The sequence below is a fragment of the Homo sapiens genome, chromosome 4 (assembly GCF_000001405.40).
Source record: "Homo sapiens chromosome 4, GRCh38.p14 Primary Assembly".
NCBI lineage: Eukaryota > Metazoa > Chordata > Mammalia > Primates > Hominidae > Homo > Homo sapiens.
In genome coordinates this window covers 25,306,937-25,595,294 of record NC_000004.12, presented here as the reverse complement: position 1 = coordinate 25,595,294, position 288,358 = coordinate 25,306,937, and the positions used below count along the sequence as shown (strand labels likewise).

Below are 288,358 nucleotides of genomic sequence, written 5' to 3'. Positions count from 1 at the left end.
GCTCTCTACCACCCTCCTTTCTGTCTAAAAGCAGGGCATACATTTCCTATTGTGAAGGTTTCTCCCTCCCCTCTCTAATCCAGGAAGAGAAAACAACTTTTTTTTGGTTTTTTGAGACAGAGTCTCGCTCTGTCACCCAGGCTGGAGTGCAGTGGCAGGATTTTGGCCCGCTGCAACCTCCGCCCTCCAGGTTCAAGCAATTCTCCTGCCTCAGCCTCCTGAGTAGCTGGGATTATAGGCGAGTACCACCACGCCCAGCTAATTTTTGTATTTTCAGTTGAGACAGGGTTTTATCATGTTGGCCATGCTGGTCTCAAACTCCTGACCTCAACTGATCCGCCCACCTTGGCCTCCCAAAGAGCTGGGACTACAGGCGTGAGCCACCTCACCCGGACTTCTTTCCCCCATATATTTACCTTCCCAGAATTACCTTCCCTAGAAGGCCACACCCTTTTCCTTCGTCTTTTCACTTCTCTATAAATGTAACGCTCTTTGTTACTATATAAGCTCTCAGACCTAACTGCTTCTTTAGAGTTTTACTTCTTTTTCTATGAGATCCCTATGTACATGTAAAAATTAAAATATTAACATCAAATAAAATGAACATGGCTTTTTTCTGTTAATCTGTCATTTGTTTAATTTGCAGAGCCCTTGTCACTGACCTAAGAGGGTAAAACAAAATTTTTTAAATTTTTTTTATTTAAAAAAAAAAAGTAACGATGAGGTTTCACTATGTTGCCCAGGCTAGTCTCAAATTCCTGAGCTCAGACAATCTGCCTGCCTCAGCCTCCCACAGTACTGGGATTACAGGCATGAGCCACCGTACCCAGCCAAGGGTAGAAGAAAAAGTTTTTTCCTCCCCTGTAGCCACATCCAATTGGAAAAGCCTATTAGCTGTCTGTGAGGATGGAGAAGAGGTAAATTGGGTCTTCAAGCCTGGAGCTCAGGTGCCAGCTTGGGCCACATCTCCTAACCTGGTCGTCTACATTGCCAAATCCGTCTCCTACCCTGGGAGCCATCTAGACACTAACCTTCCCTCGCTCCTCACATTCTATGAATGCTCCAAGTCCTGCAGACCCCACCTCCACAATGCCTCTTCAGCGTATGCACTTCTCTCCATCCCTTTGTCACTACCTACGCAGGTCTATCATCATCTCTCCCATGGATGCCTAGACCAGCCTTCAACTTGTCTTTCTGACTTTAGGCTTGCCCCTTGCAATTCATCCTCCATACTCTAGCCAGGACAAATCTGATTCATACTCTTCTGCTTAAACACCTTCCATGAGACTTTCCTTTGCTTCAAACTGCAGGCTCACCAATGTCCTCGTTGGTCCCTGCTCAGCTCCCCAATCGCTTACCCTCCAGCTGCACCCCACAACTTGCAGCATCCTGAGAGTGTCATGTTCTTTCTCTTCCCCCTGCCTTGCTATGTGCTATTTCCTCTGCTTGGAGTTCTCTCCGTTCCTCCCACTTGCTTCAGTGCACTAGTTTGCACTCATGCTTCAGGTCTTCCTCTAGAGACACCTTCCTGACCTTCACTCCTGGGTAAATGCCCTCCAAGGGTCCCCATAGCACCTTGTAGTTACCCTCATCAAAGCACTCATCATTTTGCATTATAATTGCCTTCACTCATCTGTCTCTCCTAAGGAGATTGAATGGAACAATTTGAGTGCAGGGGTGCATCTTTTTTGCCCAATGCCTGTCACATAATAGGTGGACAAGAAATCACTTATTTATTTATTTATTTATTCATTTATTTTGAGATGGAGTTTCGCTCTGTCGCCCAGGCTGGAGTGCAGTGGCACAGTTTCAGCTCACTGCAACCTCCACCTCCCGGGTTCAAGTGATTCTCCCACCTCAGCCTCCCAAGTAGCTGGGATTACAGATACGTGCCACCACGCCAGGCTAATTTTTGTATTTTTCTAGAGACAGGGTTTCACCATTTTGGCCAGGTTGGTCTCGAACTCTAGACCTCAAGTGATCTGCCCACCCCGGCCTCCCAAAGTGCTGGGATTACATGCGTGAGCCACCGCACCTGGCCAGAAATCACTTTTGAATGAATTAGTGAGTGAACAGCAACTTATACTAATGTATGACCCTGCATTTTAGATTGCCATCACGCTGACCTCACTCAGCAGCTACTATTTTTATTATCAATAGATCGCATTTGTTGCGTGCATTCAGTGTGAACACCAGCTGTGTCTCTAAGTCAAAATCACCTACCACCAACCTTCTCAGAATGTGCTAGCAGTAACATTTCTACCAAATGTTATGTATAGCTTTTTGGCTCATGTTATGTGGCTCCAGGAAAAAAAATCTTTCCATGTTCAAATTCTAGGCTCCCAGATTCTAGCTGGGCTACGTTATTGGTGTACACTGTCTGGTGCCAGGAAGAGGAGAAACCGGTTTGCTCATTCCCATGAGATGTATTCATGGAAAATCGACTCTGTAGCCAAGGAGACAAGGAGGGTGTTGTGTCTGTCCATCTGGGGGAGTTTTAACAAAGGAACCTGAAAACCAATTCCTCTTGGCAGCTGCACCTAATGAAGCTGGGTGACCTACACTACGTCCAGATACCCTCACGCCAGATACCCTGGTCGCTCGCTGGGAATGAGAATTTGGGTTAATGGATAAAAATATAGTACAACCAGTTAAATTTGAATTTCAGATAAACCACAGATTTTAAGTATGAAAATGCCACATGTATTGCAATGGATCATACTTATACCAAAATAATTACTTGTCATTGTTCATCTGCAATTCAAATTTAAATTGGATGTCCTTTTCTTCTTCTTCTTTTATTTTTTTGGCTGTATGTGGCAACCCTAAATGAAGTTGAAGATTGGGAACCCAGCAGGCATTCCCAGTGCAAGCCTACCCAGGGATTATAGGCCAATCCCAGGGAATTCCAGGGCTTGGAGGATGGATTTTAGCAGCCAGAAGGCTGTCTCCTGGCCAGACAAGGTGGCTCACACCTGTAATTCCAGCACTTTGGGAGGCCAAGGTGGGCAGATCACTTGAGGTCAGGATTTCAAGACCAGAATGGCCAACATGGCAAAACCCCATCTCTACCTGGGATTACAGGTGTGTGGTGGCACACACTTGTAATACCAGCTACTTGGGAGACTGAGGCAGAAGAATCACTTGAAGCTGGGAGGTGGAGGTTGCAGTGAGTCAAGATGACACCACTGCACTCCAGCCTGGGCGACAGAACAAGATTCTGTCTCAAAAAAAAAAAAAATCGGCCAGGTGCATTGGCTCACACCTGTAATCCTAGTACTTTGGGAGGGCCTAGGTGGACAGATTGCCTGAGTTCAGGAGTTTGAGACCAGCCTGGGCAACATGATAAAACCCCATCTCTACTAAAATACAAAAAATTAGCTGGGCATGGTGGTGCACGCCTGTAGTCCCAGCTACTTGGGAGGCTGAGGCAGGAGAATCGCTTGAACCCTGGAGACAGAGGTTGCAGTGAGCCGAGATCATGCCATTGCACTCCAGGCTGGGTGGGTGACAGAGTGAGACTCTGTCTCAAAAAAAAAAAAGAAAAAAAAAAGGGAAGGCTGTCTCCACTCAGAGGACTGTGTCATTTGGGGCAGGAGAAAGGAAGAGGTTGCTTGCTTCTGCTGCACATGAGAATCACCTGCATGACTTTTACAAAGTCTCAAAGCGGTCGGGCACGGTGGCTCATACCTCTAATCCCAGCACTTTGGGAGGCCAAGGTGGGTGGATCACCTGAGGTCAGGAGTTCGAAAGCAGCCTGACCAACAAGGTGAAACCCAGTCTCTACTAAAAATACAAAAATTAGCCGGGCATGGTGGCAGGCACCCATAGTCCCAGCTACTTGGGAGGCTGAGGCAGAAGAATTGCTTGAACCCGGGCGGAGGAGGTTACAGTGAGCCAAGATCGTGCCACTGCACTCCAGCCTGAGTGACAGAGCAAGACTGTCTCAAAAAAAAAAAAAAAAAAGCCTCTCAAAGCACAGGCCACATCTATTTCAGTTAAAACCAAATCTTTAGGGCTGGAACACAGCCTTCAGTACTTTTTTAAAGATCCCTAGAAGATTCCATCGTGTAGCCAAGGTTGAGATTTACTGATCCAGGACCACTTTCCTCCCCTCTCACAAGTCACATGCTAATCATTTTTCCCCTTCACAGAGTGTGGTAAGCTGTCATTCAACTAGCAAATACTTATGGGAGGCTGGTGACCCTGATTATTGTGGTCTGGTATCTGGTGCCAGAGAGTTGGAGTTGCAAGGCCTGAGTGGACCCCATATTGTTACTAGTAGAAGATGTCCAGGTTCTCGGCATCTCGAACAAAGAATTGGGCAACGGCTGGGTGTGGTGGCTCACACCTGTAATCTCAGCACTCTGGGAGTCCGAGATGGGTGGATCACCTGAGTCAGGAGTTTGAGACCAGCTTGGCCAACATGGCGAAACCCCGTCTCTACTAAAAATACAAAAATTAGCTGGGCGTGGTGGTGTGCGCCTGTAATCCCAGCTACTCGGGAGGCTGAGGCAGGAGAATTACTCGAACCTGGGAGGCGGGGGTTGCAGTGAGCCAAGATCGCGCCACTGTACTCCAGCCCTCCAGCCTGGGCGACAGAGCAAGACTCCACCATCTCAAACAAAACAAAACAAAACAAAACAAAAAAAGGACAAAATGCACAAACAAAGCAAGAAGCGAGGAAAGCAAAAGCAGGGATTCATTGAGAATGAAAGTACCCATCACAGTGTGGGAGCAGGCCTGAGCATAGGGGCTCAAGAGCCCCGGTTACAGAATTTTCTGGGGTTTCAATACTCTAGAGGTTTCCCATTGGTTACTTGGTGTATGCTCTGTGTAAATGAAGAGAATGAAGTGAAGTTATGCAGTCATTTGCTAGGAATGCGCCCTGTGGAAATGGAGAGGATGTTACCTTTGTGTGATCTATGTAACAGAGAAGATGAATGTGAAGTTACAAAGTATAAACGGTGTAAATGGAGAGGATGAAGAGAGGTTACAAAGCCGTTCGCATTTCTATCATTACTGAAGTGCTTTCATTTGATTAAGCCAGAGTGGATCAGCCTTATGTTCCCTGCCTGCAGGCCCTATTCTCCTGCCACAATACTAGATATGGGTCTTCAGAAAAGAGGCCGCTTTGAGAGCCTCGGTCTCCACTTTGTCAAATAAAACCATGAATGTGGTGCTATGATGCCTGGCCAGTCCGCTTTGCAGAGCAGGATGAGGTTTAGGGTTAGGGAAAATGCAATTAGGCCACTTCAAATGTCTGGCAAGCTCTGAATCACTGTAGAAATATCCATTATTAGCATGCTGACCTTCTAGTGGGCCCACGGACAGATCTCAGACTTAGGGTTTAAGAGGAGCTAAATCTAAATCTGAATCCATATGTTAACATGATTCCATGTAAGATGCAGGCACATTGTTTGAGAAGTTAGGATGCAAATTTGGACTCAGTGGGTCTTGAGTGGGGCTGAGAATCTGCACTTCTAAAGAGTTTTTAGATGATGCCAATGCATGGGCCACACCTTGAATCAACAGGGTTTAGAATGGCGATTCTCAGCCCCAGCTGTCCCCTAGGGTCACATAAGAGGCCACATCTAACCCCATTCCAGGTCGATTGAATCAGAATCCGAGGTGTTCCTGAGCACAAGCATTTGCACAAATCTCCCTGTGCCAGGCGTGGTGGCTCATGCCTGTAACTCCAGCACTTTGGGAGGCTGAGGCATGAGGATTGCTTGAGCTCAGGAGGTCAAGACTGCAGTGAGCTGTGATCACACCACTGAACTCCAGAGCCTGGGTGACAGAATCAGACCTTGTCTCAAAAAAATAAAAAATAAAACCAAAAATCTTCCCAAGTTCAGCTACAACATGGATAATGGAGGAACGCCCTCTTCCAGATTCCTGGAAAACTGGGCTCAAAATCTTGAAGGCAAATTCAGCTCCTCTCTTATGCACGCTCCCTGGGTCTAACTGCTGTGGGGTCCCATCGATTGTCACACCACCATCTTCCTTCCATGGCTGGTGTACCATGGATACACTATCTTCCTTCCATGGCTGCTGCCCAGTCCTAAAATCGATCCCATCTGGGTGGCATCAGGCCTATAGCAGGATTTGGACAATGGCCTCGGCCTCTTGTGCTGGGAAGTGCTCCACAGTTGCCCCCCACCCCTGTCATTAGCCAGGAACTGTGCAAATCTTGCAGGCAGCATCCACTCACAGCAGCTCTTGCTATTATTACTATTACAAGGAATAGTTGGCCGGGCGTGATGGATCACGCCTGTAATCCCAGCACTTTGGGAGGCTGAGGCGGGTGGATCACGAGGTCAGGAGATCAAGACCAGCCTGACCAACATGGTGAAACCCCGTCTCTACTAAAAATAAAAAAAATAGCTGGGCATGGTGGCATGTGCCTGTAATCCCAGCTACTCAGGAGGCTGAGGCAGGAGAATCACTTGAACCCAGGAGGTGGAGGTTGGGGTGAGCCAAGATCACGCTATTGCACTCCAGCCTGGGCAAGAAGAGCAAAACTCTGTCAAAACAAACAAACAAACAAAACTACAAGGAATAGTCTACAGGCTGCTTCTCCCTTCCTAAGGCCCTTCCCAGCTGCCTAACCGTCCAGTTGCAATGCACACGCTCGCCCCCCAAGCTAGCCAGGCTGAGGAATGGGCTATGTCCGCATTTCTAATGTCCTGATCCTGAGCCTCCTTCCTGCGCCTCCTCCTTCCAGAACTGCAACAAGGCAAAACCAGGGGGAGTCCTGCTCTGTGACTTCTAATTAGTGTGTGGAAAGAGTCCTTTGTGATCCACAGATGAAAGGCCACTCTCAGCATCATTACCGTGATGAGTTTCCCCATCTGTAAAATGGACTTTAATGAGGCCGCTTGTTTACGGAGCTCCTGAGATGAAAAGGGTGTGATGGACAGGATGCTGATGAGTCTTGGCTTGGGGGTCAGCCTGAGGTTCCATGAGGGGAAGTCTCCTTCCTTCGCTCACTCTGGTCCCAACGGGCCAGAAAAGAGCATTGGCCAGCTCTATGGGGACAGAGCGAGGGTGAGAATGGACAGAAGGGAGGGGGTAGGGATAAGAAAAGGAGGTGATTGGTGGCCCACAAAGCTACATCTGAAAGAGAGGGAAGCCCAAGGGGGAAAGCAGAGGATTAGGCAGGTGTGTGTGTGTGTGTGTGTGTGTGTGTGTGTTTCTGTGTGTGTGTGTGTCTGCTTGTGTGTCTCTGTGTGTGTCTGTGTGTGTATCTGTGTGTGTGCCTCTGTGTGTTTCTGCATGTGTGTCTGTGTGTGTGTCTGTGTCTCTGTGTGTGTTTCTGTGTGTATGTCTCTGTGTATGTCTGTGTGTGTATGTCTGTGTGTCTCTGTGTGTGTTTCTGTGTGTGTGTCTCTGTGCATGTCTGTGTATGTGTCTCTGTGTGTGTGTCCCTATGTGTGTGTCTCTGTGTGTGTGTCTGTATGTGTGTGTGTGTGTGCCTGTGTGCATTCAACACCAAGGTGGACAAATAAGGTCCCAGTCTTGAGGTCAGGAAGAAACCATGTGTTTCTACCCCAAATTCCAAGAATTCATTAAGCCGAAGCTGAAATTAGTTATGGCTCAGATGATGTGACTGTTCCACTTTTCAGCCAGCACCCTGTGGAGCCCCTCCAGGTTTCAGATGCTGGACTAGGGAAGAGGAGGGGGAGGGATGAGGCTGGGGCACACAGCACCCCTCCCCCTTCAACCTAAACGCCACCTGTGGACCTGTTTTCACCTTAGACTTCCTTACAAGATTTCATTGGAAGAGAAGATTTCAGTGGCTTACAAATGCTTGCAAAACACAGTCTGGGGGCAGGAAAAAAATAAAGGAAATGAAAAGGGCTCTCCCCAGTGTCAGAATAGCATACTGGTAAGGAACACAATCCTTAGGAACAGATGGCCTGGCTCTTAGCTTTGTGATCTTGGGCAAGCTGCCTCACATCTCTGTGCTGGTTCCTGAACAGTAAAGTGTGGATAAAAATAGTAGCTCCTGGCCAGGCGCAGTGGCTCACGCCTGTAATCCCAGCACTTTGGGAGGCCAAGATGGGCAGATCACAAGGTCAGGAGTTTGAGACCAGCCTGGCCAATACGGTGAAACTCCGTCCCTACTAAAAAATACAAAAAACCAGCTGGGCGTGGTGGCAAGTGCCTGTAGTCCCAGCTACTCAGGAGGCTGAGGCAGGAGAATTGCTAGAACCCGGGAGGTGGAGGTTGCAGTGAGCCAAGATTGTGCCACTGCACTCCAGCCTGGGCAACAGAGTGAGACTCCATCTCAAAAAAAAATAGTAGCTGTGTTTTGGGGTTGCTGTGGTTGCTGTGAGAATTGCATGAGTTCATCCGTGTAAAGTGCAGGGTGCTGTGCCTGAAGCACCCATCATTGTTACCGGGAACCTCTATCTCCCCCTGTCAAATGTGTCGGGTACAGTGCCTGACACTTGCTTCCACAGATGCTTCTTTTTGTTTTATTTATTTATTTATTTTTTGAGATGGAGTCTCGCTCTGTCGCCCAGGCTGGAGTGCAGCGGCACCATCTCGGCTCACTGCAAGCTCCGCCTCCCAGGTTCACTCCATTCTCCTGCCTCAGCCTCCAGAGTAGCTGGGACTGCAGGCGCCCGGCTAATTTTTTTCGTAGAGACGTATTTAGTAGAGAGTATTTTTTTAGTAGAGACGGGGTTTCACCGTGTTAGCCAGGATGGTCTCGATCTCCTGACCTCGTGATCCGCCCGCCTCAGCCTCCCAAAGTGCTGGGATTACAGGCATGAGCCACTGAGCCCGGCCTCTTTTTATTAAAAAAAAAAATTTTTTTTATAGAGACTGGATCTCACTATGTTTCCCAGGCTGGCCTCTAACTCCTGGGCTCAAGCGATTCTCCTACCTTGGCCTCCCAAAGTGTGGGGATTGCAGGTGTGAGCCACCATGCCCAACCCACAGACACTTCTTTGTGGAATCCTCTACAAATATATGCTGACCCATTGCACAGATAAGGACATCAAGGCTTGGGGAGGGAAATGGAAGAATCACAGCTGGAGCCCCAGCTTAGGTCTGCAAGCCAGGGCTTCCTGCTGCTACTCTCAGGACTAGAAGGGACGGGCTGTTTCTCAGGCAGCTGCTGTCCCAGTACCGAGGTCGGCCCTTCACACTCTGGCCTTCTCCCCCTTGCTCTGTCCATCTGGGCAAGCAACCAGCTCACGATATGAGCTCATCAACCCCCAAACAACAGGAGCAGGAGGTCCCCGCAGTGACCAACAAAGGCTGTGACTGACCCATTGTTTAGGGGCCCTGGTAGGCACGGACGGGATTAAAGTTTCTTTAAGCTGTGCCCATTCACTCTAGGTTAGTGTTTCTCCAAAGGTAATCTGTGGATCTTCCATTTCAGAACCTTCAGGGGCTCTCATTAAAACATAGATTTCAACCCTACACAGTGGCTCACACCTGCAATCCCACTTTGGGGGCTGAGGCAAGCAGATCACTTGAGGCCAGGAGTTTGAGACCAGCTCAGCCAACATGGCCAAACCCTGTCTCTACTAAAAATACAAAAATTAGCCAGGTGTGGTGGCACACGCCTGTAATTCCAGCTACTTGGCAGGCTGAGGCACAAGAATCACTTGAACTCTGGAGGTAGAGGTTGCAGGGAGCCGAGATCGCATGCCACTGCATTCCAGCCTGGGCAACAGAGTGAGACTCTGTCTCAAAAAATTAAATAAATAAATAAATAAATAAATAAATAAATAAATAAATAAAATACAGATTTCTTGGCCTCAAAAGGATTAAATTCCAACCTCTAGAGAAGAGGCCCATCTCATGGTAAATTGCTTTTGGGAAAAAAAAAAAGAAAGAAAAGGAAAGAGGCTGGGCATGGTGGCTCATGTCTGTAATCCCAGCACTTTGGGAGACCGAGATGGGTGGATCACGAGGTCAAGAGATTGAGACCATCCTGGCCAACATGGTGAAACCCCATCTCTACTAAAAATACAAAAATTAGCTGGGCATGGTGGTGCGTGCCTGTAGTCCCAGCTACTTGGGAGGCTGAGGCAGGAGAATCACTTGAACCCGGGAGGTGGAGGTTGCAGTGAGCCAAGATTGCACCACTGCACTCCAGCCTGGCAACAGAGTGAGACTCCGTCTCAAAAAAATAAGGAAAAAGAAAAAGAAGAAGCTGAGTGCGGTGGCTCCCGCCTGTAATCCCAGCTCTTTGGGAGGCCGAGGTGGGTGGATCACCTGAGGTCAGAAATTTGAGACCAACTTGGCCAACATGGTGAAACCCCATCTCTACTAATAATACAAAAATGAGCTGGGCATGGTGGCAGGCGCCTGTAATCCCAGCTACTCAGGAGGCTGAGGCAGGAGAATTGCTTGAACCCAGGAGGCGGAGGTTGCAGTGAGCTAAGATCACACCACTGCACTCCAGCCTAGGCAACAGAGTGAGACTCTATCTCAAAAAAAAAAAAAAAGGAAAAGTAAAAATAGAGAAGAAGCCCTACTGTCTAAATGTAGCAAGCACCCAGGAGATTCTGGTCTTCCCAGGGTAGAGATCCCTGGGTTCATGTCCTGTGTGGGGTGTGTGAGGGATGGGCTTGTTCATCTGACCTTCTCCTTGCCTCTAGGCCCAGGGTTGAGCCCCCCCCTCCTAGAACCCTGGCTCCAGAGTAGTGAGGCCTTTTCTGGCTGAGGCCCAAACCCACCTCACATAGCAAAATCCTGCCTGGCACTAGTGGATACTCAAGCCCCAGGAAGCTGTACTGAACCGAGCTGCATTTGTCTATCCCGGGTGTGGGTCTTGCCTCCACATCTCCTGTGTGTAATTTTGCCTCTTTCTTCTATTCCCTTCTGCCATGACCTCTTCTCCAACCCTTCCTGCCCTTAGTTGCCCTTTTCCCATCTGAAAAATGCAGGGGCTGCTCTTGTACTTCTCCTAGATCCTTTCTTACAAAATATTTAAGGAGCTAAGTAACCAGTAACTGCTGTCCCTTTTGGAGATGCAGCAACCTCTCCCTGCCACACACACAGTTTCAAAGTGATTTATGGAGGGGGATGCGGGTGGCTACTGGAAGGAGTTGTGTGCACCAAGGAGGGTTTCTATGTCTGAGCAAGAACAGCCAGAAATTGCCTTGCCATGGACTAGACTGTGGCTCTCTTCCCTAGCAGAGGGTGCCATGACCTGGCCAAAAAAGGAATGCTAAGGTGGGCCAGTTGAGAAGATAACTCCCAAGAAAGTGAGAAGAGTGTAAGATCTAAGAGGAGGGCCTAGTGGTGTGCTCCTGTAGCCTAGTTACTCAGGATCTGAGGCGGGAGGATCACTTGAGCCCAAGAGTTCGAGTCCAGCCAGGGCAACATAGCAAGATCCCATCTTAAAAAAAAAAAGATCTGAGAGGAATTTGTTGAGAGATGTTTTATAAAAAGAAAACATGCAGAAGTGAGCTTCATCTGTTAATTTGTTGTAAATGTTCTGATGTAAAATGAAGGTGGAATGGGATCTAATGATACAAGTCCAACTTAGTGCAGGTATAAGCCTGTATTGAGGTATAAGCCTGTGAGATCTCATTCCTCAAGAATTGCCCCCTTAATACAGGTATAAAGGATTATACCTCTCCCAGAACCCTGGCTCCAGAGTAGTGAGACCTTTTCTGGCTGGGGCCCAAACCTACCTCATGTCACAAAACTCAGCCTGGCAAGAGTGGATTATACCTGTATTAAGGGCGTGGGGTTTTTTTGTTTTTTTGTTTTTCAAGATAGAGTCCAGCTCTGTCACCCAGGCTGGAGTGCAGTGGCGCAATCTCGGCTCACTGCAACACCTGCCTCCCGGGTTCAAGCAATTCTCCTGCCTCAGCCTCCCAAGGAGCTGGGATTACAGGGGTGCACCACCATGCCCAGCTAATTTTTTTTTTTTTTTTTTTTGAGACGGAGTCTCGCTCTGTTGCCCAGGCTGGAGTGCAGTGGCTCGATCTCAGCTCACTCATGCTCCACCTCCCGGGCTCACGCCATTCTCCTGCCTCAGCCTCCAGAGTAGCTGGGACTACAGGCGCCTGCCACCACGCCCAGAGAATTTTTTGTATTTTTAGCGGAGACGGGGTTTCACCGTGTTAGCCAGGATGGTCTCGATCTTCTGACCTCATGATCCACCTGCCTCGGCCTCCCAAAGTGCTGGGATTACAAGCGTGAGCCACCGTGCCCGGCCTGCTAATTTTTGTATTTTTAGTAGAGATGGGGTTTTGCCATGTTGGCCAGGCTGGTCTCGAACTCCTGACCTCAGGTGATAAGGGGTGCCTTTTGAGGAATGAGCAGGAAGCAGTGGAATGGAGTGAGGGCCTGGGCTTTGCTGTTGGATTCACCTGGGGATCAGTATAGGCCCATCACAAGCTGTGTGGCCTTAGGAAAGTTACTTCATCTCTCTGAGCCTCCATGACCCTATTAATAAAATGGTGACAATCACAACACCACATGGGTTTGTGGTGAAGACCTAATGAAGTCATAATGTAGTATGCTTGGCACAGTTGAGTAATGTAGTATGCTTGGCATAGTTGAGTGTTCCATAGTCCATGATTCCCTGTCCTTCTGGACAGCTGAAAACTGATGGTACAAGGGGGTACAGGACTTCTAGGCAAAGTCATTGACAAAAGACAAATGCAGGTTCCAGTCTTCAGGTATGAAGAAGGAAAAGAAGACGGGTGATTATGAACAATGATGAGGCACTAAACACCTTATTAAAATACATAATAATAAACAGCTCCAGCCTGGGCCTAGACATTTTTCCAACCAGCAGCAGCTTTGAGTCTGTTCAAATGTTCAAATTCATCCTCATTAGCGGCCTGTTTAGGAAGCTAACTTTCTCTCTACCTGCTAATCTTTTTAAATCTTTTTCTTTTTTCTTCTTTTTTTTGGTTTTGAGATGGAGTCTTGCTCTGTTGCCCAGGCTGGAGTGCAGTGGCACAATCTTGGCTCACTGCAACCTCTGCCTCCTGGGTTCAAGTGATTCTCCTGCCTCAGCCTCCTGAGTAGCTGTGATTACAGGTGCGTGCCACCACGCCTAATTTTTGTATTTTTAATAGAGTCGGGGTTTCACCATGTTGGTCAGGCTAGTCTCAAACTCTTGACCTTGTGATCCACCTGTCTCAGCCTTCCAAAGTGCTGGGATTACAGGCGTTGAGCCACTGTGCCTGGCCTTTTTTTTTTTTTTTAATAGTGATGGGAGTCTCTCTGTGTTGACAAGGCTGGTCTCGAACTCCTGGCCTCAAGTGATCCTCCCATCTTGGCCTCCCAAAGTGCTGTGATAACAGGCATGAGCAACCATGCCCAGTCCCTTTTTTTTTTTTTTTTGAGACAGGGTCTTGCTCTGTTGCCCAGGTTGGAGTGTAGTGGCAAGATCACCACAGCCTCAAACTCCCACACTCAAGTGTTCCTCCCACAGTAGCCTCCTAAGGAGCCAGGACTACAGGTGCATACCACCATGCCCTGCTAATTTTTGTTTTTTGTAGAGACAGAGTCTCACTATGTTGCTCAACCTGTTTTCAAACTGCTGGGCTCAAAGAATCCTCCTGCCCTGGCCTCCCAAAGTGTTGGGATTACAGTAGTAAGCCACTGCACCTAGCCTCTACTTGCTAATTTTCTGCAGGAAAGTTCAATAATTTCACCAACGATAATATCAACCACATAGACAGCAATGATGATGGTGCCAGGACCTGGGCTGTGTGATGGATGACCACGGTTTCACTGAATCCTCTCGACCTTCTGAAGTGGTGGTGTGACTCCCAATCTCCATCTTCAGATGCCAGTGCTTGGAGGTCACCTTGCCTAAAGTCACGCAGCAGCAACGTGGCACCACCAGGACTCGGATCCAGGCCTAATGGGGGTGGGGAGGGCTGGAGAGCACTCTCTCATGCAAACATGCCAATTTCAGAGAAATCGTCAGCAGGACAAACGTGCAGGGAAAGGGGGAGCAGGAGAGGAAGAAAGAGTCTGGAAAACTCTAAGGACTGCGTAATAAACATCCGCCTCTGAATCATCCACTCTGTCTCTGAAATTAAGAAAGGAACAACCAGCAACCAGAAAGCGGATGAGGAAGCTTTGGATTGGGGTTTGGATGGTGGTTTAATCTCTCACTGACATCCTGCTTTTTCACATGATCCTTGTGATCTCCAAACACTTTGCAATCGGATTAAAAGCAAAACCAAACCTTGCAGGCTGGGAGAAGGTGGAGCTGGCAAGGTCAGAGGATTAAACCCGAACGCCCAGAGCAAAGTTTGACCGTGAGAGCCTGTTTGTGCAGGGTGGCTGGTGTGTGCCCGCCTGGCGGCGGCGCAAGGGCTGAAAGGGCAACGCGCCTTCGCAGACAGCATCCTCAGGTGTTAGACCCGCTGCCACAGGCCCCCAGAGTGGGAAGACGTGAGGGACAGACAGGCTGATATCAAACCTGACCACCAGGGGTGACAGCATTGACCCTGCAGTGAGCAGAAGACTCAAGTTGTCTGGAAGGAAGGGGAAGGAGTTTCTCGGGATGAAGGTGCAGGGATTAAAGAAGCCCGACTGAGCTTTCTGCAGAGGGACTCACTGCAGGGATCAGCAGTGGAGTTGGGAGGCCAGGACAGAGCCTCTCCTGATGGCTGTAGCCCAGCCGCTTGGTGCCTACACAGGCAGTCCCTCTCACCTCTCAGGTATCATAATGCCTCTTCCTCTCAGGCCACACTAAATAGGATTTATCTGCAGGGTGTCATGGCCCATGCCCTATAATCCCAATACTTTGGGTGGCCTAGGTGGGAGGATCTCTTAGCCCAGGAGTTTGAGACCAGCCCAGGCAATACGGTGAGACCTCATCTCTATGAAAAAAATACAATAAAATGTTAGCTGGGCGTGGTGGTGCAAGGCTGAGGTGGGAGGCTCACTTGAGCCCAGGAGGTTGAGGCTGCAATGAGCCATGTTTATGCCACTACACTCTAGTCTGGGCAACACAGCAAGATCCTGTTTCAAAAATAAAATAAAGAGGCTTTTTCTTTTTTTTTCTTTGAGATAGAGTCTCGCTCTGTTGCCAGGCTAGAGTACAATGGCGCCATCTCGGCTCACTGCAACCTCCGCCTCCCGCCTCCCGGGTTCAAGCAATTCTCCTGCCTCAGCCTCCCCAGTAGCTGGGACTACAGACGTGCGCCACCATGCCCAGCCTTTTTTTTTTCTTTTTTCTTTTTTTTTTTTTTTTGTATTTTTAGTAGAGACGGGGTTTCACCATATTGGCCAGGATGGTCTCGATCTCTTGACCTCATGATCCGCCCATCTTGGCTCTCAAAGTGCCGAGATTACAGCTGTGAGCCACCGCACCTGGCCTTTAAAGAGGCTTTTTCTACTATCATGTAGAAACTGGGAGGAAAAAAATGCTGCAAGACAAGATCTCCTGCAGTTCTGGAAGCCAGAGTAGGAAGGAAGAAAGAAAAGAAAGAAGGAAGGAGGAAGGCCTTAAATTTAGAAAGAAAATCAATTAACAATTGTTTTCTACAAAGAAATGGTTCAGGCCGGGCATGGTGGCTCACGCCTATAATCCCAGCACTTTGGGAGGCCAAGGTGGGCGAATCACGAGGTCACGAGTTAGAGACCAGCCTGGCCAATATGGTGAAACCCCGTCTCTACTAAAAATACAAAAAATTAACTGGGCATGGTGGCAGGCACCTGTAATCCCAGTTACTGAGGAGGCTGAGGCAGGAGAATGGCTTGAACCTGTGAGGCAGAGGTTGCAGTGAACTGGGATCGCGCTGCTGCACTCCCAGGCCACAGTGCAAGACTCTGCCTCAAAAAAAAAAAAAAAAGTTCGAATTTACCACAGTTTTTTTAAACTAGAAACTGCAATGGCCCTCCATATCTGTAGGTTCATCCTCAGATTCAACCAACAACATCTGGAAAATATTTGGGAGAAAAAAATATATAACAATTTAAAATAATACAAATTAAATATGCAGTATAACAACTATTTACATTAGGCTGGGTGCAGTGGCTCACACCTATAATCCCAGCACTTTGGGAGGCCAAGGCGGGTGGATCGCTTGAGGTCAGGAGTTGGAGATCAGCCTGGGTAACAGGAAGAAACCCCGTCTCCACTAAAATTACAAAAAATTAGCCAGGCGTGGTGGCACGTGCCTATAGTCCAGCTACTCAGGAGGCTGAGGGCTGAGGCATGAGAATTGCTTGAACCCTGGGGGGTGGAGGTTGCAGTGCCATTGCACTCCAGCCTGGGTGATAGAACAATACTTGGTCTCAAAAAAAAAAAAAACTACTTACATTGTATTAGGTATTATAGGTAATCTAGTGATGATTTAAAGTATATCAGAGTAGCTGGGCATGGTAGCTCATGCCTATAATCTCAGCATCTCAGGAAGCAGGAGGATGGCTTGGACCTAGGAGTTCAAAGCTGTGGTGAGCTGTAATCGTGCCACTGCACTCACTCAGCCTGGGCGACAGAACAGACCCTATCTCTAAAAGAAAGAAAGTATACAGGAGAAAGTGCATGGGTTATATGCAAATACTATGCCATTTATACCAGAGAACCGAGCAGGATTTTGGTATCTTCAGGGGGTCCTGGAACCAATTCTGCTCCATTTAAGCATTTGTTTGGAGATCCTTAGCTACACTGCAGCAGTGCAAATGGGCACAGAAACTTAAAATTCAAGGCATTTGGTCATCCACAAAAGACTGCTGAATTCCCAGACCAGCATAACAATAGTGTAGGTCACTGGGGAGGGGAAACAGCTCATGATTATGTAAACCATGGAAATTTTGTTTCAGGAAAAATCAAAGAGAGTTCTACTTAATATACTGGAAGACGAACTTGGAGAACTCACACACACACACACACACACACACACACACACACACACACGCATATCCCAAACTCCCAGGGTGGATGGAGCAAGAATATAAAGGTGACAGAAAAACAGAGATCCACGATGAGTTGTCTATGCATCCTAAAAATCCTTTCCCCCTTGGGAACAACTGCCTTTCTGCAAAACAACCCTCAGAGCCACTGACAGAGGCTGAGAGCAACATATAATTGCAGAATGAGCACTGAATTTGGAGTCAGACAGCCCTCAGGTATAAACTCCAAATTCCACGTCAGCCTCACTCCCACCCTAATTTGATCTCGTGCAAGTGCCCTAACCTAAGTTGGTGTTTTTTTTGTTTGTTTTTGTTTTTTTGAGACAGATTCTCCTCGCTCCGTCACCTAGGCTAAGTGCAATGGCACCATCTCAGCTCACTGTAACCTCTGCCTCCTGGATCCAAGCAGTTCTCCTGCCTCAACCTCCCAAGTAGCTGAGACTACAGGTGTGCACCACCACCCTGGCTAATTTTTGTACTTTTTGTAGAGATAGGGTTTCACCATGTTTCCCAGGCTGGTCTCGAACTCCTGGCCTCATGTGATCCACCCACCTCAGCCTCCTACGGTGTTGGAATTACAGGCATGAGCCACTGCACCCAGCCACAGATTCACGTCCTTAACTTAAACGCAGAGTTCACAGAATTGTAAGGGGGAAAAGATATTTAAATATTTACTGAGAGCACAATGGTGCACACCTGTAGTCTCAACTACTTAGGATTTGAAGCGGGAGGATCACTTGAACCCAGGTGTTCGAGGCCGGCTTGGGCAGGCAACATAGTGAGACCCTGTCTCTAAAAAACAAAACAAAGTATTTCCTGAGTACCAAGCCCTGTTTTAAGCAACGGGGACATGCAGTAAACAAAACAAAAGTCTGCCTTCATGGAGTTTATAACTGAGAGGGCAAGATGAACACTCAACACACACAGAAGTCAAAGCAGAGTGTATCAGATGGTGGTGAGAAGGGAGTGGGGAGAGTCGGGGAGGCCGCTGTTTTATTTAGGGCGGTCCGGGGAGGCTCATGTTAAGAAGACGTGAGGCAGGGCTGGGCGCAGTGGTTCACGCCTGTAATCCCAGCACTTCGGGAGGCCAAGGCGGGCAGATCACAAGGTCAAGAAATCGAAACCATCCTGGCCAACATGGTGAAACCCCGTCTCTACTAAAATACAAAAATTAGCTGGGCGTGGTGACACAGGCCTGTAGTCCCAGCTACTCAGGAGGCTGAGGCAGGAGAATCGCTTGAACCCAGGAGGCGGAGGTTGCAGTGAGCCAAGATCATACCGCTGCACTCCAGCCTGGGTGACAGAACAAGACTCTTGTCTCAAAAAAAAAAAAAAAAAAAAAAAAAAAAAAACACACCAGCTGTAGTGGCTCATGCCTGTAATCCCAGCACTTTGGGAGGCCAAGGCAGGCAGATCACCTGAGGTCAGGAGTTCGAGCCCAGCCTGGCCAGCATGGTAAAACTCTGTCTGTACTAAAAAATAAAAAAGACATGAGGCAGTCATGCAAATATCTAGGGGAAAAGGATTCCTGGCAGAAGGAACAGCAAAAGCAGAGCCCCTGAGGCAGGGACTTTTTGTGGATTTCACGTCACGAGGAGACCAGTGTAGCAAGCAGGGGTGAAGAGGTGTTCAAATAGGAGGATGCAGGAAATATCTGGTTTTCACCCGGAGTGAGCTGGAAAGCCATGGAAACGCTATGGTTGGCTTCTATTTGAAAGGTTTGCTTAGTCTGCTGTGAGAGAGGTTGGAAGGATCAACGGCCTGAAAAGAGAGACCAATTAGAGGCTACTGAAATAGTCCAGGCAGGAGATAATGGCTGTTTCAGTGTGACAATGGGGCGGAAGGACTGAGATGTGAATGGGAGAGGGGCACGTTTTGAAGGTAGGTTCAGCAGGATTTGTTGGAGTCTTAGCTGTTGGTATGAGAGAAAAGGGTCATTGATAACTGCAGTGTATTTGGCCCGAGCACCTAGAAGGATGGAGCTGCCACTAACTGAAATGAGCAAAACCACAGGAAGACTAGGATGGCAGAGAAGAAAACAAGAGTTCAGTTTGGGCTAAGTTTGAGAAGTCTATTGGATATACTGGTCTATTGGTTTGGATGTGCTCACCCAGGGACTAGGTACAGAGGGAGAAGAGAAGAGTTCAAGGACTCTGGGCTTAGACATCAAGGAGACGAGGAGAAGCAAAGAAGACCAGAAGGAGTGGTCAGTGGGGTAGGAGACAACACCAGGTACCCAATGAGTCTGTGCCACGGGTTGGCAAGTTGGCCCATTAAGGGGCACATAGTAAATATTTTTGGCTTTGTGGACTATGTGGTCTCTGTTGCCACCTCTCAACGCTGCCATTATAGTGCAAAAGCAGCCAAAGACAATATGGAAGTGAATGGACACGGTTGTTCCAGTAAAGCTTTACTGGATTTGGCCTGCAGGCTGTAGTTTGTCAAACCTTGGTGAATCTACATGGCGCCCATGAGCTGTGCAATGAGGAGAAAGAATGGTAGCCATGGTGTTCTGGAAGCCAAGTGGACAAAGTGTTGCAAAGGGGAGTAATCAGTGGTATCAAATGTGGCTGACAGTTTGAGTCAGATGAAGAAAGAGAAGCAGCCATTGACTATGGGAACACAGAGATCACAGATGGCCTCAGCAGGAGCACTTTTCCTGGAGTGGTAAGAACAAAAGCCTGATGAGAGTGAGCTCTAAATTGTAAGCATGGGCATGAGCAGAAACAACTCTTTCGAAGAGTTTTTTAGGACTCATTCAGTGGTGGAAACTGAGCATTTTTCCATTGTTTCAAGTAACTTGTGCTATTTGTACTTGTAAGAAAAAACAGCCCTTAGGATCTAGAGTTAAGTTAGAAGCCATCAAAATATGGTTAAGAGGCTGGGCACGGTGGCTCACGCCTGTAATCCTAGCACTTTGGGAGCCCAAGGCAGGCGGATAACTTGAGGTCAGCACTTCAAGACCAGCCTGGCCAACATGGTGAAACCCCTCGTCTCTACCAAAATTACAAAAATTAGCCAGGCGTGGTGGCGGGTGCCTGTAATCTCAGCTACTTGGGAGGCTGAGACAGGAGAATCTTTTGAACCCAGGAGGAGGAGGTTGCAGTGAGCGGAGATCGTACCACTGCACTCCAGCCTGGGTGACAGAGTGAGATTCCTTCTCTTTTTGTTTTTTAATTTTTTTTTTTTTCAGACAGAGTCTTGCTCTGTCGCCTAGGCTGGTGTGCAGCGGCATGATCTTGGCTCACTGCAGCCTTGAGTTTCCTTCTCAAAAATAAAATAAAATAAATAAATAAATATAAGGTTAAGATTTGATGGTGTGGTCCCAGGCATTATTTAGATGGGCCACTGTATTGCAGATCCCAAACACCCAATGCCTATTTATTTGTATGTTGCCCTGTGATAAAAAGTCTTTTTTTTTTTTTTGAGACAGGGTCTCACTCTGTCACCCAGGCTGGAGTACAGTGGCACGATCTTCACTTACTGCAACCTCCACCTCCCAGGTTCAAGCGATCCTGCCACCTCAGCCTCCCAAATAGCTGGGATTTACAGGCACGCACCACATCTGGCTAATTTTTGTATTTTTAGTAAACATGGAGTTTCACCATGTTGTCCAGGCTGGTCTCAAACTCCTGACCTCAAAGTGACCCGCCCGCTTCGGCCTCCCCAACCGCTGGCATTATAGGTGTGAACCACTGTGCCCAGCCTGAAAAAATCGTAAGACAAGTGTCTGCATCATGGTTAGAGGAAGTCCCTGCCGGGCCAAAATATTCCATTCTGAACTCGGATAGTAGCCTGCACATTCCTGCTGTCTACACAGCCAAGCAAGTTTTTCATTAACTGGGGTGAGTTATTGGCATGAGGATCCATCCACTGAAAAAGCCAAAATTTATGCCATACTTTGTTTCCCAGAGAGCCCAAACTATTTCATGTAAATTACCTCATTGATCTCCAAAGCCCTTGTGTGAGATTTAGAATTATTACTTTTTTTTCACCTTGACACCCAGTCTGTAGGGGGGCAATAAATATTACATTCTGCTGTTCATGATGCAGGACTGAGGACCATGCCAGTGAACTTCGAATTGTGGCTTTCGCATCTGAGCAGAGCCCTGGCGCGGGGAGCTGAGTAGGAGAGGACTGGTCTCACAGACCGCCCTGGGCATGTGTCCTGGGCACACTCAACCTCAGATCTTGCCTGCTTGTGGGATCACATGTGGCATCCTATGACCCTGCTTTCTTCTGTACACCCCTTGCCAACCACAAGTGGATTGGGAATGGGGCCCGTCCCCAGTAGCCCGTGTCTATGTCTGGCATAGCATCATGAGCTGGGGCCAATCCTCTGCCTCTCTCGGGAAAAAGTCCCCCATCAGACACAAGGAGATGAGAGGAGCAGACACACAGAGAGCCCCCATCACATTGATGGTGCAACCCTAAGGTGAAAATCCATGAATTTCTGAATGCAAGAGGTCCCTGGTGCTAGCTTGGATGCAGATGCCCTATAACTATGCTTCCAGGGAGTCTACGTCCTCTTGCACTTCCTGCTCCTAGCTTTCCATGAGATTCTGTCCTTATGATCATCACACACACACAGCCCTGGGACCAGCATTCTTTCTTTTTGAGGGAATTCCAGGAGAACTTTATTCCTTGTAACCAAGCACTTAGCTCCAACTCAGATGAAGCTGACCCACATCTACCAAGGCTTGGGAGCACCAAACAGCAAACTATTCAAGCAGCCTCTTGCTCTTGAAGTTCTGTCTGATTAAAAACAGGCAGTAGTTGGAAGGGGTGAAAGAGCGCCACAGCAAGGTGGGTATTTTGGTGAGCAGGCACCCTGGGGACTTCCTCTCTGGTTTGTTTTTCTTTCTTTTTTTTTTTTAAGAGACAGGGTTGGCAGGTGCTGTGGCTCACACCTATAATCCCAACATTTTGGGAGGCCAAGGTAGGAGGATTGCTTGAGCTCAGGAGTTCGAGGCCAAGCACGGGTGGCTCACGCCTATAATCCCAGCACTTTGGGAGTTTGAGGTGGGAGGATCAGTTAAGGTCAGGAGCTCGAGACCAGCCTGGCCAACGTGATGAAACCCTATTTCTACTAAAAATATATAAAAAAAAAATTAGCTGGGTGTGGTTGTGGGCACCTGTAATCCCAGCTATTTGTGAGACTGAGGCAGGAGAATCACTTGAACCCGGGAGGCGGAGGTTGCGGTAAGCCGAGATCCCACCACTACGCTCCAGCCTGGGTGACAGAGTGAGATTCCATCTTAAAAACAGACAAGGGCCGGATGTAGTGGCTCACGCCTGTAATCCCAGCACTTCGGGAGGCTGAAGCAGGCGGATCACCTGAGGTCAGGAGTTCGAGACTAGCCTGGCCAACATGGCAAAAACCCGTCTCTACTAAAAACACACGAAAATTTAGCCAGGCATAGTGGGGCGCGCCTGTAATCCCAACTACTCGGGAGGCTGAGGCAGGAGAATCTCTCGAACCTGGGAGGCAGAGGTTGCAGTGAGCCGAGATTGCGACATTGTACCTCAGCCTGGGCGACAAGAGCAAAACTCCGTCTCAAAAAACCAAAAACAAACAAATAAAACCTCTGATGAAAGGAGTTTGAGACCAGCCTGGACAACACAGTGAGACCCCAACTCTACAAAAAAATAAAATTAGCTGGATGTAGCGGTGCACGCCTGCAGGCCCAGTGACTCGAGAGGCTGAGGTGGGAGGATCTCTTGAGCCCAGGAGGTTGAGGCTGCAGTGAGCAATGATTGTGCCACTATACTCCAGCCTGGGTGGCAAACCGAGATGTTGTCCAGGCTGGAGTGCAGTGGTACCATCATGGCTCACTGTAACCTCAAACTCCTGGGCTTAAGCAATCCTCACACGTCCCAAGTAACTTGGACCACAGGCACATGCCACCATGCCTTGCTCCTGGTTTGTTTTTCTTCTTCCAAAAGTTCTGTATTATTCTAGGTCATCTCTGTTGTGTAGACCCAGAGACCCACCCTGCCCTAGCTCATCATTTGTTCATTTATTCAACATTCACTGGACACCTACTATGAGCCCAACACCCTAGGCACTGAGGCTACAAGAGTGAATAAGTCAGACCCAATCTCTGACCTTCAGGGCTACAGTGTAAAAAGAGAAACAGACGATTAAACAAGCAAGTGCATTATGATGTCCTGTGGCCTCAGAGAGGAAACTGGGTAGAGGAAACCCCAGGGCAGGCAAAGCAACTTCTTGTCTTGAGGAAGTCATGGGGGCTTCCTGGAGAAAGTGGCCCCTAAGCTGAGGCTTGACAGGGAGTTGGGGTTACTCAAGGAGGAGGCAGAAGGGTGTTGGAGGCAATGGAAGCCACACAACTGAGCAAAGGCCAGGCCAGGTCAAGGTCCCTGGAGCAATCGGATTAAAATGAGACACAATCCAGGGTCCCAAAATGCCCCAGTGGGAGAGGGGACAGCACATGCTCCCAAGTTCCTGTCTTACTCATAACATTTTTTATTCTAAATGAAGCTTAGGATCCAGTCAGTCCACCTCGGAGCAGACCTACATTTCCATCCTGAGCCCAGAGAATCTTTTGGCTGGAAACCAAAGCAAACCGAGAGCAGCTCATTCATAGGACCCCAGTTGACCACATCCACAGCAGAGAAAGGGGGGCTGCAGCCCATAGACTCGGGGCTATGCCTGCTGCCAGCACAGGAGAAAACACACCAGGGGCTGGAGACCCCAGGGGTCCCCCAGAAGAGGGGTGATGGTGTATTTCCCTAAGAGTTTTTTCTCCACCATATTTCCTGGATGTATCTCTGGGGTTGATTCCACACATCTCGCCAGCCCAGAATGGGGAGATCTGGCCTTTATGTGTCAAAGGATCTATGTAGCAATGGGGTTCAGCTTCTGCTCTGCATGGCTTTAGGGATTGCCAGCACGTGCTCCCCTTTTTCATCCCATCACAGTGAGCTACGATTATGTTTGGAGCAAGCCAAAAAAATTGCATTCCAGCCTGAGCCACAGAGTGAGACCCTGTCTTCAAAACAAACAACCAAACAAAAAATAGAGAGAGAGAGACAGGGTCTTACTATGTTGGCCAGGCTGGTCTGGAAGTCCTAAGTTCGTGCCTTGGCCTCCCGAAGTGTTGGGATTACAGGCATGAGCCACTATGCCTGGCCCCATCTCTATTTAAAAAAAAAAAAAAAAAAAAAAGAAGAGTGAAGCAGGCTGGGTCTGCATTAGAAACATCTGAAGTTCATACCATAGGTTAGTGAGGTGAAGACAGACCAGGTTCCATCCTAGGCTATAGGCCACAGAACTCAACTTACGTCCAATAAATGATCACTGTGTGCCAGGTAGTTACTATCATTATTATTCCCTTTTACAGATGAGGAAACAAAGGCCCAGAGAGGTCAAGTGACTTGCCCAAAGTCTCACAGCTAGGAAATGTAGAAGCTGAGATATGGATTCTGGTAATCTGCTACTAGAAGTCAAGGGTTAGAGGTCAGAACTGCATCGGTTTAAGTCCAGCTGGGAAATCTGATACACACACCTGGTAAGTGGGTTTTAAGGATGACATGCATCTTAAATAGCTCTTCATGGCTGCTCTTCAGGCAGCTGAGGCTCTGAAGAAAACTTAGCAGCTGGAATTGCAAATGTTTGTTGAATGAATTAATGACTGAACCAGGGTTATTTGGGGCCTCATCTTCCTTTCCACCTTCTTCCCTTGGCTTCTCTCTTAAAGGATTTTATCCTCCAAGACACTTCTTACCTCACTTGTCCACTCTGATAGCCAGTTCTTCCCCTCTCTGACCTCTCCCGTAATTCCCAGCCTCACTGGGACTCTGGGTTAAAGTTGTGGCTCTGCCACTCACTAGTTCTGTGACTTGGTGCAGTTTCTTTTCCTTTTTTTTTTTTTTTTCAGATGGAGTTTTGCTTTTGTTGCCCAGGCTAGAGTGCAATGGCACAATCTCGGCTCACTACAACCTCCGCCTCCCAGGTACAAGCAATTTTCCTGACTCAGCCTCCCATGTAGATGGGATTAGAGGTGTGTGCCACAACGCCTGGCTAATTTTTTTTTTTTTTTTTTTTTGAGACGGAGTCTCGCTCTGTCACCCAGGCTGGAGTGCAGTGGCACGATCTTGGCTCACTGCAACCTCTGCCTCCTGGATTCAAGTGATTCTCCTGCCGCAGCTTCCTGAGTAGCTGGGATTACAGGTGCCCGCCACCATGCCCAGCTAATTTTTGTATTTTTAGCAGAGACAGGGTTTCACCATGTTGATCAGGATGGTCTCGAACCCTTGACCTCAGGTGATCCACCTGCCTTGGCCTCCCAAATGCTGGGATTATAGGCATGAGCCACCATGCCCATCCAGAGTTGGTGCAGTTTCTTAACTCCTCTGAGTCTCTACTTTCTGGACTGCTAAAAAGAAGTCGATGGCCCTATCCTCTTAGACCAGTGGATCAAATAGAATAACGCAGAGCATTGCTTGACAGCATGACTGTGCCCAGCTCATAGGAGGTATTTGCTCCCCTCCTCTTTAGCTTTCAAGCATAATAAACCTTTGGACTTTCCCTCTATCAATCCATCCATTCAAAGATAATTTCTTGTTTCAATATATCCTGAAGGCATATGTTTCTTTGGTCTCGGCTGAGAACCAATTTTTTTTTGTTTTTTTGAGACAGGGTCTCGCTCTGTCGCCCAGGCTGGAGTTTAGTGGTGCGATCTTGACTCACTGCAACCTCTGCCTCCCGGGTTCAAGCAATTCTCCTGCCTCAGCCTCCTGAGTAGCTGGGATTACAGGCGAGTGCCACCACACCCAGCTAATTTTTGTATTTTTAGTAGAGATGGGGTTTCACTATGTTGGCTAGGCTGGTCTTGAACTCCTACCTCATGATCCACCCACCTCAGCTTCCCAAAGTGCTGGGATTACAGGCATGAGCCACTGCTCCCAGCCTGGCTGAGAAGCAATTCTAAGCCACCACACAGAGTTGCAAAACCATAAAACAATTAGCAATAACTCTGCCATCAAACAGTTAATTACCAGGGAGTGTAAATATGTGCTCAAGGCTCCAACTTACAGACTAATAGGAGTTTTGAAGCTTGCCGTTTTTTGAAGGCTTATACAAAATAGTTTCCTGCAAACTCAAGTGGCTGGGAAGCCCAGCTGAAGGTTACTTCTACCCCAAGGCCATGTCAGCAGAAAGTGGCCAACAGGACTTGGGCCTGAAAAAGCTCAGACTGAATTTTAGGAGTGACATCTGAAACTGCTGGTTTCTCACAAGGAATAAAAGCTGTCTGGGAAGCTGGAGAGGCAGTGTGCTGTCTGGAGCAGGGACTTGCAAATGGGTAAGTAGATATCTGAGGAGATTAAGAGCCCAGTGTCAGCCGGGTGTGGTGGGTCACTCCTGTAATCCCAGCACTTTGGAGGCCAAGGTAGGCAGATCACTTGAGGTCAGGAATTCAAGACTAGCCTGGCCAACCTGGTGAAACCCTGTCTCTACTAAAAACATAAAAAGATTAGCTGGGTGTGGTTGGTGGCACGTGACTATAGTCCCAGCTTTTTGAGAGGCTCAGGCAGGAGAATTGCTTGAACCCAGGAGGGGGATGCAATGAGCCAAGATTGTGTCACCGCACTCCAGCCTGGGCGACAGAGTGATACTCTGTCTCAAAAAAAAAAAAAAAAAAAAAAAAAGTGAGTACAATATTGATTGGGATGGTCTTCAGGCATGGAGCTCAGATGTTCTGTTTTTCAAACTGTGGCCCAACACATGACCACGGTAGAAGTCAACAAGTCTGAGTTCTTGGAACTGTCTTAAGATGCTGACTGGTTGGATTGCAGGGCCTTTGGTTCTTCATTTCTCTGCCAACTAAGATTTTCCAGATCAGCAGTAGTAATACTGGAAGCACCCTCTTTCCTGCTTTGACTGAGATAAGTCACCAAGGAATCTTTGGATTTCCCCAACATGAAACATTTTAATCAAACCTGAAGAGAAATTGAGATGTTTGAGAGATTAAAAGAGGACTTAAGATGTCTTGGTTCCGTTCAATTTCTCTTAAGGGTCAACTCTTAATCATAAAGCAAATATGTTGGTATTTTGTAATATATTAGTCTTACGTAATTTCTCCAGACTTCCAACCTTTAAGAAGGCGGATTGAATATAAATTAAATGGTTTCTATTTACTCTAACTCAATAATACAGAGTTTGACTAGAAAGTAATCAAAGTGACTTTTAGAATAAACACTCCAGGCTGGGCGCGGTGGCTCACACCTGTAATCCCAGCACTTTGGGAGGCTGAGGCAGGCAGATCACCTGAGGTCAGGAGTTTGAGACCAGCCTGGCCAAAATGGTGAGACCTAGTCTCTACTAAAAATACAAAAATTAGCCAGGTGTGGTGGCACTTGCCTGTAATCCCAGCTACTCAGGAGGCTGAGGCAGGGGAATCGCTTGAACCCAGGAGGCGGAGGTTGCAGTGAGCCAAGATGGTGCCACACTCCAACCTGGGTGACAGAGCAAGACTGCATCTCCAAAAAAAAAAAAAAAAAAAAGAATAAACACTTCAAAACTCTCATAATAGAGCAAGTAATGGCTTTGGAGTAGATACCTTCAGAGCATATGTACCAATCTGGAAAGTTGTTATAGCTCAAAACACATTCTGCAGCCCCCTCCATCAAGATTGCCTTCAAGGCTAATTTACAACACACAAGTGAAAATCTACTTTTGAGTCCACATACAGTTATGTGGCTTGTCTACTCTATATTAATCCCCAGATTTGGCCACAGATGGTTTGTGTCTATTTCTAAAAATCAAATCTACCTCCAAAGGATGAAGATTTATCATTCCCCCAAAGACATACGGAAATTTAAAAATGCAATGCAGGCTCTGAAGGTAATTCTCAAGCACCGTTGCTAAAGTGTGAATAATAGAAGCATTGTTTGAAAGTCAAGCTTTCCCAGGTGGTGACTTTGAAGACTGCATACCTCATTTGTATGCACTGGGTCACAACATACCAGACCTAGAAGAGGCCTTGAAGACAGGAGCAGGGACAAGGGGGACAGGATCCTTAGACTTTGTGTCCCAGGTCCCTCACTCTCCTCATCCTCATCCCAGTCTTACATCAACATTTTCTAGCACACATTTAAGCTGCCTCCCTCCACCCCATCCCATTCATGGCTTTGTTAAGAGCATCAATCATGTTATTTTACATCACATCTCATGAATGTGGTTCTAAACAATGATAATAGGAGTTGAAAGAGAAAACCAGCTTGAGGCCGGGCACGGTGGCTCACGCCTGTAATCCCAGCACTTTGGGAGGCCGAGGCAGGCGGATCACGAGGTCAGGAAATCGAGACCATCCTGGCTAACACGGTGAAACCCCGTCTCTAGTAAAAATACAGAACATTAGCCGAGCAAGGTGGCAGGCGCCTGTAGTCCCAGCTACTCGGGAGGCTGAGGCAGGGGAATGGCGTGAACCCCAGGGGGCGGAGCCTGCAGTGAGCCGAGATCGTGCCACTGCACTTCAACCTGGGCGGCAGCGAGACTCCGTCTCAAAAGAAAAAAAAAGAAAACCAGCTTGAGGCTTATGTTGGATTTAGTGCCTTCCACAGCCTAGTAAGATGCTCAATAATGTTGATAAAATGAACTGGACTTGAGATGTGATACTAGGAAATATATTTTAGCTATGGAATATATCATCACTGTTCTCAGTGCCAGTGTTCACCACTGCATTGCAGACTGTGGTGGGAATTACAAATGCCATGCTATTAAACCACCTCAGATAGATGTCTGTTGAATTTTTTTAAAGCTTCAACTATTTCTGGTATTGATTTTCCCGAATAAGGGGCTATTATCAAGAACTGTAAAGTACTCTGTTCAGTAGATAACCATTAAAATCCAATCCCTGCCAAGTCACAGAGAGAAGAGATGGGAAAATGTGCTTTGTCAGAGGCTGGCGGAAGTCGGCTGCAGGAAGAATTTGGGGGCAAACCTTAGGAAGAGCTCAAGTTATCAAAAGCAAAATCGCCAGCCTCATGCAACAGTGAATTGGCCATCCTAGAAGTATTCCAATAGAGGTCAGATGACCCCTTTTTGGGAGATGGTGTCTATAGAGGGGCTTCTACAATAAGCTACAGAGCTCCTTGGTCCCCCTCGGAGGTTGAGTTTTTAGGATTCTTTAACACGGATTGCAAGATAAGAATCTATATAATACAGACATCAACAGATTCCTTGACTAAATCATTATCCTCTTTTATTCTGTTTTGATAGAACAATTTTTCTTTAGCTTCTTTCTTTCCTTCCTTCCTTCTTTTTTTTTTTTTGAGACAGGGTCTTGCTCTGTTGTCCAGGCTGGAGTGCAGTGGCACAATCTTGGTTCACTGCAACCTCTGCCTCCCAGGTTCAAGCAATTCTCATGCCTCAGCCCCCCAAGTAGCTAAACTGCAGGCACATGCCACCATGCCCAGCTAATTTTTGAATATTTTGTAGAGATGGGGTTTCACCAATTGGCCAGGCTGGTCTCGAACTCCTGACCTCAGGTGATCTGCCTGCCTTGGCCTCCCAGAGTGTTGGGATTACAGGCATGAGCCACTGCACCCGGTAGCTTTTTTTTCAATCAAAACTCTAATCCCGTTCACTGAAAGGAATCTTTCTGATTAGCCAAGTGAGGTATTGACTTCATACCCACTTCCCAAGTCAATCAGAACGGTCTTTGCCTTTTCATCAGGATTTCTAAACAGCAATAGACATTCATAGGGAAGGAAATGAGCATCTTGTTAAATCTTCACAAATACTCTGATAAGCAAAAATTCAGGTCCATGTTATGCAAACAAGGAAACTGTGGGTGAGGGAGGTCTCAAGATCTCACAGCTAGCAAAAGCTAGAGTGGGCACTCCTGCACAGGTCAGCATGGTTCCAGAACACATGCTCTTTCCATTATACCAGGATGTCCCCTGTGTCCACATGTGTGTATAAATACTGCACTGAGTCACCCAATCCACGTATTGTTATTTCAGTTTTTATCGATGCATCGACACTCTTCACAATATGATTCTTTTTTATTTTTTATTTTTTGAGACAGAATTTCGCCCCTGTTGCCCAGGCTGGAGTGCAATGGTGTAATCTCAGCTCACTGCAACCTCCTCTTCTCAGGTTCGATTGATTCTCCTGCCTCAGCCTCCCGAGTAGCTGGGATTACAGGCATGCGCCACCATGCCCAGTTCATTTTTGTGTTTTTAGTAGAGGCGGGGTTTCACCTTGTTGATCAGGCTGGTCTGAAACTGCTGACCTCATGTGATCCACCCGTCTCAGTCTCCCAAAGTGGTGGGATTACAGGCATGAGCCACTGAGCCGGGCACACGATACGATTCTATGTTAGCCATGAAAGGTCATCTAGTGGTAGCATTGTGCCGAGCACGGCCCTGGTAGCTTACTGTAACAAACTCGTGGTTCCCCAGCAGTAGGTACTGTTGTCATCTCCATTTCTGAGATTAAAAACAGGCTGGGCCAGGCGCGGTGGCTCACGCCTGTAATCCTAGCACTTTGGGAGACCAAGGCAGGTGGATTGACTGAGCTCAGGAGTTTGAGACCAGCCTGGGCAACACGGTGAAACCCCATCTCTACTAAAATACGAAAAATTTGCCAGGCGTGCCAGCATGTGCCTGTAATCCCAGCTGCTTGGGAGGCTGAGACAGGAGAATTGCTTGAACCTGGGAGGCGGAGGTTGCTGTGAGCCGAGATCTTGCCACCGCACTCCAGCCTGGGTGACAGAGCGAGATTCCATCTAAAAAAACAAAAACAACAACAACAAAAAAACCTGAGGCTTAGGGAGTTTAGGTGACTTGTACAAGTCACATGGCTAGTAAGTAGTAAAAAGAGGGTTTGAGCCAGGTGCAATGGCTCACACCAGTAATCGCAACACTTTGGGAGGCCAAGGGGGGAGACTGCTTGAACCCAGGCTGTGTTAGTGCCACTGCACTCCAGGCTGGGTGACAGGGCAAGAGCCTGTCTCAAACAAAACAAAACAAAAAGAGGGTTTGAACCCAGACTTTCAGTCAATCAGTATCCTTATCCGCCTTAACCACTAAACTATACTGCCTCTACCCTACTTGAGGAGGAAGAGTCATTTTACATTTTAATAAAGCATCGGCAGATAGTGTCATATTCATAGCAGGAAATTAATAAATATGGTATTAATTGGTAACGGGGGGGAGACAATCAAGGAAGGGAGGAAATAACAAATTACTAGGTGGGCAGGTAGTCAGAATGGTCTGGTGGATTGTCAGAGATCAAAGATGTTTGGCCGGGCATGGTAGCTCACACCTGTAATCCCAGCACTTTGGGAGGCCGAGGCAGGCAGATCACCTGAGGTCAGGAGTTCAAGACCAGCCTGGCCAACATAGTGAAACCCTGTCCTACTAAAAATATAAAAATTAACCGGGCGTGGTGGCACACACCTGTAATCCCAGCTACTGGGGAGGCTGAGGCAAGAGAATTGCTTGAACCTGGAAGGCCAAGGTTGCAGTGAGCCGACATCACGCCCTTGTACTCCAGCCTGGTGATAAGAGCCAAATGCCGTTTCAGAACAAACAAACAAACAAACAAAAAACCAACTGCAGGGTCAAAAGCCTTTGAGAAAAAGCTGTGATTATCCAAATGTAGTGTTGCCTTCTTGTTCCAGAAAACTGAACTGAGGGGCTGGAAAGAGGGAAGAGCTCCTGGACACCCTTTCAGATCTGAAAAACTGGCCCTGCCTGTTTGATCTAATGCCTTTGAAGGGTTAAATCAGCTCCTTTGGCTCTCCAAGCATTCATTCAACAACAATAAAAAAATTTTTTTGAGATGAGGTCTTGCTCTGTTGTTCAGGCTGGAGTTTAGTGGCGTCGTCACGGCTCACCGCAGCCTCAACCTACTGGGCTCAAGTGATCCTCCCACCTCAGCCTCCCAAAGTGCTGGAATTACAGGCATGCACCACCACGTCCAGACATTCAACAAATATTTACTTAGAGATAACTCCATGCCAGGCACTGGGAACAAGCAAAGGCCCAAATACAGCCCCTGCCTCATGGAGCTTACATCAGAGGAGTCATGAGTAGAATATGATACTTCGGGTGAGGCTAATTGCTATGAAGGTAAACAAAACCATAGCAAGAGTAACAGGAGAGGAGTGCATTTTAAATAGAGTACTCAGGCCAGGTGCTGTGGATTATGCCTGTAATCCTAGCACTTTGGGAGCTCAAGGCAGAGAGATCACTTGAGGTCACGAGACCAGCCTGGGCAACATGGCGAAATCATGCTGGCACGTGCCTGTTGTTCCAGCTACTAAAGAGGCTGAGGCAAGACAATCGCTTGAGGCCAGGAACAGTGGCTCATGCTTGTAATCCCAGCACTCTGGGAGGCCAAGGCAGGCAAATCACGAGATCAGAAGTTTGAGACCAGCCTGGCCAACATGGTGAAACCCCTCTCTACTAAAAATACAAAAATTAGCTGGGTGTGATGGTGCATGCCTGTAATCCCAGCTATTCAGGAGACTGAGGCAGGAGAATCACTTGAACCCAGGAGGTGGAGGATGCAGTGAGCCGAGATCGCGCCACTGCACCACTGCACTCCAGCCCAGGTGACAGAGTGAGACTCCATCTCAAAAAAAAAAAAAAAGAGAGAGAGAGAAACACATCATTAGGCAATTTCATCATTGTGTGATCATCCTAGAGTGTACTTTCACAAACCTAGATGGCGTAGCCTGCTACACACCTAGGATATATGGTACAGCTACAAACCTGTACAGCATGTGACTGTACTGAATACTGTAGGCAACTGTAACACAATAAGAAGTATTTATGAATCTAAACATAGGAAATTGTAACACAATGGGAAGTATTTGTGTATCTAAACATAGAAAAGGTACCATGAAAATACAGTATTATAATCTTATGGCACCACAATCATATATGCAGTCCATTGTTGACTGAGATGTTGTTATGTAGCACATGACTGTATATATTTCACTTACTTGGAAAATTGTAATATATGTATTTTTTCACTTAACTTAAAACATATATATTTTATATATACTTTTATTTGAAAAATATGTGTCTATTTCACTTACTTGAAAAGACATCAAATGAAGCAATTAAGAACTTAAGGCCAGGTGTGGTGGCTCATGCCTGTAATCCCAGCACTTGGGAGGCCGAGGCAGGTGGATCACCTGAGGTCAGAAGTTCAAGACCAGCCTAGCCAACATAGTGAAATCCTGTTACTACTAAAAATACAAAAATTAGCCTGGCATGGTGGTGCACACATGTAGTCTCAGCTACTTGGGAGGCTGAGGCAGGAGAATTGCTTGAACCCAGAAGGTGGAGGTTGCAGTGAGCCACGATCATGCCACTGCACTCCAGCCTGGGCGACAGAGCGAGACTCAGTCTCAAAAAACAAATTAAAAAAAGAAAAGAATTTAGGCTGGGCACAATGGCTCACACCTGTAATCCCAGCACTTTGGGAGGCCAAGGCGGGTGGATCACGAGGTCAGGAGATCAAGACCATCCTGGCTAACGCTGTGAAACCCCGTCTCTACTAAAAATACAAAAAAAATTTAGCCGGGCATGGTGGCAGGTGCCTGTAGTCCCGGCTACTCGGGAGGCTGAGGGAGGAGAATGGAGTGAGTGAACCCAGGAGGTGGAGCTTGCAGTGAGCTGAGATCGCGCCACTGCACTCCAGCCGGGGTGACAGAGCGAGACTCCGTCTCAGTAAGTAAGTAAATAAATAAATAAATAAATAAATAAAATAAAATTTAAAAATAAAATAAATTTAAAAATAAAATTAAAAAATAAAAGAATTTAACAACTGGGTTCTTGAGTCAGGCATCCAACCTTTGGCCTGAATCCTTTCTACTCTCTCTCTGTATGGCTTGGGTAGAAACATATTCCTTTATTTTTATTTTATCTTTTTTTTTTACCTGCCACCTATTCTTTGCAGAAACATATTTCTTTAACACTCCATTTTTGAGTTTGTAAAATAGAACTAACAAGAGTGCTGGTCGGGTGCGGTGGCTCATGCCTGTAATCCTAGCACTTTGGGAGGCTGAGGCGGGAGGATCACTTGAGGTCAACAGTTGGAGACCAGCCTGGCCAACATGGCAAAACCCTGTCTCTACTAAAAATACAAAAATTAGCCGGGTGTGGTGGCAGGCACCTGTAATCTCAGCTACTCAGGAGGCTGAGGCAGAATAATCACTTGAATATGGGAGGTGGAGGCTGCAGTGAGCTGAAATCATGCCACTGTACTCCAGCCTGGGTGACAGAGCCAGACTCTGTCTTAAAAAAAAAAAAAAGTGCCTATGGAATGAGGTTATAAGGTTGCTTGAGCATGCACAGAATAGCTGCTCAATAAATGGTAGCTACTACATTATTATCACTATTATTAATATTAAATACCTACTCTCTGTCCAACATTTTGCACGTATTACCTCTATTCATTACCAAGAACCATAGAAGGTAAATATTATTATCCTCAAATACAGATGGAAAAAAATCCCTCAGCTGGAAAGGTTGAGGAACTTGCCCAAGGGGAAGGGACAGCTCTCAGGAAAATCTTTCAACAGTCCTAGGTTCCCATGACCACACCCACCGTGACTTTGCCTTCTCCAGTGAGCATATGTAACAACCCGTGACGTCCATGGTCTTTTCTTGCCCGCACACACGCTACGTTAAGACTCTCTCTTTGTTTAGAAATCACTCTCCTTGATTTGCACTCCGTATCAGGGTTCTTTCTCTGTTTAGAAATCACTCTGCTTTGATTTGTTTGTTTCTATTAAAGAACTGGAAAACCCTTGTCCTTGATGTCTGAATGGCATAAGAGTTGTGACTGCATGGCCCCACGGCATCACAATTTCTGCCCCATGATCATAATAAAAGGAGTTGGGACCTCTGCCCTGTCAGAGCAGTAACCCATTGGGTCTTGGCAGGAGGGCCGGGTCCCACTGTGTCCTCATCCCAGACATTGAGAGTAATGGAGGTGGAAGGTGCCTCAATAGGAAGGATGAAAGCAGCAGAACTGCTACTTGGGTACGAGAACGAATAAAAAATAAGGGAAACCCCTTTTTTTTGTTTTTTGAGACAGCATCTTGCTCTGCCGCCTAGGCTGGAGTGCAGTGGCGTGATCTTGGCTTACTGCAGCCTCCACCTCCTGGGTTCAAGCGATTCTCCTGGCTCCACCTCTGGAGTAGCTTGGATTACAGGCTCAGCCACCACTCCTGGCTAATTTTTGTATTTTTAGTAGAGACAACGTTTCACCATGTTGGCCAGGCTGGTGTTGAACTCCTGACCTCAAGCGATCCGCCCGCCTCAGCCTCCCAAAGTGTTGGGATTACAGGGGTGAGCCACCACGCCTGGCGGGAAACCCTTTCTCTATCCTTTGGGGCCATCTCCTTGAAATGAAAGGAATTAAAGGGTGTGGCCCCAAGGGGAGAGAACCCCGGTTTGACAGAGCCTGGAGTGTCAAGGCTCTACCACTATGACACATGGAGTCAGGACACCAGGTCCGGGTTCTTGGGCCTCTTAGCACCACACTTCACTGCCACTTAATCTTGAAATTCTGGAATAGTCTCCTGCAAAAGATGAGCCACGTTCAAACAACAATTTGAACCCAACCCAAGCTCTTGTATACTCTTAACTACTACGAGATCAATAACTTTCACAATTCTCTCATTCTAAACATGAAACAATTTGCTCACTGGACAAAGAGCCATTCATCTGTTCCTTCATTCACTCAGTAAATATGCATAAGATCGTATGATGTGCCAGGCACAGTTCTCAGTGCGGGGACTATAGCAGTGGACACCACAGACAGAAATCCCTGCCCCATAGGGCCCATGTGCTGTCAGGACTAGACCAACAATAATAAATACACAAATAAGTAAGTTATATTGGATATTGGAGATAACAAGAGATAAGAATTGAAAAGGAGAGAGAGAGAAAATAGGTGGAGTGAAGCCAGGCATGGCAGCACATGCCTGTTGTCCCAGCTACTACTACAAAGGCTGAGGTGGGAGAATTGCTGGAGGCCAGGAGTTCAAGACAAGCCTGGGCAAGTAGCAAGATCCCATCTCTATTTTTTTTTTCTTTTTTTTGGAGTAAGAGTCTTGCTCTATAGCCCAGGCTGTTGTAAAGTGGTGTGATCTCGGCTCACTGCAACCTCCGCCCCCTGGGTTCAAGTGATTCTCCTGCCTCAGCCTCCTGAGTAGCTGGGATTACAGGTGTGCACCACCGCGCCCAGCTAATTTTTGTATTTTTAGTAGAGATGGGGTTTCAGCATGTTGGCCAGGCTGGTCTTGAACTCCTAACCTCAGGTGATCCACCCACCTCGGCCTCCCAAAGTGCTAGGATTATAGGCGTGAGCCACCACGCCCGGTCACCTGTCTCTATTTTTTAGAATATGGGGGATGAAAGGGATTGAGGATACAGGTAGGGAGTGGTAGTTGATGTTTTCAGGAGGGAAGTCGGGATTGGCCACTTGGAGAGGGAATATTTAGATCTGGAGACTGTAAGGGAGTTAGCGTGTGCACACCAGGCAAAAGAACTCAAGTAGGCTTACAAAAAATGGGCGTGTGACTCACGTTTTGTAAGTCTGATCCTACTTTTCCACCATGTTACATAATAACTGAAGATATATATTCCCAAAGAGGGAGAAATGATTCAAAGAGTAATAAAATAGAAATCATCATTGATGCAGGGAATATGGGAACATATGTTTTAAAGCTAAGTGACAGCATTTAACTAAAATCTAAACCACCATTCTTAATCAGTCCCTCCTGGAAATGCCTTGCTAAAGAGATTTGCACACAGTAGCAGCTGAGGAGGCATTCAAGGCTAAATGCTCTTCTTGCAGGAAGAACTTGGGGCTTGCTTTTCTTTTGCAAAAGGAACTTTTCAGAAGTGTCTTGCAGCTGCCTCCCTCTGCCAAACACTGAAAAGGACACAACCTCTCACCCGTGGTTCCCCTGGCTGAGTCTAAACCATGGGCATACAGTCAGGCAAATCCAAACTGAGGAACACTGTGAAAAACAATTGGCCTGAACTCTTCAAAAATGTTAATGTCATAAAAGATGTAGATAGACAGACAGATAGATAGATAGATAGATAGATAGATAGATAGATAGATAGATAGGCTGGGAGAGCTGTTCAAGAATAAAGGAAGCTAAAATGACATAACAACAAAATACAAGGCCTGATCCTTCATTGGATATGCTGAATTAATGTTTTTCTTAAAAAACCTAAACAGCTATAAAAGACATCATTGGGACAACTGGAGAAAAGTGATTATGGGGCCGGACACGGTGGCTCACGTCTGTAATCCCAGCACTTTGGGAGGCCGAGGCGGGTGGATCACGAGGTCAGGAGATCGAGACCATCCTGGCTAACACAGTGAAACCTTGTCTCTACTAAAAATACAAAAAATTAGCTGAGCGTGGTGGCGGGCGCCTGTAGTCCCAATTACTCGGGAGGCTGAGGCAGGAGAATGGCATGAACCCGGGAGGCGGAGCTTGCAGTGAGCCGAGATCGCACCACTGCACTCCAGCCTGGGTGACAGAGTGAGACTCCGTCTCAAAAAAAAAAAAAAGAAAGAAAGAAAAGAAAAGTGATTATGGATTATATGTTATTTTTATTTATTTATTTATTTATTTATTGAGACAGAGTCTCGCTCTGCGCTCTGTCTCCAGGCTGGAGTGCAGAGGCATGATCTCAGCTCACTGCAGTCGCCACCTCCCAGGTTTAAGTGATCTCAAGCCCCAGCCTCCCAAGTAGTTGGAATTACAGGAGCTCGCCACCATGCCCGGCTAAATTTTGTTTTTTTAGTAGAGACATTTCGCCATGTTGGCCAGGCTGACTTGAACTCCTGGCCTCAAGGGATCCGCCCACCTTGGCTTCCCAAAGTGCCACTATATGTTAAATAATAGCATCTAATGATTACTAAATTTACTGAGTAATAATTTTATTGTGTTTCTGAGGGAGAATGCCTCTGTTGTTAGGAGATGTGTGCTGAAGTGTTTAGGGAGATAGTCTTATGATTTCTGCAAGTAACTCTCAAAAGATTCAGCAAAATCAAACAAACATAAATAAACAAGAGTGTATACAAATACAAAGAGAGAGAGAAGAAATGTGGCAAAAATGTTAACAGTTGGTAAATTTAGGAGAAGAGTATATAGAGGCATTCATTGTCCTATTCTTGCAATTTATTTGAAGATGTAAACTTCTCATTTAAATTTTTTGAGACAGGATCTCTCTCTGTTGTCTATGGCTGAAGTGCAGTGGCACTATCATAACTCACTGCAGCCTCAAACTCCTGGGCTCAAGCCATCCTCCTGCCTCAGCCTCCTGAGTAGCTGGGACCAAAGGCTTATGCCATTTTTCTTTTAAAGTTGGGGAGAAAGAATCCTTCAACCAGTCTTCACTCTGTCTAGACATCCTTGCAGTGGTTTTTCTCACTGTATGACTTTATTGCTGCCTTATATCCAATTTTTTTTCCTTTTTGAGATGGAGTTTCGCTGTGTCACCCAGGCTGGAGTGCAATGGCATAATCTTGGCTCACTACAACTTCTGCCTCCCAGGTTCTAGTGATTCTCCCACCTCAGCCTCCTGAGTAGCTGGGATCACAGGCACACACCACCATACTTGGCTAATTTTTGTATTTTTTATTAGAGATGGGGTTTCACCATGTTGGCCAGGCTGGTCTTGAACTCCTGACCTCAAGTGAACCACTTGTCTCGGCCTTCCAAAGTGCTGGGATTACAGGTGTGAGTCACTGCACCTGGACTGCTTTATATCCTTTTTGCAATAAGGAGTGTGGGGTGTAAATGATTTAAAAACAGCAGCTTCTTTCCAGACACTTTAATTTTATTTATTCTATTTTGTTTTATTTTATTTTATTTGGTATTGCCAGACATTTTTAGCAGGGAACATGTGATTAAAAAAATATATAGCCACCTTGCCATTTAAAAGTAAAAATACCTGCTATAAAAAAGACACAGCTACAGGACAGGCACAGTGGCTCACGCCTGTAATCCCAGCACTTTGGGAGGCTGAGGCGGGGGGATCACTTGAAGTCAGGAGTTCAAGACCAGCCTGGCCAACATGGCGAAACCCAGTCTCTACTACAAATATAAAATTAGCTGGGCATGGTGGCACATGCCTGTAATCCCAGCTACTCAGGAGGCTGAGGCAGGAGAATCGCTTGAACCCGGGAGGTGGAGGCTGCAGTGAGCCAAGATCATGCCACTTCATCCAGCCTGGGCAACAGACTGAGACTCTGCCAAAAAAAAAAAAAGATACAACTACAGAGGCAAAAATCAGGACAGGGGCTGCCAAGGATTGGGATGGGGAAGAGATTGACTACAAAGGGGCATGAGGGAACTTTAGGGGGAATGATGAAATATTATCTATGTAGTATCTATCGTAATTGTGGTGATAGTGGTACAGCTTACATTTGTTAAAACTTTAGATGTGTATACCTAAGAAATGCAAATTTTACTGTGGCAAGTTATATCTCAGTAAACCCGACTTAAACACACACACACACACACACACACACACACACACACACACACAATAACAACAACAACAACTGTTTTTCAACAAGTTGAGATGAGTCTGTATTAGAAACTTGTTCTACGCCAGGTACAGTGGCTCACACTCGTAATCCCAGAACTTTGGGAGATGGAGGTGGGAGCATTGCTTGAGGCTAGGAGTTGGAGACCAGCCTGGGAAACATAGTGAGACCCCATCTCTAAAAAAATTAAGAAATTAGCCAGGCATGGTTCTAGCTACTCAGGAGGCTGGGATCGCTTGAACCCAAGGAGTCTAAGGCTTCAGTGAGCTGTGATTGTGCCACTGCACTCCAGCCTGGGTAACAGAGTGAGATTCCGTTGCTTAAGGAAAAAACAGAAACAAAAACAAACAAAAAAACATGTTCTAAACAAAGCCTTAGAATTGGTACTTCCTTAAAAGGCAGAGGAGAGAAGATAGAAGTTTCTAACGGCAAAAGCATTTTCTGAATGTTTGAAAAATGCACACAGCATAAGCTGTTCATTGTCTGGGGTTGTTTGGAAGTCTAAATTAATAGATTAAATCTCAACTCTCTGCAGCAGGCAGGAGGCACTTTCAGGTCCCTATCGTAACTTCAACTGGACTCCATTGGTCAGGTTAAGACCCTTTAGGGATCTGCTGTATGGAAGAAAAGGAACAGTTTTATTTACCAAATCAATATGTTGGTGTGCAAATGAGGGCCACTGGGGTGGTGAAAAACAGATTACTCTCAGAAAGATCAAAAATTTCATCTGCAACATCTTTTGGACCATTAGGCATTGCACACTTATAGAACAGGCTGGATTCAAGTCCACCCCTCCTCCCCCAGGGCTAGGCATGTAGAATACTCAAGCCAGTAACTTATGGTCAATGCCTTTGTTCAAAGCCGGAACGTTTGGTTCTGCATTGCAGGAACAGTGAAGAGAGACAGCATCTCCTTCCTCTGAAGATTCTGTTCAGAATGGATAAAGGTTCAGCATCCTCCCTGGATGGGGCAGCTTAGCAGGTGAGTTCCTGACATTTCTGAGTAGACACGGGACTCCTCCATCCTCCAGTCCTCTACAGAAACTGCACACCAACTTCACTGGTCAGAGAGGCAGGCACCACACCCCAGCCCTTTGCATCCAGGTGACAAACAGCCAGCACTTCTTCTAGGTGGGTTGAAGTGTTTCCAATAGTGTGGAAGGTGAACAGCACCAAGGATTAGTGTCTAGGCTCCGGACTCAGTGTCTGGATTTGATTCCACCATCTTGGGCCCTTAAGCAAGCCAGTATCCCTACACTTGCCTGCATTTTGCCATCTGTAAAATGGCAATGATAATACTAACAGCAAATGCTTGCATGTATCTTCTTCCTATCAGACACGGTTCTGAGCACTTTCCACATACCAGCCAGAGAATCCTCACACAGCAGTAGTTGAAGTCAGTAGCATTATTCTCCTCCTCCTCCCCTCCTCTCAGTGAGGAATAAATAAATTCATACCATGAAGGGCTTGGAAATAGTTCAGGGCCCAAAACACTCAATAAGTTTAAGCTATTATTGAGATGGTTTCAAAGGTCACATGGATAAGCATTTTTAGGTCCAGAGATGTGCATTTACAAAAATAAATGCAGGCCACGCGTGGTGGCTCATGCCTATAATCCCAGCATTTTGGGAGGCCGAGGTGGGCAGATCACCTGAGGTAGGTCAGGAGTTCAAGACCAGCCTGGCCAATGCTGCAAAACCCCATCTCTGCTAAAAATACAAAAAATTAGCCAGGTGTGGTGGGCACACCTGTAATTCCAGCTACTTGGGAGGCTGAGGCATGAGAATCGCTTGAACCTGGGAGACCAAGGTTGCAGTGAGCCGAGATCGTGCAACTGTGTTCCAGCCTGGGCGACAGAGCAAGATGCCGTCTCAAAAAAGAAAAATTAAAATAAAATAAAGAGACTCAGCAAAAATTACAAAGGTGGAATGCAAATGCCCAAACATGGAAAATACTGCTCTAGACCCAGAACAGCCAAAATAGTGCCTGCTTTTATTTACGTATTTATCATTTATTTATTTATTTATTTTAGAGACAGGGTCTCTCTCTGTTACCCAGGCTGGAGTGCAGTGGTGCCAATGATAGTTCACTGCAGCCTCAATTCCTGGGCTCAAGTGATCCTCCCACCTCGGCCTCCCAAAATACTGGAATTACAAGTGTGAGCAGCCACCCTGCCCAGCCAGTGCCTGCTTTTAGTGGCTGTCTTCCCTCCTCTCCTCCCTTACAAATGTCCACCTCTCTGTGGTCCAGCAGGCAAGAAAGAAGTCAACTGAGTTTCTTCTAGAGAAATTATAGAAAGAAAGAAAAAGAAAGAAAGAAAGAAAGAAAGAAAGAAAGAAAGAAAGAAAGAAAGAAAGAGGAAGGAAGGAAAGAAAGAAAGAAGAAAGAAAAAGAAAGAAAGAAAGAAAGAAAGAAAGAAAGAAAGAAAGAAAGAAAGAAAGAAAGAAAGAAAGAAAGAAAGAAAGGGAAAGAAAGAAAAGTTGACTGAGACATGGCCCATTCCCTCCCTGGGACCAGCCTCTTCTTTCCAGCTCAAGGGTCAAGACAGTGTCCCCAGGAAGAAGCAAAGGCTGTGTTTTCCACACTCTTATCTAGAGGTGAGCTGGCAGAAGCTCCTCCCAGACTGCATCTATCAGACAGGGAGACAATAACTGCTTGGGTGAGGAACAAAGGGAGGAGACACCAACTGTCCCCACTAATGACAGAAGATGTGGCAGCCTGAAGCCCTAATATTGGCTGTGGCCCTTTAAGATCCCTCCCCACTTAACTGTAACACCCCCCTTCTCCAGGAAACTGGCAAGGACCCTTGGCACTGTTGGCCAGCGCTCTTGGAGACAGCCAGGACGGGGTTGGCAGGACTGCCTACACTGCTTTGAAAATATTTAACAATAGGTAACTTTGGCATTTCGAGAAGGTCTTGGATCACAGGAGTTGTGGAGGCCCTGGGAGATGTAGAAAAGACATAGTGAAAGCTTTTGTTTTGCCCGGAAGGAAAACATGTGGATGTCTCAGTCAGCTCAGACTTCTATTTGGCTGATGGGGAAGTCAGGGAGAGCTTGAGTGTTCACAGAATGCCACCTCTACCTTGTAGCTGCCACGCGGAATCGTTCAATCTCTCATCTGACATCACCTTCACAGATTCAGTTTCATTCGCAAGGAAGACACTGACCAAAAAAAAAAAAAAAAAAAAAAAAAACAGAAGTAACTTTCCTTTAAAGGGCTCCAAACCTCCTGCTACCAAAAACTAGAATTCTTGGTCTCTCTGGTTTACTGTCCCCCCAACCCAAGTTTGTCCCCCCCTCCCAGACATCCACATGCTTTCCTTGAGGTCAGGAGTGATCCTCCCACCTCAGCCCCCTGAGTAGCTGGGACTACAGGCGATGCCACCATGCCTGACTAATTTTTAAAAATTTTTTATAGAGATGGGGTTTCATCATATAGCCCAGGCTGGTCTTGAACTCCTGAGCTCAAGTGACCTGCCTACTTCTGACTCCCAAAGGCTTGAGATTACAGGCGTGAGCCACCACACATGGCCTAGTTTTATTATTTAATTTTTTTTTTAAGAATAGGGATTTGCTGTGTTGCCCAACCTGGTCTCTAATTCCTGGCTTCAAGTGATTTTTCTGCCTTGGCCTTCCAAAGTGCTAGGATTATAAGCATGAGCCACCACACCTGGCCCCAGTTAAATTTGAATTTCACATACACAGGAAATGATATTTTATTTTATTTTATTTTTAATTTGTTTTATTTTGAGACAGTCTCACTCTATCACCCAAGCTGGAGTGCAATGGTGCAGTCTCGGCTCACTGACTGCAACCTCCGCCTCCTGGGTTCAAGCAATTCACCTGCCTCAGTCTCCAGAGTACCTGGGACTACAGGCATGCTCCAACAACCCCGGCTAATTTTTGTATTTTTTGTAGAGACAGGGTTTTACCACGTTGGCCAGGCTGGTCTTGAATTCCTGACCTCAAGTGATCCACCCACCTCAGTCTGCCAAAGTGCTGGGAGTACAGGTGTGAGCTACCGCTCCCAGCCAAGGAATGATAGTTTAGTGTAAATATGTACATCCATTCAAGGGAATAAAAGTCAAGTTAGCAAAGATGAGTCATAAAATAATGTTATTACAGTTTTGTGATCGCTCAGGAAACAAGTAATATAAGCATAAAACATTATGAATTTACTATACTATTATTATTTTATTTTTATTGATATTAATTGAATCTTAGTAGACTAAAATGATACAGGTATTAACCAAAGACATGAACAAACATAGAGTGTGAGATGTTAGAGACCGCAACACACATAGGTTATGTTGCAGTGCAGCACTAAGAATGAATGTCTGTGTGTAGTATATATTAATTCTTTTCCCCATATGATTTTCTAGAGCTGGAGGGATTAAAAATAGGTCTATGAGGCCGGGCATGGTGGCTCACGCCTGTAATCCCAGCACTTTGGGAGCCCAAGGCGGGGAGATCACTTGAGGTCAGGAGTTCGAGACCAGCCTGGCTAACATGGTGAAACCCCATCTCTATTAACAATACAAAAAATTAGCAGGATGTGGTGGCACCAGCCTGTAGTCCCAGCTACTCAGGAGGCTGAGGCAGGAGAATCATTTAAACCTGGGAGACGGAGGTTGCAATGAGCTAAGATTGCACCACTGCACTCCAGCCTGGGCAACAGAGCGAGACTCCATCTCAAAAAGAAAAAAAAAAAATTTGCCTTTTCTCTCTGAGCACTTTCAGAATTTTCTTTTTCAACAACAACAACAACAAAAATAGCATACCAAGGATAGGAATAATTGAAGAAATGTGCAAGATGTATGCAAAGAACATTGTAAAATCTTACCGAAGTTCACCAAAGACTTGAACTTGTATTTTCTCTCAATCCTCATCACAGTGCTTCAAGGTGGATATCATTTTATCTTTCTGCACTCAGAAAGATTAAATAAATTGCTCAAGTCCACAGAGCAGCAAAGCTGCAATTTAAACCAGATTCTCACATTTGTGCTCCGTATGGTAACTCCTGCTAGCCCCAAGGAACTGATATAAGTTAATGAAGTAACCAAATGTGACTTTATTACTTTATTACTTTATTATTTACTTAATTATTATTACTTTATGTCAAGATTATTCCTACACGCACATGCTGGCTCACAAATTATAGGTTTCTCCTTGGTTGTAAAAATCGCATGAGTCATATTTGTGGCAAGAATCATGTAACAGTGCAAGGAAATTTTGAGATTTTTGGAGTAGATGTTCCTCAGATTCTGAAATGCTCAGGTGAGATAAGGATGTGCCTCCGGGCCCTTGCACTTGCTGTTCCCTCTATCTGGAAAGCACTTCCCCAGATACTGGCATAACTACCTTCCTCATTTCTTCAAATCTTTGCTTAGATATTGCCATCACAAAGAGTTCTTTCCTGGCCACCCTACTTATAATTACAACCTCTTCTGGCTTTATTTTTTCTCACAGTACTTATCACTATCTAGTGTATGTATAATTTACATTTTTATTTTGTTTACTGTCTCCTCCTCATCCTCTACCCACCCCTCTGCCCCCCAAAAAAATGTTAGCTCCAGGATAGAAGCAGAATTTTGTCTTTTTGTTTTGCCATCAGCTCTAAGAACAGTGCCCTATACAGAGTTGGTACTCAGTACTTGTTGAATGAATGTATGAGCAAATGAAACCAGAGGAACACAGCATATACACCACTCAAAGGAAGCCCTGCACTAGCAAATTATGAACTTGACTCCAAGGTCATCTCAAGATGGCAGGAGAGAGGAACAGAAACAGAGAGGAACACAGAACTGACTGGCTGTGAATATACGTTCATTCTACTGTATCTGTTTTTGCATTTTCTATAGAGAATTCATGATTTAGATGTCCCTTTGTGACTTGCTTCTGTTATTTATATTCTGATTGCAGGATTTATCCATGTTTTCATGTGCAGCTGTAAAATTTTGTTATTACTCTAGCTGTATGGGAACCATTGCAGGAATAATATACAATTTATTTATCCATTCTACTATTTTGGACATTTGGGTTGATTCTTCTTTGGGGCTATTTTGATCCATGCTGGTGTGACCACTTTGTCAAGTTTCAGGTGCACATGAGTAAGAATTTCTCTAGAAGGACAGGCATTTCTTCTATTTTGCCAAATAATATCAAACTGTTACCTAAAGTGGTTGTGCTAATTAACACTCCCACCAGCAGTGTATGGGAGTCACCATTGCTCCACATCTTAGCCAACACTTGTTATTATCAGACTTTTTTTTTTTTTTTGAGATAGAGTCTTGCTCTGTGGCTCAGGCTGGAGTGCAGTGATACAATCTTGTCTCACTGAAACCTCCACCTCCCAGGTTCAAGCAGTTCTCCTTCAGCCTCCCAAGTAGTTGGGATTACAGGTATGCACCACCATGCCTGGTTAATTTTTGTATTTTTAGTAGAGATGGGGTTTCACCATGTTGGCCAGGCTGGTCTTGAACTCCTGACCTCAAGTGATCTGCCCACCTCAGCCTCCCAAAGTGCTGAGATTACAGGTGTGAGCCACTGTACCTGGCCTATCAGATTCTTTAATTTTGCCCTGCTGGTGAGAGTAAAATGGTGTCTCCCTGTGGTTTTATTTTTATTTTCCCTGATTATAAATGAGATTGACAATCTCTTTATAAGATCAATTTGTGCTTTTTACATTTATTTATTTATTTATTTATTTATTTAGAGACGGAGTTTCACTCTTGTTGCTCAGACTGGAGTGCAGTGGTGCAATCTTGGCTCACTGCAAACTCCGCCTCCCCAGTTCAAGCGATTCTCCTACCTCAGCCTCCCGAGTAGCTGGGATTACAGGCACCCACTGCCACGCCAGGTTAATTTTTGTATTTTTACAAAATACAAAATATATAATACATAATACAGAAGGGGTTTCACCATGTTGGCCAGGCTGGTCTCAAACTCCAGACCTCAGGTGATCTGCCCACCTTGGCCTCCCAAAGTGCTGGGATTATAGGCGTGAGCCACAGTACCCAGACTACTTTCTTTTTTTTTTTTTTTGAGACAGAGCCTTGCTCTGTTGCCCAGGCTGGAGTGCAATGGCATGATCTCGGCTCACTGCAACCTCCTCCTCCAGAATTCAAGTGATTCTCCTGCCTCAGCTTCCCAAGTAGCTGGGATTACAGGCATGCGCCACCACGCTCGACTAATTTTTGTATTTTTAGTAGAGACGAGGTTTCACCATGCTGGCCAGGCTGGTCTCAAACTCCCGACCTCAGGCAATCTGCCCGCCTCGGCCTCCCAAAGTGCTGGGATTACAGGCGTGAGCCACCATGCCCAGCCTACTTTCTTTTTTTTAATTTAATATTATCGTACACTGTTTGCACGCAGCCATCTGTATTTTCTTTATTCATATGCATTAGTAAAGGAATAAGAATGTAAGTAAATACAAAATAATTTAAATTCTAGCCGGGCATGGTAGTCTATATTAATAATACAAAAAATTAGCCAGCCGTGGTGACACATGTTTGTAATCCCAGCTACTCAAGAGGCTGAGGCAGGAGAATCGCTTGAACCTGGGAGGCAGAGGTTGCAGTGAGCTGAGATCGCGCCACTGTACACCAGCCTGGGTAACAGAGTGAGACTCCGTCTCAAAAAATAATAATAATAATTTTAATTCAACTTTGGGATAGTCACTGTTTTGCCTCCATACTTCCCTTTTGAAATCAGTTCTGCTTAATCAGTCATTAAATCTAATTTAGAATCAAAGACTTGGCCAGGCATGGTGGCTCATGCCTATAATTCCAGCACTTTGAGAGGCCAAGGTGGGCGGATCGCTTGAGCCCAGGAGTTCGAGACCAGCCTGGGCAACATGGTAAAACCCCATCTCTACAAAAAATACAAAAATTAGCTGGGCATGGTGACACATGCCTGTGGTCCCAGCTACTTGAGAGGCTGAGGTAGGAGGATGGCTTGAACCCGGCAGGCAGAGGTTACAGTGAGCGAAAGTCATGCCACTGCACTCCAGCCTGGGTGACAGAGCAAGACTCTGTCTCAAAAAAAAAAAAAAAAAAAAAAGAAAGAAAAAAAGAAAAAAAGAATCACAGTCTTTAAAAGTGGAAATTGTGATATCGTAATAGCTAATATTTGTTGAGTGTTTATTATGTGCTAGTTATTGTGCTTTACGTACAAAGGAATGAAAAACTTGCTATTTAAAATGACAACTTCCTTCTAAGGACAGGGAGTCTCTTATCTGGAAAGTTCACTGAGCACCTTGGCTCAATTACGAAAAGTGAGTGCAGAAGGAAATTTGGTGCTCAAAGCTAGAGAAAGCCGAACCACTCTGCCTCATGAAATGAGAAGAATGTGGAGTTCTAGGGTAAACAGAGAGAGAAGGAATGAGGAGGAGAGAGGAGAGGAAACATGGGAGGTAGGGTGGGGGGTTTCAGTCAATATGGTGATGGATGGATCTCAAGGTGCTGAAATGATCAAGGGATCCTTCAATTTTCAGTACAACGTCTTGCATTCTATCTGTAACACAATGCACAGAGCCCTATGAGGGTGGCTTATGTTTCGGTGATTTTTTTTTTTTTTTTTTTTTTTTGTAAAATTTTTCCACATGGGCTGGGTGCAGTGGCTCATGCCTGTAATCATAGCACTTTGAGAGGCCGAGGCAGGTGGATCACCTGAGGTCAGGAGTTCGAGATTAGCCTGGCCAATATGGCGAAACCCTGTCTCTACTGAAAATACAAAAATTAGTCGGGTGTGGTGGTTCATGCCTATAATCTCAGCTACTGAACCGAGATTGCGCCACTGAACTCCAGCTTGGGTGACAGAGTGAGACTCCGTCTCAAAAAAAAAAAAAAAAGAAAAAAATTCCCACATGGGGAAACACATTATGGGAGAGGACCAGCATGTTGTTATGTGTGTTTTGTTTTTATTTTTTCTTATTTGTTTTTGAGACAGAGTTTCGCTCTAGTCTCCCAGGCTGGAGTGCAATGGTGTGATCTCGGCCCACTGCAACCTCCGCCTCCTGGGTTCAAGTGATTCTCCTGCCTCAGGCTCCAACGTTGCTGGGATTACAGGCGGGCACCACCATACCCAGCTAATTTTTTTGGTGTTTTTAGTAGAAACGGGGTTTCACCATGTTGGCCAGGCTGGTCTCCAATTCCTGACATCAGGTGATCGCTGGCCTCAGCCTCCCTAAGTGCTGGGATTACAGGCGTGAGCCACCATGCCCAGCCCAGCATGTTTAAGACATAGAGGCAATACTTAAACAGAATTAATTCACCACATGCAGAAACTCAAACCCAAGATGAGCAGAAGGTAAGCCCTACCACCTCCCCACTCACTGCATGAAGGCTGGGGTTGAAGAACATTTTATCTAAAATTAAGGGAGTAGCAAGACCCCAGCTGATCTCTAAGTAACATTTCCATTATCTGCTTTCTTTAATCTTCACAACAATCCTATTAGGTACATATTAACATTACTCCTAAACACAGTTAAGGATCTCAAGGCTCAAAAGGGGCAAGTAATGTCCTATACAAAAAAATGGAATCACTGATTACTGAACTTCTAATTAATTTTGCAGATGGGGAGACTCTTCCATTTTCATCACATAGAAATGCTAGATAAAATTTAAACCCTTTGTCCCAGTTTTTAAATACCTGGCCAATTCTGAAAATAAGAAAAGAATATCCCCCAGACTTCAGGGCAGGGAGCAGGAGCTAAAAAGAAATAGTCCATGAGGGTATTAGAGCTAGATAAATACTGCAGAGACTGATGATTAACAAATGCTCAGAACCTCTCAGCCTATGAGAGGTGGGGAGTTGGAACTGACCACCCCCTCACCCCAGCATAAATCTGAGCACCAAGAAACAGCCAACAGAAGTCCTTTTATTAGCCAGAAACACAGCAAGAAAGTTGACCATCTTCCAGGGCCATAGAAAGTACGAGAATCAAGCTGGGCATGGTGGCCCATGCCTGTAATCCCAACACTTCGGGAGGCCGAGGCAGGATTGCTTAAGTCCAGTTGTTCAAGACCAGCCTGGGCAATATAGTAAGACCACATCTCCACTAAAAATTTAAAAAGTGAACCTAGCGTGGTAGTTCATGCTGGTTGTCCCAGCTACTCAGGAGGCTGAGGCAGGAGGATCACTTAAGTCTGGGAGGTTGAGACTGCAGTGAGCTATGATCACACCACTGCACTCCAGCCTGGGTGACACAGTGAAACCCTGTCTCAAGAAAAAAAAAAAGAGAATCACTTGAAAGAACGCAGAACATCCACCTGCATCATACACAAACCTGTGGTCTTAATCCATGCTACCAATCAGTCAAAAGAACCCATTCCGAGAAACAAACATAAAGCTGGTCAGGCGGGTGGCTCCCACTTGTAACCCCAGCACTTTGGGAGGCAGAGGCAGGAAGATCGCTTGAGCCCAGAGGTCCAGGCTGCAGTGAGCCGTGACAGCACCACTGCATTCCAGCTGGGGCAAAAGAGTGAGACTCTGTCTCAAAAACAAAAAACAAAACAAAACAAAACAAAAACCCAACAAAACAAAACAAAAAAACTGGTCTGGATCTATAAGGTCTGGAACAAGCACACGCATTTCACAGAAAATCACTGCCCGCAAAGATAAACTCATGGTAAAAAAAAAATTACTAAGTTCATGAAGTAAATAACTGCTGTAAGAGAAAATTAGTATGCACAGCAAATGCAACAGAATTTAGAACCAAGAACTTACATATAAAGCCATCTCAAAGAGACCTTAAAATCATATATTCAAGCAGGCAATAATACACAGGAATAAAATGCATGAAAGAAAGAAACAAAAGAAAATAAAAGAATAAAACACAAAACTAGGATTGGGGGGGACTGTGAAATTTTTAAAAAATTCAACTGAGCTAGAAATAAAATGAGAGTCATTAAAAATAAAACTTCAACGAACACATTATACAATACACTAAAGAAGTAACTCATAAACTAAAAGGTAGATTTGAGGAAATCACACAAAATGCAGCTCATAAAGAGGTGAAAAGTATGAAAGCAGTCAGGAAACAGTTCATACAGAAGGAACAGATTCAGCATATATTTACTAGGAGTCCTACAGGGCCGATAGAGACAAGAGGAGGGAGGTAGTATCAGGCATACATGCCAAATCATTATGCAGGAGTGAGCAGAAAGAGATATTTCAGACACAAAAGGTTAGGGAATTTTACTGCAAACAATTCCTTATTAAGAGAAATAACAAAGATGATATCTCAGCAAGTAAGAAACCAAACCTATAAGGAAGGTGTATAACGCAAAAAGCCAATGATGAGTCAGGAATGGATTAAAAAGTTGATAAATCTAAACAATATTCACTGTAAAATTATGATAACTAACAACAATGAAGAGCAACTGGGAGTATTTATTTTTATTTTGTAAGTGAAACTAAAATATTGCCCAACAATATTACGGAAGATGGGAGGAGGTTTTAGGAGTAAAAGCATGCAAAGTTCCTTGTATTGTTTGAGGAAATAATAGAGATTTTCATTAGCTCTAAACCTGCAATCATGCATGCTAATAATTAACCACCAATGAAAATAAATCAAATGTTTAACTTCTAAACAAGGGAAGAGGAAAGAGTGGATGAAGAAGCAAAGAAAAAGCATGGTACACATTATAGGCAGTGGCTCACGCCTGTAATCCCAACACTTTGGGAGGCCCAGGCAGGCAGATGACATGAGGCTAGGAGTTTGAGACCAGCCTGGCCAACATGGTGAAACCCTGACTCTACTGAAAATACAAAAATTAGCCGGTCATGGTGGCACATGCCTGTAATCCCAGCTACTCAGGAGGCTGAGGCAGGAGAATTGCTTGAACCCGAAGGGGAGGTTGCAGTGAGCCAAGATCACACCACTGCACTCCAGCCTGGGCAACAGAGTGAGACCCTGTTTCAAAAAAAAAAAAAAAACTATAAAAAAAAAGCTAAATAAGTAAAAACAAGCCCAAACATACCAGGAATCATAAGAAATATGAATGACTATAGAGAAATTCTCACGCATATTCCCCCCAAAAAATATGCCAAGATGTGCATTACAGCATTGTTTTTAATGGGAAAAAATTAGAAACAGTCCAAATTTATCAGCCTTAGGGCACTAGATAAATGCATCATGGCATATTTATAATTTGAAACTGTCTAGAGGGGTTAAAAGTGAATAAAATTTATTTATATATGAAATTTGGGGGTTTTGTTTGTTTGTTTGAGACAAGGTGTCACTCTGTGACCCAGGATGGGAATAATTATGGGATCATGGCTCACTGCCTCCTGGACCTCCTGGGCTCAAGGGATGCTCCTGCCTCAGTCTCCTGAGTAGCTGGAACCACGGGTGTGCACCACCACACCCAGCTAATGTTTTATTTACTGTAGAGACAGGGCTTCATTATGTTGCCCAGGCTAGTATTGAACTCCTGGGCTCAAGCAATCCTCCTGCCTCAGCCTCCCAAAGTGCTGAGATTACAGGTGCGAGCCACTGTGTCAGCCTGACATTTGTTCTTATATATCAAACCTGGGAGGTTTGATAAATATATATATATAGGGCCCGAAATTATAACAACTGAAAAAAAGCCAAGTTGCAGAGTTTTGTATATATATGTAGTATTTTATATATATAACATATGCTATATATTATATAATTAAGAATATAATATATATTATTATGTTATGTACTTGTATTACATATAATATAGCATAATATTATAATATAGTATATATTCTATATTTATATTTTATAATAAAAATTATAAGCTACATTATATATTATATTTTACATATTATAATATATTATATATTCATGTTTTTATAGTTTATTATGAGCAATATATAGCTTTTTTGAATACGTAAACAAATGGCATTATATTATATATAATATAGGATATATTTATATTAATAGTATATTAGTATAGTATATTAATAATATATTAATATCTATAGTATGTGGCATTATACTATATGTAATATATTATTCTATTGGTAATTATATTACTAATATGTTATATTAGTATAATAATATATTTTGTTATTATACTAATAATAGCATAATTATATATTATAGGCTGGGCATGGTGACTGAGGTCTGTAATCCCAGCAGTTTGGGAGGCTGAGGCAGGCAGATCACCTGAGGTCAGCAGTTTGAGACCAGCCTGGCCACCATTGCGAAACCCCATCTCTACTGAAAATACAAAAAAATTAGCCGGGCATGGTGGTGTGCTCCTGTAATCCCAGCTACTTGGGAGGCTGCAGCAGGACAATCCCTTGAACCCAGGAGAGGGAGGTTGCGGTCAGCTGAGAGAGCGCCACTGCACTCCAACCTGGGGGACAGGGCGAGACTCCATCTAAAAAAAAAAAAAATTTTATATTATAATATAATTATATTAGTACTATTATATTCGTAATATATTCTAATATATTACTATATTATATATAGTATAATGCCATATACTATAGATAATAATATATTAATAATTATATATAGTATAATGCAATTTGTTTAAATATTCAAAGAATGTTATATGTTGTTCATAAATAAACTATAAAGACATGGATGAGAAGGATACAGAAGCTTCTGGAATGGGGAAAGAGAGGTTCAGTTGTATCTTTTTTTTTCTTTTTTGAGACGGAGTCTCGCTCTTTCACCCAGGCTGGAGTGCAATAGTGCGATCTTGGCTCACTGCAACCTCTGCCTCCCAGGTTCAAACAATTCTCCTGCCTCACCCTCCTGAGTAGCTGGGATTACAGGCACCTACCACCATGCCCAGCTAATTTTTGTATTTTTAGTAGAGATGGGGTTTCACCATGTTGCGCCAGGCTGGTCTTGAACTTCTGACCCCAGTTGATCCCCCTGCCTTAGCCTCCCAAGGTGCTGGGATTACAGGCGTGATCCACAGTGCCTAGCCATTCAATTTTATCTTTAACGCATTACTTCTTTAAAAATGTCTGAAACAAAGACATCAAAAAATTAACAATGTGTTCATTTCTGTTGGTACTTTATCATACTCTGTACTTTTCTGGATGTTTATGTCATAATAAAAATGCATTCATGACTCAAAATATTATAGAGCTGGAATGTTTAATAAATTAAATTTACATTAACATTTGAATTAAATTAAAATTTTAGTTTCAAAGTGGCTCTAGCCACTTTTCTTTCTTTCTCTTTCTTTCTTTCTTTCATCCTTTCTTTTTCTTCTTCTTTTTTTTTTTTTTTAATAGATACAGGGTCTCGCCATGAGCCACAGCACCTGGCCACTTCTCATTTTTAATACTGTAGGTAGGTATTAGTGATAGCAATATGCAAAGTGTAGACCAAATGAGTCCTGAGCATGCAGCATAGATATAGACCCCTACGGGAACTTGGTTAAATGATATTATTCTGTCGTTTTATGTTTTATCAAATTACTTGCAGTTCCTAGAAGGCTCATGTCCAATTAATTGAGATTTTCCTACAGCATTTCAGCTGATAACAGCCACAGTAATTTAAAACTGGTAATAATGATAGGGTTGTTCCAGTTACTATATATTTGATTCCCAAACTGTTCCAATTCCACCCAGTGACTTGCCAAGGTATAAATCTGGTAAAATTAACACAAAGGAGGACATTTTTCAGATTTTCTCATTTACTAAAGTAAGGGCTATAAACAGTTGTCTGGCCATTATTTCACTAGGAATTTCAACATTAACAACAACAACAACAAACATGCATTACAAAAGCATTGAGAAGGTTGGAAAACCCAGCACTGGCTTTAGGTAGGGAGAGATTTGAGACTTTGCCCTCAGACCACAGAATTACTGCAGGCCATTAATTTCTTTCCATTTGGGCTTTAATTGGCTTTCTCCCTGGCACAAAATCTCCTGAATCTCCTCTAACTGTCTAATCAAGGCCGAGCTGTGAAGTACAGCAAAGCAAAGTGAACTTTGTTCTATATGTAGACAACTCCCAAAACATAGAAGTTTTATCAGCCATCATCAGGTTAGCACATGGAAAATTCCTGGGGCTACGGAAAGCTTTGGGGGATATAAAACTATTGATCATATCCTCCTAAGTAGCAAGTCAGTTTCAATACTATGATTCCATGAATGGGTGAGATATATTTATTCATTCATTTGGCAGTTATATTTCTGAGCACCTACTAGGTATCAGGCACAGTCCTAAGAGATACAGTGATGTAGACAGACACAGCCCCTGGCCTTATGTTGCTGATAATCCACATGGAAGAGCTGTCATCCTGGCCTGTGGTACAAGGTAATATATAAGTGAATCCTAGCCAACCAAAAATGCTAAGTGCTTTGCAGCTTGATGAATGGTGGAGTCAGGTTCTCTTTGTAAATAGAACTGGGGTCTTTGTAAAAGGTGAAGCTGAATTTTTTCCAAAATTCCAGTCACTGGAAGTGTTAGCGAAGAAAATCTCACTCTTTGAGCCATACCTATGTTTTCTTTTTTAATTTTTAAAGTATTCTTTTTTTTTTTTTTTCTTGAGACAGGGTCTCCTCTGTCACCTAGGCTGGAGTGCAGTGGTGCCATCACAGCTCACTGCAGCCTCATCCTTCCCGGCACAAGCAATCCTCCCACCTCAGCCTCTCGAGTAGTTGAGACTACAGGGGCACACCACCACACCTGGTTAATTTTTTATTTTTTTGTAGAAACAGGGGTCTGCGCTATGTTGCCCAGGTTGGTCTCAAACTCATGGATGCAAGCGACCCTCCCACCTTGGCCTCCCAAAGTGCTGGGGTTACAGGTATGAGCGACCATGCCCGGCCATCCATGGTTTTTATTAAACACTCAAATCTCCCTAATTCTACCAGAATAAATATGCAGTCACCACCTTACAGACTTTCTGAGGAAGACCCAAATTGTAACAGAGGGATTGAATTAAAAGAAGAAATGAGATGTTCCCGTGTGGTTTAAGGCCAAAGATAATGCATAAGGAGTAGAAGAGAGGAAAGCACAGTGATTGTGCATCCCTTTGGAGCAGAAGCTAACCTTCATTGAGCATTTTCTTGGTTTCACGGGCCATTTATCCATCATTCATTCAATTCTCCCAACAACCCTGCAAAGTAGACACTCTCATCCCTATTTTACCACTGAAGTAAATGAAGTTCAGGTTGGGAGCAGTGGCTCACACTTGTAATCCCAACAATTCAGGAGGCTGGGGCCGGAGAATTCCTCCAGCTCAGGAGTTTGAGACCAGGGCAACATAGGGAGACCCTGCTTCTGTTAAATTTAAAAAAAAGAAAGAAAGAAAAGGAAGTTCTGAGAGGGGGTGCCTCTCCAAGGCCACAAACTAAGGAGTCAAGAGCAGAACCCATGCATGCAGCTTCACCTTGGTGACTTTGAACTCACCTGGTCTGACTTATAGATACGGATAACCTCTATGACCCCTGCCAGTGTCTCTGAGTCAATGAGTGCACCCTGTCGCTCAGCCTGAAGTCAGATGGAAATCAGGAGAGACAGTTAAGCTGCTGATAATTAAGGGGTTAGAAGTGTAAATCAAAATGAGCATTGTTTTATGAGTCTCTTTTTATTACTTTCAAGTTTTATTCACCTGATAAGGTAAAAAGAGAATAAAAACAATCAAGAAGGCGAGTCCTTCAATACCCAGGTTACTGCAGCATTTTTTTCTCATTGTGTTTTGTGGACAGATTAAGTATTAAATTATAAAACTAATCTGTTCAGATATCAGGAATAGTGTCAACTTTGATAAAGATTCACTCACTCTGAAGATTACTTTCAAAATGACCTGATCTGACTCAATGAATAATTTAACAATTGATTTTCTGGCAGAAACACTAAAGAATGAAAGACAAGGCCTCCTAAGATCATCTTGGGAGGAAAAATTTCCTTTTTGCTGAGACCTTTATTTCACCTTTAGTTTGCCTGCGATTGACTTTGATGGGAAGATTCCACCATTAGTTCCTGATGGACCAGAGATTTATAGCTTTTCAAATAGATGCTATTTATCTTGATGCGAAGATATATATCGAGGGAAGGGTTGCTTATCGTGTGCCTGAACCTGGGTCAGGCACTAGGGATGCAGAAGCCAGCAGTGTGCATGGGTCCTTACCCTGGCAGAACTTAAGGTCTGGTGGCAGAGGCAGCAGACAGACAGAGACTCAGATGCAGAGTGAGCAACACTCTGGAAACCTAGAGGAGGTACTCTTCCTTCATACTCAGGGACACTCCTCAGATAAGTGCAGGAAGCACAGGAAGTGCAAAGGCCAGGGGGAAAGAGAACCATGGCGCCTGCAGGGATCTGCATGCATCTGAGCAATATTTGGGTGGAAGTTTACCGGAAGCCACAAAGGAGCAGTCAGATGTTCTCACTGTAAGTGCAACAGCCACGGATACCAACCAATACAGGAATGTGTTATTGCATTAATGGTGAAAATACTACAGGAGCCGTTGTCATCAGAAAATTTCATAATTTTCTAAATTATTGAACAACCCTCAGGTAAGTTCTCAATCTATGAAAGTATAATCAGCGTTCAATTTGTGTAGTATTTGCTTTTCTAGAAAATTCAGTATATAGTGCGTATAAAAACTGTAAAAGGCAGGGCACGGTCGCTCATGCCTGTAATCCCAGCATTCTGGGAGGCCGAGGCAGGTGGATCGCGTGAAGTCAGGAGTTTGAGACCAGCCTGGCCAACATGGCCAAACCCCATCTCTACTAAAAATACAAAAATTAGCCAGGCCTGGTGACTCGCACCTGTGATCCCAGCTACTCAGGAGGCTGAGGTGCCAGAATCACTTGAACTCGAGAGGCAGAGGTTGCAGTGTGAGCTAAGATTGCGCCACTGCACTCCAGCCCGGGAGACAGAGTAACATTCTGTCTCAAAAAGAAAAAAGAGAAAAGAAAAGAAAAAAAACTGTGCAAAAAGTACTTTCAGTATGTAAAAATAGATTAATGTTCTAGAAACAGATTTTATATATACATATATATATTTACTTATTTATTTATTTTTTGGACGGAGTCTCAATCTGTCGCCCAGGCTGGAGTGCAGTGGCACGATTTCAGCTCATTGCAACCTCCGCCTCCCAGGCTCAAGTGATTCTCCTGCCTCAGCCTCCTGAGTAGCTGGGATTACAGACGTGCACCACCACACCCAGCTAATTTTTATTTTTAGTAAAGACGGAGTTTCACCATGTTGGCCCGGCTGGTCTTGAACTGCTGACCTCAGGTGATCCCCCTGCCTCATCCTCCCAAGGTGCTGGGATTACAGGCATAAGCCATGGCATCCAGCCTAGATACAGATAATTATATCCTCATTCACCTATGTATGGAATGTCCGATCAGATGTTCAAAGGTCATGCAAGATTCAGGAGAATTTTTTTTTTTTTTTTTTTTTAGACAGAGTCTCACTCTGTAGTCCAGGCTGCAGTGCAATGGTGCGATCTCAACTCAAACCTCTGCCTCCCCGGTTCAAGTGATTCTCCTGCCTCAGCCTCCTGAGTAGCTGGGATTACAGACACCCGCCATCCTGCCTGGCTAATTTTCATACTTTTGTAGAGATGGGGTTTCACTATGTTGGCCAGGCTGCTCTTGAACTCCTGACCTCAGGTGATCCACCTGCCTCGACCTCCCAAAGTGCTGGGATTACAGGTGTGAGCCACTGCACCTGGACAATTCTTTCATGTGTTGAGTTGTTCTGTGTGTTTGAGGATGCCTGGTATCACAGTTCCCCGTACACTAAATGCCTCAGTGCCTCACAAACCACAAGACACCCCCAGGGAGTGGAGCCATCGTTGTTGGCTGAGGTTAGTGTTCCTGGTCTCTGTGCCCACTCTTCCCCATGGGAGAAGGAGTGACTTTTGATTGGTGAGTTTGGGAGAACCTCATCTCTTCTGTATAAATGCCTGGGAATTCCAGTTCTGCCCAGGACTGATGGGAGAGTTAACTCTAGGAAAGATAGCAAACCCATTAGGCTAATTATGTAAAGACATTCTCTACGCAGCTTTGTCAGCAATAAAGCTGACATTTTTCGCTCTCCATCTGCCTCCTCTCATTTTTCAAATGCTTGAAAGAAGCATTGAAGAAAGAAAAGAGCATTTGTTTATTGCCCCTCCACACACAGCACATTTGGAGAAAAGGATAGTCATTGTTACGCCAGGAGGGTTGGGGCCATCCAGGATGCATGAGTGGAGTGAGGCGTAAAGACCCACATAGAACCTCATCACATAGGCTGTGGCTTCTCAGAGGCCCAGGATTCTGGAGAGGAGCTCTTGGGGATTCTGGGAGAGGAGATAAGAGGAGGGAAAGTGCCACCCATGATTTCAACCATAGCAACTGTGGTTTTCTGTGTTTTATATTGGGTTCGAATATACATAAAATCTCATTTGTTTAAAAAAAAAAAAAGGTTCCACTGCAAAAAGAAAAAAAGAAAATGTTCGGCAACATCTGAGCTGAAGAGTTGGCAGAGAAAAGAAGAGCCCAGGAAGAGTGATAAGGAAGTGCCAAAAATGCAAGAGGAAAGAGGAATATTTGCAGACCAGGAAGCTGAGGAATGGAACTTTTCAAGAGGCAGAAAGTGGCTGAAGGTTGGGTAACACCATAGGGAGGTCAGGGAAGAGGAGGGCAGAAGAGTGACCACAGCGTTTATTGACATTGTGATCTTGGCAGGAACAGGCTCAGGGCAGTGTCAAGGGCCAACCCTAAATGGCAGGGGATTAAGAGGTAAGTAAAGAAGTGAGGAAGTTGAGACCATTTGGACTTCACTGTAAAGAAGATGATGGAGTCCTGGCACAGTGGCTCATGCTTGTAATCCCAGCACTATAGGAGGCCGAGGTGGGCGGATCACCTGAGGTCAGGAGTTGGAGACCAGCCTGACCAACATGGAGAAACCCTGTCTCTACTAAAAATATGAAAATTAGCTAGGCACGGTGGTGGGCACCTGTAATCCCAGGAGGCTGAGGCAGGAGAATCGCTGAACCGGGGCGGGTGGGGGTGACAGAGTTTGCAGTGAGCTGAGATTGCACCACTTCACTCCAGCCTGGGTGAAAGAGCAAAACTTCATCTCGAAAAAGGAAAAAAAGAGGAAGAAGATGATGGACCCTGGATGGTATTAGTTTCTCCAGTGCCTACTGGTTGTCAAAAAGGTCCATGCACAAAGGAAATTAAGTCGCTGCAATGTGCTGGACAATAGAGTATTATTCATGGTTGAAACAGAGAAATCCTTTTTCAAATGTGGTCGAAATAGGAGAAGCAAGGGGTCTGGGAGGAGTAAAACAGCACATCTTTGCCTGCTTTTCTGAAAGGACTGGTTGTAACCATTTTGTTGTTGTTGTTGTTTCATATTGAAGATAGCATTAATCTTTCTAGGAAGTCTGTAGTTCAGATGGGAGCTGCAGTTAACAATGCCCCCTCTGTTGCTAACACGTTAATGAATGTTGAATCAGCAGGAGAGAAATGACTTCTCCTCCCCCATATTCCATGTCCTGCTGATAGCAAGGACATACATGCTGCTGACTGGCTGCCTAATGGCCCATGGAATTCACTGAGGTGACATGGTTAGTGCTGGAGACCTCAAAAGGGCTTCTTCCTTCATTCTTAGACCCAGAGGAAAGCACTGGGAGGAATGAGAAAGTAGCGACTAGACAAAAATGAAAACTCTTTAAGAAGCATTGCTGAAGTTACAGGGGAAAAAGGTAAGAGTCTTAATGGTCATTTTTCTAAGTGCAGCTCTGAAATTGAAATGATGTTTGACCACTCCCACACAAAAACATGGTGAAGAGTGAGATGTGCTTGCATGGCTTTCTGAACTCCACTGGGCAGAAGACCTAACGAGACATGTTAGACCACTGGAAGGAACAAAGGCCCGTGTTCTTCTTCTGGCTCCAGTTCTGAGCTCGTAAGCCACTCTGTTTTCCACCAGTTGCATTCTCTGTGTCTTCATCCACTCATCAACAAAGCCAAATTACAGGCCACTGTGTGGATAATTCAGTCAAGCCTGCCATGTTGCTCAACCAACAGAAGAGAGGAGATTCAAAGGTCAGATGGGAAAGGTGCTTCATGCACTTAAGTTTAATCTCTTAACAACCCGGACAGGCATTATTACCCATTTTACAGATGGTAAAACAGGCCAAGAGAAACAAGTCACTGGCATAAAGTCCCTCAGCTGGTAAGTGACAGAGCTGAGTCAAAAGCCCAGATATGTCTAGCTGTAAATAGTATAAAATGAATGAGTGATAATTGAGTGAATGATAAAAATAAGGAATTAAACTTATGTTTTAGAGATTTTAAGTCTTATTAGGGACTTTTTTTTTTGTTTTCTTTTTTGAGACGGAATCTCACACTGTCGCCAGGCTGGAGTGCAGTGGTGTGGTACCTCTATTCACTGCAATCTCCACCTCCTGGGTTTAAGCGATTCTCCTGCCACAGCCTCTGGAGTAGCTGGGATTACAGGCTCAGGCCACCATTCCCAGCTAATTCTTTTTTTTTTTTTTTTTTTTTGAGACGGGATCTTGTTTTGTTGCCCAGGCTGGAGTGCAGTGGTGCAATGGTGGCTCTCTGCAACCTCTGCCTCCCTGCTTCAGCCTCCCGAGTAGCTGGGACTACAGGTGTGTGCCACCATGCCCGGCTAATTTTTTGTATTTTTAGTAGAGATGGGGTTTCGCCATGTTGGCCAGGCTGGTCTTGAACCCCTGGCCTCAAGTGATCCACTTGCCTCGGCCACCCAAAGTGCTGGGATTATAGGCGTGAGCCACCGCTCCTGGCCTAATCAGGGACTTTTGTTTCTTTCCCTGTTTACTTTCAGAATCACTTCTTTGCCCATAAACAACTGTGAGCCAGACAGTCCTGTCAATGGTCAGAGATTCAGTGCTCAACAAGTGATAAGTAGGCAAGCTCTGGCATCTCCTTCCTGCGGCACAAAAATCTGTGCAAGATTTATGAATCTTAAATGTCCACAAACCATGGAAAATATTAAGTGGAAAGCAGATTACACTATTTCGTTGTTAAACACATTTTGATATATCCACAAAATGGAATGCAACCATTAAAAAACATGATGTTAAAGAGTTACGAATGGTTTATTATAATGTAAAGTGGGAAAAAATGTGTGTGGACATTATTAATAATAATTGACATTGGGAGATGAGATCGTGGAGAATTTTTTTCTTCTTTTCTGTACTTTCTTGTGTTTCCAAAATTTTCTTTAATTAGTATTCAGGGTTTTTATGATTGAAAATATGGGCTGGACGTGGTGGCTCATGCCTATAATCCAAGCACTTTGAGAGGCCAAGAAGGGCGGATCACTTGAGTCCAAACCTAATGACAACTCAACTTTTCAGGGAAATGCAAATTAAAATTGTTCTGAGATGATCACTACACATTCACCAGAATGGCTAAAATTTTAGAGCCTGACAGTCGCAAGTAGGAGCAAGGAAGTGGAACCAGGGAACAGTCAAGCACTGCAGATGGCAAGGGTCCAGTGGGTGATTGGTAAAACCATTTGGCATTATCTACTGAAAACAAATGCCTGTCCAACACCTGGCAAATCCACTTCTAGGTATAAATTCAAGAGATATAAACACATATATCTACAAAAATATGTGTACATGAATGATTATAAGCAGCTTTAAAATTGAAAGTAATTAGTAGCCAAAACCAGGAAGCAGCCCAATGGCCATCAAGAGGAGAATGAATATTGTGGTCTGTCCATACAATAGAACACCACACAACAACAACAAGAACAACAAAAGAACAAATGACTGTTACACAGAATGACAAGAATGGGCCGGGCAGTGGCTCATGCCTGTAATTTCAGCACCTTGGGAGGCTGAGGCCAGAGGATTGATTAAGGCCAGGAGTTCGAGACCAGCCTGGGCAACATGGTGAAACCCCATCTCTACAAAAAATATAAAAATTAGCCCAACATGATGGCAGGCAACTGCGGTCCCTGCTAGTTGGGAGGCTGAGGTGTGAGGTTCACCTGAGCCCAGGAAGTTGAGGCTGTAGCGAGCCTCGATTATGCTACTGCACTCCAGCCTGGGCAACCGAGCAAGATTCTGACTCAAAAAAAGAATGACAGGAATGAATCACACAGAGTGTTGAGTGAAATAAGCCCACACAAGAGAATAATACACAGTGTGCATGATTCAGGAGTGTGATAAAGACAGCTCATACTAGCTCATGAGAACAAATTATTACATACATTTTTAGGAATTTTGCAATCCAATCATTAAATACATGCTTTATTTAAAATTAAATTATAAACTTACAACTAAATAAATTGCATATAAAGGTAGTAAACTCAAACCTCTTCACTTCCTAATAATTTTACCACATTTTTACTCTTGTCTATGCAATTGAGATTATTTGCATCTATTCTATTTGGTGGAAAAATATATATAATTGTGTTGTACTGTACATATATTTCCAATACCATGTTCAATAATCACACCTTGATTGCTTCAAATCAGCAGTGGCAATTGCTAGAAAAATTGACAAAGGAGGGCCGGGCGCTGTGGCTCACGCCTGTAATCCCAGCACTTTGGGACGCCAAGGTGGGGGGATCATGAGGTCAGGAGATCGAGGCCATCCTGGCTAACACGGTGAAACCCGGTCTCTACTAAAAATACAAAAAATTAGCTGGGCATGGTGGCGGGCGCCTGTGGGCCCAGCTACTCAGGAGGCTGAGGCAGGAGAATGGCGTGAACCCGGGAGGCGGAGTTTGCAGTGAGCCGAGATCGTGCCACTGCACTCCAGCCTGGGCGACAGAGCAAGACTCCGTCTCAAAAAAAAAAAAAAAGAAAAATTGACAAAGGTACGGATCAGGGCTCCTCCTCTTCCTCTTCCTCCTCCTCCTCCTCCTCCTCCTCTTCTTCCTTCTTCTTCTTCTCCTTTTTCTTCTTCCTCCTTTTCTTCTTCTTATTTTCTTTCTTCCTGTTCTTCTTCTTCTGCTGCTTCTTTTTGTTTTGAGAGCTGGTTGTCAGACATGTATCAGTACACCACTGCTATGATTACGTTTGTATGAAACTCACATATGGAGGTTAGTAGGCAGAAAGGAGATTACCTGGGGTGGTGCTGGGGGATCCTTCCCAGGATGAGGCAGCAGGAACCTTACAGAGTGATGGTAATATTATTCTACATTTTGATCATGGTGGTGATTCCATGGGTATAAACATCTGTATGCACTTTCTCTGGGTGATACCTCAATTTTTAAAATAATCTTTTTAAAACATGGGGTCTTGCTATATTGTCCAGGCTGGTCCCCCAACTCCTCAGCTCAAGTGATCCTCCTGCCTTGGCCTCCCAAAGTGCTGAGATTACAGGCATGAGCCACTGTAGCAGGCTAAAATAAATTTTAAAAAATTTTCAAAACAGTTACCCTGAAAAGAGCTCCCTCTGTAGGAAGGTGGGAGGTCTGGCATCCCCACAAAATTTCATGTTCCATCTTCATGGGGCAGCTGATTTACAAGGGACCCTGGAAGGAGAAAGAGTCCTTTGTAACTATTTCCTGTGACTAGACCATGAGCTTGGAGGACAGGACCTGCATTGGCTTAAACTTTATAACTGGCCAATAGTCCCCCTCAGTGCAGATAATAATGATGGCTAATGCTAATGCGTTTTATTGAGAACTGTTCTGAGTGCTTTGTATGAGTTAACTCAATCTCCTTAAAATGTGAGAGGATTTTATGATTCCATTTTTCAGATTAAGACAACTGAGGTTAAGGGCCTGACTCCAGATCACACAGCAAGGGAGATGGCAAAATCAAGATTTCAACCCAGGAAACCTGCCTCCCATGCCTATGTTAATCACTACACCCTTCCCACAATAAATAATCAAATAAGCTATTAAGTTGTTAATTAATTTGCAGTGGATAACATGGTGTGGCCCCCACTTCTGGGTCTTCTGACTTATATCTGTGAAAGATAGATGAAGGTTCAAACACTTGGGCTCAGTCACCTGCATTCCTACCCTTACCTACATGGCAGGTGTATTGCAGGACTTGTCTGATCTGAAGTTAAACAAAGGGGCAGTAGACATAAGTGACTGTAAAAGACCCAAAGGAAGAGACCCGAATGGCAGTTTTGGGTGCAGTTTGGTTGACTGTGCCAAGGGAGGCCCTCTGTTCCATGAGGGAAGTGGAAGCTCAAACAGAACACATCACAGCGCATTATCGCTGAACTCACCAGTTGAGTCCCATGCCCACAAGGAAAATATCGAAGTCTAAATATGTAGCCCCATTGCCCCTGGAAATTAATTAGCCTAAGCCCACCCTGTCTGAGCATCTGATTCTCCTTGCACACAAATAAATCTGCAGCAGGACCCGGGCACCATGAAATCCACTCTGAAATCACCTCCTAATTAGTTTGGGATGATTGATGGAATCAGTAAGCCAGACCTTGGATTTGCTTTAGGATCACAGAGCCCTTGGTTTTATGGGTGAGAAGACTGACATGCAGAGAGGAGCTGTCAAAAGGGAGGGTCCTCGTGAAATAGATAAGAGAACTTGGTCTCCAGACCCACCCATTTAGCTGGTGCACTGTCCAATGAGCATGGTGCCAAAAAGTGCTGCTCCAGTATCTAAGATCATGCCCTTGGAGCTATGACCATGGCCTCCACCAAAGCCCCATGCCACCATGACTGCTCCATCTCAGCAATGGTATTTGTTGAGTGCCAACAAAATCTGGGAAAGCAAACCAGAGCCAGTCTCCGGGTGCAGATGGTGGCAGGGCTATGCAGTGTGCTGAGGGAAGATTGCAGGGATCTACTCCTGGAGCTGGGGCTAGGGCTCAAGGGAGGACAGGGCAGAGCCCAGTTGGATCCTAGCGGGGTAAAAGTTCCATATCCCCTTAGCCTTCCTCCAAACCTGCATGCAACCTCTTCTCTTTTGGACGCTGTCTCCTCTCTCCTCTCCTCCCCTCTCCTTCCCTTTCCTCCCCTCCCTTCCCCTCCCTTCTTCTCTCCTCTCTTTCTTTTCTCCTTGCTCTTATTTTCCCTGTTTCCTCATGAGACAGCAGAAATAAATCAGAATGCTACAGTGCAAACAGGTTCTGGAGTTACATATATCTGCCTGAGACCCTGACCAGCTTACTCACAGGTCCTAAGTGTTCCTTGTCTGTCAAATGGGAAGGCTCATGGGATTATTAAAGGGTTTGGAAGAGACAAACGTATATATACACGCATGCATTGCTTTTTTAAAAATGTGATAAACTCACCAAGAAAAATAATAACAAAGTCTCCTTTATCATCTCCATCCTCATCCTTCTCCCACCCCTAGAAAAAGAGGTTATGCTTTCAATTCAGAAATGTTGCCCCTGGACCCAATTCAAGGACTCTGGATTTTTAGGGCCCTTGATCTCTCAGTCTTTACATAAGATGGTCCCTCGGCCTGGAACTACTTTCTCCCTCTCCTTCTTCATCTGGCTAATTCCTACTGACACATTTGACACATTAAGACTCAAGAGTCTCTTCTTCCCGGAAGCCATCCATTATCAAGAAATCCTCCCCATTCCGGAGTCCCTGAGCTGACCTCTTTCTAATCATACCTGTAAGCCTGGGGACACAGACACATCACTGAGAGTTTCTGCTTGGCGATCCCTTTCTCAACTGTCATTTGATGGGGGACATGAGACCTTCATTAACCATAGTATCCACAGGTCCAGCAGGGCACTGGCGCAGAGTGGGTGCTGTGGATGAATATCGTGGGGCCCAAAACAGGGCTATGAAATGTACGAATTCACCCTGAAGTGTTAGTGCTTAAGATTGCCTTTCCTAGTGACCGTGCTTACAGCAGGATGAAGGAAAGGCAACACAGAAAGATAATCTGCTAGTGGTAAAATTTCTGGTACTAGTGGAAGATAGATAAGCACAAAGATGGGGGTCTTTGCTAAAGCCCTTGAGATAAGAGACACAACTTTTCCACCTGGAAGGAAACTAAGCAGCCATCAGACTTATTTATTTATTTATTTATTGAGATAATAATCTCAATAAATACATTCAATAAATATATTTTGTTTATCCATTTATTTATTGAGACGGAGTCTTGCTCTGTCACCCAGGCTGGAGTGCAGTGGAACAATCTCGGCTCACTGCAACCTCCGCCTCTGGGGTTCAAGCGATTCTCCAGCCTCAGCCTCCCGAGTAGCTGGAGTTACAGGCATGCACCACCACACATGGCTAATTTTTGTATTTTTAGTAGAGACAGGGTTTCGCCATGTTGGCCAGGTTGGTCTCCAACTCCTGACTTCAGGTGAACCTCCCACCTCGGCCTCCGTAAGTGCTGAGATTACAGGCGCGAGCCATCGCGCCCGGCCGGATTTCAGTTGTTTTTCAGCTGTGCTCTGTGGATTTCCTAGATTCCTGGAAAGCATGGGGAGTGGGAAGGGCGGTTCCAGATTCCCCTCCCCCAAGTCTAGAAACGAAACTCTGCTACTATCTGAGCTTGAGTGCAAGATTTTCCATTCTGGGCTTGTGTGAGAGATTTTGTTTGAAGAAAGAGCTCTGTTAATGGAAAAACCAAAATATATATATATATTTGTTTGTTTGTTTGTTTGTTTTTTAGACGGAGTCTCGCTCTGTCGCCCAGGCTGCAGTGCAGTGGCGCGATCTCGGCTCACCGCAAGCTCTGCCTCCCGGGTTCAGGCCATTCTCCTGCCTCAGCCTCCGAGTAGCTGGGACTACAGGTGCCCGCCACCACACCCAGCTAATTTTTTGTATTTTTAGTAGAGAGGGGGTTTCACTGTGTTAGCCAGGATGGTCTCCATCTCCTGACCTCGTGATCCGCCCGCCTCGGCCTCCCAAAGTGCTGGGATTACAGGCAGGAGCCACCGCGCCCGGCCTTCTGTAAAATATTTTAAAGAGGTTTGCTCTGAGCCAATAGGAGTGACCAAAGCCTGGGAAAACACAAACCCAAGAAGCCTCGAATGAGGGGTCCTGAGGCGGTTAGGACACAATTCTGTTTTACACATTTTAGGGAAGTTTAAGTTATAGAAAAAGTCATAAAAAATCAATACATAGAAATTAGGTCGGGTACAGTGGCTCACGCCTGTGATCCCAACACTTTGGGAGGCCGAGGCAGCAGGATGACTCGAGCCCAGGAGTTTGAGACCAGCCTGGGCAACGTAGTAAGACCTGCCTCTACAAAAAATTCAAAAATAGTCAGGTGTGGTGACATGCATCTATAGTTCCAGGTGCTCAAGAGGCTGAGGCAGGAGGATTGCTTGAGCCCAGAAGGTAGAGACTGCAGTAAGCCATGATCACATCACTGCACTCCAGCCTGGGCAACAGAGCAAGACCCTATCTCAAAAAATGAAAGAGAAAAGAAAAAAAAAAAAAACACATGGGGGTTATACACTGGTTTGGCCCAAAAAGTCAAAATATCTTGGGACTTACAGGTTATAGGAGTTTTGTTTGTTTGTTTGTTTGTTTTTTTAATAGAGGCAAGGTGTCGTTGTTGCCCAGGCTGGTCTCAAACTCCTGAGATTAAATGATCCTCCTGCCTTGGCCTCCCAAAGTGCTGGGATTACAGACATGAACCACCACACCTAGCCTAGAAATTCTTTAATGTGCGATTGGTTGAAACTTTGTCTAAAAATATGGAGTCTGTAGAAAGGAATGTTTTAAGTTAAGATAAAGAAGTCTCTTGCCTAATACACTGTGTCAGAATGACCTGTAGGCATGGTAAGAGTGTATGACTTCACTCTTGTCTGGCATGGCCTTAGGTCCTGTTTATAATTTAGTATTTTGTCATCATAGTCTGTTTTGTTAATCATAATGATCTCTATTTTAACATAATGTTGATTAAGTGCCTACACTCCAAAAGGGAGGGGATGTAACAAAGGCTTCTTTGACCTGCCTTCCTGTCATGACTGGGAATTAAGTTTTTAAGATTTTTTTAAGATTTTTTAATTCTTTTTTTTTTTTTTTTTTTTTTTTTGAGACAGAGTGTTGCTCTTTCGCCCAGGCTGGAGTGCAAGTGGTGTGATCGCAGCTCACTGCAACCTCCACCTACCGGGTTCAGGCGATCCTCCCGCCTCAGCCTCCCGAGTAGCTGGGACTATAGGGTGTGTGCCATCATGCCCAGCTAACTTGTATTTTTAGTAGAGACAGGGTTTCATTGTGTTGGCCAGGCTGGCCTAGAACTCCTGACCACCTTGGCCTCCCAAAGTGCTGGAATTATAGGCATGAGCCACTGCACCTGGCTGGGTTTTTAAGATTTTTCTAGCCGGGCACGGTGGCTTACACCTGTAATCCCTGCACTTTGGGAGGCTGGGGCAGGTGGATCATGAGGTCAGGAGATCGAGACCCTCCTGGCTAACATGGTGAAACCCTGTTTCTACTAAAAATACAAAAAATTAGCCAGGCATGGTGGCACGCACCTGTAGTCCCAGCTACCTGGGAGGCTGAGGCAGGAGAATCGCTTGAACCCGGGAGGTGGAGGTTGCAGTGAGCCAAGAGGGCTCCACTGCACTCCAGCCTGGGTGACAGAGTGAGACTCCATCTCAAAAAAAAAAAAAAAAAGAAAAAAAGAAAAGGAAAAAGAAAAAACAATTTTTTTCTAGGGTCCTCTTGGCTAAGAGGGGGTCCGTTCAGTTGGTGAGGGCTTAGGATTTTATTTCGAGTTTACAGTTTTATTGCAAAAAAAAAAAAAAATCGACCTTGTCCAACTCACCTATTTTATAGTTGAGTATGCCAGTAGCCCAAAATGACACAGTAGATGCCCGGATCTTTCCCTTTTCCCACCAGTGCTTATTTCACTACCTGCATTGGTCTCCAAAACACATTGCACTCAGCAGGCTGCCCGCAGGCAGGAAGGGCTCCTGGCATACCCCACACCTCCAGGGCAGTCTTCTGGCCATAGGGCAGTCTTCTGACCATAGGCCTCCCGGGTCCCTTTCCAAAGTCATCCTCCCTTAAAGAGGAGGGGCAAGTTGATAGGGCAAAACCATCTGATCTTACTGTTCTCTTATTTATGTATTTATTTGAGACGAAGTGTCGCTCTGTTGCCCAGGCTGGCGTGCAGCTCACTGAGTAGCTGGGATTACAGGCGCCTGTCATCACACTCGGCTAATTTTTGTAATTTTTGGTAGAGATGGGATTTCACCATGTTGGCCAGGCTGGTCTCCAACTCCTAAACTCAAGTGATCTGCCCTCCTTGGCCTCCCAAAGTGCTGGGATTACAGGCGTGAGCCATCACGCCCGGCACTGTTCTCTTTTTTAGATGACAAAACTGGGGCACAGCTTCTGTAGCTCATCCTTAGTGAAACCCAGGTCTTCCTGACTCCACTATCACACAAGGCTGAGTGTTCGCCGGGTAATGTGGACACTGTGTGTTGAAGGAGCTCAGAGAAGGCTGTTTGGGCTGGAGCTGAGGAGGAGAGAGGGATGGCCATATGAGGGTTGGCGAGCAGATTCCCAGGCCCATTGAAAATGAGAGAAAACACCATGGCCTGCTGGGCGCGGTGGCTCACCCCTGTAATCCCAGCGCTTTGGGAGGCCGAGGCGGGCAGATCATTTGAGGTCAGGAATTCCAGACCAGCTCTCTGGCCAACATGGTGAAACCCAAACTCTACTGAAAATACAAAAAATTAGCTGGGTGTGGTGGCAGGCACCTATAATCCCAGCTACTCGGAGGCTGAGGCACGAGAATCACTTGAACCCAGGAGGCAAAGGTTGCTGTGAGCCGAGATCGCGCCACTGCCCTCCAGCCTGGGTGACAAAGCCAGAGACTCAAAACAAACAAATAAACAAACAAACAAACAAACAAAACACCATGGCCAAGGGTGAGCTTCAGAATTACAGCTGCTGCTTCCTGAGCCTCTGGGAAAAAAAAGAAAAAGTTTCAGTCATCACTGTTTCAGTGTTCCTCCTGCTAAGACCATTTGGAATAATTCTCTCTGTAAATGTTAAGGTCCTTCCGGGTGCTTATATCAAATTAAATATTGCCTACTGACTCAGGCCTGCCTGCCACAGAGCCAAAGAAGCAACGCAAATAAAAGGCACACAGGGCTCTATCATCCTGGGGATGTTTTCTTTATTTGTATCTTCTGGAAACCAGCTGACTGAAGACAATAGTCCTTTAAGGATTTACCAGCAACTAGGGCTGTAAATTACCATAGGTTCCTCCTGAAAGCCCAAGACAAAATCTTCCCCAGGGAGAAAATAAACAAGAGCTATTTCTTTTTATGTGAATCCTGACTCTTCAAGTGCCCTTTCCTTCTAATAAGATTTTTTGCATTTTTCTCCAGGCCTCCAGTTTGTCTTCATTATTGTTAAATGTGGGAAATACAGTCCTGTGAGCTGAGCTCAAGTCAGGAGCCAGCTGAAGTGTGTGAGATGCCCTCAAAAGAAATAATAGTAACAGCTAGTGCTCTTGTAAATACTTTACCTGAGAGAATGTATTTAATGCACAGGAGAACTCCATGGGGTGAATGCTGTCCTCATAATCCTCATTTTAGGGTGAAGGAGACGGAGGCACAGACAGGTTGAGCCACTTTGTTCAAAGGCAGAAAGTGTGCGAGAAGCAGAGCAAGCTTCAAACTCAGGCAGTCAGGATCCCAAGCCATAATCTAAACTACCATGCTCCACAGTCTTTTTTATTATTCTTATTATTTTGAGGCAGGGTCTCATTCTGTCACCCAGGCTGGGGTGCAGTGGTGCAATCACGGCTCACTACAGCCTCGACCTCCTGGGCTCAAGCCGTCCTCCCACCTCATTTTTGTTGTTTTTTTTTTTTTTGAGGTCTCACTATGTCGCCCAGGCTGGTCTCAAACTCCTGGGCTCAAGCAGTCTGCCTGCCTTGGCCTCCCAAAGTGCTAGGATTACAGGTATCAGCCACCGTGCCTGGTCCGCCCCATAGTCTTGTTGTTTTGTTTTGTTTTGAGACAGAGCCTCACTCTGTCACCCACGCTGAAGTACAGTGGTGCGATCTCAGTTCACTGCAACCTCTGCCTCCTGGGTTCAAGCGATCCTCCCACCTCAGCCTCCCAAGTAAGTAGCTGGAGTTTCAAGAGGTGCGCCACCACACCCGGCTAATTTTTGTATTTTTAGTACAGACGGGGTTTCACCATGTTGGTGAATAGGCTGGTCTCAAACTCCTGACCTCAAGTGATCCGGCCACCTTAGCCCCCCAAAGTGCTGGGATTATAAGTGTGAGCTACTGTGCCCAGTCCACCCCACAGTCTTAAGCGCTTAGTACAACTGCAGGTCAGGGTGCTCCTGCTGGAGCAAAGCAGAATCCACAAGATAGTGAGATGACTGGGACCTTGTCCAATTTCATTGAGAAGGGTGAGTAATCATTCCTTTGGACTGGGACCAGTATCGATTGGAAGGCTGACTCTGACATTTACTAGTGGTGTGACCTTGAGCAAGCTGCTTTCTCTCTGAGACTTCCTTTCCTAATGAGTGAAATGGAGGTGTCAGTATCCCCGTCTGTGGGGCCCTTGCTGAGGATGAAAGCATGAGCACACTGTAAGCAGCCAGCTGCTGTGGATTCCTCCCCTATCCTCTTGTGCCCACCCCACTCCTAGCCTTTATTAAACTAAAAGCTGCTTCCTTGAAACCTTCACCTTTTGACACTGCTTAGATCCTATATTCGTTTGCTAGGACTGCTATGACAAAGGACAACCAACTGGGTGGCTTAAACAACACAAATGCATCGTCTCAGTTCTGGAGGCTAAAAAGTTCAAAATCAAGGTGTTAGCAGGGTTGGTTCCTTCTGAAGACTGTGAAGGAGAATCTGTTCCAGGCCTTTCTCCCAGTTTCTGGTAACCTCAGACACTCTTTGTAGATGACATTCCTTTTCCCTGTGGCTTCGTAGCATCTTCCCTCTATCTTGACTGTCTTATCTGTCCCAGTATCTGAATTTCCCCCCTTTATGAGGGCACTAGTCATATTAGATTAGGACCCCCTTTAGTGACCTCATCTTAATCATCGGCAAGACCCTATTTCAAATTAGATCACATTTACAGGCAGTGGGGAGTTAGGACTTCAATATCTTTCTTTTTTTTTTTTTTTCTTGAGACAGGGTTTCATTCTGTTACCCAGGCTGGAGTGCAGTGGCATGATCTTGATTCACTGCAACCTCTGACTTCTGGGCTCAAGCAATCCTCCACCTCGGTCTCCTGAGTAGCTGGGACCACAGGCATGAGCCACCACACCCGGCTAATTTTTTGTATTTTTGGTAGAGACAGTGCTTCACCATGTTGGGTAGGCTGGTCTGACCTCAAGTGATCCACCTGCCTCAGGCTCCCAAAGTGCTGGGATTACAGGCATGAGCCACTGCACCTAGCCCAGGACTTCAACATCTTGTTGGGGTACACAATTTGACCCATAGCATGCCTCATGAATTATGCCAAAGAAGTCGCCTTCCTGCTCCAAACCTCAGTACTTGGGACACCTGGACACAGCTATTATGTCTCCTGTTAGTCTCCCCATTCCGTTTCTGGAGAGATCTTTCTTATGTTCAGACTTCTAGAGGATCTCCTTTTAAATGCCAGTCCCAGGGCACAACAGGTTTCTCCATAGGCAGCCCATCCACCAGGCAACATGAGGAATCTACCACTTCCCAAGAAAGAAAAACTTTTGTTCAATTAATGCAGGCAATCAGGCTGGTTTCCCCAGCCTACCCATGCAGCTGAATTTTTGAACTTGGGTACAAGAGTTTACATTTAAGGCTAGGTGCAGTGGCTCACGCCTGTAATCCCAGCACTTTGGGAGGCCGAGGCGGGCAGATCACTTGAGGCCAGGAGTTTGAGACCAGCCTGGCCAACATGGCGAAACCCCATCTCTACTAAAAATACAAAAATTAGCTGGGTGTGGTGGCTGTGCCTGTAATCCCAGCCATGCAGGAGGCTGAGGCAGGAGAATCACTTGAACCCAGGAGGCAGAGGTTGCAGTGAGCCAAGATTGCGCCACTGCACTCCAGCCTGGGCAGCAGAGCGAGACCTTGTTTCAAAAAAAAAAAAAAAAGAAAAAGAAAGAGTTTACATTTAAAATTGATTGGTTAAAATAGAATCTAATGATCCCAAAGAGTTTTTGTTTTGTTTTGTTTTGTTATTGTTTTTGTTTTTTAGTTGAGACAGAGTCTCGCTCTGTTGCCCAGGCTGGAATGCAATGGCATGATCTTGGCTACCCAGATCCTCTATCTCCTGGGTTCAAGCGATTCTCCTGCCTCAGCTTCCCAAGTAGCTGGGATTACAGGAGCCTGCCACCATGCCCAGCTAATTTATTGTATTTTTTGTAGAGACCGGGTTTCACCATGTTGGCCAGGCTGGTCTCAAACTCTTGACCTCAGGTGATTCACCTGCCTCGGCCTCCCAGAGTGCTGGAATTATAGGTGTGAGCCACCGCAACCAGCCCCAAAGAGTTTTGAATCTGCATTTCATCATCTGTTATGTCCCCCATCCCTCTCAATGTTGTTTCATCTGAGGGTCAAATCAGTATACCTTTCCTGCCCTCCTCTTGTTGTGACCAAGCGAGTTACAGAGAAATACCACACTTTGAGACAGATTAGAGAGTCCTTCATTAGCCGGCGACCGAGAGGCAGCTAACGCTCAAAATTCTCAGCCCCGAGGAAGGGACTAGTTTTGTTTCTATACTGTGGTCTAAATAGGGGAGTGGGGATTTTAGCTGAAGCAATTTTTACAGAAGCAGAACTGGCAAAAAGTTAAAAAAATTAATTGGTTACAAATGCAGTTACAAAAAAATAAACAGTTCCAGGTGCAGGGGCTTAAACTATCACAAAGAGATAAATGCAGGGGTTTTGGGTGCCATCCACCGCGCGCATCCCCAGGAGCTGCTGGTGCAGTTTGCCTCAATATCTTATCAGTAGGTGCATTCCTGGACGTGCTTTGAGTCAGTTTACACTAGTTATGCCTTAAGGGAGGGAGGTGAAAGGGGGCTGCAGGCGAAGAAACTAAAATGGAGTCTGTCCGGCTCTCTCTCTGCTAGGAGAGAGTCACTCAGGTTAAAACAAGGTAGGGTATCACACTCTTTAAGTCATCAAGAAGAATATTGGGAGTATGCAACCCCTCAAAGAGGGTGACATCTCTCCAAGGGGGCAAAAAACCTTTTACTCTTTTTATATAGAAAGCACAGATAGGCGTACGGTCCATAAGCAGATTGAAGGTGTATCATCTGTGGTGTTAAAATTTCATAAGGGGGGTGGGTATTCAGGAAAAACAATAAGGGTCCTCAGGGGAATGATAATTTTTTAAAGTTTGAGAAACAGTAGTCTAGAGGATAAAGCTCTGGACAAATATCACATGAGTCTGCTGGACATCTCCCCAGAGCTGCCAGACCCCTCAAATGACATGGCTCTAGCTGCAGCAGGGCCTTCTGGCTCCATCAGGGCCAGCTGACCATTTTCAGATAGGTAGGGATGCAGGAATGTTTTTTTTTGTTTTCGTTTCTTTTCTTTTCTTTTCTTCTCCTCTCCTCTCCTCTCCTCTCCTCTCCTCTCCTCTCCTCTCCTCTCCTCTCCTCTCCTCTCCTCTCTTTTCTTTTCTTTTCTTTTCTTTTCTTGAGATGGAGTCTTGCTCTGTCGCCCAGGCTGAAGTGTGGTGGCGCAATCTTGGTTCACTGCAACCTGTGCTTCCTGGGTTTAAGCAATTCTCGTGCCTCAGCCTCCCAAGTAGCTGGGACTACAGGTGCACACCACCCACAACTGGCTAATTTTTGTATTTTTAGTAGAGATGAGGTTTCACAATGTTGGCCAGGCTGGCAGAAATGTTTTCATATACACTAAGACATTGTGCAACGATGCCTTCTTCAACAACTAAGAGGGCACAAGGATCAATGATCAATTCACTCGAGCTCTAAATGGGCATTAAATCATTATCGATTCATTCATGCATTCATTCATTCACTAAATTTGAGTGTTCTAGGAGCTGGGGATACAACAATGAACAAAATAGATTTGTTTTAAAAGGTCTTCACTTTCATGGAGCTTACAGTCTAGAAAAGGTTGAGATATGGGGAAGATAGACAATAAAGAAACAAACAAAAACTAAATTGTATTGTCAGATGGAGATGAAGTGCCAGGAAGAAAAAAAAAGCCTCTTAAGAGCTGTGGTCTGAGGGGTTTTTAGGGAGGTAAAACCATTCTGTATGACACAGTAGTGACAGATACATGTCATATTGCATTTGTCAAGACCCACAGAGCCATGCAACATAAAGAGTGAACCTCGTGTAAACTATGAGCTGTAGTTATTCATGTATCAGTATTGGTTCATTAAGTGTAACAAATGTACCACATTAATGGAAGATGTTAATAATGGAAGAAACGGTTAGGAGCTGCAGGGGAGGTGGGGAGGGCATGTTGAACTCTGTACTATCTGCTCAATTATTCTGTAAATCTAATACTGTACTACATAAATAAAGTCTAGTAACTTTTTTAATGCCAGAGTCTGAGCCCATGCAAAAAAAAAAAAACAAAAAAAAAAAACAAAAGCCACAGAGAAAAGAAAGGGCACCACCGGTAGGTTTGGAATCAGAAAATTTGGCAAGAAGAGAGTTGAAAGGGGTGTGTGTATGAGTGAAATTGACTTTGGCCAGGTGAAATGAATCCGTGTGCCAATAGGAGTCAGGTGAAATAGTGCAACTAGGAAGAAACAAGAGGAAATTGATTCCAAGAGATGCTGCGGAACAATGAGAGCAGAAGAGCTCAAAGAAGCAGCGCATAGCAGTTTTGAAAAGAGCTTTAATGATAAAATATAGAAGCCACAACTACACAAGGAGGAGAAAAGAAAGAAGTCAAGCTGTGATCAATTTTAAAGGGAAGTTCTGTGCTAGAAACAAGGGCGATGGTAATCATGCACATAGAATTTAGGAATTAGGAGTGGAGAGGAAATTACATGCCATTTTTATCCTTCTCTCAGACATGATTTCCAGCTTATAATTAATTAGAATTAGTTTTCTGAGTTTTCCCAGCTATACCAAACTGTGAGAAATAATAATGAAGAAAAGGAACATTTCATTATACCTAGATTAATTCATCACAGGAGTCTAAACAGCTGACAAATTTTTCATTGCAGGGACTTGAAAGGCCACATGCTTGCAATAACAGAAGACTTGTAAGGAAAGGAATCAGACCTATGGGTAAGCTAAAGGCAGGAGTGACTTCATCAATCCATAAGCAGCACAAGTGAACATTGAGTCTCTATGCCCTACATATCCCAGAAAAGCTCTAGGGACTGTCAGTTACACACAAGGGGCACAATCCTGCCCCTGCCCTCAGGGGGATTATAGTCTTATTGGAAAGACTAGACTTGCTCACCTGAAATACAGAGAATAAAGGTGAATAAAATAGTATTTCACTCAACAGATAGAAGAGAGTGAGTGCTATGGACTGCAGGTGTGTGTCCCCTGCAAATTTGTATGTTAAAGCCCTAGTCCCCACTGTGATCGTATTTGGAGCTGAGGCCTTTGGGAGGTAATTAATGTCAGGTGAGGGAAGAGGGTTAGCGCCCTCATGATGGAATTAGTGCCTTTGTAAGGGGACGAAGGGACTAGTGCATTCTCTCTCTCTCTCTCTCTCTCTCTCTCTCTCTGCCATGTTAGGATACAGCAAGGTGTCTTTCCACAAACTAAGAAGAGAAACCTCTCCAGGAACCCCATCAGTTGGCACCTTGATCTTGGACTTTTCAGTCTTCAGAACTGTGAGGAAATGTCTGTTGCTGAAACCATCCAGTCCATGGTGTTTTTGCTGCAGCAGCCCAAACTATAGCTCAAAATAAAAAGGGAAGTCAGATTATGTGGGCTAAACTATGCTTCTACTTTCTCTCCAACAAGAGAAAGTGAGCAAAGAATGGAGACTTCAGGAGGTTAGGACTACTGCAGCGACTATGGTCCTTTGGTCAAGGAACCCAAGGATGACATTGAGATAGAGATACCAACCAGATCAGCAGTTCTCAAATGAGAGAGGCAACCTCACATCACCCTCAACCCCAATAGACTTCTCCTATCCCTGCTGTTAGCCAAGTCTTCCCTTCTGCCCAGAGAGCTCTCAGCCTTCTCTGTGTTCTACACAGCCTTTAAAACCAAGTTCAAGTTCCAACTCTTCGACAAAGCCTAACATTGATCTCATCTTTCTCAGAATTCCATCGATACACATGATGTATACCATTTGCTTACTATCCTCATATGAAACGTGGTGTGACAGGCAGCATTGAATTTGCAGTAATATCTGGATTCCACTGGAGAGTCACTCCTCACTAGCTATGTCAACCAGAGTGGATTATTTAGCATCCCGAAGCCTCAGTTTCCTGATTTGCAAAATGGGAAAAATGAGAGGATTCAAAGCCTCTATCCTGAGGACATAGAGCAATGGGAACTCGCATATATTATTGGTTGGGTGTAAATTGATCCAAGCCCTTTGAAAACCATTTGCTAGTGTCTCCTAAAGTTAAATCTATGCCTGTTCTATGAGCTAGCAATTCCACTCCTAGGTATATAACCAACAGATATGAGCGCTTAAGGCTGGGCGCAGTGGCTCACACCTGTAATCCCAGCACTTTGGGAGGCCGAGGCAGCAGATCACCTGAGGTCGGGAGTTTGAGACCAGCCTGACCAACATGGAGAAACCCAGTCTCTACTAAAAATACAAAATTAGCCAGGTGTGGTGGCACATATCTGTAATCCCAGCTACTCGGGGGGCTGAAGCAGGAGAATCGCTTGAACTCGGGAGGTGGAGGTTGTGGTGAGCTGAGATCATGCCATTGCACTTCAGCCTGGGCAACAAGAGCAAGACTCCGTCTCAAAAAAAAAAAAAAAGAAAGAAAGGAAAGAAAGAAGGAAAGAAAGGAAAGAAAGAAAGAAAGAAAGAAAGAAAGAAAGAAAGAAAGAAAGAAAGAAAGAAAGAAAAGAAAAGAAAAGAAAGAAAGAAAAAAGAAAGAGAGAAAGAAAGAAAGAAATGAGTGCTTAACAAAGGTGCCAAGAACATACATTGGGCAAAGGACAGTCTCTTCAATATGTGGTGCTGGAAAAACTGGATATTCATATACAGAAGAATGAAACTAGACCCCTATCTCTTACCATATACAAAAATCAAATCAAAATAGATTAAAATGGATTAAAGACTTAAACCTAAGACCTCAAACTATGAAACTACTACAAGAAAACATTGGGCACATCAAGTTAAAAAGCTTATGCACAGTAAAGGAAACAATCAACAAAGTGAAGAGACAACCCACAAAATGGGAGAAAATATTTGCAAACTATCCATCTGACAAGGAACTAGAATATATAAGAAGCTCAAACAATTCTATAGGAAAAAAATCTAATAATATTACTTAAAAATGAGCAAAAGATCTGAATAGACATTTCTGAAAAGAAGTCATACAAATGGCAAACAGGCATATGAAAAAATGCTCAACATCATTGATCATCAGATAAATGAAAATCAAAACTACAGTGAGGTACCACTTCCAGTTAAAATGGCTTTTATGCAAAAGACAGGCAGTAACAAATGCTGGGGAGGATGTGGAGAAAGGGGAACCCTTGTACACTACTGGTGGGAATGTCAATTAGTACAACCACTGTGGAGAACAGTTTGGAGGTTCCTCAAAAAACTAAAACTAGAACTACCTTATGATCCAGAAATCTCACTGCTAGGTATGTGCCAAAGAAAAAGAAAATCAGTGTATCGAAGAGATACCTGCACTCCCATGTTTATTGCAGCACTGTTCACAACAAGCAAGATTTGGAAGCAACCTGTGTCCATCAGTAAACAAGTGGATAAAGAAAATGTGGTATGTATACACAAATGAGCACTATTCAACCGTATGAAAGAATGAGATCCTGTCATTTGCAACAACATGGATGGAACTGGAGGTCATTATGTTAAGTGAAATAAACCAGACAAAAAAGGGCAAATTTCATATGTTCTCACTTATTTGTGGGAGCCAAAAATGATGGTTAATGGGTATAAAAATATAATTAGATAGAATGAATAAGGTCTAGTAGTTGATAGCACAACACGGTGACAGAGTCAACAACAATTTATTGCACATTTTAAAATAACTACTTGGGTGCAGTGGCTTATGCCTGTAATCCCTGCACTTTGGGAGGCAGAGGTGGGCGGATCATTTGAGCTCAGGAGTTTGAGACCAGCCTGGGCAACATAGTGAGATCTCATCTTAGCTAATTTTTAAATTTTTTTGTAGAGCTGAGGTCTCACCATGTTGTCCAGGGTGGTCTTGAGCTCCTGGGCTCAAGTGATCCTCCCGCCTTGGCCTCCCAAAGTGCTAGGATTATAGGTTTAAGTCACTGCGACTGGCCTATTTCAACTTTAAAAAGTAAATAAAAAGGGAAAAGAGCATCTGGCCTTAGCCAGAATGTGGATCCTCAAAATATGTACCCATGATGGCCAAAGGGGAGGGGTGGCCAGGGTTGGGAGAGGAGTGGGGAGCTGCCTGCCTGGCTCCTTCAAGTCCCAGCAGCATGGAGTCAGAAGCCACCCTCCCACCTCCACCCCTAACCTTGATATGGTGCTGGATCTTGGGAATGCAAAGATTGATGTGACACGTTTCCTTCCCATGAGGAGCTCACAGTTGTCCACGGTGGCTGATTCAACCTTAAAAGGTCCATAGAATCCCGATACTCCCCACTGCCTGACACCCATTGTCATTCTCCAGGTTTGTTCAGCAGCCTCCTACCTAGTCTCCCAGTCTTGGGGAGCCACTGCATTGCCGCCACTGACTTGCTGCAAAATGCATGTAACCACATTGCCTCCTGCTTCAAGCCTCCTTTGCTTCCTCCCACCAAGTTTGAACTGCTCAGGATGGCACAGGCTGGCTCCCAGCCGCTGTGCCTGCCCCGCTTCCCTCTGCTCTCCTCCCAGCCCCGAGTAACCCCTCTTTATCTCCAGGCCTCTCTCCACAACGTTCAGCCCCTGCATCTCCCTCTTATCCTCCTGGGCCTTTGGCCTCTTTTCCAGCCTCCCAAAAACCCTGGGAGACATCTCCCTGACCAACGGGCCTATCACTTGAATCACTGGAGGGAGGCCAGACACCATGGGAGGCTCCTCTCAAGTTGTTTAAAAAACTTTCAGGCTGGGGGTGGTGGCTCATGTCTGTAATTCCAGCACTTTGGGAGGCCAAGGTGGGTGGATCACGAGGTCAGGAGTTCGAGACCAGCCTGGACAACATGATGAAACCCCCATCTCCACCAAAAATACAAAAATTAGCCGGGCCTGGTGGTGCATGCCTATAACCTCCACTACTCAAGAGGTTGAGGCAGGAGAATTGCTTGAACCCAGAGGCGGAGGTTGCAGTGAGCCGAGATCACGCCACTGCACTCTAGCCTGGGTGACAAAGCAAGACTAAATTCTCAGAAAACAAAAACAAAAACAAAAAACTTTCATTGTTTTTCTTCTGCTTTTTCTAAAATACATGCACATATTTTAGATTATTCAGAGGTCAAAAGAAGAAACCAAAAGTCACATTTCACCATCCAGATATCACAACTGTTAACGATGAGGTAACCAGAATGGCAATGACAATGACCCAGGGTCACTGTCTCTTGGCTGTAGTTTCTTATGGCCACCTTAAGACGACAGTTGTCCACTCTTTTTCTCTATGCTGTTTCAAAAAAGGGGATTATACTGAACATTGTTTTTTGTAAATTGCCTTCTCTCCCAAATGTATACATAGTAGTTGTTTGGTTCAAGGGCAGAAGAGTGTGTAGCAGATGTTCAATCCAGCCAGATCTAGAAACTCAAGCCATTAAAAAATACAGCTAGCAGCAAATCATGCAAGAAAATATGTTTCAAGGGCACTTCAAGAACAATGAGTACTTTCTCAAGACAGACAGACAGAGAGAGGAGGTCAGATTCATTAAGGTTTTCGGGCCGGGCTTGGTGGCACACGCCTGTAGTCCCAGCTACTCCAGAGGCTGAGGCAAGAGAATCACTTGAACCTGGGAGGTGGAGGCTTCAGTGAGCCAAGATCCCGCCACTGCACTCCAGCCTGGTTGGCAGAGCAAAACTCTGTCTCAAAAAAAAAAAGAAAAGAAAAGAAAAAAGAAAATATTTGAATAAGTATGTTACAATGTCACATAAGTATATTTAAAATTTTTTGAACTGAAGTAATTAATTGATGTGTTAATGTGTAACATTAGGAATAATGTTTTCAGCTGGGCATGGTAGCTCACGCCTGTAATCCCAGCACTCTGGGGACCGAGACGGGCAGATCATTTGAGGCCAGGAGTTCAAGACCAGCCTGGCCAACTGGTGAAACCCCTTCTCTACTAAAAATACAAAAATTAGACAGGTGTGGTGGCAGGCGCCTGTAATCCCAGCTACTCAGGCAGCTGAGAAAGCAGAACCGCCTGACCTGGGAGGCAGAGGCTGCAGTGGGCAGAGATCACGCCACTGCATACTGCTCTGCAGCCTGAGCCACAGAGTGAGACTCCATCTCCAAAAAAACAAAAAGAAAGGGAAAAAAAGAAGTGATGTTTTCGCCCTACATGTGAACTACAATAATGATATCTTATGTAATGCAATGATTAATGTGAAATGTAGTTTAGCAAAACAGTAAACTGTTCATAGAAAAATATTATAAATGCTTCATTTTTTAAATTAAAATTAAAAATTCAGGCCGGGTGTGGTGCACTTTGGGAGGCCGAGGTGGACAGCTCACAAGGTCAGTAGTTCGAGACCAGCCTGGCCAACATGGTGAAACCCCGTCTCTACTAAAAATACAAAAATTAGCAGGGTATGGTGGCATGCGCCTGTAATCCTAACTACTCAGGAGGCTGAGGCAGGAGAATTGCTTGAACCCAGGAAATGGAGGTTGCAGTGACCCGAAATCACACCACTGCACTCCAGCCTAGGGGACAGAGCGAGACTCTCTCAGAAAAAAAAAAAAAAAATTCAGTTCTGCAGTCTCACTAGCCTCTTTTTCTTTTTTTTTTTTTTTGAGACAGACTTTCACTCTGTCCACATTAGCCTCATTTCAAGTGCTCAGTAGCCACCTGTGCCTCTAGTTCCTCTACCGACTGATTATAAATCTGGGTTATGCAGTGCTCTGAACATCAGGCTAAGAAATTTAATTTTTTTTTTAATTTTTATTTTATAGAGACGGTGTTTTGCCATGTTGCCAGGCTAGTTGTGACAGGCTAAAGAATTTGACCTGTATCTTTGGCAAAGGAGGCAGTCACGCAGGTCGGCAGAGGGTGCCAGAAGGAATTCCTGTTTGGGAAGCTTGAATGGCATTAACTTAGCTGTCCACAGGGTCAGGGAGAGCCCGGAGACCAGTCAGGAACAGGGGCAGAAATCTGGACTTGGGTTTACAAGGGTTACACAAAAATGCAGGGAGCACAGAGGAGAAGATGCATTTAGAGGGCCAGAGAGGGAAGAATCATCAGGTCTTGGGAGATTCGATGGTAAAGGACAAAAAGAAAAGAGAGAAAGTTTTGCAGTGTGAGTCACTGGAGAAGAGCGAGGGTCCTGGACCTTCAGCTTGAAGTTCAGTTTCATTTGGTGCTATTCAACTCAATATTTGTTTTTCATGTCTGCTCCATGCTGGCCCTGTGTTGGTTTGTGGGGTACAGAGTGGTGAACCTCAAGCACTCAGCTGAGAGGGAATGAGCACGATGGTTATCCTGACTCTAGGAACTCAGTTCTTGAAGCCAGTCCTGAAGGAATAAAGACTACAGAGTAAAATCCTAAATTTTTTTTTTTTTTTTTTTGAGACAGGTTCTTGCTCTATCACCCAGGCCGGAGTGCAGTGGCACAATCTCGCCTCACTGCAACCTCCGCCTCCTGGGTTAAAGCCACCATCCCCGGCTAATTGTTTTGTATTTTTAGTACAAATGGGGTTTCACCATGTTGGCCAGGCTAGTTTCGAACTCCTGACCACAAGTGATCTGCCCACCTCAGCCTCCCAAAGTGCCAGGACTACAGGCATGAGCCACCGCACCCGGCCTATTCAAATCTTTTCTGCAGGCCGGGCGAAACAAAACAAAACAAAACAAAAAACAAATATTTTCTGCAGACAGTAAGAGGTAGATCGAAATACTGATTTTAATTATAATGCAATTAAATTTGTTTAGCTTAAAAAAAGTATGGGCAAATTTAAAAGTTTTAAGCAAAGGCATTCTACTGATGCAGAATTGAGTGGAGATGCAGAAACTAGCACCTGAAGAGTAAAGCCAAAAAAAGATGACGAAAGGTAATTGCAATTTGCTGCAGCAAATTGGTGTTTTTTTGTTGTTTTTTTTTTTTTTGTGAGAGAAAAAAATCTTTTTAAAATAATAAAGTGGCCGGGTGTGGTGGCTCACTCCTGTAATCTCAGCACTTTGGGAGGCTAAGGAGGGTGGATCTCGAGGTCAGGAGTTCGAGACCAGCCTGACCAACATGGAGAAACCCCATCTCTACTAAAAATACAAAATTAGCTGGGCTTAGTGAAACATGCCTGTAATCCTAGCTTACTCGGGAGGCTGAGGCAGGAGAATCACTTGAACCCGGGAGGCGGAGGTTGCGGTGAGCTGAAATGGTGCCATTGCACTCCAGCCTGGGCAAGAAGAGCAAAGCTCCGTCTCAAAATAAATAAATTAATTAAATAAAATAATAAAGTGGACAATATTAAGAGACATTTTCAGCATATGCATAGTGGATTTGATAAGAAGTTTCCTCTCAATAGTAAAAAAAAAAAAGAATCAACAAAATTAGTTACCTAAAAACAGAGTTAACATTAAACAAAAATTTGTTGAGTGTTTTAAACATTCGACAAAAATTTGTTGAGTATTTAATTTTTCTCCTATGTGAGAAGATATCAAGCAATAATGTTTATTTTATCTGAGACAGGTTCTCATTCTGTCACCCAGGCTGGAGTGCAGTGGTACAATCTCAGCTCACAGCAGCCTCTTCCTACCTGGGCTCAGGTGATCCTCCCACTTCAGCCTCAAGTATAATAGCTGGAACTAAAGGCATGTGCCAACATACCCAGCTATTTTTTTTCTTTCTTTTCTTTTTTTTTAGACATGAAGTCTTGCCATGTTGCCCAGGCTGGTCTCAAACTCCTGAGTCAAGGTATCTGCCCGCCTCAACTTCCTAAAGTGCTGGGATTAGAGGAGTGAGCCACTGCGCCAGGTCATCAATAATGTTTAATTTTAAAATAATTGTTAAACAAATCTAAACAGGATCTGTGCTTATAAACTTAGCCAGCTATAAAAAGACTGGAATTCTTTTTATACACAAAAGAAAAACACTTTAAAATATATTTATTTACTTATTATAGACAGGATCTCACTATGTTGCCCAGACTGGACTCGAAGTTCCAGGCTCAAGTGATCCTCCCCATCTCAGTCTCTCAAGTAGCTGGGACGACAGGCACGTGCCACAGTACTCAGTTGAAAAACACTTTTAGGTGAAGAAATGGTAAAATAAATTATTTTTTAACAATGGAAATATTGTTAGAAAATTCTGAGGAAAAGATTTTAAAAGATACTTCACAAAAAGAGAAAGCTCTTCAATTGAGCCCTCAAATAATTGTCCATAAAATATGAAGACTTTTCTAACAATAGCAAAGACCAATCAATAATCTTGAAAAATCACAAGTACTTTAGCTTTAGATGAGTCATTTGATATAATAGACACTGCCCAATTAATACTTTGGGTACTTTGTCTCAAAGGACTTCAAATTTATGAAGAAATGTCAATTCATAGCCTAAAAGAAACTTAACACGCGGCATGGATATTTTTAAATCTTTTATAACTGTCAAAGAAGAATTCCAGCCAGATAAGAAAAAAATTAGTTTCTTTCACCACAAATGGTAGTTCCATTATGCTGAATCAAAAATTTGGATTTATTAGAATTTTCAAATAAGAGACTAATATTTTCCTTATTGCTTAGCCCATTAGGTGATACATTTTGAAAATAGTTGTGCTTAGTTTTCTGCAGCCGACTCTGTGAAAAGCATCATAGATTAATATTGTTCATTGTATTCATTCAAATGCTATGAATCGTCTTCAGCTTAAGAAACAGTTGAAACAAATAGGAGATGACAGATTTAATGATCTTGTGGTCTTTGTCAATGCTCTTTGAGTCACGGAAGAGCTTTACAAAGGGTTACTGTATTTTTAACTCCAATTCAAGATTTTCTTTAAACAAAGGGAAGCTTGGCAAATTATCCCATAATAAAAGACAAAAAATGGCAGCATGATTTATGTTCTCTCATCAAAATTACACTGCATATCTGGCCGGGTGCAGTGGCTCATGCCTGTAATTCCAACATTTTGGGAGGCTGAGGGAGGCAGACGGTTGGAGCTCAGGAGTTTGAGACCAGCCGGGGCAACATAGTGAATCCCTGTTTCTATCAAAAATACAAAAAATTAGCCAGGTGTGGTGGTGCATGCCTGTAATCCCAGCTACTCAGGAGGCTGAGATGGGAGGATCACTTGAGCCCGGGAGGTGGAGATTGCAGTGAGCCCAGGTTGTTCCACTGCACTACAGCCTGGGAGACAGAGCAAGACCCTATCTCAAAAAAATGAAAGAAAAAAAGAAAAGAAAGAAAAAATTACACTGCACATGGATGAATGGATGAGCTAAATTTGAAACTCCAAGGTAAGGAAAAGCTTATTTGTTACATAGCTAGACATTTAATTAATGTTGAAACTGAAACTTAAAATACAAATCAATACAATGATTTTATACTTTTTTCTAAATGAAATTAATAGGCAAGTTATTTTCATTTAATTGAAACATGTTATGTAAGTTAAGCTGCAAAGACAGAAAAAAATGTGAAGGACATGATTATCATTGATAAATTTTGAGTTATTTTTCAATTATGTAGTATGCTTCAGATTTGACTCGAGTTGGTGAATTTACTTAACTTGAACAGATATAGTTTTGAAACTGATATACTTTTGCTCCAAAGTCAAATCCTTCTAGAAAGGATGAACAAGTTTTGTCAATATGAATGCAAATATTAAGGAAAAATTGTTTTTGGTATTTTTTTGGTTAGTGGAAAATATTTAAGTATATCTGGAACCTCTTAGTGATGAGTCTACTTTTTCAACTATAAATGTAATGAAATGTAATACAGATGAAGTATTTCCAATAAAAATTTTGCATTGAATCGAGATGTACTGTAAGTAAAAACTAAACACTAAATTTCCAAGACTTAACATGAAAAAAGTACATAAAATATTAATTAATATTTATATTAAGCACATGTTGAAATGATAATATTTTGGATGTGTTAGGTTAATTTCACTTGTTCTTTTAATATGGATACTAATTTTTTTTTTTTTTGAGACAGAGTCTCGCACTGTTGCCCAGGCTGGAGTGCAGTGGTGTGATCTCGGTTCACTGCAACCTCTGCCTCCTGGGTTCAAGGAATTCTTCTACCTCAGCCTCCTGAGTAGCTGGGATTACAAGCACCTGCCATCACGCTCGGCTAATTTTTGTATTTTTAGTAGAGACAGGGTTTCGCCATTTGGCCAGGCTGGTCTTGAACTCCTGACCTCAGGTGATCCGCCCACCTTGGCCTCCCAAAGTGCTGGGATTACAGGCATGAGCCACCGCACCCGGCCAGATACTAAAATTTTTTCAACACACATGTAACTCACATTATGCTTGTATTGGACAGCTCTGATAGAGAATATAACAGCCGTGATAATAAGACAAAAGTGCAAGACCTTTGCCTTGTTCATTGTTATATTTTCAGAGCCAAAAACTAGTGCCTGGCACATTCTAGGTGCTCAGAAAATAACAACTAAATAAATTAATCTACTTGTACCTCAGTAGTATAAGGAAGGGTCAGTAGCAGGAAATCGAAACCACTCCAATTATTTTAAGCAGAAAGGGATTTCAAATAGGAAATTAAGAATTTACAAACAGGTGGGCATGGTGGCTTATGCCTGTAATCCCAGCACTTTGGGAGGTCAAGGCCAGCAGATCACTTGAGGCCAGGAGTTCCAGACTACCCTAGTCAACATGGTGAAACCCCATCACTACTAAAAATACAAAAATTAGCCGGGCATGGTGCAGGCACCTGTAGTCCCAGCTACTCAGGAGGCTGAGGCAGGAGAATCTCTTGAACCGAGGAGGCAGACATTGCAGTGAGCTGAGATTGCACCACTGCACTGCAGCCTGGGCAACAGAGCGAGACTCCGTTTCCAAAAAAAAAAAAAGAATTTACAAATATCACTGGAAGGGCTGGGGCAGTGGACTCTAGACCAGGCCCCAGGACCAGCCTACCAGGGACGCTGCCACCACTAGGAAGGCAGGACTGCTGAAGCTGCTGGCTTCAGGAACACACCTCTTCAGCTGCTAAAACTCTGAGTATTAGATTTAGAGCCACACCACACCTGAGAGATCCAATCCAACAAAAAATAGATGAGCCTCACCCTGCCTCTCGACTCCCAAGAAGCTGATGCCCAGACAATGAAACGTGTTCCAGAAAAACCAGCAATGATATACTACTCATGGCACCATGCACGTGCCTTCCAATTCTCAAGCAAGTGTATCTGATTTATAAAACCAAAATCACACCCAAAAGCAACTACAAAGAAGCCTCTCCCACCTTCACATTTCCTTCACTGGGTAAACTCAGATTAAACATCCCTTCCTCCAGGAAGCCTTCCCTGACTTCCCCAAGACTATGTTAAGTTGGCATTCCATGTGCTTTATCTACATTTTTTATCAAATTTATTTATTCTAATGATAGGCCATTAGCTGCATGAGATGGGGCTGTGTCTGCTTATTCTCCGTTGTATCCTCCCCACCTAGTGGTAGATGATACATTCACATGAGTTGAATGAATTAATGAACATGAGCACAAAGATTTTTTTTTCTTTTTTGAGGCAGAGTCTTGCTCTGTTGCCCAGGCGGGAGTGCAATGGCATGACCTCGGCTCACTGCAACCTCCACCTCCCGGGTTCAAGCGATTCTCCTGCCTCAGCCTCCCAAGTAGCTGGGATTATAGGCATGCGCCACCATGCCCAGATAATTTTTGTATTTTTAATAGAGACGGGGTTTCATCATGTTGGCCAGGCTGGTCTCGAACTCCTGACCTCAAGTGATCTGCCTGCCTCGGCCTCCCAAAGTGTTGGGATTACAGGCGTGAGCCGCCGCACCCGACCGCGAAGAGCTAATTTTTTTTTTTTTTTTTGAGAGTGGCACCGGCTTTACTGTCTTTGTGGGGGCCTGGAAAGGTTGGGTCCTGGGGGGCAGCAAGGAAAGGCCGGGAAGCTGTGTGACCAGGGCCTCAGGTGGTGTGCATCTGGGGTTCCTCCACTTGTGGGTGTCCATTGGTATCACTGGTACAGCCATTGGTGGCAGCGGGTACCGGTCCTTTCTTGTTCGACACAGGGCAGGCGGCAGCCACGGGTCCGACTCACCTGAGGCCAGGCACTGGGAGCTCCATCTTGTGCACCAGGACCACGTGGTTCTGTGGCGGAAGCCCCACACAGGCCCTGTGGATGTTCTCGATGCAGCTGAGCTGGCGGAAAAGCGCACTGACCACCGGGCTGCCCGGCGGCACCAGCGGCGCCTTGAAGAGATGCTAAGCAGGGACGGCATGGGGTGGAAGGTCTGTGGCTCGGTGTTGTCATTGGTGCAGAAGCTCACGCAGTGGCACAGCTCGGTCACCAGCGCCAGGTCCAGGATGATGGGGGCGGCCAGCAGCGAGTCCTCGCACGTGTTGTGCAGTACCAGCGTGTTGGTTACGCCCAGCATCAGCTCCAAGGTAGACTCATCCAGCGCACGCTTGGGGTCACCCGCGTACGGCATGTACTTGATGACCACGCAGCGGTCAGGCTCCTCGCCAGGCGCGTAGAGCACTGGGTGTCTTTGCGCCATGTCGTCCACTACGTTGCTCTTGGACACCGCCTCAGAGGGAACAGCGATGGCGCCAACAGGTTCTGCCGGTCGTTGTTCCCCAGGTGGTTATAATTCACAATCGACTTGGTCTTGAGGCCATAGCCGATGAGGAAGTCCACGAGCACGGACTTGACTTTGGTCTGGCCTGACTTGAAGTCATCTCTGCCCACGTAAACCTGGCGCTGCCACGCGAGCCCAAGGGCTCCGGGCACCAGAGTGTTCTGTGGGGACCCAGAGGAAGGCACAGCCCTCCAGGATGCTGGCCACGGCGAAGAGCGTGGAGGGCGACACCTTCAGACCAAGCTCGATGGTGCGCAGCAGGGTCTCGGCCGTGTTGTTGAGACCTGGGACCACCTCACAGAAGCGCTCCATGTTCGCCGTTCACAGCGCTATGACTTTGTCCAGCCCTGCGCTAGACCGGAAGTCATCGGATGTCCCGGCGGATCTGCTCTAGCTGCTGCGCGCGCGTGCCCGGGATGAGGCTGTCCGCGCGCGCGTTCTGGTTGGCCGCGATGAACTGTGGGATGTATACCAAAGGCCGGGGCTGCAGGGCCTCCATGTGCGGCCACAGTTGCTCCTGCAGCCCTCAATCAGCACCTTCGCGAGCCGCATCGCCTCGGCCAGGTTCGGCGACAAGATGTCCCAGCCATCGAACACGAGGTCGTTGGGCGCCACCATGGGCAGCAGCCGCGGAAGGGCGCGAACACCTCCTGGCCCTTGGCGTCCAAGACCGGGCTCACGGTGCCCACCTGAGACAGTGAACCGTAGTAGTTGGCCCCCTTGCGACCCCTGCGCGTGGGCCAGGACAGACGCAGTAGGTTGGCCAGCACCGCGGCGGTGAGCGTGGATCCGTTGTTACCACCGCAGGCGACAAGCATGACCCGTAGCCTGGGCACATGCGGGCCGGGCGGTCCGGAAGGTGAAGTGCGTGGACTTGAGGTGCACCTCGAGGACGCCGCCCTTGCTTCTGACGCGCGTTGTCTGGTACTTGTACTGAGCCTCGATGGCCTCGAGGCCAAAGACCACGTCCTGGCTCTGGACCAAGAATTGGACGGCGGCCTCCATCGCGGCAGTCGGCGCGGAGTCGGCTCAGGCAGCGGCGGTGGACAGCGCGCTAAATTCTTTACCTAAGATTATCTTTCACTTTTAACAACCCTTTGAGTTAGACGGTATCCCCTTCATGTGATGCATGAGAAAACTGAGACTCAGAGTGTGACATGCCCAAGGACATCCAGGTGAAAGAGGACTTCGAACTTGGCTCTGTCTGATTCCAAAGCATGTGTGGTAACCACAGCACTATGTTGCCTGGGTTCAGGACCTGGACTTGACACTTGTCCTGGGACAAGTTGCTAATCTTTCTATGCCTTAGTTTTCTCATCTAAAAAATGAAGAGAGGGTAATGATGAATGAGTCAATGCCAAGGAGTTTCATCAGCTGTGAAACTGTTCAAGTACCACTGTTTGCACGACCCCGGTTCACTTCCAGGTCCCTCACGTGGGCCTGCGTGACTTCTAAAGAAGACCTGAGACCACCCCAGGCAGCATAGTGAGACCCTGTCTTTACAAAAATAACAATTAGCTGGGCGTGGTGCCTGTAGTCCCAGTTACTCAGGAGGCTGAGGTAGGAGGTTGATGCTGCAATGCTGAGACGGCAACACTGCACTCCAACTTGGGTGACAATGAGACCCTGTCTCAAAAAAAAAAAAAAAAAATGGAACACCCAACGTCCTTACAAGCCACCCTGGTACCTTCACTCAGATTTATTATGTTCATTGCAGTTCCCACTACTGCCTTGATCATTCCTTTAATTTTTTTCTATATTGTTTTTCTCTCCTACTATAGAAGAAAAGCCCTGTGAGAGCAGGGGCTTCGTTTTTTTCACCAAAGTCTCCTAGCACCTCCAATAGTACCTTGCATAGAGAAAGCTCTGGAAAGACAAATTTGCCTAATGAATAAATGAGTGATTTACATATTATTACCTCTATATGATGTATCAAAGTGTTAAAACCTGTTATAAGAGGAATGTAGAAAATGTGGTATGTTCATATAATGGAGTAGTACTCAGCCATGAAAAAGGAACAGCTGATGCACACACAAGGAGACTGAGGCTCAAAACATGTTTAGCAAAAGAAGCCAGGCACAAAAGAGTACGCACTACATGAGTCCACCCATGACATGCCAAGGATAGGCAAAAATCAGTCTTCGTATCAGAAATCAGAACAGTGGTCAGTCACCCCTGGGGCTGGGAACTGGCTGGATGGGGCATGAGAAAACTTTCTGTAGTGATGAAACTATTTTATCTTGATTGGAATTTAAGACACACAGATTTATATGTTTGCCAAAACTCACCAAATTTGTACATTTCAGATCTGTGCATTTCCATGTTACGTACATTTTTCTTCAAATTAAAAAAAAAACCAGCTGCGCACGGTGGCTCACGCCTGTAAACCCAGCACTTTGGGAGGCCGAAGTGGGTGTCTCACTTGGGGTCAGGAGTGCAAGACCAGCCTGGTCAACATGGTGAAACCCTGTATCTACTAAAAATACAAAAATTAGCTGGGCATGGTGGTGGGCACCTGTAATTCCAGCTACTCAGGAGGCTGAGGCAAGAGAATCGCTTTAACTCAGGAGGCAGAGGTTGCAGTGAGCCAAGATTGCGCCAGTGCACTCCAGCCTGGGTGACAGAGTGAGACTCCATCTCAAAAAAAAAAAGAAAAAAAAACCAAACAACCCTATTCTTGAAAGCAAAAGGAACAGCTTCTTCAAATCAAATAATTTTGAATGAAATCGCAGTTTGATTTAGTTCCAGTTAAGAGGGTATTTTGAAATTCTAGGTTCGTTTGTTTTAGAATTTCTACCTCAGGAGGCTATTGCCACAGTCCTGAGTACATGGGCTTTAATTTGTTTTGTTTTTGAGACAGGGTCTTGCTCTGTCACCCAGGCTGGAGTGCAGTGGTGTGATCTTGGCTGACTGCAGTCTCTACCTCCTGGGCTCAGGCAATCCTCCCACCTTAGCCTCCCCAGTAGCTGGGACCAAAGGCACACACCACCACCCCTAGCTAATTTTTTGTAGAGATGGGGTTTCACCACGTTGCCCAGGCTGATCTCGAACTCCTGGGCTCAACCCATCCTCCCGCCTCAGTCTTCCAAAGTGCTGGGATTACAGGCGTGAGCCACCCCACTCGGCCTTGTTTTTTTGACAGGGTCTCACTCTGTCACCCAGGCTGGCAATGATCATGGCTCACTGCAGCCTCAACCTCCTAGGCTCAAGCCTCCTTGGCCCTCTCAAAGTGCTGGGATTACAGGCATGAGCCACTGTGTCAGGCCCACGCAGGCTTTAGAGTCAGCCAGACCTGAGTCCAAACCCTACTGTGTCACTTACTGGCTGCATCATCTTGGGCACCTTCTTAACCTCTCTGAGCCTCAGTTTCCTCATTTGTAAAATGGAAATAACAGTGGTTACCTTTCAGGGTTTATCGTGAGAACTAAGTACATGCAAATCACTGAGCAGTGCCTGGCACATAAAAGGGTTGCATAGATGTTATACACTTACTAAGCAAATACTTTAATAAGTAGATCCCATAGCACAGGTGATTAATTTAACAAGACGACTTGATGTGACTGGGCGATTTAATTAACTAGAGGCTAAATGGATTTTCCTGAATCACTAATCCAGGAACACAGCCTCTCCGGTTTGCTGAAATGTAGCCATGCCTATGGTAATTTCTGGAAATATTGCTTATTCATAAAGGGACTTTCTCAGTACAGTGTGTGGAGAAGCCTAGAATTGAGGTAGAGAAGGAAAGCCAAAGGGCTATATTGTCTTCGATTATTCAAAAAACTGGTCTGCAAATTAAGGATTAAGTTTATTCTGTGGTTCCCTGAGGGGTGGAATTAAATCCAATAGGAGAAAATGACAGGGAACAGATTTCTACTCAGAATAAGGAAGGACGTTTTGTCCATCAGAGCTTTCAGAAAAAAGGGTGGGGGGAGGCTGTCTCTGAAAGTAATGAGCCTCCTGTCACTGGAGGTGACCAACCCTAGGCTGCATGAGCCCTTAAGTCCTATGTCTGTGTAGTGTTTTAGAGCTTCATATACATGCATGAGCTCGAAAGGAAGTTTATTGTCCTTATCCCCTTTTTACAGATGAAGAAATTGAGGTTTTGGGGAATATGCCCCTTGCCAGGTGTCACACAGGAGGGAGGTGGCACCACCAGGATGGGACCTCAGGTCTTTTAACTTCAACACAGGTGCTCAGTCCACTCAGGCAAGCCCCAGTGAGAGCGGTTATTCACCAATCCTGGCTCATCACTGGGTCACTGGGAATGCTTGGGGAACTTTTTTTTTTTTTTTTTTTTGAGATGTGTCTCACTTCGTCACCCAGGCTGGAGTGCAGTGGTGCCATCTCGGCTGACTGCAACCTCCGCCTCCCAGGTTCAAGTGGTTCTCCTGCCTCAGTCTCCTGACTAGCTGGGATTACAGGCACGCACCACGACGCCTGGCTAATTTTTGTATTTTTAGTAGAGATGGGGTCTCACCATATTGGCCACGCTGGTCCCAAACTCAAGTGATCTGCCTGTCTCAGCCTCCCAAAGTGCTGGGATTACAGGTGGGAGCCACCTCGCCTGGCCTCCATTTCTTAAGCTAAGTGGAACACAGGATGATGTGGTGACTCAGCCCCTCCACTGTTTTATATGACTGAGCTAATTCACTATAAAAATTTTAAGGCTTCTCATTGATGCTGTAAGCAACTAGGTTTGGGATCCATTAGGTGATCTCTAGGGTCTTTCTCAACCCTAAAATTATCTGACTTAAACAGCTGGAATGTGGGGGCAATTTCTGTAGCTCTACTGTAATTAGACCTGGTTCCCGCTGGGTTTACTAGTCACAGTTGTCAACGCAGTGCCCACGAGCCCACTCCCTGGCACAGAGTCAGAGATTTCGCTGTTGATCCAGACATTCAGCCAGCCCTGATGAAACCAGCTGCTCTCAGCAGTTCCAGGGCCATCATCACCTCTCTGGCTGCTGGAGCATCTGAGAGCATCCTGCAAAGTTTCTGGGTTGGCCCCATGTCAAGAAGAGCAGCTGCTGGCAGCAGGGGACTCAGTCAGTGTGTGTCCTACAAACCTCTTTAGGTAATTCTGCTTTAATCTGCCGCTCTCACATTTGGTTACAAGGATGACTGGTTTCACAGCACAGACTGACATGCAGCTGTCCCCACCGGCCACTGTCTCCAGGAGTTAAGCTGTGCGGGAGTTGCTTAAGCACAGGGTGGCAGGTGCAAGGTAAGAGGCAGAGCCCGTGCAGCCTCCATCCTTAGGAATGACTGAGTAGGACTGGCCAGGAGCTTGGGACTACCGGCCCCACATTCAGCCTGACCTGATTACTGTTTACAAGCAGAGAAGCCAAGAGGTTTGTGTAGAAATGAGAGTGTGCATAATCCAAGCGTGGAAGAATCCACCCACCCACAGTCCTCCAAGCTTTACAGAGCATCTCAAGAATCAGAATACCCAGGGACATAGTATGTTTCTATCATTGCTTAAGCCAGCAGTTTCCAAAGTGGGGGTGAATGCACCCCAGACATCACAAGACAATTCATGAAGGTGAAGGGACATAACAGAACCTCTGTAATCTTGATCTCTTTTTGTTTGTTTGTGCTTTTTTTTGTTTGTTTGTTTTCAGACAGGGTCTTACTCTGTCACCCAGGCTGGAGTGCAGTGGCACGATCTTGGCTCACTGCAACCTCCTCCTCCTGGGTTCAAGCAATTCTCCTGCCTCAGCCTCCCGAGTAGCTGGGATTACAGGCACATGCCACCATGCCTGGCTAATTTTTTTGTATTTTTTTGGTGGAGATGGGGTTTCACCATGTTAGCCAGGCAGGTCTTGAACTCCTGGCCTCAAGTGATCCACCTGTCTCAGCCCCCTCAAAGTGCTGGGATTACCGCCTATCTTAATCTTAAATTTATAATTTTAAAGTATTTTATAAGGTACCTATTTTGCTGCACAACAATCATCATAATAAGTAATGTCAATGAGTTTTTATTCTATGTCAGGCAACATTCTAATAGCTTACATATATCATTTCATTGAACCCCCACAACTCTATGAGGTAGGTATTATTAATTCTACTTTCCAGGCACAGAAAGGTCAAGCTATCCCTCTAAGATCACATAGTAGACAGGTGGCAGAACTGGGATTCGAACTCCATGGTCTGGCTGGAAAGTTTACATTCATAACTACTACTCTATTCTGTCTGTCATATGTAAGTATAATTTTCACATTTTAAGCAAATATATATTGGGGTTTCATGTTCAAGTTGTTCATTGTGGTTGGTTTTGTTTTAGTTTTTTTGTTTGGTTTATTGAAGAAGGTGTTCAGAAGAAAACAAACAAAAAACAATGTTTGGAGAATATTGGCAAGTTGAGATAAAATTAAACTATGTTGGCCAGGTGCAGCGCCTCACGCCTGTAATCCCAGCACTTTGGGAGGTTGAGGCAGGCGGATCCCGAGGTCAAGAGATTGAAATGGCTAACATGGTGAAACCCCATCTCTACTAAAAATACAAAAATTAGCTGGGCATGGTGGTGCACACCTGTAGTCCCAGCTACTCGGGAGGCTGAGGCAGGAGAATCGCTTGAACCCAGGAGGCAGAGGTTGCAGTGAGCCGAGATCAGGCCACTTCAGTCCAGTTTGGGCGACAAAACGAGACTCCATCTCAAACAACAACAACAAAAAGCTATATTCATTCCATGAAAGTTTCTGGAGAAGGAAGAATAGTGGTCAGGTTCTTCTTAGAGTGCCATTATGAACTCAAGAGCTATTAGACTTGTGCCTCCAAAGACCAATCATTTGTATGCCACCATCAAAATGCTTGCCATGCTTTCCAACACTTTTGTCTAATTCATATTTTTGTTTAATTCAACTTACATTTTAAAACATAAATTATGAATTTTTGAAATAAACACTGCATTACCACTATAAATGGAAACGAGTATCCCTTGCAGAGAGGCCACCATCTCATTAGAAAGAATTATAAAAATTCTATTCTAAAGGTCCTGATTTTGAAAAAATAATAGCTAATACACACACACTCACAAACACAGACATACACAAACACACACACACACAAATAGTGCCAGGTACTGTTCCAAGTATTAGAAATACACTGAGCTTATCATAACCATACTGGGTAGGCATTAACATTGCCCTATTTTACAGATGAGGAATGGGGACTTTCAAAAATTTGCATGAGTTCACACTGCTAGTGAGGCAGAGGTAGGATTTCAACCCAGGCAGCAGAATCAATGTGGTGCCCACAACATACACGGCGACAATGTAGCCCACAGCACTTAGTGCACTGAGAGATAGTTGGGAGGGGAGTGCCCTCCTAACCTCAACCCAGTGAGAGAACCTTCACCTGACCTTGCACAGAGCTCAGGGCACCTGTAGCTGGGCCTCCATGGACCAGCCTCGCTCCCTATGGCTGAGCATCTGGGAAGTCTCTTCACTCCTCCCCTTCAATGGTGGGTCAGAAGTGGCTGAACTTCCCTCTAACACAAGGACCAGACATGAGCTTGCAGTAAGAATATGGTCTGGCTCATTTTAGAAGAGATTCTTCCAAGATGGCGGCCTACAGCCAGAGAGGACCCTGGTGGTAAGAGGCTGTGATGTGAACCATTGGAGGTAGAAACTGAGGCTATGTCAGGAGCAGCCAGGGGCAAGAGAAACACTGCCTGACATTCTGGAGTTGCTGTTGAACACCCCGAGCAAGGGAGTCTCCAGAAAACCCATATAAGTGCCCACAAGAGAGAGCCAGCTCCACAAACCTCCCAGGTCTGCAAAGCATGGGGTCAGATTATTCTAGTACCAGCCAAATAAGAACTCTCTATCCCTTACCTCTCTTCCTTCCTCCTGCTTCCAGCCCCAAAGGAAGAGAGGTTTAAAGAGACAAGCTGGCCACTACTACTCTCCTTCCTAGACCAGAGGTCTGAAGACAGAGATATGACTGAAAAGGACCACAAGGCTTTTTATTACCAAAAATTGCCAGAAATGTCATGCCTTTGTTTTCATATAGGGGAAGGAAAAATCCCCACAGACACTTTAGAATGGACTTTCATGATTATATGCAAAGAATCATGAATGTTTCATTTCTAACAATATTTTCTCCACCATATCCTGAGGCCGTAGGAATTCATGGAGCTAGACTCATGGAAATTGCAACACTTGGCAATAGATTGAAAGATAGTGGATGAGAATACACCCCTCTCTCTGGCCCTCTGCATTATGATATTTCTGACATACACCATGATTCAGGAAACGATCTGACAGATGGGCCAAGTGGGGCACTAGTGACAATCAATACACCAGCTACCTAGTACCCAAGCTGTTTCTTTCTGAATTTTTGGATTAAGAGTAAATAGAATGTCTAACACTTCCTGGACCCCAATATAACATCCACGAACCTTATTTTGAAAATTCACTGGTGAACTCTTACAGGTTCTTAAGCAAAAGAGAAATATGATAAAATCTGGGCTTTAGCTTGACCTTGGAGACTTGGAAACTAGGAGCAGGAAGGCATAGAAGGAGCTGATGGGGGAGAGAAAGGGATCATGGCAGAGGAGATGGACAGAGTTTGCTAACTCTGATTCAGATGCTCAAGGGGCTCTGAGAGGGAGGCTCACTGACAAGCAGTCACCCTTTCCAGAACATCCTAAATAACAGTGACTGCCCCTCTCACAGAAACACAGGACAGTCTACATCCATCAGTCAGAAGGCTGGGCATGGTGACTCACACCTGTAATTCCAGTAATTTGGGAGGCCAAGGTAGAAGAATCACTTGAGCCCAGTAGTTCAAGAGCAGCCTGCACAACACAGTGAGATCCCACCTCTACAAAAAACTTTTAAAAAATTAACCAGGCATGGTGATGTGTGTCTGTAGTCCCAGCTACTCAGAGGATGAGGTGGAAGGATCAGTTGAGCCCACAAGGTGGAGGCGGCAGTGAGCTGTGATTGTGCCACTGTACACAGCGGCACTGTACACAGCCTTGGTGGTGGAGTAAGACCTAATCTAAAAAAAAAAAAAAAAAAAAAGAAAGAAAGAAAAGAAAAGAAAAAGAGAGGGACAGAAAAGGAAATAGCAGAGCAGGTCAAGCCAGTCAAGCCAAGCCTGACCTGGCCCACCTACAGCACAATCAGATAAGTCAGAGGGTTTACCCACACTCCGTTCTTTCTCCCTGTCACAAGCAAATGAGAAAGGGGAAGGGTGGGGGCATGCTAGGATTGATGAATGGGGCAACCAAGCCCAGCTCTCCACTGGCTGGAAATTAGGGCCACCCCAGGAAACTCAAAAGCCAAGGAAGAAGGCAGAAGAAAAAGCTAAGGAGGAAGATTGCTCCTCAAGAGTTCATGAGAAGGAAGGCATGTGACAGCTTTGTGACCCATTCTCCATCTTCACCTCAGGACCTTTCTACTGAAAAGACCCTTTCAGACAATCTGTCCAGAAACAAACACATCAAAAGCACAAATAATAAGTGAAGTGACTTTAGGAGATGAGGAATCATGCTAGTTCCTGGAGAGATAAATGGTGGCAGGTGTGGGAGCCAGCTTAGGTCCATGTTGGAACCTTAACTCACTTCTGAGCCATGAGATTTGGGCAGGGTGCTTAAATTCTCCAGTTTTTAGTGTCTTCTTCTGAACAATCGTGTCGATCACCACTGCCTCAGAGACTTGATTTACAGATGAAATGAGGGCCGGGTGCAGTGTTTCACGCATGTAATCCCAGCAGTTTGGGAGGCCAAGGCAGGTGGATCACCTGAGGCCAGGAGTTCGAGACCAGCCTGACTAACATGATGAGACTCCATTTCTACTAAAAATACGAAAAATTAGCCAGGTGTGGAGGTGCATGTCTGTAATCCCAGCTACTCAGGAGGCTGAGGCAAGATAATTGCTTGAACTCGGGAGTTGGAGGTTGCAGTAAGCCGAGATTGTGCCATTTTGCACTCCAGCTTGGGCAACAAGAGCAAAACTCCATCTCAAAAAAAGAAAGGAAGGAAGGAAGGAAGGAAGGAAGGAAGGAAGGAAGGAAGGAAATGAAATGAGATGATACAAGTGATAGGTCCAGCACAGGATCTCATGCACAAGAGGTTATCAAGGACTTAAATATTATTTTCCAGGGTCCACAATATGTTACAAATATTTTCTTCTCATCTGTCACTTGTCTTTTTTTTTTTTTTTTTTTTTGAGACGGAGTCTCACTCTGTCGCCCAGGCTGGAGTGCAGTGGCGGGATCTCGGCTCACTGCAAGCTCCGCCTCCCGGGTTCACGCCATTCTCCTGCCTCAGCCTCCCAAGTAGCTGGGACTACAGGCGCCCGCCACTACGCCCGGCTAATTTTTTGTATTTTTAGTAGAGACGGGGTTTCACCGTTTTAGCCGGGATCGTCTCGATCTCCTGACCTCGTGATCCGCCCGCCTCGGCCTCCCAAAGTGCTGGGATTACAGGCGTGAGCCACCGCGCCCAGCCTGTCACTTGTCTTTATATTTTGTTTGTATGCTTATTTGTCATACAGAAGTTTTGTTTTTTGTTATTACTATTTTTTTTTTAATTAGAGACAGGTTCTTGCTCTGTCACCCAGGCTGGAGTGCAGTGATGTAATCATAGCTCGTTGCAACCTTGAACTCCTGTACTCAAATGATCTTCCTGCATCAGCTTCCCAAGTAGCTGGGACTACAGGCACATGTCACCATGCCTAAGTTTTTAACTTTCAGGAAGAGATGGTGTCTGGCTATGTTGTCCAGGCTGGTCTCAAACTCCTGGGCTCAAGTGATCCTCCTGTCTCAGTCTCCCAAAGTGCTGGGATTATAGGCATGAGCCACTGTGCCTCGCCAAGTTAATGTAGATTCATACTTTTCTGGATTGCTAAGATTTTTAATCAGGTGTTGGTATTAAATTTAATTAAATACCTTGTCAACATTTATTCAGATGATCATATTTTTTTTCTCCATAAATCTATTGCTGGAAAAGATGGCAATAGATTCACTTCTTCCTCCCTTCCTTCCTTCTTTCCTTCCTTCCTCTCTCTCTCTCTCTCCCTCTTCCTTCCTCCCTCCCTCCCCCTTTCTTCCTTTCTTCTTTCTTTTTCTTTCTTTCTTTCTTTCTTTCTTTCTTTCTTTCTTTCTTTCTTTCTTTTCTTCCTTTCTTCCTTTCTTTCCTTTCTTTCCTTTCTTTCTTTTTTTTCCAGACAGTCTTACTCTGTTGCCCAGGCTGTAGTGCAGTGGTGTGATCTCAGCTCACTGCAACCTCCACCTCCTGGGGTCAAGCAATTCTTGTGCCTCAGCCTCCCAACTTGCTAGGATTACAGGTGCATGCCACCATGCCCAGTTAATTTTTGTATTTTTGTATTTTTTTTTTTTTAGTAGAGTTTGGGTTTTGCCATATTGCCCAGGCTGGTCTCAAACTCCTGGGCTTAAGCAATCTGCCTGCCTTGGCCTCCCAAAGTACTGGGATTACAGGCGTGAGCCATGGCACCCAGCCTGTTAATGTCTTATTTAGGCTATTTGCATCTCTGCTCATAAATATATTGGCCTATCATTTTTTTCCCCTCTTCTTTTGCTTTTGTGTGCTCATCATCCTGTTTTATTACATTGGCAAGTAATGCTAGCCAAGTCAAATGAGCTGGGAAGTTTCCCATCTTTCTCTATGCTCTAAATACAATTTATAAAGTGTATGGAAAAGCTTAGAGGTTTTATATAGTTTGACTCAAAAATAGTCTGGTCTGCTATCTTTGTCTCAAGCTAGATGGAGCAAGCAGGAGAAAATATTTTAAAATACCCTTTAGATTTATTTTAGGGTTATTCGACTATTCAGGTTTTTTATTTCTTCCTGAGTTAATTTAAAAATTTTCCTTGGCCGGGCACAGAGCCTCTCACCTGTAAACCCAGCACTTTGGGAGGCCGAGGTGGGTGGATCACTTGAGGTCAGCAGTTCGAGACCAGCCTGGCCAACATGGCAAAACCCCATCTCTACTAAAAATACAAACATTAGCCAGGCATGGTGGCACACTCCTGTGGTCCCAGCTACTCAGGAGGCTGAGGCACGAGAATCACTTGGACCTGGGAGGTGGAGGTTGCAGTGAGCCGAGATTGCACCACCGCACTCCAGCCTGGGTGATAGAGTGAGACTCTGTCTCAAAACACATTTTTTTTTTCCCTGAAAAATCACCCATTTCATCTTTTTTATAGAACAAAGTTTTACTAAAATATAATTCACATACCATGCAGTTCATCCATTTGAAGTGTATAGTTTAATGATTTTTAGAATATTCACAGAGTTATGAAAAAATCCACTTTAGAACAGCTGCATCATCCCCAAAGGAAATCCATAGCTGTCAACAGACACTCTCGTTTCTCCTCCACTTCCTCCACTCCTGTTCCTAGGCAACTACTGATCTACCAGTATATGTAAAAAAAAAAAAGCATGTCATCTGCAAGTAGAGATAGTTTTATTTCTTCCTCTCCAGGCTACATTTCTTTTATTTCTTTTTGTAGCCTAATTGCAGTACAATGTTGAATAAAAGTGGCAAAGGTGGACATGTTTATTTTGTTCCTATCTTAGGAGGAAAGCCTCCAGTCTTTCACCATTATGTATGATGTTTGCCATTGGTCTTTCATAGATGTCCTTTATCAGGTTGAGAAAGTTCCCTTCTATTCCTGGTTTATTGAGTGTTTTTATCATGAAAGATGTTGGATTGTGTCAGAAGTTTTGTCTGCATCTATTGAGATGATCATGTAATTTTTTTTCCTTTATTCTATTAGTCTAGTATATTATCTTGATTGCTTTTTATATGTCAAACCAACCTTGCATGTCTGAGATAAATCTCATTTAGTCATGGTGTATAATCCTTTTTCTTTCTTTTCTTTCTTTTTTTTTGAGATGGAGTCTTGCCCCATTGCCCAGGCTGGAGTGCAGTGGCATGATCTTGGCTCACTGCACTTCCGTCTCCCAGGTTCAAGCAATTCTCCTGCCTCAGCCTCCCCCAGTAGCTGGGATTACAGATGTGTGCCACGACGCCCAACTAATTTTTTTGTATTTTTATCAGAGACAGGGTTTCACCATGTTGGCCAGGCCGGTCTCGAACTCCTGACCTCAAATGATCCACCCACCTTGGCCTCCCAAAATGCTGGGTTTACAGGCGTGAGCCACTGTGCCCAGCTTAATAATCCTTTTTCTATGTTGCTGGAGTCTGTTTGCTAGTCTTTTGTTGAGAATTTTTGTGTCTATATAGATAAGAAGTGTTGATCTGTGGTTTTCTTTTCTTCTGATATCTTTGTCTGGTTTGGATATCAGGTAATTACTGGCCTCATAAATAAGTTGAGAAGAGGCCGGAATTACTATACATTCCAGCCATCTGTTTGCCACCAGTACTGAACAGATTACTTGGCATTTAACAGATATGAATAAATGACATTTAGAGATGAATGAATTGACTGTGTTGCTGCAGACTAGATAACTTTTTTTTTTTTTTTTTTTTTTGAGACAGGGTCTCGCTCTGTCACCCAGGCTGTAGTGCAGTGGCACAATCTCCAGCTCGGTTCACTGCAACCTCCACCTCCTGGGTTCAAGCGATCCTCACCCTTCTGAGTAGCTGGGACTACAGACATGCGCCACCATGCCCAGCTAATTTTTGTATTTTTAGTAGAGATGGGGTGTCACCATAGTGGCTAGACTGGGCTCGAACTCCTGATCTGACCTCAAGTGATCCTCCTGCCTCAGCCTCCCAAAGTTCTGGGGTTACAGGTGTGAGCCACCTCGCCTGGCTTAAAAAAATATTTTTAATGCATGACTGAGGAGAAAAGAAAATAAAAAGGATACAGAAAAGCCAAATGTAAAACAGGAGCCAGAATCCAAATAAGTCATCAAGAGCTGGAACTAGAGGCATCTCCTGCTCTTCTGTGATCTACAGCAAGAGTTTTAGCTGGCGTCATGAGAGAGAGGAGGCAAAGTGTAAGGGCTTGGCAAGGTGAAGGGGTCAGATTGGAGACCACTGCACAAAGCTGAGATCCCTAACATCTATGTTCTCAGTAAAAGGATGATCTATAAAAACTATCTTCTCAAAAAGGCAAGAGAGGTCATATGCTTACCTGTCACAGCTTGACTTGTCAGGAGAGAAAGTCCCCTCTGAGAATAAATAACCACAAGCCAGTCTTTATTCATGCTGTGCAGAACAATTCACGCTATTTCTGTAGTTTAAAGAGAAAAAGTCGCCTCGCAAACTAAAGATAAACTCTCTCAGGAGGGACCTAGGCTTCAAAAAGTTTCAACAGACAAAGTTCCATCAAATATCAAAAAGTCACAAAATGTACACGAAAAAAACCAAGGTGTCAACCATAGCACCAAAACAAGTAAAGAGAAAATTAGTGAGTTAGAAGATAAATCTGAGGATAGAACAGAGAGATCAAGATGGAAAATACGGAAGATTAAAAGGCTTGTCGGGTGGGCTGATGAAGTTTAAAACATATTAAATTGGAGTTCGACAAGAAAAGAATAGAAGCTAAACAGGAAGCCCCAAAAAGTAAACACAGAGTTTGAGCAATCTCACAGTGGTAATGACACAAGTCTTACAGTTCAAGATCTACTAAAACAGGCGCCATGCTTAAGACCCAAGATTCTCGGTCAGGACTCCTGGAGGAATCTACCCTAGAAGGGGAGGAGGTAGAGAGGGCTTTCTGCAAACTGCAACACAGTCTACAGTTAGCTCAGTCTCTGTCTTAGGATAATCAATCCCCACTCTGCCTGACTAGCTAAGGAAATGATAACTCTCTCTGGAGGAACACAACATCATTTAGAGCCTCAAAATTTTTTTTTGTTTTTGTTTTTGTTGTTATTTGTTTCTTTTTTCTACTACTTATAAGTGTAGCATTATCTTTTATTTTATTTTTTACTTTTATTTTAGAATCAGGGGGTACATGCGCAGGTTTTGTTAGAAAGGTATATTGCGTGATGCTAAGGTTTGGGGTATGATTGAAACCGCCACCCGGGTAGTGAGCATAGTACCCAATTTTTTGGCACCTCCCTACCTCACACCCCATCTAGTAGTCCCCAGTGTCTGTTGTTCCTGTCATTATTTCCAATATTGGAGTTTTTTTAATTTATTTATTTAATTTTTTGTTTTTCTTTCCAACTTTTATTTTAGGTTCAGGAGGTACATGTGCAGGTTTATTACATGGATAAATTGTGTGCCATGGGGATTTGATGTACAGATTATTTTGTCACCTAGGTAGTACCCAACAGGTAGTTTTTTTTATTTTTCCTAATTTTTTTGAGACAGAATCTCACTCCATCACCCAGGCTGGAGTGCAGTGGTGCAATCTCGGCTCACTGCAACCTCCACCCCCTAGGTTCAAGCAATTTTCGTGCCTCAGTGGCCCAAATAGCTGGGATTGCAGGTGTGTGCCACCACACCAGGCTAAATTTTTTTTGTATTTTTAGTACAGACAGGATTTCACCATGTTGGCCAGGCTGGTCTCGAACTCCTGACCTCAGGTGATCCACCTGCCTTGACCTCTCAAAGTGCTGGGATTATAGGCTTGAGCCACTGGGCCCGGCCTCCCAATAGGCAGTTATTTTTGTTTTTGTTTTTGCTTTTTGGTTTTTTTTTGAGATGGAGTCTCGCTCTGTCATCCAGGCTGGAGTGCAGTGGTAGGATCTTGGCTCACTGCAGCCTCCGCCTCCCAGGTTCCAGCTATTCTCTTGCCTTAGCCTCCCAGGTAGCTGGGATTACAGGCACGCTGCACTATGCACAGCTAATTTTTATATTATTAGAGACGGGGTTTCACCATGTTGGCCAGGCTGGTCTCAAACTCCTGACTTCAGGTGACCTGCCTGCCTCAGCCTCCCAAAATGCTAGGATTATAGATGTGAGCCACTGCACCCGGCCCCAATAGGTAGTTTTTTGATCCACACCTTCTTCTCACCCATCCCCCTCAAGTACACCCTAGTGTCTATTGTTCCCTCCTTTGTGTCTTCCAACATTGTTTTTTATACATGCCATTAATTTAAAAGTCACCAGAAATGCTAAAAGACAAGTCCAAATGACCAAAAACCAAGATGGGGGAAAAGACAACAGAAATAGTCTCCAACATTTATTAAGTGAAAAAAAGCAAGAGAAGAGTTTATATCATAAATTCTCATTTATTTAACCAAAGCATTTATGTATATGCCTAAATATAAATATCTTTGCAAAAATGCAAAAAATATGATACGTTTTTTGGCCTTATTGGATTTTTTTTATCATGTGGATGTATTACCTTTTAAAAAATCCCTTAAAATATCTTTTAAGGAAGAAAATCCTTTACTAGAGTCACACTCACCTTTTAATCATTTGGAAAAGCAGCTTCCTCTCTCTTTCTCACCTTGTTTCACTCTCTTAAAAATAAATCATCAGCCAAACTCAACCTCTTACTTAAGTGTACTTCAAAGAAACTTTAATAAATCAAAGGAAGAGAGACCAACAGTGGATCCAGATTTCAATGTAACTTTGCCAGATTTCTATGTAACTTTCCTTTTTATAAGCAGAGGTAATTCTCTTAGAGATTGATAAAGCTTCTGCAGGGGACAGGAGGTCAGGAATGGAGTGTTTACATTCTCTCCCCACTCAATCCTACCCTTGGGTGAGTGTCACTTAATCTGTCTGCAGCTTTTCATGCTCTCTAGCTGTTTCTGGTTTGGATAAATTTCTGGTCACCTCTTGCAGTGGATAAGTAAGGCTGAACACAGGTTGCGCTCCCTCCAAAAGAGCTAAGGGGTTAACTGTCACCCCACCAAACAACATGGACATAAAGCAGATGGTTTCAACATCATCTTTATCCACCAAAAAGAAATAGGACTTCCTTTGAGAAAATGTCACACCTTTGTCTAATGAAGACTGTGGGTGCCATAACTGGCCATGTTTCTCTCTTTGCCTTGGTGTATAGGAAGCTCAGACACGTATTTGCTTCCCATTTTGAAAATCTTAGTACAGCCCTTGTGGTACCTGCATCTGCATACTGATTTTCTGTGCTTCATCATCTTAGGCAATTCTCTTTGTCATTTAGACTTCATTTTGTTTTGTTCTTTTAATATTATATATTTTTGGAGCCATCTCAAATGCTTTTTAGAATGAAGTAAATTTTATCCATAAATGAAAACAGGAGCTGATCAACCATATTGACCTATTGATTTACAGAGTGGGAAGAAACTCAAACTTTATTTATTTATTTATAAAATCAGCAAATATTTATTGAGCACTTACTATACACCAGGCACTGTTCTGGCACCAAGGACATAGCAAATAATAAAACAAAAGCCTTTCCTGTATGGAATGTTCATGCTAGTGAGAGAATAGATAATAAGCATCTGAAAAGTAAATATATCCTATGAAGAAATAGGACTTCATTTGGCAAAATGTCATGTCCTTGCCTAATGAAGACTGTGGGTGTCATAACTGGCCATGTTTCTCTCTTTGCCTTGGCTTATAGGAAGCTCAGACATGTATTTGCTTCCCAAGTGCAGCCTTTGTGGTACCTGCATCTGCATACTGATGGTGATAATGCTAAGGAGAAAAATATAGCAAGTGGAGGAAGGGAAGTGATGAGGATGTGTGATATTTCTACACTATTTTCTATTCTATTTTCTATAGAGTGGTCAAGCCAGGCCTCTTCAATAAGGTGGCGTTATTGATGATGAGGAGGTTTTCATCTCTCTTTTTGTCTCCTCTCCCACTTGCCGTCATCCTCCTTTATACTACCCTGGTATTCTCTGAATGTGCACAATAAACTTCAATAACTGTTCTCCCCACGTCCTGCTTGTCCTGCTTCTTAAAGTCTATTCTGTCCTCCACACTGCAGCCAGAGGGATCTGATTAGGTCAAACCCCTGACAAAGTTCACTTTTCTTTTTTTTTCTTTTTTTTGAGACGGAGTCTTGCTCTGTCACCCAGGCTGGAGTGCAGTGGCATGATCTCTGCTAACTGTAAGCTCCGCCTCCTGGGTTCACACCATTCTCCTGCCTCAGCCTACCGAGTAGCTGGGACTATAGGAACCTGCCACCACGCCCGTCTAATTTTTTGTATTTTTAGCAGAGACGGGGTTTCACCGTGTTAGCCAGGATGGTCTCGATCTCCTGACCTCGTGATCTGCCCGCCTCAGCCTCCCAAAGTGCTTGGATTACAGGCGTAAGTCACCGTGCCTGGCCAATAAAGTTCACATTTTTAGCTTGGCACTTAAGGTCCTTTGAGATCTGGTCCTATCCTGCTCACTCAGAAAGCACTGTAATACTGGCATATTTGCCCTCCCCTAAACATGCTCCCAGTCTTCCCATCTCCATGTCTCTGTTCATGCCATTTCCTCTGTCACCCTTCAGGATCCAATTCAAACATCATCTCTTCTGGGAAGCCTTCCAGAGTGACACAAGCAAAATTAATCGGCCTTTTCTTGGAGGTCCTGTAACCGTCCAACAGGTTTACCTTGCTTGCTGCCTAGACAGAGCCAATTTAACAAGACAGGGGAATTGCAATAGAGAAAGAGCAATTCACACACAGCCAGCTGTGCGGGAGACTGGAGTTTTATTATTACTCAAATCAGTCTCCCTCAGCATTCGAGCATTCACAGATCAGAGTTTTTAAGAGTAATTTGGTCAAAGTGGGGGCAGCCAGTGAGTCAGGAGTGCTGATTGGTTGGGTCGGAAATGAACTCATAGGGAGCTGAAGCTGTCCTCTTGCACTGAGTCAGTCAGTTCCTGAGTGGGAGCCACAAGATCAGATGAGCCAGTTTATCGATCCGCATGGTGCCAGCTGATCCATCGAGTGCAGTGTCTGCAAAATATCTCAAGCACTGATCTTAGGTTTTAGAAAGTGATGTTATCCCCAGGAGCAATATGGGGAGGGTCAGAGTCTTGTAGCCTCCAGCTGCATGACTCCTAAACCATAATTTCTAATCTTTTGGCTAATTTGTTAGTCCTACAAAGGCAGTCTAGCCCCCAGGCAAGAAAGTGGTTTGTTTTGTTACCGTCTTTGTTCTAAACTATAAGGTATAAACTAAGTTCCTCCAGAGGTAGTTCAGCCTGCACCCAGGAATGAACAACAATGGCTTGGAAGTTGGAAACAAGATGGAGTTGGTTAGCTCAGATCTCTTTCAGTGTCTCAGTTGTAGTTTTGCAGTGGCAGTTAGAACCTTTTTCAGGTAATTATGACTGCACTAAAGACATCATCCAGTGGTCAGCTATATTTCTGCATGTGTGCGTATTTTCTCTCCAGGATTATGGCTTTCTGAAAGGTATTAGACGTAGCAGTTATTCAATAAATTATGACTACATTAATTAATTGTTAAAATTAATAACTTTGCAGCTCATGTGCATTATCTCTTTTCATCTTCATATTAACCACATGTAATAATGAAGGTACTTATTTTTTCTATTTGTCAGATGAGGAATCTGAGAGCCAAGACAGGCTAAGGGATTCGTGTCTGAATACACGGCAGAGCTCAGACTAGAAATTCTAATCCACTTGTTGGATCTCACATGCTGGTTCAGTTTAAGCAAAAACATTGTAAGGAGGTAGGGACTGCAAACCCCAAAAGAATTGCAAACATTGCTCCAAATAACAATGAAAAGTTCAAAGGTACTAGAATGACTCATCTAGACCGGACTTAAAAAGAAACCAAGAAACAAGGAAAGCAACCTATTGTAATGCGTACACTCAAACCAGAGTTGTCCTTCAGTAGAATTGCCTGGAGCCTATAACCCATGGCAAGTAAGCTAGGATGAGAAACTCTTGGATTATTGTGTTACAGGAGCAGGATCAAAGTCTTGTGAACTGGAGGCATATGACTGCCTCATAACAGGAGAGGACTAACTCTCCTAGTTCATTCAGGACTGAAGAGGTCCCGGGACACAGGACTTTTGGCAGAAAAACAGAAAAAGTCCTGGAAAACCGTAACAATTTGTTTACCTACATAGATGACTCTGTTGTTTCAGGAAAAGACGAATGCTCACCCTTGAGAAGTCTGCTTTAGAATTCCTTCTTTAGGGTTGTCTTCCAAGCCAGTTTATGATCCAGGCAAGAAATATCACTTACGTTAGTGGCACCTTGTTTTTGAATAAAAATGGCATTACCTCAAGGAAATCTGAATGACTTCCAAATATTTTCAAAAATTCATCCTCCAGGACAGGCACGGTGGCTCATGGCTGAAATCCCAGCACTTTGGGAGGCCGAGGCAGGCAGATCACCTGAGGTCAGGTGTTTGAGACCAACATGGTGAAACCTCATCTCTACTAAAAATACAAAAATTAGCCAGGCGTGGTGGTGTGCAACTGTAATTCCAGCTACTCAGGAGGCTGAGGCAGGAGAATCGCTTGAACCCGGGAGGCAGAGGTTGCAGTGAGCTGAGATCGCACCACTGCATTCCAGCCTGGGCAACAAGAAAGAGATTCTGTCTCAAAAAAAAAAAAAAAATTCATACTCTCATCAAAGGAAAATATTTTTTTCACCAATAAAGATATCTGAAAGAATGTGCCAAGAACCAGGAAGGCAATTCCCAAAAGACGTTGTACGGTGTTAAGAGTGTTAAAAGAAAAACTTCAGGAGAATTAAATTTAAAGGGGTCTAATTGAGCAATGAAAGATTCACGAATCAGGCAGCCCTCAGAATCACAGCAGATTCATAGAAACTCCTCCAGCAGAGCCATGTGGTGGAAGAAGATTTATAGACAAAAAGGGAAGTGAGGTACAGCAATCGGAAGTAAGGTAGAGGAACAACTGATTGGTTACATCTCGGTGTTTGCCTTATTTGAACACAGTTTGAACACTCAGCAGTGTATGAGTGGTTGAAATACGGCTGCTGGGATTGGCCAAGACTCAGCTATTGTTCCAGGCACATACTCCTAAGTTAAGTTTTCAATCTTGTCTACCTATTAAGTTAGGTTGTGGTTCCTCCACAGGGACTCAAATATAGAAGTTCGGTGTCCTTCTCAGGCCATCTTTAGTCTGCTTTAACAGAAGCATCCTACTCCTAAGGCTCTTAGGATATCAAAGTGGCTCTTCCAAATGGATCATATATTTGAATGCCCATATCTGGATTATCTGTTTTTGAAAATAAAAAATAATTAACTTTATTTTAATGACTTTTTATATCAATATTTAGTGGATATGAAAAGATCTGCGAGTTACACTGACATTAAAGCAATGAACAAAGATGGCAGGTGTCAGAGGCTCAGCCACTTTCCTGGTGTCCAATAAATGGCAATATTTTAATACGCATATACATCTCGATTTCTTTTACAATCCTTTTCTTTTAAGATTAGGAAAGATCAGAGCTCTCATTTGGGGCATCCACAGACAGGAAGAGCTGTGGCCAGATTCATTAATCATGACTGGTTTATCTGACCACAAACAAAACCAATTGTTAATGTGTTCTTACAAGTGAGGTAATCCATCTTGATGAAAGCCATGTGTCACAGGTAAATGAAAATGTTTGAGGCATTTGCATTTCCATTGGCTTGGCTCAGTTTCACAGATCTTGCATTTCAAAGCAGGAACTCAGATTTGGGTAACACTTTTATGTACTGAAACCTGTAATTAATGCCAGAGATCTTAAGTCAGTGAATAGCTGTCTTTCATTATATGAGTATAAAGGAGCTTTCGTGCATTGGAATACTAATTTACCTTCCCTGGTATTACTGTACGTAAGCCCCTGTCTGGTGTTTAGTTGTAAATGATACATGCAGTAATAGCAAGTCAAATAAATAAAGCACATGAGAAAAGCCACTATGAGGAGCCGCTGAAAAGACAAACCCTTGTGATTCACCTTCTAATTCTGAGAATATCTATTCATTGGGTGCTTACTGTGTGCCAGGCATGGTTCTGAGAGCTGCAGGTTTATTACTTCAACTACTCTCCCTAACAGTCTAATGAAGTAAGTTCTGTTTTTTATCTTTGAAATACAAAATTTTTAAAAATACAAAAATTAGCTGGGTGTGGTGGCAGGTGCCTATAATCCCAGCTACTCAGAGACTGAGGCACGAGAATCTCTTGAACCCGGGAGGCAGAGGTTGCAGTGAGCTGAGATCACGGCATTGCACTCCAGCCTGGGTGACAGAGTGAGACTCAGTCTCAAAAAAAAAACCATTGGGAATCAAAATTTGGTATTATTTGCCCTCCTAGTGAAGAAATACATCTTACAGGTTATTCTCTCTGATTCTATAAGGAAGCTAAAAAAAAAATGGATGTTATAGCTGTTTCTCACTTTCCTTGTTTTTTTCCAAAGCATTCCTTAGTTAGTCCATTAAGTGAGAAATCTGTCACATTTTTATTAGAAGAAAATGTGCAAAAGTGCGACTAAAGGGCCCTCACAGTAAAAAGACTTCCTGCAAGTGTACAGAGTTAAACTGGATACTCTGAGCCCTAGAGCTAATATGCATTTCCTTTTGAACCCAGGGTGGTGTTGGAGTGGGGGCGGATTGGGTGAGTGTCAGGGGAACCAGGTGCAAGCACCAGAGTGTAGATTCCCGGGTAAGGGTGTGTTTCTTCATTACAGTGAAAAGTATTCACTGATTCTTTTCCATTTTTAAAATAGATTTTATTTTATTTTATTTTACTTTTTAGAGACAAGGTCTTGCTCTGTGGCCCAGGCTGGAATGCAGTGGCACGATCATAGCTCACTATAGCCTCGAATTCCTAGGCAGAAGCCAACCTCCTGCCTCAGCCTCCGAAGTAGCTGGGACTACATGTGTGTGCCACCATACCCAGCTAATTCATTAAAATTTTTGTAGATATGGGGTGTTGCTATGTTGCCCAGGCTGGTCTCGAACTCTTTTTCTTCTTTTTTTTTTTTTTGAGACGGAGTCTCGCTCTGTCGCCCAGGCTGGAGTGCAGTGGCGCGATCTCGGCTCACTGCAAGCTCCGCCTCCCGGGTTCAGGCCATTCTCCTGCCTCAGCCTCCCGAGTAGCTGGGACTACGGGTGCCTGCAACCACGCCTGGCTAATTTTTTGTATTTTTAGTAGAGAAAGGGTTTCACCATGTTAGCCAGGACAGTCTCAATCTCCTGACCTCGTGATCCGCCCACCTTGGCCTCCCAAAGTGCTGGGATTACAGGCATGAGCCACCGCACCCAGCCTGGTCTCGAACTCTTGAGTTCAAGTGTTTCTACATTGCCCTCCCAAAGTGCTGGGATTACAGGTGTGAATCACTGCACCTGGCCAAGACTTAATTTTTTTTAGAGCAGTTTTCATTTCACAGCAAAATTGAGCAGAAAGTACAGAGATTTCCCAATTACTCCCCACAGCCCACATGTATAACCTCCCCCATTATCAACATTCCCCACCAGAGTGGTGCAATTTTTTTTTTTTTTTTTTTTGAGACGGAGTTTCACTCTTGTTGCCCAGGCTGGAGTGTAATGGCATGATCCTGACTCACCGCAACCTCCACCTCCTGGGTTCAAGAGATTCTCCTGCCTCAGCCTCCTGAGTAGCCAGGATTACAGGCATGTGCCACCACACCTGGCTAATTTGGTATTTTTAGTAGAGATGGGGTTTCTCCATGTTAGTCAGGCTGTCTCGAACTCCTGACCTCAGGTGATCAGCCCGCTTCAGCCTCCCAAAGTGCTGGGATTACAGGCATGAGCCACCGCGCCCAGGCTTGCATTAAATTTTTAACTGGGTATACATTCCTCTCAATTCTGTGCTTCTAGAATATAAACTCTGAATGTTAAGTGGTGAATTAGTGTACTCCATACTCAGCCAAAGCAAGCTTGTTACTGTTTCCAAATCGAGCAGCCCTGCCTTCCGGCTACCACCACTTTTCCTTTCCACATCCACAGGTTGAATAATCCTTTCCGGATTTTTTTTGGGCATTTGGCAAAATTTTCTCCATGCATGTTTCTCATGATTGGTAATAATAATAATAAGAGGCAACTTGAAAGAGCACTCACTGTGTTCCTTGTGCTAAGTTTTTTACAGATCTTGCCTCATTTAATTCCATAACAACCCAAAGAGGGCTGTTATATTCCCATCTTACAGCTGAGGAAACAGAGACCCAAAGAGGTGAGGAAACTTGCCCAAAGTTCCACAGCTGTTAAGTCCTAGAGTTGGGATGGGAAGCCAGGCCTGTCTGACTCGAAGCCCCTTAAGTCCTAAGAACTCTTCTTAAAGGAATGCTTTTTCTTTTGAATCCCAAAGACTTTGAAAGGAAGTACTTCCTATTCATATGAATGAATACATTGTCATTCATTCCCAGCGCTCAAGCTAGGACACAGTTTGATAAACCTAGGTTAGAGTTCCCCATGGTTGTGTCTAAAAGATCTTAAATTCTGCCTGATTCATAGTCTCTGCTTAAGTGCTGTAGTATATCATGCCTCTTTACAAATGTTGAAAATGCTCAGGTTGATTTAAAATACCTGCTATGGACTGAATTGTGTCTCCTACAAAATTAATACGTTGAAGCCCTAACTCCCAGTGTAGTTGTATTTGGAATAAGGAGCAATTAAGGTTAAATGAAGGCATATGGGTAGAGCCCTTTCTTACAGGAGTAGTGTTTTTGTAGGCAAAGACATCAGAAAGTGTGCTCTCTCTGTCTGTCTATCTGTCTGTCTGTCTCTCTCTCTCTCTCTTGCTCTTTCTCTGTCTGTCTTTGCCATGTAAGGACACAGCAAGAAGGTGGCCATCTATAAGCCAAAAAGAAAGCCTTCACCAGGAACTGAATTGGCAGGCACTTTGATCTTGGACTTCTCATTCCCTAGAACTGTAAGAAATGAATTTTTACTGTTTAAGCCACCCAGTCTGCAGTATTTTGTTATGGTAGCCCAAGCAGGTTAAGATAATACCCACTTTTTTTCTCAGTTCATTCCTCTAAAAATGCTATGTCCCCAGTCCTGATATATGAGCTTCCTACATTTACAGCAAAGATCTTCTGAGACAATCTTAGAAACAGTGCAGAGAAACATCACCATTTTACATGACACAAACTAAGCATAAATCTGGCTAACTGGTCCCCTTGTTAACAGAATTGAGCCCATTCAACTGTCTCTTTATACTCAATGGGTGCTGAATATATTTTCATTTATTGTCTGCCTTCTTCTGCCTCTGAGACAGGTAAATGGTGTTGAGAGGCATGAGGGCTTCAGTTAATTTCTCCCTCACTCTATAGAATGGATTACCACTATATTTCAGCTTAAATGCTTGCTCAGGCTAGAAATACTAACATTAAAAGAATATTTTGGTTTGACAATGTGAACTTCATTTTGTTTCATCACAGCTAAGTTTTTTTAAATGTTTATTTTTGAATAGTGTTGTGGGTTGAAGTGCATCCCCCCAAAATTCATATTCACTCAGAACCTCAGAATGTGACTTTATGTGGAAATAGGGTCTTTGCGAGTGTAGTTAGTTAAGGACTTCCAGACTAAATCATCTTGGATTTAGGGTGGGCTCTAAATCCAATGAGTGATGAGCTTATAAGAGGAAAGGACACAGGAACACAGAACAGAGGGGAAGATGAGATGGAGCCAGAGACTGGGATGACACATCTACAAGCCAAGGAATGCCAGGAGCCACCAAAAGCTGTCATAGTCAGGGAAGGATTCTTCCCTAAAGTTTTCAGGGAGAACAGGCCCCTGCCAGTGCCTCACCTCCAGAACACTGATGGAATAAATTGGGTTATTTTAAGACAGAGTTTATGGTAGTTTGTTATGGCACTGCTACTGTAGGTAATATAGGCACATGGTTAAATTATACATAAAGGTAGACAGTGAAAAGTCTGACTGTCCCCCATCTACCTGGCACTCACCCTATGCCCCCTACACCCCTAAGAAACCAGTATTATTAGTTTCTTGGGTATCTTTCTAGAATTTTATATATATATATATATAAAATTAAACATATGAATATATATACACACACAGTCAAATGTGAATATATATTCTTTTTTTGGCTTATTTTTATGGAGCATTAGCCTAGATATGGTCTATGACATCATTTAAAATTTTTTAACTTTTTTTTTTAACTTCTTATTTAGTTTCAAGGGTACATGTACAGGGTTGTTATACAGGTAATTGCGTGCCACGGTGGTATGTTGTACAGATTTTTTTGTCACCCAGGTAATAAGCATAGTATCTAATAGGTAGTTTTTTGATCCACCCCCCCCCCACCCCCTCCACCCTTAAGTAGGCACCAGCGTCTGTTGTTCCCTTCTTTGTGTCCATGTGTACTCAATGTTTAGCTCCCACTTATAATTGAGAACATGTGGTATTTGGTTTTCTGCTCTTGTGTTAGTTGGCTAGTCTGCTAAGGATAATGGCCTCCTGCTCCATTCATGTTCCTGCAAAAGACATGATCTTGTTCTTTTTTACGGCTGCTTAGTAGTCCATGGTGTATATGTACCACATTTTCTTTATCCAGTCCACTGTTGATGGGCATTTAGGTTGATTTCATGGCTTTGCTACTGTGAATAGCACTGTGGTGAACATGTATGTGCATATGTCTTTATGGTAGAATGATCTGTATTCCTTTGGGTATACACCCAATAATGGAATTGCTGGTTTGAATGGTAGTTCTAAGTTCTTTGAGAAATTGCCAAACTGCCTTCCATAGCGGCTGAACTAATTTACATTCCCACTAGCAGTGTTTAAGCATTCCCTCTTCTCTGCAACCTTGCCAGCATCTGTTATTTTTTGACTTCATAATAATAGCGATTCTCAGCCTGCCCAACATGGTGAAACTCTGTCTCTACTAAAAATACAAAAATGAGCCAGGCGTGGTGACAGGTGCTGGAATCCCAGCTACTGGGGAGGCTAAGGCAGGACAATTGCTTGAATCCAGCAGGTGGAGGTTGCAGTGAGCCAAGATCACACCACTGCACTCCAGTCTGGGCGACAGAGCGAGACTCCATCTCAAAAGAAAAATAATAATAATAATAGCCATTCTGTCTGGTGTCAGATGGCATCTCACTGTAGTTTTTATTTGAATTTCTCTCAGGATTAGTGATGTTGAGCATATTTTCATATGCTTGTTGGCTGTGTGTATGTCTTCTTTTGAAGAGTGTCTGTTCATATATTTTGCCCATTTTTTAATGGGGTTGTTTTTTTTTTTTTTTTTTGCTTGTTAATTTGTTTAAGTTCCTTATAGATTCTGGATACTAGACCTTTGTCAGGTGCATAGCTTGCAAACATTTTCTCTTATTCTGTAGATTGTTTACCCTGTTGATAGTTTGTTTTGCTGTGCAAAAGCTCTTTAGTTTAATTAGGTCCCATTTGTCAATTTTTGTTTTGGTTGCAATTGCTTTTGGCATCTTCATCATGAAACCTTTGCCAGGGCCTATGTCCAGAATGGTATTTCCTAGGTTTTCTTCAAAGGTTGTTATAGTTTTACATTTTACATTTAAGTCTTTAATCCATCTTGAGTTGCTTTCTGTATATCGTGTAAGGAAGGGGCCCAATTTCAATCTTCTGCATGTGGCTAGCCAGTTATCTCAGCACCATTTATTGAATAGTGAGTCCTTTCCCCATTGCTTGTATTTGTCAACGCTGTCAAAGATCAGATGATTGTAGGTGTGTGGCTTTATTTCTGGGCTCTCTATTCTGTTCCATTGGTCTATGTATCTGCTTTTGTTCCACTACCATGCTGTTTTGGTTATTGTAGCCTTGTTGTAGAGTTTGAAGTTGGGCAATGTGATGCCTCCAGCTATGTTCTTTCTGCATAGGATTACTTTGGCTGTTCAGGCTCCGTTTTTGGTTCCGTATGAAATTTAGAATAGTTTTTTCTAATTCTGAGAAATATGTCATTGGTAGTTTGATAGAAATAGCATTGAATCTGTAAATTGCCTTGGGCAGTATAGCCATTTTAACAATATTGATTCTTCCTATCCATAAGCATGGAATGTTTTTCCATTTGTTTGCGTGTGTGTGTGTGTGTGTGTGTGTGTATACACATACACAATCAAATGTAAATATATATTCTTTTTTTTTTTTTTGAGACAGTGTCTTGCTCTTGTCACCCAGGTTGGAGTGCAGTGACATGATCTTGGTGCACTGCAATATCCACCTCTAGGGTTCAAGCAATTCTCCTGCCTCAGCCTCTTGAATAGCTGGGATTACAAGCACCCAACACCATGCCCAGCTAATTTTTGTATTTTTAGTACAAACAGGGTGTCACCATGTTGGCCAGGCTGGTCTTGAACTCCCGAACTCAGGTGATCCGCCCACCTCGGCCTCCCAAAGTGCTGGGATTGCAGGCACGAGCCACCACGCTGGGCAAATATATATTCTTATTTCTCCCATTTTCTTACCCAAAAGTTAGCCTTTTCTGAAACATTCTTCCCTACTTTGTTTTTTCACTTAGTAATATATTTTAGAATTTTTTCCAAATTATTACATAGTGTCCTCATTCTTTTTTTCAGCCACATAACATTTAATTGTATGAGTAAACCATCATTTATTTAGCAATATTCTAATTGACAATTTTGTTGTTTCCAATATTTTGAAGCTTAAACAGTGCCACAGTGAATGACTTTGTGTGCACATTTTTGTACACATACACAAGTATCTGCAGATAAATTCCCCAGGGGTAGAAGTGGTGAGTCAAGCAAAAGCATCATATTCCCACATGGCCCCACAGGATGGATGCTGTTTAGCCATCCAAAAGCAATGTGTTAGAGCATGTGTCTCCCCACAGCTTCACCAACAGAGTGTGTTACCAAATTTGTGACATCCTGCCAATCTCAGAGATAAAAATGTTAGCTCAATGTCATTTTAGTTTATTTTTCTTATTATGAGTAAAGTTGGGCATATTTCCATCAATTTAAGAACCGTTTATACTTCCTTTGCTTTATTTTTCTTTTTTTATTCTTTTGAGATGGAGTTTCATTCTTGTTGCCCCAGGCTGGCGTGCAATGGCACGATCTCAGCTCACTGCAACATCCGCCTCCCAGGTTCAAGCGATTCTTGTGCTTCAGCCTCCCAAGTAGCTGGGATTACAGGCGCCCACCACCACACCCGGCTAATTTCTTGCATGTTTAGTAGAGACGGGGTTTCACCATGTTGGCTAGGCTGGTCTTGAACTCCTCACCTCAGGTGATCTGCCCGCCTCAGTCTCCTAAAGTGCTGGGATTACAGGCGTGAGTCATCACGCTGGGCCCTTCCTTTGCTTTAAACTACCTGTTTATTTGTTCACTTACTTACTTATTTAACTTATTTTTGCTCATTGAAAAAAAAAATCACACAAAACCTATATTAGTTTCTAACAAAAAGGCATGAATTATAGGAATAGCAAAAGACTCATAGAGAAATTAAAATTTATCTGAAAGCCATCTTTAGTCAGGAAGACTTCTTCACAGACAAATAAGTAGTTAAATATATAAATCCTAAATATATCACACCATAAGCTATTTTTTTCTTCCTCTTTGGTTATGAGCTATTCCAGGGAGATTTAATAAGAGCTTTTTATTCAAGGATTTCCAAAAATGTCTACTCTAAAACACAAAGTGAAATTGCTCTTACAAAAATGTTGGTTTGATGAAAAGATAGAGTTCAGTCTGTTTTAGACGAATTTGGTTAGATTTTATTTATTTATACTTAACAACCAATGCGATACTATAGTTTTAAACTATACTTCATGTTACTACCATCATTTACTCAGAAGGCAATACTTTTTTTTAAAAAAAAAAGGGCAAACTAAATTTTAAATTAGGTTTCAGAATTCTACTCATAAATAGTCAATCAATATTGACATAGATGCCATCAAGTATGCAAAGATGAACAGAATTTCAGTTACAAAATTTGGAGGAAAAAGCTTAATAACATATAAAAATACTGACAAATTTAAGCTAGGATTGGCTCTAGGACATTTTATCTTATTTTTATACTTGTAAAAGGATGGATGACTAGACAGCACCAGAAATGCTGCCAAAACTATTGTTTGGTAAGAGTTGTTCATATTATTATTATTATTTTCTTAAATTAGAGGTAGGGTCTTGCTTTGTTGCCCAGGCTAGTCTCCAACACCTGGATTCAAGTGATCCTCCCACTTCGGCCTCCCAAAATGCTGGGATTACAGGCATGAGCCACTGAGCCTGACCAGTTGTTCATAGTAATGAAAAACAGATCAATAGGCCGGACGCAGTGGCTCATGACTGTAATCCCAGCAGTTTGGAAGGATGAGAGGGTAGGGATCACTTGAGGTCAGAAGTTCGAGACCAGCCTGGCCAACAGGGCGAAACCCCATCTGTACTAAAAACATAAAAATTAGCCAGATGTGGTGGTGGGCGCCTATAATCCCAGCTACCTAGGAGGCTGAGGCAGGATAATTGCTTGAACCCAGAAGGCAGAGGTTGCAGTGAGCCAAGATTGTACCACTGTACTATGGGCAACAGAGTGACACTCTGTCTCAAAAAAAAAAAAAAAAGGAAAACAGATCAATAGTCTCTAAGTTACATTTCACAAAAAGAAATCAATCACTGTGTTCTGATTTAACTTTTGGGAATCAGACAGGGCAAAACCCAAGTATCATATGTTCTATTTCTGTTCATCAACACAAATAAAAGTCAACAACAATACAAATTCACAAGAAAAACATATGGTTATGTTTCAGGTTCTACAACATAAGACAATGTGATATAACTCTCCTATAGTAAATTCCTATTTTTTCTGGAATAACAGATTATTAGAAATACGAATTTCCAAAATTTCAGGTAATTTAGTAACTAATTTTGATTTTGACACCAGCTGTTATGATGTGAAAAACTGTAAAACCCTACTGTTTTCTTTCTTTTCTTTCTTTCTTTTTTTTTTTTGAGATGCAGTTTTGCTCTTGTTGCCCAGGCTGGAGTGCAATGGTGTGATCTCAGCTCACTGTAACCTCCACCTCCCAGGTTCAAGTGATTCTCCTGCCTCCACCTCCCAAGTAGCTAGGATTACAGGCATCCACCACCATGCCTGGATAATTTTTGTATTTTTAGTAGAGACGGGGTTTCACCACGTTGGCCAGGCTGGCGAACTCCTGACCTCAGGTGGTCCATCCACCTAAAACCCTAATGTTTTCTGTGTCTTAGCAGAGAAAGGACAAGGAGAATGCTGTGCTGAAATTCACCTGCTACTTCATTCTGGACCCAGTTTCTGATTACCCATTCAGTTCCCATGCTACCAACCTGTCCATCACCCCACCCTGCCTCTCCCTAGCTCTTAACTCCTTTTACAGAGTCTAGTTTCCTTTCTGTCAACTAATTCCCAATGTCCTAGAAAACTCTGCTTTTCTGCTTTAACGTTGATCCTAATCCATTTTAAATAAAAAGAAATGCTATGATGCTTAAAATGTAATTAAATTGGAGATGGAAATCAAATTACTTCAGTTTTATGAAAAATATATTTCAAGTGTTCTGTAAATATTTGCAACAATAATAGCAAGAATACTTAGACTTTAGACTCTGCATGGGTTCCTTAATTACTTGGAATAGTATAATCTTACTTTGATTACCAGTAATGACAAAAAAGTGGGCAAAGGCCATGCAACATACATTTGTTTGTATGTATGTTTCTTTGTTTTTATAGAGACAGGGTCTCGCTATGTTGACCAGGCTGACCTTGGCCTCCCAAAGTGCTGGGATTACAAGCATGAATCACTGCACCTGGCCCCCAAAACATGCATTTTTTTGGAAAGAGAATGTCACTTGAAGATTTCTTGGAGTTGGTCAAGGCATTTGTATATCCAAAAAGATTGGAAAAGTACATATCACAGTTATTAACAATGGAAAAGACAGGGACACCCCTGCTTATCACTGAGTTTTGCAGAAACACATTTATAAAATCTTCTCTTATAATCACATAGGCCTTTAAGAACAATGAATATGGCCATGAGCAATGGCTCATGCCTGTAATCCCAGCATTTTGGGAGGCTGATGTGGGCAGATCACGTGAGGTCAGGAGTTCAAGACCAGCCTGGCCAGCATGGTGAAAGCCCATCTCTACTAAAAATATTAAAAATTAGCTGGGCATGGTTGGCACACATCTGTAGTCCCAGCTACTCGGGAGGCTGAGGCACGAAAACCGCTTGAACCCGGGAGGCTGAGGTTGCAGTGAGCCGAGATCGCGCCACTGTACTCCAGCCTGGGTGACAAGAGCAAAACTCCATGAGTATGCCTGCATAGCAGAATGAATGACAAATGTATGAAGTTCTATGACAGAAAAGAGATCCTCACAATCTACCTAACAAGCTTACAAAACACTCCCTTTACCCAGGCATTAAGCTGTGTATCTCTGAAACATCTGAAAAATACTTTTCTGTGAATTACTAGGCTGTAGGGAACTAGCACTTTTAGATTCCTTACAATTATCTCTAGTGGAACTTGGCATCTTTCCTCCATTAACTGAATGCTTCAACTGGATCTTAAAAGAAGGTTGCCAATTTTCTTCCCTTGAGCCTCTCCAAGGTTTCGAATGCTCTGGATCAGTTTGTCTTTTGAGGTTCCTACCTTTGGAATTCTTCCTCTCTCCATTTAGCAATTTAGGGGTGAGGATGTAGGTGCATAACTGATATTCATCTGGGAACTCTTTTTGCCAGTTTGGCTTCATTTGCTCTTTATCCATCTCTTTCTGAAGCTGTAATGCTAATAACCTTTCTTCTTCCCCTTCTTCCCCTTCTTCCCCTTCTTCTTCTTCCCCTTCCCCTTCCCCTTCTTCTTCTTCCCCTTCCCCTTCCCCTTCCCCGTCCCCGTCCCCGTCCCCTTCCCCGTCCCCTTCCCCTTCCCCTTCTCCTTCTCCTTCTTCATGTCTCTCAAAGAATATGTGTTCCAGGCCCGGAGGAGTGGCTCATGTCTGTAATCCCAACACTTTGGGGGGCCAAAGCGGGCTGATCACCTGAGGCCAGGAGTTTGAGGCTAGCCTGGCCAACATGGCAAAACCCTGTCTCTACCAAAAAAATACAAAAATTAGCCAGGTGTGGTGGCTCACACCTGCAATCCCAGCTACTGGGGAGGCTGAGGCAGGAGAACCGCTTGAACCCAGGAGGCAGAGGTTGCAGTGAGCTGAGATCATGCCACTGCACTCTAGCCTGGGCGACAGAGAGACTCCATACCAATCAATCAATCAATAAATGTTCCCAAATCTATGATTTTTTGTTTTTTTGTTTTTTTTTTCTTTGAGACAGAGTCTCGCTCTGTTGGCTGGAGGGCAGTGGCACGATCTGGTCTCACTGCAACCTCCACCTCCCGGGTTCAAGCGATTCTCCTGCCTCAGCCTCCTGAGTAGCTGGGGTTACAGACATGCACCACCACACCAAGCTAATTTTTGTATTTTTAGTAGAGATGAAGTTTCACCATGTTGGCCAGGCTGGTCTCAAACTCCTGACCTCAAGGGATCCACCCGCCTCAGCCTCCCAAAGTCGAATCTATGAGTCATTGAATAAAGTTTATTTCTGTTTCCTCTTGACCTGAGGAAGATTTGGGGAACACTTTCCTTCTTCTTGAAGAAAGCATGGATCCCTGACTGCTTCAGATGAAGATTCCTGTTTTTTCCCCTTGGAAACATCCTTTCTGATCAGTAATTTTACTTATATATTCTAATGAATTTGTTCTTTTTCTTATCAATTTCTAGAGGATTTTTATCCACTTGAGAGATTAGTCTTTTATCTATGCTAAAATTTCATCCAGTTGATTGTCTTTTTTAATGATGTTAATAACTTTTTAAAGCTAGAAATACCTTTTTTCATATTTTCTTTTTAAAAAGAAAGAAATTATTTCACATTTTCTGCTATGTTTTTATGGTTTTATCTTGTACAATGAAATCTTTTATCTCTTTGAAATTTATCAGGTTGAATTTTCCTGGACCAGTCAACTGGGGAGAAATGGGAACAGGCCAGGATAGCTCTCCAGGCTTTATAATCTATAAGGTCTAGCTTTCTCTGCTGCCACAAAGACAGACTGCTTCCTGCAAAAATGGCTTCACAAAGTATTTCTATAATACTTCCTGCATTGCTTCTCTGAATATAATTGAGTCTAGGAGATCTTCTGTTCCCAGCCTGCATATCCCAGTTCACTTACAGGTGGTTACAAACAAAAGCAATAACTTTCACATTTTAGAGCCCTTCCTTCAGGAGACAAATTTTTGGTGGCACTTTGTAACATATGAAACCACTGGGCCATTCCATCACTCTGGGTGCCACTCTCGTACAATCCCTAATCCAAAAGCCTGAGATCTGAAATGCTTCAAAATCCAAAACTTTTCAAAGGCCAACATGATGTCACAAGTGGAAAATTCCACACCTGACCTCCTGTGATAGGTTGCAGTCAAAATGCAAGTACCCAACACACAGTTTATTCAGCATCCCCAAGGAAAAAAGACCTTCTCAGCTGCCTTCAACTTTATATCTGGCATATATATTTTCCATGCATGCCCAGATCCCCCCATGCAAGCACACCCACAAAGGGTAAGAAAATGGCACGTGTGCAGGCCAGAAGCGCCAACAGCATGTTCCCCATGATATCCTACATATAACCAAGACTTATGTGCATTACTCATTGTGGTTTTCATTTATTTTATTTTGTTTAGCTTATTTTCTGCTCTGTGGTATAAAGATATTGTTGAAACTGTCAGAAAAGCCTGCAGACATCCCTTTAGTCATAAGACTAAACAGTCATAAGAAAAAATGGAAGCATTTATGTTTATCTATAGCAAGACAGGCTATTGGACAAACTAGACGGGGTGGAAGTGTGAAATGTCTTACAGAAGACTATGGTGTTGGAGTGACCACCATGTGTAACTGAAGAAACAGAAGCATAAGCTATTCACGTTCTGTGCTGAAAGAGATGAACAGAAGTTAATGACAAATATAGAAAAACCCTGCATCAAGCTAAAAGGGAAGATCTTGATCACGTATTGAAAGAGTAGATCCATCAGCATTGCAGTGAACACATGGCACTCAATGGTATGCAGATCATGAAGCAAGCAAAGATTTATCACAAAGGGAACTGTGAATATTCAACAGGCTGGTTGCAGAAATTTAAGAAAAGACAACAATAAAGTTTTAAAGATTTGTAGTGATAGGCTGGGCGCAGTGACTCACGCCTGTAATCCCAGCACTTTGGGAGGCCGAGGTGGGTGGATCACGAGGTCAAGAGATCGAGACCATTCTGACCAACATGGTGAAACCTCGTCTCTACTAAAAGTACAAAAATTAGCTGGGCGTGGTGGCACTCACCTGTAGTCCCAGCTACTCGGGAGGCTGAGGCAGGAGAATTGCTTGAACCCGGGAGGCGGAGGTTGCAGTGATTGGAGATCGTGCCACTGCACTCCAGCCTGGCAACAGAGCGAGACTCCATCTCACAAAAAAAAAAAAAAAAGATTTGTGGTGATAAAACATGTGTTGGTCATGAAGCAGCAGAGGAATTCATTGCCAAGGTCATCACTTATGAAAATCTGAAACCAGAACAAGTCTATAATGCTGACAAAACATCAATGTTTTGGTGTTATTGCCTCAGAAAGACACTGAGTACAGCTGATGAGACGGCCCCTATAGGAATTAAGGATGCCAAGGACAGCGTAACCGTGCTGGGATGTACCAATGTAGCAGGCAGAAATAAGGGTACACTTTCTGGGATAGGCAAAATCTTGCATCCTCCCTGTTTAAGGAGTGAATTCTTACCAGTCCATTGCTATGCTAACAAAAAAGCATGGATCACCAGGGACATCTTTTCCGATTGGTTTCACAATGATTTTGTACAAGTGACCTGTGCTCACTGCAGGGAAACTGGGCTGGATGACGACTATAAGATTCTTTTATTCCTTAACAACTGTTCTGCTTATCCTCCAGCTAAAATTCTCATCAAAAATAATGTTTATGCCATGTACTTTCCCCCAAATGTGACTCTGTAAATTCAGTTGAGTGACCAGGGTATCAGAGCAATGAAGACTAAACATAAAAACATTTTTGGGCCAGGCATGGTGGCTCATGCCTGTAATCCCGGCACTTTGAGAGGCCAAGGCGGGCAGATTACCTGAGGTCAGGAGTTCGAGACCAGCCTGGCCAACTTGGCGAAACCCCACTTCTACAAAAAAATACAAAAATTAGCCAGGCATGGTGGCAGGCACCTGTAGTCCCAGCTACTCAGGAGGCTGAGGCAGGAGTAATCTTGCCTGAGGCCAACTTGACTAATTTTTTAATTTTTGTAGAGATAGGATTTCGTTATGTTTCCCAGACTGGTCTTGAACTCCTGGGCTCAAGTGATCCTTCCACCTTGGCCTCCCAAAGTGCTGGGATTTCAGGCATGAGACACCACCTCTGGCCCAAAATTATTCTAAGTCAAGGTGACTGTGATAATAGTGATGATGAAGATGACGTTGTTAGCACTGAAGAAAAAGTGCCTATAAATGACATGGTGAAAATGTATGATGGACTTATTGAAGGACTCCAGCAGCCTTCATTCACAAAAGAACAATAAATTATGTCAGTCTATAAAATCAAAGAGAGATTTCTAAGACAAAAACCATCATTAATGGGGCAGATGACAGTGGAGGAAGCGTTTAGAAAAGCCTGTAATCCCAGCACTTTGGGAGGCTGAGGTGGGCAGATCACGAGATTAGAAATTCGAGACCAGCCTGGCCAATATGGTGAAACCCCATCTCTACGAAAAATATAAAAATTACCCTAGCATGGAGGTGGGTGCCTGTAATCCCAGCTACTCGGGAGGGCGAGGCAGGATAATTGCCTGAACCCGGGAGGTGGAGGTTGCAGTAAGCCGAAATCACACCATTCCACTTCACCCTGGGTGACAGAGCAAGACTCCATCTCAAAAAACAAAAAAAAACAAAAAAAAGGAAAGCCATCTTCATCATCCCTGGAGGACCCACTTCCTGGTCCCTCAACTGTTTCTGATATTTCTTCTTACCTAAAAAATAAATAAATAAATAAATAAAATACAGTGCACAGTAACCTTTTAATCAAAACACAGCATCGTAGGTGGAGACTGAACGCCTACTGTTAATCACCTGTCGCTGTTGTTTACCAGCTGATGCGGGTATTCTGGGGATGCTACTGTGCTGCTTAGTTACCCTGAACATTTTATTTTCTCACTGCATTAATGGTGTGTCATATTTTTTACTGCTAAGTACTTATGTGTGAATAAGTTTCAGAAAATAATTGCTTAGGGCCAGGCGCGGTGGCTCACGCCTGTCGTCCCAGCACTTTGGGAGGCCAAGGCAGGCGGATCACTTGAGGTCAGGAGTCTGAGACAAGCCTGGCCAACATGTGAAACCCCATCTCTACTAAAAATACAAAAAATTAGGTGAGGGTGGTGGCGGGTGCCTGTAATACCAGCTACTCGGGAAGCCGAGGCAGGAGAATCACTTGAACCTGGGAGGCAGAGGTTGCAGTGAGCAGAGATCACGCCTTTGCACTCCAGCCTGGGCAACATGAGCAAAACTCTGTCTCAAAAAAAAAAAAGAAAGAAAGAAAAAAGAAAAGAAAAGAAAAGAATCATTTATCCATAACATATAAACTCAAAAGTTAGGAATGATGGTGATGCCAAACAACCACGGATCATCTACATGGGTGGCAGGGCTAGGGACACTTTTGCTTTCTGATGGTTCAACATACACAAACTTTGTTTCACGCACAAAATTATTTAAAATATTGTACAAAATGACCTTCAGGCTAGGTGTATAAGATGATGTGAAACATAAATTCTGTGTTTAGACCGGGGTCCGTTTTTAAAGCTATTACATGATGTATATGCAAATATCTCCAAATCCAAAGACATCCCAAACACTTCTGGTCTCAAGCGTTTTGGATAAGGGACACTCAAGCTTGAGACCAGTGCTTCCTCCCATGTAAGGTCTCACCTTGGATATTTTGGGCAGCCCTTACAGGTATTGTAGAATTTGTGGATTATTTCTGCCTCTTAGATTCTTGAAAATGTGAATCGTGGGAAGGGTTAGAGATGAGGAGAGGAGTATGTATTGCTTTGTTGCTTTTGTGTAATTTCCAGGAGGAGAAACGGAAAGGTCTTGGCTTCTATTACTGTCGTCATCCTGTAAGTCTTCCAAGTGAACCACCACGCCCGGCCTATTTCTCCTATTTCAATCATCATATTGGCCTTCTCCCTTTTGCAGCCCCCTAATCTGGGCTGGTCCTGCACTGCTGGAGCTCCTTGTTTCAGAAAAGGAGCAAGAAGGGTGGCATGAAAACATTTTGGGTTTCAGTCCAATGCCTGGGTTCAAATCCTTTCTCTTCCCTTTCCTATGTGGCCTTGGGCAAATCAATTCAACTTTTCGAGCCTCTGATTTTTCGTATCTGAAATGAGGATGAAAATACTCACCTCATCCAGTTACACATGGAAAGTAAATCAGATGATGGATGTAATGTAGTAATTATCCAATGAATATCTGTGCCCTGGAACTCAATGGTGCTGGCATCTCCAGGCCCCTTCCTAAAGAAAAGAGGGCCAGGACAGATGGTAAAAATAACAGTGCTGTCCTCCGCAGTGCTCATTCTGTTACTCATCAGATACTGTATGAAATCTCCTATCTCACACACTTTGCCTAATCACATTTGCTCATCCAAGGCCAAAATCAACAACAAAAGGAAACTGGGATATTATTGGTCTCAAGATGGTCAGAACACTGAGAAACTGCAGAGTACATCAGGCTTCCTGCGATGAAATGGCCTGAGGATGAAGTCACGTGGCCCCATAAGAGCCGTCCCTCTGGGAAAAGTGTCCCCCACTGCTGGGGCTGGGGCTGCTCACCTAGTGAAGGAGGAAGAAAGGAAGACAGACAGTAAAAACAACAGCCACTGACAACAACTCAGGCTGGTGCTGCAGAGGGGTTTCCAAGCCCAGGCAGGAAAGGAGGCAGAAATGGAAGGCCGGGTTACCGGAAGAGGAAGGCTACAGGAAGGGCCCGAGACTGAGGGAGTGTCCTCCTAGCTCCTGGTGCTTTAGATGAGCTAAGACAAACCAGCACTAAACCCCGTCTCAGGGCCCATGGATCATTCTTGGGTTTCTTTGTGTTTTTTTTTGTTGTTGTTGTTTGTTTGTTTGTTTTGAGACAGGGTCTCCCTCTGTCGCCCAGGCTGGAGTAGAGTGGCGCGATTGCAGCCCCCTCCGCCTCCCAGGTTCAAGTGATTCTTTTGCCTCAGCCTCCTGAGTAGCTGGGATTACAGTCCCCTGCTACCACTCCCAGCTAATGTTTGTATTTTTAGTAGAGACAGAGTTTCGCCATGTTGGCCAGGCTGGTCTCGAACTCCTGACCTCAAGTGATCTGTCTGCCTCAGCCTCACAAAGCGCTGGGACTACAGGTGTGAGCCACCACGCTGGGTGCCATGGATCATTCTTATGGGCTGAACTGTGTCCCCACCAAAACTCATATGTTGGAATCCCATCCCCAAGGACCTCAGAATGTAGCCATATTTGAAGTCAGGGTCTTAAAAGAGGTAATTAAATTAAAAGGAGGTTATTAGGATGGGCCTTAATCCAATATAACTGGTGTCCTTAGAAGAAGCAGAGGAAATTTGGACACAGAGAGTTATAGAGGGAAGATGATGGAGACATACACAGGGGGAAGGTGGCCATCTGCAAGCCAAGGACAGGAGCCTGGGACAGGTCCTTCTCTCATGACACTCAGAGGGAACCAACCTTGGCTACACATTCATCTCAAACATCAAGCCTCCAGAAATGTGAGAGAATAAATTTGTTTTTTAAGCCACCCAGTGTATGCTACTTTGTTATGGCAGCCCCAGCAAATTAATGCAGTCATCTCTTTGGAGGAGGCTCAGTAAGCCAGTGACCTCCAAGTAGAGTCACAGGATCAAGAGCACGGGGCCCAGACAACAGGGGCACAGCACCTGAGCCTGGGGTTTCCACCCACGCAACCGCAATGATCTGCAGTAGCCAACCCCACCCACCCGACTAACAAAGGGACACCATCCCTGCCCAGCCCTACCAGACCTGTCCATACCCCGTGACTTCTCTTCCCTCTTGACTGCCCTAGGTGTTTGCCTGACCTGACTCCCACCTCTCACCCATTACACCACTGCCACCTGGCCCCCACTGCCATCTGCCACACAGCCACTACTGCAATACCTACTGGGTGACCACCGGTTCCATTCTTGCTCACAACCCACCTGCACCCATCTACTCTCCACACAGCAGTCAGGATGAGCCTTCTGCAACCTACACCCTCCTGTGGCTCCCATCCCACTTAGAACAAATCTCAAGTCCTTCCTATGGCCCAAAACATAGTATGAGGTCTGGTCCTGCCGACCTCCCTCCTGCGGTGTGCACCTTCTCCACCCACCCTCCTGGCTCGCCACCTTCCTTGCCATTGCTTGGACATATCAAACACCTTCCCATCTCGCAGTTTTTGCATTTGCTGTTCTCTCTACCCAGGAATGAGCTTCCTCCTGATAGCCACATGGCTCCCCAACTCCACTCCACCATTCTACCTCTTTGTCTGACACACGATCTTGGGTTCCTGGAGATGTCACATGCTCAAAGGCTAGCAATGACCTTAACACCAGTGAGCCCTGAGGCACCAACTTTTGCTGAATGATCACCATGTTATATACACAATCAGATTTCCTCCCCATAGGTCCCTGGAGCAGGTGGACACCCATGAGGATCCCTCCCTCCCTGGATTCAGGTCCCTGCTCAAATGTCACCTGCTCAGAGAACAGGTGACACCCTGTTCCCTGATCACCCTGGCAGCACACACTGGGATTTTTATTGCTCTCCTCCTCTGCTATCTAATTTTTCTCCCTAGCACTATATAGTTATTGTTTATTTATCTATTGTCTAGCTCCTTCTCTAGAAAACAAACTCCTTGAGAGCAGAAGTCCCAATGCCCAGGTCAGTGCCTGACACAGAGCTGACATCCTATAATGAGTGGGTTTCCTAAGAGCACATAGACTTTTACTCCCTGGCCTAGAAGAAGGACTGACTTTTGGTCAAAATCTCCTCATGTGTGAACACTAACTAACCTAACGCTATGCTACAATATGGCTTATTATAAAAATCAAGTCATAAATGTTAATTGTTTGTTAAACTCTTAGGTAATTAATCCGATTAAGCTGATGTTTCATGGTAAAAGTACCACATGTAAATATGCATCATATGAATGGGTGAATTTGTAAATAAATGATGCTGGGGTGGGGTGGGTCACCAGCCCTATATCCCCATTTCTCCAGACCTGCTGCAGGACAGAAGGTCGCTTGCTGCAGCCAGATTTGGTTTTTTGTTTTTGAGACAGGGTCTTGCTCTGTCACCCATACTCCATGTCTTCATGTACAGTGGCATGGAGATAGTGATCATAGCTCACTGCAGCCTTGACCTCCCAGGTTCCAGCAGTCCTCCTGCCTTAGCCTCCTGAATAGCTGGTACCAGAGGTGCATGCCACTATGTCCAGCTAATTTTTAATTTTTTTTTAGAGACACGGTCTCACTATGTTGCTGGTCTCAAACTCCTGGACCCAAGTGATCCTCTCACGTAGGTCTCCCAAAGCACTGGGGTTAAGTGAGCCACCATGCTCCAGGTTTTATAGCTCGGCTGTGAAGATGCTCCTGGGCCATTCAGCCCACAATGACCCTCAGCCTTTGAGCACCAGCAACCGCTTCCTGAGCGACTCTGTGTGGTGGACTGCATTAAGTGCTTGACACTCCTGTCACATGGAACCTCTCTCACTACCCAAGAAATCCAGAAGCTCTCTGCCTATGACCAGCTCCTCCTAACTCCAGCAGGCACTTCTCTGTTCTGCAATTTGGGCACTTTGAGCCCCAAGGTGTTTTTCTGTTTCTCAGTGGGCGTGAGAGGGTCTCTTATCTCCTTGATTTGACCAGGCTGAGGGCAAACTCTTGCTCCCTTCCATGTGGAATAAGCACCCAGCAAAGGCTCTGTCTTCAGGAGGCCTCAGCAAGTCTCTGCTGATTGAGCGACTAACAGCCTGGCTGTTGTGAGGGGAAGGGTGCCCTCCCTTTATTTTTATTTATTTATTTATTTTTGAGACAGAGTCTCACTCTGTTGCCCAGGCTGGAGAGCAGTGGCAGGATCTCAGCTCACTGCAACCTCTTCCTCCCAGCTTCAAGCGATTCTCCTGCCTCAGCCTCCCGAGTAGATGGGATTACAGGTGCAGCCACCCAGCTAATTTTTGTATTTTTATTTTTATTTATTTGTTTTTTTGAGATGGAGTTCCACTCTTGTTGCCGAGGCTGGAGTGCAATGGCGTGATCTCGGCTCACCACAACCTCCGCCTCCCAGGTTCAGGTGATTCTCCTGCCTCAGCCTCCCAAGTAGCTGGGATTACAGGCATGCGCCAACACGCCCGGCTAATTTTTGTATTTTTAGTAGAGACGGGGTTTCTTCATGTTGGCCAGGCTGTTCTTGAACTCCCGACCTCAAGTGATCCGCCCGCCTCGGCCTCCCAAAGTGCTGGGATTACAGGTGTGAGCCACGGCGCCCGGCCTAATTTTTGTAATTTTAGTTGAGATGGGTTTTCACCATGCTGGCCAGGCTGGTCTGGAACTCCTGGCCTCAAGTGATCAGCCCCCTCGGCCTCCCAAAATGCTGAGATTACAGGCGTGAGCCACTGTGCCCAGCCACTCTCCCTTTATAAGCCATAACCTCACCCATCAACAAACTGGCCCCAGCTGGCAGCAAATGATTCCAATAGAATATAAGCTCCTTGCAGGCAGGGACTTTGTCTGTCTCATTACCTGCCATACCCCGAGCCCCTAGAAAAGCCCCTATCAACATCTTCCTGCTGACAACAGGAGGGCCTGGTGGCCAGGCAGCAGGTGGCTCTGGTCACTCCGAGTTCCTTCTCCTCTTATTGCCTCATCCCTAATGCCTGCCTCCCCCATTCAACAGTGAAGTTCCCAGAGCACAGGCTATGGTCATTCACCTTTGTATCCCAAAGTCTAACATTTGCTCCTTCCGTTCATGGATTCTTTCAATAACTATTTATTATGTGCCTATGTAAGGGCCAGGCACCATTCCAGGCACTAAGGATACATTAGGAAAGAAAATGGGCAAAAAACCCTGCACTCATGGGGCCGGTGCTTCAGCCAAGGTTGACTAAAGGTGTTCTGTACACCGGGAACTGTGCTGGGGCTGGGTGACATGACAATGAGTAAGGCCCCAGCCCTCAGGAGCACTGTATTCCCAAAGAGATGGAAGATGTTAAGCCAGCAAACAAATGAATGAATGAATGGTTAAAGACTCTGATACCTGCTAGCCCAGGGCACAACAGGAGCCCAACTGGTGTTTGAAAGGGAGTGGTGTGGGGTGCTTGCTACTATAGACTAAATGTGTCCCATCCAAAATTCATGTCAGCTCCTAAACCCCAATGTGATGGTATTTGGAGGAGAGGTTGTGGGGGTAATTACGTAATAAATGTGGAGCCCTCATGAATGGGATTAGTGTCCTTATAAGAGAGGGCCCAGAGAGCCCCCTCCCCATTCCTGTCATGAAGACACAGCAAAAAGATGGCCATCCATGAACCAGGAAACGGGCCCCCATCAGACACTGACTCTGCTGCCTTGGCCTTGGATGTACCAGCCTCCAGAACTGTGAGAAATAAACTGTTGTTTATCAGCCCCTCGGTCTATGATAGTTTGTTACAGCAGCCCAAACGGACTGAGTTGCTAAGAGAACAAACTCTGAAGAGACAAACACCAAGGCTTGATATTGAGCTCTGCCACTCACCAGCTGAATGGCCTGTGTGGCCCCATCACCTCTCCAAAACCAAGTTTCCTTGTCTGTGGTATTCATTTCATGGGGTTGCTGTCATAACTTAGTGAGATTAGTATAGTGAGAGGTAGAGAGAGATGGAAAGCCCTTAAGATAACAGGCAGCCCGGTTCCAAAGCAAGCAGGAAGGGAAGCCAGGTTAGAGGTTCATTAGGAGGCCGAGTTGACAGTGACTGTTGTGACCTACTCTCCAGAGCCTGACACCAGTCAAAGGTGACAACTTTGCAATACCCCACCCCACTCAGTCCACCCCACTCCAGGCTTCATGAAACACCTGGGACTGGTTTTGCAGGAATTCTACCTCCAACATTCAGATGTCAATTAATATTAATATTCAGCTGAAGAAGTATGTATGGCCAAGCCCTTCCTGCACCAGATCCAACTGGGCACAACCAACTTCAAGTCTCTCTGTGCCAGCCAAGCTCAGACATTGCCCATTCTAACAACATCAAATGCAGAACAACCCAAGAAGCAGAGAAAATCTTGCCTAGGGGAGCATCCTTGTTGATATTTGGGATCCCAGTTAAAGTCCTCAGTGAAGCTCCTCATAAGCAGCATATTACTCCTGCCATGTGCCGTGTGGGAAAATCAGGAGGCAGCAGCTCAGATGCCGGAGTCCTGATTACTGGAGGGCCTCTAGTGTAGCTCATTCATCATTCATTCTTTCAACAAATGTTAATTTATTACCTACCATGGTCTCCAAATAAAATCAAATTTGTATTTGATCATCCATCCATTCAGCAAATTTTTATCCTAACCTCTATGTACAGGGTGTTGTTGGGCTAGGGTAAAGGATGGCAACATGTCACCATGTTTCTGCACATGCCAGTCCCTGGTTTTAAAATCTCCTTATGGTTTCTGCCACCATCACCACTTCCCCATCTGCCTGCTTTTCTTTTATGTAGCTAATTTTATCCCTCAAGGGTAGATTCAGGCCCATCTCCCCTTGGCCACCCCTCCTGGTCCAGATGCTCCTCAGCTCTGCCCCACACGGCCCCACCCTGTGATTAGCTCTGTCTTGTGCTTGGCCTACTGTTTGGTAACCACCTATCTCCTGGTCTTCCTTTCTCTCTAGATTGTGACCCCCCCTTTTTTTTGAGACAGGGTCATGCTCTGTCACCCAGGCTGGAGTGCAGGGGGGCGATCTCAGCTCACTGCAACCTCTGTCTGCCAGGTTCAAGCAATTCTCCTGCCTCAGCCTCCTCAGTAGCTGCGATTATAAGCGTGCACCACCCTGCCCAGCTAATTTTTTTTGTATTTTTAGTAGTGATGGGATTTCACCATGTTGGCCAGGCTGGTCTCAAACTCCTGACCTCAGGTGGTCCAACTGGTTTGGCCTCCCAAAGTGCTGGGATTACAGGTGTGAGCCACCGTGCCCAGCCTCTTCTTTTTTTTTTTTTTTTTTTTTTTAGAGACAGGATCTCACTATGTTGCCCAGGCTGGTCTTCAACTCCTGGGCTCAAGCCATCCTTCTGCCACAGCCTCCCAAAGTGCTGGGATTGCATGTGTGAGCCACCACACCCAGCTAAAAGGGCATTTTTAAATAAATAATTACAGCTAAATTTCAGGCATGCACCACCATGCTTGGCTAATTTTAAAATTTTTTTGTAGAGATGGGGGTCTCGCTATGTTGACCAGGCTGGTCTCAAACTCCTGGGCTCAAGCAATTCTCCTGCCATGGCCTCCCAAGTAGCTGGGATTATAGGTGTGAGCCACCATGCCCAGCCTTTTCCCCTTTTCATTTGTATTCCTTTATTTATTTGTGTTTTCTAATTTGGTACAAAATATGAAAAAAATCTGTGGAGTTTTGTTTCTTTGTGTCATGTAGAAAATGAAAAAGGAGGGAAGTAACAAGGAAGACAAAATACACCTTTTAATGTCAACACTGTTTGGTGTTTATTTGGTGACCCTGAGGGCAATTTTCATTCTCATTTCTTTTTCTTATTGATGTTTCCAACCCTTTCAACAGTGACCATGTGTTGCTTTTGTAATTACAACAACAAGAATCCCTATACACAAAGCAAAAAACATATAGTTTGTCTTGTTTTTAAGAAACAAAGATTAAACTACACTAAAATACAAGGCGATTATCTCTGAATAAGTTTTGGGGCAGTTTTTTTCACACTCATCTCTGCTTTCCAAATTCCAAAGATAAAAAGATACTACTTGAATAAGAAGAAAAATAAAGGGAGCTGTGTTTCACGCCTTCCCTCTTCCCTTTTTCCCATCCTATCTAATATCCCATGAGGGTCTCCAACTTCAGCAGGAGCTAAGAGCCAAGAGTCGTCTGGGAGATGACTTTAGTTTCTTTCTCTCCTTTCTTTTTTATTGTGTGGTGAAGAAAGAAATCATAATCTGACGCCTAAAGAGGATTTCACCTTTGCTCTTGGTTGGACTCTAAATCACATTAGGACAATTAAAAAACCACAATGAGAAACATCTTACACCAGTCATGATGACTACTATTAAAAAGTCAAAAATAGGCTGGGCATGGTGGCTCACTTTGGGAGGCCAAGGCGGGCGGATGAGGTCAGGAGTTCAAGACCAGCCTGGCCAACATGGTGAAACCCCATCTCTGCTAAAAATACAAAAAAAAAAAATTAGCCAGGCATGGTGGCAAGCACCTGTACTCCTAGCTACTTGGGAGGCTGAGGTAGGAGAATCTCTTGAACCCGGGAGGTAGAGGTTGCAGTTAGCCGAGACCATGCCATTGCATTCCAGTGATAAGAGTGAGACTTTGTCTCAAAAAAAAAAAAAAAAAAAAAGTCAAAAATAACAGACATTGGTGAGAATGCTGAGAAAAGGAAACACTTATACACTGTTGGTGGGAATGTGAATTAGTACAACCTCTGTTGGAATGAGTATAGAGATTTCTCAAAGAACTATCATTTGATCCAGCAGTCCCACTACTGGGTAGCTACACAAAGGGAAAGAAATCATTATAACAAAAAGATACTTCCATACATATGTTATCACAACACTATTCACAATAGCAAAGTGATGTGGGTTGATGTGGAATCAACCTAAGTGTCTGCCAACAGATAACTGGATAAAGAAAATGTGGTCTATCTATATATATCAGAAAGAATAAAAAAGAATAAAATCTTGTCTTTTGCAGCAACATGGGTGGAACTGGAGGGCATTATCTTAAGAAAAATAATTCAGAAAGTCAAATATTACATGTTCTAACTTGTAAGTGTAAGCTAAATAATGAGTACACATGGATATGGAGAGTGGAATCATAGACGTCGGAGACTCATCAGCCTGTACAATATGGTGAAACCCCATCTCTACTAACAATACAAAATAATAGCCAGGTATGGTGGCGTTAGCCTGTAATCCCAGCTACTTGTAAGACTGAAGTGGGAGAATCACCTGAGCCCAGGAGGCTGAGGTTGCAGTGAGCCAAGATGGTGGGACTGCACCCCACCCTGCATAACCAGAGTCAGACCTTGTCTCAAAAAAGAAAAATAGTAAGACGCTGGAGATTCAAAAAGGTGGGAGGGTGGGATGGGGGTGAGGGATGAGAAATTACCTAATGGGAACAATGAACACTATTCAGCTGATGGTTATACTAAAAGCCTAGATTTTGCCTCTATGAAATATATTCATGTAACAAAACTGCACTAAGTCTATAAAAATAAAAATAAATGAATAGATAAATAACATTGGGGAAAACATTCTTCATGGAGTTTTAAAATTCAAATCAATACATTTTTTTCCCAAATAGATTGTAGAATCTTTGAGAGAAGGAACTATTTCCCAGTTGTTTTGATATGCCTCATGCAGTCTATTAAATTACCTGTGACAGGCAAACAGGGCTTCATCATTCACTCAGCAAACCTTTCTTGGAGGCTGCACTGAGCACCACCAATTCAGTGAGATCCTGGGAAATGAAGACCAGGCATGGGCTCTGCCCTAAAGGGTTCTCCCCTCCATTGTCTCCCATCTTTGTGGAGGAAACTGATCAGATGGATCCAAAAATCCAAGCTCGCCTCCTACCCTCACCCCATGGGAGGCCAGGCTCTATCCCTCAGTGAGGATTGATAGAATACAAGCAGAAAACTGGCATTCTAATAGAAAAGACAAAATGCTCTAAGAGCATCCTTGTTGATACGTGGGATCCTGATTAGAGTCCTCAGTGAAGCTCCCCAAAGGCAACATATTACTCCTGCCATGTACCATATGGGAAAACTAGGAGGCAGTGGCTCAGATACCAGAGTCCCGATTACTGGGGGCCTCTAGCATAGCTCATTCATCGTTGATCCTTTCAACAAATGTTGACTTATTACCTACCATGGGCCAAACACAGACTTGACTCTGGAGGCACAAAAATGAAAAGCTGGCAGGGTGCAATGGCTCACACCTGTAATCTCAGCACTTTGGGAGGCCGAGGTGGGCGGATCACGAGGTCAGGAGTTCCAGACCAGCCTGGCCAACATAGTGAAACCCCATCACTACTAAAATACAAAAAACAAACAAACAACAACAAAAAAAAAGACAAAAAAAAAACAAAAAACATGAGAGGCTGTGGTTAGTGAGAAGAGAAAAAGAATACAAGCAAGGCCAGGTGGGATGGCTTGCACCTGTAATTCCAACATTTTGGGAGGCCCAGGTAAAAGGATCACTTGAGCCCAGTAGGTTGAGGTTTCAATGAGCTATGATCGTGCCACAGCCTGGGCAACAGAATAAGACCATGCCTCTTAAAAAAAAAATCATGCAAGCCAACAATTATGCAATATGAAAATCCCTGGGAAACAGATGGGCCAGATAGCAGAGAGATTGCAATAGAGGTGCAGGAGGCTTCAGACTCTGGGGCTGTGACAGAGTCTAGCACAAGGAAGGAATGCTATAAACATTTGTGGGAGAAAAATGAGACAACAGACTTGGAAGATGAAGTGGAGGCAGGGGAGGGAGAAGGCATCCAAGCCAGAGGAAGCATTGTGTGCAAAGAGAGATGGAAATTCAGAAGAACCACAGGGGCTAGGAGAGAAATTCAGGGGAAAAAGCGGTAAGGAGGAGAGGCTTAGCAGGGTCCGGAGCTAGATTGTGAGGAATCTGGTACTCCAGGAAGAGAGATTTCACTGTGTCCTGTAGGTGCTGGAGTCACTGAAGAATTCTGAGAGAGGAAGTGACACATCTAAGTTGGGAGAAAGTTTCAGGAAATGAGTAGTCAGTAGAGGAGTCAAAAAAAATAAGGAAGAGCTTTAGAATTCCCAAACATTGGATTTGAAGGATAGGAGGTGATTGGGTCATTCTGGCATCTGTGAGGGAAGCAGGGAGGGAGTATTTGGGGAGGGGAAAAGCTGTAGCTGGGAGACAGGTAAAGAGGGCATTTATTATAACAGGGAAGGTGAAAAGGGCCAAGGTCTGAACTAGGGCGGGGCAGTGTTGACAGAGAGGAGGGGGACAGATGGGCAAGAGATTTAAGGGCCAGAATTGACAGCATTTGGTGGCTCATGGCATGTAGGGAGTAAGGAACAGTGAGGACTAAGATAAGACCCTGGATATGGCCATGGAGGAGGGAGCCACTATGATCCTTGACAAGACACATTTCTAGGTAGTGGTATGGGAACAAAGGATAGCTTAGGGTGCATTCAAGAGAGAATTGGAGGACAAGAAGTGGAGACAGCTGCTTCCAGGAGTTGTGTTAGGAGCAGAGACATAGAGCCACAGCTGGAGGCTGCTGGGGTCAAAAGCAGTTCTATATCTTAAAGGTGGGGGGTTTTATAGGACACTTGTATGTTGATGGGAATGAGCCAAAAGAGGGAGGGAAACTGGTGATGCAGGAAAGAGGAAGCCCCTGCAGGGTGAAGGCAAGCAGGACTGGCCAAAGAAAGAGTGCAGAGAAGTCATGGGTGGGGAGGCAGAGAGTGCAGATGTGTGGACAGGAGGCTGGCAGGAGCATCTTTTCTGTTGGCGTCTATTTTCTCAGTGAAACAGAAGGCTACATTATGAGCTGAGAGTGAGGATAGGAAGGAGGTGTTGGAGGTCTAAGGAAGGAGGAGAAGGTATGTTAGAGCATACCAAGAAAGGGAGCAGGGCCTGAGCAGTGACAACCAAGAGAGGGAGCAGGGCCTGGGGGGTAATGCATCCAGAATGGAGAAAAAAACAGTGAGCCAGGTGCCTGCGGTGCCCATGGATGCATGTGGGAATTACCAGGAGGTCAGCAAATGACAAGGACAACAAGAGTGCAAGGGGGCAGGGTATTGTGGAAATGGGCAGAGCCCCAGTGGAACTAAAAATCCCAATGAGGAGCATGGGGATTATACCTGCTCTAAGCTGGGTTGTTGAATGCAGAGAAAGAAGCTCCCTCCTCTCAAAAGAGCTGCAGGGTAAATGAGGTCCTCAAGCTAGAGTCTGGTTTCCCTTCGGGTTGGGAGGTGGAGAGTTGAAGGGAGGGTCAACAACTGGGGAGAGACTCCAGAGGCCACCATGGGAAATGTTGGGAGTGAAGTCAGCAGTTACGGGAAATCCATTGACATGTTCCTTTCTGATTGATACAAAGGATGCTTTCCTTTCCACTTTTGCAACCAAAGCCAATATATATCTGTTGAATGAATGATATGAATGGAAGAGTGATAAAATTATAAAAGGGGTGGGTCCTGGGTCATCAAGGGTCATTGCTATGGTTTGAATATGGCCCCCAAAGTTCATGTGTTGGAAACTTGTTCATGTGTCACATCTCAATGCAACCATGTTGAGAGGTGATTAGGCCATGAGGTCTCTGCCCTCACGAATGGATTGATGCCATTATTGTCAGGGCGAGTTCATTACTGGGAGAGCATACTTTTTATAACAGTGAGCTCGGCCTTCTCTTGATCTCATTCTTACTCCCTTTTGCCCTTCTGCCTTCTGCCACTGGATGACACAGCATGAAGGCCCTTGTCAGATGCCGATGCCATGCTCTCAGACTTCCCAGCCTCCAGAACCATGGGCCGAATACATTTCTATTCACTATAAATTATCTAGTCTGTTAGTATTCATAAAATGGACGAAGACAGTCATTTAATACCCTTTTCTTCCTCAAACTAAGAACTTGTCCCCCAAATAAACCACAAAGCTCTAATCTCTCCCTCCTCAGGAGCACCAAGATGAGGCAAAACTGCGTCTGCCATTGATGTGCAACTATCCCCCTCTCTCCATCCCTCTCTACACATACACAGGGCACCAAGTCTTACTGAAAAAAAATAACTCATCCAGACACAGAAACTGAGAGCACCTCCTTGCCTTCTTTCCTGGAGAGCAGGCTAGGTATTTCCATCTGAGAAAATACACAAATGTCAAGAAAGAACCAAGCACTGACAGCAGCAAACACAATGAGAGTGACTATTTACATAGTTCCATCAGGCATTAAGATGGTATTAATTTTCCATCTACTTCTGGGTTTTAAATGCCTAACCCCTGTCCTCTGTCTCCACCTTATATAGCCGGAGATTTTCACTGTGTCTAAATCTTATTTGCATCTGCCACCCTTTATTTCAAATCACTGAGACCTGGGGCCACTCACATCCTCATAGCTTTGCTCTGTGTGCCACAAGCATGATGCAGCCTTTCCCTAGCCAAGCCCTGGCAAAGAAGCAGCACACAAGCACCCCAAGAGAAAATAAATTCTCTCCAGGCTGCAGGATAGGTGCCAGATTCCTAAGTTTATCAGCAAAGCCCAGGTGTCCTCTTTGCTGCCTGGCCAGTTGACAAAAGCAAAGAAGAGTGTTAGCCATGGTTCACAATCATCCAAGAGGCTTTGGAAAGAAGAACTGGTACTGCAGTTGTCTGATTGTCTACACCTAACACGTAGATAAGGTTCTGCTGTCACTGCTCTTCAGAGGAAGGAGAATCAAGTGATCCAAGCCACTTGGCGTACTCAGAGGAATCAGGAAAAGCAAGAATAGAGAAGTCCATTCTTCTCACTGCAAGAACCCCCAGGTTCTGGGGTAGGTGGATTGAGTTCAAATCCTGACTCTACCATCTGTGTGATTTTGAGCAATGATGTAATTCCTCTGAGCATCAGTGCTCCAGCCTGTAAAATGCACATGTTAACTGCACTCACCTACTCACTGCTCAGGGTGGTTGTAGTGATTCCATTGTTAATGCAAACTAAGCTTCAGACACCAAAAGGGAGATATTCAATCACTGTCAGTCTCCCTCCTTTTCCTGGTAGTTTGTATTTATGATGACTCTAAACATCACTGATGGAATTTGAGTGCAACCACGCTAGAAATAGGTTTCACATAAACTGAGGCACCTCCTTCGTACATAGGAAACAGGAAATGATGGCATAGGAGATGAAAGAAATAGCTCTCCAGGCCTTTCAGGGGTCCTCTAGCAGGCAAACAAGGCCCTTGAAGATCTGCCTCAGTTTCCTCTTTTTTTAAAATTTTTTTTTTTTTTTATCAGGCAGCCTTCAGAATCACAGCAGATTCAGAGAGACTCCAGCTTCCTCTCAATACACTTTGGCATCCCTTGCACTTAGTGACTGGGTTCTCCTGAAGGCCAGTGCCCTTTCAGACCTCTAAGCCTTTGCATATGCTATTCCCTCTACCTAGAAAGCCCTTCCTTCTCTTCTTCACCTGGACATCCCCAACTCATTCCTGAGAACTAAGCTCAAGGGGCTGTCTCGCCTCCAGGCATCCTTCCTGGCCCCAGCAAAGCTGGGCTGGGTGTTCCTCCTCTGTGCTTTCTACTGTCCCAGTGCCCCGTGGAAACAGGATCATTACATGGCTCCTTGCTGCTCCATCGCTCCACCAGACCAGGAGCCCTGGAGTCAAAAACTGGGCTTCATTTACATATTAGCATTTCCAGTGTCTGGCACATAGAAGCCACCCAATCCATGTTTGGTTCAGTCATTCGACAAGTATTTACTGAGCAGCTGCTAGTAAAGCCTGACACACGGATATCATGGCAAACAAAAAGTCAAAATCCCTGCCATCATGAAGCTATGTCTAGGGGACAGATGATAAAAATGGAATCGAATAAGTATATTACAAGTCGAGTGCCAAGAATAAAAACTATCTTTGGCTAGAGTCACAGAAAATAATAATAACAATAATAATAATAAATAAAAAATAAAGCAGGCAAACAGGGATAGGAAATGTCTTGGGGAGAGGGGACAGCTATTTTATGCAGGATGGTGACAAAAGGCGGGAAGACAGGTGGGCATTTGCACGCAGCCTGGAAGAGGTGGGAATGGACGTGTGGACATTTGAGGGATGCACACTTCCCAGATTCACATTCCAGCTCTGTCACTTATTATCAGTGTTTTTATTTATTTATTTATTTATTTATTTATTTATTTATTTATTTATTTTTGGAGACAGAGTCTCGCTTTGTTGTCCAAGCTGGAGTGCAGTGGCACGATCTCAGTTCACTGCAACCTCCACCTCCCAGGTTCAAGCAATTCTTCTCCCTCAGCCTCCCAAGTAGCTGGGACTGCAGGCGCCCACCACCACTTCCAGCTAATGTTTGCATTTTTAGTAGAGATGGGGTTTCACCATGTTGGCCATGCTGGAACTCCTGACCTCAAGTGATCCGCCTGCCTCGGCCTCCCAAAGTGCTGGGATTACAGGTGTGAGCCACCGTGCCCGGCCCTGTGTGATTTTTAAGGACATCTCCTAACCTCTTTATGCCTCAGTTTCCTCATCTGTTAAATGGGAATAGTAATAGTACCTACTTCATAGAATTGTTGAGAGGTTTGAAATTGTGGTAAAATTTTTGAAATTGTGGTAAAATACACAAAATTTACCCTCATGACCATTTTTAAGTGTACAGTTCAATGGCATTAAGTACACTAAATTGTGCAACCATATCCATCTCCAGAATTCTTTTCATCTTGAAAAACTGAAACTCCATTAAACACTAACTCCTCAATCCCACCCCATCCCCGAGACCCTGGCAACAGCCATTCTACTTTCTGTCTCTGTGAGTTTCACTACTCTAAGTACCTCGCATAAGCAGGATCATATAATATTTGTCCTTTTGTGACTGGCTTATTTCACTTAGCATAATGTCTTCAAGGCTCGCTCATGTTGTGGCACGTTTCAGAATTTCCTTCCTTCTAAAGCTGAATAATAGTCCACTGCAGGTAGATACGGTATATTGTTTATCCACTGATCTGTCGTGGACATTTGGGTTGTTTCCCACCTTTGGGTTATTGTGAATAATGTTGCTATGAACATGGTGTACAGATATCTCTATCTTTCATTCTTTTGGGTATATACCCAGAAACGGACTTCCTTGGTCATATGGTAGTTCCATGTTTAATTTTTTGAGGAACCAATTACTATTCTCCACATTAGAGGCACCAACTTACATTTCACCAACAAGGCACAAGGGTTCCTATTTCTCCACATCCTTGACAATTGTTATTTTCTTTCTCTTCTTCTGTCCTCCTTTCTTCCTTTATTCCCTTCTTTCTCTTTCTCTCTCTCTTTCTTCCTTCCTTTGTTCTTTTTTTCTCTTTCTTCTCTTCCTTTTTTCTCTTTCTTTCTGTCCTTTTCTCTGTCTTCCTTTCTTCCTCTTTTCCTTGCTTCTTTCTTTTCCTCTCTCTTCCCTTTTCCTTCCTTCTTTCATTTTATTTATTTATTTATTTTAGAGACGGGGTCTCGCTATGTTGCCAAAGCTGGTCTAGAACTCCCCAGTTAAAGCAATCCTCCCATCTCAGCCTCTCAAAGTGCTGGGATTACAGGCATGAGCCACCAAGCCTGGCCTCTTTTTCTTTATTTCTCTCTTTCCTTCTCTTCCTCTCTTTCTTTCTTCCTTTCTGTCTTCCTCTCTTTTTCTTTTTTTGTCTCTCTCTGCCCCTCTTTTTCTCCCTCCCTCCCTTCCTTCCTCCCTTCCTTCCTTCCTTCCTTCCTTCCTTCCTTCCTTCCTTCCTTCCTTCCTTCCTTCGTAGCCATCCTAGTAGGTATGTGTTGAAAGGTTTTGGTGAGTTATTTATTTATTTATTTCCGAAACAGGGTCTCACTCTAGTGCCCGGTTGGCATGCAGTGGTGCAATCACACCTCACTGCAGCCTCAACCTCCTGGGCTCAAGCAATTCAAACTGCAGTATCACCTGAATCAGAATCACTTCAGACAATTGTGTTTAAAATGCACATTCCTGGGCCTCGGGACAATGGACTCAACAGCGGGAGCCCAGAAATTGGTATTTTTTACAGATACCTCCCGGGCCTCTTCTGTACAGAGAAGTTTGAGAAAGGATAGGCTAAAATATATTTTCTGAAGGTGCCCATCTCTCTTCCCAAAACATCTGTGGCCCTGAGAACCCCTCTGTCCCCAGGTGGGGAGGATGGAGACTTCAACACAGCCTGTGGAGGAGGCTGTGAAGGAGGAAACAGCCCAAGAACGGACATTTTGGGGCCAGGAGGGAGCCGAAGGGCTGGCGCAGTGGATGAAATGGAAACTATGTCAGAGGGTGGAAAGGGGGCCTCGGGGCAGGAGCCACGTGACAATTAGGAAGAGAAAAGTGGTTGAGAGAGAGGACATATGCAGGTGAGAGGGAGCAAAGAGCCTGTCCTGGGGAGGAACAGCTGCTGGGAGTCAGGACGAGGGCAGCCCCAGGGAGAGTGGCCTAGTGGAGCCAGGGAGACCTGCCTTCAACCCCAGCCCTACGGCAGACCAGCTGTGCAGCACTTGGTAAGTCACTGTCCTTCTCTGAACCTTTGTTTTTCCAACTCTAAAAAGGGGCAGATAATAGTGCATGTGCTTCCTACTTGGCAGAGCAGCAAATGACAGGAAGGATATGAAATTGTAAAGGGCTTTGGCAGCTGTAATTCCAGGGCTAAGGGTGGCAGAGGTGTTATTATCAGTGCCAGAGCACAGCATGGGTCTGGAGAAACCAGAGGCCAGGAGGCCACACAGCACGTGCTCAGGAATACAGACTGCAGCCAGACACCTCTCACTTTTTTTTTTTTTAAAACAAGGTCTCACTCTGTCGCCCAGGCTAGAGTGTAGTGGTGCAATCATGGCTTACCACAACCTCTGCCTCCTGGGATCAAACGTTCCTCCTGCCTCAGCCTCCCAAGTAGCTGGGACTATAGGCATGTGCCACCATGCCCAGCTGATTTTTGTATTTTTAGTAGAGATGGGGTTTCTGTTTCTCACCCAGGCTGCTCTCAGACTCCTGGACTCGAGCGATCCACCTGCCTAGGCCTCCCAAAGTGCTGGAATTACAGGCATGAGCCACTGTCCCCAGCCTCCCCAACTCCGTGTGGGCTGTGTATAGTGACTTCCTTCCAAAGAGCACAGTATGAAAATGGGGAGAAAAGAGTAACTTTATAGTAGAGAAACCTGACAAACATTACATCAGCCAGGTGATCAGGGTTAACAGCAGGCAGGTGATCAGCGTTAACATCAGCCAGGTGATCAGAGTTAACAGCAGCAGGGATAAACCATGTTGGGGGTGTGTACGCTTCATATACTGTGGTGTGGTGAGAGGGGGACTTTCCCTCTGGGATCTCCCTCCTAAAAACCCATAACCCCAGTCGAATCATAAGAAAAATCTCAGACAAATCGTAACTGAGGTCATTCTACAAAATACCTGGCTAGTACTCCCCACAACTGTCCAAAAACCAAGGAAAGTCTGATACATTTTCACAGCCAAGAGGAACCTACAGAGCCGTGATGACTATGTGGTATTCCAGATGGGCTCCTGGGGCAGGAAAGAGACATTTAGGTAAAAATTAAGGAAATCTGGCCGGGCACAGTGGCTCACGCCTATAATCCCAGCACTTTGGGAGGCCAAGGTTCCCTGAGGTCAGGAGTTTGAGACCAGCCTTGCCAACATAGCAAAACCCTGTCTCTAGGAAAATACAAAAATTAGCCAGACGTGTTGGTAAGCGCCTGTAATCCCAGCTATGTGGGTGGCTGAGGCAGGAGAATCACTTGATCCCAGGAAGTGGAGGCTGCAGTGGGCCGAGATTGAGTCACTGTGCTCTAACCTGGGTGACAGAGCAAGACTCTGTCTCAAACAAACAAAAACAAAACAGCAACAAAAAAACTAAGGAAATCTGAGTAAAGTATGGGATTTAGTTAATAACATTATAATTAATAATACTGGTTCATGAATTGTGACAAACATACCTTGCTAATGTCATATGTTAACTACAAGAATCTGGGTGTGGAGTACATGGAAACGACACCAGCTTCACAACTTTTCTGTAAATCTCAAACTATTCTAAAGTTAAAAGGTTGGTTTTTTTTTTTTTTTTAAGTACATTTCATTTTAGGAAAAGAAAAAAGGAATGGCATTTAACACTCAGCTTGGAAGAGCCTTGAGCAGAAGCAGTAAAATGAGGCTCTTCTCCCCAGCTGTTTCCCTCCAGGCGCATTTCTGGCATTCCCCTGGTTGGAAAAGAGAGTGAGAAAGTGAGGCTTGAGGCCAGGGTGTGTGAGTGGGAACAGCACAGGGAAAACGAAGCTCTCTGAGTTTCATTTCATCATCTGCAAAATGGAAACAATGAGGGTATCTAGGATTCAATGTGGTCACGTAAGTACACCACATAGCACACTTCCTGGCACATGAGTGACAGCTTGTAGCTAACATTCCCCTCTCCCAGAAGGCCAGGAGATTGGGCAGGTTCAGGACCTCGGCAGCAATAATGAAGTTGCCATGTTGTGGTCCTGCTCAGGGCATGTGGATGCCACGGGGCCAGTAGAGCCAGGAGAGCTTCAAGGGAGAGCTCTTAAAGTTTGGTCACCCCTATGGAGCAGGCTTCCAGTCCTCTCTGCCACCTCCTCATTGTGGGACAGTCCCACTGCCTTGCCTCTCTAGAGCATGATTTTCTTCTCTGTAGAAGTGAGACATTTGGACTATGGAGGAGTTGGTAAGGGGAGGGCAGGGTTTGGGGACAGACAGAGCTGAACTCCAATCCCTGCTCTTCCACCAGCAGTGGGACCCTGAACAAGCCTCAGTTTCCTCCTTAGTGAAAAGAGGATGTTAATACCAAGTTCGCAGAGTTTCTCAGGAGAATTCAAGCAGACGGTGTTGCAGTGCCTTGCCCAGAGTAGGTCCTCAAAAACTGTCAGTAACCTTCCCTCTTAAGGATTTCCTAGCTCTCGAGTCCTCAAATACTGAACAGTAAGTTTCCTACCCACCAGACTGGCCAAAAGTTACACATTTTGGCAACACTAAATGTCTGGTAAGCAGGCAGGGCCACAGGAACTGTTCCACAACACTAGTGAGAGTTTATGTTGGTATTGATCACTGTGGAGTCCAGTTTGGCAACATATAGTAAGGCTGGATATTTGCAGATCCCTTGACCTAGGAATTCCACTCCTAGATACACCCTCTAGACGCATTATAGCAAGAAGACAAGCAGACTGGTAGGAAAGTGTTAATTGAAGTAACAGCACAAACTTGCAACATCCTAAATGCCCACAGCATAAAAATGAATACATAACTGGTGGTGTATTAACCTGGTGGAATACTCTAGACTTCAGACTTGAACTGACTGAACTGCAGCTCTCTGTATGAAAACAGGCAAATCCCCAAAGCATAACATTGAACAACAAAAAGGGTAAGTTGGCCAGGCATGGTGGCTCACACCTGTAATCCCAGCACTTTGGGAGGCCAAGGTGGGCAGATCACCTGAGGTTGAGTTCGAGACCAGCCTGGCCAACATGGTGAAACCCTGTCTCTACTAAAAATACAAAAACAAATTATGTATGGCATGGTGGCAGGTGCCTGTAATCCCAGCTACCTGGGAGGCTGAGGCAGGAGAATCGCTTCAACCTGGGAGGCGGAGGTTGCAGTGAGCTGAGACCAGGCCATTGCACTCCAGCCTGGGCAACAAGAATGAAACTCCATCCCCCCCGCAAAAAAAGAAAGGGTTAGTTGCAGAAGGCTGTCTGTATAAGGACATAATCATTTGTAATTTATATGTATACATATTATATATTATTATATAATAACAGCTTTATATTATACATTAGGCATGAACTTTAAGAATACATACAGTAATATAGCTATTTATGGAGAGAGTATTTGTAGTAATAAAATAAAAACATGCCTGGAAATCATAGCCAAGTTCAGAGGGAGGGAAGAAAGAGAAAGAATTGGGGAGGGATACACAGGGGACTTCGACTGTGTCTATAACAGTTTCTACTTTTAGAAAATAAAATCTGAAGAAAATATGGCAAAGTGCTAAAATGTCCTAAACCTAGGTATCAGGTACATGGTGCTCACTACATTACTGGCTGAGCTTTTCTGCTTGCTAAAGTCATGCACCAATTTTCAAGGTCTCTAATATTTGATGAATTTCATGCCGGGACCCTTGGGCGCAATATTTTAAACCACCCTTTAATTAACGAACTTGGCTTGCTTGGCTGTAAACACTTTCCACCTACTCTCAAATCCTGCCCTGCCCATCTGTAGGAAACACTCTTGGGGCTCTCACCCCACTTCCCTGAAATCTTGGAGAGTCCCCTCGGTCCTCGCCCCACTTTTCTGGAATGTTGGAGAGTCCACTGTGGTTCCATTGAGTGTCTGTTTCCGTTTGTTTTAGGAGTCATCTGACACCCAGCCCACCCCAGGAACATTTTGCATACTTCTCCCTCACCCCTGGAGAGGTTTTGAGTGCTGTCACTGGACCAGAGAAAACATTGTTTTTCTCACCAGGTGACTCTTCTCAGTCACAGGTACCAGGAAGCCTGAGGACACTTGCCAGAATCAAAGGCTTTCCAGAAAGGTCATTGTTAGCAGGCCACGCCCAAAAGGGGAGACACTGTGTCCATCAGCTGGGGGTCTGCTGGGGCCCCTGCCTCATCTGCACCCTCAGGAGGTTTCTGGGGGCTGCTGCCTGCCTTTTTCAATAGCAAAAACCAACTCCAGCATTTTAAGAACTGTACAAGTGGGGGCAGAGAGCAATCATCCCTCCAAGTTATTTCTCCAAATCCACACTAAAAAAGCACTTAAGGAAATATCTAATAGCTTGGTCTTTGGTCCTGATCAGAAAAAACAAAATCATCTTTCATTTTTCTATATCAGAGGTCCCCCCCGCCCATGCCCACACGCATGCAGTTCTCCTCTGCCTCCTCCAACTCTTTCTAAACATGAAATGAGAACTCATTATCTCCATGTGGAATTCTGGGAAGAATCAATGGAAAGGTAGGACGGCAGGCAGGTGGCTGAGTCTGTCTTGGTCTTGCCACCTCTCAACACTGGACTCCACTCACCATTCCAGAGGGCACCTTTGCAAGGGTGTTCCCCCTCCTAGATTTCCACACTGAACACCAACAGGGGCTACTCTAAGTGCTGGCCCGATGGCAGCAAGTCAGGCAAAGAACTCTTTGCCCTGACAGTGCTTACCCTCTAGTGAGGAGAGAGATGATTTAATAAGCAAACAAATAATCACATCATATAATTGCAGGGAGAGACGCGTGCTAGGCAGAAAAGCAAAGTGGGAGAATGAGAGAAAGAGGGCCTGGGCAAGGAGGCTAATACCTCGTCTGTAGGATGAGGAGGCCTCTCTAATGAGGCAGTTTTGAGCACAGGGGACATCTCAGCACAGGGAGGTTAGGCATGTCTTAAGAAGAGGGACCTAAGAGGAGGCTATGGGAGGTGCAGGTGGCAATTCAGCCAGGGGCAGACTATGTCACACACCGTGCTGTGAGAGCGAGGCCATGGCTGCCATTTACAGAAGAAGAAACAGATGGTCTAGGTGGTTATCGGGTTCACCAAGACCACACTGCCAGTTTGTGCTAGCTGAGCCGGGTCATCTGACTCTGAGAGCTATGCTTTGAGTTACTCCCTGCCATCTCTCACTCCAGGACACATACAGGTCCATGTCCCTTACGCACAACCCAGCGCTGGCCGTGGGCTGGAATCCAGGATACTCACATTTCAGAAGGTTCATAGAGTGCAGGCACAGAGTCATCTTCGACACTCCTGGGAGATCTGGAATACAGAGCACACCACAATTAAACATATTCATATTTATGCGGCAAACATAACGATCTTTACACTCAGTATGCTAAATAAATAATAGCTCAGGACAGGTGGGCTTTTGCCACCAAATGCACGGCACATGCCAAATTAGTTACTAAAACAAAATAACAACTTTTGGTTTCCAGAGCCTCCTGGATTTCCACTAAAAGCACTGGGGACACCATTTTAAATTCTGAAAATGACGGCTCTGTGAAGACAGAAGATGGCAGAGCCAACTGGAAACCAGATCACGCACATTTATATCTTGGCACGGCCCAGACTATGGGAAAAGCCACCAAGGGGATGGAACGCTGAGATGCAAACTTCCTCCTTGGCAAAGGAGACAACAGCAGCTCCAGAGCTGTTGGCAACACGCAATCAAAAGATGACATGGAAGTCCAAGTCCAACAGCCAAGTTAGAAGGGCAACTAGTTAGAAAGGTGGAAGCCCAGCTCTCAAATGAAGCTACCACATTTCATTTCAGCTCTTTGTCTTGTACTCTTGCTAGACCTGGGTTGGGTTTGAAAACATGGCCAGAGGCAGAGAAGTTATAGGTGGGAAAGATAGAAAAGCATCTTAATTTAAACTAAAAAAAAAAAAAAAAATCACCTTGGCCAGGCATGGTGGTTTACGCCTGTAATCCCAACACTTTGGGAGGCCGAGGTGGGCGAATCACTTGAGGTCAGGAATTCGAGACCAGCCTGGCCAACAAGGTGAAACCCCATCTCTACTAAAAATACAAACATTAGCCGGGCATGGTGGCGCGTGCCTGTAATCCCAGGTACTCGGGAGGCTGAGGCAGGAGAATCGCTTGAACCTGGGAGGTGGAGGTTGCAGTGAACCGAGATTGCACGATTGCACTCCAGCCTGGGTGACAGAGTGAGTCTCCAAAAAAAAAAAAAAAAAAAAAAAAAACCACCTTATCATCCGAGTAGTGTTGTACTGCCCCTCCTTGGAGTCTGAGTTAATTTGCATTTTTCAGAAGTGCTGCATTTCTCCAACGCTTCTGAGAAACGCAAACCAGTTCGGAGACTCCTGCCTGGGCTCCCCTTCTTCACTCTGCCTTAACCCTTTCTCCTGTGCCTCTTGGAAGAGCCAGAAACTGAGGGCAATTCTGGCCCGATGGTGGCACTGTGGATGGGGAGTGGGACATGAAATCTAGGAAATATTTCAAAAGTATAATCCAGACTGGATACAGTGGATAAGCAAGAGAAAGGAGAAAGTGAGCCTTAAGCTTAAAACCCGGGCATCTGAACTGCGGTCTATCTTAACCAAATGCCAGAAAATTAACACATCAGCATTAACCCTCTTCAGATGACCCCCTGGAACCTCGTGCCGATGGTCATTTCCACCTGTTACACACTGCGATGTTCAGGGCCTGGGCCTGCTCTGCCTGTGTTTCAATTCTGTCTCACTGATGGAACTGTGTGGGGTTTCTTGGTGGTGTTGTGTTTTTTCTCTTTAACATTTTTTTAAAATTTGGGTCACATCTATTATATAAACTTGCCGTTTTAGGCATTTTTAAGTATGCTATTCAGTGGCATTAATTACATTCACAATGTTGTACACGTCATGTTCCTTATTTAACTTCAGAAAGCCTAGTCCTCTCATCTGTTATGTGGGGGTAACAATAGCACCCACTTTTGAGAGAAACTGCAGGATTATCCGGGATAATCCAAGTGAAATGGCACAGTGCCAGCGTATAACTGACCCTCAACAAGTATTAGCTATTTTGTTGTTTTTGTTTTTGTTTGAGACGGATTCTCACTCTGTCGCCCAGGCTGGAGTGCAGTGGCACAATCTCGGCTCACTGCAACCTCCGTTTCCCGGGTACAAGCAAGTCTCATGCCTCAGCCTCCTGAGTAGCTGGAATTACAGGCATGCACCACCACGCCCGGCTAGTTTTTGTATTTTTAGTAGAGATTGGGTTTCACCATGTTGGTCAGGCTGGTCTCGAACTCCTGACCTCAAGTGATCCACCCGCCTTGGCCTCCCAAAGTGCTGGGATTACAGGCGTGAGCCACCACACCCAGCCAATATTTGCTGTTTTATGCTTTATTCCACTTCCTCCTGTGTGCTCCCAGTTACACTGGCCATCTTGGTGCCCTCATCACCTCCTGCTGATGAACACCTCCCCCGCCCCCTCCACAGTGACCACAGGCTCACCCTCCTAATGGGTAAATCAGATCCAGTCCAGTTTCTGGCTCACAATCCCTCCCGCCTACTCATCATCCTCAGTGGACGTAGCCCTCTCACTTGAACGTACACCCACATCACCTGAAGGGTAGAATCACCTGGAGAGCGTGCTTACCACACATGGCTTGCTGAGCAGGGCCCTACACCTCTGGTCTCTGATTCAACAGGTGTGGGTGAGCCTGAGATTTTGCATTCCTAACCCCTTCTCAGGTAAGGCTGATGCCGCTGTCCAGTGACCCCACTTTGAGAGCCACTGAGCTGGAGAATGAGGTATGCAGAACCTGATTCCGTACCTCATTACTCCGTGGCCACCACCCCTCCCCATCGGGAGGCAGCTCCTGCTGGGTTATTGCAATAGGCTCCTCACCAGCTTCCCTTGTTCAGCGCTTTCTTCCCTACAGTCGATTCTTAACACAGCTGTGAGTGATTCTTTTACCACAGAACTAGGATCCTGTTCTTCCTCTCCTTAAAATGCTCCAGTGGTGGGCCAGACATGGTGGCTCATGCCTGTAATCCCAGCTCTTTGGGAGGCTGAGGTGGGAGGCTGGCTTGAGCCCAGGAGTTCAAGACCAGCCTGGGCAACAAAGCAAGACTCCATTTGTACAAAAAATAAAATAAATATAATTAGCCTGGTGTGGTGGCACACACCAGCTACTCAGGAGGCTGAGATGGGAGAATCACTTGTGTCCAGGAGGTAGAGGCTGCAGTGAGCCACGATTGTGCCACTGCACTCCAGCCTGGGAGGCAGAGCAAGACCCTGTCTCAAACACAAAAATCCTCCAGCGGTGTCCCATCTCATTTAGGATAAAACCTGCTGGCCTTACCATTTCCTCTGAGGTTTATTGATCTGGCCCCTGCACCTCTGCGCACCTTAGGGCCTTTGCTATTGCTGTCCTCTGGCCCCCCCATCCCACCACCACCCCACCCCCCACAATCCCAGATATTCACCCAGCCTCTTCTCTCACCTCACTCAGATCTCTTCTCAAATGCCCTAACCTAGATAGCAACTTCTTCCCTCTTCCTTCCTTTCTCTCTAGCTCCTTAACCTGCCTCACCTTTCTTTGTAAGCTGTGCTGTTATGTGAAATTACCTTGCTCATGTATTTGTGTACTTGATTATTGTCTATCCTTCCCTCGCCATTAGAATGTAAGACCATAAGGGCAAGGCTTGGATGTTGATCAGCGCCCACAATGATGATGGCATATCGGAGGCACACAGTGTTTGTTGAATGAATAAATGACACCCTAACTTCCTAATATGGCACATCATCTCTCCATGATCTCTGCCCACCTCTCTAGCCAGACTTCTTGTTCCTCTCCAGAGAACACCCCAACCACACTCAACCTGACTTACAAGTCGGAGGAGGTGACCCAATCATTGACACCTCCAAGCTTTTGCACACACTGTGCTTTTGTCTGAAATGCCCTTTCCTACTTTGTCAGTCTAGGGAATGACTTACCCATATTTTCAGTTGGACTTGAGCGCCACCTCCTGATGAAGCCTGCCCAGGTTCCCACAGGCAGAGCTAAGCCCAACCCCTACACCTCTCATCTCATCTAGGTGCTTGTCCATCTGTGTCCTCTCCATCCACTCAAGGGCAAGGGCAAGGTCTTCATCTTGCATCTGCGGGAGCTGGCACAGAGCCTGGTTCATGGTACATGCCCCAGGAATATTGGCTGAATAAAAGAAACAATGAGCAGAAATCAGCCAAACCCCCTGAGTTTTATTTCTCTTAATATTACCCTTAAAGTGACAGAAATGATAATGCTAATTATCTTTAAAGCAATGCCTGAATATATGAAAGAAAAGTGAAATTTTATTTTTCTTTCTTTTTTATTTTTATTTTTTAAGGCAAAGTCTCACTGACTCTGTCACCCAGGCTGGAGTGCAGTGGCATGATCTTGGTTCACTGCAACCTCCGCCTCCTGGATTCAAGTGATTCTCCTGCCCCAACCTCTGAGTAGCTGGGATTACAGGCACCTGCCACCACGCCCAACTAATTTTTATATTTTTAATAGAATTGGGGTTTCATCATGTTGGCCGGGCTGATCTTGAACTCCTGACCCCAGGTGATCCTCCCAATATGCTGGGATTACAGGCGTGAGCCACTGTGCCCGGCCTGAAAAGTGAAATTTTCTAAACTTTCCAGGATGCTCTTGAGGCTCCTGACCCCCAAGTACTCCCTCATAGCTTGTGGGAGCCCAGGCAGAAGTCCAGGGAGTGGAGCAGGCACCAGGACCCCACCAGCTTCCTAGCAGAGCTCCACCTGAGTGTCAGGCAGAGGTGGGAGTGAACCCCACGGGAGGGGAGGTTTCAGGCTGACCCAGCTGACTCTAGGATTGAGCTTTTTCCTCTAGGAGAAACACGCAACATCCTCCGCCTTGCCCTCCTCCAGGAATTGAGAAAATGTGTGGGGACACTGCTTTCTTATCACCGCGGAGTTGTCTAAGTTGAATTTTCCCAGAGAAGTTAGCAGCATTAGTATCAGTAAAATGAATGTGCTGAATGTTCAACTTTTTCTTTTTTTCTGTCTGTTTTTGGTCTTATCAGAAACTCCAAAAATAAACATTCTTTCTCAGGCTTGACCCTCACATGGCCTTGGTGTTCCCCTTCTGAAGAAATCAAACGCAACAATGGAAGGGCTTTGCACAGCCCTGGCCACATGGCTCCCCTCCAAGGCAGGCCTGTCCTCTGATGGACGTAGGCGGCCAGCCAACTTGTGATTTAAAAGTTGGCACTTCATGTAATTGCACTAAAGAGAAAAGAGATCCTGGTGGGTAGACACAGGCTCTGGATTGTTAGAAAATTACGTTTCTCATTATAAATTGTGATTTTAAAGGCAATTGTTTCACTCCTAAAAGAGGGCAAAGAGATAACAAGACTAATGGACAGATGGGCAAAGACTAGGATGATGATGGTAGTGGTGGTTATGTTGAGGAAGAAGATAATTTTTTAAAATCAAGAGAAGTAGTGTCAAGCTTAGTGCTTTTTTCAGACCTACAGATGTGAAATCAAAGTGGCAGGCACCATGGGGATCTTTGCTAAAGATAATAGAGGCCCATCTGATGCCCAGCCTAAGGTATGGCTCCCTCTAGTGGTCAGAGGAATTTCTGCATTGGCTCCTTCACTTGTAACAGACGCTCAGGCTCCAGCTTTTGATGCAAGCCAGCCAGGAGTTGAGACTTGGTCACTGGGTTTCCAGGGTGTAATTTTTCCCACTTTCACCTCCTTCCCTATCTTCCATGGCCTCTGGCTCCCAGCCCTACAATTTTCCAAGATCTCCTTCTATAGGTCCCAAACTAACATAAATAATAATATTGATTTGTCCAGTAACCTAAGGTTTACAGTTTGCTTTTGCATCAATTATCTGAATCCTATCCTTGTAAGGTAGATGTACCCATTTTATAGGCAAGCAGATTAAGTCTCAAAAAGGTAAAGTGACTTGCTCAAAATCACAAAACTAGTTAAATTTAGCACTGGGAGTTAAACTGGTATAGTCTGAGCCCAAATCATGAGCTTTTCCATTTACATTGCAGCAGCCTTCAAAAGGGGGAAATTATATGGTTGATTTGAAATACAGAGAAGTAGAAAAATGCTATGAATTTCATCATTTTCATAAACATCACACGGGGAGAAAATGTACTTAAATGAGACTTGCCTCTAATCAAATATGTGACCTTGGCCCTGAGGGGCTGATTCATGTAGGTTCAATAGTACTATAATCTACAACTTGATTGCAAGGTTAAGGTCTACTAAAACTGTTGGTGGGAGTTAGAAACTCAAATGGCCTAGGAAAAGCAATAGCCTTTCTGTGAGCCAGGCTGGGACACACTCCCTAACATATTCCTTACTTGTTCCAGCATACCTGAGCAATAGAGAGCCTCCCTGCAGGCATCTTGTCATACAAAGGGATTTTTCAGCTATGGACATCCCAGAATAACATACAGTGACTCCAGAATCATTACTTGCAGGTACCAAAAGTTTTCAGTAAAATGGTGAATCCCAAAGTTCTCCCTGGTTTACCTTTGCCTATCTCTAGCCTTCATCCTCTTCCTACTTCCCCAGGCAAGACCCTTAAATAGGCTCTTCACAAAAAAGGATTTACAAATGGCCAAGAAACATATGAAAACATGCTCAACTTCATAAGTCATACACAAATGCAAGTAAAACCACAATGTCAACCCACTGCACACCAAAGAGAATGGCTAACATGAAACAGACAGGTAATACCAAGTCTTGGCAAATAGACGGTGCAACTGAAACACTCAGACATTGCTGGTGGGAGTGTAAATGGCGCAATCACTTTGAAAAAAACTGTTGTCATACACCTTATGACCCACTCCTAGGTATATACTCAACAGAAATACTTACACATATGAACCAAAATAAAGGTACAAGAATGTCATAGCAGTTTATTCCTAATAACCTAATAATGAAAACAACCCAATACCCATCAACAGAATAGATAAGTAAATTGTGGCATATTCAGACAATGGAATATGATAAGGGAATTAGAATAAACAGATTGTTGTTACACACAACACAGATGGATCTTACAAAAATAATGTTGAGAAAGAAAGTAAACACACAAACACAAAAATACATGTACAGTGCGGATAAGTCTACTTATAGGAAGTTCAAAGCCAGATGAAAGTAAGATATGGTCAGCATAGCAGTTATCTTTTGAGTGGGGGGCATAAAGTGGGCTTCCGGGATCCTGATAATATTCTGTTTCTTGACCTGAGGGTTGATCACCTGGGTGTTTTCACTTTATGATCATTTATCAAACTATATTGTGACAATTTGCTTCCTTTTCTTAATGTATGTAATCCTTTGATAAAAAGATTTTAAAACTCTATGATTTTAATAGAAATATAGGATGAGTATTTTTAAAATCATGGTGGATTGGAAATGTATGGACAATCTGGCATATTTTCAGGTTGGCTGAGTAGCCTGGCTGATGACTAGAGTCATTGGTAGCTGGAAACAGCTATGGTACTGCAAATAGGAGTTGAAATAGGAGTCAAAACACAGTGCAGATGGCAAATAGCAGGAACAGCATGTGGCTGGCTGTTGTTGGTCCAGACCATGCCTGCACCTGCAGATATCAATCACTGTTATGAGCCTCATCCAACATAAAGGAAGACTTTCACAGACCCAAAGAAGTCTCTGCCAAAGCAGGTGCCTGCTGCCCATATTTATTCATTTGGTGTCCATCTAGCAACCTATCCAATGCACTGTTTCTCAAACTGGGGCCTGAGGATGTTCCAAATGTTCATTGATGGAAGATTCTTGGGGGCCTATGAACTGTTTCCTGTAAAGGAGGCCATAAATAACTTAAGTTTGACAGTATGGAGATTCCTCAAGAACTAAAAATAGAACAACCCAGCAATGCCACCACTGAGTATCTACCTAAAGGAAAAGAAATCATTATACCAAAAGATACCTGCACTTGTATGTTTATGCACTATTCACAATAGCAAAATCATGGAACCAACCTACATGTCCATCAGTGATTGACTGGATAAAGAAAATGTGACATACACACACACACACACACACACACACACACACACACACACACAGAATACTACACAGCCATAAAAAATGAAATCATGGCTGGGCGTGGTGGCTCACGCCTGTAATCCCAGCACTTTGGGAGGCCAAGGCAGGCAGATCATGAGGTCAGGAGATCAAGACCATCCTGGCTAACACAGTGAAACCCCGTCTCTACTAAAAATACAAAAAATTAGCCGGGCGTGGTGGCGGGCGCCTGCAGTCCCAGCTACTCGGGAGGCTGAGGGAGGAGAATGGCGTGAACCCGGGAGGCAGAGTTTGCAGTGAGCCGAGATTGCGCCACTGCACTCCAGCTTGGGCGATAGAGCCAGACTCCTTCTCAAAAAAAAAAAAAAAAAAAAAAAATGAAATCATGTCCTTTGCAGCAACTTGGTTGGGGCTGAAGGCCGTTATTCTAAGTGAAATAACTCAGAAACAGAAAATCAAATACCACACGTTCTCACTTATAAGTGGGACCTAAACAATAGGTGTGCATGGACACAAGGGTGGAAATGATAGACACTGGGGAGGGAGTGAGGTTTGAACAGTTCAAGGGTGCGATGTCTGCTATTTGATTGATGGGTACACTAGGAGTCCAATCCCCACCATCACACAATATACCCAGGTAACAATCCTTCACAGCTTCCTCCCGAAGCTAAAATAGAATGACTTTTATTTGAAAAAGAAGTTTAACAGTAAAAACATTATAATAATAACTTCAGATGGAGAAACCTTGAGCAAGAGGGCAAAACTGTGCTCTAAAAACAAGAGGTACAAAGATATCTAAGAGTCCCCTGAAAATCACAATATACTGGGTTTTTGCTTGTTTGTTTGTTTTGTTTTATGGGTTTATTTGTTTTTTTTTTTGGTTTTGTTTTGTTTTGTTTTGAGATGGAGTCTCACTCTGTCGCCCAGGCTGGAGTGCAGTGGTGCTATCCTGGCTCACTGCAACCTCCATCTCCTGGGTTCAAGTGATTCTCCAGCCTCTGCCTCCTGAGTAGCTGGGACTACAGGCACCTGCTACCACACCTGGCTAATTTTTGTATTTTTAGTAGAGACAAGGTTTCACCATTTTGGCCAGGCTGGTCTCAAACTCCTGACCTCAAGTGATCCTCCCACCTCGGCCTCCCAAAGTGCTGGGATTACAGGCGTGAGCCACCACTCCCAGCCTTCAATATACTGTTAAGTAGAAGAGCAACTTACAAAATAATATGTATTATATAATCTCAATGTTGCTAAAATATTTATAAGTACATGACAAAAACTGGACGGATACACAGCCAAATGTGTTCTCTCGAACTAATGGGATTGTGAGTGATTTTGTTCTTTGCTTTTCTGTATTTTTCACATTTTCTACCACAAATATTTATCACTTTGAAAATTAGGAAAAAATTAAATGTTAATTATGAAAGGAAGAAGACCCAGTTCTAGCTTGGAGGTGTATAAATATCACACAGCTCCTGGCTAAATGTACTTATGCCCTCACAGAAGTAATAAAAAAAGACTTAGCCATGTGCCTTCATTTCATCTCTATCACAGCTTTCCTATCTTGATCTGATCTTAGCTGCTCAGTTTTGGAGAGAGGGAAGGTAAGGGCCACTAATTCTGTACAGCACTCAGAGGAGTGCTACCTACAGGAAAGCCCTGTGCACAGAATAACCATGTCATTGCCATAGAAGCAACAGCGAACGCAGGGGTGTCTTGCAAATGCCAGCACTGTCACAAGCACGTCACATCTCTTAACTCATTCAATATTCACAACAAACTTCTGCAGCAGGTAGCATTATAATCCTTAGTGTACATACGGGGAAACTGAGGCATGGAAAAATCAAGTAACTTGCTCTAGGTCCCAGGCATTGTGTGATAGAGGAGACTCGACCCCTGGCAGTCTAGAGCCAGGGTTCTCAGCCCATTCTCTTGCCCAAAGTGGGAGCAGTGGCTGTTGACACTGCCAAGCGCTTTCTCTGTGAATGCCAGGAGCCTTCATCTGTTATGTAAAGCTTTTACATCCACTATGTCATGTAATTCTCCAAAAACCCATGAGATTCCATCCATTGGTCTTCCGCATTCACGGTTGAAGCAGCAGAGGCTTCGCGATATACCCAAAATCTCACAGGAAGTAGGAGAGAGGCCAGGCCTCACATCTGAGCAGTTGGGGTCCGCAGCAGCCCTGGCACCACAGCCTCACAGGTGGTGGGATTTCAAAAGCAAGCCTGAGGGCTACTGTGTGTGTTTGTTTGTTTGGAGACAGAGTCTTGCTGTGTCCCCCAGGCTGGAGTGCAGTGATGTGAGCTGGGCTCACTGCAACCTCCGCCTCCCAGGTTCAAGTGATTCTTGTGGCTCATCCTCCCAAGTAGCTAGAACTACAGACACCTGCCACCACACCCAGCTAATTTTTGTATTTTTAGTAGAGATGGGGTTTCAGCATGTTGGCCAGGCTGGTCTTGAACTCCTGACCTCAGGTGATCCACTCAATTTGGCCTCCCAAAGTGCTGGGATTACAGGCATGAGCCACTGCACCCGGCCCTGAGGCCTACTGTTTTTATTCAGCTTTTTTGGGGGGTGGGAGGGGAATGGACAATGAGAATCTTGTGACTATAGCTGGGAAAGGAAGTGGAAGGAAAGGGAGAGTCAAAGGTTCTCTTTAGCTCAGCCTCAAAACCCAAAGACCCATGACTGCTTAGCCTTGTGACAAACCCCTGCAGAGTTCCAGCAGGCCTGAGAATGCAAAGCATGAGACATTTCCTCTAAAAGCTGGACAGAAAATATTAGGCACTGTGATCAATGCAGCAATACTGAGATACTCCGCTGGAGTGAGACTCCATTGTCATCACTAATGGCAATGTGGTATTAAAAAGGACACTCAGGTTGTTCGGATGCCTAGGGATCCCGCAGAACCTCTCACCAGTCGTGTGACGTCGGGCAAGTCAGTTTTCCACTCAGCCTCAGTTTACTCAGCTGTGAAATGGTGATCATAGTATTGAAGCAAGGCGTCAAGACGGTGTTCACAAAGTGCCTGGCACTGTGACTGTCACAGGAGACACAGTCCCAAAATAGTGTCAGCAGCAGCACAATGATGGCATAATGAAGGCTGCAGTGTCTGCACACAGTTGGTGCTGGTAAGTCTTAATGACCCAGAAGAGCCTGAGGCACATGAAAGCAAGATGCAGGCTGACATAGAAATACTGCGACTTGGGAGGGTGAGCTTGACAGTCATATCATGGCTAGAGGCAGAGACTTGGGTTTAAATGATGAGCCACAACCAGCCCGATGGGATTACCCCCTGGGGAGTTTTCTCTCCCATCTTGCTGGGCCTCTCAGGGTCTCGTTGAAAACCCTGTGTCCGGCTTCTCTGACACCCATGCTCCAGGCTTCCTCCTCCCTCCCCAGCTGCCCCTTCTGGGTTTTCTCTCCAGGGCTCATTCCTTTTCCAGAGTCCTGCACCTGGGAGGCCTATGGTCAGTTCCACAAAGGCCCTGTGTTCTCTTACTACTCTCTGCTCTCTCGTCAGGAGACCTCATCACATTCAGGCTGATTTCCAAATTTAGATCCCAATTTAGATCCGTCTTATTGTGCCCCCATAGAGCAGACGCCTACCCTTGGATATATCAAAGCCACCTCCAATTCAATGTGTCCACATTCAAGCTGGATATTTTTCTGTCCCCATCCCCACTACTAAACAAAACAAATCTCTGTCCACTATCCTGCCAACCTCTCCCAACCTGTGAGCCATAGAAATCTCTCTCCCCCAACCTCCTTACCCAATCCCCTGTTCAATTCTGCTCCCTCCTTCACCTGAGACCAAGCCACCATCTGTTGGCTAGACTCTTACAATAGCTTCTAACGGGTGTCTCCATATCTGCTCATGACTCTCCCAATTTAGTCTTCACAGCAGGCCCAGAGGTCTCTAGAGAATGCTGATCTGATCATCTCTCTGCTCCTCATAAACTGCTTCAATAGCTTTCTAATGCCCTTAAAGGAAAATACAGGCCAGGCATGGTGGCTCACACTGGTAATCCCACCACTTTGGGAGGCCGAGGCGGGTGGATCAACTGAGGTCGGGAGTTTAAGACCAGCCTGGCCAAAATGGCAAAACCCCACCTTTACTAAAAATGCAAAAATTAGCCAGGCACGGTGGTGTGTGCCTGTAATCCCAGCTACTCGGGAGGCTGAGGCAGGAGAATAGCTTGAGCCCAGGAGGCAGAGGTTGCGGTGAGCCGAGATCGTGCCACTGCACTCCAGCTGGGTGACAGAGCAAGACTCTGTCTCAAAAAAAAAAAAAAAGGAAAATACAAAATCCTCAACCTGGCTGCAAAGTGCTGCATGATCTAGCCCTTGCCTACCTCATCACACACCACTCTCCTCCTACACTTCTGCCTCCAACCACACAGTTCTCCTTTTAATTTCTTCAACCAGCCAGTTCCTCCCTGCTTGTTGTAATAAGGAAAAAAAGAAAAAAGTAATTGCAAGACTTCTAGTTAATTGTAATGGCAGATTAGGCATACGTATTTACCTCTACCTTGTGTAAAATCTCACTAAAATGAGGGTATGAGGATTTTTTTAAAGTACATAAATCCACAAGGCCAAATAGAACAAAGCCAAGATGTCCTAGGCAAGGCCATCCTAGAACACCCAGGCCCCAGCTAGCCAGCACCTGATAGCCAACACATGAATGAGCCCAGCTGAAATTAGACATGTGTGGGCCAGGTCACAAGCCACCCAACCTACCTATAGACTTAAGAAATAATAAGCAGTTCTTGTTTGGACCCACTAAGGCTTGGAGCTGTTTGTTACACAGCAATAGCTAACTGATAAAGGACTTTCCCAACAATAATGGTCCAGCCAGATTATGCTACAGTGAGGCCCAAAGACAACAAGCCTCTTTGCATGCAAAGAATATCCCAGTCAGATTCGTTGTACTTGCCTCTTAAAAATGAGCAAATATCACTAGATATCTGAAGTAAATTTCTTACATGAAAAGCAAAACAACTTGGAGGAACCTGGCGATGAATGAAAATAAAAACTAAACACAGCACACACACAAACCAATCCCCCGTATTTTTAGGAATATGAGACAAGATATTGTATCCATGAAACAAGAACAAGATCTACAAGAAGGAAGAGGAAAATAGTAATGGTAATCAAGGAACAAGGAAAAGCTAGAAAATTAAAATATGCTAGAACAAATGAAAATTAAAGGGTTAGAAGATAAAAGGTGAGGAAATCTTTCAGAAAATATAATGAAAAGGCAAATAGAGCAAAAATAGGAGAGAAAAGATTATTTAAAAAGACAATCAGTTCACACAAATTCCAAAGAGCAGAGAAAACAAAGAAGAAAATAATAATAATAATAAAAAATCTCCAGAACTGAAGGGCATAAGTTCCAGTAGGAAAGTGAAGCTGTCCTGTTTTGGCTCCTAGAGTCACTTTTTTCTTTTTGTTTTTGAGATTGAGTTTTGCTCTTGTTGCCCAGGCTGGAGTACAATGGTGCAATCTTTACTCACTACAACCTCTGCCTCGAGTTCAAGCGATTCTCCTGCCTCAGCCTCTCAGTAGCTGGGATTACAGGCACCCACTACCATGCCCAGCTAATTTTTTGTATTTTTCGTAGAGATGGTGTTTCACCATATTGGCCAGGCTGGTCTCGAACTTTTGGCCTCATATGATCCACCTGCCTCAGCCTCCCAAACTGCTGGGATGACAGGCGTGAGCCACCGTGCCCAGCCTCCTAGAGTCACTTTTTAAATTTTCAGATATTTTGCAACTAAGTCATTAAATACAGCTACTATTAAAAAATTACATTCCAGGGCCAGGTGCAGTGGCTTATGCCAGGCAAAAGCATTTAGTGAGCACTTATTGTTTTTTCTCTGGCCACTGTGAACCAAGGTGAGCACCAAGTGTTTGCCAAAGTGGCGTGACCGCATTGTCCCATGCATCACCCATATGGGTGCCAGCCAGGTGCAAGGGTCTTCAAACTGATGGCAGCATGACGCTTCCTGGCAGGAAAGACACCAGGGGGCAGAGAGAGGTGCAGTGCACATGGCTGCTGGTTAGTGCTTGGCACCATCTATTGTGCCCATGGCCATTCCCCAACACTCTGCCTTACAGCTGCCACTAGACAGCAAAGGGACTTCATCCAAAACACTCCTTCAGAACTGTGCCTGCCAGTGAGCCCTTCCCCTTGCAAACAGCCACCTTGGGAGGCCACACACTTACACCAGCCAATATTACTGTTTTTCCAAAAGTTGGGGAAAGACATCCTTGGCAGCTGCCAATGACCCCTGGGGAATATTCTCTTGAATACACTCCATGGAGAAAATTGTTCATCCTTTGAGAGTTTGGAGGCGATGCAAAGCGAGAGCTGATGGCAGAGATGATAGTTCAAGATGGAAACTTGCTTTGACCAGAAAAACTTAACCAAAGCAATGGGATGTGAGGATGCCTATGTGGAGCTAACTAGGTAAGCAAGTGAGAGCATCAGCTGAGTTCCTGAATGTGAATCTGGGCCAGCACATGTTACACAAACATGATCTCATTATCTCATTATCATCTCATTTCGCTCTCACCTGGATGCTACACAGGGTAGGATCACTGTCGCCATCTCACAGATGAGGAAAATCAGACTCGGAAACATTAAGCAGCCTGGTTAAGGTCTCACAGCTGCTAAGTGGCCCCAGAACCTGCTGCGTCTGTCTCCAGAGCTTTTGGTTGGGGCTGGGGTGTGGGGTAGAGCAGTAGCCTTAGAGCGGGGAGGTGGCATGCACTGGCCAAGGGACTGGCCCAGAGGAGGGAAGGGAGGGAGCAAGCGCTGCAGGGAAGGCTGGGCACCCACACGTGCTAGATTGACTTGGGAAGCCTAGGGAAGCAATGAGAAAAACAGAAGCACTTCAGTCTGTGGGCTGCAAAAGCTCTGCTGCTTTTTGCAGGGACCCCAATTAGCAAATCACCATAAAAGGATTTGGTTTTCTTGCTTTTGAGTATTTTGGGGTGCCTTGACCAGGCTGTTTCCAAGTAGAGGGCTGAAGAGCCACTTCATTAACAGCAAAGAATGCACTGAAATTAGATTTTTGTACTTAAGAGGTGATGGGTTTGTGTCACACGGTGCTCTGCAGGTCCTGGAAAGTTTTGCTCTTGACATTAAATATTGCTCGTCCCTGAAAACTTTTCGCACAGTACATCTGATTAGCAAATCCTTTTTTATTTTTTCAAAAATAAATCAAAACTTCCCTATGTAAAATGAATCGGATCTGAATTAGTGCGATTTGGCCCAAGATAGACGTTGGCTTCAACCTGCACTCTCTGAGTCCCCACACTGCCCAGAAGGCCCTGGCCATGCCCAGATGGAGGAAATACAGCCCCTGTCTGCCCTGGAGGTGCATCTCGGTGCAGCTAGGAGGCCCTCGGTACTTGGTGACAAATAATCTACCATTCTAAGTAAAAGCTTGAGAACTGCAGGCGGATCAGGCGTCTGCCCAAAGCCACAGTGTCAGGGAAGTTTCCTTGTTTATCAGTGCCAAGGTCAGCCCAGGAATGGCTGTCATTCACAGGGCCCAGCTTAAAATGAAAATGCAGGGCCTCTTGTTTAGAATTTCAAGACGGTGACAGCAGAGTGATACTGAGTATACACTGAGTATACAAATGGACAATGGTCAGATCTTACGTAAAAACAGAGGTTTGATTCACAACTTGCCCAGGAAACCAATGCTTTATCTACAGTAATCAGCCCAGGAAGCCAGCCTGCTATATGTCATTCTTTAGGAAGTCAGACTGTTACCTCTAGTAACAACCTAGGAAGCTAAACGGCTTCTGTAATGATCAACCCATAACATCCATGACTTTAACAACTGAGAGCTTCGTCAGGCGCGGTGGCTCACGTCTGTAATCACAGCACTTTGGGAGGCCGAGGCGGGCGGAATACCTGAGGTCAGGAGTTCAAGACCAGCCTGGCCAACATAGCAAAACCCCATCTCTACTAAAAATACAAAAATTAGCCAGTCGTGGTGGCAGGCACCTGTAATCCCAACTACTTGGGAGGCTGAGGCAGGAGAATCGCTTGAACCCGGGAGGTGGAGGTTGCAGTGAGGCGAGATCCCACCATTGCACTCCAGCCTGTGGGACAAGAGCGAAACTCTGTCTCAAAAAAACAAAAACAAAAAACCAAAAACTGACAGCTTCCTTTATTTTATTTTATTTTACACAAAGTCTCTCTCTGTCGCCCAGGCTAGAGTGCAGGTTGTGTGATCACTGAGTACCTGGGACTATTGGCACGTGCCACCACACTCGGCTAATGTTTTCAACTTTTTGTAGAGATACAGTCTATGTTGCCTAGGCTGGTCACGAACTGCTGGCCTCAAATGATCCTCCTGCCTCAGCCTCTCAAAGTATTGGGATTACAAGCATGAGTCACGGCACCCAGCCTTCCCTAAATTTTGTCCCTGCTTTCAACTTAAGACCAACTTGAAAAAAAGCCAATTACACACCCTGAAACAGTTATATAAGAGGCCCCACTTCTAGTTAGAAGCCTCCAGCTTCCCCAGGCAAACAGCCTCCCATCAGGGCACATCCGAAGCCTTTCCCCTTCCCCTGTAAAGCTTCCCCACTCCTCTGCTTGCCTTTGAGTCTCTGCCAAATGCAAATGGTGGTGGCTGTCTCTTGCTATACAGCAAGCCCTGAATAAAGAGCCCTGGCCTATTCTCACTTGGTCTTCATTTATTTCCAAAGAGCATTTAACCAAGCATAGGCCCTGCTATGGTTTGGCTCTGTGTCCCCACCCAAATCTCATCTTGTGGCTCCCATAATTCCCATGTGTTGTGGGAGGGACCCGGGGGAAGATGACTGAATCATGGAGGCGGGTCTTCCCTGTGCTGTTCTCATGATAGTGAATGGGTCTCATGAGAATCTGATGGTTTTAAAAAACGAGTTTCTCTGCACAATCTCTTTTTTTTTTTTTTTTGCCTTCCACCACCCATGTAAGATGTGACTTGCTCCTCCTGCCTTCTGCCATGATTGTGAGATCTCCCCAACCATGTGGAACTGTAAGTCCAATTAAACCTCTTTCTTTTGTAAATTGCCCAGTCTCGGGTATGTAGGGACTAATACAGGCCCTCAGACATGGGCCCTCAAAGCCCGGGGCCCTGCATGATTGTACAGATCTGCCATCCAAGAAGCTGGCCCTACAATGAACAGCACAAACAAGCAAAATGCTGCCCTCTGCAGAAGGTTCCAACCACCCTCCAACTTTGCAAGCCAAGACCTCTGGAATCCCAGTCTCCTGATGGGGAGCCTCCCAGACAGCCTCCCTTTGGGATGTACACCTTCCTAGATCCACGCCCAGACCCGTACCACTGGGTCTGGCGGAGTAATGCCCGGCAACCCCCAGACTCAGCCAGGAAGCCTGTGCTTTGCCTGGGCTTCCTGGATTGAGGCATTCTCCACTTCCACCACTTTGAAACCTGCCACCAGCTTCTCCCACAAAGTACCCTCAGAATCCCATGTGGTCAAAGCTGTGGGGAGCAGTTCTCTCCTACCTTGGGTGGCTCAGCTCTGCTGACCTGACGCTAAGGGCTGGGGAGGCTGTGGCATTAGCCGGCTGGGGGATAAAGGTAGATTTCTTAGGCAGCAGGGGGCACTAGAACCTCCAAACAGGACGCAGGGTATACACACCTCATCAATTTCAGGAGCAGGGCTGCCCATAGGGCAGAGATATTAGCGAGGATCCATAACCAGGCACCTTGGGGTGCCTGCCCTCAACTTAAGGAGTTCGCCTGCCAAAAGGGAAATGTGCATTATCTATAATTAAAGGGAGCAGGTGGTAGATGTCAGAAATGTACAGCATATGACTGAGAATTTGGACCCCACTCCTCCCTAGCTGTGTGACCTTGGGCAAGATACCTAACTTCTCTGTGCCTCTTTGTCCTCCTCTGCACAAAAGGATCAATAATGCTTTCTTCCTTATGGGTGGTGGGGTGGGAGCAGCTAAACAAGTAGTAAACCTGGAGTGTATTTAGCCAAGGACCTCACCATGGTCAGGACTCAATGAACACGTGGGTTACGTGAGAACTCCATTGAGGCACAGATGACAGCTAGTCAGGGGCTGAAGTCGGGAGGTGGTTGGAGGAGTGAAGGGAGGCTGTGGAAAAGCATTTGAATTGGACTCTAGGGCAGACAGAAGGAAGGCAATGACAAATCTTTATTCTAGTTTAGGTGGACACATTTCATACACTTCTGTCTTGTTTCAACCCAGAGAACGTGAATCTTTTCTTTTGTAAAGATTTGCATAATGTCATCTACTCAACCACTTTCTGGCAGTAAGCCATCAGCCATCCCTCGGCTTCTGGAAATGCAATGGACTAGGTAGTTTGTATCACTTGCCAATTGCCTAGACCAGAGCAAATCTAGTTGTAGATTAGCATTACATTTAATTAAACATAAATGGGCCCTTGCAATAACTTTGACACTTTATAGGGAGTGAAAAGTACTGGACTAGAAACTTGAAAGATCTAAGGCTCATGTTTTAACTGCATTGCTAAGTTGACTTGTAAATTTGCTCCTTCAATTTCCATCTCTCAAATGGAAACTAAATTATTACATTTCCTATTCCATCCCAAGACTGTCTCACCCCATCAAGTCCCTTTTATATCTTGGATGGATAAATAGGATATTTGGCTTGTGATGCTCTATTTGGTATAAAAACACTTATTTTCTTGACACTGCATTATCATAGTTCCTAGATCCCAATTAATGGACCAAATGTGTGCTTTGCTGGTATTTCAGAGAGTCATACAGTATTCCTCAAAGTGTTCAGGACTTAGCATTCTCTGATTTTTTAATAGTTTCTCTATTGCAAACGACAAATTTGCCATCTGTTTCACCCATGTATTCATTCTTGAGATAATTTCTCTCCCTCTCCCCAAGCACACCATCTCCCCTGAATGCTTTACCCAATGGAAGTCTGTAGACCAACAAAATGCAAAATAATCCCAAAAAATTGGGAAAGGGGACAGAAAACATGGCAAAAATACAGTAGGAGGCTGGGTGTGGTGGCTCTCACTTGTAATCCCAGCACTTTGGGAGGCCAAGGTGGGAGGATTGCTTGAGTCCATGAGTTCAAGACCATCCTAGGTAACAAGCAAGACCCTATCTCTAAAAATTTTTTTTAAAAAATTAGCCGGACATAGTGACACACACCTGTAGTCCCAGCTACTCAGGAGGCTGAGGTGGATGCTGCAGTGAGCTGTGATCATGCCTGGGTAACAGAGTAAGACCCTAATACATATATAAATACACACACACACACACACACACACACACACACACACACACACACACAGAGTGGGAAATCTCCCTTCTTTTAGCCTGGTAAGCTGGTAGCCTCTCTGGGGAGAGTACAGCTCTGTCTCCGCGAAGCCTGAAGACACACAAGAGATCTCTTAAGGTGTCCAGCCTGGCCAACACAGTGAAACCCCATCTCTAACAAAAACACAAAAATTAGCTGGGTGTGGTCACGGGCACCTGTAATCCCAGCTACTTGGGAGACTGAGGCACAAGAATCCCTTGAACCCAGGAGGCAGATGTTGTAGTGAGCTGAGATTGTGCCACTGCACTCCAGCCTGGTGACAAAGTGAGACTGTCTTAAAAAAAAAAACTCTCTTAAGGTGACAAAGGATGCATAAGTAACACTGGCTTTGTACAAGCACTGTCTTGGAGGAAAGCACACTAAACTACGGGGTCAGAAGCCCAGGTTCTGGTCCAAGGTCTACCAGACATCATTCCTCACAGCCTGTTTCCGCAGAGCCGATGGTGGCTATGAATGAAGGACCTCTGAGAAAAACAAAGCTCATCACGAATGCAAGCCTGGCCATCCTTGCTGGCCTGTGCCACACAGACACTCAAGTAGTTGTGCCACTGCAGGAAGACCGAGCTCTGTGAGTGCAGCCATGGGCAAGGCAGGAGGGGCCAAAGGATCCAGGCCCCAGAAAGGAAACATGTGCAGTGGCTGAAGGAATGGGTCCTGTGGCCAGACTGCCTGGTTTCCCATCCCAGTCCCACCCTGCTGCCCGTGTAATTCCTGTGGACAACTTAGTAAACATCTCTTGGCCTCAAGTCCTTCATCTGTGAAATGATGCTAATAATAATAGCACTTACCTTGTAGGACTGTGATGATGTTTAGGTAAGTATCCATGGAATGTTCTTGGCATGATTTCTGACTCTTACTAAATAATCATGTTAGCAATTATTCTTATCTGGAGTCAGACCACCTGTTTTGCATCCAGGCCGTTCCGCCTACTAGCTGCGTGATTTGGGACACGTCAAACCAAATCTCTCTCAACTTTTCTGTAAAATAAGATGAGCAATCCCTTTATTGCAGAGTTAGTTGTTTAGAGAATTCTGTGAGAATGTATATAAAAAGCACCTTGCAATCTCTCCCATGCTATTTCTCTTCCACAGCCAATTCTGCATAGGAGAACCTTAAAAAGCCAAATGCAGACAGGAAAAATCTGGGGGAGGGACAGAGGCAGGTGCAGGCAGTAACCCTTCGATCATGAACCTCTTGTCCGGCCAAGCACACAGGAATTTCATGTACAATTTGGCAGCTCCAGAGGCTCCCAGGTCCAGCTGGGTCTAGGCCCTACTGGATCTGCTAAGTAGCGAGCTGAAGCCCAGTGCCAATTCCTAGGGGCCTGGGAACTGAGGCCAAGCCGAGACTTGCCTGCCTCATTCCCCAAATGGCCAGAGGTGCCTGGACTGGGCAGTTAGTTCCCCTTAAGAAAATCTTCAGACCACCCAGGAAAGGTTTGGCGATATGGACCACATTGGCCCAGAGCTAGGAAGGCCCTGGACTGCACCTTCACAGGGCAACAAACTGACTGTTCAGTTCATCCCGCCTCACCCAGCCTCCTGACCTGGACTTTGAGCAGGCGCTTGCTCAGGCCCACTCTCCACGCAGTCATCTTGGGCCCTCTCCTCCCTGTGCCACACACATAATTGTGTCTGTAACCAACAGTGCACTAAAGACAAAATTAGGCAGGACAGCAACCACAAAGACCCCCTTCCTAAAACACCTGGGGATTGCTACTGGTTCCAGATTTAAAATAATCGGAAATGACCACTTCTCCCTGCCTTGGGGTTAAAAAGAAAAGAAGAAAGAAGGCCAGGTATGGTGGCTCACACCTGTAGTCCAAGCACTTTGGGAGGCTGAGGTGGGAGGACTGCTTGAGCCCAGGGTTTCAAAACCAATCTGGGTAACATGGCAAGACCCCGTCATTACAAAAAAAAAAAAAATTAGCCAGGCGTGGTGGCATGTGCTGTTAATCTGAGCTACTCGGGAGGATTGCTTGAGCCCAGGAGATCAAGTCTGCAGTGAGCCATGTTTATGCCACTACACTTTAGCCTGAAGCCTGGGTAACAGAGCAAGATCGTGTCTAAAATAAAATAAAATAAAATTAAATTAAATTAAAAAGTCCACCACCATTAGAGCCCTTAATCTTACCTCCCAGGTGTGAGGAGCACTAACCTACAGTAGACAGAGATTCAAAGGCAGTGGCCATGCTTACAGGTTGGCTTAGTCTTTTTATCCTGTTCTCATGTCCTTTCTAACCACAGGTGTCTGTTAGGAGCTCCTCCAGGGCAGTCCAGTCCCCCTGGGCTTAGATCCCAGCCTTGCTACTAACTGACTAGGTAGGTGCCTGACCCTCCTCTGGGTCTTTCAAGGTAGCAAGAGTCTCAGAAGCAGTTTTTCCTTCTGCTCTCAATACCCCACTGATACCTCCTCATTCACGGGTGACCTCAGGACCCAACTCACTGTTACCATCTCCATCTGCTTTTGCAACTTTACCAGCCACACAGATGAGCCATCCAAAACCCCAGCCACTCAGCTCTGAATCTACTTGGCTCCAGTGACTTTCCCCTTCACACCAATAGCAGCTGCCAACTGCCATGGTTATACCTGTCATCAGAGACTTCACCACCTCCCTAAGACTGCCAATGTCTCTTCTCTGGTCATAGCCTCTTTATTTCTATCCCTCTGATTCTAAAACTCCATAATTCTCTCATTTTCCAATCTGAGACACCTATTTTCTACCTCTCCTCTCCTCATCACTCTCCATAAAGACCTGAACACTTCTCTCCGAGGGAAAAATGCTACACCTGCCACGCGGTGCTGCACCCACCAGCACCTGTCCCCACAGACTCCCATTAGGGTGGAAGAAAGTCATGTTCCACCCTACGCTCGATCCCTGCAATGGTCACTGGGCCCTAGCCCTTTTAGCCTTCTCAAGGATTTCTTCCAGCGCATCTCCTTTTACTCTAGAATGGTCAATTTCTCCTTCTTTGGTGGATCACTCATATTGACGAATAAAGATGCCTAGTATCATCCATCTTTCTAAAAAAAGTTCTCTGGTGCCATTTCCCTCCCCTGCCACCACTCCATCTCTGTGCCCCTCACAGCAAAATCCTCCAGAGTTGCCTCCACTTGGCCTCCACTGACTCACCTCACATCCATTCTACACCCATTTCAATAGGGCTCCTGTCCTCAACACGCCTCCAAGTTTCTATCAGGGTCACAACTGACATGCAGCTTTTCAGAGGTAATGGGCAATTTTCCATCTCGCTGTTTCTCCGCAGCATCTGATATGCCTGACTACACCAGCCTGAAAGGTGTCCATTGAACTGGTCACTTGGGTGTCCTGCCACCTGGGCCATGTAGTCTCCTCCTTCTCCAGTGGAGAAAATGGGCCCTACACCTTGCAGGGCCCCAGAACAATGGTCTCAGCCAGCCCCTTTGCTATCCACACTCTGCCGCTAGATCTTAACTTTCCATCCCAAGAGAACGAGGATATATATATATATGTATACATATATACATACACACACACACACACACACACACACACACACATATATATCATACATATAATTTATTTGAGACAAGGTCTCTGTCACCCAGGCTGGAGTGCAGTGACACAATCAGAGCTCACCACAGCCTCCACCTCCCAGGCTCAATCCCTTGCACCTCTGCCTCCTGAGTAGCTGGGACTATAGGCATGCACCACCACGCCCAGCTAATTTTTGTATTTTATAGACACGGGGTTTGCCATGTTGCCGAAACTCCTGAGCTCAAGCAATCCACTCACCTCGGCTTCCCAAAGTGTTGGGATTATAGGCGTGAGCTACCTGCCAGGCCCATAAATATTTTTAATCCTTGAATCTCTCTTCCTGCAACAATTTGGCAGGACAAAGTAAGCGGTGGAAAGGAAAAAGGGAAGTAACATATTCTCAAGGTTAGAAAGTTTTGCAGTATCATGAAAATGCTGACAATCACGAGGATCATTTATAGCAAGCTGGCCACTCCTCCAGTTTGGGCTCCACCCAGTTTTACTATCTGAACAGTGGACAGAAATATCACTTGAAAGAATAATATTCACTCTGTAACAGGAATCAGGAATGCAGAAATGAAGAAAAACAGTCCCTAAAGTTTTCAGTCATAAATCTGATGGCAGGAAGCACAAACAACAAACTTGTCTTGTTTTACTGCTTAAAACATAATAAGCCAGTAAACATAAGTTTCACTTATAGTCATGTTGTGGGACAGATTTATCATCTGTACCGTGATAACTACACATTACACCTCATATCTTGAGCAGTGAGTTCAGTCTGACTGCACACACCAGAGGAAAGGTGACATTTATGAACTAGAATGGCTGATTACCAGCAAAGCCCATACATACCCAACTATCTCCCACTTGGCTGAACATAATCTTGTTAGGGCTGAAATGTGGCCCTAAGGGATCCATTGCTACAATGCTGCAGTGCAGAGAGGGAGTTGGGGTACAATTATGCTCACCATCATTTAAACAGATTTATTGAAGTGTGAGCAACTTGCATGTGTAATTAACCACCAGTTAGGGTCATTTTTAAAGAAAAAAAATACATCAATTTTCATTGCATCCAAGGGAACAGCTTATGAACCTACAACTAAGAAATTATAACCATCTAATTTCTAAAACACAGCTTTCATAGAAAAATAATGGTTCTCAACCTTGGTGGGTTTAAGAATGATCAAGTGAGTTGGTTAAAAATGTAGTCTTGGCCTCACCCTCAGCTTCTGATTGAGTAGGCTTAGGGTAAAATCCATACATTTTTAATCACTGGCCTTGGCACTTCTGATGTACTACTGTGTGCTTCATGAGAAATCCTGTTATAGAAATTTTCATTTCCTCAGAACAAGAAAAAAAGTGGAAAGTAAACACTGGCTATCAACCATATTAACAAATCATTTCCCAGACCCATTTAATAATCGAGTTTCTGAACTGAATATTCCTCATAAGAGATCATTTCTATGCTAATATGTTATTTGCTCTCATATTATAAGGTTTTAGTGACCTTAAATTCATAAAATCCTAAGTACTATCTCCTTGGGCTCAGTGAAGACTAAAAATATTATGCTGGATAGTCAACTGTAGCTTCTAGCAAATGTAAACAGTCTGTAGATAATCACCACAACATTGCAACTTAAAGAGGTGTCAAAGAAACTGATTTGCTCCTGGTGAAATGCAACCCATGATTTCAATTATAGCATCCTTTAGAAAGAAGTGTTTAGCGCATGTCTGCTTGCTGGACTTCCCTCAAGAATGGGAAAATATTTAGATCAACTCAAATATATATAAATTCCCCTAGTTATGGCATCATAAACTCAAGGCTATATCATAATAGTTTTCTTCACATTTACATTCAAATGTTCCAAATTAAGAAGACAGAATATTTTAGCATTTTGCTAAGTGTACAATTTTTACATTGGAAAAAAATCAAGAACACAACAACAACAAAAAACCCTACTAAGCCAGAGAATTAGAAAGACTACTATTATAGTTCTATCAAGTCTGGCCAAAAAAAAAAAAAAAAAAAAGGCTAGTTAAGTTTCTAAAAAAATCAACACAATTTATGTCAGCAAAAAGCAGAATAGAATATTGTAAATAGAAGTGCTAGTCTTTATTGGGTATCTCACATGCGCTAACCACAGTGTTCTATAAGTAACCCTCATTAGTCCTCAAACCCTGAGAGAGACACTCAATTACCCCACTTTATGCCACGGTCCACAAGAGCCAGGACCTGGAGGCTCCTCTTCCCAGGGTCCTCACATTCCCACCCTTCACTTGCTCCTCACTAAATTCAAAGCTCAAATTCAGCATCTGCAGCTAAACATACTAAAAGTAGCCAGTGTATAATGATCAAATTGCTCTACATATTAAAAGCAAAGTGTCTATATTGTATGCTCTACCAAAATCTCATGTGCCCCATAAATACATATACCTACTATGTACCCACAAAAATTAAAAATTAAATTTTTCTTTTAAAAAAGCAAAATGTCTAGTGGTGTCAAGAATTATAGCATATATCTAAAAATACAATAAAATTCTCTGCTCTATGCATCTTATTAAAACTTAAAAAGAGATTCAGATGTCAATTTAAACTTTTTCACTTTAATACAATTCTAGTTCCTACTTGCTATACATATTAAAACCATTACTGAAAAACCAATTCTCCCATATTTTATGTCTACGCTGGAACCATAGAAAGCAAATGTGTATGTATCAAAAAATCTTTATAAATCTAACAGTGAGGTCACAAAGGACAAATTACTAACTAATAAAGAACTGGTGAAACTGTCGTTCTTTCTAAGAACAGGCTATTAATTATTGGTTCCTAAAATCCATTAAAGCTCTTTAAATGTTATATGGTAAATCTGCACAATGCATTCTTTCTAAAAATGCTCTATATACCCACAACCTATAATTTTTCAGTAATGTCATCTCACAGTTCACCTTTCTTGCTCACAAAAGCTAATTCAAGACATTCTGCACTACCCCAGGAACAATGCCCAACTGTCAGTAAACATTTACGTAAATTTGTTAATAGAGTTTAAGGCCTATCATATGCAAGGCTACAGATCAGTATAGTCAGCCTCCTGATCACAGTCCTAAATGCTATGTCACCCAACAGTGGCTTCCATTCACAGAGGTACCCTGGAGTACCTAGAGAGACAGCTACCTATTAAATAGACAAATGACACAGCAACCCTGCAGTTACCCATTCACCTGGTTATAGTATATCCTCCTGCCTAAAGATATTTAAGCTTTAAAAAGTGATTATCGATGAAGTGATAGTGGAATTCATATATTAAATTAATTTCTTTGAAAGTCACACAAGAATACTATTGTACTTTAGGAATGAATGAGCATTAGGAAATCAACAGTAGCTTATCTGCACTAATGCCAGATAACATTTAGTTGACCCATATTTCTCACACTCTCAAGGAGTCAACCAAACAGACAGCTACTATATGTCCTTAACCAAGTCTGAAAAGGCAAAAGGGCACATCTAAGCACTGCTGATTCAAATAACTCAGAGCTCAAATGCAGGGACAGAATGAGAAAAGATAACCATGTAGGTATCAAGCAGTGTTTATGTTATTTAAACCATAAAAGACAGGATCCATCCTTTGGCTTAGCATTTCAGTAAATCAGTATAATATATTCTGAAAACATAATTTTAAAATCATTCTGGAGACCCAAAATGAACTAGAAGGGGAGATGGAAAAATAGGAATGTTGTCTATAGTTTTAAAATACTAAATGCATTAAAATTTCCAGTGATGAGCGACTATTTCAATGATACAGGAACAATTCCTGATACCTACCCTTCTGACAGAAAAGATTAGACTTTTTCTTCATATTCAATTTGTTCACCTTCTCTCTTTCTTTTTTGAGACAGAGTCTCACTCCATCACGCAGGCTGGATGGAGTGCAATGGCGCAATCTCAGCCCACTGAAACCTCTGGCTCCCAGGTTTAAGCGATTCTCATGCCTCAGCCTCCCAAGTGGCTGGAATTATAGGGGCATGCACCACGCCCAGCTCATTTTTGTATTTTTAGTAGAGACGGGGTTTTGCCATGTTGGCCAGGCTGGTCTTGAACTCCTGACTTCAGGTGAGCCACCCACCTCAGACTCCCAAAGTGCTGAGATTACCAGCATGAGCCACCATGCCTGGCCCTGTTTTCTTTAAACACTAGTTCTGCACATAGCATTAAAGAGAAAGCTCAGAAAAAATAAAGTCTATCATAGTGACTATATCACTAAGAGAAGATGAAGCAGAATATGAAAAAATAAAATTTACTGTTTATTTCTTTGTTACACAAAGGTGGTCCAAGACATCTTAGTCCATCTCCTATGTCCTTTTGGCCATAATTACACACACAATAATGGCAAGCTAGATTAGGAGTCTAGCTCAGGGTCAAGTTTTTCCACTTTAATGACTATCTCTGGAGCTAAAGCGGCAGCACCAGCTTGTTGGTTCTCTGCCTCTGACTCCGACAACACTTCTTCCTTTATTTTTACAGGCTTATTACTGGCCTCCTCCTCTTCATCTGAAGACTCATCGAGCTCCCATTCATCATCTATGTCCATTTCAAATACTCTCACATGACGAAGATTTGAGCTTAACTAAAAAAGAAAAGGCCATAAAAGCATTTTTAAATTAATGGCTTATCATATATAAAGAATTAGAAATCAGAAGTCTGAATCAAAGAATGGTTTTATAGGAAAGTTATATTCCCATCAATTTACAACAAAATCAATAAATTCAGCCTTCATTTTGTATAAAAAGATCTCCACATAACAACAGTGGCAATTTCGTGAGATTAAAATCTAGTATTATTATTAACTACTTAGTAAGCTTTATCAGAACAAGAACTAAATAGCTAAGGCCACCACATGATCATAATCAATACAAGCTATAAATCACAGTAAAAATATTTGCACAAAAGGACCTTATATATCATGTATTTGATGAAGGTTCCAAAGAAGCAACGTTACTTCTTGTAATTTCTTAGTTGCTGAACGATCTCTAAACACTTACCACACAGGACACTTTTCGAAAACCATTCCCAGCAACATACTGTGCTTTCATACTTTCCAGTAATCTCCAGTGCTTCTCAAAATGCATGGTACGGGTGGGAATAGCACTACACTGTTCATCTAGCCTAAAGAGGGAAAAAAACCAACTCAGGAATGAAAAGGGGATCTTATCCTCCCTAGTTTTACTACAGGTGGTATTAGGGTCAATTATGGTTTTGACTTCTACTCATACTTCTATTTCCAATATAATTTTAGCAACTGTTGTGTTAGAAAAAAAGCTGTGATATAATATTCTATAAAAATTCCATATTCTATATTCTGGCTAGGCACAGTGGCTCATGCCTGGAATCTCAGCACTTTGCGAGGCCAAGGTGGGAGGATTGCTTGAGTCCAGGAGTTCAAGGCCAGCCTGGGCAACATAGTAAGACTCTATCTCTGTAAAAAAATAAAATTAGTCAGGCAAGGTGGCACATGCCTGTAGTCCCAGCTATGAGAGGCTGAGGCAGGAGGGTCACTTGAGCCCATGAGTTGGAGGCTGCAGTGAGCTATGATTGCGTCACTGCACTCCAACCTGGGTGACAAAGAGAGGCCCTGTTTCAAAAAAAAAAAAGAAAAGAAATACTGTAATTCCAAACAGGCAGAATATCATCTTAGCAAGGTTTCTGACTCCCTTTCAAAGAAAGCAAATGGATACATTTTTAAATTAGAGATCTGCTTACTTAAGTCTCAGTCAATTAAAGCCATCTCTTGGAATTGACAGTATACTTCCTACATGGGTACTGAGGTCTTAATTCTGGAAGGAAAATACTGAAGGCAAATCAAAAATAACTAATTCCAACCAACTAGGGTTAATGCTATCCTTAAAAATGTAACTAAAAGAAGTCCCATTATCCACTCCAAATAATTCCCCACCTTGATTCCAGCAAATACTTCCTGATTTACTAGTAAAGCAAAGGGACAAAAAAAGCTATTAAGGCCAGCATATTTTGAATGAAAAATTGGAGCATTTCTGCTCAGCTACCTCTGTGGTTATCTCTAGTAACGAAATAACCATTATCTAGCGTACCTAAAAGGTTGGAATTTATAATGTGCATTAAAAAAACATTTAACTGTAATATCAGAAAGACAATGTTACTAGTTACCTTGTAGAATAAGTCCCAGTGAACTGATATTCTGCAGAATCTTCACTGTTATATACTAAAGACAAAGGCAGCTGGACCAAGAGTCTATCTCTTCCTTCACGTCCTACAGTGTCTTTAAGAACTACTGTTACAGTTTCATCATCATAAAACTGTGCATCTAAACAACTGTAGATGCTAGAATTAAAATAAGTTTTGTTATATCAAAGATGATCGTGACTACTGAGAAAATATTGTATGCATGTTATACTGGCAGCAAGCAGAAAAAAATTTAAAAGTTAAGTGACATTCTGTACAATAACATTTAAAATATATCATTGGTTTGTATTAAAATCAGTTACTTTTTGTACTGATTATTCACATATATAACCAAATCTTAAAAATGGGTAATCATGACCCCCAAAAATCTGTGAAGTTGTTTCAGTTCTAGAAAGCCCCTGGCCATCAATGGTTAGGCCTTAAGCCTGTGGAAATTCTATGAATGACACCTTATATACACATTCAGCAGAGTTGACTAGACTGAGAAATAAAAATAAGATACTACACATGAAAAATAGGCACAGCAACTCCAAGGACTTTATCATAAAAAAACTTATTTTATGTGAGGAAAAAAGTGAGAAAAAGATCAGCCTATGATTAGTCACTTCTTTCCCTTGCGAAGCCTCAGGGATGGCTTAGGTACTGTTACCATTTTGAATCCTAAGAAAATCTCCCATCACTAAGAATGGCATCACCTCATAATTTTTTTTGGTCGTAACAAGAACTTCAGCCCTGCAGGCCATCTGCCCATGGGAACCACATTACTTTCTTTGTCAACAGGGAGCTCAGGAGTATTAATTATAGGAAACCGTACGACATAAACTGCAGGGCAGTAAGGTTCTATTCAATCACAAGTCAAATCATTCTCTATGTATAAATACACAAAGAATCCTGCCCTTGATGTGGGAAGTGGCAAAGCCCTTTTACCTATATTACCACCGTAACTGAGTCTGATCCTATTCCTAAACATATACACATATCACATGTATCTACATTTCATCCAAACAAGATTCAAGACTTACCTTCTTCTGACTTTTTCTGTTGTGGCATATGTAAAGCTCCCAAATTTAATAGCAATTAGTCCATTACTCACAGATCTTCAAGAAAGAAGGGGGAAAAAAAGAGACTCTGTGGAACAACCTGGATAGTCAATAATCTAAAGGCTTAAAAGAACATGATTGTCAGGGTCAGTACATGTACTTCTTTAGAACACTGAGAACTTGTTTAAATGCCTAGATAGATAAACCAATTTGGTTTAAAATCACACAGTCACCAAAGACATTTGGAATAGAAATAACCCAATTATTTCTTTTTGGTTACATCGTGGTCTCAACATTTTCTTCAAATTCAGGTTTAAAACCATTTTTAAGCTACCAATGGCGTTCTAAATATGATTTATTTTTCAGAACTTCTACTTTCAATTTCAAAGTAAGTCTCTGTTAGGCAAGGCCTCTTGTTTAATGAAAAGCATACTTAACCCTAGGCAAAAATCATTTCTATAAGGCAGCCACTTTTAGAAGTTTTTAACTTCTAAAAAGTTAAAACTTCTTTAACTTTTAGTTTTTCGGAAGTTTTTAACTTCTAAAAAATGAAGTATAATATCCTGAGCTGTCATATTTTTCCTAACTCTAAAAAAAGTCCTACAATGATTATATGCCAATAAAAATTAAATAATCTAAAACAAGATCATATAACTTCCTAATTCAGTGTTACCCTTTTAATGACATGAAAACTAACAATTAAATGACACATCTAAAAGTCACAAAGTAGTTTAAAATCTGAAATGCTGGAAGGCTGTATGCTTCATTCTTACAAATAATAAAATCTTATCTCTTTGATTCAAACTTCAGATTAATACTTACTGAGAAATATCAGTATGTCTCCTTAAGATGCACATTTTATAAAGTGAATCTTCTAGAATAGTAAAAAGAAGATAATGTAGATTTGAAGTTTTATTATTCCACCTAAGAAAAAAAATTGTCATAATATTTTTTAACTATTGATGGATAAAACAAAATTGTATTGTTCACTCAAGATAGGGAAGAAATATATACTTACAGAAAAGGAAATTTGAACAATCTACGTGTAGAATCCTCACTAAAATAAAAGGGAAAAAGAAATGAGAAAAATTTAAATTGGCTGCGGAATTACACCATCCAATAGGTAAACAGAATTACCTTCTGGTATCTCTATACAATGGAATACAGATTGCTTGATTCATCGATTTTCCAATTACATCCTATATAAAATAAGATTTTAAAATATAATTAGAGCGTTAATATGCACACAGATACTCTACAGAAAGTGACTGACCATCACTGTTCGAATGTGGTAAAAAAATCGCCTACATCACCAAACCTTGTACATAAGAAACGTTAATGACAATTGTAACAGTAAGGAAAAAGAGAAAATTCTGAGCTGAAAAGGACCTTGGTGCTAAGCACATGGCAGGTTTAAGACCACCTCCCTCTGGTCTCATAACAACCATTCATTCACATCCTTCAGTAGTAAGCAGAGACACATCAGCTCTGTAACTAAGACTGTTTACAATGAATTTCTTCTGGGAACAAATAAAATACTCAAGATGCCAACACCTTCAGTAATCTTTATACACACACACACACACACACACGTGTGTAAGAAACTTAAGTTGGAGTATTAGGTTGAACCATATGAAATTGTTACTTTTGTTAATCAAAAACAGTTGACTATCAACATTTTCATAGTTCATTCTAAAAATTAAGATCATTTACATAAGTGAGCCACATACTGTAGACACTATTGCTCCTACACAAAGACATGCATTTCTTTCAAACTTACTGCTGGCTTTTGCAAACACTGATCAATAATATTCTCCATCCGCCTTTTCACAAAATGCAATGATTTTCGAGGATAATAAGGAAACAGCAAAGGACTTTCTGGTTTCAAACAAAAACAGAAACAAAAATAAAAGAAGCTATAGCAAACTTATAATTAGAAGAAAATAATCTACTGTTAGAGCCAGTCTGCACAGTTTATCTCGAGGTAGAATTTTCACTGACCACTTCATTGGATTTTCACACAACCTCATTAAAAACGACCATGGTCTTCTGCCTTTCATCAACCCCCGCTGACAGCTCACTAAAAACAATCTCACTTACTACAAACTTAGACTCACCAAAATCCAACTGTAGGTTTCTGCTGGCTATAAGAAGCAAGGAATGATTTGGGAACCATCAAATATATGATGAAATAAAATTCATTCTTCTATTCTTTGCCACAGTGAAACAACAACAGCAGTCCAGTACTGTTTTTTAAGTCTCTAAAACAAGAGACTGGAAACTAGCTCTATATAAATAAGCTCTTTACTTTTTAAAAGGTTACTTTATCAGGAGAAAGTAATATATAATTTAGCACTAACACCTGCTATGCTAGGTGTTTAAAATACCTTTTTTTTTATTGCTTACAATAGCCATATGAAGTAAACACCATATTCTCCAATTTACAGATGAAAAAAAAAATGAAGCTTAACAGGTTTAGGCAATTGCCCAGTGTGAAAATAACTAAGTATCTAGTTCTGTCAATCAAACCCAAGTCTGACTCTAATGCCCACCCTCTTCCACTGTGCTTTGTAGGCCCTCCCTTAGATAAAGCCATGCTGGATAAAATGAACTACAATCACATTAACATTTTAAGTTCTCAAGGTGACAGATGCTATGTTATCACAGAAAAACATTGATCTTTGTTTCTAGTTCCTAGAACAGAGCTTCCAAAACCCTTGGAATTTCCTGAGTGATAAAGGTGACAGGAACATTTTTTTTTTTCTTTTTTTAAAGACAGAGTCTCATTCTGTTGCCCAGGTTGGAGTGCAGTGGTGCAGTCTCAGCTCATTGCAAACTCTGCCTCCCGGATTCAAGCGATTCTCCTGCCTCAGTGTCCCGAGTAACAGGACTACAGGTGCACACCACCACACCCAGCTAATTTTTAGTAGAGATAGGGTTTCACTATGTTGGTCAGGTCTCGAACTCCTGATCTCAAGTGATCCGCCCACCTCACCCTCCCAAAGTGCTAGGACTACCATCTTTTGTTTTAATGAGGCAACTCTTGGCTGGCACCTAGATAGCTTTAGGATAGGGGCTGGCCACCAAAAAGACCAAGCCTTGATTAGAAGTTTGGAAACTTCAGCTCCACCCGCCAGCCTCCAAGGAAGAGAGAGGGGCTTGGAGGTTGAGTTCAATCACCAATGGCCAATGACTTCATCAATCATGTCTACATAATGAAACCGCCAGAAATACACTGGGACAATGAGGTTCAGAGAACTTTCTGGGTGGTGAATATGTCCAGGTGCTGGGAGAGCATGGAAGCTTTGCACCTTTCTCTCCATACCCTGCCTGATATAGCACTTCTATGTGGCTGTTCCTGAGTCATATTCTTTACAACACACTGGTAAACAAAAATTATATGTTTCCCGGAGTTTTGTGAGCCATTCTAGCAAAATTATCCAACCTGAAAGGGAGGAAGGTTCTGGGAACTCTTGACCTTAACCTTATAGCCAAGTCAGACAACAAGCATGGCTACCCAAGAGATGTGGGGACCCAGAGACCTGACATTTGACGCGAGGGCAGTCTTGTGGGACTGCATCCTTATCCTGTGAGGTCTGCGCTAACTATCTGTAATTCGTGTCAGAATTGAATTGTAGGACACCCCGTTGGTGTCAAAATTGGTTGGTGTCAGGAGGAAAAAAATTTCTCTCATTTTGTTGTCAGAAACACTGAGTAAAAAGTGCTCAGACACTAACCTACAGACTGCTTCTGTGCTAAGTGCCAGGCATTAGTCTAAGTGCTTATGTAGATTAATTTATTTAATCTCCACACCAGTTTTTTGAGGGCAGCATTATTACCATCTTCATTTTACAGATGAGAAACTATGGCACAGAGAGGTTAGGCAACTTGCTCTCAGCCGTGTTACTACGAAGTAGTAGAGCAGCTTCCAACCCAGAAAATCCAGCTTTCAGAGCACCAACTTTTACCCACCACACAATACTGACCCATGTACCCTAAAGAAAGTACACAGATCAAGTATTTAGCACTTGATTTTTGCAGTGTAAGAAAACAGTTTCACTGATATTTCCTCACTAGAATTCATTATGGAACTCAATAGTGAGTTCCATTAGGTCTGTAGCTAAGATCAGGCCTTTCTTATTCAAACACGTAAGATGTGGGGCAAATAAAAGAGGACAGGACCTATTTTTAGCCTGGCAAAGTTCCCTGGATCAATAATAGCCAAAATAGCAACAGGGTCCAGGTGCCACTACTCTTGACGCACTGCCACTGACCCTCTCCAGACATCCTGCCTTATTCCCTGGGCATCCTGATTAAATACAGTAAATAAGTAGCGTCTCCTGTACCTTTATCCTCCCTCCATTCAATAGCCAACTTGCACCAATGCATCTCCTTACTGACCTCAAGACTCTCTGGCAATACATAATAGGTTCTGCCTTGAAAAAGAATTTGGACTATATGCAAAGTTCTTGGCATCAAAGAATTCTCTCCCTCATTCATTCATTCATTCATTCATTCATTCACAGAAGCAGCAACCAAATACAAGTGGCAGAAATTGCTATAGGTTGAGTTTCACTTACCCAAAATGCTTGGGTCTGTAAGTGTTTGGGATTTTTTTGGAATTTGGAATATGTGCATATACATAATGAGATATCTTGGGGATGGAACTCAAGTCTAAACACGAAATTCATTTATGCTTCATGTACATCTTATACAATATATTTAATAATTTTGTGCTTGAAACAAAGTCTTGACTGCATTTTGACTGGGACCCATCATATGAGGTCAGGTATGGAATTTTCCACTAGTGGTGTCATGTCGGTGCTCAAAAAGTTTTAGATTTTGGAGCATTTTAAGATTTCAGATTTTTGGATTAAGATGCTCAACCTGTACTGCCAGTCTAGTTAAAACCTCAGGCTTTCACATTAACAGAATCCTAGCTCCATCACTAACCAGCTTGTGTGATCCTGGGCTTCTCTAACCTTCTGTTTCCTCATTAGTAAATGGTGATACCAAGTACCTACCCATAGAATCTTGTGAGGATTAAAGCAGGTATTGTGTGTATATGGCAGACTAAGCACCCCATAAATGTTTAGTTAGACTAAGCACCCACTACCTTAAAGATCTAAGCAATTGCTAAATCTGGTCAGATTATTCTTTCAGACATCAAAGAAATACGAGCTTTAAAATATTTTCATCTAAAATGGTAAGATGTGCTGGCATATTTAATGGTTGCTATTATGTGCTGCATCCCTAATAATGCTGGATAGCTTTACGGTATTAACATTCTGACATTCTAGAAAATGAAAGGTATAACAAGTACACATGCACACACACACACACCAACTACAACCCGAGGAGAATACAGTTGAGCATCCCTGTGCTTTCAGAAGATAATAAATTGGAATTGGCAAAAAAGACTTTTCTCACTATTTGGCTCTATAGTTTCCCTCAAAATCCTATTTTTTACAGGGTGCAAAACACTTATATGAGAACACTTAGGAATAAGCAATCTTCCTACAGCGTAGTTAACTTCAGAGTGTCTTCTATCTATCATGGTGATGTCATACACTATTGGTTATTTTGCTGTTCCTATAATCAAATAAATATAAGTCTAATAAACTTAGGTAAGTGTTCAGCAAGTTTTCAGCAAAACTGTTAGCAGAACTATTCAAGACCTAGTCTTAAATAAAAACAAAAATGGCCAAAATCTGGTTGGTTCATGAAGTACCTTTAAGGTGGCTGCTATTTTGAAGAAAGTCATACCACTGGTTTCCTTCTGTGTTAGGGGGTGACACAAGATCATCATCTTCATCTTTCAAGTACTAGAAATACAGAATTAGAAATTTAAGTTTATTCATACCTGGAAGGGAAAATGGAAAAAGAAAAAAAGTAAAAGACAAAAAAAAGTTAAGTTTAGTAAATCAAAGACTTAGGGCCTAAAATCGGTTTATTTTTAACACTTTTTTAACTTAATAAGTTACTTTGTTTTATTGCCAAGTCCTCTGAAAGTGCATTACTATCATTCTAAGTGAGGTAGCCAAAATCTGCTATGTGTATGTGGCAGAATTAAGCCCTCCATAAATGTTAGCTAGCTACTATCTTAAAAATTAAAGAAACTGCTGAACAGTTGGTAGTTTGTTTAGTCAAGCAACTAAACAAACCACAAAGTATTAAAAGATTATTATGTTGTAGATGTAGAGATCACAAATCGAACTTAAATTGTGTTTCTTTTTCATGAGCATATTTTAATTTAACATATGCAAGTTATAAATTAGTTTCATAAGTATCCATTGTCAATGTACTGTCAATATACTCTATGGCAGTTGTTCTTCAAGTGAGATCCACAAGCCCCTGGGAATCCCCAAGATGCTTTTGGGGATCCACAAAGTCAATACTAGTTTTATAATAATGTAGCTGTCACCTGCCCTTTACACTATGCTAACATTTGTACTGATGGTGGGGAAAGCTGTAAGTGTCTCAGCCAAGAGTCAAGGTAGTAGTCCCAAATCATACCAGCAGTCACTGTATTCTTTTTCTGCCACATACTCATAGTTTCATTTATCTTTAATGAAGTCATTAAATTATTAACTTTATTTTCAACCCTTGAGTACGAATCTTTAATATTCTGTGTGACAGAATTGAGAGTTATACATAGGAACTTTTGCTACACAAAGTATGATGGTTATCTTGAGGAAAAGCACTTATGTTAAAAGCAAAAATAGGCTGGGCACGGTGGTTCATGCCTGTAATCCCCGCACTTTAGGAGGCCATGGCAGGCGTATCACTTGAGCCCAGGAGCTCAAGACCAGCCTGGGCAACATGGCAGGTCTCCACAAAATAAAGACAAAAATTAGCCAGGCATGGTGGTGTGTGCTTGTAGCCCCAGCTACAAGAGGCGAGTCCGAGAGGTGGAGGCTGCAGTAAGCTGTGATTGCACCACTGTACTACTCAGAGGAAATATCTTGTCTCAAAAAAAAAAAAATTTTTTTTTTTTTTGGAAAACCTGCATCTGCCCCTGTGTGCTTCACAACACAAAGACTTTTCTGATTAAATTGGTGGTGCTATTAATGAAATCTAGCTTATAGTTTGATAAAAGGTGGCGGCATTTAGAACAGCTGGATGACTCAGGGAACCAATACTTCCCAAATGACCAAAGCAGGATGTTACAAAATTATGCGTGGACAAAAGATCCGTTCAAAGTGCAAGAAGATGAATGAATTTTAATGTAAAAAACGTTCACTGATGCAATTTTAGATTCCACACTGAAACAAACCTTTAAGATACTATCACTTGTCCACATTTGATATAATAAAGCAAAGTCACAATTATCTGAAAAAGCTAATAGAATATTTCTCCCTTTTCATATACACACCTGTGTGAGGCCAGACTTTTTTCATATACACTGATACTATAGAAACAACATATCGAAACAGACTGAATGTAGCAGCAGATATGAGAATCCAGCTGTTTTCTATTAGGCTGGACATCAAAGAGGTTTGCAATATGAAACGTTACCACTCTTAACTAAATTATATTGTAAAATTTCATTATTTTTCACTAAAAATATTTATATTAACATGTAATAGTAATGGGTATATTCTTTTTTTTCTTCTTCTTTTTCTTTTGAGACTGAGTCTCCCTCTGTCACCCAGGCTGGAGTGCAGTGATGCAATCTTGGCTCACTGCAACCTCCACCTCCTGGGTTCAAGCAATTCTCATGCCTCAGCCTCTCGAGTAGCTGGGATTATAGGCATGAGCCACAATGCCTGGCTGGTATATTCTATTTTTGAGTGAATTAGGGAATAATTTTTTATTATGTTTAATTTTTAATACCTAATAATGCCTATCAGCAATAAATAACAACTCACATAAACAAAAGCTCTTTTCTAGTCCTCGATAATTTTTTTTTTTCTTTTTTGAGACAGAGTCTTGTTCTGTCGCCCTGGGTGAAGTGCAGTGGCTTGATCTTGGCTCACTGAAACCTCTGTCTCCTGGGTTCAAGTAGTTTTCCTGCCTCAGCCTCCCAAGTAGCTGGGATTACAGGTGCCCACCACCACACCCAGCTAATTTTTGTATTTTTAGTCCTCAATAATTTTTAAGAATGTAAAAGTGTTCTCAGATCAAAATGTTTAAAAACTGCTGCTCTTTGTTAATTTTACTAAAAGGGCAGAGATCCTGTATTACTTGGTATTGTAATTCTTTCCAGAGACTTTGGATAACAAAGATGAACACTGCTAAGGTTTTAAAATGAGTTCAAAGCCCATACCTGACCAACTCTTTCAACGTTAAAGTATTTTCCTTTTCGATTATAAAGGTCTGGAGCCTGGAAAAAAATAAACATAGTTTAATTCTTAAGTCAACTCACGAAGAAAAATATCTTAAATTTAAACCCAAAACCTTCCTTTTCAAGAGAGCTGTGAGTGGCAGTTATTATTTTCTTTTATAGATTATAAGACACACAAACAAAAGTCTGGTTTATTGACTATGTTTATAAACATAATTAGTTCAACAGTTTTAAAAAAGTAATTGCTATAGACTTCAATTAAATTGGGTTAAATTTAATTATGTCTTGTCATTATCCAGGTTTACTGTAATTTTTTTTTAAACTGCATTACAGAAATATCAACTTCTTACCTCATTGAAATGTTCAGTAAGAAATTCAGCAACAAATGTGATATCTTTCTGAGTCATCTATCAACAAAAGGAACAAAAAGAAAAATCAAGATAAAAGAAAGCTGCTCAATAAAAGAAATGGTACATAATTATAAATGTGACATTTTTACTATCTACTAAAAGCCATGGGAAAACTGGCAAAGTTCTTTCAAAGAAATATAGATTATGCGACTGTGAAAATATGAACGCCTGGGGTTCCGAGAATGTAATTAAACATGTGAACTCATCTTCCAATCAGTTAATCCAATAGCTACAGAACTCTTTATGGCCTAAGGTTGTTTATTATTTCAGGCCTTGTGCTAAGACCACATGTGCTGAGGTCCCTCCTTTGGAAATGAGAACTGGACCCCAGATAAGATGTGTCACCCTTAGTTAAGGGCTGCAGGCAAACAGTGCTGTCTGCTTCAGTGTAGGCTCCTGCTTCTTGCAGTGACCTGAATTTATCCCAATTTAGTTCTTCAGCCCTCAGAAAATTATACCTTAGGATCCCTTCCAACAACTGACATATTTTACTCCCAAAATAAAGCTAACAGTGATGTCAGAAAAACAACTATTGTGAAACTTTCCTGGTTTGCAAGGCCAGTCACCCACAGTGCAAAAGATCGACTTAGCAAACGAGTTGTAGAAAGTGGAGGAACCCTTTCTCATCTAGCTCATGAGGCTAATTTTAATGCTGTCCATTTTTTCAGGCTCAAAACTACCTAACCTATCAACAGTTTCAGCAGGGGTGAAGAAGAGTGAGCTGCAAGAATCAAGTGGAAATTCTGCCCTATTCCGTAAGACTTCCCTGGAAGAAGATTCCATCACTGGTTGTCACAGTCCTTACAGGAATCCTTCCTTCCTTTCTTTAGAAAGAAACTGTTGCTTACCAGACATCAACACAGGGACTAATATCTAAGCACCTGATTTCCAAGGAAAATAAGAAGCATTTAAAATTTAAGGAAGTCAAAGTAAGGAATACAAGGATGCTGTCTTACATGTATTATAAAACCTTATCCAAACATGAAAACTATAAATTTAGATAGTCATAATAAAGGTATTCTATGAGATGAAACAATACACAAAACATGCAAATTTCTTTTTTAAAAAGGTGGTGCTTAAGGGATCTAACGTCTACATCCTGACATCCTGTTAACTAATAACTGAATAAGAGTACCAAAATGACCAGCACAGCTGAGTTCAAGCAGGACAATGTGAACACTGTGAAAATGCACTAGTACATACTACCTTATTCAGCTCGGGAAGCACATGGTCTTCTGTCATTCTCAACATTGCTGGAAATACAAAGTTAAAAAACTATCTTTAAAAGCAAACTACAAACATAATTTTAATTATAAATACATTTCAAAGACAAGGTGTTTGACTGAACTAAATCTTCAATTTTACACAGCTTTTCACCAACAAAAACATTTTTCTTCCAAAAACTAAGGGGTGCCAGAACTTAAATTTGATTCATATTTTCAGGTTCAAAATTGTTGGTCTAACCATTCTAAACTATTCTTTTTCCTCTTCAATTCCACCTGTTGCCACGCCAGACAAATCTAACTGCTGTCTGTGCTAAGACTACGTGTGTAAGGATCCCTCCTTTTAACCTGGTGATGTTTCTGCTCTTAAAATCTGCAAGCCATTTTTTCCTCCAAAGCCTTATGATACCAAAGAAATCTGTTTATTTCCCTTGGTCTTTTCTGCTACGCGCTTACAGTATATTTATGTACTTTTCTTTGATCTAGTATCTGTGGTTGACTCTCTCCGTCCTTTCACAGGATTGTCCTCATCAGTACTATGTGTTTTGTATTACGTTCCACCTAAGTCAAGACAAAGTATGTTTTATGTGCCTCTGCATGGTATTTGAACATGGTTCTTAATTGCATTTGGTCAGTAACAAGCAAGTCAGAAGTACTTTTGCAAATACATAACTGTTTTTTAATTAATTTAAACATCTAAGTTATCTGAAAGGGGAGCTAAAATCTAGTTCCACTCATTCTTATCCATCCAAAAAAACTACTTATTGAGCATACCCTAGGTGCTAGCAATATATCAGTATAAAAGATATCCCTGCCTTCATGGAGATTACATTTTACAAAGAAGAAAACCAAGGTTATACAGGTATCTACTGGGGACAGAGCCAGGATTACAAGTAGATCTCCACTTCTCCAATCCAGTGTGCTTTCTACAATGTCCTGCCCTAATGAGAAGGACCGAGCGGTAAGCCATTTCTCTCCTAATCCTGAATAAGAGTACCACAGTGCTACAGTTCTGATTCTTACTACAGTTAGAATATGTAGTAAGGATTCTTACTACAGTTAGGATATGTAGTAAGGATTCTTACTACAGTTAGATTCTTACTACAGTTAGAATGTGTAGTAAGGACAATCCTGATTCTTACTACAGTTAGAATGTGTAGTAAGGATAGACACTGCCTAAATTACCTCCAATAATTATAAGTAAAACCAAACTACCTCTGCAAAAAAAAAGTCTTCTAAGGTCTCATTCAGTTTTAATATTGTAATTTATTCCAATTAACAACATGGATCTTAAACAGGCCAGCCTGATAAGCTCTCTGGTTCCTCATTCTGGTTAGTATTGGTACAGTTTTCAGAAATATCAAAAAATTTCAAGTATCAACATAGGCAGATCACATTCAGTTTTTAAACAAAAGCAATTATGTTAGGTTGAAAAATATAGTCTGTTTTTACAATATTAGAATTGAAGATCTGGACATTTGTTTAAAGGATATCAGCACATTACAGGTAATTTTCATTCTATTTTACTCTTTAGAGTTTCAACAAGTGTGAGATAAATTACATTAACACTAAATTTTGCATTTGTTGGAGGGAAATAGATGCTGGATTATTTTAAGGATATTGAGAGTTCACAAAAATAGCAATATAAATGGACCTAAATAAAATATGCATATACTGCAGAGTGAATACAAAACATTTAATATCAAGTCAGCAAATACTTACTAACTACCTGCCCAAATGCAAAGACATTGTGAAGACACAAAGACAGGCTGTAAGTGGTCTGCATTCTATTTAGCTGGAGCATCAATACACAATAGAAGTGGTAATGGAAATGTTCTACTTCTGTGTGGCCACTAACCATTTGTGGCTGCTGAGAACCTCAAATGTGGACAGTATGGCTAAGGAACCAAATATACAGTTTTATAGGATTTCAATCCACTTAAATAGCCACATGTTGCTAGTGGCTACCACAGTGGACAGCAGAGATCTAAAGACAGAAGACGAAATAATCACACAGAAGATAAGCTACCCAAGGACAGAGACTCTTATTTTTTTTTCTTTTTTACTTTTAAAATCTAGCACCTAACAGTGCCTGATACTTACAAAAATTTTTTAAAATGTTATTTTAACCTAAGGAGACATTATAAAGTAAAAAATGTGAACTATCAGTGAGCGACAGGGATAACAGACTACAAGTTAGCTTTAACAGTTCTGTGAGGAATGTTTCTAGCACAAGGAAAAATGTTTAAGGTGATACATATCCCAATTATACTGATTTGATCTTTACAAATTATATGAATGTATTAGATTATCATGAGTACTCCAAAAATATGTATATTTATTAAATACTAATAAAAAATTAATAAATATTTCTGTGGTGAGCTGGGTGTATGAATAAAGTAAGACTGCCCATGTGTTGATAACTGCTGAAGCTAGGTGAAAGGTACAACAGGGATCATTATATAGTTCTCTCAAAGTATTTGAAATTGTACTAGATTTATTGAAACAGTCTAAGATAATACTCCTATAATTTTTTTAAAGTGTTAAAATAAAAATGCTTCACTCAATTAACTTACCCACATAAAGCCACCGAAAAAATGCTTTGAAGTTTTTCATACTACTATCTATAACTCTAAAGAGATAAAAACAAAAAATCAGAAATAAGATTAGTGTGTGGGGGATTCATACATCCTACTCAACTGTCAGGAAATATCATAATCCTTACTGTTCTATTTTATCCTATCTGGGTGACATTTAAGTCTTTAGAACAGCAGATATTACAAATCAAACGCCTACCTAAAAATAAAATTTCAAAAAAGAAAATACTGATTATAAAAATAAAGCAAATAACTTAGATTCCAACTGGTTACAAGAGCCTTGCCACAAACTGTGTAATAGTCTTTCTTATGACTCAGTAAAGCATGAACTCCTTTTCTAACTTTGCAAATAAAAGAAATCAGAAAAAACAGTTTTCAGCATTATTCTCATTTTAAAAGAAAATACTCATTGGTCAGTAAGAAGAAAAAACATCAACTTCAACAGAAAACCATTATTACAAATTTGTGCTGTCATTACCTCTGATATCAATGGACCATTATTTTTGGAAGCTGATTTTTTATCCTAACAATTGAGATCTCAAAAGTTGAATTTCCCTTGGCTTTACACAAATGTACCCCCAAAATTAAGTGTTATAAATGGAAGTCATCTTCATTTTGATAAAACTGTTTCTGAATACAGACATGGGTTATCACTTTTTAAACAATCTCTTTAAGCTCACATGTATACGATAATTATTCTAGGCAAAAACCTGTGCTTTTCATTCCCAAATCTCAAAGCCCTTTCCAAGCATTAAGTTTCATAATACCAATGAAGAGGTAGGTCAGTATCATTAACCTTTCAGTACAAAGTAAAACGCTTGGAATAAAAGACTGAAACATCTCTTATGTTACTAAGCAATATAATCAAAACCCTCTTGCAGCAATGATAAGAGAAAGAAAAAAAGTTCCTTTGTGCAGTCAATATGTTCAACCCTACCCCAGGCCACCAGACCAACATCAAAATGCTCAATGCCTCAGTTTCTCCATCTGGAACCTGTAATAATTCTACTTACCTGAAAGAACAATAAGTTAAACTACCTTTCATTCATACTGAGAAGTGATCATAGAAAGCGTAGTATTTTATATCTGCTCTCTGCAAATACGGTGAACCAAAAAATACTTCGAAATACAGGAAAAGCAATGCCATTTCTCTTCGTGTTTTTTTTGTCTTCTGAGCACACACATCTACAGCCTCTACCTTCTAAAATACCATTAAAATGGCTGTGGATGGAGAGGGGTACATGTGTTAGAAACTCACAAAAACAAAAAGAACAATAGAAAAGAAATTAAATTTCAGAAATGTCAAAAGTGACGGAAGACTGATGCAGCTCAACAGCAAAAGTGACTGATGTGGCTTAAGAGCGTAGGCCCTGTGCCACGCAGTGCACGGAGAGGGCAGCTGGGAAGGAGCCTCCGCCTTGGAGAAGCCCAGGGATGCTCAGACCTTAGCAATGTCAGGTCTAACAGAAGACCTCAGGGTGATGTGTGGGGCTGGACACAGGGGGACAAACTGAAAATATAACACAGAGTGGTCAATACGTTCTTTCCTCCAAAACATGAAGAATGCCTAGGGGGCTACTCTCCAGTCAAAAACAAACAGAGGATTCCTCAGAGAAACTGAGTAAAGTGGGAAGAGCTAAGGCACTTTCACGTGGGCACCAGTATCCTGAAGCAAAGCTCCACACACTCTGGCACCTGCTCCCTGCTGCCCCAACCTACACAGATTCCAAGCAACTTTAAATTGCCTCCTGAATAAACATGAGTAAGCAACCAAGCATCTGGTATTTAAAGAAACCTTGCAAGGAGAGACTAAGATAAACAGAAAAGTGACCCATCAAGGGAAGATAATTCAGGGAACAGCAATCTAATTAATATCCTCAGAAAGATGTGAGATGTCACATCCACAAAACGAAAGCAAAGTTTTGAACGAGGATTAAAGAAACAGGAGAACACTTTGAGAAATTAAAAGAAAGAACTGCTATAATAAGAAATTGAAGAGAATGGTTCAGTTTAATGATCCTGTCCTCCAACCCGACCTTAGACATTTACTCCAAAGTTCACACCCCAGAGGCTGTCATCACCAACTGCAACCCTTCTAAGTCTCAATTTCAAGCATCCCACTGACCAAACACCCCCTCCTATCTGTCCAGCCTCTCTCCAGGGCCCCCACCTTCCTCCCACCAGGACGCATCATCTACTGGTTCTACTACCTTTCACCATCTCTCAGCCCCTACATGTCCTCACTTCCTTCCTAAAGTAGTTCAGATTCAACGGCCATCATTTTAACCTGGTCCTTGCTACAATTCTCTTGCTCCTCTTGCTTCATTTTACTCATGAAGTCTGGTAAATCTAACTGCTCCCCTGCTCTGTGCCCCACTCCTGCAGCAGACCTGCAGCCATGCTGGCTGGCCTCACTTTCCCACTCCCAGAGCCCTCCTGTTCCATTAGTGCACTCGATCTCCTGCTGGACTAGACAGCTGCTTCACAGCTCTCCTTGTATTCTTAAACCTCCAACACCGCCTCCCCATCCTTACTCTCAGCTGATGACAGATGTCTTGTTAGGATAATAAAAGCACCTTGAAGGGAACGTCCCCTATCTCCCACCTGCTCATACACTGGCCTCTGTGACCCTCCTCTCTCAGCCTTTCCTCCTACAACTGATGAGCTCCTACCTCTGCTTTTCCAACCCTTTCCCTTCTGCACTAGGTCCCACCTCTCTCACACTCTTTATAGCCTCTCCTCTCTCATCTCAATTTTTTACCTTCTAGATCATTCCATCCATACATAAACATGCTCCAGTTCTTCCCAAGATAAAAAGAAGAAAAAACCCCAGCAATTCTGCTTCCATCTACTGGCCATTCCCTTTACAGCAAAACTCCTCAAGAGGCTATATTTGCTGTCTTCTCTGCATCTGCTCTTATTCTGTATCGTACCAGCTCCCATCACTCCCTAAGGTGGCTCTTATCAAGGTCACTATCCTAATAATATTCTAAGACTCTATTCTATTCTTGGTGTTTCCCTTGCTTGACTTAGCATCTGTCAACCAATCCCTCATTCCTTCTTGTAATGCCTTCTTCACTCAGCCTGCAGGACGCCTACTCCTCTGGTTGTTCTGTCTCTCCCATTTCCTTTGCTAGTTCTTCATCGTCCCCATTCTTAAATCAGGTCACTCCTGTTCTCTGTGCACACTCATTACCTCATCCAGTCCCATGGCTTTAAATAACACCAATGTGCTGATGGCTCCCAAATGCACATTTCCAGCCTGGACCCCTCCCTTGAACGCTAGTCTCACATAACTAACACTGTGCTGGACAGCTCCACCTGCAGATCTAATGGGCATTTCAAATTCCATACATCTAACACACTGACAGGGTGGCCGAAATTAACATCACTGAGAGGGGTGGATGACGGACACTGTGTGTGCTGCTGGATATGACAACTTGAGAAGGACATACCAATTATGTAGTATTTCTGGCCAGGGATGCATAACCTAAATATAATCATTAAAAAAAATCAGATAACCCTAAAATGAGAAACATAAAAAAAGATACACAGACATACATATACATACATACATGATGTGCTTCTTAAAGAAATGTCAACTTTTATAAAAGACCAAGAAAATTTAAGAAACTGCTCAAAATTAAAGAGACACAGCAACTAAAACAAATACGTGATCCCGAACTGCATCTTATCATACTGGACATATTGGGATAACTGCTAAAGGGGAATTGAACTGTAGGTTAATATACTGTATTAATGTTAAAAATTCCTAAATTTGTTAACTGTACTGTGGTTATGTAAGAAAATAATTTTATTCTTAGAAAATACGCACTAAAGTATTCCAGGTAAAAGGCACCTGATATAAACAACATACTCTCACATGTTTCAGAAAAGATAAATTATATGATAAATACAGTATAATATTTTTAAATGATGAATCAAGTAAAGGAGTACTAGCAGAGTTGTCTCTATTATTCTTGTAATTTTTATGTAAAATTACTTCAAAATAGTAAGTCTAAAGAACAATCTAGTATGTCCAAACCAAACTCTTGATCTTACTCTACACTCCCCCTCCCTAAACCTGCCCTCACATTTGTTCCCCCTTTCAGTAAATATCAATTCTACTCTTTCAAGTACCAAGGCCCTAAACTCATAATTATCTATGACTCCCTTATTATCACCATCTACAGATAAGCATTGAGAAAATCTTGTTAATTACATTCTCAAAATATATCCCAATCCTGACCACTTCAGATTCTGACCACCATTTCTCTCTTGGCTTCTGTCCTTGCCTATCTATGAGCTATTCTCAACTCTGAGCAGCAAGAGGGATCTTTCTGAAGCCTAAATCATATCCTCTCCACTACTCCCAAATCCCCAAGGGCTTCTCTTTACATCCAGAGTAAAGGCCAAAGTCCTAACAACTGCCCACAGACTCTATGCAACCTGGCCATCCTCTATCACCTGTCAATCCACCTCCTACCTTACTCTCATTCAATCTGCTTCAGCTATAGTGCCCTTGTCCCTGCAACATGCCAGGCATGCTCCAAACTCAGGGCCTTCACACTTGCTGCCCCTTCCACCCCCAAATATCAACAGGGCTTGCTCCCTTCCGTCTCCTTCCAACTTCACCTTCTCAGTGAGGCCTCCCTGACCACCTATATAAAGTTGAATCCCCTACCTTATCATGCCCTAGGTCCTTGTTTCTTGCTTGGTTTTTCTCAACATTACTTATCACTGTATTTAAAACATAGTTAAGTGCTCAACAAATGTTTACTGACATTTGACAATAATCAAAAAACTCTCAGAAAATCAAAAAGACAAAGATATGAAAAATGTAAGAGAAAAAGAAAAGACACAGAAATCAATCCACCACAAATTCTAATATCTGACCAAACAGATTTCTAGAACAAAAATCTAGTTTAAAACAAAGAGAAAGCTTGGCGTAATGGCATACTCCTGTAGTCCCAGCTCCTCAGGAGGCTGAGGCAAGAGGATCACTTGAGCCCAGGAGCTCAAGTCCAGCCTGGGCAACATAGAAAGACCCCATCGCAAAAATAAATAAATAATAATAAAGTAAATAAAAGAGGGAGGAGTAAATTATTAAAAGAATAATACAAGAGAATTCAGGTTAAAATGGCTTATTATAGCACAATGAATTAAAAGGCCCACACCCAAAAACACTGTTATGAAATTTCAACATATCAAGAATAAAGAGTAATGCTTTTACAGCTTTTTCAAAACGAAAAAAAAAAAAAACTATAAAGGGCTAAGAATTAGAAGCACCAGACCTTCCATCAGCAACAAAAAGCACAGAATCCTATGGAACTCTGCTTTTGAAGTTCTATGTGAAAACCAATAACCCTCAGGGAATCCTAAAGCCAGCTGTCAATTAAGTGTGAGGGTAGGAGAAAAAACACAAAAGGAGATAAAGTTTACCTTCTATGTCTGCTTTTTGAGAAAGTTACTAGAGGATGTTTTCCAGCAAAATGATTAAATAAGCCAAGAAACAAAGGCAATCCTGGCAGTTCTGGGTCTAACCCAGGAGAGTAATGAAGAAAATGCCCGGGTGGTAGCCGTGCAGGAGAACTGGACCACAGCTGCAGGCTGAAGCAGAGGGGTGGGAGGCTAAGGAAGGCATCTGGAACAGGGGACTCCAGAGGTACTACACCACCCTTCAGAAGGGAAAGGACGGAAGGATGCAGAAAAAACAGACAATGCAAGAAAACAAGCAAGCCTAACAGTCTAAGAAAAACAAAACAAAGAGAATAACTTCTAAAAATTGACAAAAGAAATGTGGCATAGTCATACAATTTAGAAATATGGAGGTAACCCATAGAAGAACTAAAAATAGAAGTAGTTAAAGAGTTAAAATGATTCCCTCTGGCGAGAAGACCTGAGGTAAGGATGACCAGGACAGGAAAATACAGCTTTACTTTATAAATTCTCTGTGCTGCTGGCTTTTCGGAACCATATAAAGGCATAATTGTGATAAAAATTTAAAAACTGATTTTAAGAGAATCATAACAGCTTACTAGGTTCTTATTTAGGTCAAAAGTGACATATTCTTAGGTCAGTGATTCCAGGTACTCCCAATACTTACTGAAGAAGTTCATTTGCCTTGAGTATAAAAGAACCCACAGCAGTTATAGCTTCTAAAGGGAAAAAATAAATAAACGTCATTTGTCAAATAAGTAAACTGTGTTTAATGTATTTCACTGAGAAATTAAATCACTACCTTCGATTCCTGCAGCATCTAGTCCAAGAGGTTCATATTTTTGCTTCCATGAAGCCATTCCTTTCAATTCACTCAAATGGTATAATAAAGACTCCGAGCCACTATCCAAACAGAGCAGAAATAAATTAGTATCATGACGATCATCAAGTGACTAACTTGCCTGAATATTTCTAAATTTTCAGAAATAAAAACTGAAAGTAACTTTCATTTTGTTTCCATGAGAAATAATTATTTCTCAAAACTGTTCCTAAAAACTGCAGCAGAACCATCTGGTCAATGTGACTACAGAGATAAACAAATGACAAGATCAAATTTTGTAAGATGATCAAATTGTGTTCCACAGTTAGTCCTGACCCTTTTAAGACAGTTGTACAGCCATCTTGTTCACCCAACTACTACACAGTCAATGTTCAATAAATATTTCTTAAGTTCCCATTTTGGGTCAGGTACCGTGCTATATACTGGGGACATAACGGTGAACACAATCAAAGGGTCTCATGGCATTGACAGTATAACAGGGAAGACAGTCATGATCGCATAGTCATACAGTGTACCATTCCAACTACTATAAATGCCTTGAAGGAAACACATGGGGTGCAGGTATAACAGAAGAACCTGAGCTAATCTGGGATTCAGAAAGGCTTTTCTGAAGGAATGAATGAGCTGAGAGCTGAAGAATGCATGTGAAGAACAAGTTGGGACAAGAGGAATATGCAAAAGCCCTAGGCAGGAGACAAAATGTCAAGTTGGAGAAACTAAATGGCCATCAGTGTGGGCGAGGCAGAGAGGCAGGTATGCTAAAGGCCACACAAAGGTCTCCATTCTAACGGAAGGCATTAGAAGTTTTTAAGAGAGAAATATGTTTAGCTCTACTGGGGAAAATACATTCAAAGGACAGTGTGTACTGAAAGAGCCCAACTAGTCCAGAGGGTGCTACAGTGGTCCAAGGGAGGGGTGATGTAGTTAGGGCCAGGGACTCAGCATAAAGGAATATACCAAAATTTAAACCAAACACCACCAGGTGTGGTGGCTCATGCCTGTAATCCCAGCACTTTGGGAGGCCGAGGCAGGTGGATCACTTGCGGTCAGGAGCTTGAGGCCAGTCTGGCCAACACGGTGAAACCCCGTCTCTACTAAAAATACAAAAATTAGCCAGGCGTAGTGGTTTGCGCCTGTAATCCCAGCTACTTGAGAGGCTGAGGCAGGAGAATCGCTTGAACCCGGGAGGCGGAGGTTGCAGTGAGCCGAGATCACATCACTGCACTCCAGCCTCGGCAAGACTCCATCTCGAAAAAACAAAAAACCAAAAATCAAACAAAATAAATCAAACGCCCAGCATCCACTTGTAAAATGCTTCAATGAAGTAGCTATGGATAGAAAAAGCATGAGATTTGAAAATCTAGGATGAAGTCTTGGCTCCGACACTTAGTAACTTTGGGCCAGCCATATAACTGATTCTGAACTTCTGTATCCTCTTGTGTAAAATCACCAACACCTTGCCAAGATATTAAATAAATAAATATACAATATTCTTGGTAAACTGTAAAATGTTAATCTCACTGCTCAAAAAAAAGATATATGCCTTATTTCAAAATATACTTCATGCTTAGCTGATTAAGAAAAAAACCCAGATAGAGTCTAGCCTGGTGAAAAGATGTTGGAAAATTACTTCATAAAGCAGAATTATTATTGACTCTTTCAATCTTGGGTATAGGAAGATTCTTCTCAAATGCCATGCAACAATTTTAGCTAGAAAAGGCTTAAAAAGAGAATGCCAGATGAAGAAAAGGCGGCGGAAAGAAGGCCAACGCCAGGTATGTGTGGATACAATACCAAAAAATTCTACGTCACCTTCATACCTCTGTAAATGACTTATGACCAATTTTTGTATACTGGAGTATGATGACTCTATAGACTGGCCAAGCTTTTTCAAGCCCTAATTAAAAAAGGAAAATATATTTAGCATACAATCAGGATATTATATGCCACTCGAAAAAAAAAATTAAGAATGTGTTCATAGCCATTTGAATACATAGATACATTAACTGCACCTTTACTGTTAACTGATTCATCAAGAGAGTCTGAAGTTCAGCACTACAATGAAAAACAAAGTATTTTTAGTCACTTCTCTATTGGAAATCTGAATGCATCACTTACAACTTTTAAATTTCGAAGCACAAACAAGAAACAAAATAAAGAAATAGCCCCACAAAAAATTCTACGCATGTAACATCACATATACCCCGTAAGTATGTAACACATTATGTATCAATTAAAATATTATGTATCAATTAAAAAAATCACATACTATGACTATAAACTACTTTTCAAATAAATAATTACTGTTAAAAAAGAAGCAAAAACAGGAGCACCTAATCTGAGTTTATTACCTTGCTTTCCCCCATAATAGCAAGTGCATGAACTCATCTTGCACTGATGTGGTTGTGTTCTTTTCCTGGAAAAAAGTGAAAAAAAAATTGTGATATATGTATTTCTTAAATTATAAGCATATTTATTCAAAATTATAGGAGCATGACTCCCTTTCCTTGCCTTAGACTTCCATCAAATCCATAAAGTGATCATCTGAACATCAGTGACTAGAAGATAGCCAATCAGCTGTTCTAACACCTGCCCTTATTGCCAAAGCCCCACCAGCTCCACTTCACAATCCTGTCCCCACTTAAGTTGTATCAATGGGAAAAGAGCCCTTTTGGCAAATCTGAGGAAGCAGTTTGAAGTCAGACGAAGCCATTTGAAAGAAATTATGATCTTAGCCTTTTATGAATCAAACTGATTTTTCTCATGTACCTCAAGGTAAAGACATACATCATGCATTCTTTAACTCTCTCCATGGGAAACTTCAGCTGCTTTACCTGCACAAACTTGGTGAGACGAGAATCCATCTGCATTAGTATTTCTTCCCATGCTTCACACATACATGTTAGTGACAAATTTATATACTATTAGCAAAAAAGAAAAATTGAAATGGTAAAAAATATTTAAACCAACTTGCTATCTAAATAATATGTGCTTATGATCAAGTGTCTCAAAGAAATCTAGAATTTACTTTCAATCACTGTTTTATTTTTATTATTTATTTATCGAGACAGAGTCTTGCTCTGTCGTCCAGGCTGGAGTGCAGTGACGCCATCTTGGCTCACTGCAACCTCTGCCTCCCAGGTTCAAGCGATTCTCCTGCCTCAGCCTCCCAAGTAGCTGGTATTATATGCGTGCGTCACCATGCCCAGCTAATTTTTGTATTTTTAGTAGAGACGGGGCTTTACCATGTTGGCCAGGCTGGTCTCGAACTCCAAGCCTCAAGTGATCCACCTGCCTCAGCCTCCCAAAGTGCTGGGATTATAGGTGTGCGCCACTGTGCCCAGCCTCAATCACTCTTTTAACTCAGTTAAGATGGAGAAAAAGACAACAGCTTGGTCATCACTTAACTACGAAACATTCCATTGATTCTTAGAATTTCATAATAAAACATTCTTAAATTTTTATCTGGTGAAACAAATATCTCCAAGCTTTTTATATAAGATATGTCTTATCTACACTAACTGTCAAAATACTGGTTTGGTCAATTATTCAATTTTAAAAAGATACTGATCTCTAGAAACCTTTAATATCAAATAAATTAATGACTGTGGTAGAATGAAAAACATGGCCACAATCTTTTGTAGCCCCTCCAGTCAGATGCAGAGTCCATTTCTTCAGCCCTTGAGTCTCGCTTTGACTAACGGAATGCAGCAGAAATAACACTGTTGACTCCAGGGCCTCAAAAGTCTTTGTACACTTCCACTTGCACCCTCGATGCCCCGTTACCACCACCATGTGGACAAGCCTGTGCTGGCTCGCTGGAGTATGAAGGATGTGGAGTAGAGACAAGGAATCACAGCCAAGGGACACATACCAGCTGGCATGACCAAGTCTAGTCAAGATCAGCTGAACCTTCTCCAGGTCACCCAAACATCTTGGCTAAGCTGAGCCTAAATCACCAACCTACAGAATTGGGAGGTAATTTGGGGTGGGTTTATTATGAACAAATGTAAACTCATGTGAAGACTGTTTTTCCCACAATACTTTATAATGTAAATGGTATTTTATTTATGGGAGTATTTTAAAAGATTTAAACTCTTTTGGAGGTGGAAAATAGGGTGCGGTGAAAGTAGGTTCTCAATTAAATGTCCTTTTCCTGCTTTAATGGACCTTATAAGATCATCTATCAGACTAGATACCTCTACTTCAGAAAGCTTTACAAAACAAAATTTTGAAGCTTTTTATTTACAGAACTTTAGAAGCCGATAATAAATATTCACATAAAACAAGCTCTAAATAAATACCTGTAACAGAGCTGAAATATGAGTAAACTTTCTGGCCATCCGAGTTACTTCAGGTAAGAAAGAGTACAACAGATTAGTTTCAAGCTGTAAAATCAAAAGAGTAAAGTGAGTCATCATCAGATGCACTTGCTGCAAAGTCTGTAATTTAGAGTGTGGGTCAAACTACGTATCAGAAAGACTATGTCAGAATTGTGCCCTCTTTGAGCAGAACGGTTTGGAAACAGCACATAGCCTTAGGATCTCCTAACCTACACATAACCATACACAAATCACTCTCTCTGGGTTATCAACCCCTCCTGTGTAGATAGAATAAATGTAATATAACCTATTTTGAAACAGTATTACAAAGAAATGTTTAAATCACAAATATATGTAAAAACTTAAAGGAAGTATAAGGAATTAAAGGCTACTGATAAATATTGGGAAAATATCTATCAATGGTATATGAATTGTATCTTAATAAATTTGTCATTAAAAATGATCTGTTACCAACTTCACAGTAGTAGTGAATCATTTTATTATAATCCAAATGCAATCCTGGTGATCATAGTTTCACATAACCTTAAGAAGATGAGCAAATATGAACAACCATTACCATAGTGAACAGTAAACCAAGAGTTCTCTGATGCTCTGAATACAAAGAGAATGTTGGAAGACATCACACACATTGCATCTTGCATCTTTTTTGTTCTACTTTTGTTTGAGAGTTCACACATACTTAAGTGGCTGGGATATTTAAGATGAAAATTTTCGATTTCTTGGCAAGGCTATGATCTAAATACTCTATGGGAGCCCAGTTAGCTTCCTTAATCTACAATGCAGACAGCACGCAATAAAGCATTTTCCCAATATTAAGTGATCATTTTACACAAGATGCAATGTGCTAGTTAAGAGCACAGATTATGCAGCCAGATTGTCTAGCATCACTTTCCCATCCTGTGACATCAAGCAAGTTCTGAAGTATTTGTGTGTCCATGTACTTACCTATAAAATGGGGATAATAACAGTATCTGCCTATTATGATGCTGTGAAGATTCAAATCAACTGTTCTGAAGCATTCAGCATATGGCACATATTAAACAATCAATAAATATTAACCTTTGTTATTATCAGGGACAGAGTCCTAAGCAAACACTTGGTACAAAGTCAAACTGGAATAGCAACAAATTAATATGGTCATTAATAGACCACCAAAACACTTTTTATGAAAACTGTATTGGAGCATGGGAAGAATAATATGGTATTCACTATAATAACACTCAGTATATTAGGATGTAGAAATTCCAAGTCGATTTTTTTGCATTATTTTAATGATCATTACAATACAGTGAGATGTGGATAAAAACCTATATAAAACCTGTTAAATACATATTTACTCTCTACCGTTATCAAGTTCCAATACTCACCTGAAAGTATGAAACTTCTGAAGCACCATTGGTAGAGACTTCTGTGACCACTGATAATGATTTCAAATCACTTGATAAACATAATGCAAGACAAGTACCAGCAATCTGTAAAAGAGTCAAACCCCTTAGTATATTTAGTATCACTGCTAGGTTGAAGCTGATTATCATGCAGAAAGCAAAAACTCAGAGCTTTAAAAAGCAGAAACAAATTCCCAGCTCCAGCCACACACATGTAGCAGATGAAGGTAGGTGTCTGCCTGCATGGACCTTTCTAGTTACAAGGCCACAAAAATAACCTGGTTCCCTCACCCCTACCCAAGTCTCAAATCAAGTGCTGCAGAACCAACATATTCCACAGAGCCTACAATATTTTCTACCCCTTTTGCGAGTGTAAGAGTCTGATGAAAAAGCTATGGAGAAGACTGAGACGTAGCAACTATAGTACAGTCAGTACTGGACTTAAGAATGCTTCTGAAGATTTACATTCCAATCACAAATTGAAGCTCTTTTACATCTCACACTAGAAAAACATCAAATCATAATCAAGTGTATCATACTAATCTTTCTGTTAAAGAAAAAGAAAAAAAAACTTGACTAATTCCACAAATAGCTCCCAATCTTTATAGACATATCACAATTATTTTATCTTAGTAAGGAAATTAGTCTCTGAACATTTAAGAATAATTCCAAAAATCGAAACTGAAAAAAAACCTAGTGTTTTATTCTTTTTCCATAAGTACCTAGTATATTCTAAGAGAAATAATTTAGGAAGAGAAAATGTTAAAGAAATCTTACCCCTGTGACTCGAGCAATTTTAAACATTCCATAAGCATAAAGCTCAATAAATCCAGAGCTTCCTCCAAGGACGAGAATATTAAGCCTAATTAAAAACAATGCAACAAGCTGAGAACCAATCAACAACACAGATGATTGCATTGTTAAAGCGAGATATAAATTATTACTGCTTTCATATAATCTACATGCTAAAGCTCCCCTGCAGAGGGAAGTGAGACATCAAATCCACTAACACTCAATATTCAGTCACATCAGGCTCATTCCTTTTTTCAAAGAACACAAATTTCCTCTAGCCTAAAAAAAAATCAGCTTACAGTAAAATAAGAATACATTATTTTAATAACAACTATATTTATACACTCTCAATAACAAAACAATCCTTTTACCAACTAATACAAAGTGCCATCAGTTTTATCATGGTTATGATGCTAAATATATTAAATGGGCTTAAAAAACATGAATACTTAAAATTTTAGAAACTCTAGTACTTATATCCTTTAACTTATTAAAATAAACATATGTACATCATATTATTATTAAAACTTCATAAAACGAAAGGCCACACAATAAAAACAATAATAGATATTAAGGTCTATATATTGTTTGAAGGTATTAATGTCAACGATAAGGCCAGGTGCGGTGGCTCATGCCTGTAATCCCAACACTTTGGGAGGCCAAGGCGGGTGGATCATCTGAGGTTGGGAGTCTGAGACCAGCCTGGCCAACATGGTGAAACCCCGTCTCTACTAAAAATACAAAAATTAGGCCAGGCGCGGTGGCTCACGCCTGTAATCCCAGCGCTTTTGGAGGCTAAGGCGGGTGGATCACGAGGTCAAGAGATCGAGACCATCCTGGCCAACATGGTGAAACCCCGTCCCTACTAAAAATAAAAAAATTAGACAGGCCTGGTGGCGGGTGCCTGTAGTCCCAGCTACTCGGGAGGCTGAGGCAGAAGAATCACTTGAACCAGGAAGGCGGAGGTTGCAGTGAGCCGAGATAACGCCACTGTACTCCAGCCTGGCAACAGAGCGAGACTCCGTCTCAAAAAAAAAAAAAAAAAATTAGCTGGGTGTGGTGGCGCGTGCCTGTAGTCCCAGCTACTCGGAGGAGGCTGAGACAGGAGAATCGCTTGTGCCCAGGAAGTAGAGGTTGTAGTGAGCCAATATCACGACACTGCACTCCAGCCTGGGTGACAGAGACTCCATCTCAAAAAGAAAACAAAAACAAAAAACAATGAAATAAAATGGCAAATAAAGGATTTGCTCTTAAAGCTTCTGAAAACTGCCTCAAATATGAAATAACTTTAAGAAATTAGACTTATTTATCTGTAAGATTTACCTGACGTCTCCCAAGAGCTTAATAATTTCATCAGAATTTTCTTCACTAAAATATAGAAGTAAATTGGGTCATCTTTCAATTCTGTCTTCCAAATAATAGCAGATTATCTTACTTGAAAACAAGAAAAGGCGTATCTTACCTAAATATTTTTGAGGTGTTGCTATAGCTAGAAGGAAACAGAGATTAAGGTAAAAAATACTCTTAGTAAAAATACATATTTTAAAACGCATGAGAAAATTGTCACAGTGTTAAAAGCAGAAGAAAGAGAAATCTGCAAGATTAATTTCAAAGAAACCAGTGATACATACTTTTTTGGCAGTGTAGGTAGTTTAGGTAAGAGAAGATTTGATTCATCCTCAGCATTATAAAATGATGTGAGAACACTAAAAAGGAAAAAATAAAAGCATTATAAAAACACCAAAGATTTTACTTCTCTTGCCATTAAAAATGCTAATTTTTAAAAAAGATACCCAGTTTTACAACATTATCAAGTAAATAGATGACACAAATACTATACAGTTGTAGTCAGTTTAACAGTCCCAAATAGGAAATTGAAAAGTAGGAATTTCTGTTATTTTAGGGGAAAAAAAACATCAGCCTGCACACGTTACATTTAGAGAAATGATATTAATAAACACTTTTCTTAGCATATGAAATGCATTCATATGTACTCAGATACTGAGAATTTATGATTTCTTAACTCTCATTTAAGAACTCACACCAAACATATGACTACTAAGAGTAGCACTATCTTTTATTTATGAGACAGGGTCTCACCCAGGCCGGAGTGCAGTGGTGTGATCATGGTTCACTGCAGCCTTCACCTTCTGAGCTAAAGCCATCATCCTGCCCCAGCCTCCTGAGTAGCTGGGACTACAGGTGCAAGCCACCACACCCAGCTAATATATACATTTTTTTTTTTAGAGATGGGGGTCTCACTATGTTGCCCAGACTGGTCTGAAACTCCTTCCTCCTGCCTCAGCCTCCCAAAGTGCTAGGATTATAGGCATGAACCACTATGCATGGCCTACTATGTGATTTAGTTATTGGTTCTATGACTTATACACACTTGTGGATTTGATAATCCAACAGGTATTTGAGACTACACCATGCCTTTTGAAATAGTCTTATTTACCCCCTTTTCCTTCTCAATTCTAACTCCAAATAAGGTTGGAAATAAATGAGTAAGCAAGTAAAAAAGTGGTGATTTAGCAAGTATTTTTTCCTACTTTAATAAAAAGGAGCTGTCTTGAGAGACCCTGGAATCGCCACATAACACTTCTAAACTGTTAGTAGAAAGTATGTTGGGAATACACACAGCAGATAACCGGGCTGGAATAGGAATTACATGATATGCTCTGACCCTCTAACATTCTACATATTCACATAACGATTTGTAATCCTTCATTATCTGATGATGGATTTATCACTCTGGTTTATCTACAGTGAATTTCAAACCCCAGGTCAAACCCTTGTCATCCAATTCTTTCAGGCTTCCCTTAGGAAAGCTGGCAATTAATATTCAGGATTTACAAATTCATTTGATATTACCTTAGTATAACTTAATTAGAAAGGAAAAGTTAATGGTAAGAAAATTAGCATATTTCCCCAAAAAAGAAAAACAATTTTTGTTTTCAGTATTAGCCAAACCCACTGATTCCTCCGGCCTTCTTCACTACAACCCTGGTGTATTACTTGACTACACACACTAATGCAGAATTATTTTTATGAAACAAGGAAATTATCAGGACCATGGACAAAGAAAAAACCTGTCCAGCATTAGACAGAATGCTCAACTTAGCATTTTTCATACTCTAAGAATACTTACTGAGACACAAAAAAAAGTTCCAGATGATATAAATCATGAAATGGAAATTAATATATGTATTAATTAATAAAACTTTAAAATTACTGATTGGCAAATTGAGGTTGTTTTCCATTTCACCATTTATCTCGTCTAGAGCTTTGTTTTTTGTGCCTCAGTAACTATTTTTGGAGTATGAAATGACTAGAAAGAGGAGAAAACTCTTAGCTATTCAGGTTTACTGCTTCAACAAGAAAATACAGGCATATCTCCTTCAATTGTGCTTCCCTTCATCCTGCTTCCCAGATACTGCATTTTTCACAAATCAAGTTTGTGGCAACCCTGTGTCAAGCAAGTCTATCAGCCAAGCAAGTCTATTGGAGTCCTTTTTCCAGCAGCCATGTGCTCACGTTGTACTTCTGTGTCACATTTTGAAATATTTGCAATACTGCAATTTTTTTCATTATTATATTATTTGTTATGGTGATTTGAGGTCAGTAATCTTTGATGTTACTATTATAATTGTTTAGGGGTGCCACAAACCATGGCCATATAAAATGGTGAGCTTCGGCTGGGTATGGTGGCTCACGTCTATAATCCCAGAGCTTTGGGAGGCCGAGGAGGGCAAATCACTTGAGAGGAGTTCGAGACCAGCCTGGCCAACATGGTGAAATCCCGTCTCCACTAAAAATATAAAAATTAGCTGGGCATGGTGGCACACACCTGTAATTCCAGTTTCTCGGGAGGCTGAGGCAGGAGAATCACTTGAACCCTGCAGGCAGAGGCTACAGTGAGCTGAAATTGTACCACTGCACTCTGGCCTGGGTGACAGAATGATAACTGTGTCTCAAAAAATAAATAAATAAGGCCAGGCGCTGAGGCTTATGCCTGTAATCCCAGCACTTTGGGAGGCCGAAGCGGGCGGGTTACCTGAGGTCGGAAGTTCAAGACCAGTCTGACCAACACGGAGAAACCCCATCTCTACTAAAAATACAAAATTAGCTGGGCGTGGTGGCGCATGTCTGTAATCCCAGCTACTCTCGAGGCTAAGGCAGGAGAATCAACCTGGGAGGTGAGCCAAGATGGCGCCACTGCACTCCAGCCTGGGCAATAAGAGCGAAACTCCGTCTCAAAAATAAATAATAAATAAATAAAAATAAATTTTAAAAAATGGAGAAATGTGAGTGTTCTAACTGCTCTATTTACTGGCCATTCCCTCTCTCTTCCTTTGCACAGGCCTCCCTATTCCTTGAGACACAACAATATTGAAACCAGACCAGTTAATATCCCTACAATGACCTCTAAGTGTTCAACTGTCTCACTTTAAATCAAAAGCTAGAAATGATTAGGCTTAGAGAGGAAGGCACGTTGAAAACCAAGATTAGGCCAAAAGCTAGGCTTCTTTTGCCAGTCCTCCAAGTTGTGAATTCAAAGGAAAAGTTCTTAAAGGAAATTAAAAGTGCTACTCCAGTAAATACAAAAAAAATAAAAATGTGAAACAGCCTTACTGCTGATATGGAGAAAGTTTTAGTGATCTGGACAGATCAAACCAGCCACAACATTCTGTTAAGCCAAAGCCTAATCTAGAGTAAGGCCCCAACTCTCTTCAATTCTATGAAAGTGCTGAGAGAAAGCCGCAACAAGTTATACAGAACTTCCAGCTAAATCACTGAAGAAAGTGGTTACACTCAACAACAGATTTTCAATGGAGAAGAACAGCCTTTTATTGGAAGATGCCATCGAGGATTTTCTATTTATTTATTAAAACATATATACATATAGAGATATATATATGTATACGTATGTATGTATTTTAAAGCCAGTGAAATATAGCACCACCTAGGACTTTCATAGCTAGAGAGGAGTCAATGCCTGGCTTCAAAGCTTCAAAGGATAAGCTGATTCTCTTTTTAGGGGTTAACATAGCTGGTAACTTTAAGTTGAATCCAAAACTCATTTACTGTTCTGAAAATCCTACAGCCCTTAACAATTATGCTAAATCTATCCCATCTGTGTTCTATAAATGGAACAACAAAGCCTAAATGACAGCATATCTGTTTACAGCACGGTTCACTAAATGTTTTAATCCACTGTTGAGGCCCACTGCTCTGAAAAAAGGTTCCTTTCAAAATATTATTGCTCATTCATGACTGGTCACCCAAGAGCTCTGATAGAGATATATAAGATTAATGTTGTTTTCATGCCTGTTAACACACAAATCCATTCTGCATCGTATGGGTCAAATGGTAATTTCAACTGTCAAGTCTTTTTTTTTTTTTGAGACAGGTCACTCTGTCACCCAGGTTGGAGTGCAGTGGTCCAGTTACGGCTCACTGCGGCCTCAACCTCCTTAGGGTCAGGTGATCCTCCCACCTCAGCCTCCTGAGCAGCTGGGACTATAGCTACCACGCCTGGCTAATTTTTAAGATAGGGTTTCACCATGTTGCCCAGGCTCGTCTTGAACTCCTGAGCTCCTGCCTACCTTGGCCTCCCAAAGTGCTGGGATTACAGGCATGAGCTGCTGTGCCTGGCCATCTTTCAAGTCTTGTTATTTCAGAAAAACATTTCATAAAGCTAGAGCTGACATAGCGATCGCTCTGATGGATCTGGGCAAAGCAAACTGAAAACCTTCTAGAAAGGATTCACCATTCTGGATGTCATTAAGAACATTCACAATTCATGGGAAGAAGTCAAAATATCAACATTAACAGGAGTTTGGAAGAAGTTGATTCCAACCCTCATGGATGACTTTGAGGGGTTCAACACTTCACTGGAGGAAGTAACTGCAGATCTGGTGGAAATAGCAAGAGAACTAGAATTAGAAGTAGAGCCTGAAGATGGGACTGAACTGCTGCAATCTCATGACGAAACTTGAACGGATAAGGAGTTGCTTCTTAGGGATGAGCAAAGAAAGTGCTTTGTTGAGATGGAATTTAGTCCTGGTAAACATGCTATGAGCAATGTTGACATGACAAAGGATTTAGAATATTCCATAAACTTAGTTGATAAAGCAGCAGTAGAGTTGGAGAGAGCTGACTCTAATTTTGAAAGAAGTTCTACCTTGGGTAAAATGCTATCAAATAGCATCTCATGCTACAAAGAAATCTTTCTTGAAAGAAAGAGTCAACTGATGTGACAAATTCCACTGTTGTTGATGTTAAGAAATTGCCACAGCCACCTTAACCTTCGGCTGCCACCACCCTGATCAGTCAGCAGCTGTCAGCACCAAGGCAAAATCCTCCACCTTCAGTGAGATCACAACTCACTAAAAGCTCAGATGATCGTTAGCATTTTTTAGCAATAAAGTATATTTTAATTAAGTTACATGCTTAATTTTTTTAGACATGATGTCATTGCACATTTAAATGTACTATAGCATAATATAAACATAACTTTTACATGCACTGAGAAACAAAGAAATTCAAATGACTTGCTTTTATTGCAATGTTCACTTTATTGCAGTGGTCTGGAACCAAGCCCACAATATCTCTGAGGTATGCCTATAGATGTTTATCGGAAGGAAAAAAAAAATCTAAGAAAGCATTAAAAAATTTCATCTTGATAAACTGAAACCAAAATTTAAATACAACGCACATACACCCAATACTCAGATACTCCTAAGTTTCCATTTCAAAAAATAAAAATCTCATGAATACCCTATGACTACATAAGTTTTTCTAATTACCTGCTTTCTACTGTCACTTCCATCCAATGCATACAGGAAACTGGAGCCTCCACAGAAAAAGAGTGTAAGCTCTCAGGTTTTTCTACATCACACAAAACAATTTTCTTGGTATCAGCAAGAGCAAAGGCCAAAACTAAAACAAGAAAAAACAATCAGAATAAATTAGTGTAACAATTGAGAAAAATAAATGGGTATTTCCCTTATTGCCCAGTTTTACTCTTTTAAGTGCATCTTCATCATGGCAATTTTTGACCTAAACATCCTTCAATATTTTAAAAACTAAAAAAAGAAATATTTGCATATATTGTAGTTACATTAACTAAGCTTATTTTCAAGTGCTCAAACTTTATAGGAGATCTACTACTTTCTCACGTAGCACACTTAACGTCTTACACATCAAAGTTTCCAGACTTGAAACCCTGTTGTCAAGCAGAAAATACAAAAGAGGCTTCAACAAATAAACAATTATATGTTATCACATGTCTAAAAGGTAAGCAATGATTCCATCTGCTTTGTTCTTGGAATGCTTTTTATTCCTCTTTTATGTTTCTAAACGATGGTGGGAAACGAGGCCATTAAACACACATAAATCTTCCTTTGAGTGTGGCTGAATTTTCTAGTATGGTTTCTCCACACAAGTCATTATTTCTTCCTAACGTGCAATTTAAGAATTTAAGAATTTCCAAAAAGAGGGCAGTGAGTTTCACTGCATATCACCATCACATGCAACTTTGCCAGATGTGAACCAATCCCAGCCTTCTTACTTAAAAACAATTTAAAACTTGAAATGATCATTATCTAACAAAAAACACATTTTACTGTCCAAAAACATGAGACTTTTAAAAAATGAATAATACAACTACTTATAAACATTTTAACGCACACTTTTGTGATTTATCTTTGAGATTCCATGTTTTTGAATGATTTAGTGCAAGATCTCATAACTTTACTTATAAAAGTCCTCTAATCTTACACATATTCTACATATACTCCAAGCAAAATGACTACAGAATGAGCATAGAATGTTTAAGACATTTCCAGAAATTCCATTTTGGGTGTTAATCTAAGGAGCTACTGGCAAAGTTCTTCCCAGTGTTCAGAATGTTTACACAGCATTGCTTATCAAAGCCAAAAACTGAAAACCATCTAAATATCCACCAAAGGGCAACAGGTTTAGTAAATTACAATATATAAATATAGTGGGTTAGTACGCAATTAACATTAATGTGGTCAATCTATCCACACTGACATGGGAAAAAGTGAGGGGGGGGAAAAAAAAGAAAAAGCTATACAACAAAATGGTATGCACCAAATAACTGTCTTTTGATAAAATTATATATAGATCTCTACATGTATGTATTTTATCGGGAAATATTGGAAAAGATGTTCACCAAAACAGAAACAACTGTCATCTCTAAGTTATCTGCTTTCAGGGATTTTTTTTTTGAGACGGAGTCTCACTCTTGTAGCCCACACTGGAGTGCAGTGGTGCGATATTGGCTCACTGCAAACTCCACCTCCCGGGTTCAAGCAATTCTCTGCCTCAGCCTCCTGAGAAGCTGGGATTACAGGTGCCCACCACCACGCCTGGCTAATTTTTGTATTTTTAGTAGAGATGGGGTTTCACCATATTGGCCAGGCTGGTCTTGAACTCCTGACCTCATGATTCACCTACCTCAGCCTCCCAAAGTGCTGGGATTACAGGCGTGAGCCACCATGCCCCACCTAGGGAATTTTTAAGTACTTTTTTATATTTATGTAGGGACAAAATTAAGCAATGAAGGCCATGTGCAGTGGTTCACGCCTGTAATCCCCACACTGTAGTAGGCCAAGGTAGGCGAATCACTTGAGGCCAGGCGTTCGAGACCAGCCTGGCCAACACAGTGAAACCTTTTCTCTACCAAAAAACACAAAAATTAGCCAGGGATGAAGGTGCACGCCTGTAGTCTTAGTTACTCAGGAGGCTGAGGGAGAAGAATTGCTTGAACCCGGGAGGTGAAGGTTTCAGTGAGCCCAAGGTTGCAGTGAGCCGAGATTGCACCACTGCACTGCACTCCAGCCTGGGCGACAAGAGTGAGACACTGTCTGGGGGGGAAAAGAAAAAGCAATGAGGAGCATATATGTTACAAAAACAATTCACTTTTTTTCTTAAAGCACCAATAAAATTTTTAAATACTTTATATTTATCTACAGAAAAATTAAGCAAAGAACAACACATATTTTACAAAAACAGTTCACTTTTTTCTTAAAGTACCAATGATACAAATGAACTTTAAGCTGTAGGGTTTACAGCATTTTACTGTGCTGATTGTATGTGTACAACAGTTCCAATACAGACTGTCATTGTAAAAACATTACATGGAAAAGGAGAGTTCAGTCACCAGAGCCATAACAGGCTTTAACGTAAGAGGGTACCAGAAGAAAGATCACACACAGAAATGGAAGGTATGGGGTCAAAGGTGATAGTCCCCCAGGTGAGGCAAACACACATGCACCAAGGGAATATGAGCCACACATTTCATGCTAAAATATATTGTGAAAGAAAAAGGCCATGATGGCTTTGAACTAACTCACTGGCGAGTGGCAAGTGGTGCTTGGGCCAAATAATACAGGACAAGATGACAGTGGAAAGAACAAAACCAAAACATTTTGTATATTCCATCAGATTTCACTTCGGAGTTATCTTTGCCAAGAAGCCAGATTTTATTTAAGAGATATCTTTGCCAAGAAACAAGATAGCAGAATTAATCTGAGTTCTATAAAAATATTTTAAGGCATTTTTTTTAAAAAGTTCCCAAAGTGATATTTATAATTCTTATGTATACTAAGAACAATAAATCCTTTCTGAAAATGGGCTTTACAGAATACTCTTTGTGAAAATAAAAACATATTTTTTTTGTAATATTATCATTACGTTTGCCATCTGGTCTCCATGCCAGACACGTCACCTCCTTTCCTGTATTTTCATTTGGTGGAAAACTCCAAACTCGATGAAAACTTGCCAGTCGATGAAGTAAAACCTAAGACAAAGCAGATATAATGGCAGGAAATTAAAAATTCATTTCCAAAAATAAAATAAACCTAGATCCCTACTAAAAATTTTTTTAAATGACCATCTCTCATATATACTTAGCTATCAGAAGAATAGAAAAAGACAACAGTGTCTGAATGAACACAAGGTATTTTAAAATAAATGGGTGAAACAAGGTCTAATTTAACCCTGTACCTAATCTTTTATGTCAACGGGAGACTTACCTTTTATAAAGAAGGCGGCTGTCCAAGGTGACAACCAAAAAAGAAATAAAAGAACACAAACACCACTAAAAAGGTAGCTAGCTGTAATACAGTCAAATTATACTAAGCTTGGAATTAGTCCACGTGGCACCTAGTTTCAGCTGTGTCACTCACTAGCCATGGATCTTAGACATATCACTTAACCATTCTAAATCTCCATTTCCACATCAGTAAATTCCCACCTTGGAAGGTCAAAATGTTGCCCAAGAGCTCTATGACTGCCCCGTTGCAGCTTCTATACAACCATTGACAGTAAGGAAGAAAAGGCCTCACCACTGCACATGCTCCTCCAAGACCCCTCCCCATTTCCACACTCAGCTAAGCCACCATGACCCTGCCTTATCTCACAGCTCACAGCACCCTTCACTCCTGGTTACAACATCCCCTGGATTTGACCCTCTCTTTTCTGAAACCACTCCTGCCATACCTTACTTCTGAAACCCTTCCTCTGTGCTTTCTGCAGCTCATGGTCAGGTGTCATCATGAAATTAATATCTTCGTACTTTTCTCTGAAATGTGCCTCTCACCTGAGGACAATGCTTCCCTGCAGCCTTGCTAGGTGGTGGCCATTTTGTATCCCACAGCCCCTGTACTGCTGCTTTTGGGCTAGGAGATGAAGTAGGTGTCTTCCTTGATGCTTGATGCCATTTCTTCTCTTCTTGTAAATCTCCTAACTTTGAATCACATGCAATCAGACCATACCACTCGCTATCCGTCTTAATTGCAGTCCTCTACAGACCCCTAGGCCATTCCCCTCATTCCTTAAAGATCTGGATACCTGGCTTGCTCATGCCTTCTAACAACACACTCATCATCATTTTTGGTGATTTCAAGAGCTATGATGTCCTGGCTTTTCAGCTCTCAATTACCTCTCCTCCAGTGATCACATCTTCTACTGCACTCAGCCACTCCCAGGGTCACACCTCCGGCCTGGTCATTACCAACAACTGCAGGGCCACCAAAATCTCCATTTTAAACTTCCCACTTTCCATCCACCACCCCTCTTTCCAGGTCATCTCTACAACACTCAACTCCAATTCTTTGACCTCACCAGGATACAGTCTATTGATTCTACCACCTGTTCACTGTCCCTCTCCCCACACATGCCTTCACTTCCCTCCTTCATCAGGTTAGAACCCAAAGTTCAGAAACACAATCACTCCTCTTGCACGTAACTTCAACTCTCTTTCATCTTTGCCTTGCTTTGTCATACTTGCAAAACGACAATCCTGGTTAAACCCAACCATGCCTGCACCCACACAGCCAAACAGAACGGAGAGAGACACATACAACCTTATTCAACCAGTGTCTCTCAAATAATAACACCGATCTCATGTGGGTCTTAACACTGACTGGCAATCCTATTAGGTTTCCCAAGTCCACCTGCTTTGTTAGCTTTTTCATACCTCTTCTTTCTCCTCAAACTTCCAATATATTCTTCTCCATCTTCACCCATAAACAATGCCCTTGCTTCTTCCTTCACTGAGAAAATGGATGTAACAGTGCCCTCTATCACGCCTACCCATCTGATTGCACGGATGTGCCTCCCGTCTACCTTCCCTCCTACTTCTGTGACGGTACCACCTGCTGCTCTCTAGAGCCACAACAGAGTTTCAAAGCATCCCGGCAGCGGAGGGAGACTAGCTAGATTTCATGGAGGGCCCTGAAAAATTAGACATCAATACCCTGGCGACTGGATCATGGTAGATAACATGGTGCAGACTACAGTCTGCAGGGTGCTAAGATTTCCTTATCACCTAGTTTCCAAATTTGGCTCTATACAACTCTCACATGGCCAGATAACTCTCAAGCCAGAGGCGGAAAGATGCACAGGTGAAGGTTTCCTTACAAAATGGCTGGCAGGTAATAACTCTCAGCAGAAAGTTGGGTACAACTGGTTTATACTCGATGAAGTTTTATGTGAACAAGAAATGCTGATAACACCCATGCACGTTCTGTCTGGAATCCAATGCATGCCTTCCTTGTCCAATTTAGAGGTATTTTTAGTGGAGGGTGGTTATCCAACCCGTACTATAAAACGTGGACAAGAGAAGCCAGGTTCTTAAATATATCCTGTGTGGCAGCTACATGCAGGCACATTTGCAGCTGAAGTTTGACAATAACTCTTCCTACTGCTATTAAAACTGTAAGCAAACTTAGGGCAGGGTCCCTGCATCTACCATTATGTCTAGCTCATGAGCAGCACATAGTGGGCTTTTTTAAAAAGTTCATTTAACTAATAAACCAATGAGTGAAGAAGACTTGGGGAAGCAGGATTGCGTGACGGTGTTAAGCTGTGTGAAAACTGTTACTTTAGCCATAAAAGTACCGAAAATAGCACAGACATCACCTTTCGCATATATACTTAAAGTTTACTGCCGTCCTGGGAGGCAGGGAAGGGGTAGCAGGTGGCCAGCCATGTCTGCAGAAGGGGAAACTGAGGCTCCGGCCGCCTGTGGCCCGAATGAACAGGCTCGGGCTCGGTGTTCTTGGGCCCCCCGGGAGCAGACCCAGCACAGGCGGGCTCCCGCCGGCTCACTCACCTCGCCAGCTGTGTTGGCCAAAGCAATGAGATCCCGCTTGGGCGACCAGACCAGGAAAATAATCTCCTGCGGGAGCTGCTTCTCTCCCACCACCCGGAAGGATGGGAAACAGGTCGGAAAACGCAACATGGGGACGGCCCTGCAACGACACCCCAGTCAGAGGCCGGCAGGAGCCCCCGGCTCTCCACGAGGAGCCCCGACCGCGCCTGTACCTGCAAGAGTCCCCACCGGCAGACTAACACGGCCCCAGTGGCCTCTCCCCTCCCTCTGCCGGCCGCGCGCCACAGCCTCCAGGCCGCCCCGCCCCGCCGCTGTCGCGCGCTCCAGGCACTTCCGGCGTCGGGACTGCCTCGCGAGAGGAGGAGGAGGGGCGGGGCGCGCACCGGTCTTGGGGGTGCTGAGAGCCAGAAGGGGCGGACAGGGACGGGGCGCGGTGGGCGGGGCAGGGAGGAGCGAGGGGCGGATCGAGGTGGGGGTAGGATGGGGCCCGTGGGCGGGGCAGGGAGCAGCGATGGGGCAGAGCTAGGAAGGGTGGGGCACGCGGGCGGGGCAGGGAGCCCCGAGGGGCGCGGAGAGGGAGGGAGCCGCGCGCCGGACCCAGGTGCTGGTGGGATCGCTGGGCGCCGGGACCTGAAAGGGCCCGAGAAGGGCGGGGCAGGCCCCTGCGGCCACACGCAGGTCTTTTGGGAACCCGTGTGTGCACGTGTGTGGGCATGCTTGCATACCTTTCCCGTTTTCCCGGAAATTCTCTGCTGTGGGCAAAGGGACGGTAGGGGTTTATGGGGTAGGCTTCAGCGACAACGGGGAGATGAAAAAGAATATGAACTTTAGGTCCTGATCAGCTGGCGCCTCCTCTAACAGTTACTAAGCGAGTAGTTCTCATGTCAGTCCTGGTGGGTCAGTATAGAATTTTAAAAGTCCCCCTGTCCAAGCAGCACCCCAAACCAATTAGAAGAAAATTAACCCTGGATGGGCCCAGTATTTACTAAAACTCTTTGGGTGATTCCAATTTGGAGAGAAGAGGCGCGTGCCCTAAAACCTCCCTAACAGGCAAATAATACTGTGACATCTCATCCCATTTAACCCTCACAACTTATTGGTAGTTGCAGCACCGTCATAACGAATAAAGAGTGTGGGCTCAGGGCCGGGCGCGGTGGCTCACGCCTGTAATCCCAGCACTTTGGGAGGCCGTGGCGGACGGATCACAAGGACAGGAGATAGAGCCCATCCTGGCTAACATGGTGAAACCCCGTCTCTACTAAAAAATACAAAAAAGTAGCCAGGCATGGTGGCGGGCACCTGTAGTCCCATCTACTGGGGAGGCTGAGGCAGGAGAATGGCGTGAACCCGGGAGGCGGAGCTTGCAGTGAGGCGGAGCTTGCAGTGAGGCGGGGCTTGCAGTGAGGCGGAGCTTGCAGTGAGCCGAGATTGTGCCACTGCACTCCAGCCTGGGCAACAGAGCCAGACTCCGTCTCTAAAATATAAAAAAAGAGTGTGGGCTCACACACGATTTCTTCTATAGGTACTTGGGCATTTACTATGTGGAGGAACTGAGGCTACAGCAATGCATGGGACGGGAACTCTGCCCAGAGGCTCACAGGCCAGCCTGGCAGACTTGTAAATCAGAACTCATCTGATGTTGCTTTATGTAGGACACATTTAAATGAGTCAACCTGTTGACAGTTCCCACAGCTATGACCTCCCTAAGAGAATGTGACAGTACCATCCTAGGGTTCTTAAACTTAAAACCTATGGTAGAAAGCCATCTACTTTTTACTACCTTTCACTTGTTCAAAGAAGAAACAGACGGCAGGTCCTTTAACTTTCAACAGGCCCCATCTTCTTGACCTCTGTCTGGATCTAGCCCCTGGGAAGTAGATGACGGAGGGAGACTAATTCATTCAGCATCAAGTAACTATTTTGTGCCAAGTACTGTTCTTAATCCTTGACTTTATACCTACCCTGCTTCCTGTCACGGGCTTTGCAGCCCTTGCCTTTGCCACAAACAACTTACCAAGTGCCCCCAACTCTTCCAGAATCAACATTTCTAAGGTAAAAATGCATTTGCCTTTGTTTTTCACAAAATGCATTTTCAGGTGTTAGTGTTTTGGGGCAGTTATAATGGATCACCTGGTGGGGGTCTAGTATCTATGCACATTAACCTTCTTACGGAAATTGAATGTCCATTTTCCTGGAACTTACCTGAATACAAACACCCATACAGCACGTGAAAATCACTGTTCCCAGAGGCATAAACACCGTACTGCAAAGGACAGAGTATAACCACCTGCACATTAAGTCTTCACAGAATATAAATTTTCTAAGCCTTACAGCAAAGGAAACAGCCTAAGTGTGGAGTTCCAGATGTGGGCAGGAAACAGCAGAGTTTTATGCTGCTATAGACCAGGGGTGTCCAATCTTTTGTCTTCCCACATTAGAATCGTCTTGGGCTACACATTAAATACATTAACAGTAATGACAGCTGATGAGCTAAAAAAAAAAAATCACAAAAAAAATCTCACAATGTTTTAAGAAAGTTTATGAATTTGTGTTGGGCTGCATTCAAAGCCCTCCTGGGCCACAGGCTGCGAGTTAGACAAGCTTGCTATAGACCCTCATGTGTGTTGGTAGGCAGTAAGGGGCAGGAATTGTTCTTGGAAATGATCCAAAGTAGCCGTAAGACAAGAAATATTAACACATCGTGTTTCCAGCCTTTTCTTTTTCCCACTGCCCCATAAAGATTTTAGCTCTACCTACTCCGTTTTTTGCCTCCCCCATCCTTAGGAAAATACTGCAGAATAAAGAGAAAAAGGGAAGAAGGCTCAGGGATCGGCTATCAGTGCTTTTTAAGGAGGCAAGGGCAGGAGAAATAAATATTTACTTAAGCATGTTCATTATAAGGTTATTTACGAAAGTGAAAAAATGCAAACAACCTAGATGTCCCATCATAGATTTTTAAAAAATATATCTATCCTGAAGAATATTATGCAGACATAAATCGATGTTCACAGTATACTTATGAAAAAGCATGGGTCATAAAACAGTATGTACTTAAAATTCCATTTTCTTGAGGGAAATTTTTGCATGTGTCTGTAAGCCTATTTATGCAAGAACCTATCTTTGGAACAGTAGACAGGGAAGTTATAATAGTGATTATCTCTGGGTGGTAGGGTTAGAGATGCTTTTATTTTTCCTTGATTTACCTGGCTCATGTATTAACTGTAAAGTTAACAGGCAGCAACCTTTGTTTTCCTCTGTTTTTTTTTTGTTTGTTTGAGACAGTCTCACTCTTGTAGCCCAGGCTGGAGTGCAATGGCGTGATCTCGGCTCACTGCAACCTCTGCCTCCCGGGTTCAAGTGATTATCCTGCCCCGAGTAACTAACTGGGATTACAGGCACCCGCCACCATCCCCGGCTTTGTATTTTTAGTAGAAACGGGGTTTCACCATGTTGGCCACGCTGGTCTCGAACTCCTGACCTCAGGTGATCCACACCCTTCACACCCCCCCCCAACCCTTGGCCTCCCAAAGTGCTGGGATTACAGGTGTGAGCCACCGCACCTGGCCTGTCTTCTTTAAGCATGTGGAATATTTGGGCTGACTTCCTCTAGTGTTCTCCCACTCCTCCTCTCCACACTTGCAGATGAAGAAACTGACCCATCTATTCAGGCCTACCATCTTAGAGATTACCGGCTGTTTCACCTCTTCTAGTATCCAGTGGTATGAAGCAGTTAAACCAGGGATCTTGTAACTAACTGTTCCACCAAAGACAACTGGGATAAAACTCAGCCTCTCAGGGCTCTGAGATCTTGTTGCTCAATGTTGGTGCTATTATAGCCTCATCTTGCTGAGTTAACATTTATACTAAATTGCCTGAAATCAAATAGCAGAGATCTTATCTTTACTTTATTGCAATGACCTTCTTAGTTGACCCTTAATTTCAGCCCAGGTCCTCATGGTCCAACTAAAATCACATCAAATAAGTGAAACTGGATTTTCCTTTAGATTTTGTGGAAGCTGTCCTACCTAGAGAGCTCGAAGTGTATCTGCTTCTTCCATAGTATAGTTAAGGTGTGAGGCATAAAGCGGTATATTAAATGGCATTTCCGTTCACTCAGTTGGTATTTATGAGCACCTACTACCTAGATGGTGAAGAAATGTGTTAGCCTGGCTGCCTGCTTCCCATTAACTGAGGTCACAGGTGATGCGGCTGGTCATCTCTATCGCCGTAGAAAAGGCATGTGCCTAGTAAGCAAACACAATGATGTCCACAGGCACTGCCATCAACGAGCTTCTAATCTGTACAGGGCTAAACAAGTATATAAAGTCATTCTTATACAAGGCATGATTTAAGTACCATAAAAGAAGTATAAAAACAACACACAAACTGACATTTTTATTTCTCTGGCAACAGATGTACTACTCCAGTGGAGAGACCAACAGGGACATTGTGAAGGCAGTGGCAGCTGACCAGGACCCTTTGTAGGTTGTGATTTTATATTTCAAGATTAGTCAAACTTCTCCCAGATGCCTAGTATTTTGCAGATTACTTTGAAGGGGTCTTGCAGATAAAGCTGAGAGAAGAGAGAAAGAGATCCCCCCCCGTATTGTTCTATATTGTTTTATGCTCAGTACCTGTTTTAAGAAACAAGGAAGCAAAACCAAAGGCAGGCAGCCGGGTGCCAGGCACCAGACCCAAAACCAGGCCTGGGCCTGCCTGACCTTAGCCTGATAGTTAAAATTCAACCCATGACCTAGCAACCGATGTTATCCGTAGATTCCAGACATTGTATGGAAGGACATTGTGAAACTTCTCGTTCTGTTGTTTCACTCTGATTACCGGTGCATGCAGCCCCTGTCACATACCCCCTAGATTGCTCAATCGATCACGGCCCTGTCATGTAAAATCTTTAGTGTTGTGAGCCCTTAAAAGGGACAGAAATTGTGCACTCAACAAACTCGGATTTTAAGACACTAGACTGTCGATGCTTCCAACTGATTAAAAGCTACTTCCTTCACTATCTTGGTGTCTGTGGGGTTTTGTCCACGGCTCATCCTGCTACAAGGCTACTAATCTTCACGCAGCACATCCCCACATTTAAAACTTCAGTTAGGGTGGTCCTCATATTGACTCTAAGTGCCTCCTAATACAAATCTGTTTCCCTTTTCAGTCCCTAGAAGAAACATAATAGAGTGGGTCCAGTCCGTATTTCAGGCATGCCTACCACTTCAAAGCCTCTAGAAAATTCCATGCTTACATCAAATTTTTATTGAGCACCAAAAAGGCACAAGATACACAAGAGCAGATGAAATGGGTGCTGACATTAAGAGACCTAAATCTTTGAGGGAAATAAAATCAGTAAAAATAATCACAGAATAATATGTGAAAGGCCTTAAATGTGGTATCAAACACCAAGGGGCCAAAGAAGGTTTCAGTATCAGGGACTCGTGGAAGATTCCCAAAAGAGAACGGAGTGGCCACATGGAGGGACATATTCCAAGCAGAAAGAACAGTATCGGATGAAAAGAATGGGGCATATGGAGTGATAAACTAGTCTAGGTACTGGACTAATTAGGAAAAAACATGAAATCCAGCCTACAAAAAGACTTTGTTTCTCATTAAATTTCATAATATAAGAAGAATGAAATTTAGCTGTATTTATTAAAAATGTCCTTTTAAAAAGCTTAGAAAATGTTATCTGTCAAATTTTAGGGATTTTCTTCTATTGCTATTTTGAGAAGGTATCTTAATGTTAAGATGTTCAGATTTCTATTAAGAACAAATGACCTCATCCCGCTTCACATTCTACCTCCCAGAGACACATTTTTACAGGCTACCAATTAGTTTATTCTCTGAAAAAGGAATAGAGATTAAGTCCTTAAAATTAGTATTAATTGAATATAAGTGTAAAATCACCAAATTTCCTATTTTTAACTTTCTAAGACAGTAATAAAGTTTTAAAGTACATTATTCCTGGCTGGGTGTGGTGGCTCACGTCTGTAATCCCAGCACTTTGGGAAGCTGAGGCGGGCAGATCACCTGAGATGAGGAGTTTGAGACTCGCCTGGCCAACATGGCGAAACCCAGTCTCTACAAAAATATAAAAATTAGCCGGGTGTGGTGGCACACACCCATAATCCCAGCTACCAGGGAGGCTGAGGCACAAGAATCACTTGAACCCAGGAGGCAGAGGTTGCGGTGAGCAGAGATCCCACCACTGCATTCCAGCCTGTCCAACAAAGCAAGACTCTGTCTCAAAATAAATAAGTACATTATTCCTGATTATAACTATTTCCTCAATTCTAAGATTTTTTTTTTTTTTGCATTTCAGTATTTCTGAAATCAGATGATCTAAAAATTAATTAATGAAGTATTATTTCTCTTCTCCCCCTGAAAAGCTATGATAAAATCAATGATGTATTTTATAATTGATGGTATCTTAACATTAAGGCAATATAGTGATGAGAATAACTGTTGGCCTTCAGAACTCAATTTTTCAGTAGTCATAGTCCCTCAGGTGTCTTAGTTTCAGAGGAGATTTCAATAGATTTTATCATGGAATGGTGAACACCATAAAGTCAGGCAATGTCCCTATCCTTGCTTGAATCAGAGAGGGGAACTCTCACAACGGTTTTACAAACTTCATATCTCACCCAGTCACCTCCAAATGTGCCCCTCCTATCATAGCCCTCCATGTAACAAAAGGGAGAAGAGCTTTCTGATGCTTATGAAGTCCAGGGGTATAACTCATCTTTTGACATCAACTGATGTACACCACTGCCACACTGATCTGGGCCACACTTGAGCATTCTACACCAGGCATCAGTCCTAACTTACCTGGAATTTAAATACCAGATAGAGTGCAGTTCCTCCACCCTTACTTACAGGGCTCTGCCTAACCCCAAACAAAGATGCCTTCAAATCTGCTCTACAGCAGTTGTTTGGAAACAAGAGAAAAGTCATTATGCAAATATAAGTCATTCAAAACAATTCAGTCTTAAGGAGACAATAACTAGCACAGAAACGGGGAGATGAACTGTTTGTTCTGGGAGTTCAAATTACTGCCTTCAATGCTTTGTTATCAGGCCAAAAGGTAATTACCATTAGACCCAGTAACAATCTTCATTGTTAACCTAACACACCAATGACAGAGGAGAACTGAGAGCCAAGCACTTGGGTCTCATTTAATTTAATCACAAAACAAACCTCAGGTATAGCTGTTATTCTCCCCATTATAATAATGATAATAATGAAGAAACCGGGGCTTTTAGAGAGTGACCTGGCCAAGATCATACAGCCAGGAAATATTAAGGGTAGGAATGAGGAGTTTAGTTTGGGCGTTTAATTACCAAACTATCCTGGCTTCTGCTACGAACTACTTTTACAAAGACAGAATCTTACTGCATAGGTTAAACGACACTGGAATGACAGAGCAAGTCGTAGTTCTAAACATCTCACTCATTCAACAAGCATTTAAGTGATTCTAGACCGTCAGAGGACAACTGCAAAAAGTACTTGAAGAATAAATATTTAATAATAATGTAATTATAATTATAATCTGTATATCTAAACAGTGCCTTTGTAAAAACCCTTTCCATCATCTTCAAATTCAGTCTAAAAATAATTGTACGCTATACTTTTCAAGTGGGGTTTAAACTATTGTTTCATATTTAACATAAAATATTTTCCTATTTAAATTAACATACTTTTATGTTCACGGTAAACAAACTGCATAGGTTTTCACTTTCATTTTCTTCTGACATCTTCTGCAAAAGAATGGTCTGCCCATTTTTTGGATAAAAAGGCTAGAATAATGTGACCGGAGCTGGGTGAGGTGGCTCATGCCTGTAATCCCAGCACTTTGGGAGGCCAAGGCAGGCAAATCACTTGAGGCCAGGAGTTCGAGACCAGCCTGGCCAACATGGTGAAACCCCGTCTCTACTAAAAATACAAAAATTAGCCAGTCGTGGTGGCATGTGCCTATAATTCCAGCTACTCAGGAGGCTAAGGCAGGAGAATTGCTTGAACCCGGGAGGCAGAGGTTGCAGTGAGCTGAGGTTGTGCCATTGCACTCTAGCCTGGGAGACAGAGCAAGACTCCATCTCAAAAAAAATGAAAACATAAAAATAGAACAATGTGACTGGGAGAGACTTAAAGTGAGGAAAAATGAATGCTGAAAGAACTAGTAAACTGGCTGAAGATGGAACAACTCCCCATGTCTCCAGAGAGGCAGATAAGGGACTGTAAACCAGCAAATGCCACCTGCCTGTTATCTAGCTCAGAAAGGTGCACACCTCTGGAAGCAGCTGAATTTAAGTCCAGTGTGGCACTTTCAGAAAATGGCATCAAAGGTTGGACCATAAATCTTTCTTATTCTCCAGTCACTGGACATTTAAGAGCCAAGATATTGATGGGCTCTTTCCCTCCTTTTCTTTCTCCTTGTAGCAGATGTATGATTCATGGATTGTCCTTTCGTGGTCTCCATTTTCATCTTATTACTTTTTCTTTGCTTCTGCTTTCTGACAGCTCTGGAAAACAAGGTGCTAAATTATTTCACAGAATGAGCACAGTGAATTATGTAATTATGTTGAAGTTTAATTAACTAGCTAACCAAATAAGAAAATAGAAGAAGGGAAAGAATCTACTGTATTGCAAGCATAAATCCTCAGTCTCCTAACCATAACAACAAGGGAAGAGTCAGAGGCCTAACCAAGCAAAATGTTTGAGAAAAAAAAATTCTTTAAAAGATGGTTACTATGGATTTAGAACAAGCTGTCCGGGGCAAACACACCACAGAGGTAAATGCAAAGCTAGTGAGATTGGACTTTTTAAAAAAGTTTTTTGTACATCTGTATTGCTCAACTCAGCACTTCAATCTCCAAATCCTTGAATTCCGTTTTTTTTGGAGAGGAGCTGATACATGGGGCAGTCAGCAGAGACAGAAAAATGAAACAGCACAATGGAAAAAACCGAGAAGCCTTGAAAGGGCCTGTTTCCTAAGTCGTACAGATTTTCCTTTCCTCAGCGGATCTAAAAGTCCTGACAAGTGCCACGCAGGGTTATCAGCATTTTGTGGTCCTTATCTTGAAGATTAGCTTCAAAATAAACAAGCTGGAACTCACCCTCTGAAAACACTGAACCACACCAGACAAAACAGATTCTTTGTTTCTGGTGTTCTCCACACTAAGTTACAGGCGACCTGCAGCTGAGAAAATGACTGGCCCATCCATTCACTTCTCCAAGCTAGCAGAATCATGCCATGACACTCAACATATTGAGAACCAAGGAAGGGGCCAGAGCTACAACAATGCCAAACCAGGACTCCTCCCCTGATTACCCAGCAATATCAATTGTTAGGTTCACCTCTCATAAGCTTCTCCATAGGAAAAGCTTATTCTTGATCTTGTCAGGAATAAACCTGGGAAAAGAGCTTCATAAACAATGTATCCCCTAATGGGTTCAATTTATGCCTCACTTTTTGTTTACTCAGCATATGTTACCTGTTGAGAAAACAAAAATGAATGGGCATAATCTTTGACTTCAAGGAGCTGGGAGACAGAGATAAGGGGGATAGTCACCCCCTCTCTATCCCTACTTTTTTAGGTGAAAATGCTATGAAATCAATGAACACCCCATGAGGAACTTGCAGAACCAGCTTGATTCCAGGATCTGTGCTCTACTATATACTCTACTTTAAATTATTTATATATGCAAACTGCTAACCATATAATAATCACTCAATAAGTATTAGCTATTATTAGTTCCACATGACTATTATGCAGAATTTTGCTTGACAACTTTAAATTTTTTCATATTTAGATTTTGCACTATGGACTAGGGATACCTTATCAGTTCAAAATAGAACAGTCTACAGAAGGAGTAGGATTGAAAACTAAAACCAAAAAAGTCATCTTTACAGTATTATACTGATTCATGCATACTATATAAATCTATTTCCCCACTTTTTTAAAGTAGGATAATTTCTTGATAAGTGATGATTTAGCAAACTTAATGAAATATAGTATAATCTCTAATGGCAAAGTCAATGAAGCCATGTGTGCCTGTACACAAAATTTAAGTTTCTCTTTGGCTCATCCACTTATAAGCAGGACTAAAAATGAATGAACTTTCACTAGGGGATACGGTAAACAGAAACAGGAGGAAAATATTTGAAAATATTCATTTGTAATATGAATACACAAAACTTTCCAGAGATAAAGTTTTTGAATGATGATGAACTGACTATAAGTCAGTTTTATTTTGTCTTAAAATTAAATTGACCTAGTATTTGTCCTTTAAATTATAGGTATTTATGTAACTGATAAAATGAGCTTTAACCACAAGAGGGAGCCAGCATCATTCCAGTTAGCAACTAAAGAAAAATTAACACCAAGGAAAAACAAATTAATATAAGATAGCTGTAAAATGCATGAGCTGGAAAGACCTTTTATGTCACGTATGCTAAAAAGGCTGTTATTTTTCACTATTGTAAAGAAAAAAATAATTTTGCTTTGTCAATTTCACTATATATATTTTTTGAAAGCAGTAACTATTAACAGGAGTTTAGGTGTCTTCTCTGAGAAAAAAAGTAATATTATTTAAGAATTATCAGGCATCCACATCTCACAGGATTTGCTCTTGGAATTAAACCTGATAAGATCTAGTCCTGAAAGATACTAGATGATTTCCCCTAATGAAATAGTATATTAGTGCCAAACACACTAGCTGAGGCTATTTAGGAAGCAATGAAGGGCCTACAATAGAGTATCAAAATGCAAATTGTTTCCATGTAAGTTCACAGAATTAAAGGCTGAGCACGTTACTGACTACCACACAGAATCACACTGACAATGGTACAGCAATCCCAGACTAATATGATTATGAAGTTGTATTCAATTTTTGAAGGTTTATTCTAAGGAAAATATTTTATAAGATTCTTCAGGCTGGGCGTGGTGGCTCACGCCTGTAATCCCAGCACTTGGGGAGGCCAAGGCAGGCAGATCACGAGGTCAGGAGATCAAGACCATCCTGGCTAACACGGCGAAACCCCGTCTCTACTAAAAAATACAAAAAGTAAGCCGGGCATGGTGGCAGGCGCCTGTAGTCCCAGCTACTAGGGAGGCTGAGGCAGGAGAATGGCATGAACCCGGGAGGCGGAGCTTACAGTGAGCCGAGATCAGGCCACTGCACTCCAGCCTGGGCGACAGAGCAAGACTCTGTCTTTAAAAAAAAAAAAAAAAAAAAAAGATTCTTCAATAAGCTTCTTTAAGTTTTTAAAACTCTACTTTATCCTGGATTACTCAGTGGAAATAATTATTTAAAGTAGAGTAAATGTAGGAACGAGGCAGTTGTAATAGTAGCCAGAATTCAAGTGGCTAGACCACAATGGAAAAAAAAATTTTCACTGACCACAAATAAATAAAACACATGGGAAAGAATTCTAATATTACCATAAATAATTATTAAACTATCAGATATTTCTAACACAAATCAATTTTTTTAAATTACAAGTCATAGTCACATGGTAGCCCAATCTGAATTTTCATATAATGTCATATAATTTCATATAATGTCAAATTTAGCTGTCTGGTAATCTCCAATTAATAACTGTGTAACATTAGTTTTCTTAGCAATAAAGGAAGAGGACTTAATCACTATCATCCCTTTTAGTTAGGAAAAAAGTATAATCATTCAAATTAGCTCGGTTAAAATAGCAATGTTTTTCTCTTTTTGTTTTGTTTTGGGGATAACTATTCCAGAAGCAGTGCCTCTTCTAAATAAGCTATTGTCATAGGTATCCCCATACTCTGAGTTGTAATCCATAGCTCCAATCAAATATTGGTGAGAGATGTGAAAATAATCACAGGAAAAAAAGTAATAAAAATTTCAAATATTTAAGCATTAAGCATGTCTAAATATTTTTCTTAAAATTTGATACAAAGAAATAGCTTTCTCACAATTTTCCTACTGTGGAATTACTTGCTATTCAATCTGAAATGCCTTCTCCAGCCTTTCCTGCCATCATGTGTCTATATCTGATCTGTCCCTCAAAGCCTGACGTAAATATCATGTCCTTCAATAAAGCATGAACTGTCACCCCCTATAACTTTACACATGAGACGTAAAGCCAAGGAGAGGTAAAATTAACCACTTTCTACCTCATATTTTGGTTATTTTCATCTCTAAGCTGTAGAACTGTAAGCTCTTTGAAAGCAAGCTCTTTGAATCATCTTCCTCTCCTCCCTCCATCCATCTATGCAGCCAGTACTTAATAGTGAAAGTGACAATTAACTTGGCACTTCAAGATCCTCTGAATGTTGCATGCTTTTGTGGATTATCCTGTATAAAACACAGATGGAATACATTTTTCTAGTAAAGTATTCGACTGACTTGTTAGCTCTCTTAGATGTAGCAATGTTAGGACAAGTACTGCGTTTATGATCCAGTTCACCACAAATAAAGCAGCCATGTTTGGGGCCCTCACAAGAATGATCTGGAACAGCACAGTGATTGCAGATGCTACAGTGGATCCAGGCTGTAAAATAAAAATTAAGTTTTAAAGGAAGTTCATGTAACGTAATTTTTCATCTTATTAACTTTTAAGGTAGGATATACGAACAGTGTTTACTTGAAGTATTGTGGCCAGTTTGCACAGCTAGTTTTAGTTTGGCTAAAGAGACCAGGGAGAAGAGGTTGGAATTCCACATAAACTAGCTAACTTCTTTCTGTTACATGCAACAAATTCAGCCCTTCTCCAATGAGTTATGAGCTGACAGCTACTGTTACAATGGAGGCTGGCTGAGTGACACAATGCCTTATTAAAATAAGTCAAACCAAACGCCACACTGAAACAGGTTAGCAATCATCTCTCATGCAAGGCGGAACATGGCAGAACATACATGCTGATAACTATAAAATTAAAAAGCAAATAAATTACAAGTCTCTACACTGATTATTTTTTCGTTTATAAATCCAATGAAAAATCTATTTAGATGGAGAAAAACTCTAAAATATGTTCATAGGATCTCAAACACTAAGTCTCAATACTTACAAGGCTTTACACACTTTTTACAGAGAAAGCAATGGTTCCATTTCCTGCCATCCTACCAAAAAAAAAAACAATTTTTAAATTATAATTAATTTGTTATTAAAAATCAAGTTCTACAATTAAAAATTAAAATGTCTTATTAAAATCTGTGTAAATTATTCACTCCTTATTTCTGCCTTTTCTGGGCTTCACAATTAGATACTTTGATTTTAATTTATGCATTTCTCCACTCAACTCAAATGCCTCCTTGATGGGCCTCAATTTCCTTAACTGTAAAACTAGGAGATTTATCTAAATGATCTTGAAAATCCACTCCAGTTCAAGCAACCCAATCTGCACAAAGAAGGACTCAAATGAAAATTTCAAGAGAATTAATGATTCATAATTTTGTGTGTCTATACTGCATAATCCTTAATGAAATTCATATTTGAGAACTTTACATAATTTAGAAAGATAGATTACAGGTTACTGTTTGATTAATTTTAAAACTATGAAATAAAAATATCTAGAAAAGTGCATAAAATATATCCAATTTAATGAGTATTGTAAAGCAAACACGGATAAAACCCACCAGGTCAAGAAAAAATACCACCAGCCCTCTGGAAACTGCCCCATGCTCCTACTAAGTCACAGCATCCCTCCCTTCCCCTCCAAATAACACCTCTTTAGTTTGTGTGACTGTCATTTCCTAGCTCTTGCTTCCTTTTACCACCTTTGTGTGCATCTCTAAATAATAAGTCCATTTTCCTCAACTTTAAACTATACAGTCTGGGCATAATTGTTTTAAAATGAAGAATACACATCATGTCTCAACTAATAAAAACTAAATATAAACGATCAGATGTATTAACATTGTTAAAAACAAGTATAACCAGTAATACCATTATATAATCAAGAAAAATGTGCTTTCTAATGTTTATATAAATGTAGCCTCTTCTTTGGAGAATAATTTGTGTTTATGAGCCAAACTAAACTTCACAGGCCCTTTCTGACCAGATTTAGTTAAAATAAACAAAACAAGGGTCACCCGCCTTCCTAAAAAATTTGGTGATTTATAATTGCCAAAACTTGGAAACAACCAAGATGTCCTTCAGTAGGTGAATGAGTAAACAAGTTGTGGTACATCAAAGGAATATCATTCAGAGCTAACATAAAATGAGCTATCAAACCATGAAAAGACATGAAGGAACCTTTAATGCCTATTACTAAGTGAAAGAAGCCAATCTGAAAGGCTATATACTATATGATTCCAACTGTGTGATATTCTGGAAAAGGAAAAACTATAGAGACAGTAAAAAGATAGTAGTAGCCAGAGACACCCTTCAGGAAGAAGGATGAATAGGTGGAACACAAAAGATTTTTAGTGAAAACAGTGAAACCACTCTGTATGACACTGTAATGGTGAAAACATGTCATTATACATTTTTCAAACCCATAGAATGTAAAACACCAAGAGTGAACCTAATGTCAACTATGGGCTCAGGGTGTTAATGATGTGTCAACGCAGGCCCATCAGTTGTAACAAATGCACCCCTCTGGTGGAAGATGCTGCTAGTTGGGGAGAATGTGCATGTGTCGGGGCAGGGGACATAGGGGGAATCTCTGTACCTTCTGCTCAATTTTGCTGTGAACCTAAAACTGCTTTAAAGAACCAAGTCTATTAAGAAAAAATAATACCTAAATAAATAAATAAATAGGAGGATGTCCCTTTGCAGTCCTTCATCTGTAAAAAATCAATGAGTAACTGCACCTAATAAGGCTGTTGTGAGGATTAAATGAGTTAATCCATGTAAAGCTCTTAGGAAAGTGTCTGGCATATTAAAAGTGCACAGTACATGTTATTAATTATTTCATCAGAATGATGATGGTACCCAATACGTCAATGCCTTATTTGAAACACCATAATTTTGTCCTCAACATACACATAATTGAGCATTCATTTAATGCCTTATTTGAGACGCTGATAATTTTAGCAGTCACACAGTACCATTTGAAAATGAGTTCGTGATAATGAAGGCAGTTAAGTATTTTTAAAAGCCTGTTGTACTCTATAATTTAAAATATTGTATTATAGCATAATTAATAAATGATAATACATATTAATACAAATCCTATTAACAAAATAACATTGAAAAAGTAATAAAACTAGTAAACTAAAATAAAATGAATATATCTAAATAAAAATACATTCTATAAGAACACCATACCTTGGATGTGCAAGAATTACAGAGCTCACAGTGTTGATTCTCTAGAGAAACATACCGTTGACACGGAGAGCAAAATCTAGAGTAAAGGACAGAGAAATCAGCTGCATACATTTATTGAGATTTACAGAGTAGATAAAACTTTACAAAGCACTCATTACAAAAACTGGGTGCAATCTGAATTCAATTAAGTATGAAATTATGGACCTAATTTAAAAGTAACAGAAGAATAACATGATTCAATACTGAAAGCATTTGACTGATGGATATATGTAACTTTATTTTCAGTGACTTGTGTACTTCAAAGTTCCACTGTGATCTTACCTGTACCCTTCTTCAGTAGGAAGGATTATTTTGTTGGGCGGAATGTTGGTGAAAATACGCACGGGAGACTGTTTTCGACCTGTCTTTCCGTGTTTATAAAGTGCATGATTATCATAATCTACCTAGAAAGTTAAAAATTAGAGCAGAAAGAAAATTTACTCAAATTAGTCAACATTAAGATTCTTTAACCAATAAACGAACAAACTGATGCCAATATATGAGTTAAAGTATTTGTCATGCCAAGTGTCAGGTTCCAGTCCAAGCTGAGGACTGAGGGGAGTGGGTGGACCAGTGGTGGGTAGCTGGAATAACACTCAAGGATCATAGACAGTTTCGACATGGCTTTTTCTCTCTGGGCATGAGCGAGACTGGGCGCAAGCTGTGGGTGCAAGCCCACATGGGTGCAGGCCATATGTACAGCATTAGCAGGTAATTATACCTTTTACAGACAACAATGGCTCCAGGCCAAGCACGGGCTCATGTGGGTGATCACCTAATGAGCCTCACATGGCGTGGTTATATAACATGTGGAGTTGTACGACTGCGCTCCAAACCTGCTAAGTCATGCTGTGCCAGAAAGCCACCTCGGCCTACTCCTGACTAAAGCGCAGCCATCTCTCTTACACTCCACCTCCTTGGACAAGGGTGTCCTCTGGGCAGGGACACATGCCCATAGGGTGGAGCCCTGAATTCATAACACACAACAACACAGAAAGCAACAGCTCCAGGTTATGGCAGGCAACCACCTCATGGTGACGTTACCCCAATGTTGCTTTATACATTAAGCCAGGTTTTTGTTCCCCTACCTTTAAAGGCATTAGGACAGGCAACAACAGATTACCTTTTGTCCCCATACTTGGTTGGAGGAGGTCATCCTTCCTCCTATAGGGTCTTGCCACATGGCCTGGCCCCCAGGGGCTGGTGACCAACTAGTCACCTTGGTAACTTCTAGGTAGTTAACCACAAGGTTAACCCTTGATAGACCACCCAGGTATCAGTACAGATTACCATAGGGGTCACCTCCTTGGTGATCACCATCCACAATGCTCTAAGTTCAGCCCATTGGCTACTTTGCCCATGCCCAGTTTCAAACCATATGGTATCAGTACTAGGTTGGACTGCAACAGCAGTCTAGGCAGCAGTAGCACCTTGGCTAGACCCATCTGTGTATCATGCCCCCCCATCAGGAATGTGGGGATGCCCTTTCTTAAACAGCAATGGCTCAAGGTGTAGGGTTGCTTCAGGCACCATGGCCTTATCTTGCATTAGGACTACAGGTCCCAAGACCTCTTGCAACTCTGCTGCTAAGGGACTTGTACTCAGCATACTCTGCTGCTCCAAGTAGGTGCCCCACTTTGCCAAAGTGGATGCCTGCACTGTCCCAGTTTGGGGGATTGTTATCCATGAACACATCCATCACACTATCAGGCAAGTCGTATGCACAATGTCTGTAGCCTGTCCTGCCATGCTCTCATGAATCTGAACGGCAGCATATGAGTTATGAACTGCTTCTTTATCAATGAACAACGGGGCTCAGCTCCCTTCCACAGCTGGGACCAAAAGCCCAAGGGTGTTCTCTATGCACTGCTATTGGCCCCAGCCAAAACTATCTGTAGTCACAAGCACATCCAGCTCAAATGGGTGCCCCGGTCAACTACCTATAGGGCATATGCCCGCTAAATGGCCCACTTGGCTGCAAGGAAGGCGGTCTCAGCCGCACCATCTTAATTCTAGGCAAGGGGAGTGTTGCCGCTTCTAAATCTGCAAGAGAATCAGAGGTTAGCATAATATCATTAACAAGACCATGGCTAATGGTGGGGCTATGCAAAAAGCCCTGCGGCAACACTATGAAAGTCCACTGTCATCCTCCCATGAAGGCAAACTGTTCCTGGCTCTCTGGAAAAGAATGCATTAGCCAAGTCCACTATATAGTGATACTGTCCTAGTTCCATCAAGTGGTCCATCAAGTCCGTGATAGACGGCACAGCTGCCAAGTCATGTAAAATATCCAACCCCAGAATGTATCTGCGCTGGTGTCTACCAGCACCAGCACTTGCTGTACATTGGTGGGAGACCAGTGGATTGCTAATTTCACATGTGGCCTCCTCGGGAGGGAAACCTCGGCCAGTTCCCTCATCAAACAGAAAAGACTTTATAACCCCACCTGGCTGCAGCACATAGTCTTTAGGCTGGAGTGCCAGGGTGGGACCAGGTCGCGCAGAAACATTCTTCTCCTGCTTGGGTATTTTCTGGAATTGTTGCTCTGGAAACAACTGTCTCCACAAAGTTCACTGGGCTGCTTATCAATTCTCTCCTAGTCGACCCTGGCCAAAATCAAATCTATCCACATCTGTGAGCATGTCACTCATTGGGACCCCCTTTTCTCCCATTGGGGGCACCCCTGCAGGTGGGGCATCTTTCCCTTCTTTGTGGCACGGACCCCTTGATCCCGCCAACAGCCTCCTTGGTATCAGACCAGGTGGCGGTCTCTGGCCAAGACAACAGACCCAGGCCTGTATCCAGAGCAGCCTCTAATTCCTTTTCCAAGCTCTGTAGCCGAGCCTCCAGGTGCCCCGCCTGTGCCTGGAGGTCCCCATTCATGGCAGCTTCTAACTCTTTTTCTGAGCTGTGTAGCCAGGCCTCCAGGTGCCCCATCTGTACCTGGTGGGCCCTTATCTGTACTGCATCCCTCAGGGACTGGGTGTGTACTTCTCGTAGCACAGTCAAAAATGCCCATCCAACTCTGCTGGCAAAAGCTCATTCCTTCTCAGTGCTCTGCATTTCTAGCTGCTTCAGTACCTTCTCCATGCTTGCGGGGGACCCATCTACTGCTGCCCAGGTTTCCATTGGAGCCCATCCAAGCAGCACAGCTGACAATGGGCACCACAACCCATGCTGTGGCCACATGGCTGACCCAGAATCACCAGGGAATGAAGGCTCACTCTCCTCAGTATCCTGTTCGTGATGTCAATTGTCACGCCAAGTGTCAGGTTTCAGCCCAAACAGAGGACCAAGGGGAGTGGGTAGACCAGTGGCGGGTAACTGGAAAAAGACTCGAGGAATTGTAGACAGTTTCAACATGGCTTTACTCTCTCTCTGGGTGCAAGTGAGCCCGGGCATGAGCCAACCTAGGCACAGGCCATATGTACAGCGTTAGCAGGGTAATTATACCTTTTACAGACAATAGTGGCTCCAAGCCAAGCACGAGCTCACGAGTGATCACCTAATGCACCTGCGGTGTGGTTACATAACGTGCAGAGTTGTGCACCTGTGCTCCAAACCCGCTGAGTCATGCTGCGGCTGGAAAGCTGCCTTGGCCTACTCCTGACTAAAGCACAGCCATCTCTCTTAGATAGTATTTAACAAGAAATTCTTAAGAGCAAGAGTTTACTTATTAACCAACAGCTTCTGTAGCAGTAAAATTTCATTATTAAAGAGATTTGTTATGACAAATTCACATTGTCTAGTATTAAGGGAACAACTCTAATCTTTTATCTAATACAACAGACTTTACAAGAAAGTCTATTGTGTATTCAAGAACTTAGCTTTTGGCATTAAAAAATTCAGTCTTTGAAGATGTGTGCTCATTTGGTCAGGGTTTCCCATTCTGTGTGTGAAATTTGCTCTGTGTCATCTTATGTTTAAGAACAGGGTACCGGTACTTAAAGTTGCTGTGAAGGTTAAATGAGATAATGTTTGTAAAACACTATTCAAGGCCTGGCATAAGGTAAAAAATGGAGATGAAGACACAGGTTCACAATTATTGTTGTTCTCCCCACAGTGACTATTTCAAACATGTACCTCTCTCCTCAAGGTCCTTAACTCAACTTTTAGTTTCAGCAGATTATCTTGAAAGCAAACCGAAGTGAACAAGCATGACTTCTATTAGCTTCTTACTTCAGTCTCCTCCTCCAACCTATTATCCACAAGCATTCTCAATTTGGTTTTAAGACTGCTATGAATCCACCTGGCCACTAAATCCACCTTTCTTTACATCAGTAGCTCTCAAAGTGTGGTGTCTGGATCAGCAATATCAGTGTCACCTGGGATCTCATTAGGAATGCAAATTCTCACCTCACCTAGGGCCTAATAAAACAGAAACTCTGGGAGTAGGGCCCAGCAATCTGTGTTTTAACAAGCCCTCCTGGCACACTAAAGTTTGAGAACCACTGCTTTAGATTATCCACAAGAATACCATGAGGTTTTTTATGAGGTCAGTACAGGTAAGCCTGACATTCAAATAAGTTATGTACTGAATTGTTTCTATAATAAACAAGAATACAAAAGAACTTACAACAAAACTGGCTTGTAAGCTAGCTATTTAATAAGTGAATCACAAAAATGTAAGAAATTGAGGACAAGGGAAAGAGAGGCCTTTAAGGGGAGATTCCTAGGCTCGTTCTCCAGCCCTGTCTAGTTTAAGGGTAAGCTTCAGCAGTGGGAAAAACTAAGTACACTGTAGCACAGGATGAGGAGACCCAAGGGACACTGTGGAAAAGCCCCTAAGGGTTTCTGGCTGTCAGTATGGTGAGTTTGCAGTCCAGCATAACTGTGTAAAAGCTGGCACGGACTCACAGTTGGCCTATTTGGAAGTACAGTATCACAACAAGGAAACTTTCAGGTTAGATCACATTTGAAGCCCTGTGTTCAGTCACTACATTTCAGGAGAGACGTTGATAAAACTAGTTCATTTCTTTGAAAAATAATGGGAATGAACAGAATTTATAGCTTAACAAATTGGGGATGTTTATCCAGAAAAGAGATGACTGGGAGGATCTGATAGCTATTCTATAACTGAAGGTGTGTCATATGGAATAGCAATTGGACTTATCCTTTATTGCTTCAGAGAATAGAACTAGGACCAATGGTTGGAAGTTAATGGGGAGCATATTTTATCTCCATATGAGAAAATTTTCTAACGATTAGAGCTATTAAATAAATTGCATTGCTTTCTAAGGCTGTAGTCCTCTGCTCACTGGAAGCATTCAAGTGAAGCTGGATGACGGCTGGTCATGAATTTAGTGGAGAGGATTATTATGTTGGGAAGTCAGCCTACGTTACCTGTTTCTTTCTAACTTTGAAAATTCTATGAATATGTTATCTATTAGAGGCTAGCATACAAAAATAGATTTTACTACAAAATCACCTGAAAATAGTACCATAAGTCATTTTCTTTTAAAATCATTTAAATTCATAATGTTTCCCCTAATGCACTCCTCTGTGTACTCAATAAATATACGGTACCTTATTAAACTCAACAAAGATATTTTGAGCATTTATGAGTGTCATAATAAAAAAATTCTTCCCAAGAGATTCATATGAAGCTTTTCAAATGTTGGAGAATAATATTTTAGAAAGGTTTCTAGTACATGGAATATTCTATGCAATATACTAGATAGCAGATGGAAGAGAGGGAAAAAAAAAGAACAATTTCTTTATGGTTACCCAAGGAGTCAGCGAATGTATGTGTCAGGAAGGTGGTTGATTGCTTGACTTTGCATAACCTAATTGAGATTATTATTATTTTTAAATGCGGGTTTGTTGTGCTAATTAACTATAAACATATGGTATGTAAAATGCATGCTGCTAGAGTAAATTAATGTACCTCTAACATATATCCATATTTCATAGCTTCAGCCACACAAATAAACCTCCTATGGAAGTGCTGTAAAGCAAACACAATTTTGCAAATTGCCTATCACTAGTAGTAGAGCTGATACACCATTTTCCCATCATTATCCCTGACATTTCACTCACAATGATGATGAGAGGCATTTTCAAATAGAAAATTTCTCCCATGGAACTGATTTAATGTGATGAAGTACTGTATAGAAATGAGGGAAAGCACAAAATCTCTGCAATTTCCAATTTTTAATTTTATCTATACGCAAATGTCTTCTGTAACATGAGACTGAAACTAGTTAAATGGAGACCGAGACGTCCATGTCAACATTTATTTTGTGCCTACTATGTTCCAGGTATCAGGCCAGGAAAGAAAGATTAAATAAGACAGAGTACTTGCATTTCTGTAACTCCCTAAGGATTGTGTTCTATTGGATTTCAGCACACACACAAAGTCCCCAGTACCTTCTTCTGCTCCAGCAACCAGCTTCTACCACAGCAGCAAAGTCTATCATAATACCCATATCCCATAAGCTCTCATTTGAAATTGACATGCGGACATCTTATACCCCTTTTTACTTCAAACCCACTACATGTTTTATGTTTATTACAGATTAAATTTTAAGAATTTTGGTAGCCATCTTTTAATTTGCAATAATTTTCCAGAAATTGCTGCCAAAATATCTTCATTTCTGACTGTGAAACTAATCTTGAAAAACATACTGTCCTAACAGGCTGATGTTTAAAAAGGATAGCTTTGACAAAAGCAAAGAGCTATATTTTTAACACCCCAAACAAGTGTCCCATATTAAGTACATACAAGAGAGAGCAGAACATCTCAGGTGGAAAGGAGGTGAGATCATCTAATTCAGACACAGAAAATTCAGGACATGAACACCACCACTCCCTGACCCCACCCCCATGGTGGACACCACTAATCACATTACTCTTTGCTACCAAGCCTGGTATTCTCAACAAATTCTCCAGAAAATCACTAGCAATTTATCAGGCTTAGTACCAAAAGAGAAACTTATCTACCATCTCTTTTCTGATTCAATCATTTTATTTTATAGGTAAGGAAACAGAACCTGGAGAGATAAAGTGACTTCTCCCAAGATTAAGTGGTCTCTAAAAGGCAGTGCCAGGACTCAGACTTCTGACTTGAAATCAGAGTTTCTTTTCATCATCACATCCTTCCTTTCTAATCTGTTGTTAATAAAACTCTTGGTTTTCTAGGTCTTTGATGACTGTTTTATTCTGTATTCATCAAGTGCTTGATCACTGAAGAGTCTACATAATTTATGTTTTATGAAGATTTGCAGCATTTCTGCCTTCCTCTTACCTGGGAAGTATTTCCAAAGAAGGGATTTAGTGATTTGGGGTTTTTTACTGCATTGTGGTTTGGGGGCTTATAATCATCTCAGGTGATGTCCAAAAAAAAAAAAAAAAAAAAGGCCTAATCAAGGTCTATGGGAAAAGATCTGTGAAGGAGAGGGGACTCAAAGTTTTCATTCAATGAAGGCTAATATACAAGAAAAAAAAGTACCACAAAATGAAGTTAGGCCAGGCATGGTGGCTCACACCTGTAATCTCAGCACTTTGGGAGGCTGAGGTGAGAGGCTCGCTTCAGCCCAGGAGTTCGAGACCAGCCTGGGCAACACAGAGAGATCCCATCACTATTTAAAAAAAAAATTTTAATGAAGTTAAAGTAACAAAAGAAAAAGAGGAAAGCAAAATGCTCAGAAAGGAATAATAGGTCCAGAGAAATTTTCAAAAAATAGAAAAATTGTCCAAGAACGTAATCAAATAATGTTTATAAATACATGAGGAGATACGGCACAGTTTCTCCAACATGAGCATGTAATGGACAGTACTGTTCTTCCCTTTAGCAGGAATTAGGAAAAACAAATTTGCTTTTAGACTTTGTTCTCATTTTTTTTCCCAAAGGTTGGCTTTCTCTTTATTGAGAAGACTGCTTTTTAGCCTGTCAGACACATATGACCTAATCAGAACCTTTCTTCATCAATACACTGAAGTGCATAATTATTGTCCACACTTGGACCTTGCAACTATTTCTCAAAACTGTAACCCTAATATTTCCAAAAGTTCTTTCCTAGTAACACAGACTGCCTAACAAGTGACAGCTGGTTACTCCAAAATTGCCTCTCTCATCTGCTGTATTCTGGATCTGTCTTCTTTTGTCCTCTCACCATTTCAAACTCTTGCCCATAGTGAAAAAAGAAAAACTCCTCTCTAAATATGGATGTAACAGTTTTCTAAGGGCACGAATTATTAGGTTGGTGCAAAAGTAATTGCGGTTTTTGCCATTAAAAGGAATGAATGAATTAAAATGAATGGCAAAAACTGTAATTACTTTTGCCCCAATTTATACAATTATGCAATTTTAATCTCTCAGATTTATCAAAAAAGGACCTGAGGGAGAGTTTTACCCCTACCTTGGGACTATCTGAATGATGACAATGACAGTGATGGTGATGACAATGCCGACAGCAAGAACCTAAACTTAATACTTGCTGTGTGTTAAGGACAGGGCTAAGCCTTTCCAGGTATTATTTCATAAAATCCTTAAAACCTTAAAAGACAGATATATTGCCACATTCATTTAACAGGTAAGATAAGCTTCAGAGGGGTTAAGTAAGTGCCAGCACCAGGATTAAAACTCAGATCCTTTTTGACTCCAGGGTTCATGCTATTTCACTCAGTTATCCATTTGACATATACATGGCACCTACTGTGTGCCAAACATTGCACTAGATGACCATCCATTGCCAAAGGCGGAAGATGCTGCTGAAAACTAGAACCCGTTTACGTAGTTAACTTCTTTAGAATATGTCAGCTATCTCCGTATTGCAAATGTCAATACTAGAAGCATCCCTCAGACAAGAAACAGAAAACTTGATGCCCCAAAAACGAGTTAAATGAGCTTTGAGAAGACTTATGATATAAATTTTGCTCAAAGCAGAGCTCAAGAAGTCAAGTATAAAATGGCTTGTGCTACACACTTTTAGAACAAAACCTGTTAATGCTACTTAATAGCCATAAAAAAGTCCATTATATTTGATAAAGTAATCTCAGTTTTGGAAATCTATTTTAAGCAAGTTATATAAAACATGAAAAAATTATATGCATAAAAGGTGTTTACAGCAGTGTTATTTATATTACCTTAAAAGGTAAAAACAACCTGTAGTCCAAAAAGAAGGGAATAGCCTGTAAATGAAATAATTTATTTATTAAAGCATAAAGATTGTGTAGCTATGTTTAAAAATGTATACTTATAAGACATAATGAAGAAAGCAGAATTCAAAATTGTCTTCTACGATTACAAACCTGTAAAAAGTACTCTTAAAAAAAGATTAAAAGTGAACACTTTGAAAGTACAGTGTCTGCTGTTTGGGTGGAATCACAAGTAGAGTCTTTTACTCTCATTTTTGGTAACACTGTTTCTTTCAGAATTTTAAAATAATTTTCATAATGGTATATGCCTTCAGGATTAGAAAGATTAGAACCAAGTGCTAGCTTGCAACAGCTAGTGAAGACATTTACAGCTAAAACTCTGCCTTAATCAGGGGCTAGTCGATTATTCAGAAAACTCAAATAGAAAACTCTTACAAAAAGAGGAAGCAGGCTGGGTGCAATGGCTCACGCCTGTAATCCAGCACTTTGAGAGGCTGAGGCAGGCAGATCACTTGAGGCCATGAGTTCAAGACCAGCCTGGCCAACATGGCAAAACCCTGTCTCTACTAAAAATACAGGGGAAAAAAATTAGGTGGCCATGGTGGCACATGTTTGTAGTCCCAGCTACTCAGGAGGCTAAGGCAGAAGAATCGCTTGAACCTGGGAAGCAGAGGTTGCAGTGAGCCGAGATTGTACCACTGCACTCCAGACTGGGTGACAGAGTGAGACTCTGTCTCAAAAAAAAAAAAGAAGCAGTACCTGCCTGAAGACCATAAACAGTGATGGCGACAACAGGGTTAACTTCAAACACAAGGGAAGAAAATACAGGAAAGTGGAGTTTAAAGCAGAATGAACTTAAAAGACCAGGTGGAGCTGCTGTGGACAGCAGCCTCATTCTCATTTCAGGCAGGGGGAAAATTCCATAGTCATTGCTGTGAAGTTACTCACTCCAGTAACTTCCTCCCGGAATCAACACATTCACACAGAGCCATCTCTGCCTTCTCTGACACTCCTGACATCCCAAGAGTGATGCAGTAAAGTGTGCATGGCATTTCACCAACCACAAAGGTGATTTACTTTTCTATATGCCCTGAAAAGAGGAAACCAACGTTCATAATGATGAACCAGGGGTGGGGGGGCTGCAAAATCTCCTAGTGATGATGAAAGACTAAATCAGCCGCTCTAAACCCTAGCACACTTGGAGTCACCCAAGGAGCTTGGTGAGATATTTTTTCTTGGGGCTTTGTCCTCTAATTCTGATTTAGTGGGTTTATTTTGGTACTCAATCTGTATTTTCAACATGCACTCTAGGGATTACTGATATTTAGAAAACACTGGACTGAGCTATATATGGTATAATATTAGTGTTTAATACAGCTCATTGTATTTTACTAAAATCAATGAATAGTCTTATATCTATTCAAGTAGAATCTCCATTCCCCAACCATGCCAGAAAACAGAATATGTACTCTACCTGGTAATCCAGCATCTGGAAGCTTGGAAAAAACTGACAAATTCGGGATTCAAAAAAATAGGGGAAAATCCAGAAAATGGGTAGTTCTTTGTGACTGTCATCTAATGGATCACAAAAAGGAAAAAATAATAGTAAATTAAAGAAAAAATAGAAGGCTACAGTAGAAAAACTTCCGCTAGCATAAGAAATTGCAATGATTCAACACATTTAAATCTCATACAAAAACAGAAAATATTTACCAGAGTGCCATTTCAAACCTGTCTATTCCCAAAGGTCAGTGGACATATTCCTTTATATCGAAATATAGCTACTAAGAGTATGTAAAAGTAACCCTTATATGTATATTACTATTGTCTAGGTAAGGCAAAGATGTTACCTAAAAAGTTGAAAATAGAAAAGGAGTGCCACTTTTGAGGCACAAAGGTAGTCATGATGCAGTGAAAGGACCTCTGGACTAGAAGGCAGTAGGTCTTCGGTGTGAATCCCAGCTCTGCCACAACTCATTATCTTAGTTTTCAGGGATGAATCAACCTTGTCTGCATCATGGAAGATTCTTCAAAACAGTTTTACCAAAATTAGTGTTTGTGAGAGACAGGGAACACAGCTATTACTTACAAAGCACCTAGTATAGGCTAGTATTCATTATAGCACTATTACAGCTAAAATTCCAATAGGCTGAAAAGCCTTAATCAGAGGCAAGCCTAATCATAGTGCTTACACTAAGCTATAATAAGTACATTCTATGTACTGTCTCCTTACAATAATCCCTAGAATTAGATGTTATCCCATTTTACAGATAGGGAAACTGAAGCCATAAGCTATCAAGTCCAATGCAGCTAATAAGTGGCAGAACAGGAATTCAAGCCCACAAAGCTCTTTATTGCTTCCCCAATGACATTGACTTTATCCACTCTAATTAGTGGACTTAAAAACAGCAAATAAGTGAAATACTTAACAATATGAGTCACGTTTTATATTTCATTTGCATTGTCCCTCAAAGCACTATTAGTGGAGAAGCATGATCACAAAATTCCTGACACTCTTAACAAATTTATCAACTTGCGAGCTAGAAAATGTTTCTAAAAAATGAATGTACCAACTAATTAGATAATTATATAAAATACTTTGAAGTCCTAAGTCACGCCTGTAATCCAGCACTTTGAGAGGCTGAGGCAGGCAGATCACTTGAGGCCATGAGTTCAAGACCAGCCTGGCCAACATGGCAAAACCCTGTCTCTACTAAAAATACAGGGGAAAAAAAATTAGGTGGGCATGGTGGCACATGTTTGTAGTCCCAGCTACTCAGGAGGCTAAGGCAGAAGAATCGCTTGAACCTGGGAAGCAGAGGTTGCAGTGAGCCGAGATTGTACCACTGCACTCCAGACTGGGTGACAGAGTGAGACTCTGTCTCAAAAAAAAAAAAAAAAAAAAAAAAGAAGCAGTACCTGCCTGAAGACCGTACACGGCTAAGTCACTTAAACTGAATAATAACCCCCAGCCACTAGCCTACCTATAGGGCTGGGAATCTGTGTCACTGATAACCACAATCAGCCTATGGGATGTCTAACCTCCAAACTCATATCCTGGCAAAGCGTAGAGCCCTGGACCTCAGGTTGAGTGCCCTCTTAGTGTTCTGGGCCAGGCTTTAGGAACAGGGAATGTATGATCCACAGGGCAGAGGTATGTGTCGGCTTTGTTCAAAAATCTATTCCTAGTACCTAAACAGTGCCTGGCACACAGTGGCCACTCGGTAAATATTTACTGAATAGAATGACAGCAGTTCACTGCTGTTCTGCATAATGTCCCATTATCCCCATCAAAAACATAGTATTTTACCTATAAGCCATTAAAAAAATCCACATGATTAGAATAATACAAAGTATATCATGATAATGAAGTTTGCTGCAACATCAAATAAGCCTGTTTTTAAAAAGAGAACTCAAGACATGTATATTCTATCACTGCTCTGATTCACTGAGCTCAGCTAATATTTGACAGGAAGTAGATATATAGATATGTATTTATTTTGCAGTAATAAATTATACACCTTGGCTTTGACCTTCTTTCCACATAGCAATTAACTTCTTGAATGTAATAGCCAGAGGTTCAACCAAGCCACCAAACGGAGGATCCGTCACCATAATGATTCCTTCGCCTTTATCTTCCTGTAAAAATGCTCTGCATACTTCAAGGGCAGTCTGGAACAAATAAAAATTCATTTCTAAATTAGGACTAGAGAGAGGCACTTCATCCTATTTGGAGGAGAATGCATTAGACTCAGTCTCTCTCTTAATACTGGAAACTTTACCAAGTCATCTTGCCACCGCAGCATTCCTCAGTGACATTCTGAAGCCTCTCTTTGCTCCTATGAGATTTTATCTTTGGGTTCTTTGATAAGCAGGTTTTTAAAATTGCAAATTCAAACACCATCACTATCAGAAGACTACACATTTCAAATGGTTAAATTAAAAGGCTAAATTTAATGTCCTAAAAGAAACTCATTACCCATGAAAACTATCTAAAATGTTAAATTCAATTTAACAAACAGAAGCCAGGATGGTGCTAAGCACTGGGCACACAAAGACGAAGAAAACATTGTTTTCCTATCTGGTTTGTCCAATGCCATGAGTTCAGTTTAATAACAGCTACAAATTAGCAGTTAAACATGCATATGTTTTTGAGTATCAGGCAGACATATTTGAACATGCACTGTAAGTAAATAAAAAATGAAAGTTCACAAACGACAAAGCGCATCTGGTCCATGAAACCATGCTATTAACACATTTTCCCAAAGGTTAATTTAAGCTTTTTTAGTAATTGCAAAGTAAACATTAACAGGGACATTTAATGGTTTTTGCTATAAGTGAAGTTATTAAGAGATACCATATAACAGTATCTCCACTCAACTGACTTGCAAGTAGCTTTCAAGTACAGTCCCCTCAGTATCCCTGAGGGATTGGTTCCAGGACCCCTGCATATACCAAAATCTGCAGGTGCTAGAGTCCCTGATATAAAATGTTGTAGTATTGCACATAACCTATGCACATCCTCCTATATAGTTTAAATAATCTCTAGGTTACTTATAATACCTAATACAACGTAAATGATACATAAATAGTTCTTAGACTCTATGGTTTAGGGAATAATGACAAGAAAAAAGTGTACATGCTCAGTACAGTCACCACCATCCTTTTTTTCCTAAATATTTTTGATCTCCAGTTGGTTGAATCCACAGATGCAGAACCCACAAGTGGGGAGAGCTGACTGTACTCATCTACAAAAATAAGTCAACACAGTATACAAAATGACATGAGATTTTAAAATTGAATGGCATTTTAAACTTTAACAAGCCTATATGTATTTTATAATAAAATATATTTTGTTCTACCGCGAAATCAATTTAGAAGATCCCACTGATAAGAGGAAAACCTTTCTCCCTAGGAGAGTCTTCATTAATTTCCTACTGGAACTCCTACAGCAGAGGATGACTTGTCAAGAAGGTTAATCATTTTTCAAGTGCTGTCTGGCACTTCCTTAACCTGCTTACAAGAACAAGGACTGAAAGCACAGATGATGATATTGAAATCTTCAAACTCCTTAGAGTTAAAAGTAGAAAAAAGAAATTATACAAGTAAATGATGTCTAACTCCTAACCTAACTTTAAAAATATTTTTAAAGGATTTTTTTTTCCAGGTAAGAATCAATGGCATCATAGCCAAACACAAGCTGCTGATGGTCTTAATGTTGATCTCCTGTGGGAAATAGATACTTGCTTACAATGTTGACAGTAATTTGACTCTTTCCTTTATCTCAGTTATCATTTAAAAAGTGCCCGGCAATTTAATTAGCCATCCTCTCTACATACTTTAACTGACTTTGCCATTAAGGCAGATGACATTTTTTTAAAGACTCTATGATTTGCAATGAGAAATCCTATGCAGGGAACTCCAGCTTTTGAATCTAGTGGACTGTAAAGTGCTGAGGTGCACTAGCAGAGTATTCTATTCTCCTAAGCACCCTGGACAGCCTCAAAGGCACTGAGCCGACACTTAAATACTTAGTGATTGATTAGTGGATGGTAAATCTCTACTGAAAAACTTGACTCTGGGAGTAGGTAGAAAAAGGGCAGATAGTAAAATCATTAAAACAATGGGTTTCTGCAGATCAATCTCTACAGCTGCAGTGCTATTTAGAGGCTGCTGCTGAAATATAGAGTAAGGAAAGCCTGAGCTGGACGACTCTTTTCTTCAGGGAAGATAAAGTGGGGCTCAATCTTGGCAGCTTATTCCAACCATTATTGTAGAAACTTATAAGGTAATGCTGTACACTTTCTATAAGCTACAAAGAGTTTCGAAAAAAAGGCTAATTACCTGTTACTCTTTAAAAATATAAAAAATTGCTAGCCAACCTTTAGGTATTTAATTTTATCCTTATTTTGTCTTCATTGTTCAAAATAAAAAGCAAAACCATAGTATGGTATTAAAACAGACAAAAAACAAGAAAACCCTAACTCACTAGTGTAGGATCAAGAAGTGATTCAAACTCGATTACTTCCTCATTTACTACGACACAGCCCTGACTCCACCTGACATCAAGGTCCTGTGGTTTCAAGGGGGACACCCCTACATCAATATCCTACCAACCCCACAAACTCAACCTTTCCAAACTTCACTTCCCTCTGTTAGAAGAAAAAATACAAATCCAGGCCATTCTACCAAGTCAGCTTGGACTTCTCCCTCAGTACAGTCTTCTCACTGCTTCCGTGAATGCCTAGACAACCCAGTTCTTTTCTCTCCTTTTCTCACTGCCACTGTCCCAGCTGCGAAGCCCCTCATCATCCACTGGCAAGTGACTTTCAACTCCCATTTTCCTTCACATTCACCTCAACAGTTCTCAATTCTTAGTGATTAGCAACCACATAAACGCTTTGGGAAACAGCTGAAATACATCTAATTATAACTGCTGTTTATTTCAATACCTTGTTTTAATGGCTTCACAGCTGAAAAATATTAATATATATCCCAATGCTAAATTGATTCAAATGGAAGGAGTGCTATACTTACTAAATCAGGGGACTCATTTTTCAATCCCAACCAACAATTTAACATTTGTTTTCATTTCCTGAACGCTGACTTTTAAAGTCTTGCTTGGTTTTCATCCTCCTATCATTAGTTAATATCTCAAAGCACAATACATAGTAAGCATGGTTCAGAATTTTTACAAAATTGATATATATGCATATATTTATGGGTATGCTTCAAGGTGTCTTGATAATTTCACAATATTTTTGGCCAGCGTGATTACTTGGTTGGTTACAGATTTTATTTTATAATAGGCCTGACAAAGAGCTTAAACTAAATGTATCAGCTCTACTATGCTGTTTATTCTCAGTGACATTATTAACCTCAAATTGAAAGAAGCTTTTTTAAACTGCAGTCCTTTTTTTTTTTAAAGAACTTTTATTTTTTAGAGCAGTTTGAGGTTCACAGAAAAAGTGAGAGGAAGGAATAGAGATTTTCCGTACACTCCCAGCCCTGACACATGCATTTAATTACAGTGTGGTAAGTCTACAAAGGAAAACTTGACCCTTTGGGGAGTAGGGGTCGGGGGAGGCTGGAAGAAGTGATTTGGAACAAAGTTCTAAAACATGAGTGGAGGTTATCAAGGCAAAAGACAGCAGAAACCAGCAGGAACAGCATGGACCTTCCCTGCGGTGGAAAGGCGTCTGACCAGTTCCAGATGAAAGCCCTGTGCCCTGAGCACAGACAGCAAAGGGGAAACAGGGAGAGGGGAGGCTAGAGTGGAAATCGGGGTCAGATCACACAGAGCCCCACGGGCCTTCTAAGAATGTGGGCCTTCATCCAAAAAGTAGTGAGAAGTCTTAACAAGGGAATAATAAAATCACCTCTAGGTGCTCAATAAACAGTGAAAGAACAAAAATAAATATCAGTAAATGGTAGAACAGCCACAATTTGACCTTGAGGGAATTTAGAAAAAGAACAAAGGAGGCACTCTGAAATCTGTTATTCCACAATAAGAGAACAATGAGATAATGGTCACAGCTCTTACCTTTCCATCAAAGAAATGATGGTTAAACATATTATAATGGCAAAAGCTATCTTCCATATAAAACTGTGAATACCTGTAAAATAATTACAGAGTTATTTGCCCAGTCACAGCTATAGAGTAGACAAATATAAACTAAATTTTAAAACAATAAAATCACACCTTTAAAAAATTTCATTTTTTAGTTTTTTGAAATAAAGAATAATTTGCAAAAATTTCAGGGAATCTGTAACAGTGAATAAATAACAAACTTAAGTGATTTTCCCATGTTTAATTAACCAGTAGTAAAACCAAAGAATACTCATATATAAAACACACATGTTCCTATGTACCAGGAGGTTATACATAAACAATCAGGTTACTGACAGATGATTATGCAATTTAAGCTTGCAATGGGTTGGCAATTAAGATACATCCCTCATGGTTAATAATTTTAAGGAGAATACTAAATCAACATTTCTGCTTGACAGCTGTTCATTTATTTTCTTCTGTAGCTGATTTTTTTTTAAGTATTTAATACAGGCCGGGCACAGTGGCTCACACCTGTAATTCTAGCACTTTGGGAGGCTGAGGCAGGCAGATTGCTTGAGCTAACGAGTTTGAGACCAACCTGGGCAACATGGCAAAATCCTGCCTCTACAAAAAATACAAAAATTAGCCAGGCGTGGTGATGCATGCCTACGGTCCCAGCTACTATGAAGGCTGAGGTGTTAGGATGGCTTGAGCCCAGGAGGCGGAGGATGCAGTGAGCCAAGATCACACCACTATACTCCAGCCGGGACGCTATAGCCAGACCTTGTCTCAAAAAAAAAAAAAAGTAATACAAATTTTTTTTTTTGTCTAACGCAGGCTAGCTTAATAAAATATGCTTTTCAATATAATAGAGAAAGTATATGCATTTCATATTTACTAAATCAGTGCCAGGAAAGAGGAATATTTATTTACTGATTGAATTATTTTGTTTTGCTAACACAGTGTTTTATTTTATTTTATTTATTTTATTTTATTATTATTATACTTTAAGTTTTAGGGTACATGTGCACAATGTGCAGGTTAGTTACATATGTATACATGTGCCATGCTGGTGTGCTGTACCCATTAACTCATCATTTAGCATTAGGTATATCTCCTAATGCTATCCCTCCCCCCTCCCCCCACCCCACAACAGTCCCCAGAGTGTGATGTTCCCCTTCCTGTGTCCATGTGTTCTCATTGTTCAATTCCCACCTATGAGTGAGAACATGCGGTGTTTGGTTTTTTGTCCTTGCGATAGTTTACTGAGAATGATTTCCAATTTCATCCATGTCCCTACAAAGGACATGAACTCATCATTTTTTATGGCTGCATAGTATTCCATGGTAACACAGTATTTTAAAAAGCCATTGGCAGTGCATGAGAGTACCACCTTTGGGTATTAACATTTTATAAATTCCTGCTAATTTACTAGGAAAAACTCATATCACATTATGACTTAAATCTGCATTTGACTACTTATAAGGTGGAACTTTCTATATTTCTTAACTGTATTTGTACCGTCTGTCCATATGTTTTCCCCATTTATGTATCTGGGTCTTAATGTCTGCGTTGCTGATTTCTCAGTTTTCCATATAATATAGAAACCTTTTTGTTATCTCAATAGGATTTTGAACTCCAACTATTTTATTACACATAATTTACATATGACTCACATCATCCTTGGGAATTTGTAACCTGGTAAAAAGACTGAAAAAAAATCTGAGACACATCCTTACTTATTATGACTTCTTGAACCAAGTCATGACACTGTCAACTTCTTTGCTTGTATTTCTACTCAGTTACCCATTACTGTCTGTAACTGATTGAGCATCCATGGTGAATATTTAATGTAAGGGACAGCACTGGTTTATCCTCTTCCCATTAACTGTGGTTAAGAGCAGAGGCTCTATAGTCAGACGGTCTGGTTTCAAACTATGTGTCTCTCGCTTACTAGCTGGGTATCCTTAGTAAGTTACTTAACCTTTCTGAGCCTCAGTTTCTTCATCCGTAAAATGGTAAAAGTAATAATTTCTACCACATAGGACTGGATAACAATAAGATGATGTATGTAAAGTACTTAATACAATGCCAGCTACATAGCATATACTAAAATGTTAAGTACTGTTACTGTTATTTTAATAATTAGCAGCGTAAATATTTATGTCTTAATGCCTCTCATATTAGGGAATTATGTTTATGTTCACCAGAAATAATCTAAGCCTATTTATTCTTGTTCTGTGGAGATGGACAAAGAGCTGCCAACCATTCTCGGTACAATATCCTTTAATGTCATTTAAGACACTGTTAGCACATTTCCTAAAATATAAATTTGCACTGAAGAAATAAAAGGTTTAGATAACTGGAAAATATTTAAACTATATACCGTAACCTAATGAACTTTCCAAAAATTGACTGTAGGCAATGTCAAATGACCATTAAACAAATATGTCTTCCTATTTAACTAAATTTCACATAACTGCCTTTAAAAAAAGTGTATTAGTACTAGTACAACCATGTGTAAACATGATATCATTTGAGGGTTTTCTTCTCTCTTGCACTGCTTTATAAGTACGACCAAAGGAAAATACAATCCCTTTTTAACATAATCCCTATTGTTGTCATTCCTTCACAAAGATACAACAGTCATTTTTAAAAATTAGAAAAAGGAAATTTGATTTACATGAAACTCAGCACAGCACACCTGTCCAAAACATTCTGGGCAGCAGTGTGCAGAGGAATAGAGAAAGAAAAGCCAAGATTTCAGTTCTAAGTTTCCATCAAATACATAATTTGAGAGCATAATTATTCATATTTTAAATTATGAAAAATCACTCAACATTGCCCTCTTAAAATGAAATTGGCCACAAAGAATTATTCTCTCCATTGAATAAGGCAAACAAAACCAATCAGAAATGCATGCACTTGAAAAATGCTCAAAAGGACATTCATCTGGCCATTCATTCTCTTTAAATGAGAGTCAGTTACCAAGTGTGAAACATGCTCTACACACAGGAAATGTAATCAAGAGCTGAATAAAATTAGTTCATGAAATGAACCTAAGAAATTCATTTTTTGACATAACTTTATTTGGATAATAGTTTGCCAAATAGAGTTTCACATCTTTCATGCTAAAATTAAGCATATAGAAATCCATCTTAGCAAATGTGAACTTCGTACCTCCTACCCCCTAAAAAATATATTTATAGCACATTTATAGAGAACACTGGAGTTTGAGGCTGTTCTCCAACCTTGGATAAACCTGTTGTAAGGCACCAAAAAACCAAAGTCAAAGTGCCAAAAAACTACTCACTGTCACTCTATACTATGCAGAATTTTTTTTCTGATTTAACTGTGGTCTTTATGAGAAATCTGAACCAACCACACACTCCGTCATGCTGTAAATACAGGTAACCAGCCTCAGAGCATTCCAGCAACTTATGTGTCTCAATAAACCAGCTCTCTCTTAAGAACTATTGTTGACCTCTACAGAACTGACTCAATAACAGACTACGTTATCAAAAAAACTGAACTGTGATATCCCCAATAAAACACCATCAGTTTTTGTTTGCAAGGCACACACAAAAGTTTATAAGCATGAAAAAAAAGTATCAATATATTCCATACATTATACAATAACTTTATCCACATCCCCTAACCCCTACTCTGACCAGGATATTACAACTACAGGTGCAAGAAAAGGAAAACTAAAAGGCATGGAATTAAAGGTGAAATAGCTAAGGGGCCATATAAATCTTTCAAATTAAATCAGGCAAGATGAAGAGTTCTGGAGATCAGTTACAAACAACGTGAATTTACTTAACACTACTAAGTTGTATATCTAAAGATGGCTACTATGGTAAATGTTATATGTACAGTTGACCTTTGAACAACACAGAGGTTAGGGGCGCAGTAGAAAATCCAAATACAACTTTTACCTTCTGTGTCAGTCCATTTTGCATTGCTATAAAAGAATACCTGAGATTGGGTAATTTATAAAGAAAAGAGGTTTATTTGGATCACAGTTCTGCAGGCTGTACAAGCATACCACCAGCATCTGCTGGGCTTCTGGTGAGGCCTTAGGAAGTTTTTACTTATGGTGGAAAGGAAAGGGGAGCAGGCATGTCATATACAGCAAGAGAAGGAGCAAGAAAGAGAGGAGCAGGTGCCAAGCTCTTTAAACAACCAGCTCTTGCATGAACTAATAAAATGAGAACTCACTTATTACCTCTATTATCACAAAGACAGCATCAAGCCATTTATGGGGAATCAACCCCATGATTCAAACACCTCCCACTAGGCCCACCTCCAACACTGGAAATCACACTTCAACATGAGATATCAACTCCAAACCATATCAACTCCACAAAAACTTAACTACTAATAGCCTACGATGACTGGATGCCTTACAGATAACAGTCAATTAACACATATTTTGTGTATGTTTTATATACAGCATTTTTACTATAAAGTTAGCTAGAGAAAAGAAAATGTTATTAAGAAAGTCATTTGGGAGGTCGAGGTGGGAAGATTGCTTGAGGTCAGGAGTTCAAGACCAACCTGGCCAGCCAGCAAGTCCCGTTTCTATTAAAAAAAATCATAAGGAAGAGACGATATTATTTAATATTCATTAAGTGGAAGTGGGTCACCGTAAAGGTCTTCATCTTCATAATGAGCAGACTTAGGAGGAGGAAGAAGAGGAGCGGTGGCAGAGGCACAAGAAAATCCACTTGTAAGTGAACCCGAGCAGTCCAAAACCATGTTATTCAATGGTTAACTGTATTTTTGAAAAATTTTTTAAAGTAAATCAGAGTACTATTAACACCACAAAATAAAATTCAGAAAACCATTTAAATTATAATAGCACCAAAAATAATAAAACATCTAGAGATAAATTTAATAAAAGAAGCACAAAACTTACATACTGAAAACTACAAAATATCATTTAAAGAAATTGAAGATCTAAAGAAATGGAAGGACATCTCATGTTCATGGACTGGACAACTTAATATTAAGATGGCAATATTCCCCAAATTAATCTACAAATTCAATGCAATCCCTTTAAAAATCTCAGCTGGCTTTTTTTGTAGAAATTGACAAGCTGATCCTAACATTCATATGGAAACGCAAGACACCCAGAACAGCCAAAACAATCTTGAAAAAGAACAAAATAGGAAGACTCATACTTCCCATTTTCAAAATTTACCATACAGCAACAGTAATCATGACTGTGTAAGAGTGGCATAGGGATGGGCATAGATCAATGGAACAGAATTTAAAGTCCATAAATAAACCTATATATTTGTGGTCCTTTTGTTTTCATTGTGGTACCAAGACAATTCAATGGGAAAAGAACAGTCTTTTCAATAAACGGTGCTAGAGCAACTAGTCATCTACATGCAAGCAGTTAGACCCCTACCTCATACAATAAATAAAAATTAGCAGGCCAGGCACGGTGGCTCATGCCTTTAATCCCAGCACTTTGGGAGGCCGAGGCGGGTGGATCACGAGGTCAGGAGATCGAGACCATCCTGGCTAACATGGTGAAAGCTCATCTCTACTAAAAATATAAAAAATTAGCCAGGCGTGGTGGCAGGCGCCTGTAGTTCCAGCTACTCGGGAGGCTGAGGCAGGAGAATGGTGCAAAGCTGGGAGGCGGAGGTTGCAGTGAGCCAAGATGTGCCACTGCACTCCAGCCTGGGTGACAGCAAGACTCCGTCTCAAAAAAAAAAAAAAATCTCAAAATAGATTAAAGACCTAAGTGTAAAAGCAAAAATTATAAAACTCTTTGATGAAAACATGGGTATAGACACTCATTGGATTAGGCAAGACTTTCTTAGATATGACACCTAACACACAAGCAACTGAAGAAAAAAGAAAAACTGGACTTCATCACAAGTGAAAAGACAATCCACAAGATGAGAGAAAATATTAGCAAATCATATATCTGATAAGGGTCTAGTATCCAGAATATATTAAGAACTTTCACAATTCAACAAAAATACAAATAACTAATTAAAAACTGGGCAAAGGATTGATATTTCTCCAATAAGATAAACAAATGGCCTATAAGCACATGAAAAGATGCTTAACATTACTAGCCATCATGGAATACAAAACAAAACCTCAAGGAGATACCACTTCAAAAAGACAGATGATAATAAACATTGGCAAGGACATGGAGAAATTAGAAACCTCATATATTCCTGGTGAGAATAAAATATGATGCAGCCACTTTGGAAAATAGTTTGGCTGTTCCCCAGGAAGGTAAACATAGTTACCACATGACCTAGCAATTCCACTTCTAGGTATAAGGGCTGAACTGTTTCACCCCCAAAATCCTTATGTTGAAGCCCTAATCACCAGTACTTCAGAATGTGGCTATTTGGAGACAGAGCCTTTAAAGAGGTAATTAAGTTACAATGAGGCCATTAGTGTGAGCCTTACTCCAATCTGACTGGTATCCTTAAAAGAAGAGGAAATTTGGACATAGTAAGAAACGCCAGGGATACGCACACAAAGAGAAGAACTTATGAGGAGACAGTGACCATCTGCATGCCACAGAGAGAGGCCTCAGGAGAAACCAAACCTGCTAAAACCTTGATCTTGGACTTCCAGCCTCCAGAACTGTGAGAGAATAAATTTCTGTTGTTTAAGCCACATAGTCTGTGGTATTTTGTTACGGCAGCCCTAACAAACTAATACCCAAGAGATCTGAAAACCTATGTTCACATGGAATTTGTACACAAATGTTCATAGCAGTATTATTCATAATAGCCAAAAAGTGGAAGCAACTCAAGTGTCCATCAACAGATGAAAAGATAAACAAAATTTGGTATATCCGTATAGTAGAATATTATTCAGCCAAAAAAAGGAATGAAGTACTGACACATGCTACCACATGGGTGAACCTCAAAAACTTTATGCTAAGTGAAAGAAGTCTGACACAAAAGGCCACACAGAGTATTATTCCACTTATATAAAAAATATCTAGAATAGGCAAAGCATATCCATAAAGATAGAAAGTAGATTCATGGTTGTCAAAGGCTGGGGGCATGGTAAATGGGGAGGGACTGCTCACAGGGAGAGTGCTTCTTCTGAAGGTGATGAAAATGTTGTGGAATTAGATAGCGGTGATGGCTACGCAACCATGTGAATATACTGAAAACTACTGTTTTATGTATGTAAAATATATCTCAATTTTAAAAAAAGAAATGGGCTGGGCATGATGGCTCACACCCTGTAATCCCAGCACTTTGGGAGGCTGAGGCAGGCACACTGCATTAGCCCAGGAGTTTAAGACTATCTTGGGCAACAAGGTGAAACCCCGTCTCTACAAGAAATACAAAAATTAACTGGGTGTGGTGGCACACGCCTGTGGTCCCAGCTACTTGGGAGAGACTGAGGTAGGAGGATCGCTTGAACCCAGGAGGTTGAGGCTGCAGTGAGCTGAGATCACACCATTGCATTCCAGCTTAGGTGACAGAGCAAGATGTTGTCTCAAAAAGAAATATACCTAAAATATCACCAGCAGGAAAAGTTTTCAAGGTTATATATCTACTTTTTAAAATGTTTATATGCATAAAAAAGGTTTAAAAAGCCAAAACCCATAATGTTTTGGATGGCAGAATTAAAGATCATTTTTCCTTTTTTAAAAACAAAGTAAACCAAGGATTCTTGCAATTTTAACAAGTTCTTTGAGAAGACGCACTATGGTATCACCTAGTCTCTGTTTGTAAGTAAGTCCACTAAAAATAGCTTGAAAAAGCTTGTCTTTAATAACTTAGAATCATTATATAACTTTTAATGTAAATTCAAAACCATACTATTAGAAAGATCACATTGTACCATTTTCACTGAAGTAAAAGTGCCAAAGTTAGGAACATGAGTGCTGCTGGCAACTGTATACATTGTCTTGAATAGTTTAGTTATGGACATCTGGTTTTTTGTCTCTCCAGCACCTACATCCCTACTCTTTAAGTCGAACACCTGTTTCCTGTGGAGAACCAACTCTGTGTGATTGGTCAGAGGCTGGCTGGAGTACCCCATCTGCCAGGCCACAGTGATGGCTCTGGAATAGGCAAGTGACCCCAGCCAGGCTAATCAGAACACTCTCTGGAGTTTTGCTGCTGGAGTTCTCAGGAAAAACTGCCTCTTTCCACTGGGCAGTTAAGCTGAAAACTAGATAAACTTAAAGCTGCTGCCACCAACGTCCCTGGCAGTAGGAAGGAAGCTGTCTGCAGAATGAAATCAATACACAGAGAAAGACAGAATGAGAGGTGGAGAGAGAAAGAGGGAGCCCTAGCAACATTGTGTGAGGCTCACTATCTCAACTAGACTAAAGCCTGCTATATCCCAGACCTCAGTAATGTAAATCAATAAATTCTCTTTTACGTGATTGGATTTCCAGGTCTCCAAAGAAAAAAATCCTGAGTGCCTTATTCTAAAAATATAAATAACCTAGAAACCAGTTTTGATTCATCTGAAAATCTTTGTGGAACAAGGCAGGAGGATACAGGGAGAAAGGGAGAGATGGAAGGATGACAAGAAAGAAACTGACTATATGAGAAAGGCATATAAACAAGTTTAAAAGCAAAGTTATTTCCAAAGGATAGCTTAGTTTTTGGAGCCAGACTGCCTTGGCTTGAATTCTAGCTTGGCCACTTATAAACTGTGATTTTGATCAAGCTATTTAACCTCTTTATGCCTCAGTTTTCTCATCTGGAAAAATGAGGATGATGATAGCATCTATCTTACAGGGCTAATGTGAGGAATGAGTCAGGGCAAGGCCTGAAATATAACAGGCACTCAAAAAACACCAGCTACACCAGGCACAGTGTTTCACACCTGTAATTCCAGCAATTTGGGAGGCCGAGGGAAGTAGATCACTTGAGGTCAGGAGTTCAAGATCAGCCTGGCCAACATGGTGAAATCCCCTCTCTACTAAAAATACAAAAATTAGCTGCACATGGCAGCGCACGCCTCTAATCCCAGCTGCTGGGGAGGCTGTGGAAGGAGAATCGCTTGAGCCCAGGAGGCAGTGGTTACAGTGAGCTGAGATCGCACCATTGCACTCCAGCCTGGGTGACAGAGCCAGACTCCGTCTCAAACAAACAAATAAAAATATCCCCTATTAATAATACATTATAAGAACCCAAAAGTTAAACTTCTACCTTTAAAATAATGCATTTAGAATAATTTAATACTTTAGGAAAGGAACACAGAATTTAAAAAAAGAAGTTTCTAGCTCCATGCATATCCATACAATCGAGTATCATACAGCCAGCCATAAGAGGCATGAAGTACTGCTACATGCATGGGTGAGCCTTGAAAACATGATGCTAAGTGAAAGAAGCCAGCCACAAAGGTCATAGATTTTATTATTCTATTTATATAAAATGTGCAGAACAGGCAACTCCAGAAAAGAGAGACAGAAAGTGCTTGTGAGGGGAAGCGAACTCTAGGTTTCTTTTCAGTATGATAGAAATGTTCTAGAAGTACCTAGTGGTGATGACTGCACAACACGGTGATAACAACAAAAACCACTGAAATATATACTTTTAAATGGTGACTATTAAGTGAATTATATCCAATTAAAAATAAATCGAGTTTATCTTTAAGAAGTCTATATCATCATTTGTCAAGGGTCACTCATGTTAAGCAGATGTTAGTAAAGTGTGCTAGTGCTGTCAACAAGGGATGAGTGGTTACCAGGCCAGACATATTCATAAGGAATGAGACAGTATAGGTAATTTCTGAGTAATGTGCTTGTGTATGTCAGACAACTTAGAGTTGACTCAGAAATCTAAAGGCAAATAAATTATTAAAGCTACACTTCATTTTATTTTTTTGAGACAGGGGTCTCACTCTGTTGTGCAGGCTGGAATGCAGTGGCGCAATCTCGGCTCACTACAACCTCTACCTTCTGGGGTCAAGCAATCCTCTGACCTCAGCCTCCGGAGTAGCTGGGACTATAGGCACGTACCACCACACCCAGCTAATTTTTGTATTTTTAGTAGCAATGGGGTTTTACCATGTTGCCCAGGCTGGTTTTGAACTCCTGACTCAAGTAATCCACCTGCCTCAGCCTCCGAAAGTGCTGGGATTACAGGCATAGGCCACTGTACCCGGCCAGGCTACACTTTTATGATTATTATCTTTTTTGAGACTGAGTCCCGCTCTGTCACCCAGGCTGGAGTGCAGTTACGTGAACTCAGCTCACTGCAACCTCCACCTCCTAGGTTCAAGCGATTCTCCTGCCTCAGCCTCCCTAGTAGCTGGGATTATAGGCATGAGCCACCATGTCCAGCTAATTTTTTTTATTTTTAGTAGGGACAGGGTTTCACCATGTTGGCTAGGCTGGTCTTGCACTCCTGACCTCAAGTGATCTGCCAGCCTTGGCCTCCCAAAGTGCCGGGATTATAAGCATAAGCCACCACACCTGACCCAAACTACACTTTTTAAACGGACATTTTACACTTTAAAAATCTGTTTAGTGCTTGGTGGCTCATGTCTGTAATCCCAACAATTTGGGAGGCCAAGGCAGGAGGACTGCTTGAGGCCAGGAGTTCCAGACCCCAAATCTACAAAACTTTCTTTTTTTAAAATTACCTGGGTGTGGTAGTGCTAACCTGTAGTCCTAGCTACTAGGGGGACTGAGGTTAGAGGATCGCCTGACCCCAGGAGTTTGAGGGTACAGTGGGCTATGACCATGCCAATGCACTCCAGCCTGGGTGACAGAGCGAGACCCTGTCTAAGAGGAAAAAAAAAAAATCTGTCTTCTTTGTTTTTAGGAAGCAGATCTAAATAAAAGGAAACACAAAGCCTGATTCCTTCAACACCTTCAAGAACACATTAAAAATACTAAGAACATAGTATCTTATAAATTCTACATGAACTCCTGGTATTAAACAATTACAGAAACTGAGAAGAGTACTTCAAATGTACAGAATTATAGACACAGTGGACAATGTATTTACCATCCATGTTATAAGTTAAAGGTATCTTCAAAACTACCACCAGAGGGGAGATTCAAGATGTGTTCCTCCCTCTGTGTCATCAACTCAGAAATCATCAGATGCCATTTAATTCTGACCCTCTCACAAAGTCTATCTGTCGGCTACTCCTCTGCTTTGGGACCTGTCTATCCCCTACTTAGCACTCCCTTCACTCCAGGCTATGTTCAGTGAAAGACAATATGTACAACATCCAGTAAAATATACTAAAAGAAATGTCTGAGTTCTCACACTTCAAAGATCTAATGAAACAAAATCCTGGAAGTCTGATTAAGTATGAGGCAGTTTAGAATTATCTTTGAACATAATATATGAGAAGAAACCTCACTCAATAGAGATTCATCTGTAGATTATAAGCCAAAGACGAACTAGCCACATTCACAGAGAAAATCTAGGAAGCCCACCAGCAAAAGGAGAAATCAACTGCCTCCCTGTTTGAAATACAGATTACATGTTGAATTTATTCGACTAAAAAGTTTCCTCATAACAAATTACTACTTCTAGATGTAAACTAAAGAGTTGTAACAGAGTATAAACAATTAAAAACAGAAAAACATTAAAAAGAAACAGGAGACAATGAAAGGAAATACTGTATTTTGTAAACCTACCGAAAATCAATATCCAATAAAAGGCTTTTAATGTTAGACTTCTTGTCACCTGATGCTGTCAACTTGATCAGCTCATGCAACCTAAAGCAATTAGTGAAAGCAAATGTAATAAGATATTACAAATGTCATAGACAATAAACAAACAAACAACAAAACCATCAATGTTCTTCTGGTATTTATGATATTTCAATGAAACACTGAAGAGAATTTGGCAGGTATAATCAAGGTTTCAATTTTGCAAATATTTTTTAAGAGCAGAACTTATCTGAAACAGAGAGGTCTAAAATTATAAACAATTTAGCAGTTAAATCAGAAAGAATCTTCTCTCATGCATCAGAAAGAAATCTATGAAGATTTTTCTCAAATGGAATACAGGTTGCAAACTCCTTAAGAGAGGGACTGTGCTTTACATTTTAAATACTCAAAGCTTCATGCTATACCTTGCACAGAGTAAGTAACTACTTAATAAAATCTTCATACAGTTTCAATAGTGGTGAGAAGATAATTCTTTAAAAAATCACATGACATACCTTGGTGTTCCAACACACAGTACTCTTCTGAATCCGAGGGCAGAAAGTAAGTCTACCAAGAACTGACAGCTCCGATCAGCAAACAGATACTGGGCATTTGTCTTCTTGTTTTCCAGTGGATAAAGGAGTTGACTGGGCCTTCTTAACTGGGTAATGGACACATTACCCAGAACCTGATGCTCACTATGTTGCCCCCAGTCATCTGGTAACAACAACTGCTGACATGTTTGACAAAACTTTCTCTGAGTCAAGGGCAACTCAATAAACTTCAAGTACCTTCAAGACAAAATAAAACACAAAGAAATATATTTTAAGTTTATTGTTGTAAACACAATGTGTTTTGCTATTTTTAGCATCCAAAAAGTATTTTTACTTCCTAAAGAGTACTGCGTAAAGAAGAAAAGTAGGAAGAAATCTGTGGAATGTTGGCTAGAATTTATGTCTGGCTGCATACCTACAAAGAGGAAAAGGATCAGCAATTTCATAAGAATTGAGACACTCCAATTTAGTCACTGAATGAAGATCAATATCCATTTAAAATGTGAACATAATATATTACTCAAACAACTTAGTAGTAATGACAACTACTATCAAGTTTAAATTTATTGACAAATCCACATGTCTAACTTTTATCTGTTAAACAGTCTGGCTCACTTGACAGTCATTTTAAAATGAGAAATTAAGATCATTCTTCAAGTTCTTATGACATACTTAGCAAGAAAAATTACCTCCTAAAAGAAAAGATGTTTCTCAAAGCTCCTCTGTTCTTAGCAGTACTGATGGAGTTATAAGCTCACCTCCAAAACAACAAGACAATATTCAAAGCCTTAAAAAAGACTACACTGAATATCCCATTTGATTTCTTCCAAGTCACCCTTATATCCAATTTCAAAGTCACCATTTCTTTTTTCTTTCTTTTTTAATTTTATTAGAGATTATTGGAGAGAGAAAATAATCATGGTCAGTATGTTTAAAAACTGCTGGTTTTGTACATGTGATGCCAGCTATGATATCAGTAAGAAAACAAAAGAAAAATAAATAATATGATTGAGGAACATGGAGAGTCAGAAATGTCTAAAACTAAGCAAGTTAAAATAAATAATGCACTAAACAATCCTTATAGTTTGGGAAGAGTCATATCTTTTTTTTTTTTTTTTTTTTGAGATGGAGTCACCCAGGCTAGAGTGCCGTGGCGCAATCTTGGCTCACTGCAGCCTCCACCTCTCGGGTTCAAGTGATTCTCCTGCCTGGGCCTCCCAAGTAGCTGGGACTACATGCACGCACCACCACATCCAGCTAATTTTTCTATTTTTAGTAGAGACAGGGTTTCACCATGTTGGCCAGGCTGGTCTCAAACTCCTGACCTCAGGTGATCCGCCCGCCTTGGCCTCCCAAAGTGCTGGGATTACAGGCATGAGCCATCACATGTGGCCTAGTCATACAGTTTTGATGGAACTAAATTCAGGAACTGCAGTGTAAAAACTGTGAGCTTAACATGTAATCAAAGTGAGTTTTAAACTTTTTATATCTAAGCACAGTTTCACTTCAAAGCACCCAAGGCAGTGACAAATAGATATTCTGAATGGTTGCAGCAAGAAATAAGCTATCGTGCCGGTAATTTAAATGTTTCTATTTCTATGATAACTGTTCTTTTGACAGCTTTATCTAAAACTAGAAAGAAAAAGGAGATAGAGGGATATTAGAAGAAACTTCTTAGTAATTCAAAGTGAGAATGCCAGTAGAAGAAAGGGCCCTATGAAATGAAAGTGAAAGAACCAATAAACACTCTTCGGCAACAGAAACACTGAATTTACTATTACCTCTCATCACTAAGTACTAACAGTGTTGAACAGGCCAGGAACAGTGGCTCACGCCTGAAATCCCAGCACTTTGGGAGCCCACGACAGGAGGATCACTTGAGGCCAGGAGCTCAAGACCAGCCTGGGCAACATAGTTGAGACTCCATCTCTACAAAAAATTTTAAAAATTAGCCAGGTGTGGTGGTATGTGCCTGTAGTCCCAGCTACTTAGGAGGCAGAGGCAGGAGGATCACTTGAGCCCAGGAGTTCAAGGCTGCAGTGAGCTATGATTATGCCACCACACTCCAGCCTAGGCAACAGAGTGAGGCTCTGTCTCTAAAAGAAAAAAATGTTGACAGCTTCCGCAGACAGCTATGATGGAGTAACAGAGACCAGATTTACCATGGGCCTTCAAAAGAAGTTTTAAAAAGACAAAATATATGAAAAAGCAGTTTGAAGATATCGGACAACTAGCAGCCCAAAACAGTGAACCCCGAGGGAAGGGAACAGAGGTGAGTGGTACAGCTGCCCAGCTTCCTGCCTGTGGAGAGCTGGCAGCACAGGGATGGAGAACCGAAACACAGCCCAAGGAATTGATGAGACAGAGCTGAGCACTCCAGGAGGCTAGGCGGCCAGAATTCACAGAAAGAGTACTGGCGAATAACCAGGGAGGACAGGAGAGCAGAAAGCTGTACACTGAGAGAGAGAGAAAAAACGCTCCAGACTAGCTGACAATTCCCCTCGAGTCTTCGGCTGAGTACTGAGCAGCATGTGCACATGCAGAAACTCCCCAAGGCAAGGGAAAGAACCACTGGCCAGAAGCAGGTGGAATTATCACTGGAAAATACACACAGGTCCAGAATGGTTTGTCTCCCAACAAGCCAGAGTGGAAATGCCTCACAATACACAAGTACTCAAGTACTCAGAAGAGCACTGCCTCAGTAGGGAGGAAAAATTAGCCCTAGAACCACGAAAGGTTGCTCAGTCCTGCCTAAAAAGCTTAAAGACAAGTCTTCAAAAGCAGGGTCAGCAAACTTTCTGTAAAGGATCAGATAATAAATATTTGGAGCTTGGCAGGCCACAAAGTCTCTCAGTCACAACTATTCTGTAGTGATACCACAAAAGCAAACACAGCCAAGTGAATAGGCATGGCCAGAGTTGGCTACAGGTAGTAGTTTGCTAAATCCTGCTCAAGAACATCACACTACAACAAGTAACTGTCCCAGAACAAAATCAAAAATACACAAAGGAATTAAAAATATCCAGTATATAACAAGGTAAATCCCATACTACTAGTATCCAATAAAATATTACCAGGTATGCAAAGAAACAGAACAACATGACTCATGATTAGAAGAAAAAAAAAATCAGCAAGGCATGGTAGCTCACATCTGTAATCCCAGAGCTTTGTGAGGCTGAGGTCAGTGGATCACCTGAGGTCAGGAGTTTGAGACCAGCCTGGCCAACATGGTGAAACCCTGTCTCTACTAAAAATACAAAAATTAGCCAGGCGTGGTGGAGCACACCTGTAATTCCAGCTACTTGGGAGGCCAAGGCAGGAGAATCACTTGAACACAGGGACGGAGGCTACTGTAAGCTGAGATCACACCACTGCACTCCAGCCTCAGTGACAGAGTGAAAATTTGTCTCAAAAAAGTAAAAAATTAAAAAATCAAAATCAAAAGGTCTAAACAAACCCAGAAATGACATAGGATGATATTGGTAGAGACATTAAAGCCACTCATTGTAACTGTATTCCATGTGTTCAAGAGGTGCAGGAAAGCATGAGCCTGTTAAGCAAAGACATAGAAAATATAAAAACATCCGGCCAGGTGCGGTGGCTCACGCCTGTAATCCCAGCACTTATGGGAGGCCGAGGCAGGCAGATCATGAGGTCAAGAGATCGAGACCATCCTGGCCAACATGATGAAACCCTGTCTCTACTAAAAATACAAAAATTAGCTGGGCATGGTGGCATGCGCCTATAGTCCCAGCTACTCGGGAGGCTGAGGCAGGAGAATCACTTGAACCCATGAGGCAGAGGTTGCAGTGAGCCGAGATCACGCCACTGCACTCCAGCCTGGTGACAGAGCGAGACTCTGTCTCAAAACAAAAAAAAAAAAAAAGGAAAATATAAAAAGACGAAATCTACAAAGGTTTGTTAAAATTATTAAAAAAAAAAAACAAAACACCTTACATGGGAATAACAGTAGTTCAGGGGCTAAAGCGAAAAGCTTTGTGAACTTGAAGGTACGGTCTCAGAATGATACAAAATGAAAAACTGAGGGGCCTAAATATGTGGAAATGAAGCCCTCAAAATAAAGGGGAGGGTGGATTTTGAAAGTATAATAAATGATAATTTTCAAAATTACATCAAAAGATCCAGGAAGCTCAGAGAACCACAGTACAAGAAACATGAAGGAAAACTACAAGACACATCATAATAAAATTATTTATTTATTTTCATTTTTTTGAGACAGAGTCTCATTCTGTCACCCAGGCTGCAGTACACTGGTGTGATCACAGCTCACTGCAGCCTTGACCTCCCAGACTCAAGCAGTCCTCCCACCTCAGCCTCCTCAGCAGCTACAACTACAGGTGCTTGCCACCACACCTGGCTAATTTTTGTATTTTTTGTAGAGACAGGGTTTTGCCATGCTGTCCAGGCTGATCTAAACTCCTGGGCTCAAGTGACCCACTTGCTTTGGCCTCCAAAAGTCTTGGGATTATAGGCAAGAGCCACTGCACCTGGCCAGAATGATTTAAAATCAATGATAGTCCAGATGCAGTGGGTCACACCTGTAATCCTAACACTTTGGGAGGCCAAGGTGAGAGGATCGCTTGAGCCCAGGAGTTCGAGACCAGCATGGGAAACATGGCAAGACCCTGTCTCTACAAAAAAATACAAAAATTACCCAGGTGTGGTGGCAAGTGCCTGTAGTTGCAGCTGCTCAGGAGGCTGAGGTGGGGGGACTGCTCGAGCCTGGGAGGTCAAGGCTGCAGTGAGCCATGATTGCACCACTGCACTCCAGCCTGGGTGACAGAGCAAGATCCTTTCTCTAAACAAACAAAAAAACAAGCAATGATAAAGAGAAACCAGAGGAAAAAAGATAGATTGTGGACTGGGCAAGGTGGCTCAAGCCTGTAATCCCAACACTTTGGGAGGCTGAGGTGGGCAGATCACTTGAGGTCAGGAGTTCGAGACCAGCCTGGCCAATATGGCAAAACCCCATCTCTACGAAAAATACAAAAATTAGCTGGGCATGGTGGTGGGTGCCTGTGATCCCAGCTACTCATGAGGCCAAGGTAGGAGAGTTGCTTGAACTTGGGAGACAGAGGTGGCAGTGAGCAGAGATCGTGCCACTGCACTCCAGCCTGGGAGACAGAGTGAGACTCCGTCTTGGAAAAAAAAAAGATAGATTCTGTACAGACGAACAGAGATAAAGATAAAAATGACATCAGGCTTCTCACTGAAAACAATATAAGCAAGATGACATTGGGTCAATACCAATTCTACACAAATTCTTTCAAAAAACTGAAGAGAGAACACTTACCAATTCATTTCATGAGGCCACCATTATCCCAATACCAAAACCAGGAAAAAAAATTACAAGGCAACTACAGACAAACATGCCTTATGAACACAAACTCAAAAATTATTAACAAAATTTAAGCAAATCAAAACCAGCAATATATAAAAAGCTATTACATCATGACGAAATATAGTTTATCCTAGCAAAGCAAGGTTGTTTAAAAGTTTGAATTCAATCAATGTAATTCATATTAACAGGCTTTTTTGAAAAAAAGATAATTTCATTAGGTGCCCCCCAAAAACGCACTTGACAAAATCAAACATCCACTGATGATAAAGATTCTCAGGCTGGGTATGGTGGCTCATGCCTCTAATCCCAGCACTCTAGGAAGCCTGAGGCAGGAGGACGGCTTGAGCCCAGGAGTTTGAGACCTGCCTGGGCAACACAGTAAGATCCTCATCTCTTCAAAAAGTAAAAAAATTAGCTGGGTGTGGTAGTACACACCTATAGTCCCAGCTACTGGGGAGGCTGAGGTGGGAGGATCACTTGAACCAAGGAGGTAGAGTCTACAGTGAGCCATGATCGTCCCACTGCCCTCCAATCTGGGTGACAGAGCAAGACAGAGAAAAAGAAAGAAAAGAAAGGAAGGAAGGGTGGTGGGGGACGAAGCAAGTAAGGAAGGAACGGAAGGAAGGAGGGAAGGAGGGAAGGAGGGAAGGAGGGAAGGAGGGAGGGAGGGAGGGAGGGAGATTCTCAAAAAACCAGAAATAGAAGGGCACTTCTACAATCTGATAAAGGGCATCAAAGAAAAACCTATTGCTAACACCATACAGCTGAAAGACTGAATGCATTTCCCCAAGACTGGGACAAAGCAAAGATGTCTGCTCTCAGCCTTCTACTCGACATTGACTAAGGGTTTCTAGCCAGTTTGATAAGACAAGATAAAAAAACAAAAGACATAAATTGGAAAGTAAACATTAAAACTTCTTTATTCACAGACAACATGATCACACATGTACAAAATCCTAAGGAAATCTTCAAAAAGCCTGCTAGAACTAGTAAGTAAGCTTATCAAGATTTCAAAATAAAAGATCAATATATAAAATCAACTGTATTGTTAGAGTCTAGCAATAGACAATTAGAAACTGAAATTTTAAAACAATACAATTTAAAACCACATTAAAATACATGAAATACTTCGTGATAAATCTGACAAAAGATGTGTAACTGCAGTGCACTGAAAATTACAAAACATCACCAAGAAAAATTAAAGATGACTTAGTAACTGAAGAGATACACCACAGTCACAGACTAGAAAACTCAATACTATTAAGATGTCAATTCTCCCCAAATGTATCTATAAAATCAACACACTCTCAATCAAAATCCCAGCAGGATTTTTTGTAGAAACTGAAAACCTCATTCAAAAAATTCATATGAAAATAAAAAGGACCTATAATAGCGGAAACAACTTTGAAAATAATGGACAAAGAAGACTTACACTACCCAATTTCAAGAAGACATTATAAAGTCACAGTAATCAAGACAATGTGGTATTTATGTAAAGATATACCTATAGGTCAAGGGAAAAAAATAGTCCAGAAAAAAAAACACATATAAAGTTAACTGACTTTTGAGAAAGGTGCTGCAGTAGGCTGAATGATGCCCCCTCACTCCCCACATCCTACCAAAGAGAATATGGAACCTGTGAATACACATATAGGACCAAAGAGAATTTACAGATGTCATGAAGTGACGGATCTTAAGATGAGGAGGTTATCCTGGGTCATCTGGGTAGACTCAACATAATTACAAGGGTTCTTATAAGCCAGAGGCAGTGGAGTGAGGGAGAAGATTATGTGGTGACAGAAGCAGAGACTGGAGTGATGTGCTATAAAAACGGAGCACGGGCCACAGCCAAAGATGCAGGTGGTCCCAGACGCTGGAAAAAGCAAGAAACAAATTCTCTTCTCAGAGTCTTCAGAAGGAACTAGCCCCACCAACAGCTTAACTTTAACCTGCTTTAGTTGATTTTGGATGTTGGGCCTCCATTACTGGAAGAATAAATCTATGTCGTTGTATACCACTAAGCTTGTGGTAAGTTGCTCCAGCAGCAACAGGAAAACTAATGCAGGTGCCAAATCAATTCAACAAGGAAAGGATAATATTATCAACAAATGGTGCTGGAAAAGTATTTTTTTTTCTCTCTAATCCCACAGCAGATAAGGTGCTGGAAAAGTCTGAAAGCCATATGCAAAGCAATGAACCTTGACTCTTACCTCACTTCATATAAAAAAACTAACCCCGAATAGATCATAGACCTAACTCTAGGAACTAAAACTAGAAAACTTTAAAGAAAACATATTAGAAAATAATAATGACTGGGTTTGGCAAAGATTTCTTAAATAAGACTAAGCACAAAGTGTAAGAATCAATAAAATGAACTTCGTCATGACTTAACATTTTTTTCTTCAAAAGATACTCTTAAGTGACAAAAAATAAATTGAACTTAATAAAAAATTTTAAACTTTTGCACAGCAAAGGATACCATTAAGAAAGTGAAAAGACAGCACAGTGGCTCACGCCTATAATCCCAGTACTTTGGGAGGCTGAGGCAGGCAGAGCCCTTGAAGTCAGGAGTTCGAGATCAGCCTGGCCAACATGGTGAAACACCATCTCTACTAAAAAAAAATTAGCCGGGTGTGGTGGCACACGCCTGTAATCCCAGCCACTCAGGAGGCTGAGGCACGAGAATCACTTGAACTCAGGAGACAGAGGTTGCAGTGAGCCGAGATGGCACCACTGCCAAAAAAAAAAAAAAGAGAGAGTGAAAAGACGACCCAAGAATGGCAGAAAATATTTCTTTTTTTTTTTTTTTTTTTTTTGAGACGGAGTCTCCCTGTCGCCCAGGCTGGAGTGCAGTGGCGAGATCTCGGCTCACTGCAGGCTCCGCCTCCCGGGATTCACGCCATTCTCCTGCCTCAGCCTCCCGAGTAGCTGGGACTACAGGCGCCCACTACCTCGCCCGGCTAATTTTTTGTATTTTTAGTAGAGACGGGGTTTCACTGTGTTAGCCAGGATGGTCTCGATCTCCTGACCTCGTGATCCACCCGCCTTGGCCTCCCAAAGTGCTGGGATTACAGGCGTGAGCCACCGCGCCCGGCCGAAAATATTTCAAATTATATGCCAGGTAAAGGAATTGTATCCACAATGTATAAGGAATAACTCAACAATAAAAAGACAATTAGCCCAATTCAAAAATAGCAAAGGAACTGAATAGACATTTCTCCAAAGATAATACAAAAACAGTCAATAAGCACATAAAAAGATGTTCCATGTCATAAACACAAATTAAAATCACAATACAATGTCACTTCACAATGGCTATAATTAAAAGGACAGATAATAACAAGTGTTGTAGGAGACAGGAAAAAAATCTGATTCCTCGTACGTTGCTGATAGGAATGTAAAACGGTGCAGCCACTTTGGAAAAGTTTGGCAGTTTTGGAAAAATTAAACGTATATCCACCATATGATCCAGCTACTCTATTCCTAGTATTTACCCAAGAGAAATAAAACCATGAGTCCATACAAGGACATATACATAAATGTTCATAGCAGCTTTTTTCTACAACACAGTAACTGGAGGAAACTTATATGACTACAAACAGATGAATGGAAATATCCATACAGTGGAACATTATTCGTGAATAAAGGAATGAACTGTTGACAAACACATCAACATGGATAAATATCAAAAATATTTATGCTAAATAAATGAATGCACCTGCCCTTAAAAAACAGTACATACTGGCCAGGCACAGTGGCTCATGCCTGTAATCCCAGCACTTTGGGAGGCCAAGGCAGGCAGATCATGAGGTCAGGAGATAGAGACCATCCTGGCCAACATGGTGAAACCTCATCTCCACTAAAATACAAAAAAAAAAAAAATTAGCCAGGCATGGTGTGCACCTGTAGTCCCAGCTACTTGGGAGGCTGAGGCAGGAGAATCGCTTGAACCTGGGAGGTGGAGATTGCAGTGAACTGAGATTGCACCATTGCACTCCAGCCTGGCAGCAGAGCGAGACTCTGTCTCAAAAAAAAAAAAAAAACACAAAAAACAGTACATACTGTACGATTACCTTTATATAAACTTCTAGAAAATGCCGACTAATCTATAGTGACAGAAAGCAGATCAGTGGATGTCTGGGGACCCTAGGGGTGCAGGGATATAGAATATTGGGGCAGGCAGAAACTTCTGGAGGTAATAGTATGTTCATTAACTTGACTGTGGTGATGATTTCACGGGCAGATGTATATGTCAAAATTCATCAAATGGTACATTTTAAATATGTGCAATTTATGATATGTAAAGTATCATACCTCAGTAAAGGTAAAAATGATGGGGGAAAAGTGAATTTTCCACTAATGATCCCCATATCACTAAGGTGACCACACATCCCTGGTTGCCCAGGACAGTCCCAGTTGACATCTTCCATCCTGGAGTTCTGTCTGGTTATTGCCTCCTTCCCCCTACAGTCTCAAGAAGTATCTGGGTCTGGATTTAAATTCTACAGTCACCCTACATACAACCCCCATCATATTGTGAAAATTAAATCAAATTCCAAAAGTGCTATATCATAAAGAGTAATAATCTCAAAGAACTACAAAACACCAAATTTTAAAAATACATATTTTCATAGTGATATGAAAAAAAAACACAACAGAACAATGATCCTGATTAATCAACTTTGGAAGTTGCTGCAGTACCAAATCATTTTTCTAAAAACTAGTTAAAAAGGACAGGAGGGGAAGGATGAAACATTTATCTTTTCTTTCCCACATGAACTGTAACAAAGTAAGCTAACAGTTGGTGAAACAAAGTTCTTTTTTACAGAAGAATTACAGCTAATGAATGCATAAACAATGACAAGATTCTAAAACCTTTTACAACCTCTGGGCAATGATCATCAGTTACAGCTAAAATCATTAGACAAAGGGCTGATGGGGAGCTTTGTAATGGATGGTTTATTGCCGGCTAATACCTGAACACGTGATTAATCTTAATATCACAAAAAGGAACAACCAAACATTATCTGCCTTTTGATGTGATGCAAAGAATTAGCCTTAAGAGGTGACTAGAGTTGCTACTGGGGAAGGAGAAATGCAGAGGTGGAAACAGGAGTGTTGATTATTCTTTGCAAATGCACTGTCATAGAACAACTTGATTCTACTACCATATATAGATTTTTTAAACTGAGATACAATTCAGGTACCATAAAATTCACCCTTTCAAAGTGGACAATTCAGGCCAGGTGCAGCGGTTCATGCCTGTAATCCCAGCACTTCGGGAGGCCAAGGTGGGTGGATCGCTTGAAGCCAGGAGTTCAAGACCAGCCTGACCAATATGGCAAAACCCCATCTCTACTAAAAATACAAAAATTAGCCAGGCATGGTGGCGTGCACCTGTAATTCCAGCTACTTGGGAGGCTGAGACACGAGAATCTCTTGAACCTGGGAGGCAAAGGTTATGGTGAGCCAAGATCACGATGCCACTGCACTCCACCCTGGGTGACACAGTGGGGCTCTGTCTCAAAAAAATAAAAAAAATAAAGTGTACAATTCAGTGGTTTTTAAACAGAAGTCTTTTATTAATTAAAAAAAGGTTAAATCAAAAATGATATGTGGCTATTGTATGATTCTGTTTATATGAAACATCTAGAATAGGCAAATCCATAGAGACAGAAAGTAGAATAGTGGTTGCTAGAAGCTGGGGTGGGGAGTGGGGAAATGGGAGTAACTGCTGACAGGCATGAGGTTTCCTTTTGAGGTGATGAAAATGTTCTGGAAATAGATTGTAATAGTTGTACATCTTTGTACAGTGAGCCATGATCATGCCACTGAATTCCAACCTGGGTGAGAGAGCAAGACCCTACCTCAAAAACAAACAAACAAATAAATAAAAAGAGAGCCTGTCAGCCTGCATCACAAAGCAAAATCCAACCACTCTATTTCATCATTTCTAAGGTGTATATTTTTTCACATTTTAGCATCTGCAATATGGAGATATGATTTATAATTGCCGTCAGCCAAACAGAGGCCAAGATGTAGTTCAGACCTCGTGAAAACTTGGTCCTTGCTCTTGAAGCTGTCATGTCTTCAGGCAAGTGTTGTGCATGGCTGGAACTACAGGTGGAGAGTTAATTGCCATCACCCTATGATTCATTACTGAAACATATCATGTACTTTCAGTCAGCCACCAGAACAGAGCAACAGGACATGCATTTGATATCAGAGAAGTAAATATCCCTTGGCCAGGTACTGTGGCTCACACCTGTAATCCCAGCTACCCGGGAGGCTGAGGCAGGAGGATCACTTGATTCCAGGAGTTCCAGATCAGCTTGGGCAATATATTGAGAACCCCCATCTCTAAAAATATTTTAAAACACTAGCCAGCCAGGCGCCGTGGCACACACCTGTAATCCCAGCACTTTGGGAGGCTGAGGCGGGTAGATCACTTGAGGTCAGGAGTTCAAGACCAGCCTGGCCAACATGGTGAAACCCTGTCTCTACTAAAAATACAAAAATTAGCTGGGCGTGGTGGCGGGAGCCTGTAATCCCAGCTACTTGGGAGGCTGAGGCAGGAGAGTCGCTTGAACCCCAGAAGTGGAGGTTGAAGTGAGCCAAGATCACGCCACTGCACTCCAGCCTTGGCAACAGAGGAAGACTCCATCTCAAACAAACAAACAAACAAAATTAGCCAGGAAGACCCCTTAATCCCAAAAGTTGGAGGCTACAATGAGCTATGAATGCACCACTGCACTCCTGCCTGGGCAACAGATGAAACTCTGCCTCCAAAAAAAGAAAGAAAAGAAAGGAAAGAAGAGAAAGAAAGAAAAGGAAAGGAAGAAAGAGCGGCAGCAAGAGTGAAAGAGAGAGAAAGAAAGAAAGAGACAGACAGAGAAAAGAAAGAAAAAATATACCTGGTTGAAAGAATAACAACAATAATTAAGGCCTTTAGAGGACCTAAGAAAGGAAAATCCCACAAGTAGAGGAAGTTGTATCGGGTTTTGTTACTCAAATATGGTCAAAAGGACTACCTATCACCCACTGAGTAACACTAGCTGAAGGCAGAAGTTGCAAAATCACTAGGAAGGGAAGAAAGAAAGTTCAAAGCAATGAGGGGCTGATGTGGTGATGATTCACTCACCATAAGGAGCTGAGTTTAATCATTTTTAAAAGAAGGAAAAGAACACTGCAAAATGAACCTCCACTTACATGATACATCTTTGTGCCTTGTCAATTAACTCTTTCCTTTAAATATTTCCAAACTGCCCTTCAGAAAGCTTCACTGCTAGTTTATTAACCTTTTCTTGATAAAAGATAAACTGAGATCTTGTGCATATTTCTCTCTATTCAAAATCACAACATAATCAGCAACTATTATGCCTTAAATTTAACATTCAGACACATGGCCTTCTAAAAGGTTGGTAGAGAGAACATGAGAATATGAAGCACTCAAGATTACTCAGCTTTCCCCCCTTATTCGTATTTACAACACATTCCCCAGGGGGAGAGAAATTCATTCTGCTGCATGGCTCAGCATGATTCACAAATTGCAGGCTAGCATTTTGAAATGTCATTTTTATTGATCTCCATTTGATGTTCCATTTGCCTTTCCTGGAGTACACAAATTATGTTTATGGCATTTCTCTAAGAGCAGACCTTGAAAATCTCAGTTTAAATGAGATCTGAAAAAAAATAACCAAATGAAATATCAACGAAACAAAACTATTTGGATGCACATAAATTAATGCTGATTTTAGCATTTAAATATCTTCCCTAAGTCTTCATAGGTCACAATAAGGGTGCAAACATACTATATAACAAACATAATAACACATTTCAGAGCGTAACAGGCAGCTAAAAACTATAAAAAAAAAAGCAAATCTCAGGCACAAAATGTAAATATGTCAACTGAACACATATGAAACATAAAGCATGCTTCAAAGAGTGAGATTAGAAAAATGAAAATCAAATCCTACTCTGTAAACCTAGAAATCTGTGCAGCGCTACCAATCCTATAATAAAAATCAGCTAACAGGTCAATTTATCTTGCTAGCTACCATAAGTCCTTACAAATGATTTTAAAAATAAATTAGTCAATGAAAAGCTATTGTAACTGCACAAAAACATGAAAAATTTGCTTTATAGAATATGTATAATTTTAAGAATCAGTATAAAGTTTAAATGCAGTTTAATATTTTCAAATATAATAGTTGTTTAATAAGCTAACTTATAAATGCGTTATACAAAATTAAATTATCCACATTAGAAAATAATTACACTCTCAAGCAATAGTACATCATCCTTAGGTCTACTTACACATGAGAATGAACTGCTAGTCTCAAGCTGAAGACAGACAAAGAGAATAGGTTATTTATTATGCCTTTGATTTTAAAAAGCCAAAATTATAATAGGACTCTTTATCTTAAGACACTGAATATTTTCAGAATGACTGATTTCAAACCGTTTGCTCCAGAGAAAGCATATAATAAAGCATAGGAACATTGATTACAAAGTGATACAGTGAAATCAATGATATTAAATTTCTACCCATCTTCCAAAACCTGTTCAGATGTCCTCTCCTTACCCTGTATTGATCACCTAAGCCACAAGTTACGCCCTAACGCTTCTGACTTCCAAAGCACTTAGCCTTTTCTTTCTTTTTTTTTTTTCTTTGAGACGGAGTCTCGCTCTCTCGCCCAGGCTGGAGTGCAGTGGCGCAATCTCGGCTCGCTACAAGCTCTGCCTCCCAGGTTCACGCCATTCTCCTGCCTCAGCCTCCCGAGAAGCTGGGACTACAGGCGCCCGCCACCACGCCCAGCTAATTTTATTTGTATTTTTAGTAGAGACGGGGTTTCACCATGTTAGCCAGGATGGTCTCGATCTCCTGACCTCGTGATCCACCCGCCTAGGCCTCCCAAAGTGCTGGGATTACAGGCGTGAGCCACCGCACCCGGCCAGCACTTAGCCTTTTCTATGAATACTGTAGTTACTTAACACACCTTACTTTATACTAAATTATCTTTATTTCTATATCTCAACCCCATTACTAGCATTTTAAATGCTTTTTGAGCCTTCAATAAATACCTACTGAATGAATGAATGAGTGAATGAATGACTAGGTGGACAGATGGTTGGATGGAGACTTCTGGCCACACAATCCAAGGTAATGGGTCACAGATGGTTTAAGATATTGAAAAGCATTTTATTGAGACATACTGGCAAGAATTAGCACTAGATAAAAGATGAAATTATGGCCCCCCAAAAAAAATAACCTTTTGGAAATTCTTTAATAATTCATATTTTACCCAGCTTTTGTGTTCTAATTAATATAAAATATGAATTTCAAAAAAATTTTTATCAAAAAAATATACTCTGGCACTACAAAGATAAGAACAGTGGTTTAGGCCTGGCATGGTGGCTCACGCCTGTAATCCCAGCACTTTGGGAGGTCAAGATGGGCAGACCACCGGAGGTCAGGAGTTTGACACCAGCCTGGCCAACATGGTGAAACCCCGTCTCTACTAAAAACACAAAAATTAGCTGGGCATGGTGGCAGGTGCCTGTAATCCCAGCTACTGAGAGGCTTGATAGGAGAATCACTTGAAACCAGGACGTGGAGGTGGCAGTGAGATGAGATCGCGCCACTGCCCTCTAGCCTGGGCGACAAGAGTGAAACTGTAGCTCAAAAAAAAAAAAAAAAAAAAAAAAGAGAGAGAGTGAAAAAAAAAAAAGAACAGTGGTTTAGCTCCAAACTAAAATTTTACTATGCATAAAAATAAGATCACCTAGATTTTCTTACAGAGTTTAATTAAATCACCAATATCCTTCTAACAGAAACATGCTTATCAGATAAAAGTGTTAAGGACAGAATACAAAACTATGTATACATTATGGCTACAAACAAACCTGGCATTGGAAAAAAAGCCAGAAGGAAATAATACAAAATGACCAAGGTGATGAGTTCAAAGGAAGAAACCACGGACCGTGTGGTTCTACTTTCTCCGTCTTCAATACTCTATTTTCTCTCAATAATCACTATGATAAATCTCTACATAAGTCCTTACCTTTTCTCTCCTCATGTATCCTCAAATTAAATCACTATGCATCATATATTACTATCTGCTTTTACATTTAAAAACAATCTTTTAGAATCAGGCATAAGATGAGTCACAGCTTAGTACTTCTCATAATGTGAACATGATAAAGTATAACTCCTATAAGCTTCAGTTTTCTCATTGAAGTAAACCACCTCTGCAGGACTAAATAATATCTCATGTAAAACACCTAGCACAGTGCCTACCTCACAGTAGTGCTCCATTTTCTTTTCTTTCTTTTTTTTTTTTTTTTTTTTTTGTGACAGCGTCTCACTCTGTCACCTGGGCTGGAGTGTAGTCGCACGATCTTGGCTCACCTCTGCCTCCCAGGTTCAAGCGATTCTCCTGTGTCAGCCTCCCAAGTAACTGGGATTATAGGCGCTGCCACTACGCCTGGCTAATTTTTGTAATTTTAGTGGAGATGGGATTTCACCATGTTGGCCAGGCTGGTCTCGAACTCCTGACCTCAAGTGATCCACCCACCTCGGCCTCCCAAAGTGCTGGAATTACAGGTATGAGCCACCATGCCTGGCCTCAATTTTCTTTAATTCCCTTTTCAAGATGTTTTGGGTGATGACTGAATTCCCACACAGTGAATACATAGACATCTCTGACTAACCACTGTAGTTAAGGGACAATCAAATTATCCTGAGAAATGCCTCCTGTATCAAATGACTTTAAAATCTACTACTAAACAGCTCAGGAAAAATATTATAAATACACCCCAGTACTCCTCTGTGCTTAGTCTAAATGAGGCCTCACAATCTTTCTGAACACAGCAGCCCAGGTAAAATGAAGGAGCTGCCATAAAAGTAAAAACCTATTTGTCATCAGTAACCTAGACAAGAGGCTTTTTAAGGAGCTTCTCCCAGCACATACTGTACAATGTCAGTGACACAGGTAAGAGATAAATTCTTTTCACAAGTTTGTCAAAAAATTACATCTATGACTCAACTCTAATCCACCCAATAAAACATTTCAACAATGCAGATTTTTAAAAATAGATGTTTAGAGATTTTTAAAGTTTGGTTTAGTATTTCAAAAAAGAAACATCACAGCAAATCTTCATAACAATGGATTTGATAATGGGTTCTGATCTATACACCGAAAGCACAAGCAACAACAAAAAAAATTGATAAATTGAACTTCATCAAAATTAAAACTCTTGTGTTTCAAAGGACATCAAGAAAGTCAAAAGACAACCTACAGAATAGGAGAAAATATTTGCAAATCATATATTTGGCAAAGTTGTAATATCCAGAACATATAAAGAACTCCTGTGACTCAACAACAAAAAGATAACCCAATTAAAAATAGATAAAGGACTCAGACATTTTTCCAAAGATCATACATAAATAGCCAGTAAGCACATGAAATGATGATTCACATCATTAGTAATTTGATAAAAAACAAAAATCAAAGCTGCAATGACATACCACTTCACAATTACTAGGATGGTTGTAATCAGAAAAACAAGAAATAATAGGTGTTGGCAAGGATGCGGAGAAATTGGAATGCATATACACTCCTAGTGGGAATGTAAAATGGTGCAGCCACTATGGAAAACAGTTTGGCGGTTCCTCAAAAAATTAAACACAGAATTACTGACAATTCCACATCTAGGTATATACCCAAAAGAATTGAAGACAGGGTCTCAAACTAATATTTGTATATCAATGTTCACTGTAGCATCATTCACAACAGCAAAAAAGTAGACACAGCCCAAGTGTCCATCAACAGATGAACAGATTTTTAAACTGTGGTATAGACAGACAACGGATATTATTCAGTTGTAAAAAGGAATACAGTTCTGATACATGCTACCACATGCATGAACCTTGAAGACATTATGCTAAGTAAAATAAGCCAGACCCAAAAGGACAAATATTGTATAGTCTCACTTGTATGAGGTACACAGAATTGTCAAATTCATAGCAACAAAAATAGTCGGGCACAATGGCTCATGCCTGTAACCTTCACAGTTTGGGAGGCTGAGGTGGGCGGATCCCTTGAGCCCAGTAGTTCTAGACCAGGAGTTCTGGGCAACATAGCAAGACCTTATCTCTATAAAAAATAATAATAAATTAGCTGGGTGTGGTGGCGTGTGCCTGAAGTCCCAGCTACTCATGAGGCTGAGGTGGAGGACTGGTTGAGCCCAGGAGGTTGAGGCTATAGTGAGTCGTGACAGCACCACTGCACTTCAGCCTGGGCAACACAGAGTGAGACCCTGTCTCAAAAAAAAAAAAAAAAACACACAAAAATAAATCAGAGGTTACTAGGGTTTGGGAGGAGGTAGAATGAGGAGTTACAGCATAATGGTGGCAGTTTCTGTTTGGAGTGATGAAAAAGTTTTGCGAATAGGGGCAATGGTTACACAACAACATGAATGTACTTAATGTCACTGAATTGCACACTTGAAAATGATTAAAATGGCAAATTTTATATTATATATGTAACTACAATAAAAATAAATAAATGAAAGTAAACTTAAAGGCACAGAAAAAGGCAATAACAAAAAAAATGACAGCTAAACTAATAAAGAAAAATGACACTGCATCAGTACCTTTCCACACACTGCGTTCGGGACAGGGGAGGCTGACATCTTCGGTTATGAGCTTCTCGGGCAGCAAGTCTAGCTCCTGACAACTGAAAGAGAGTACAAAACCCATTGAATAAACTGTGAAATATCTATCATCCTAGAAGAACTGGCATCACATTCTGACATCAAGAAGTCAGAAATTCAACCAACTCAACAGGCATTCATTTCAGGAGAAAACAAAACAGCGAAAACTGGGAAAATTCTAGAGCAGCTTGAAGCAATATCCAGCATATTAAAGCACTGAGAGATTAACATATGTTCACTGTAGCATCATCCACAATAGCAAAAAGGTGGACACAAACCAAGTATTCACCTTAATGGGTCTGCAGAAGAGTGGTATATAATACTGTTTTACCATAAACCTAACAAAACTGAAAATTCTCTGGTCAAAGTTTTCAGAAACTTCAACTGGAGCCGAGTTCAAGAGGATACCAAGCTCATGACTATATCTCTAAGTGCCTTCATTGGTCATCTAATAGCTGTATAAGGGATGTTCAATGCAAATGTTCAAAAAAAGTGTTTTTTAACACTTTCTGGAATGATCATGATTTCTCTTTAGTGAGCAATCTGTATCTGCCAACGGTGCTATCGACTGAATGTTTGTGCCCCCTAAAATTCGTATGTTGAAGCCTTAACCCCAATGTGATGGTATTTAAATGAGGCGCCTTTGAGAGGTAATTACGTCAAGAGGGTAGAGCCCTCAGGAATGAGATTAGTGTCCTTCTAAGACAGACAGTGCTTGCTTCCTCTCTCTGGGAAATGAGGATATAAAGAAAGGATGACCCTCTGCAAATCAGGAAGAGGACAGGACCTACACCAGACACTAGATCTGCCAGCATCTTGATCCTGGACTTCCCAGTCTCCAGAACTGTAAGAAACAGATGTCTGTCGTTTAAGCCACACAGCCTATGGTACTTCTGTTACAGAAGCCCAAGCTAACACACAGAAGATCAGCCCCACCCAATATTACCACCTCAGAGAGTCTTATGGGGAAATAAGACTTTGAGACAGTAGTTTAAGATATCAGTAATCAGAGTAAACATGAACTCATTTTCTGAACCAACAAACATAGTATCTCCATCTCTCTTAAGAGATTTATCTTGTATGTTCAGACCGCATATTTTTATTGGTTTACACGTTCTCAACAAAATTGTCACACATACCAAAAATAAAAAATAAATATCCAAAAAGTTGATATACCTTTTCATCTTCCCACTGAAAAAAATTACAGTCTTTTCTATCTCTACAGGCTGAACAGGCATAAAACCTCCGAGTTTCTTCTTTCCCTTGGGTCACCTTTACAAACAGAAGAGTGGGTCCTAGTTCCAGAATAGAAAAAAAAAAAAAAAGTGTCAAGTAATGGTCATCTACGTCAAGTTCTTAGTTTTCGCTGCCCTTAAATAAAATTTGTTTGAGCTTTAGGCACAATTTATCATAATTAAATCCATCTCTTTGGTTGGTTGTTTTTTGTTTTGTTAGGGTTTTTTGTTTTGTTTTCTTGAGACAGGGTCTCCCTCTGTCGCCCAGGCTGAAGCGCACTGGCACAATCATGGCTCACTGAGATCCTGCTTCCTAGCCTCAAGCGATTCTCCCGCCTCAGCATCCCGAGTAGCTGGGACTACAGTTGCGTGTCCCCAGCTGTTTTTCTTTTTTTGTAGACGGAGTGTCATCATTTTTGCCCGGGCTAGTCTCAAACTCCTGGGCTCAAGCGATCAGCCCGCCTCGGCCCCCCAAGTGCTGGAACTACAGGTGCACGCCACCACGCCGGCTTCTCTGTGTTTAATGAATGTTTCTTTTCTCTCTGTTACAACATTCCGGCAGTGACTACTTATAAATAATTTTTGAAAACCGGTCTCTTCAGAAAGAAAATGCTATTGTCGGTACAGTTGCTGTCTACGTTGTGAATATTACAAACCTGAGACTAAAACAAGGAAGGGACTCAGAGAATTGAGGACTTTGACATCTCTTGCGCGGTTACCCTTGCAGTGAAAACCTGAGCTTTGAGCTGGAAACGCCCACTTTCTGTAAGTTAGAGAAAAACTGAGTCTAGTTCGCAGGCAAGAATTACACTGTTTTTCTCCCTAATTTTTTATTTTTGAAGGGAGAGCAAATCAACAAATGAAATCCCCAAGTACTTGTCAACGAGAACTATTCAATACCATGCATTCTTCTCTTTGCCTACTTTTCTGCCCCTTCCCCCCAAAAGAGATGAAATAGTCCTGGAGCCAAAACCACAAGAGTGGAGACTTGCTCTGAATGTTTCTCAAGTAAGTTGAAAAACACCGCGTTCCGAGGAAGGAGTATTTTCTAGGCAGCACACTGGTGAGGGAAAGAGGCGGGTAAAAATACAGGAGCCCCAAAAGCCACTTCCAAGCCAACTCACACCCTCAGCGCCCGGCAGTTAGGCTGAGCCCAGACTCTGACCCACCGTGAGGGCACAGCGGGGCGGGGACGGCAGGATCCAAAGGAAGCACCACCTCCATTCCCGAGCTTCCCCGGCACCCTGCGCTGCCCTCTGCCTCCACGGCTTCAAACCCATTCCTGGAGGCCGCCATCTTCCCGCCGCCGTCCCGAAAGCCTCAGTACGAAACAAGAATGCTGAGAAAGAGCGCCCCCGCGACCCAAAGCGACCCACAGCGCCCCCAGGCGCTTAGGAGGAGCTTGGGCGGGGGCTGCCGCGGCGGAGGCCACGCCCCGAAACGCAGTCCCCGCCCACCTGGGGGCTGCACCTAAGCGGCCCCTAGCGGTGGGGCTCGCAGGTCACTTGCGGGACCTGTGCCATGAGCTCAGCGCATGAAGCACCCTCCTTTCTTAAGAATATAGCCAGGAAGTGAGATGATTCGAACAAAGACTTGGTTGTATTGTAGGTCCAAAAGGCAGCATTACCACCTCTGCCAAATAGCTGAAATGGCTGCAGCAGCTGTGATTTAAGGATCATTCTTTGTTTTTCAAAGTCACAGTCACTGCATCATCCTCTGTAACTTTTGGACAATGCTGAAAGTTGCACATCATAGTTGCATACTCATTGACATTTATACATAAGAAAGAAAGAAAACCGTCCTGATTTGCAGATGACATGATTGTCCACATTTTAAAAATCCGAAAGAATCTATCAGGAAAACACCTCCGGTTTAAACTGAGTTCAGCAAGGTTGCAGGATATGAGATAAACACACAAACATCAACTGGATTTCTAAATACTAGCAATGATCACAAGAACACTAAAAAATAGAATACCACTTACAATCACTCAAATAAATGAAATAGGTGTAAATCTAACGAAATATGTACAGAGCTTTATGTATGCTAAAAACTCCAAAATGCTTGATTAAAAAAAATCAAGGCTGAGTGCAGTGGCTCACACCTGTAATCCCAGCACTTTGGGGGGCCAAGGAGGGAGGATTGCTTGAATCCAGGAGTTCGAAACCAGCCCGGGCAACAAAGCGAGACGACATCTCTAAAATAAATAAGCAATTTTTAAAGTTTTTTAAAAATCAAAGAATAGCCGGGCACGGTGGCTCACGCCTATAATCCCAGAATTTTGGGAGGCCAAGGCAGGTGGATCACAAGGTCAGGAGATCGAGACCATCCTGGCTAACACCGTGAAACCCCGTCTCTACTAAAAATACTAAAAATACAAAAACAAAAAAATTAGCCAGGCGTGGTGGCGGGCACCTGTAGTCCCAGCTACTCGGGAGGCTGAGGCAGGAGAATGGCGTGAACCCGGAAGGCGGAGCTTGCAGTGAGCCGAGATTGTGCCACTGCACTCCAGCCTGGGTGACAGAGTGAGACTCCGTCTTAAAAAAAAAAAAAAAAAATCAAAGAATAAACAAATGCAGAAACATACTGCATTCATAAATCAGAAGACTCAACATAGTAAAGATATCAGTTCTCCCCAGGTTTAATGCTTATACAGGTGTAGCACAATTGCTATGAAAATCCCAGCCAGATTCTTTTTGTACATTTAGACAATATTCTGAAATTTATATGGAAAGGCAAGGGAACTAAAATAGCTAAAACAATTTTGGAAAAAGAATAATGAAGTGGGAGGAATCAGCCTACTCAATTTCAAGTCTTATAGTGCAGTAATCAAGACGCAGCCACATGTCTATGGTTGTAGACGAAATAGTCTCTTATGTTATTTAAAGAACCATTGGGGCATGTGCCTAGTTAACTTCACACATTGAGTGCTATGGTTTATTACTGTAAAAACATGGCTGTTTTTCTTTCACATTTCATGTAATGGTTTTACTCAAATTCTCCATCTGCACCAGTAGCATCTGTATCTTTGATGTACCAGTGTCCCCTTTTTCAAGTTGTCCAGAACACTTTTTCAGTGTATATTATCTGCACATGTCTGGTCTTTTGAGATAGGAAACTTTCTACAGCTATGATGATGATACTCTCGGACACTATCTCAAGACCTAACTAGCTGGGCACACATTCTCAGGACCCCTTGAGACAGTGCCCTAGGCAGAATAAAAACTAAAAGACCTAACTACCTACTCACATGAACTCTAGCACTTTTATTTACAAATTTGTTTTAGATGTACAAATTTGTGATCTTAAAAGACTTGTTTATAAAATTTGCAAGTGAATTTGTAACTCGTAAAACCAGAGTTACTGAGTCTGTATTTCCTCTTTCTCTTTTAAATAATGCTGATTCTGTGAGGCAACCTCTCTAAGCAGCCAAAACCAGTACAGATGTGCAGCCTTTACAGATAAGCTTCCCCAAACAGTAAAAACACAACAAAGATTGATCCAAATAAGGTAAATGGGAGGGCACTGCAAAATGTGAGAGCTGCTGAAGGTTTCAAACATCAGGCCATTTTGTTTGCAGAGGGATAATTTTGGGGAGAAAAAAAACTCACCTTATTTTCAGATATATATATGGTAAATAGCCTGTGTTAAATATTTACTGATGGGATTATGAATATGACCAATAAGTTATACATGTTTCATTTAATTTCCTGATAGTGTCTTTAGTCTGCACAGGAAAATGCTTGAGTAGAAACATACTGAGAGATTCAGCAAGGTTCTGAAAGGAAGCCAGAGACAGAACTGAAAATAGGTCCCTTGAGGCCTAAGCACCAGGAGAGACCTAGATTACACTTATTGTCAGGCCTCTGAGCCCAGGCTAAGCCATCATATCCCCTACGCCCTGCACGTATACATCCAGATCGCCTGAAGCAACTGAAGATCCACAAAAGTGAAAATAGCCTTAACTGATGACATTCCACCATTGTGATGTGTTTCTGCCCCACCCTAACTGATCAATGTACTTTGTAATCTCCCCCACCCTTAAGAAGGTTCTTTGTAATTCTCCCCACCCTTGAGAAGGTACTTTGTGAGATCCACCCCCTGCCCGCAACACAGTGCTCCTAACTCCACCTCCTATCCCAAAACGTATAAGAACTAATAATAATCCACCACCCTTGGCTGACTCTCTTTTCGGACTCAGCCCGCCTGCACCCAGGTGAAATAAACAGCCTTGTTGTTCACATAAAGCCTGTTTGGTGATCTCTTCACATGGATGCATGAGACACTTATCACACAGAGCGTGGTCCCAGGCTGCTAAGATTGCTGGAACTCAGCTACTCTCCCAGCCGATTGTCTGGTCAAACTGGTGAGCTTTCTTTCTTTCTTTTTTTTAATTTTTTTTGAAACAGAGTCTCACTCTGTCGCCTAGTCTGGAGTGCAGTGGAGCAGTATTGGCTCACTGCAACCGCCACCTCCCAGGTTCAGGCAGTTCTCCTGCCTCAGCCTCCCAAGTAGCTGGGATTACAGGCACATGCCACCATGCCCAGTTAATTTTTTTTTTTTTTTTTTAGTGGAGATGGGCTTTTACCATGCTGGCCAGGCTGGTCTCGAACTCCTGACCTCGTGATCCACCCGCCTCGGCCTCCCAAAGTGCTGGGATTACAGGCGTGAGCCACCGCGCCTGGGCCAAACTGGTGAGCTTTCTCAGAGGGCTGGTTTGTCTCCTTCCTTGGCTTCATTAATGGAACAAATCAGTGTCTTTTGAAAACCTTCAATTCCCAAACCTCCTTCAGAGAAAATGGCTGAAGCCAGAGGAGAGTTCTGTAGTGGAGATCTGACCATCTTCTCTATCTTCTGGTAACAGGACCCCAGTTTTCCTTTGGGAAGCCAACCCTCCCGATTTTAGCCCATGTAGTGTGAGAAGTATAAAAAATGGCAGGGACTGGCTTGGATTTGGGCAGGTGGCTTGCAGCTTCTGCTGGGATGGCTGAGAAAGAAGGTGTCATGGTTACATGTTTTAATCTCAGTGGCATTCAAGATGTTGATTCCTCATGTGTCCGAGGGGTTCAGCTCTCCAGTGTTGCCTGGGCTGAGTCACACGTCTAGTGGTTGGCTCATCCGGGATCATCTTAACCCATTTATGCCTGAAGTTGCAATTTTTTGAATTTTTGCAATCAGACCTTGGCGGTGACCTTGAGCATTAGGATATAAATAACTCCCACATGCTTAGCATTCCAATAATGGAACACTAGGCATAAATGCGTTGGGGCCGGGATAACTCAGCTGTGCTCTGTGTGTCTCTCCTTCTCCTGGAACCACCAGGACAGCCTGGGGATGGCAGACGCACAAGAGAACTAGTAGAAGCAGACAAGTTCCGCGAGGCCTGGGCTTGGAATTACACCACTCTCACTTCCATCTCATTGCTTTGGCTCAAGTAAGTCACATGGACCAAGCATTGCAAAGTTACATGGCAAAGAATGTGATCAGGAAATGGTGAAGAATTGGGGTCCATGACACAATTGATTGCATAAGTCTTCTTCACCAGGGCAACCAAGGAGCCAGTGGCAATGCTTCCCACCCCTTGAGGAGCACCTGCCTTAGAAGGAACCCAATAAGAAAAAAGCAGAACCGGGAGACAGGAAGGTGTGAGGACACCATGTGAGCACCCAGATTCAGCCATGCCTGAAGTTTTCAGTTACACGAGTCATAAATTCCTCAGTGGCTCTTTAAGCCAGTTTGAGATGGGGTTGGTTCTATCACTCATAATCAAGAATGCTGATTAATGCCCTATGGCTGCAGCCATAATATTGGATGGATGTATCTGTCCTTGAAGTCCTTTCCCAATCAAGATCAGCTCACTCTGACCTTCCTTGTCCCTGCCACACTCCCTGTAGACCTGCCTGCTTTCCTCCCTCCATCTTTCCTCCCTCCATCCTCTCCGGCCTTTGTGGAGGAACCTGGTCTTCTTGCTGCCTTTCGTCTTGCTGCCCCAAAGTAAGCATTCACAACTGTTTTTTTTTTTGTTGTTGTTGTTCTGTTTTAAGGGGAAAGCAATCAGGGAAGACCAGCAACAAGAATAAAACCTGCAGAGACCCTGCCCCGGCAGCCTCTGCCTTCCAGTTCTGGATCCCGGCACCCCTGCTGAGATGGTCCCGCAACCCCCTTGACTTCCTCTCTCTAATTTCTGAGAGTAAAGCTCACCAAACCTTCTCCCAGCCCTGAAAAGTCTCAACTGTGAAAACTTGGCTGGGAAAGGACTTGGATACAAAGGGACTCTGTGTAGCCTTCCTTGGATCTTTGAAAAACAGCGACAACACTGCTGAACCAAACACCCTGAAACTAAGGACGCTTTCTGATAAGCTATTGAGATTCACTGGTCATTTCTGCTGTGCTGGACAGGAGCCCCGATGGAACGGGCCTTTCAGAAGCCAATAAAGACCCGTGGCATGGAACTCCTGGGACTTCCTCCATCCACATCTTAAGGAGCTGCCCTGTCCCCTGTCTTCCTGCCTGAATATGATGCCTCTCTGGCGTGAAAGCTGAGAATGAAGTGCAGGAGAGAACGTGTGTGTGTGTGTGTGTGTGTGTGTGTGTGTGTGTGTGTGTGTGTGTATACGTGACTGCTTCTTATAAACGCATAGAAATGAAACCTCAAGATAAATACATCTGGCTGGTACGATGGCTCGCGCCTGTAATCCCAGCGCTTTGGGAGGCCGAGGCAGGCAGATCACTTGAGGTCAGGAGTCTGAGGCCAGCCTGGCCAACATGATGAAATCTTATCTCTACTAAAAATATAAAACTTAGCTGGGCATGGTGGCAGGCCCCCTGTAATCCCAGCTACTTGGAGGCTGAAGCAGGAGAATTGCTTGAGCCAGGGAGGCAGAGGTTGCAGTGAGCCAAGATCACACCACTGCACTCCAGCCTGGGCAACAGAGCAAGACTCCGTCTCAAAAAAGAAAAAAGAAAAATAAATCTGCTGAAAAGTAGAATGCCATGTGTAGTGGGTTGTTCCCTAAACGTTCATGTTCACTCAGAACATCATATATGACCTTACTTGGCAGTAGGCTGTTTGCAGAAATAATCAGTTAATGCTTGAGATGAGATCACACTGGATTAGGGTGAATTCTACATCCAATGACTGGTGTCCTTATAAAAAAGAGGAAAGGACA

At 42.6% G+C, this 288,358-nt stretch overlaps 2 protein-coding genes, 3 long non-coding RNA genes and 1 pseudogene across 14 annotated transcripts, besides 20 other annotated features; 1 reads left to right on the top strand and 5 right to left on the bottom strand.

Moving 5' to 3' along the window:
* Positions 8,988-9,488: an enhancer, noted in NCBI's record as "NANOG-H3K27ac hESC enhancer chr4:25587429-25587929 (GRCh37/hg19 assembly coordinates)". NCBI's record gives its function as "activates a minimal SCP1, AML or CMV promoter by ChIP-STARR-seq in naive and primed H9 embryonic stem cells {active_cell/tissue: H9 hESC(naive and primed)}" and the evidence as "EXISTENCE:reporter gene assay evidence [ECO:0000049][PMID:30033119]".
* Positions 25,949-64,255, top strand: LOC101929161 (uncharacterized). The gene is made up of 4 exons (NR_134641.1): positions 25,949-26,195; positions 40,330-40,423; positions 60,012-60,105; positions 64,113-64,255. It is a non-coding gene; the product is annotated as an uncharacterized LOC101929161 (long non-coding RNA).
* Positions 59,530-60,070: an enhancer, noted in NCBI's record as "NANOG hESC enhancer chr4:25536847-25537387 (GRCh37/hg19 assembly coordinates)". NCBI's record gives its function as "activates a minimal SCP1, AML or CMV promoter by ChIP-STARR-seq in naive and primed H9 embryonic stem cells {active_cell/tissue: H9 hESC(naive and primed)}" and the evidence as "EXISTENCE:reporter gene assay evidence [ECO:0000049][PMID:30033119]".
* Positions 69,356-69,856: an enhancer, noted in NCBI's record as "H3K4me1 hESC enhancer chr4:25527061-25527561 (GRCh37/hg19 assembly coordinates)". NCBI's record gives its function as "activates a minimal SCP1, AML or CMV promoter by ChIP-STARR-seq in naive H9 embryonic stem cells {active_cell/tissue: H9 hESC(naive)}" and the evidence as "EXISTENCE:reporter gene assay evidence [ECO:0000049][PMID:30033119]".
* ISYNA1P1 (ISYNA1 pseudogene 1) lies at positions 88,526-90,347 on the bottom strand (annotated as a pseudogene).
* Positions 110,139-110,988: an enhancer, noted in NCBI's record as "NANOG-H3K27ac hESC enhancer chr4:25485929-25486778 (GRCh37/hg19 assembly coordinates)". NCBI's record gives its function as "activates a minimal SCP1, AML or CMV promoter by ChIP-STARR-seq in naive H9 embryonic stem cells {active_cell/tissue: H9 hESC(naive)}" and the evidence as "EXISTENCE:reporter gene assay evidence [ECO:0000049][PMID:30033119]".
* Positions 113,106-113,807: an enhancer, noted in NCBI's record as "OCT4-NANOG-H3K27ac hESC enhancer chr4:25483110-25483811 (GRCh37/hg19 assembly coordinates)". NCBI's record gives its function as "activates a minimal SCP1, AML or CMV promoter by ChIP-STARR-seq in naive H9 embryonic stem cells {active_cell/tissue: H9 hESC(naive)}" and the evidence as "EXISTENCE:reporter gene assay evidence [ECO:0000049][PMID:30033119]".
* Positions 113,808-114,510: an enhancer, noted in NCBI's record as "NANOG-H3K27ac hESC enhancer chr4:25482407-25483109 (GRCh37/hg19 assembly coordinates)". NCBI's record gives its function as "activates a minimal SCP1, AML or CMV promoter by ChIP-STARR-seq in naive H9 embryonic stem cells {active_cell/tissue: H9 hESC(naive)}" and the evidence as "EXISTENCE:reporter gene assay evidence [ECO:0000049][PMID:30033119]".
* Positions 126,668-170,830, bottom strand: LOC105374536 (uncharacterized). Of its 2 annotated transcripts, XR_925494.3 has the most exons (4): positions 169,790-170,830; positions 153,549-153,765; positions 149,807-149,863; positions 126,668-127,658 (listed from the first exon to the last, which is right to left on the bottom strand). It is a non-coding gene; the product is annotated as an uncharacterized LOC105374536 (long non-coding RNA). The 2 variants fall into 2 exon arrangements; XR_007058090.1 differs by lacking the exon at positions 126,668-127,658 and having other exon boundaries at positions 149,059-149,863.
* Positions 138,225-138,724: an enhancer, noted in NCBI's record as "NANOG-H3K4me1 hESC enhancer chr4:25458193-25458692 (GRCh37/hg19 assembly coordinates)". NCBI's record gives its function as "activates a minimal SCP1, AML or CMV promoter by ChIP-STARR-seq in primed H9 embryonic stem cells {active_cell/tissue: H9 hESC(primed)}" and the evidence as "EXISTENCE:reporter gene assay evidence [ECO:0000049][PMID:30033119]".
* Positions 144,159-144,976: an enhancer, noted in NCBI's record as "H3K27ac hESC enhancer chr4:25451941-25452758 (GRCh37/hg19 assembly coordinates)". NCBI's record gives its function as "activates a minimal SCP1, AML or CMV promoter by ChIP-STARR-seq in primed H9 embryonic stem cells {active_cell/tissue: H9 hESC(primed)}" and the evidence as "EXISTENCE:reporter gene assay evidence [ECO:0000049][PMID:30033119]".
* Positions 153,505-153,614: a silencer, noted in NCBI's record as "silent region_15325". NCBI's record gives its function as "represses an Ori minimal core promoter by ATAC-STARR-seq in GM12878 lymphoblastoid cells {active_cell/tissue: GM12878}" and the evidence as "EXISTENCE:reporter gene assay evidence [ECO:0000049][PMID:35858748]".
* A 5,966-nt stretch (positions 170,831-176,796) lies between the features above and the next one.
* ANAPC4 (anaphase promoting complex subunit 4) lies at positions 176,797-218,032 on the bottom strand. Of its 5 annotated transcripts, none has more exons than NM_001286756.2 (29): positions 217,951-218,032; positions 217,739-217,877; positions 214,816-214,921; positions 211,902-212,034; positions 206,721-206,795; positions 206,552-206,578; positions 206,413-206,457; positions 205,075-205,159; positions 204,280-204,384; positions 202,874-202,957; positions 201,404-201,490; positions 200,921-200,985; positions 200,582-200,624; positions 200,390-200,466; positions 198,531-198,631; positions 198,396-198,447; positions 192,269-192,324; positions 189,673-189,722; positions 188,410-188,466; positions 188,042-188,098; positions 185,504-185,597; positions 181,553-181,650; positions 180,910-180,971; positions 180,791-180,829; positions 180,595-180,696; positions 179,755-179,829; positions 178,697-178,870; positions 177,556-177,679; positions 176,797-177,140 (listed from the first exon to the last, which is right to left on the bottom strand). In NM_001286756.2, exons 2-29 carry the CDS (start codon positions 217,865-217,867, stop codon positions 176,913-176,915), a joined length of 2,430 nt encoding a protein of 809 aa, NP_001273685.1. In that variant the 5' UTR covers positions 217,868-217,877; positions 217,951-218,032; the 3' UTR covers positions 176,797-176,912. The 5 variants fall into 5 exon arrangements, with proteins under 5 accessions (NP_001273685.1, NP_037499.2, XP_011512140.1 ...); NM_013367.3 differs by having other exon boundaries at positions 189,676-189,722; XM_011513838.2 differs by lacking the exons at positions 217,739-217,877; positions 217,951-218,032 and having other exon boundaries at positions 214,850-214,921.
* Positions 217,630-217,699: an enhancer, noted in NCBI's record as "active region_21379". NCBI's record gives its function as "activates an Ori minimal core promoter by ATAC-STARR-seq in GM12878 lymphoblastoid cells {active_cell/tissue: GM12878}" and the evidence as "EXISTENCE:reporter gene assay evidence [ECO:0000049][PMID:35858748]".
* Positions 217,730-217,789: an enhancer, noted in NCBI's record as "active region_21378". NCBI's record gives its function as "activates an Ori minimal core promoter by ATAC-STARR-seq in GM12878 lymphoblastoid cells {active_cell/tissue: GM12878}" and the evidence as "EXISTENCE:reporter gene assay evidence [ECO:0000049][PMID:35858748]".
* Positions 217,910-218,329: a silencer, noted in NCBI's record as "silent region_15324". NCBI's record gives its function as "represses an Ori minimal core promoter by ATAC-STARR-seq in GM12878 lymphoblastoid cells {active_cell/tissue: GM12878}" and the evidence as "EXISTENCE:reporter gene assay evidence [ECO:0000049][PMID:35858748]".
* Positions 224,912-282,521, bottom strand: ZCCHC4 (zinc finger CCHC-type containing 4). Of its 5 annotated transcripts, none has more exons than XR_925324.4 (14): positions 282,359-282,521; positions 281,131-281,249; positions 279,895-279,977; positions 261,837-262,112; positions 261,307-261,387; positions 249,675-249,747; positions 245,653-245,803; positions 243,606-243,706; positions 242,120-242,164; positions 233,315-233,436; positions 232,994-233,069; positions 230,790-230,841; positions 229,897-230,273; positions 224,912-226,266 (listed from the first exon to the last, which is right to left on the bottom strand). XR_925324.4 is itself a non-coding variant. In XM_011513835.3 (14 exons), the coding sequence occupies exons 1-14, from the start codon at positions 282,483-282,485 to the stop codon at positions 226,131-226,133; spliced, it is 1,587 nt and encodes a 528-aa protein (XP_011512137.1). In that variant the 5' UTR covers positions 282,486-282,521; the 3' UTR covers positions 224,912-226,130. The 5 variants fall into 5 exon arrangements, 4 of the variants coding, with proteins under 4 accessions (XP_011512137.1, NP_079212.2, XP_016863618.1 ...); XM_011513835.3 differs by having other exon boundaries at positions 230,129-230,273; NM_024936.3 differs by lacking the exon at positions 242,120-242,164 and having other exon boundaries at positions 230,129-230,273.
* Positions 263,728-263,797: an enhancer, noted in NCBI's record as "active region_21377". NCBI's record gives its function as "activates an Ori minimal core promoter by ATAC-STARR-seq in GM12878 lymphoblastoid cells {active_cell/tissue: GM12878}" and the evidence as "EXISTENCE:reporter gene assay evidence [ECO:0000049][PMID:35858748]".
* Positions 274,386-274,435: an enhancer, noted in NCBI's record as "active region_21376". NCBI's record gives its function as "activates an Ori minimal core promoter by ATAC-STARR-seq in GM12878 lymphoblastoid cells {active_cell/tissue: GM12878}" and the evidence as "EXISTENCE:reporter gene assay evidence [ECO:0000049][PMID:35858748]".
* Positions 274,798-275,956, bottom strand: LOC124900686 (uncharacterized). The gene is made up of 2 exons (XR_007058089.1): positions 275,554-275,956; positions 274,798-274,919 (listed from the first exon to the last, which is right to left on the bottom strand). It is a non-coding gene; the product is annotated as an uncharacterized LOC124900686 (long non-coding RNA).
* Positions 281,991-282,867: an enhancer, noted in NCBI's record as "H3K27ac-H3K4me1 hESC enhancer chr4:25314050-25314926 (GRCh37/hg19 assembly coordinates)". NCBI's record gives its function as "activates a minimal SCP1, AML or CMV promoter by ChIP-STARR-seq in primed H9 embryonic stem cells {active_cell/tissue: H9 hESC(primed)}" and the evidence as "EXISTENCE:reporter gene assay evidence [ECO:0000049][PMID:30033119]".
* Positions 282,403-282,462: an enhancer, noted in NCBI's record as "active region_21375". NCBI's record gives its function as "activates an Ori minimal core promoter by ATAC-STARR-seq in GM12878 lymphoblastoid cells {active_cell/tissue: GM12878}" and the evidence as "EXISTENCE:reporter gene assay evidence [ECO:0000049][PMID:35858748]".
* Positions 282,461-282,665: a silencer, noted in NCBI's record as "fragment chr4:25314252-25314456 (GRCh37/hg19 assembly coordinates)". NCBI's record gives its function as "represses an EF-1alpha promoter that drives an FKBP-Casp9 reporter gene in an ReSE screen in K562 erythroleukemia cells {active_cell/tissue: K562}" and the evidence as "EXISTENCE:reporter gene assay evidence [ECO:0000049][PMID:32094911]".
* Positions 282,673-282,742: a silencer, noted in NCBI's record as "silent region_15323". NCBI's record gives its function as "represses an Ori minimal core promoter by ATAC-STARR-seq in GM12878 lymphoblastoid cells {active_cell/tissue: GM12878}" and the evidence as "EXISTENCE:reporter gene assay evidence [ECO:0000049][PMID:35858748]".
* Positions 284,455-284,594: an enhancer, noted in NCBI's record as "active region_21374". NCBI's record gives its function as "activates an Ori minimal core promoter by ATAC-STARR-seq in GM12878 lymphoblastoid cells {active_cell/tissue: GM12878}" and the evidence as "EXISTENCE:reporter gene assay evidence [ECO:0000049][PMID:35858748]".
* Positions 285,215-285,274: an enhancer, noted in NCBI's record as "active region_21373". NCBI's record gives its function as "activates an Ori minimal core promoter by ATAC-STARR-seq in GM12878 lymphoblastoid cells {active_cell/tissue: GM12878}" and the evidence as "EXISTENCE:reporter gene assay evidence [ECO:0000049][PMID:35858748]".

Coding starts and splice junctions, on each gene's coding strand:
- ANAPC4 (NM_001286756.2), bottom strand. CDS start 217,867: ATGTTGCGTTTTCCGACCTGTTTCCCATCCTTCCGGGTGGTGGGAGAG. Junction 205,160..206,412: donor AAGCTCTTGGGAGACGTCAG/GTAAATCTTACA, acceptor GTTTTTAATTAG/GCTTAATATTCTCGTCCTTG. Junction 204,385..205,074: donor AAATTGCTCGAGTCACAGGG/GTAAGATTTCTT, acceptor ACTCTTTTACAG/ATTGCTGGTACTTGTCTTGC.
- ZCCHC4 (XM_011513835.3), bottom strand. CDS start 282,485: ATGGCGGCCTCCAGGAATGGGTTTGAAGCCGTGGAGGCAGAGGGCAGC. Junction 242,165..243,605: donor TCCAGATGCTGGATTACCAG/GTAGAGTACATA, acceptor TTTCATTTACAG/GCTATTCCCTTCTTTTTGGA. Junction 233,070..233,314: donor CCTACTGAAGAAGGGTACAG/GTAAGATCACAG, acceptor CCTTTACTCTAG/ATTTTGCTCTCCGTGTCAAC.